A 279256-nucleotide genomic window follows, 5' to 3' on the forward strand; every position below is an offset into this window, starting at 1 on the left:
AAAAAAGGAAATGAGAAACATGAATCCATGAGTCAATGCCTTCTAGCTTAGCAGTGCAAGGATTGGTTAGCAATACCCATTTTTGTCCCTTGAGGAGGTATCTTTTCTAATAAACCATGTCTCTGGGTTGAACGCTGTGATGTTCAATGTCTTCATTTCCCAAGAGCGTACTGTGGAAAGACTGTTCTACCAAAGTAGGATTCCTCTCTATGGATCTGATTAGGCTTTTGCAAAACTGAAGTACATTCCCTTTTATCCAAGGGGTAAAAGAATCCAAGGAAGCAGGGGCTAGGTACATTGGGCATCCTGCTACAAGAAGAGATTTCTCATTAAAGTTCTATCAGGATTTTAGGAATTTCATAAAAATTTTGGAATACTTATATTAACACACACCTATGTAAATACAATGCAAAGAAGATTTAGTATTACTTATTTGACAATGTTCCCTATGTAATTTAACATATTAAATAAGCCTAAATAGTTCAACAGATCCTTTGGAATGTTCGAGGGACCCTCTGGGGAAAAAAACTTCAGTTTCTTCCAGATCAAAAAGACTTCATTTAGAATTTGATTTTGGGAAGTTTATAAAAAATATCAAAAGTCTTGGACGTTTGACTAAATAAGATCACAAAACATTTTGAAACAATACTTAATTATTTACTTAACCAAGGTGACAAAAAGATTTAACGAACTAATATAGATGATTATGTAGCTTCAAAAGCCTTAGGTCTTTTTGAATAGCGAAGTCTCAGTTTTTGTAAGTAATTAAAGATTTGATAAAGAGGGGCACCAGGGTGGCTCAGATGGTTAAATGTCTGCCTTCTGCTTGGGTCATGATCCCAGGGTTCTGGGATTGAGCCCCACATCTGGCTCCCTGTTTGGTGGGGGGCCTGCTTCTCCCTCTCCTTCTACTGTTCCCCCTGCTTGTGCTCTCTCGCTCTATCAAATAAATAAATAAATAAATAATTTTTTTTAAAAAAAGACGTGATAAAGACAAAAGCACAGAAGACAAAACATGGGATCTTTCTTTCCCAGGCAGATTACATAAATGATAAAGAAACTTTGTTCACAATTTCTTGTTAAGAACAGACCAATAATCTCAGAACATTTTGTTGTTTTAACAGAGAGAAAACCAAACTCTAACGTGGTATCAGTACCCTATTGAGTTTCATTTTTTGAAAGCTATAAATAAATCAATTCACTCTTAGCCAGCTTTGACCATGGGACATAAAATTTCTTTCCCCAAACTTTCTACAATTTCCTATGTCCATTTTAGTTTGTCCCTTGTTCTGTTCATTTCCAAAATAGGACATCAGGGCAAAATCGCTTCCATTTTCCCATAGCAAAATGCATTTCCATTCCTCAAATCTTCTTTTACCAAAAACACACATCCTGTTTCCTTGCATACTTTTCATACATAGTCGTTTCCTTTCATCTTTATTGGTTTTAGCCGTTTTATTTTTACATATATTAATTAGAATTCTTTAGCTTTAGAATACTTAATTCCCAGCAAAAACTAAGAAGTAAGCAATTGTGGACTGGTAAATGGATAAATACATGCTTTCTCAATGTGGCATAGAATGTTATTTACTATGTTTACTAAAAGACCCAAATACTTTTAGTTTCTCTATAATAAGAGCCCAAAGTGGATAATCCTATGCTCAGTAATTAATTTTGTGGTACTTTGTCTTTTGTCTTTTTTTAGAAAATATGGTATTATTAATTGCCCTAAGATCCTGTAGAAATCATACTCCCCCTTCCATGTGGCTCATGGATGGGGAGGATGGGAGCATTACACGGGGCAATTCTTTTTTTTTTTAAGATTTTATTTATTTATTTGATAGAGACACAGCGACAGAGGGAACACAAGCAGGGGGAGTGGGAGAGGGAGAAGCAGGCTTCCCACAGACCAGGAAGCCTGATGCGGGGCTTGATCCCAGGACCCTGGGATCATGACCTGAGCGGAAGGCAGATGCTTAATGACTGAGCCCCCCAGGTGCCCCACGGGGCAATTAATTCTTTATGAATAATCTTCAATGATATGTTTGATTCCTTGGATTGCCTCAGCATTTAAAGGGTATTGTTTGATATTGCGCAGAGGCTTTCTTTTATCAATCTGGATTTTAATGGGTGGTGCAGAAAAAATACAGCCAGTATCAGTGGCATTTCTTTGACCAAAGAGTCTTAGGAATAGAAGTCAAGAGGGGTTCAGTGTTATAGTTTTACAGAAAAAACAGGGATAGATATCAGGGTGCCAAGATTTTCATGAAGTTTGGGACTTGGGGGTTCGCTATTCAAAAATATTTACCCCTTTTGGGAAAAGAAGAACATCCTGATGGGCTTCAAGAAAATCTTGACCCAATATATGCATAGGAGCCAAAGGGACCAGGCAGATGATGTCCCTGATCGGGTCCCAGCTGGAATGGGATTGGGAAAGATTTGAAAACTGTCATAGGGAGTTAAGAACCCCAACCATTTATAGTGTTTAACTCCTCTGAGGAAGGGGATGGGAGAGGCTGGTTAGGTTTTGAACTGGTAAAGTTGCCCTTGTATCTATCTATTAGGGCCTTAGTTATCTCTCCCCTATGGTTAGGGCAACTGCCGAAGTATGGTCTGGAAGAAAAGGCAAATACCCTCTAGGTCTCCGGAGCAGCCCTATTGGGGAGATTGGTGGAAGGGGCAGTTTTGTTAAGAGATTGGGGAGATTGACTCTCCTTGCCTTGGGTTAGTCCTTTTAGTTTTAGACAGTCCTTTTAAAAATGCCCTTTGGAATAGCAGCAGAGCCTTGAAATAGGGGTTTGCGTTGGTTTGCAGGTAGCTGTTGAAGTTTCACGATTTGCGTGACTTTCTTTCTAGTGTGGTTTAAAAAAAAGATTTATTTATTTATTTGAAAGAGATTAAGTTGGGGAGCGGAGGCACAGAAGGGATAGAGAGAGAATCCCAAGCAGACTCCCCACTGCTGAATGGGGAGCAGAGCCCCACTTGGGGCTCGATCCCACAACTCTGAGATCATGATCTGAGCCAAAACCAAGAGTCAGATGCTTAACGCACCAAGCCACCCAGGTGCCATTTTTTGGTTTTTGGTTTTTGTTTGGATTTTTTTGTTGTTGTTGCTATTTCCAGCTAGTGCTACAGATAGGGACCATAAAGGCAGGACTACCATGCACCCTCTACCACCTGGTCTTAAAGGACCCCGGCTCCAAAAAGCACCAAGGAGCTGCCTGAGTTGCCTGCCAATATTGACCAATCAGGAAAATGCCCTTCCAACCAATCAAGATGGAGCACTTTTTTTCCTTTCCCTCATTAGTATATGGGAAGAGTGGAAATCGCTGTGGGAACCTCTGCAGGAGCTTTGTGTATATAAGCAGGGCCGCTCCTCTAGTCCTGGAGGTCAGTCTAACTACTCTGCTGTGTCTCCCTTCTGCTCCAGCAGTAGCCCCAGTAAAGCCTTCTCTGTGCCTCTGACTTTTGGGTCCAGCCTTGTCTCTAGTGTCAGGTCCAAGAACCCGACTCCAGTAACATTAGTTGATTAGCTAGATTAACGAGATCAGGAGTTTGCATTGTCTGCCTAATTTAAATGGGTTTCTTTAACAGGTAATGATAGTTCTTCATCTAGGCCATCAGCAAATGATGAAAAATAATATAGCTGGCTTGGGTGCCTGAGTGGCTCAGTCAGTTGAGCACAGGACTCTCGATCTCAGCTCAGGTCATGATCTCAGGGTCCTGAGATTGAGCCCCACTGGGCTAGTGCTCATCGGGAAGTCAGCTATCTCTCTCCCTCTGCTCCTTCCTCCACTTGCATGCTTGCTCTCTCTCAAATAAATAAATGAAATCTTTAAAAAAAATCATCATCATATAGCTGGCTTGATGGATGGCTGAAAGGCCAGTGTTTGACAAAGACTCTCCCTAGTTAGTTACAATAACCAAGAACAGATTCATCAGGACTTTGAATACCTTGTTGAATCTTTTCCCAATCTAAAGATTCCCAATCTATTCCTAAAAAAGCCTTAGGAATAGTTTCACAGTCTTTTTCCCAGTTTAAGGGTTGTCCACTTGGAGAAATCTTCTAGTGGGTTGTATCAGTGAGCTAGCTGCATCCAGTTTCTCGCTTGGCCTTCACCAACTAGCTTTATAATTATAATATAAACCAGAGAAACCGGGTTCATATGTTTGGATCACAGTGTTAAATTCCTCCGCAAATTTACAAGGATCTTTGGTAGCTTTGGGAAATTGTTTAGCGATGGCCCATAGTTCAGGTTTTGACCAGGGAGTGAAAGTTAAGTTTGGGCAGCTCCTGCCTCCACAGGTTTAACCTTAAATGGGGTCCTGTAGGGTCAGAAGGCTGTAAGGGTCTCAGGAGGGGAAGGGTTATTTAGCTAAGGCTACAGAGAAGGAGGTGGTAAGGAACGGGTAGGAAGAGCGGGGGGGGGGGGGGGCGTGAGCAGAAGGAAGGGGCTGAGAGGCTTCAGCCAATGTTTCTAGATTTCTTAGCTGATTCAGTTCCTCCAGTTTGGGGTTCACTGCCCAAAGGAAAGCAAAACTTTGCAGTGTTTCTTTCAGAGGCCTCCAGATACCAATTAAAATAAGCTTCTCCCTCATTTTGTTTGGTCTTATAACCCTTTTCCAATTATGTGCACAAGTAAACTAATTTGGGCGTATCAAAAATGTCCCATTTTGGCCAATGGTTATAACTCATCTCAGGTAATGTGCGTCCAACGGGGCCAAAATCTTACAGCAAGAAGGGATATATTCCTCAAACCTAAATCCTACAGGAATTCCAGCAGGAGACTATCAGAAGTCCCCTTAGAAGAATCACTTCCCATAATTGGGTACTCACCAAGAACCTGGAACCGGAATCTCCCACTCAGAATGGGTGAAGACAGAATCCTCCCCTCAGAAATGAGTGAGGACAGAACCTGAGCTGGGATTATTTTCCAGGTGGTGGTGGAGGGGCAATTGACAAGATGCAATTGATTAAAGTCAAAAGTTCACCGTGTTCTGAGAACTGAAACAGAACAGGTGCTAAGCCCTGCTTCCTCAGTGTTCTCCAGAGGCCGTTTTGAATGACTCTCCTTGCAATGCTCACTGCATTTTAGAATCTTCCACAGTATCATCACCTAGGGGGTAATTATTACAAGCTCACAGTATACTACAGTTCTGATAGTTGGTTAGGATGCAACTAAGGTGAGGTCTTCCAGCTGGACTAAGAATTAAATTTACAGGAGACAGATGAACAGGAGGGGAAAAAAACTAGGTTTTATTACATGCACATGGAGGCCCAATAGTGAAATTGAGAGGCAGGCAGTTTTTATACTTTTTAGACAAAGCCGATAATAAATTGGGGAGGAATTGACAGGATAAAGAAAATGGGTGTTTGGGAGCTTTATTTAGCAAGGAATTCTTAAGCAGAATTTGAGCTGAGACAGTAAATTAGAAAAAAAACATAACAAGGTTTGTTTCTACACTTTTCTCCGTTTCAAAGTCCCAGTCTCTGGTGATAAAGATGTCTTTTTACTTCTCAGTACACCGAGGGTGCCTTTCAAATGGGAGATTTATTTCCTGCTTTCAAGGTGGACAGAGGAGGGTCTGAGTTTCCTTATACTGGTTGTTTCCTAAGTAACTTTTATTTAAAATAATCATGATGCCATAGTGGTACATTTTGGGGCAGCCTAACCTTGGCCCCTACAAGATCAATTCCTTACTTAAAAATATCTTACTTAAGGGGCACCTGGCTGGCTCAGTGGGTTAAGCGTCTATTGATTTTGGCTCAAGTCATGGGCTCAGGTCATGATCTCAGGGTCCTGAGATGGAGCCGTGAGTTGCCCCGCGCTCAGTGGGGAGTCTGCTTCTCTCTCTTTTCCTCTCCCTCTCACCCTCCCCCTATGCAGCCCCCCAAAAATAAATAAAATCTTTAAAAGTCTCTTACTTAAAAAATAAATAATACCTCTTGAAATTGAGTATCTGAGAATTACATCAGTTCTCCTCAAAGTTCATACTATGAAATTATGAACTCTGAAAAGTTTTGAGACTCAGTTATATAGTTATATATATGCATATATAAATTTATATTTTATATATGTATATATTATATATATTTAAACATGGTAAAATATTTCTGTTGTAGAAAGTGGAGAATTTCTAGAAACTGAGATATAGCCTGAAATTCTCAGGCTGGCTCAATGCTATACCTGAGCAAGACTGGACGATGAATATTTTCAGAGCTTTTCAGAAATACTGACAGGAAGAAATGGTGGTCAGTGAGAAATAGAACTGGTTCACCAAGAGCATGTGATGTCAGATTAACCTTGTTCTTTGCATTCACAGGGTACCTGCACTGAAAACAGATCTTATCAAGCCATTTGACGGGATATCATTTCAATGATATCCTGAAGAGAAAAATAAATGAAGAAATATGTGTCAATGTGAAGGTAACTAAGGAGACTAGCAAATGGTGGGACAAATATTCAAAGAATCAATTTAATGAAGACTAGTCCATTAGGAGGTTCCTGCTGGTGGATCCTGAGCCAACAAATGAAGACTAGCCTTAATGTCACAGGAACTCAAGATAGTTGCCTTAAATATTAGGTAGAACCATATACGAACACTATTTTTGTAAGTCAAAAATGTCCAAATATTCAACCTAATAAGTGGGTAGTTGTCCCATAATAGCACCCTCTCTTCTAAATCTCTGGATAATGAATGCTGATGTCTCACTGATATACCTACAGATCCTCACTCCCCTGTGCCAATGAACCCCAATATTCTGGATCTACATTCCATTATGGCCCCATCTATATCCAATATTACAGCCCAAGTGGATTGCACACTATTCTCCAGAGATATCCCAAACTTTCTTGTTTCTGCCTCTGTGCTACAGCCTCTAAAATTCCTTCCCTCTATCCCATAACCCCCCTCTGTATGGCATACCAGGTTGGAAATCTACTCACAATATACTCACATGTGAGAGAAAATTCATTTTGTGTCTTATTGGATCCAGTGTTCCTCATCAGCCCCAACCCAGTGGTTAAGAAGGAAGGCAAGTCTGCCTAGATTTAGTGGAACTCAGTACAGTAAACTAAATTGTCCCTCTGGGGAATGCTTCATCTCTATATGGAAAACTGAACAACGGTGCCCTCAGATTGCTCAGTCCCCTGCCTGCCTCCCAGCTCTGCTGGGCAGGGGCATCTGGATGAATGGGGGACGGGGAGGCAGAGAATGGATTGCTGGACCATAGGCTGGAAGCAAAGACTCTGAGATTGTTAAATGACTCAACCTCCGGAGGGAGGGAGAAGATGAAAGGTAGAGTCTGCTTTTCTCTTCTTCCTTCCTTGCTCTCTTCTTCTCTCTTGTGTTTCGTGTATAAGAATTCTGATCTGGGGACCCTGGGTGGCTCAGTAAGTTAAGAGTCCAACTCTTGGCTTTGGCTCAGGTCATGATCTCAGGGTCCTTAGATCGAGCCCCACGTCAGGCTCTGTGCTCAGCGTAGTCTGCTTGAGCTTCTCTCTCCCTCTCCCTCTGCCCCTCCCCCTGCTCACGCTGTCCCTCTAAAATCAATCAATCAATCAATAAACTCTTAAAAAAAAAAAGAACACTGATCTACTTCTAGTTAGATGGATACCTGAGACCAATAAGAAGAAGGTCATTCACTCAGAGAGCCTAAAAAAAGGAACAAATACTTATCCTCCTTCCTAACCCCTTCATAACACGTCTTACTATTGGAAATTGTATTGTTTTGCATTGCTTAGGTGGTTATTGTGTCTCTGCAGGAAAGACAATAAGATGACGAACAAGGCCATTCTAGAGGGACCAGACCAGGTGTGGCAGGATGAGGAGGAGAAAAGCGAAAGATTATCCAACCAGAAGGTTCACAAGAAGAAGAATAACAAATGAAGCAGAATGCTTTGGCAGAAAGAGCCTTTCCTCCAAGAAGCCTTCTTTGATCTCCTACTCTGGATTGGATGCTTCTCTTAATGCGCTTCCACTGCGGTATACCTAAAGCAGTTGGACCTCAAGCGGAGGAATTGGAAGTCGTGGAAGCTTGTCCTATGTTCTGTATGCAGTATGGCAACAACAGGGCGAAGGTCAGGAAAGGACAAACTCACAGAGACTCTGGTCACTCGGCAAACAAATATCGACCAGAAGGGCCTCCCCAGTGTTGAGCACTGGCCGACCTTTGGACCTTTGCGTGTTCTTGGAGAGAGGAACTCCAATAGTGAGTGAGGTTTAATTTCCTGCCTGCAAGTTGATTGGAGATTTTGAGTCAGACGCAATTTGATTTACAGGAAATTAAGAAATCTGATATGCTTTGCGCACCTGGGTTTGTATCCTGAGCTCCATTCCCACTGCAATAAGTGAGTTTATCCTGAGGGAGTTTGAACCTGGAGATGAATCTGTGCGTGCAGCGTGGTCTTTGCATAAAAATCCATGCACTGGTCTTCCCAGCGGCCAGTCAGCTTGGGCATGTGCCCAGGTTACTCTGAAGGCCTGTTACCTGATTATCTCATTACAGGTAATATGAACACAGCAGAGCGATACACAAGAGAAGGTTTCCTCGTCCCTTCCCTTTTAAGGCTTGCCACCACACTGGGCATCCCATACACATCAGAGTACCACACAATACGATATCTTGCCTGTTTCCACCAGTGTTGGAGAATTAATTAACCTTATCTTTGAGTCTTACACATCTTTGCCAAATGATTCCTCTCTTCAGCCCAAACGGCAGGTTCTATATACCCATGACCTGAGTCAGGTTGCTGCATATAAATGTTAAACAAATGTGTTCAAAATCAAAACCCCCAGAAGTTTGTAAGACCTGTAGAATCCCGCTTATGTCAAACTACCTTTCCACCTTCATCTTGCGCCACCCACCCCCATATGCACCCGCGCCCACACTGCACCACACTACAAGTTAGCCATACCCAGTTGTTTCCCAGCCTGAGTGTGCCCGAGTCATTTACACCTTTGTGCTTCTACACACACCATTGCTCTGTTGGGAATGCCTTCCCGCTCACCTCTCTCTTCACTTGATAACACCAATTCAAACTTCAAGATCCACCTCTGATGTCACCACGTCCTCTGCCTCAGGACGAGCTAGAAGTCCCTACTCTGTGTGCACAGAGCACTTAGGGAACCCTCTGCTCTGGAGCACATGTATATCTTACATGAACTGGTTTCTCTGCCCCGGTCAGGAACCCATCAGCTCCCACGGGAGGAAGGACTGTGTCCTCCCATCTTTGTACACCCGGCATGCTGCAGCGCCCAGCACATGGTAAGCACGTGACGGTATTTCCGAGGGACAGGTGGGAGGGAGCACTGGCCGGCCCGGAGGGGGTGCCCCCCAGGGGCCCGCCCTGGTGATGCAGTGCGTTGGGGCACCGTGTCGATCAAGGCTGTTTCTACTTCTAACCAAACCAGATTATCAGAGGGGCTCTACCTGACCCTGAGTTAACATTTGAGAACAAGAAAAAGAAACTCTTAATTAGCAAACTGGAAAACCACCGTGAAGGTTAGTTTCCGCAGGGGTGAGGTGACAGTTACAAGACCCCAGACATCACCATGCTCCTGCATCAGGATTTTGAACAGCACAACCGGAAGGCACAGCGGCCCAATCGACGACATCCTTGAAAGTGCCCCCTCCCCGCAGAAGTTTCTGCAGACTCTTCTCTTCGTCATCACCTTGGTCCCAAGAACAGAAGCGACACCCCCACGTAGACGGCAGTGTGAAAAGTACTTCATCACGTGGTCTCACGTGATTCTCATGCTGTTCCCGAAACTTAATCCCCCTACAACCCCTGAAGTGTGGGGGCCGGAGCCGGACCCACGGACTGACGTGGTGGACCAGGTCAGTAGCTGTTCCTCTTCCTCATCTTGCTCCCACCATCGGGCATCGTCCAAACTCGCGGACTCTGCCTGACATCCCCGAGACATGGCCCAGATCCGTCCCCAGCCCTACTCCAGCACCCCTCTGGGGGCTCCACACCTGAGTGTTTTTCTGGGGCCTCACATCACAGCGACAGTTGAGCTCTTCATCTGTTTCCCCTTGTGGTGCCTCCTCTTTGTCCTGTTTCTGTTCTCCGGGCCATCTCCTCCGGTTGTGCAAGTCAGAATCTAGCCCATCCGCTTTCATCCTGAACCTTCCTTAACAGCCAGCTTGGGCTGCACACCGTCTCCTGCCTCTGCTTCCATCCGCCTGCCATGGAGCACCAGGACACCCTCCTGACTGACCCCCCCGCCCCCCGCCCCCAGTCTTCCCAGCATCTCATTTAGAAACAACACCCCCACCAAAGTCCTGAGGGTCTTGCCTGCCTCTGGCCACTCTCTTCGTGGCCACTGGTCTATTTTAGCATTAGTGCTGCCCTGTTCACAGTGCGGGGGCACTGCACCACCTTTCAAATTTTTAATATTTTCTCCTACTTCTCCTAGGTGAAATTCAGAAGTGCAGACTAATTGCTTTGTGATTTTTTAAAGTTTTTTTTTTTTTATTTATTTGAGCGAGCGAGAGAGAAAGAAAGCACAGAGGGAGAGTGAGAGGGAGAAACAGAGTCCCCGCTGAGCAGGGAGCCGGTCATGGGGCTCCATCCCAGAACCCTGGGATCATGACCTGAGCCGCAGGCAGACACCCAACCGACTGAGCCACCCAGGTGCTGCCCTGCTTTGTGATTTTGATAGTGTGTTAATTCTGGAAGAATTGCCAACCTAACGATATTGACTTTCCCCAATGTGAGGCATGTACTAATACATTCGATGCCCCAATAAGTATATTAGATTAAGTACTATTATTAATTCCCACCCCACAAATGAGGAAGCTAAGGTACTACCATTCTCTTCTGACACTGAGTACCCTGAGTTATGGTAGACCCCACAGATTAAGGGGCCCAGTCCCCAGGAAGACTGCCCTAACTTCAAATGCCAGCCACAAGTTTGGGCCCCCCCCCGCCCCGGGCCACCTGCACTTCTGACCAACTGGATATACATTCAGGGGTTCTCATCATCTCCTCAGGTTTGACTTGAAAGCCTCACAGAACTCAGGAATGCACTATGTTATGATTGCAGTTTCATTAGAAAGGATCAGGAGCATTCAATTAAAGAGGGCAAGGTTTGGGAGGATCCTGAATGCAGAGCTTTCCTGTCCTTTAGCTGTAGTGACAGGACATATCACCCTCCTGGCACATCAGTGTGTCCACCAACTAGGAAGCTCCACTGAGCTTTTTACTGGGGTTTCACTATGGAGGCATGATTTATTGAATCCTTGCTGATAAGATTCAACCAAATCTTCAGCCCCCCCATCCTCCCCAGAAGAAATCAGACTGATACTTGTCACGTGGTTGGTCTTTCTGGCAGGACTAGCTGCATCCTGAGCCATCTCATTAGCATAAATTCAGGTGTGGTCCAAGGGACCACCAAGAATAACAAAGCTTAGAAAATCTCAAGGATGTAGAGTCTCCTTCCCAGGAACCAAGGATGAAAGTCAAATTCTATATTGTACAACAGTTGTATAAAGGCTAATTACTTATCCAAGGTCACACAGTATGTAAATGGTTGAGATGGGTCTCAACCCTAAGAAATATGGTACAGAGCCCACATCTTAAATATTCTCTTTCAATATACATTTTATAGTTGTTTTCAAGTGGATCTTGCACCTTGCTGATCAATTTTATTCTGGGATAGTTCAGTTTGAGGGTTATATTGTGATTGAGATTATCTTATATTTCTAAATAGTTATCAAGGGTCTATAAGAAAATCACAGATGATCTACATTTAAAATGCAGTCACCTTACTAAATGTTCTTATTATCTCTAACAATTTTTCTGTGAACTTTCTTGGAATTTCAAAGTGAACAAACATTTTTCTGCCCCAATGGGGATTATTTTATCACCTCTTTTCCAACTTGTTATGCGTCATATATCTCATTACTTCATCCTCTCTATTTCTGCCTGCTTTTCCTCCAGTACCAGTGTTGACCAAAAAGCCCATCCCAATTCAAAGGAGAGATCCCGAGATCTTTGGGAACTCAGTAAGTCGCTCCCCAGCAGAGGGGGCAGCTGGACAGAATCTTGAAGGAAGATGTGGCCATATGGGAGAGGTGAGGGAGGGGGGTCAGGACTGGACCTGCAGGGGCTGGACGTCTGACAACACCTAAGGTGGGCCAGATGCTTATTTAGGTCGACGTTGATTTAGGTAGAAGGTTGTAGGAGGTTTGAAATGCATGTTGCAGAGTTAGATCTCCACACAGGGAAGCTATTGATGAGTTTTGAGCAGAAGAGTGACAAGAGAAGAGTATAAGCTGAGCGGATGGAGTTTACTGGGGAGCACAGGAGGATTTGGGGGTGGGATGGGAAATTCTGCTAATATTTTTCATTTCATATTCTTTAATATTTTGTGTTTTGTGGATACACTGTGCATAACAGCACATTATGAACTTCATAAAATAAATACATACAACAATTGGTAGGTGCTCAAACAGGATTTTCACAATCAAAATTTAGAGACAGGTGCACCAGAGAAACAACATGTTACCACCAGTAAATTACTGTGATAATACTAGATTGAGGCAATTTACTCCTAAGCCATAAAAAGATGGAACAAATGTGAGAAACCCACAGGAACCTCAAAGACTCAGAGACTGTGAAATAATGACAATTTTTTTTTTGTTAAAAACAGCCACTAAAGACAATTTTGAATTTGGTGGTTTAACTCCAAGTCTCTATGTGAAAATATTTCAGTGATAATATAATATTCATATTACTATAAATGACTTAAAGTAATCGTATGAAGTGCTTTAGACCAATGATTCTCAAACATTAATCCTTAGACCAGTAGCAAAGCTTGATAAAATTTTCACCCCTTTGTAACAAAATTATAAAACAACAACAAAAAAATGATATTTCCATTCATCTAAATATTCAGGTAAAAGGTCTGTCCTTTTTTTTGAGAAAACGGAAACACTCGTTTTGGGGGGGTCTTATTGTAAGTAATGTGAGTAGGATGATGGTAAGATGATAGTAACCATAGATGAAAGATTTTTTAAAAAATATTAATTGGCAAAATAAAAAGTTGGCAACCATGCAATGGTTAATTTATTTCTTCAAGGTTTTTTGTGGGTAAGGACTTTTTTCCTTGATTTTTTGTTTCTTGTTTTATAATTCATAAAAATCTAAATGTCTGGGAACTGAAGACTAGATTACAAATTGCAGGTGCAACTCTGTCCACCAGATGGCAGAGCAGCTCTACACTTAACTTCCTGAGGCTCCACCTTTGCTACCTAGGCCCGCATGCCCTTGGCAAAAATCATGTTTTGTCTTTTGAAAACTATCTTATTTCCTCTTTTTAGGATTTTTTTCCCCCCACAAATATTTTCACCGGAAGTTTTTTACATCTCAACCTAGACATGAATTTCCCTTCCAGTGTTATGTTTAGGCTTGCCCTCTATTTTTTTTTTATTTCATTATAAATCTCTATTAATAAAACAAAGAGTTAACAGAGCTGTTGCAGAGGTACAGAAAGACAATGTGAGTCGGGGAGGGACGGGATGGAGCCTAAACGTTTATGCTTCTGATCCACTACCACCACACACACACACACACACACACACACACACACAGCTGAGGCTCGGAATGTGTAGGGACAGGGACAAAAGGCAAGGGGGGAGGAAGGGCACTTGGGTTGATTGTAAAAAAATTAATTCCTTAGATCGGGGAAAATACAGCCATTTAGGAGAAACAAAGAGGAACGCCAGACTGCCACCCAGTGGTGTGAACTGTTTCTTTCCAGATTTATGCAAACAAGACCTTCCTATTTATGCTTGTGATGGTGTCCAAGGCCACAGCCCCCACCACTCTTCTGTCGCCACTGGTACCCGATGTAGGTGTTAAACCTGAACCCGGTGGTCGGTATATTCATAGACCTTGGCCATCCAGTCCTAGGTTTGTCTGAATGCTGGGCTGGTGAGGACTTACTCAGTCTCTGGACTCACCATCTTCCAGTTCCATTCATGCACATTAAGAACCAAAGCATCAGCCTGGGGCAGGAGGCTCCTAATCACTGTATGTGGTCCACTTTCTCTAAAATCTCCCATTTCAGAAAACTTGAGTACATCTGCTATTCTCCTTCAAATGCTTTGTTGTAGCAGGAACTGACTGCATCAAAAGTCCCGCGTTGCCTGAGAGCGTCCTGTGAAAGCCATCACCTCCTCATCCTAAGCCAGGAGCACAGAGCCCAGGAAAGGACCCAGGGACCTCCCTGGGTGTACACGAAGGAAAAAACAAGGCACTGTGTTTCCTCCTACTTCCATTTGGACTAAGGAAATTTTCATCTTCCTTCCCTCTTTCTGCTTTTTCTTCACTTCCCAGAGCACCTCTCTTCTACGGTCTGGAATTTGGCAAACCTGGGTTAAAATTCAGGATACCTCCCTTGCTAGCTGGGTGACATTATCCACCTTTCTTGACCTCACGTGTATAATGAAGCTACAGAGCCTCACCAGCGCCCTCTTGTGGGGCTTCATCCTCAGTCTTCCCTCTCCTTAACCTATCTGCCCCACCTCATGCTTCCAAATTACAGACTCTATCCCTGCCCTCTCATCAAAACTCATTTCTCTTCAATGTCGGCTATGCCAGTTCCTGAGAAAGCAAGCTTATTGAATTAATTCACAATAATGTGAAAATGACTAATAATAGCCTTTCCCTCCTAGAGTAGAACTAGCAAAATGGTGGAGGAGGGATGGTGCATAGAGGTCATCTGGTCCAAATCCCATATTCTCCACATCACACTACCAAATCCTGAAGACATTAAGTGGATGGTCCAAGCCGCAGAGTATTTCACAGAAGAGCCCAGATAGGAACACAATAGGTTTGGTGTACTGATCTCTGCCCAGATTCTTTCCAGGCTGCTACACCACTTCTGGGGTTCTAATCCTGAATATTTTCCTTGGCTTCTTCCCATTGTCCACTTCTGACCCCACAAGTACCACTGCCCTCCTCTCCTCTTTTCCTAATGATCCCCATCTCACACAGGTGACTCAAAGACCTCATTCACATTTTCCAGACTTCAACGCTTAAAGCTCTTTGGAGAATGGCTCCACTATCCTCATTTAAGATAATTAAGAATAGTCGTTTTGTGAGAAGAAATTTCTGGAAGACAGGAAGCGCCATGAGCAAACCAGGCAGGTGTGAGCGTTTACACCGATGGCTATAAGAGAGTGCAACTATGTCAGTACTTCTGAAGGGGCTAGTAAACCCCGAGTTCCATATCCAGCAAAAATACCTTTTAGGAATGAAGCTGACTGTAGAGGTTTGACAGGGGAATAGTCTGTCAAATATTTAGGGAAGTGAATGGTTACTATGTAAAAGTGATATATCAAGAAATATCTGGATAAGCATATGACTTAGAAATAGGGATGTAAGTAACCTAAGAATCAGCTGACAGAGTTCAAGGAGCTGCTTGTCTGGAGCAGCTAGTCTGTCTGTTTCTTTCTTTGTTTCGTTCTAGTCAGAGCTGGTCTTTTGACATAAGCTTTTTTGAATCATTTGATTTTAACTACGACCTGTATCACTTTGCCAAATATAGAAAATAATGAAATGTTTCAAAGCATACATTTGATGCAGGACAGGTGGCTCAGGTGATCTGTTATTCTGGGAGCCAAAGGCGATGCCCTGCTCCACGCCTGGGGAGGTCAGGTCCCCCGTGCCTCAGACTGAGCCGGCTCCCTTTGCTTAGAATATCAATTGTGCTAGGCTTTCGAGCCCTTCTGTCAGCCCCAACAGAGTCTCCATTCTTCTATGGACTCCCTGCTTCAGCCAGGTTAATGGGCTCTTTTCTGTACAGAAATTACTTCCTACCCCAGGGTGATGGAACAATGCCTCTTGCTGAATACTTTCCATGCCTGTAACATTTTCCCCTACACCCTTCTGTTATAACAGTCTTCATAAGCCACTTTACCAAGGTGACTTCTCTGTGTGGCCTCACCTGCTTTATTGTACCTCTCAGCATATTGAGACTTATTTACAGATGCATTGATGTGTCCTTGATAAGTTTAGCACCCGGCAAAATGCTAGGCAGCTAGCTGGCATTTGGTGAATAATTGTTGAATTTTTTCTCCAATCGGTATGTTTCTTATGTGTCATCTGCATTTGGTCCCTCCAGCCAGGCTGTGATCCCTTTCTTCCAATGTCCACCATTTCCAGTCACCCTGCCTCGCTGATTTGGGTTGGGCAATGACTGAATCCAAGAAGTGTCCCTGCTTCATGGTTTCTCAAATCATGAGTGACTCAAATTATGAGTGTTGTCTCCTGAAATGTTAGTAGATGTTCTGTAACAGAAGAAAAGTGTTTTGTGGTAGGCAGTCTCTAAAATGACCTCAATGATTGCTACCTTGGAGATCCACATCTTAGATAATCCCTTCCCCCGAGGGCAGGCTTGACTTAACTGATTGACATCTAATAAGTAGAATATGGTACCTGGGAAGTCACTTCAAGGTTAGGTTATAAAAACATTATGTCTTAAAAAGAACAAAGTCACGGGCGCCTGGGTGGCTCAGCTGGTTAAGCGTCTGCCTTCAGCTCAGGTCATGATCCCGGGGTCCTGGGATGGAGTCCTGCATCGGGCTCCCTGCTCAGTGGGGAGCCTGCTTCTCCCTCTGCCTGCCGCTCCCTCTGCTTGTGCTCTCTCTCTCTCTCTGTCTCTGACAAATAAATAAATAAAATCTTTAGTATATATATATATATACATATATATGTATACCTCTCATAGATTCAAAAAGGACACTGAAGTGTTAATTTAAAAAAAAAAAGAAGACCTTTTGTCAAGAAAACCCATTAAACTTTGTTGATCTCAGTGTTACTCAGATTCACTTGATTATCAAACCCTTTCGTTATGGAACACCTATTAACAATTCATAATATAATGTTATTCCAAGAAACATAATTGGGTAAACTATATATATATATATATATATGCCATTTACATCCAACTTGTAAATTCTTTATGATTAGTAAGGCATTTTGGGGACCAGAAGAGAGAAGTGTTGTGCAGGAAGCATTCATCTACAAATAATAGAAAACTCACATTTTAATGGTTAAATAAAAATATAGATTCATTTTTCTGACTTAAAAAAATCCGGAGGTGAAGGGCGCCTGGGTGGCTCAGTCGTTAAGCATCTGCCTTCAGCTCAGGTCATGATCCCAGGGTCCCGGGATCGAGCCCCGCATCGGGCTCCCTGCTCGGCGGGAAGCCTGCTTCTCCCTCTCCCGCTCCCCCTGCTTGTGTTCCCTCTCTCGCTGTGTCTCTGTCAAATAAATAAATAAAATCTTAAAAAAAAAATCTGGAGGTGAGTGGCTGCTAGCACTGGTTTGGCAGCTTGGTGGTGTCAGGGTCACATTCTCTGAGATCCTTCTCTTTCCCTCATGTTCAATGCCTCTGGGTGGCAAGAAGGACACACCAGCTCCAGGCACAGTAGCAATTTTCGAGTCAGGAAGAAGGACGAATAACAGACTGCTGCCAGTCGTGCCGATCCCTTTTTCTCCCAGAAAGCAAATACTTTGTAGGAAAGATTTCCACTAGTATTTTATTCCCCAGAACTATGTGACCTGGCCACTAGCACCTGCCAGAGAGGCTGGAGAGGTGGTCATCTTAGCTCAGGCTGTGTATATTTCTGCCTGGAACAGAACGGGGATTTATTAGCAGGGAAGAAGTGAATGGATATTAAGTGTGCAAGTAATAGTGTCTACAGCAGAGGGTATGAAAGGAGCAGAAGAAATCCTCCCTTCCTCCTAGAAACACAATTCAAGGTTCCTGTTTCCTCTCCATGTAACCACCCATGAGACAGTTAAACCACAACACAGTAATAAGAAATTAAATTTCTTAAGCCCAGCTGCTTCAGAGAGACAGATATTTAAGAGGGGGACATAGGAAGAAATGGTGGGGTAAAGAGTTTATAGTTGTAGGATGGAAGTCTCTGGGGAGTAATGAGCTAGGAAGTAGTCCTTCTCTTGCCAAAATTCAAACATTCTAAAAATCCCCTCACTTTACATCCTCAGAGGGTTGAGATGCAATGAGAAGAACAGGAACTTCTAGAGAAATGCAAATCCAGGTGGTGCGCTTGAAGCAGTTCCAGGGTGAATAACCAAAGGACACTTCGCCATTGGTGTGTCCAGACGTGAGGCTAAAAGCATGATGGGTACTCTTGGGGGCACACAGGGGATAACCAGAGAGGGACCCCAAAAGGGGAAGAGGTTGGGAGGACCTTGACTAAAATCAAAACAGATATTTCCCAGTCATTCCTGACCAAGAGCTTCATGAATATCCTGGCAAGCAAGGTGTATTGGCCAGAATCAGTTCAGGATGCTATTTTTGCAAGTATTGCCATGTCCACTAATTATTGAGTACATTCTATGGCCAGAAAAAGAATGACATGTTTCACCTATATGATCTTTATTTTCACAGAGACTTTGCACATAAATACTATTTTCCCCCAGTACACAAATGAAAAGCGTAACATTCAGAAAGGTTTAGAAATGTGGACAAAACCACCTTGGTAGTAAGTGCAGATACAGGATTCTGATTAAAATCTGCATGTCTACAAGACCCAAGCATTTTCCACCCCACCCCCCCCAGCGGCACCTCTGATCACTACAATGCAGGCCATCTCTATTGATAATATTTTCTTATTTGTAATTTGTTGAATAGCTATTAACTGCCCGGTAAATTTGTTTCAGTGTAGTCTTTAACACTTCACTATGTGATCATTTTATTTTTATAATTTAAAAAAGCCTAGGGCGCCTGGGTGGCTCAGTTGGTTAAGCGACTGCCTTCGGCTCAGGTCATGATCCTGGAGTTCCAGCATCGAGTCCCGCATCGGGCTCCCTGCTCGGCGGGGAGTCTGCTTCTCCCTCTGACCCTCCCTCCTCTCATGTGCTCTCTCTCTCTCTCTCTCATTCTCTCTCTCAAATAAATAAATAAATGAAATCTTTAAAAAAAAAAAGTCTAATAGCCCAAGAACTTATTAGAGATTGTCTCAGTCTGCTAGGGCTGCCATAACAAAATACCACAAACTGGGTGTCTTAAACAACAGAAATGTATTTCTCATGGTTCTGGAGACCAGAAGTCCAAGATCAAAGTGTCATCAGGGTTGGTTTCTTCCAAGGCCTTTCTCCTTGACTTGCAGATGACTGCCTTCTCGTTGTGTCCTCACATGGTCTTTCCTCCATGGACACACATGTCTGTATCCAAATTTCATCTTCTTTAAGGATACCAGTCATATTGGATTAAGGACCACTCTAATGGCCTCATTTTTTAACTTAATTACCTCTCTAAAGACCTTATGTCCAAATATGGTCACATTCTTAGGTATTGGAAGTTGGGGCTTCAACATATGAATTTGGGGGGACACAAGTCACCCATAACAGAGACCCTAAGTCAGATTCTTAAAAAACCTTATGTTTGATAGCATGATTGACAGATATTACCCATCATCTTGGCTACCTGGACCCATCCTCAAAGTTTTGGTAGCTCTGACTCCCAGGGAATCCTCGATGAGGCTTCTGGTCAGAGGATTTATGATATCATAACACACCATGGAAATTAAGTAATGTTTCTTTCTTTTTAAGATTTTATTTACCTATCTGAGAGAGAGAGAGAGAGAGCATGAGCAGTTGGAGGGGCAGAGAGAAAAGGAGAAGCAGACTCCCTGCTGAGCAGGGAGCCTGACATGGGGCTCCATCCCAGGATCCTGGGATCATGACCTGAGCCAAAGGCAGATGCTTAACCTACTGGGCCACGCAGGTGCCCCATTTAGGTAATGTTTCAATTTCAGTCTGAATTACATAGAAAGGTTTTCAGAAGATTCTACATGGACTCCCCAGCACCCTCCATGATCATGCCTTCTAGTACCATGGAAAACCAATTATAAGAAGGACTTGAAGACCCAGTGATATCATCATATGACAGTTCTTCACTCTTATGAGAATCAGGCCAGATTAACAGACTTTAAAAATTGTCTGTTGTTCTTAAGTAAAGTACTAGAAGGATCTGTGAATGCCTTCCCAGAAGAGAAGCTATAGATTTGCAACAAAGACAAAAACACATCATGTTTGCCAATTTCCCGTGAAAAGTACATCTTTGTCCAGAAATTATACATACTTGTTTTCTGAAGCTTTCATTAAAGAATAGGGAAGGAAAGTCTCACAGTGTCCAAATGACATTTTTTAAAATGTAAGCTGGGATGTGATGTCTCTATAAAATCTGCTTCAAATTATGTAAGAGACTTAGGTTTGAATAACACAATTAGCCTACAATTTCTGCATTGAGAAGCACAATAAAAGGGGTCAGAACACTTCCCTCCTTCAAGGTGGACTCCTGGTTATAATGACAGAGATGTGGCTGCATTATATAGCAGCCATGTCCTCTGTCATCTGCCTTCAAAGACCGAGTAAATTGTACCTATTCTGGGGCCTTGAGCCATTTGGGTGATCAAAGACATCCACCTTCAGAAAGAGGGCAGGAATTGAGCACAGAATGTAGTGGCATTTCTCGACACAACATTTCAATGTCCAGACATTTTCATCTCATTGAGATTAAAGTAATCCAATTATGATTTGGACCAAACACAGGAGTCCCAAGTTATTCCAGACCCTAACACAAGCCTACATAAGAAAGAGGCAGAAACAGTTTCCAGTCTAGGGGTCTTGTCTTTGCTCTTCCAAGGTATATGAAGACACTGGTTAGTTCCGTCTTTTGAAAAAAAAAAAAAAAAAAGCAAGTCCCTCTATGTAATTATAGGTGAAGCTCGTTATTTTCAAGGAGATGACATTGGAGGGAAAAAAGCAATATACAAGAACAAGAGAATGTATAAGAAGTACAATAGAGGGGCGCCTGGGTGGCTCAGTCGGTTAAGCGTCGGCTCTTGGTTTTGGCTCAGGTCATGACCTCATGGGTTGTGAGATGGAGCCCTCCGTTGGGCTCTACACTCAGCACGGAGTCTGCTTGAGGATTCCTCTCTCTCTCTGCCCCTCCCCCCACTTGCGTGTTCCCTCTCTCTCTCAAGTAAATAAATAAATCTTTTAAAAAAAGAACAATAGAAAGTTCATAACGCAGATGTCTATCCATCCATATCCTTCTTTCCAAGGGAACTCAGTAGCAAATAGGATCTGAAAGAAAGTGTAAAAGCTTCCTGTTCTGATGAATTATCAGAACTCTATGAATTGTCAAATCTCTTAGGGTTTTTATTATTAGGGTATATACATAAGGGGTAATCAGAACCACAGAATGTTAGAACTGCAAAGGTTCTCCTCGTCCAGTGTTTTTTAAACTTTATCTGTAAAACTCATAATTCTTGTAAAAAAGGAAGGATGGAGGGAGTAGAGGGCAAGAGAGACAGAGAAAGAAAAAGTAATCATTACTTAATATGTAAAGCAGAGGAAAGAATGCAGCTTATCCCAAAGAGCTAAGCTTCTACTTTTTCTCTAGAAAGTCCTGTGAAAGTTCTACAGAACATCTTAGTCTTCTGAAGCACAGCGCGTACACCAATCATTCTAGCCCAAGGTTTCCCTCTAACAGAGGAAGACCTGAGGTCCCTTATGGGGTAAACACGTGTGCAGAGCCAGAACTAGAACTTAGACCTTTTGGCACTAAGTCTAAGACTTGGAGAAAGAAACTTTCCTCCTTCAAATAGCTGGGATGGAAAGATGAACCCTAAAGATGTCTGCCCTGAATGTTGAATTTCCTGATAGAAAACGCGAGATTAAATCAAACCCTAGAAACAATCAGGAAATGGATCTCTAGCAAGACCAAGAGCATGAGAGAGTGTGTTTAGAAATTTCAGCTGCTGGGACGCCCGGGTGGCTCAGTCAGTTAAGCGTCTGCCTTCGGCTCAGGTCATGATCTCACAGTCCTGGGATCGAGTCCCGCATCGGGCTCCCTGCTCAGTGCAGAGTCTGCTTCTCCATCTTGCTCTGCCCCTGCCTCCTCCTTGCTCATTCTCTCTCTCTCTCTCTCAAATAAAAATAAAAAAACAAGAATCTTTTAAAAAAAAAAAAAAAGAAGAAGGAGGAGGAGGAGGTTTGGCTGCTGATCCATGTCCTGTAGTCACCAGAGCTTCAGAACCAAGATGGCAGTGAGCCCAACAGCCAGCCTCGAATATAAATATATTACAATGTCCACAAACCAGTCTGACACAGCCCCACACTGACATAGAAAACTTTTTCTAAGTCGGTTCTTTTGGATGAACAGGATTAGCACATAAAAACTGAAACCTGAATTCGCACTTCAACAGTATTAGCGCACAAGAACATCATAAAGATCATGGTGGATGCCTGGCCCTCCGTGCCACGTTTTTATGTTTGGAAAACTCATACACAAGCTTTGTCAAAATATGTGCACTGTGATTCATTTTAAAAGGAAAATGTTTGAAGCCCCGTTGAAGTAGGGCTCATGAAAACTTGGGGGTTTGCAGGGAATGGGATGACAGAGGAACCCCACGCCTACTGGTGGGACTGAATGGTGACAGGGATCAGACATGACGCCTGCTCTGGGCCAGGCTCTCCAAAGGCACTTTTCATGAAGTGTATCATTCATTCATTCATTCATTCAACACATAGGCATTCTGCAGTGGAAGTCAGGAGCATGCTGGGTGCTGTAGAGTCCGTGAGGAGCAAGAAGAACAATCGCACCCTCACAGAGCTTGCCTCCAGGGAGGACACAGACAACTGAACAATTACAACAGAGGGACTTGGGAGCCATCAGAGAACCAGCTAACCCAGACATGGGGGTTGCCTGGCTTCAGAGCCTCCCATTGTCATCCATGCTGAACCATTTGGGGAAAAAAGCCTGTGCAACCTCATGTGCTCTCCACAGAGCACCTAATCACCCTCCCTCAAAGGCTCCCAACAGAAGAGCTGAAGCTGCATGAGCCTTCAAAGCAGAAAGGAGTCATTTCCTCTCTAGGTTTGGACAACACAGCCCCAGGGAGGGCAGACTCAAACAGACAAAGTGTAGCATTTTATTTGTCTGATAGTAAATGGATACATTGTATCTGTGTATAAATTCTTTTTGGGGAACTTAAGTGTTTTAGAAAGGATTCTCTCCTTTTAATTCATTATGAAGAATGAGTTCCTCTACACCTAACTTATCCCCAGGAGATCCCTACAATGTAGCCATGTGTCCTCTACACACCCACATTCCTCAGTGACAAGGTTCTCCTAGCCCTCCCACCACCTTCTATGGCATCCCAAGTTCTTGCAACAGACAGCTTTGGAGTTCTCCCCCTCTTTTTCCCTCCCTATGTTTCCCCTTCCCTCCCTCCTCCTTTAGACCTTCCATGATCTAACCATCTTCCTCATTCTGATGTCTCCAGCTGGTACCTTTTACAGCTTTGTTCCCTTTATCATCCTCTGTAAAACTCAGTCCGAAGGGAAGCAAAAAGGAAGGCCAAAGGCCCTGATCTGTTTTGCTTCATGGACACGGGTGTGTCCCCCATATCGGTGAGTCATAAACTTGCTGGACATTGAAATCCCCCAGGGTCTTCAGGAAACACTTACGCCTGGGCTCCCGCCTAACCATACTGATCTACTGGGACAGAGTGCAGCCTGGGAATCAGGATTTCTAAAAGCTCCCCACGGTGATTCTAATGAGCGGCAAACACTGGGGCTACCTAACTCTGTGGTTGTCCTCAGGCATGAGATATGGGTGTCCATCCCAATTGTGACCTTCTGTCTGAATGGCAGAATCGGAGAAATTTGGAGTCAACAGGGGTCCATTTTGAAGATTCACAGCCAGGCTAAGCCCTGCAGAACAAAGCCCTTTCCCCTTTCTCCAGCCTCAAATTCAGACTGACATTCTGGCATTAATCTAAAAACAAAGAGGATGAAGTCAAAGCTAAAAAGTACACTGAGTTGCTCAGCAGGGAAAAAAAAAAAGAAGGCAGTGGGAGTAGGGCGTTGGGGGGAAGAGGGCTTAATTCATGATTCTGTTAGTCCTGTCGAGTACAGTCTTGAAGCCAATTTATTACCCTTATAGGAGATGTCCACTGTAGTCAAAATTCCATCACTCATTTTAACACCTCCTCTACTGGAAGGCAACAGTGGAGTCTACACTGTAAAGATGATAAACCTGAAGCTCAGGAAGGTGAAATCATTGACCAAGGGTCATACGGTCAGTTCCTGGGAGACCCAGAACTGCAAAAGCTCAGGTGTCCTGGGACATCTGGGTGACTCAGTCGGTTAAGCATCTGCCCTCAGCTCAGGTCCTGAGCCCAGGGTCCTGGGATCAAGTCCCGCATCGGGCTCCCTGCTCAGCAGAGAGCATGCTTCTCCTTCTGCTTGCTGTTCCCCCTGCTTGTGCTCTCTCTCTCTTTCTGATGAAAAATAAATAAAATCTTTAAAAAAACAAACAAAAAGAAAACAAAAAAACCTCAGGTGTCCTGTGGAAATATTAGGTAAGTTAAAAGTGCCATCATATGCGGAGAAAGGGGACCCCTCCTACACTGTTGGTGGAAATGCAAGCTGGTGCAACCACTCTGGAAAACAGTATGGAGGTTCCTCAAACAGTTGAAAATAGAGCTACCCTACGATCCAGCAATTGCACTCCTGGGTATTTACCACAAAGATACAAATGTAGGGATCCGAAGGGGTACGTGCACCCCAATGTTTATAGCGGCAATGTCCACCATAGCCAAACTGTGGAAAGAGCCCAGATGTCCATCGACAGATGAATGGATAAAGAAGAGGTGGTATATATACACAATGGAATATTATGCAGCCATCAAAAGGAATGAGATCTTGCCATTTGCAACGACGTGGATGGAACTGGAGGGTGTTCTGCTGAGTGAAATAAGTCAATCAGAGAAAGACATGTATCATATGACCTCACTGATGTGAGGAATTCTTAATCTCAGGAAACAAACTGAGGGTTGCTGGAGTGGTGGGGGGTGGGAGGGATGGGGTGGCTGGGTGATAGACATTGGGGAGGGTATGTGCTATGGTGAGCGCTGTGAATTGTGCAAGACTGTTGAATCACAGATCTGTACTTCTGAAACAAATAATGCAACATATGTTAAGAAAAAAGAAAAAGAAGAAGATAGCAGGAGGGGAAGAATGAAGGGGAGTAAGTCAGAGGGGGAGACAAACCATGAGAGACGATGGACTCTGAAAAACAAACTGAGGGTTCTAGAGGGGAGGAGGGTGGGGGGATGGGTCAGCCTGGTGATGGGTATTAAAGAGGGCACATTCTGCGTGGAGCACTGGGTGTTATGCACAAACAATGAATCATGGAACCCTACATCAAAAGCTAATGATGTATGGTGATTAACATAACAATAAAAAATTAAAATTAAAAAGAAAAGTGCCATCATAGGGCGCTGGGGCGGCTCAGTCAGTTGAGCATCCAACTCTTGATTTGGGCTCAGGTCATGATCTCAGGGTCGTGAGATCGAGCCCCAAGTTGAGCTCCACCCTCCACGAGGAGTCTGCTTAAAATTCTCTTCCTCTCCCTCTGCCCCTCCCCTGGTCGTGCATGCACGTGCTCTCTCTCTCTCTCTCTCTAGAAAAGGAAAAAGGACAAAAAATAGTTTAAAAAAGTCCCATCACAGCTCTCCAAGCATTCTTATTATCTAATGAACAACTCACTACCACCAGTAACATTTACAGTGATAAGTACCTGGCTGAACCACTGCCCACAGACAAGATGTGGGCTTGCGAATGGCCCCTCACCATAGGGAAATTCTTGTATCAGCCTTCTCTATCTCCTCCTCACTCCCCAGAGTACCCATTGACCTTCCTGCTGATGATACCACAAACTTTTCAGTGGAAAGTGATGCATTCATTGGCCCGAGTGCCTGGGTGGTCCTGACCAGGTCGTCTGCTTGTAAGCACAGTTAGCCCCCTGGAGGGAAGACCCTTCTGCTGAGTTTCCCCGAGTTCCTAAACAGTGAGGGGCAACCTGGTGTGGAGGGGGGCACCCTGCTCAGGACGGAGCCATGAATCCCAGCCCTCACTCTCCACCCTCAAGCAGTGTGGTCTTGGCCGGCCATGCCTGCTCCTCATCTGGAAAATGAGGGGCTTGGGCAGGACAATCTCAAAGGACCCTTCCAGCTCTCAGATTCCTGGATTCCATGATCGGACTCACGGAAGAGCCACAAGGAGCCGGCCAGACTCCGAAATTTGCAGCTCCCTGGAGTTCATAACCTTGACTAAGTTTCTTGGAGTAGATTCGGAAGTTGTGGGAATTCTATGCTCCATTTGATGACAGGGAAACCTACGTATGAACAGAGAGGTGGCGTGAGTATAGAGAAATCACAAGTTCAGAATTTCCAAGACATTTCATATAGGGGTTGTTTTGTCCCATTGTCCCCATAAATATATCCTACTTGTCAGACTATAGTCCCAGATAGTTAGATCAGAGAATACAATCTTTATTGGCATAAATCTTTGAGACCTGTATGGGGTGCCCAGACTCTGTTTCTCATCCTTGACTTGCACAGAGCAATATGTACTTTCTTATTCTCTGGTTTAATTCTGCAGGGATGGGACATTCATGCATTTCTTTTCAAAATAATGCTATTTATAGAGCCCTCTCACATGTATTATCTCCGTTTATGGTTTTAGGGATTGTTTTCTTTGTCTATAAGCCCTTCAAGGTAGGTGATGTAATATGTTATGCTATCTTACAGAGGACAAGATAGAGGTCCAGGAAGGGTCTAGTTTTGCTAGTTCATATTGGAGCCTCTGTTTCAGCTCTGGCCCTTCAACTTCATTTCCTATTCAATTTTAATTCAGAACAGTAGCTGTTTCTAATCTTAGAAAACTTAGCTACCCCTTGATTTGGGGTCTCAGAGGTGTCAAATATAAAATAGAGTTACTAAGATGAGACAAGGGTCAAAAACTGGTTCATAGTCAGAGTCAATGACTACAGATGAGTATGGAAGGTTCAGAGTTGGACTCAGGACTCAGGGCTCAACACACAAGTGAGCCCTGGGCCCACTGATGCTGATCTTTCTGGTCCTCTAAAACTGAAGCAGCAATCCAGACTGACTCCGAATAGAACTGGTCTATATTCTTGCTATTCAAGTGTGGCCCAGCAGCATGGGCCTGGGAGCTTGTTAAAATGCAGAATCTCCTCTCTGCCCCAGAGGCACTGAATCAGAATCTACAGTCTCACAAGGGCCCCAGGTGAGTCATAGGCACAGTCTATTTAAGAAGCCCTTCTCCAAGCTCCCCTCCGTCCACGGGGTTCCATAGGCAATGACCATGTGAGTGCATTTTGTTCATCAGCCTTTGGCCAGCATGCTAGCTCGTGGGGGAGTCAGTGCAAAAGTCGTGGACACCGAGATTATACAGATAGGGGTCTGCAAAGACGATTACCTCAACTGGGGAGTGCCCAACACTATATGAGGTATGTGGGGAGCCCCTTAGGGGGTAGCCGGTTACTCCATGTTATGGGAGCAGTGTGATCTTACCAGACTGCTCACTTTGTTTAGTGTCCCCTTGGGGCGGGGGGAGAGGGGAGATTTCAAAAGCTGGTATCACTGAGCTTTTCAAGACCTGATACGAATTAGGAAGCTGGTTTCCTCCCTCTGTCCCCTCCTTGTCATTTCTCTGTTTTTTAAGGTTTTATTTATTTGAGAGAGAGAGAGAGAGAGCACACAAGCAGGGGGAGCGCCAGAGGGTGAGGGAGAAGCAGGCTCCCCGCTGAGCCATGAGCCCGATGCGGGACTGGATCCCAGGACTCTGGGATCAGGACCTGAGCCGAAGGCAGACGCTTAACCGACTGAACCACAAAGGCGCCTCATTTCTCTGTTTCTTATTGGCCCTCTCCTTGTCTCCTTCCCCTACCCAACATGCTCCCGCTCTGCCCACCCCCAACACACACACACACACACACACACACACACACACACACACACACACACACACACACACACACACACACACACACACACACACTGATATTTTCGAAGTTAAAGAAATGTAAAACTCCTCTCTTCTGATTAGGACCCAGGAGAGAAGAAGCTACTGCACAGACATTTGCATTCATTACCACATTAATTTCTTGTCCCAGGGAAAGCTCGGCAAACCCTAGGAGACCTGGCAGTGGGCGCAGGGGCTCTGGGTTAGCGACATGGCAGTGAGAGAGCTGGAAAGGGGCCTGCTAATGGCTTCCATGCAGGTGTTCAGCATAATAGGGTGTTAACTGGGTAACAGGTGGAAGCACAGAGGGTGGAATGAGCAGCAGAGTGAATAGGGCAGAAGCTGGCTGCCATAACCTAATTTTAAACAGAGTGGAATTTTCCTCTCCTTGCTTCAGTTTGGGCTGAGAAGGCTCCGTCACAACAGAACTGAACAGCACACCATCGTTTATAGCAACTAGTATTTAGAGCCTCTTGCTAAGGACCCGGCACTATGCACTATTACATGCTTTATTCCCATTCTTCAAAGCAATGCTGCGGGACCAGTATGAGAATCTTGTTGTTGGTTTTTTTTTTTGTTTTTTTTTTTTAAGAATGCAGCAGCCAATGTTCAGAACAAGATGAAGAACAGCTAAAGCAGCTAGCGTGTGTCTGAGAGAGTATTATTCCCTGTGCATTAACCCACTGCATGGTACGACCTTCCTGCTTCAACATTTGCAGGAGAGGCAAGAAGCCTGTATGTTGGTCACCCTCATCTGGAGTGTCCTCCTCAAATCTGGAGGTCACATTTTAAGAGGCCGTGGAGGGACAAAGGAGTCAATCAAACATAGGAGGGTCTAGAAAACATGAGAGAATTGGCCACATCAGGGATCAGTAAACTACCACCCAAATACCAGCCTGCTCCTGTTTTTGTTAGGAGAGTTTCACTGGAACAGCCATGTTGCGTGTGCTCCTTTCATGCTGCAATGGCAGGACTGAGTACTTACAACAGAGACTGTATGACCCACAAAGTCCAGAGCATTTACTGTTGATCCTTTCAGGAAAAGATTGCCAGCCCTGGGCTAAATAAAGTATTGCCGTGAAGCCTAACTGCAGATACCCTGCTCTAAATCATGACTCAATGCTGCTAAAGAAACTGGGTGCATTTTACCCAAAACAGAAAACTCAAGGGCACATATTTGACATCATGTAGAAATGGATTTGTTTGCAAGTCAATGGGTAGACACGTTTTTGTTTGTTTTGTTTTGTTTTACCCAACGTCCAAAATTTTCTGTTCCTAGTGTTTATGAGTCAACTTGTAGGGTAGTGAGGTCTCCATCATCAGAAGTATTCAAACAGCCAGATGAACGCCCATCAGAAATGTCCAAGTTTGTCCTAAATGATCTCTGTTTCTTTACAACTCTTATGATCTTACAACTTTCAACATGAGTTTCAATATGACTAATGTGTCATGGGACCTTTTCCAGACTCTCTGCATCCTCGTCTACTCTGGTAAGCTCATCCTCTCCTCCCCTACCCCATGAGTGTAGTAGCAGTTAACTTATCAAGTGTCAGCAAAGAATAAGCCATTGTACTTAAGCAGAGTTCCAGATAACTGAAGTTCAACCTGTTGTCCAGACACGTTCATCTTGGGGGGCGGGGAGATGCATTCATCCTCACGCGTCCTTTTGTTTACCAAACTCAACAACAAAAAATTATTCCTAAAGCCAAAAAAGACATAGCTGCTATCAAAAACATGATTAATTTATTCATTTAATAAATAGGTATCGAGTGCTATAATGCACAAGACCAAAAGTAGAACTGTAAGTAGGACCTGAAGCCCCAGGCATCTGTTCGTGGTCTGGGAAACAGGCAGAGGGTATCCAAACCCTGTAGGATAACAAGCAGGGGAGGGGACCAGGGCCAAGCTCCCCAGCAGGAAACAGGAGCTGGAGAAGCTGTGGCCACCACCTGGGGCTACGGCTTGTCCAAAAGTTACCTATGGTTAGAGAAAAAGAGGGAGGTGAGAGAGACCCACACAAAGCCTGGGCCAATGCATCTGCTGATCTGGGATACTTCCCCATTATCACCAGTGAGGATGAGCCCCAAGCTATTGGGATAAGACCTAATTTCTGAACTGGAGGGTCCAAGAGAGCAGGTGGAACCAGTCACAAAACTACAATAGAGGAAAGAGTGACCATGGAAAGCAGAGGAAACTCTTGCTTAGAAACTGCATTTTCAGATCATTCTGGGTTTTTTAAAACACCAAGTTTATATTTTTAAAAAATGTTTAAATGTAGTTATTCGAGAGAGTGAGAGTGAGGGAGATCAGAGGGAGAGGGAGAAGCAGACTCGCTGCTGAGCAGGGAGCCTGATGCGGGACTACGATCCCAGGACCCTGGGATCACGACCTGAGCCGAAGGCAGTCGCTAACCGACTGAGCCACCCAGGCGCCCCTACCACCTATGTTCTTAACAGATGTTGAAGTGCACCGGACCACGTGCATTAACTATAGGCGCTATGTTGCAGGGCAGATCTCTAAAACGTGGTCATCGAGCATAACTAAAACTCTGTACTGGTGGAACAACTATTCATTTCCCTCCCACCGCTATCCAAGCCCCTGGCAGCAACCGCTGCATTCTCTGCTCCTGTGAGTTTGACAATTTCATATGCCTCCTGTATGTTGAATCATGCGGTATTTCTCCTTCTGTGACTGGCTTATTTCACTTAGCATCATGTCCTCCAGGTCATTTGTGTTGTCACCGATGGCAGGATTTTCATTTTTAAGGCTGAATAATAGTCCATCGTATAAACAGACTGTATTTTCTTTATCTGTTCATCTGTCAGTGGAGACTTGGGCTGCTTCCATGTCCTGGCTATTTGGATGATGCTGCAATAAACACGAGCTCTCTACGGAGATCCCGATTTCAAGTCTTTGGGATATATACCCAGATGGGGTCTTGAGGAACAGCTAATTTTTAATAGGGGACCAGAGAAATCCTACAGAGGAGGTGGCACTGGAGTGTGATCCTGAGGGATGAGAAAGATTTTGATTCCCAGTAAAGGAAGGGAAAGGCATGGTGAACGGAGGGACTAGCATGAACGGAAGCCCGGGTACCAGAACTGCATGTATGTGTCCACGACACCAATCCTCTGGGTCTGCCACCGGTGATATATGGGAGCCTGTAGACATAGGGGGTGCTAAGTCAAGTAGAGAATGATAGACTCACTGAAGATCCTGAATTTGGTATCACAAAGTTTCAAATTATTCCCCAGACAATGAATGCCTTGGCAGGCCTTTCTGAAGAGGAAAAGTGCTGTCTGTTCTGATGGCCCCACCGTGGAGACTGTAACGGGACAAGGAGGGGCTGGAGTTCTACACACACACACACACATACACACACACACACACACACACACACACGAAGAGGCTGTGTTAGGAGTCTTCACAAGAGAAAACACTGAACAGGGAACATTTCCCTCAGCCTTTTCTATTAGAGGAAAGCTCTTGCAGGAGCTATTTACTTGAATATGAAAGAATAAGCAGCACTGATATGAGGAATTCTTAATCTCGGGAAACAAACTGTGGGTTGCTGGAGTGGTGGGGGGTGGGAGGGATGGGGTGGCTGGGTGATAGACATTGGGGAGGGTATGTGCTATGGTGAGCGCTGTGAATTGTGCAAGACTGTTGAATCACAGATCTGTACTTCTGAAACAAATAATACATTATATGTAAAAAAAAAAAAGAAGAAGAAGAAGAAGATAGCAGGAGGGGAAGAATGAAGGGGAGTAAATCGGAGCGGGAGACGAACCATGAGAGACGATGGACTCTGAAAAACAAACTGAGGGTTCTAGAGGGGAGGGGGGTGGGGGGATGGGTTAGCCTGGTGATGGGTATTAAAGAGGGCACGTTCTGCGTGGAGCACTGGGTGTTACACGCAAACAATGAAACATGGAACACTGCATCAAAAACTAATGATGTAATGTATGGTGATTAACATAACATAATAAAAAATAAATAAAATTGATAAACATAAGAAAAAAAAAAAGAAAGAATAAAGCAGGTGCGGCCGTGAGCCAGGATCTCGGCCCTGCCCACGGTGGACCTTGAGCCACTGATTCCGGGCCTGCTACATGCTGAATGTCGGTGTCTTCCAAAATTCAGATGTTGAGACCTAATTCCCAGTGTGATGGTATTAGGAGGGGGGCCTTTGGGGGTGTTGAGGTCATGAGGATGGAGCCCTCATGAATGAGGTTAGTGCCCTTATGAAAGAGACCCCAGAGAGTTCCCCTGCCCCCTCTGCCCTATGAGGGCACAGAGGAGACAGCCGTCTTTGAACCAGGAAGCTGGCTCTCACCAGATGCCTAATCTGCCAGGGCCTTGATCTTGGATATTCTAGCCTCCAAAACACTGAGAAACACTTTCCGTTCAAGCCCCCCAGGCTATAACACTTCCGTGTTAGCCCAAACTGACTGAGGACACTGACCAAGTCTGTCGACCTCTGCTGGTCATTTCCACATACATACAGCATTCAGAATGATGTCCGGCACAAAACCAATGCTACAAAAGGGATTGCTGGGGTCTGTCTGTGCTCCGGGGTCTCCACCCCCACTGTGGGAGCTATGTGCCACATCCTCAGTCCTTAGCAGCAGGCTGCATGTCTTGGCAGGCGGCCGGGCTGAGCCCAGTAGACCCCAATCTGGGCGAAGCGTTCCAACTTGCCAAGCTGAATTTGGCCCCGGGGGTCCTCAAGGGCTGATTTTTCTTGGGTCAATATAGGTTTTCAGTAACCCCATAGGTGTAGCACAGATTAGGCAGCTCCTGCAGACTTGGGGTGAACTCCCAAGTCAGGAAGAGCCCACAGGCTGTGTTTGGCATCTCTTGGCTTGAGAGCTCAGCATTTCTCTCCCACGGGGCTGTTCTCCCTCTGCCTTTGTTCTTCACCCTGCAACCAGGATGGGTTTCTAGACTGCAATCCCTGGCATGCCATGTGTATTCACGATCTATTCCCAGGCCATAAACATCCTAAAAGAGTGGCTGAAAATGACAGCAATGATCCATGAGTATTATATTTCATGGTCCTGGAGTCGGACTGGACTCAGTTTCACAGTTCTCACTCAGGGTCCCGCCAGGGTTGCTATCAGACAGTAGCTGGAGCCGGGATCACCCGAGGCTTCACTGACCCCGGTGACTCGTCCTCAGACTAGGAAGACTCCAGTGGCTGGGACTCCTTGAGTAGGCCTCCTTGTTTTCACACGGTCTCTGCGTGTGGTCCCCCCAGTGTGCCAGCTGCAAGGCAGCCAGACTTCTTGCACGGTAGCTCAGAGCTCCAAAGTCAAGAGCCTGAGAGAGAGCCATTGGAAGCCATATTGGCTCTTCTAACCAAGCCTTGGAAATCATTCCCTGTCGTTTCTACCACTTTCTCTTCAATAGACGTGAGTCTCTCTAAGTCGGGTCCACATTCAAGAGGAGGAGAATTAAACTTCTTCTTGTGAAAAGAAGAGCGTCCATCAAGAGTTGAGCTGAACTACTCCGGGATGTTGCTGCCTCAGCATCCGTTTTGTTTGGCCCAGTGGCCTATGGGGCCGTTCATGACACTAGCCCCTCACGCAAGGGGCTCATGACACTAGATAGCAGCCCTCAGGCTCACGAGCCAGTGTGAGTTCCTGATGTGACTTGCCCAGCAGCCCTGTGAGCAACAGTCTTCCCCACTGCCCATGGCCTGCCCCTTGGGTACCCCAAAGCTTACCAAAACTCCACACTTTTTTGGTTTGAATGGACCAATCCAGCCATAGCTTGGGAACCCCAAAATATTCCCTTCACAGATCTTAACAAAGGCGTGTACCCAGCTCCTGCTGTTCTCTCTGCCTGTGCGCTGCCTTGACCTCCCCCGGGGCATGCGGTGTGCTTTCTCCAGGACCTGTCAGTAATAATATTTCAACTTCCCTTGTGGTCTTCTTTTGAACTGTAGCACGCCATCCAAGATCCCCGGGCTCTACTTAACAAGTATTCATTCTACAAAGTCACAACAGTGTCATAGACTTTGAACATATATTTTAAAACTATGACAGCACCCCTAACTTAATATCTATCCATTGTCCCCTACTGCCTTCAGAAGAAATTCTGGCTTCCTTAGCAGGCTTCCAGGACCCTTCTTGATGTGCACACTGGCTGGCTGGCTGGGTGTCAGCCTCTGCCCTCGATGCCCCTCCTCCCAGTCACAACTGAGCGCCGGTCACACCAAACCACTCTCGGGGCCCTGCCTGAACGTGCCAGGACCTGGCCCACTTCCATGCTTCTGTGGGCCAGGATGCCCCCTTTGCCTGAAGTGTCCCCTTCTTCCATGGCCCCCTGCTCCCCTGCAGCTTACTTGGAATCATCACAATGCAGCTCTGAGAGGCGCCCTCTGGTCATCATCCCATCCTGGGGGCCAGCGCCTGTCTCTGTTGCCCCATCGCATATGTGTCCACTTGTACCCATGCTGCCTTCCCTGCAGTGTTTCTGCCTCACGCTTGTCTGCATCCTCCACTACGTGGTGGTCCCCTTGAGCACACACATCAGGTTTTATTCATCATCATCTCCTAGCTCCTGTCAAACCCAGCATATGGCAGGCCCTCAAAACATGAGTAATGAATGAATGAGGGTCACCAGTCTTCCAAAATCCTGCTATGATGCCTAGAATTCAGACCTACATATTCTAAAGATATATGTCTTTATATATAGTCCTATAAAGATGTATTTATAAAGATATATGGTCTTATATCTCTATGTTTATCCTTACGTGTAGGAAAATCATTCTGAAAGCTACTTAGTACTATGATATATTCTTAGTGTTTAATTAGGGTTCTCTAGAAAACAAAGCCTGATACTTCATGAGATACAAATGTAGGGCAGGAAAAAGAAGGTAAAAGGAAAACGAGACAAGGAAAGTTCTAAGGCAATGTGTTAGCATTCCGGTTACTGTCTTTGACAACCATAAAGAGACAAGAGCAGATCTTTGAAGGTGTGTTTATTTGGCATGTGGGGTATCTTCAGGAAGGCTGTGTAGAGAAGATGGGGGTGGGGGGGAGAGTCTTTCTGCCCTGCTCCCACCAACCTCCACTCTCCCATTGGTCGGAGGTCACTCCATGGGGAGGTAACTCTCCCACACTTTTTTTTTTTAAAGATTTATTTATTTATTTTAGAGAGAGGGAGCATGAGTGAGAGGGGCAGAGGGAGAAGGAGAGAGAACCTGAAGCAGACTCCATGCTGAGTGCAGAGCCTGACACAGGGCTCGATCTCATGACCCCGAGATCACGAGCTAAGCTGAAACCAAGAGTCCGACACTTAATGAATTGCAGCCCCAGGCATCCCTCCCACACTTTTAAGTTGCAGTAAAGGAATCAGAAGAGATGCCAAAGATGTGTTCTGCAGACAAAGAGCATACCACCGACCATGCTACAAAACAGTGTGCCTCAAACTGTGGTGAATGATATTTTTAAAAAAAATTTTCCAACCTATGTCCGACGAATAATTTTGTAACGCAAATAAAATGATTTACTTGAGGGGCACCTACGTGGCTCAGCCAGGTAAAAGTCCTACTCGTGATTTTGGCTCGGGTCACGGTCTCAGGGTTCTGGGATCAAGCCCTGAGTCGGGCTCTGTGCTCAGCGGGGAGTCTGCTTGGGGATTCTGGCTCTCCCTCTGCCCCTCACCCCACTCTTGCTCTCTCTCTCTGATTAAAAATGATTTACTTGAAAAATGAAACTTCTTTTCTTCTTTAAATTTTTATTGTTATGTTAATCGCCATACATTACATCATTAGTTGTTGATGCAGTGTTCCATGATTCATTGTTTGTGCATAACACCCAGTGCTCCACGCAGAACGTGCCCTCTTTAATACCCATCACCAGGCTGACCCATCCCCCCACCCCCTCCCCTCTAGAACCCTCAGTTTGTTTTTCAGAGTCCATCGTCTCTCATGGTTCATCTCCCCCTCTGACTTACTCCCCTTCATTCTTCCCCTCCTGCTATCTTCCTTTTTTTTTTTCTTAACATATGTTGCATTATTTGTTTCAGAGGTACAGATCTGTGATTCCACAGTCTTGCACAATTCACAGCGCTCACCATCGCACATACCCTCCCCAGTGTCTATCACCCAGCCACCCCATCCCTCCCACCCCCCACCACTCCAGCAACCCTCAGTTTGTTTCCCGAGATTAAGAATTCCTCCTATCAGTGAGGTCATATGATACATGTCTTTCTCTGATTGACTTATTTCCCTCAGCAGAACACCCTCCAGTTCCATCCACGTCGTTGCAAATGGCAAGATCTCATTCCTTTTGACGGCTGCATGATATTCCATTGTGTATATATACCACATCTTCTTTATCCATTCATCTGTCGATGGACATCTTGGCTCTTTCCACAGTTAATGAAACTTCTAAAAACACCTACAAAATACACTCTGAGTAGTACAGCTATAGAACATATGAGTCAGTCCTGGCGGGGGCCAGAGGGGAGTGTTATGTTGAAATAAATGTAAAAACACTGTGTGCTTACTCTGGGGTCTCTACATGTCCTAGGTGATTAGATATGCAGTACAAGAACAGGAAGTAGTAAGAGGGGACATCCTTGACTTGTACCTAATCATAATGAGAAAGCTTCGGGTTTCCTACTATTAAGTATGATGTTAGCTTTAGGTTTTTTGTAGATATTCTTTATCAAGAAGAGGAAGTTCCCCTCTATTCCTAATTTGCTGATAGTTTTTATCATGAATGAGTCTTGGGTTTTTTCAAGTGCGTTTTCTGTGTCTATCAATATGATCATTCGATTTTTCTTTTTTAGCCTGTAGATGTGATGGAGTATATTAATTGATTTTTGAACGTTGAGCCAGGCTTGCATACCTGGGATAAACCCCACTTGGTCATGGTGTATAATCTTTTTTATACATTATTCATTTTGATTTGCTAATATTTTATCAAGGATTTTTGCATCTGTGTTCATGAGAGGTACTGATCTGTAGTTTTCTTGTAAAGTCTTTGGTTTCTTATTAGGGTAATGCCGGATTTATGGAATGAGAAGAGTTCTGTTGCTATTCTCTGAAAGAGATTGTAGAGAACTGGTATAATTTCTTCCTTAAATATGTGGTAGGATTCATAAGTGAACTCATCTGGACCTGGTGCTTGCTGTTTGGGAAGGTTATTAATTATTGATTCAGTTTCTTGAATAGATATAGGCCTATTCAGTTTGTTTCTTCTTGTATGAGTTTTGGTTGCTTGTGTCTTTCAAAGAATTGGTCCCTTTCATCTAGATTATCAAATTTGTGAGCATGCAGTTGTTCATAGTATTCCTTTATTATCCTTTTAATGTCCATGGGTTCTGTAGTGATGTCCCCTCTGTCATGTCTTTTTTTTTTTTTTTTAAGATTTTATTCAGGTATTTATTTGAGAGAGAGAGAGAGAGCACAGAGGAGCAAAAGGTGAGAGACAGGGACAAGCAGACTCTGCACTGAGTGCAGAGCATAAAGCCAAACACAGGGCTCATTCTCATGACCCTGAGATCATGACCTGAACTGACCCTGAGATTATGACCTGAACTGAAATCAAGAGTCTGCTGCTCAACCGACTAAGCCACCCAGGTGGCCCCCTCTGTCATTTCTGATATTGGTAATTTACATTCTCTTTCTTAGTCAGTTTGGCTAAAGGCTTGTTGATTTCATTGATCTTTTCAAGGGACAAGCTTTTAGTGTCATTGATTTTCTCTATTGATTTCTTGTTTTCAAGTTCATTAATCTTTGCTCTAGTGCTTATTTTCTTTTCTTCTGCTTACTTTGGATTTAATTTGCTCTTCTTTTTCTAGTTTCCCAAGGTGAAAACAGATTATTGATTTTAGATCTTCTCTTCTAATGTATTTAATACTATACATTTCCCTGTAAGCACTGCTTTTGCTGCATTCCACAAATTTTGATAAGCTGTGTTTTCATTTTCATTTAAATATTTTTAAATTTCTTTTGAGCGTTCTTCTTTGACCATGTATTATTTAAAAGGGTGTTGTTTAATATTCATGTGTTTTGGGATTTTCCACTTATCCTTCTGCTACTGATTTCTAATTTAATCCCATTGTGGTCTGAAAGCAAATATTGCATGATTTTTATTGTTTTAAATTTGTTAAGATCTGTTTTATAGCCCAGATGTGGCCTATCTTGGTGAATGCTGCATGTGAAATTGAGAAGAATGTGTATTCTGCTGTTGTTGGATGAAGTAGCCTATAAATGTCAATTGCATCCACATACCCAGATGATTGACGATGTTGTTGAGTTCAGCTCTGTCCTTATTCATCTTCTGCCTGCTGGATCTGTCCATTTCTGATTGGGGGTGGGGGTGTTGAAGTCTCCAACTGTGATAGTGAATTCATCTATTTGTTCTTGCAGTTCTATCAGTTTTTGCCTCACGTAGTTTGACACTCTGTTATTAGACACATACACAATAAAGATGTGGCCCCTTTATCATTGTGTAATGCCCCCTTTTTAAAAAAAATCCCTGATAACTTTCCTTGTTTTGAAGTCATTCTGTCTGAAATTAATATAACTACTCTTACTTTCCTCAAACCTATCTGTTAGGAAAATTAAAAATAAGAAAAAAGATTTTATTTTCCTTCTCTATTCCTTCTTTGTCGCTCTCTCCATATCTATGTAGATCCATGTTTCTTACCTATGTCTTTTTTTTTTTCCTAAAGAACTTCTTTTCACATTTCTTCAAAGTAGATCTACCAGCAACAAATTCCCTCAATTTTTGTTTATCTGAGAAAGTCTTTATTTCTCTTTCACTTTTGAAGGATAATTTTGCAGAATGCAAAATTCTAGGTTGATGGGTTTTTTTCTCTCAAAATTTGAAATATTCCACTCCACTCTCTTGTTGCTTGCATGATTTTTGAGAAGCCAGGTATGATTCTTATCATTGTTCCTCTATAGGTGAGGTGTTTTTTTCCCCTTTTCTTTCAGGATTTTCTCTTTCTCTTGATTTTCTGTAGCTAAAATGATATACCTAGATATAGTTTTTTGTTTGCTTGTTTTTGGCATTTATCCTGCTTGATGTTCTCTGAGCTTCCTGGATTTGTGGTTTGGTGCCTGACATTAATTTGGAGGAAATTCTCAGCCATTATTGTTTCAAATATTTCTTCTGTTCCTTTCTGTTTCTTATCCTCTGGTATTCCCATAACATATGTGTCAGACTTTGGTCATGGTCTCCCGGTCCTTCAATATTGTCTTACAGGGTTTGGTTTTTGTTTTTGGGGTTTTTTTTCAGTCTTTGTTCTTTTTGCTTTTCAGTTTTTGAGGTTTCTATCGAGACACCCTCAAGCTGAGAGGTTCTTTCCATATCCAGGTCCAGTCTACTAATAAGCCCATCAAAGACATTCTTCCTTTCCGTTACAATATTTTTTATCTCTAGTATTTCTCCTTGGCTATTTCTTAGGATTTCCATCTCTTTCCTTACTTTGCCCATCCGTTCTTTTTTATTTTTTGCATTTCAATAACTTTATTGATGCCCATCTCTTCTTGTATGCTGTCTACTTTATCCATTAAAGCCCTTACATATTAATCGTTAATGTTTTAAATTCCCAGTCTCATAATTCCCACATGTCTGCCATATCTGGGTTCTGATGCTTGCTCTGTCTGTTAAAATTGTGGGTTTTGCCTTCTGGTTTGTCTGGTGATTTTTTTTCTTGATAGTTGGGCATGATATGCTGGGTAAAAGGAACTGATGTAAAAAGGCCTTTAGTAATGTGGTGATGAGCAGTGGGAGGGGGAAAGTGCTCTATAGTCCTATTTGATTAACTCCAGTCTTTTAGTGAGCCTGTGCCCAGGATTGTGAGCTTCCCAAGTGTTTCTAAGGTTTTCCTCCTCCCTGCTTAGTGGGAAGAGGATGGCTGGAGTGGGCTAGAGTTGGATATTTCTCTCCCTCAGATCAGTTAGGCTCTGATAATACCCCAGCGGGTTGGTTCCTATTAACTAGTTTCCCCTGAGGGTAGGCATTGTTTGTTTTTTTTTTAAAGATTCATCTATTTAATTGACAGAGAGAGACAGCGAGAGAGGGAACACAAGCAGGGGGAGTGGGAGAGGGAGAAGCAGGCTTCCCGCCGAGCAGGGAGCCCGATGAGGGGTTCGATCCCAGGACCCTGGGATCATGACCTGAGCCGAAGGCAGATGCTTAACCAACTGAGCCACCCAGGCGCCCAAGGGTAGGCATTGTTAAGAAGAATATAATGCTCTGGATTATTTCAAAATGCTTCCTTTTCACCTCTCCTTGCCAGAAGCACTTAAGAATTTTTCTCCTGGTCAAGCTCTTAGAGGTAAATCTCACAATATTATGGGAGTCCCCTATGCCTGGGTCTCCCTGAAGTTTTCATTCTCAGACTTGTCCACACCGAACCTCCAACGATTTTTCAATTACAGCTCAGGTTTCAGAACTGGTTTCTAGGGTGGTTTCTACTCATGAGTTTTTGCTCTGGGAAGCTGTGACTCCCTCCTATAATCATCTGACTCTTTCCCTTCTTGGGGGGCTATGGTTTGCCCCGTGTCCTCATCTCTCTTACAGATCCTGGAAAAATTGTTGATTTTTCAATCCATTCAGCTTTTTACTTGTACATGCAGAACCAGAAAACAGCAGTCCTTACCTTTTTTTAAGTAATAAATAAATAAATGCAAAATCTGCACTTTAAAAGTGCCATAAAATTGAAAAACAAATTACGGCAGGGGAAAAGATATTTTCAATTCACATCATATACAAAGTCAAATTTCCTTAATAGAAAAATAGATGACAAGAATACAATTTACAAAATAAACAAAAATGCCTTTTAGGTATTTAAAAAGATGTTTAAATGTATACAAAGTATTTGGAAAGTGCTTATTTAACTACTCGCTGTTTTTATTGTTATTATTAACTTTCCAAATAGAACAAATGCAATTAAAGGTATTAGATTTCATTTTTTATTTCTCAGATTGGCAAAGATTTTAAAAACTGGATAATATCTATTGGCAAAGGTATGAGCATTTCTATATTCTGCTGTTGAGAGTGTAATTTGATACAATTTCTTTGGAAAGAAATTAGCAATATCTATCAAAAGTTTAAAGATATTTATCCCCCTGATTCAGCAATTTCAATTCTAGGGTTGATCCCTCTGATAAATAAGTGCCCAGATATGTATGTAGAAGAATATTAATTGTAGCATCTTTAGTAGTATAAAAGTCTGGAAACAGTTATATACACCATGATATAGCAATAAAGTGTATATAACTCCTTAAAAGAATAAGGTGGCACTATACCATGGCCAGGAGAGATTTTGAAGCTGCAACATTATGGGGAAAAATACAGAAAAAGACTATGCAACCATTTATGCCAAAAAAGGTGGAGATACATAAATGTGCTTCCAGTATATTTATAAAAAGGTATTTCTGAAAGGGCAGAAAAGAAAATGTTAACAGTGGCTGACTCGAAGAAGTTGTGGGCCAGGAGTAAGTGAGGGAAGACTCTTACCCATGTCTCTTCATGATATGCTTTTATTATTTATGAGAGAGAGAGAGAGAGAGAAGGGGGTGGGACTTCCTACAGTCTGGTGAGGTTTTAAGTCTCCTCGGGAGGAGGTGAAGTTAAAATGAATTCAGAAGATGAGAGAACTGATAGAAATATAGGTAAATTTGAGTTATGTAGCCTGAGCCACAGGCATCAGCTGACTTCAGAATGCAGACCAGTGGCCCTTCCCAGAGGGAGCCATGCACATGTGTGCTGAGTGAGGGTGGGGGGTGGGGATTAGCACCGCTTCTGGGTGAACAGGGACGGGGGTTTAGGGGGAAAGTGGAGAATGGTGCGCTGCAGAACGTCCCTTACCCGCCATTACATGGAGGACCTAGAACAAAGGGAGGGGAAATGTACAAGTCCTTCCACTGAAGGTCATGTACTAATAATGGGAGCCAGATCAGGCACATTCATTCATTCATCCATCCATTCATTCAATTACTCATTAGTCTTTCTTTCCATTCATTTCAGTAAATACTGGGTATCTACTATATTCAAGGGGCTAGAAAATGAATGATAAAGAGCAAAACATGGGTCCTGCCTTCATGGAACTTACAATCTAAGTAGAAGAGCCAGTATGGAACAAACCATTCTAAAATACATCACACAAAGGGTGCTATAAGGAAAAAGATAATATAATAGGTATAACTCTTGGTCTACATACTCAAGAGTACAAGAAATTCTAGATTTCTTTACTTTATCACAATCAAATTAAAACTAATATCCAGAATATATAAACAACCCTTATAGCTCAACAATAAAAAGACAAATAATTTAATTTTCAAAATGGCCAAAATTTTGCATTTATTTATTTATTTTTAATTTTATTTTATTATGTTATGTTAGTCACCATACAATACATCATTAGTTTTTGGTATTTATTTTAGAAATCAGGGAGGAGGGGCATAAGCAGAGGGAGAGAGAAACACAAGCAGACTCAGCGTGTACCACAACGCCAAAATGAGACCCACACTGAAACCAAGAGTCAGATGCTTAACCAACAGCACCACCCAGGTGCCCCTCACAATGGCCAAAATTCTGAATAGACATTTCTTCAAAGAAGCTACACAATTGACTAAAAAGCACATGAAAATGTGCTCAATGGCACAGGTCATGAGAGAAATGCAAGATACTACAGGATAGAGCTTCATACCCACTTGGAAGGCTATCATCAAAAAAAAAAAGACAAATGATAGTAAGTGCTGGCAAGGATATGGAAAAATTGGAATGCTTCTCCATTCCTGGTCAGAATTTAAAGTGGTGCAGCCTCTTTGAAACCCAGTTTTGCAGTTCCTCAAAAAGGTTAGTTACCTTGTGGCCCAGCAATTTCATTTTTAGGTATACACTCAAAATAACTGAAAAATATGTCCACACAGAAACATGTGATGATGTTCATCACAACATCATTATAAAAGCCAAAACGTGGAAACCGCGCAAATGTCCATCAACTGATGAATGGACAAATAAGATGTGGTATATCAACACAACGGACTATCATTCAGCCATAAAAAAGGAATGAAGTACTGACACATGGTATAACACTGATGAACCTTGAACACATTATGCAAAGTGGAAGAAGCCAGACACAGAGGTGACATATTGTATGATTCCTTTATACAAACTGTCTAGAATAGGCAAGATGGAAATAGAAACAGAAAATAGATTAGTGGTTGCCAGGGGCTGGGGGGCAGTGATGGATAAGTTGTGTACAGAGCTTTTTTTCTTTTCAGAATGATGACAATGTCCTGGAATTAGTGGTGATGGTTACACAACTTTGTCAATATACTAAAAACCACTGAATCATATACTTTAAAAGCATGATTTTTATGATACCTGAATTACATCTCAAAATTGTATGAGAAAAATATCTAATCAAATCAGACCCTGAACTTCCATCTTCCCAGGCTGGTGGGAAATTCCATCGCAGGCACTGTTAAGGCTCCATCGTCTCCCTCAAGGTGCACAAGAATCCCTGAGGCTGACAGGGACCTAGAAAGAATCCTTGTATTCATTTCCTAACAATGGCTGCTAATCTCTTTATTGTCCTGACCCACATGGTATCTTGAAGTCTTCTGGTTCTGTTACTTACATGCCACATATGAGGCATGGGAATCTAGGACCATTCTTGGAACTCTAGTGCTTCTTAGAGCCCAAAAAGCCATCCTCACTCAACTCTGAGTTCCTTACATACCCTTATGCCCCCCAAATAAGCCAAACCTCAAGTCCCCACTCTAGCGGAACCTGTGGGCCACTTTCCCCTCCTTGAGCTTGAGAAGTCTCTGTCCTGCTCTCCCCTCTCCAAAATTTTGCTTTTCTCCTTCAGAGACACCTAGCATAATGAGTTAAGAATTTCCCAAAGGACAGGATGAGAGGATACCCACCTCTCTTCAGGTAAATGAGTATGGAGGGCCTGTCTTACTGCTTAGAATGGAGAAAGTCAACATTCTGGGGAAAAATGAAATTATGATCTTAACCAACACTCTCAATGCACTTACAAGGTGAAAAATCACTACTGGTAGAGAATTTGTCCTCTCCCCAAGAGACTGTTTCTCATCTGAGTCCTGGGGTCCAGGGAGAGAAACAATAGAGATCTCAGTCTATTGTCTCAAAATCATAGCTGACCTAAGCTAATACTCTCAAGTCCAGGTGGAACAGAGCTGTGTTAGTCCAACACTTGTGAAGGAAATAGGGACGTAGCTGGAGGAGGCTGGGAATGCTGTCAGACCATGATTCAGGAAGGAGAGAAGGGAAACAGTTGGGAAGAAGCATCCTAAATTGCCATTCAATTTAATGGATGTTTCAAGAAGACCATCTGGGAGTTCTTGAGCCAAAGTCAGCAGATGCAAGAATCCTAGGTCATTCAGTACCCGCACTAGCATCTGCCTTAGTACCCCTGCCACTCGGTCATTGGCTGGAGCAACCCTTACATGCATGTGGTGTTGGGATTTCCACACGAAGCAGCTGAAGCCCCGGTCAGTTTTGCTGCTCCTATAGTGGGTCTCCAGGGGCCTGCAAATGACCACCACAAGAATAATGGCAGCACTGCAAGGGGAAGGGCCTGGGAGATTGTGTGAGAGAGGGACAAAGTGCATGAGGAAGAAAAGCCCCTCCCTTCCACATGTGTCTCATTGATGAAGAACATAAAAAGGATCTGAGGTTTAAAGATGGTCTTAAGAGGCAGCATAGGGTCATGGAAAGACCACTGGCTTGGCAGTTGGCAGAAGATTCTGAAAGAAGATGCGGCGATGCCATGATAAGAGGAGAACACTTCTTTCCTCACCTGACTACTGTCTTTGCAAGGGCTCTAAGATGCTTAGGCTGGAGCTATTTTCAGAGTTTTTGATAAAACCGTTATTTCTGTATTACTTCATCTGCAGGCCCCTGTCCTCCCCTCCCCTCTCTTCCTGAATATGGAATCCAAGGGCAGGTTGAGGACAGTTTGAGTGGCACACTCTCCTCTCTGTCCTGGGGGGACATGATGGTGATTTCTGTCTGCCAGCCTGCTCCCCAGCCTGCTACCCTTCTCCCTCAGGAAAGTCCTTTCTCAGGAGGCTCCTCAGCCCGTCACGCAGACAAGCCCATAGAGGTCAACCTACTAGCTCTCCAGCCATGTCCCTACATGTCAGAACCCTAAGCCGTTTATTCTTATTTTGCTGCAGGAAGCTGGAGGCTGCTCTGGTTTTTTCTAAGTCCCAGCTTCTCTCAAAACACTTCCCAAAGGGAACCCCTAGTCAAAACTTGTTTGAGGAGAACCTGCTCCACTGCTCCATTTCCACCACTTTCTGAAACAGAGAGAGGGGAGAGGAATTGGCAGCATCCCCCATGACCACACACCTCCATCAAAGTGAGACTGAAGCCAGACATGAGGTTGTTTTAAGGGTTGTTCCTTGAGAAAGAGACAGAGAACCATTAAAAACTAGTGTCATCCTTCTGTGATGTTGCCAGGCCTCTCCATTGAAGCAGAAAAAATTCCAAATGTTTTTAGTATCATAACAAGGGCTGTCATTTAAGAACAGACACAGAGTATTGCTTACTGGGGGGAATATTTTTTCATATGTATGGATTTATATGGTGCTGTCCCCTGGAAGAACCTAAGGTTTTTCTTGGAGGGATGTTCTTATTTAATAGGTCAAGCAGTGAAGGAATGGGCTATAGCACTTCTCACTGGTAGAAAGACCGAAGATGAACTGAGCACCAACATTCACTGCCAACATAGTGCCCAAGCTCATCCTCTCCCTAGAATAGGCAACGTGGGGCAGACTCAAGCTTGCTGCCCATCTGGCTAAAGCCCAGAGTGACAGAGAGATCACTGGACTAAGGAAGGACCCAGAAGTGAGATCTCCTCCTCTGGAATGAAGTGGGGCTTCCCTAATGGATTTTGGACAGTGGCTTTTAAAACTCCTGCCTCAGAAAGTTAAAAATAGAATTACCCTACAATCCAGCAATTGCATTACTGGGTATTTACCCAAAGAATACAAGAACACTAATTCAAAAGGATGCATGCACCCCTATATTTATAGCAGCATTTTTTACAATAACCAGGATATGGAAACAGCCCAGATGTCCATCAACAGATGAATGGACAAAGAAGATGTGAGATAGATAGATAGATAGATCTCAAATGGATATATCTGAGATCTACCTATCTAGCTAGCTAGCTAGCTAGCTATCTCAAATGGAATACTACGCAGCCATCAAAAATGAAATCTTGCCATTTGTTTCGATGTGAATGGAACTAGAGGGTATTATGCTAACTGAAATAAGCCAATCAGAGAAAGACAATTACTATATAACCTCACTCAAACGTGGAATTTAAGAAACAAAACAGAGGACCATAGGGGAAGGAAGGGGAAAAATAAAACAAGACAAAAGCAGAGAGGGAGACAAACCATAAGAGACTTTTAATCATAGGAAATAAACTTAGGGTTGCTTGAGGGGAGGGGGGTGGGGGGATGCAGTAACTGGGTGATGGGCATTAAGGAGGGCACTGGGTGTTATATGCAACTGATGAATCACTAAATTCTACCCCTGAAACGAATAATACAGTGTATGTTAATGTTAATTAGTTGAATTTAAAAAGAATTTTAAAAACTATATATACACATATAATGGAATGTGATTCAGTCATAAAAAAAGAGAAATCTTGCCATTTGCATTGACATGGATCGAGCTAGACAGCATAATACTAAGTGAAATAAGTCAGAGAAAGACCAATGGCATATGATTTCACTTATTTGTGAAATTTAAGAAACAAAGGGGAAAAATTAGAGAGAGAGAGACAAACCAAGAAACAGACTCTTAACTATAGAGAACAATCTGATGGTTACCAGGGGGGAGGGCAGTGGGGGGATGGGGGAAATAGGTGACGGGAATGAAGGAGTGCACTTGTGATGAACCCTGGGTGATGTATGAAGTGTTGAATTACTATAATGTACACCTGAAACTAACATAACACTTTATGTTAACTGGAATTATAATAAAAACTTTCAAAGAGATAGATATGTAGATAAAATCCTGCCATATGCAACAACGTTGATGACTCTGGAGAACATTGTGTAAGTGAAGACACAGAAGGACAAATACTGCAGGATTCCCTTATATGAGGTATCTAACATAGTCAAACTCATAGCGGCAGGGAGTAGAATGGTGCTTGCCAGGGACTAAGGGGAGTGGGAAATGGGCATTTGCTCTCCAGCGCGTATACAGTGTCCAATCATGCCGGAAGAATGAGTTCTAGAGATTGCTGTACAACATCGTGCCTACAGTTAAAAATACTGTATGGTACACTTCACAATTTAAGAGGGTAGGGCAGCCTGGGTGGTGCAGTTGGTTAAGCGTCCAACTCTTGGTTTTGGCTGAGGTCGTGATCTCAAGGTCATGAGATCAAGCCCTGCGTGGGGCTCTGAGTACAGCGGAGAGTCTGCTTGAGATTCTCTTTCCTCCTCCCTCTGCCCTCCTGCTTGTGCTCTCTCTCTCTCAAAATAAATACATAAATCTTAAAAAAAAAAATTAAGAGGGTAGATCTCATGTTAAATACTCTTGCCACAATAAAAAAACATTGTGACTGGAGACCAAAATACATTGGATGAATGAATATAAGTAAATAAATACATAAATAAACTCATTAAAAAAAATAAAGTCCCATACACACCGACTGGTTATAAATCATGGCACCAGGATCCATAAAGAACCAAATGAAACCCTAGTATTGTTTTTTTTAAGCTCAGTAGAGACTAAAAAGAAAAATCAGGCCCCAATCGAAGTAACTCTAACTCTCCTACATCATCTAGCAGAGCACTTTGACTGTAGCAGATTTGCAATAAATAGTTGCTAGAGGCTTCATTAGGTTTCCCTAGCATCGAATATTAATTAATTATCTGGGTTTATACATACGACAGATTTCGTCTGTTAAAAGTCCTGGATAAAATCTCTTCGAAAATGTAAACATCATTAAAATTTCACCCCGTGGCTTTCTACTCCCTGAGGTCAATCATACCAGTACTTTTCATCTTCTGCTCAAGTACAAATCAGCTCTTAGATCAGATGGCTGTCACAGGCCTGTGCTCTTCTTTTTCAGAATAACCATGTAACTGTGATTGGAATAACCAGAGGGCTGTGCTCGGCAATGGAAGAGAGTGCAGGGGAAGGCTGTGAGCAGGCTTCGTGGCTTGGCAGATGCTGTGATTTTCCTCCCAGTGCAACAGTTGTGTTGAGCTATATGTTTCTGCATAGACACATTCCCTTGGCAAACAGACTGTTCTTTTTGATTTATGCCTCCAACAGACTGGTGGCAACGTGCTCAGAAGGGAGAGGCGTGCTCCTCCAGCAATGTGAGCCACGCCCTGGGGATGCAGGGCCCAGGTCGAACCTCAAAACAGCCTCAAAAGGTGTGGTTCTGGGGCGCCTGAGTGGCTCAGTCAGTTAAGCGTCTGACTCTTGGTTTCGGCTCAGGTCATGATCTCAGGGTCATGAGATTGAGCCCCACGTTGGCACAGGATCTTCTTGTCGGTCTCCCTCCCCTGTTGCCCCTCCCCACTCCTCCTCTCAAATAAATAAATAAAATCTTTTTTAAAAGTTGTGGGTCTACAGGTGAATGCATAAACAAAAAGGGGTATGTGCATACAATAGAATGCTAGTCAGCCTCTATTTTTAAATTTTTTTAAAGATCTTACCTATTTATTTATTTGACAGAGCACAAGCAGGGAGAACTGCAGGCAGAGGGAGAAGCAGGCTCTCTGCTGAGCAGAGAGTCCGACAGACTCCATCCCAGGACCCTGGGATCATGGCCTCAGCCAAAGCTATTTAGCCTTTAAAAGGAAGGAAATCCTACCAACAGTGTAAGAGGGTCCCCTTTCTCCACAACCTCTCCAACACTTGTTGTTTCTTGCCTTGTCAATTTTTGCCATTCCAACTGGTGTAAGGTCGTATCTCAATGTAGCTTTGATTTGAATTTTCCTGATGGGATGATGTTGAACATTTTTTCATGTGTCTGTTAGCCATTCCTATGTCTTCCTTGGAGAAGTGTCTGTTCATGTCTTCTGCCCATTTTTTGTCTTGATTATTTGTGTTTTGGGTGTTGAGTTTGAGAAGCTCTTTGTAGATCTCGGATACCAGCCCTTTATCTGTAGTGTCGTTTGCAAATAACTCCTCCCATTCTGTGGGTTGCCTCTTTGTTTTGTTGACTGTGTCCTTTGCTGTGCAGAAGCTTTTTATCTTGATGAAGTCCCAAAAGTTCATTTTCGCTTTTGTCTTCCTTGGCTTTGGAGACGTGTCCTGAAAGAAGTTGTGGCCAATGTCGAAGAGGTTACTGCCTATGTTCTCTAGGATTTTGATTGATGGATTCCTGTCTCACATTGAGGTCTTTCATTCATTTAGAGTTTATCTTTGTGTATGGTGTAAGACAATGGTCGAATTTCATTCTTATGAATATAGCTGTCCAATTTTCTCCATTTATTGAAGAAACTGCCTTTTTTCCATTGGATAGTTTTTCCTGCTTTGTCAAAGATTAGTTGAACATAGAGTTGAGGGTCCATATCTGGGCTCTCTATTCTGTTCCATTGACCTATGTGTCTGTTTTTGGTGCCAATACCATGCTGTCTTGGCGATCACAGCTTTGTAATATAGCTTGAAATCAGGCAACGTGATGCCCCCAGCTTTGTTTTTCTTTTTCAACATTTCCTTGGCGATTCACGATCTTTCCTGGTTCCATACAAATTTTAGGATTGTTTGTTCCAGCACTTTGAAAAATGCCGTTGGCATTTTGATCAGGATGGCGTTGAAAGTACACATTGCTCTGGGCAGCATAGACATTTTGACGATGAATGCAAATTGGTACAGCCACTTTGGAAAACAGTGTGAAGGTTCCTCAAAAAGTTAAAAATAGAGCTACCCTATGACCCAGCAATTGTATTACTAGGTATTTACCCCAAAGATACAGATGTAGCGAAAAGAAGGGTCACATACACCCCAATGTTCATAGCAGCAATGTCCACAATAGCCAAACTGTGGAAGGAGCCAAGATGCCCTTCGACAGATGAACAGATAAAGAAGATGTGGCCCATATATACAATGGAATATTACTCAGCCATCAGAAAGGATGAATACCCAACATTTGCATCGACGTGGATGGAACCGGAGGGGATTATGCTAAGTGAAATAAGTCAAGCAGAGAAAGATAATTGTCATATGGTTTCACTTATATGTGGAACATAAGGAATATCATGGAGGACATTAGGAGAAGGAAGGGGAAATGAATGGGGGGAAGTCAGACGGGGAGCCAAACCATGAGAAACTATGAACTCCAGGAATCAGACTGAGGGTTCTAGAGGGGAGGGGAGCAGGGGGATGGGTGAGCCCGGTGATGGGTATTAAGAAGGGCACGTACTGCGTGGAGCGCTGGGTGTTATGCACAAACAATGAACCATGGAACACTACATCAAAAACTAATGATGTACTGTATGGTGACTACATAACATAATTTAAAAAAAAAAGGAAGGAAATCCTGATATGTACTATAATAGGGATGAACCTTGAGGACATTATGCTAGGTGAAATAAATCAGTCACAGAAAGACAAATAGGTAGGCTCCATTCATATGAGGTACAGAGAATGTCAAATTCAGAGAGACGGGCAGTAGAACGGTGGTTGCCAGTGACTGGGGTTGGGGGGGAGTGGGGAGTTATCATTTACTATTAATGGGTACAGAGGTTCCTTTTGGAAAGACAAAACCATCCCAACGGTAGAGGTGGTGGTGGTTGCACAACAATGTGACTACTTAATGTCACCGAACTGTACACTTTAAAATGGTTAAAAATTTCATGAATTTTTATGTCATGTAGATTTCATGTTATGTATATTTTATGACACTTATTTGATAATTTCATGAATTAGAAAATCTTTCTGTCTCTCTCCTTCTCCACCACCCTGCTACCCCCTCCTGGGGGTTTTTCCTATACCTCATCTCAAATTCTCCATTAAATTTGAACATTTGGCACATATGTGTCACCTAGAATACTAGATGTAGGTCAAAGATGTCGCTATATAAAAAGGCAAGAAAAAGGAAAGCTTACCACTTCCCAGTGTTTCGGAGGTGGTGACCCAGTGATGAACTTTAGAACCACCATACATCTGAGTGGCGAGGTCACAGAGCTCAGTCTCCACACTGGCACATGGAAGTACTCTTCCTGCCAGATGAATCAGTTGGTTGAAAACATTAATTATTGAGTAGGCATTTCAGAATAGCTCTGGAAGAAAAAAAAAAGTCTATGACTAAAAGCAGGTCAAAAAAAGAAAAACAAAACAGCACTCCTTCTCCTATTTCGAGTTGGACTTGCCCAATGCCTTTAGATTAGATGATCCCATCTGACTCTGAGTCCCCCTCTGCCCCAGAAATGAGTCCCTTTCTTTGTCCATAGTCTCTTCCCTGAACCTCTCACCCTGACCCCTCTGTGTATTGCATCCCCAATCTTCCTGAATTCAGAACTTAAGTCTCTTTCTCACATCACCATTGGGTAATCACACTTGGCATCATATGGCTTTGGTACTGCTTTGGTTTGGCTTGGGTTTTGCGTCCTGCACCACAACGTAGTCCCACCCCACCCCACCCCAGCATTTGGCCACCATGACCTTGAATTTGCACTTCTGCCAGGAACTCATGAATAGTGTCCCAGTGGATTCCGCCTCGCCTTCAGGCACCTTCTCACTTCTCTTTCTTTCGCCATGTTGCCAGGGTAACCAGAACATCAGCCCAACCAATCTTAGGTACATGCTATGTGGACATGAGAGCATGATAGTTAGCATGTAGACATGTTTCTGCCTGGTCTACCCTGTGACGATGAATATAACAGCTAATGTGTCCCACCATGACTTAAATTAGAACATGTCACCATGCAATCCTAAAAACAGGATTATTTTTAAGCTAAAGAACAAAAAAGAAATGTCCTTAAGCTAGAAAGAGCAAGAAGAACATCTAGAGAGAAAAAAATTAATCCACATTAGAAGGCAGGTAGATTTCTTTAATGGTAGAAGTGAGAGAAGAAATGGAATTTGGGGAAAATAAGCAAAAAGAATCCAGTCCAGACGAAAAATGAACTCAGGGCTGAGTAGACTGATCCAATTTACCTTGGGGAGGCAGGGTAGTATAGTACATATGGGTGTGGACCTGAGAACCAGACATTTCTGGATTCCAAGCCCAGCTCTGCTGTCTACTGTTTAGGCAAGTTACTTAACCCCGCTAAGCCTCGGTGTGCTCACCTGTGGTAATAATATCCACCTCATGGATTTGGAAGAATTACAATAGACAACATCTGTAAGCAATTCATCACAATACCTGGCACAGAGTAAATTCTCAATGAAAGATAATGATGATTGCAACTAGTCCCAGTGAAGAATCAAGTGAAAAATGAGGGGCGGGGCGCACCTAGGTGGCTCAGTCAGATGAGTGCCTGACTCTTGATTCCGACTCAGGTCATAATCTCAGGGTCGTGGGATCGAGCCCCACATCAGTCTCCACACTCTAGCACAGAGTCTGCTTAAGATTCTCTCTCTCCCATTCCCCCCCACCCCAATTCATCCTCTCTCTCTCTAAAAAAAAAAAAAAATAGAGAGAGAACTGGATGACAGAGAAAGTAAACCATGCAATGGACTGAAGTTTTCATCGTGAAAAAACAGATTCAAGAGCAATCTTTGAATATGTGATGGGCTGTCATGTGGGAGGTGGGCTTAAAAGTGTTTTGCTTTCCTCCAATGGGTAGATTTTAGATCCAAGATGAAAGCTAAAGGAAGACAAATTGTAGCTCAAGAAAGAGAAAAGTTTCTTTCTGACATTCCTGGGGACCAGAGTCATCCTGACAAAATGGGGATGACCTTTGGCAGGACTATTGTCACAGAATTCAGGACTGGACTGGATGTTTGTGAAGGTTTCTTGCAGTGTTGGGATTCCCCTTTGTTCTATTGCTGATCACAGATACCATCATATATTATTGATCATTTTTTAAGTATCACAGTGGGGTAAGATGAGAAGAAAGGGGTACAAAGAAATAGAAAATAAAGTTTCTGTCTCTGAAATATTTGCAGTATCCTTAGGCAAACAAGATAAACAATTCAACTTAATTCAATAAATACTTATTAGAGCTGAGTTTGAGGTTAAGCCCATGCTCATCGGTAGAAATTCAGAGGAACTGAGACAGCCCCAAGGATCCTGGAGATACATACATTAGAACAGTATAAAACAACAAGATGTGTATACGCTAAGGGCTGAGTCTTTGGCATGAGTTCTACGTGAACTCAGAAGAAGGAGAAATCCTTTATTTGAGCAGGAGCATAATTATGTATGAGCAGTAATGCCTTGGTGAATACCTTTTACACACCACACTCCTGACTAATCTTAAGAAAAGGTGTTTGTATTCTGACCCGAGGCCTTGCTAAGAACAAGCCATCGGACAGAAAACAAAACAAAACAAAACAAAACAAAACAAAAACAGGCACTTGTCAGATGTCCACAGCTGGGAGAAATGGTAGGTCCTTCTGCTTCCGAAGTAGTGACGGTGAAGGTGGGGAGATGGGAAAACAGAAAGTGAACAAAGGGTCCCCTTCTGGGCATAACAATGAACGAAAACAATATCACGGACTAATTTTTCATTTTTTCAAGTGTGTTCCCTTTGTTATTACGTAGGTAGCTTGAAGATGACTCGATCCTTTGTTAAGTTCCCATTACATCCAGTTTGTCTCAATTACATCTTAACTCGTTCCTTGTGAGAACTTCTGTCTTCCTCAGAGAAAGAAGAAATGAATGAGAAAGGGAGTCCTATTTTTCAAGCCTGAACGTCACTTTACCTGCTTTATCCTTCTTTTCTCCTGAAAACAATGATGTGAGTGTCATCAGCACTTCTACTTAATCAATGCAGACCCTGACATGCAGAAGTGAAAGTAACTGGCCCAAGGGAACAGTGAAAAGAATTCAAATTCAGATCTGTCTGGTTCCAAAACACGTGGTTTTGAACTATCCTACAGGGTTTTCGCAGTATGCTGATGCTGATGGGGATGATGACAGGGATGGGGATGGGGAAGACATTGGTTGCCAGAAGCTGGATGAACGGAATTGCAGAATCATTGTGTTCTCATGGTTCTACAGACAGAAACAAGACGATGTTAACAACCAACACAAGAGGGACCTGTAACACCAGACTACAGGAAAATAGAACCCAATGAAAACAGCCTGCCCACCCTGGAATCCCAGGAGAGAAGCCATCCTGGCCAGGGAGTTGCTGCCAATTTAACCATTTCAAGATTATCCTGATTTAAAAGTCAACTATCATCCTTTGGTAAAATTTGAATGAGTCTGCTAACAAGACATTAGGAGTTTGTGCATTGCCTTCAACAAAACTGCATTTGGCTTCGTCAGTCACGGTTTTATAATTATTTAGATGTGTTTATTACTTAGACTAAATAGAGAAACTTCATTTTCATGGAAAAAAAAAAAGACTTTTAAGTAAACAATCCAAGACACCTATTTTGAGTGGGAACAAGGAATACTCTCGTTTTAATCGCAATGACAAACCCAACATTCTCATTAAAGCAAAGATGGTCAAATAAGGTCACTATGCTCCCAGCTGAGCTGTGAGTTCTTAGGGTGGGGGAGAAGGAGAGGGCAGAATGAAAGAAAGCCAAAGAAGAGGGAAAATAGAATGAGAAACAGATGGCCTTCAACTTTTTTTTTTTTTTTTTTTTTTGGTTGTTTACCAAAAACAGGAGGTAGATACCATTGCCTTCAAGTGATAACTCACAAAACTTGGGGCTGGAAGTCATGCCAACAGCTCCCTCTGGCTTGGAGTAGGGTGAGGGGGAGCCCTGAGGCCCTTCCCCCCCCCCACACACACACACACTTGGTCCTGGTCACAGGCTCCTGCTGGCCCTGCAGCCTTTCAGTTTAGGGCTTTGGGCTGACTGGGAATCGGCCTCGCTCTGGGCCTGCCTGTGGGGTTCATACCCAGCCCAACCCGCAGTGTGAGGAGTGCACCTGGGTCCCAAACGTAGTGAGTGTGGGTGGTGTGTCTTCTGGTTCTGAAGAGAGAAATTAATGTCTTTCAAGTTCCGATTCATCGTTCCAGCTCGCTACCATGCTGGCTTTTCAAATGCAACACATCCAAAATTAATTTCTCAAACCCCTCTCTTCCTGCCCCCAATTAAGTTTCTCTTCTTGAGGATCCAATTTCTGAGGATGACATTTTCTTTGTCCTTGAGATTCAAACATTTTTCATTCACCCCCTATATCCAAGTCATTTCCGATCCTCTACAAGGTGTAGATTTACCTCCAAAATATCTCCTGAATCTCATTTTTCATTTTCAGCTGCACTGCCAACCTCCTATTCAATGCTCTCACCTGGGTTTTTGTAACATTATAATCAGTTTCTCTATATCCCTGAAAATGATGCTGACTTTATATCGGGGTGGGGGTGGGGAGATCCTATGGTCCTTCAGTGTTGATGTAATTCATTTTTTGTTATGATATTATTTAAATATATGCCAACAGAAAATTAATTATGAATATTTTTACCTGTAGTTCTTATACAGTATAACTAAAACATTTTACATTAAATTATATAGACATGCAAAGCTAATAAAACTAAACACATTAATTTTAAAACAGCATATTTTACTGAAACTAGTATTAGAAAGGTGAATTAAAAATTTTTTAAAAAAGAAAGGTAAATTTGGTTTGTGTTTCACTAGCTATTAACTAAATTCTTTTTTTCCCTTTTTTCTTTCTTTTTTTTTTTCTTTTGGTGGGGGTGGGGGTGAGGACAGAGGTTGAGAGAGAGAGAGAGAGAGAGAGAGAGAGAGAGAATCCCAAGTGGACTTCATGCCCAGCACAGAGCCTGACTCGGGGCTCGATCCCACGACCCTGAGACCATGACCTGAGCCAAAACCAAGAGTCGGACACTTAACTGACTGAGCGACCCAGGCGCCCCTTCACTGAATTCTTTTGACTTTAAGTTGTGAACGAGCCCCTTTTTGAGTTACTGTCATATTGTTTATTTAAGAATCATCACTTCTGAAACTGTCTCTGGATGATTTTTAATAGTGTACCCCATAATTCAAAAACAAAATTTATAATGCTTTATTTACTTGCTAATGAACAGTTGCAAGGTAAAACGTCCAGAGACAGGAGGCTCAGGAAACTTCTACTTTCGAGACAGCTGGTGCTTTGGAATCCAGAATCCCTAGGCTCCCACGTGTCTCGGTTCCTTCACTCAGCTTTGGTCAGCCTGCCCCACCCCCACCCCTTCTGCTCTTTTCTGAGGCCCTGATGTCATGTTTCCTTCACTTGGTGTCAACCCCGTCATCACCACAAAGTCATACACTAGAAAGTAAACTCCATCAAGGCAGGTGTTCATGGTTTCTTTCTTTTTGGGAAAAATATGAAGCATGCACAAAAGTAAGGAGAAAAGCGTGATGAATCTCTTTGCACCCCTTGCCCAGCTACCATGACCGTCAACTCCTAGACAATCTTACTCTGTTTATATCCTCACCCATGTTCCCCCACCTCCCACCAGACACTTCTGAAGCTAATCCTAGATGCCAGGTAAGTTCATGCACAAATATTTCAGTATGTCCAAAAGATAACTCCTTTTAAAACATAACCACATATCATTACCATGCCTAAAAAAAAGCCCAGTAACTTCTTAATATTGACAAATATCCAGTTCGTGTTCAATTTTGCAGAGGGAGGCCTTTGTTTTGTCTACCGCTATAAGCCCAGTGCTTAGAACAATGCCTGGCACACAGTAGATGCTCAAGCAACACTGCCTGTGAAGGCATGGACATCGAACTTGGGTGGCAGAATTCTGTTACGTGCTGTGGTCATTCAGAGACTCCAGAATATTATAACACTTTAAGGTTCTTTAGGAGAAAATACATACTTTGAAAATTACTGTAGAGTTTTCAGAGCACTGAGAACACATCTGCGGACCCCAGTTGACTGGTATATGGATTCCCCTGCCACTTAATCTTCAAGTTCTTAACATGATACTTTTTTTATTTTTTATTGTTATGTTAATCACCATACATTCCATCATGAGTTTTGGATGTAATGTTCCACGATTCATTGTTTGTGCATAACACCCAGTGCTCCATGCAGAGCGTGCCCTCTCTAATACCCATCACCAGGCTAACCCATCCCCCCACCCTTAACATGATACTTTTGACCTTAAAAACTTTTAGTGCTCCCCATTACTTGCTAAGTTACATCCAAATTCCTTGGCCTGGCATCTGGGACACTTAGTACTCTGGCTTCAGTCCATCAAGCTCTTTTCTCACCATTCCACGCCCCATCTCGGAGGGACCTTGTCCGAGGGAGCTGTCCCCTACTCCTCTGCTCTCCTTCCCACTCCTGCCCTCCTTCGGGCAGCCCGGACCCTGGGCTCCTTGCACTGCCCATCGCTGCCAATTGAAATCCTTCCTGTCCCTCAACACAGCCTCAAATAGCATCGCCCTCACAAGATCTTTAACAACATTCCAACTGAATGGAATGATTCTCATTCTTGAATTCCACGACCACTTCATTGTACCTCTGTTATCAGTTTCAGTATTCTGCCTGGTTCTGGGTTTTTTGTGCCTTGTTTGTTTTAATTTTTGTCTTATCTCTCCTTCTAGACTGTGATATTCTTAAGGGGAAAACTTTAGCTGTTCTTTTCTGGGTATTCTCTACTAGGTTTGACACAGAGCTTTGTCTGGTTCTTTTAACGATCGTTTATTGATGGAGGAAAGCTGGCAGAGGCTAGAGATCTCTTTCCTCAAATTCTCTCTCTCGCTTCCCCCACTCTATCTTCTCAACTCCTTATTCACCTTGGGTTAAGTTTAAAACCCTTCACTGGCTTCCCACAGCCTTCAGGGCATGGTCTGGCTCCTTGGCCGGGTTTAGGAGGCCTCAGCACCATCCGGCCCCTGCCTACCTCCAGCTTCATCTCCAACCATCCTGCCAACCACCAAGAAGGGGTCTTCTTGCTTCGTTCCTGAACTCCCTGTCCTTGTTTGCCTCCAGCATTTACGCATTATATTCTGCTTGCTGGAAACACTCTCCTTACCCTCTTGATCTAGTATCATCACCTAGCTAGAGACTTAGGTATCACTCCCTTTGGGAAGTCCTCCCTGAGCTCCCAAATCTGGCCCAGGTGTCCTTCCTCTAAGTTCCCCCAGAACTTCACCTAAGAGCCCTGATCTCTCTGCACTGGATGTGCCTGTTTGCCTGTCTGCCTTCAAGAGCCCCAGGGCTTGTCTACAAGGCAGGGTCATCGCTTCACTCATTGCTGTGTTGAATTGGAGCAAAGAGTATGTGTGTTGGTGGCAGCATGATGTGTTGTGGAGGAAAACACAGGCCAGTCTGAGCAGGGCCTTGAATACCATGCCAAGGAATTTGTCTTTATCCTAAGGGCCGTAAAGAACCCCGTTGGAGGGTCCTTAGCTTGGGAAAGACAGGCGTGCGTCTCCTGGTAAGATTTTAGAAAGAGTGCTTTACCTACAGTGTAGAGGATGGACAATGGCCCAGACTGGCTCCTTCCCTAACCCCACCTTTAAGACTGTCATCAGGCTTGTGCTGCTCTTGGGCATTCCACAGTCTAGCTCTCTCCTGACCTCCTGACCCTTTGCCAACACTGTCCCGCCCTGGATCCTTGGGGTCTTGTTCTCTGACAGCAGTTACAAAACTAATCTGCTAATGTGCTTATAGAGGCCATGGTCTTTCCAGATAAGAAAGTACGGTGAGGAGAGTATGGGCCGGAGTCAGGGTACCCGAAGTTTAATTTTTGTTTCAATTATAGCCAGCTATGGGACCTGCGGCGAGACACTTCTGACTCTAACCTCCACACAAGGTTACTGTGAGGATTCAAATCAAAGGGACTTTGAGTTTCAGAGAAGAGAAAAAGGGTTTTTTGTTTTTTCTGTTTGTTTGTTTTGTTTTGTTTCCAGCAAGGGAAGAAGAGAATTAGAAACGTTTCATGGCACAAATACCGTTTGAGCTGGGCAAAAGTCTAGCCCCGAGTAACGGGGGAGTTTCAAAGGGTTGATTCTCATGGAACAGAAAATAATTTAAATATCCTCTCAAGAATAGGTTTGGAGGGGCACCCGGGTGGCTCAGTCGTTAAGCGTCTGCCTTCGGCTCAGGTCGTGATCCCAGGGTCCTGGGATCAAGCCCCGCATCGGGCTCCCTGCTCCGCGGGAAGCCTGCTTCTCCCTCTCAAATCACTCCCCCTGCTTGTGTTCCCTCTCTCGCTGTGTGTCTCTCTCTGTCAAATAAATAAATAAAATCTTTAAAAAAAAAAAAAAGAATAGGTCTGGAGATTGTTATAAACTGAGTATGTGTTCTTCACCCACCCTACCCCCAAATTCATATGTGGAAACCTAATTCCCACTGTGATGGGATCTGGGGGTGGGAACTTTGGAGGTGATTAGGTCATAAGGGTACAGCTTTCATGAATGGGATTAGTGGCCTATGAAAGAGACCCAGGGAGCTCCCTTGCCCCTTCTGTTATGTCAGGGCACAGCAAGGAACAGCCATCTAGGAACCAAGAAGTGGGCTTTCATCAGACACTGAATACGCTGATGCCTTGATCTTGAACTTCCTGGCCTCCAGAACTGTGAGGAATAAATCTCTGTTGTTTATAACCACACGGTCTATGGTATTTGTTAGTAGCCCAAACAGGCTAAGACAGAGATCCAGATGAGTAAGATCTGATCTCAAAGTATTTGTCCTGGGGATCTAGATGTCCTGGCTTCTGAACAGGGCTCAGGTGGTGCTGATTTTTACTGTTTGGGCTCCCTTTTGCTTACACTCTCAGAAGACCACCCTGAATTAATACACTGTTATCTACAAGTCCATTCCTAATTTAATTGATAACGAGACAGCCATTTTTTCAAAAGGTTTATTTATTTTTAGAGAGAGAGAATCTCAAGCAGACTCCACACTAAGCACAGAGCCTGACACAGGGCCCGATCTCATGACCCTGAGATCATGACCTGAGCCAAAACCAAGAGTCAGACGCTCACTCAACTGAGCCACCCACACGCCCCCATGCCAACCCTTTCAACATTAACAATGTTCTAGGCTCTTGCTTGGATTTGGGTCAGATTCTGATTGTCTTGTAGAGGTGCAAAAAAACCTTGTAAATGAACTAATATGTGAGTGGCTGAGCTCATGTTTGTTCTATTGGATTCTAAGTCACATGCTGACATTTTCCAATTCTGGCCTTCCATCTGGGAGAAAGGAAGGCACTATCACATTCAGGACCCACAGGCCTCTGCACACCTCTCACTCTGGATGGGGCCAAGTATGAAAGCCAGACACCTTCATTCACTTAAAATAGTAAGTTTTTAGGTATTTCCATAAGTGCCCAAAGCGCTGAGAAATGCTTATGATTTTTCCAATAATGTGATTCTCTGAATTCCCTTGAAAAACTAGACAATGACCGGGTTGGGCAGGGTTAGTGGAGGGGTGGTTTGTATAGAACTTTCCCACTCTTTTGTAGATCATTCTTATTCCAGTTCTGTTAAGGTGCAAATTTCATCAGAGAATGGTCTCCTTCAGCTCCCCACACACATTCACCACTTGTCTCCTGAGACAGACATAGAAGAGAAGGGAAAAGTCAGGGTTTGCAGTCAGAATCCCTAGGGTCGAGCCCCAGTTCTGGCACTTACAAGCTGCATGACTACAGGTCAATCTGTTTGCCTCACTAAACTACAGTCTCCCACCAGTCCTATGGGGGTAACAATACTAGACCTTCTGGGGTCCCGCGTGGTGTCATGAATGCAGAATGACTATAAATTGTACCATGATGTTCAAATGCTCATGCACTTGCCAATAACCTCTCCCTTTTCAACTCCTCTCTGTTTGCATAGCCCAAGTGCAACTGAGTTAGGGGCAGAGGAGTTGATGAAAATGAAGGCACGATCAGAGAAGGTGTTGGGGATGGTGTGATTAGGGTGCGCAGAGAAGAGGCTGCAGCCAGCATAAGTCAATGGGAAACCAACCGCCCCCCTTCCTTTGTTCCTTCTTTCCTCCCTCCGGCCTCCCTTCTCCCGTTTGGCCTCACTTGAAGAAAGCAATCAAAGAGCAGACACTGCATCTTCCTCCCAGTGCTTCTGCAGCCAAGGAAAGAGAGGAGGGGAGAAGGGGGCTTGCAGGGCCAAGTGGGAGGATGAGCGGCACTGCAGGTCACCGGCTGACGTTGGCGGGCCCCCCGTGGAGAACCTGATGTCCGTAAACTGGGAAATGGCTGGAAAATGCAGGTGAGCTGCAGAGAACGGGACAATGTGCACTTACTGGGTTTGCTGCACCAGATGCCGCTCTTCTGGAGCCCTCTTGCGCTGTCCTGTCTTCTAGTCATTTCTAGAAAACTCTAAGAGTAGCTTACAAGTGTGCGTGTTTCCGTGTACAAGGCATTCCATTTATTTTCCACAACTTTCTGCTCTAAACGGTATGATCTCCATTTTATAGGTGAGGAATCTGAGGCCCAGGGGTTATGAGACTTACCCAAGGCCACCCTACATGAAAGCAAGAGACCCCAAACCAAATGTTAAGCCCAGTGACTAAACCCAGTGATGGCAGCAGGACATCAACCGCTAGGCACTGATCTGAAACCCTTGGACTTTGCAAACAAGGAAGCCACCCTGGTGGGAGGGGAAATAGTCTTTAGCCACCACCCTGATGGCTCTTTTCCTCCCTCCTCCTGTCGTCTGCTAGCTATCTCTCTCCGGTGTCTCCCGGCCCACACCATCCCCCACAGCTGCAGTTCTGTGCCCACAAAACCCTTCCCACTTCACATCCTGCCACAGCCCAAGAAGCGCAATAGCCACCACAACAAAAGGAAGCAGTTGGAGTAGGCTCTGTGTCTCCCTCCTTCCTTCTCCCCTCCCCACGCGTCTCCTCCACCCCTACCTTCTGAAGACAGCAAGTCTTCCAAATCTCCTCCGACTCACAGTGAGGCATATCAATTAGGGGGCTTCTGGAACTGGCTTCTGTCCCCTCTGGTGGGCCCCAGGGGATTTGAAGTTGCCAGGCATTTCAAGGAACTTACTTATTTTCATTTCTTACAGATCAGTCCTGCAAAACCCCACACCAGTTTTCGTTCCATGGTTGTTACCTCAGGGGGATTAGTAATACACAGAGAACCACTGGCCCCAGGTTTTAATGAGTAAGAGGAGGAAAACTCGGGAATTTGCAGGTGGATCGGCCCAGACTGTTTTTGCCCAAACCTGTTTGTTTCGTTTCCTCTTTTCCTGTCCTCCCTCCCAGTCTAATCCCGGTATTACTGGCCATCAGCCAGTCAGCTGGACCCAATCTCTTTGTAAAGCATGACTCCTCTCTCTACGGCAACCATATGCCAACCGCGTGCCACAGTCTGATGTTAAGTATTGTGTCTTATTGTCAGGTCATGTCAGCTGATGTTGGGTTCAGAAACTACAGTCACCTGGTTTATAGGTGACTTATATCTTCCCCTGGCACCTAGCAAGGTGTGCTAAATGTCTCTTGGGGAAGAAAGCCAGCCTGGCTGCATCCACCTTGTCTTCATTTCTGTGGTGTGTGCTCTCACCTCCTGAGAGTTCAGAGGGGCCTCAGCAATGAGGAGAAGCTAAGAAGATGAAAGATGCCTCCATGAGCATCCACAGTCCAAGTCCTGATGAGTGACAGCCTTGCCCTTCAGGGGCTCCCACTCGGCAGTGGAGACAGGAAATCACCTCCCAGGTAAGCACGGTCATTTCAGGCATGTCATAAAGGTGATCCCCAATTTCCTCATCTGACAAATGGCAGCAGTACAGCAAACTTCCCCAGGCTCTTGGGGTATAATTCACGCGATAATGATAAAGCACACACAGAGAAGAGCTGTTCCGATGCCTGTCTAGTTTCTGGCTTACAGCAGACTTCAGCGACCCTGAGCAATGAGTGAGTCTATGTGCTGCTGAAGCGAGCAGGACAATGAACAAGGAAATAAAGAAATGTAAGAAACAGTAAGTGGATAAATGAAAGTAATAGGGTTTTTGTTTCTTGTCGGTATAGGACGAATGATGTGCTTACTCACCTTTTATGGGATTTTATCGTCTGCAGTGTGCATGGACACACTGCCTTATATTAATCTTCACGGCCCTTTATGTAGCTTTTTATTCATTTCTTTTTGCAGACCAGGAATAGGAGATCCAGCCGTGCCTACCATGAATGAGGTAAGAAGTAGCAGAATGGGAACTCAAGCTCTGGGCTTCCACACTGAAGCCAGGCACCACTGCCGTCCTCTGGCATGTTTACCTCCAGCTGAATATTCAGCTCTGAGCTTCAACATTGCCTCTGCAACACTGGCCTTCCCTGTCCACCCCACCGAAGTGTCCTCTTCTACCTCGCTCTCTTTCCCACTCACCTGTTTTATATTCTTCACCTCATCACCACTGCTATTTGATGTCATCTTCATTGTTTTTAAGTCTGTAAGCTATTCTCTGCTGACTTTGATCTTCATTCTTTAATAAAATAATCACAAGAGACTTATGAAGCTAGTACACTTTTATCTCTGTTAACCATGCAAAACTGAAGTTTACGGAGTTTAGGCAACTTTCAGAGTTGAAGCACTAATAGCAGAGCTACTCTAAATAGAAGAGTTCCGATATCTGATGGCAAAGGTCATACTTTTCAATTCTGGGCAGTCTCCTGATAGTGCAGTATGGTTGTTTTTAGGACAGGGGTGTTCGCTATTGTTGCTGTTTTCAAAATGAATGTGTAACTTCTGCATCATCTCTTAAGAAAATTTGTGACATCCTCGTATCTACCGACTTCAGGAGGATTGAGAATTACTGAAATTGGCAATTTCACTGATGGGTACAATAATGGAGTGATTCAAGTGTATTTTTCAAAGTAATGGAGATAAGCAGCAGTATGGGCCTCATTAATATCTGGCTTGAAAATGCATGATGTCCTTATTCTTCTCTATAGATTTTACCAAAGATCATTTCACTAAGAGCAGACGCTGATTGGTCATGAGGAAAAGATGGCCCAAATCTGTGTCTGTGGGTGAAAGGAAATTAGCAATTTAAAACCTGCTGGCTATCACCTGTCAAGCAAATACTAGCGTTGACCCTAAGTTACTGGAGACAGTAGACAAAACATGGATCCATTTCACCTTCTGGTCCTTCTAACCATTTTGGGTAAGTCCCTTAACTCTCTGAATTTACTATTCTCATCCGAAAAAATGAAAGAAATAAAACTTTTTTACAGGGATATTATAAGGATTAAATTAACTAACTCACGTAAACAACCTGACGTGCAATCGGTGGTAAGTAAACATTAGTCTCCGTCCACTATCCCTTGTTCTTAGTGATTTACTAGTCCATATAGGAGATATGACTATAAACTAAAGAACGAGATTGAGGGGCACCTGGGTGGCTCAGTCATTAAGCATCTGCCTTTGGCTCAGGTCATGATCCCAGGGTCCTGGGATCGAGCCCCGCGTCAGGCTCCCTGCTCTGCGGGAAGCCTGCTTCTCCCTCTCCCACTCCCTCTGCTTGTGTTCCTTCTCTCGCTGTGTCTCTCTCTGTCAAATAAATAAATAAAATCTTAAAAAAAAAAGAATGAGATCGATATTGCAAGTAAGTGTATGGGCACTCAAACCTGTGAATGAATGCTGCCCTAGCTTAGCAGTGCATCTTGGGAAGCAACCCACTTTGCCTGACTCTGCTGTTTGCTCAGAACATTTCTGGAATGCTTCTCTCTACCAGTCAGACCGCTAGGCAGAAGACACTCACAGGAAGTGAAATCAACAAGTTGTTACTCATCCATCATGGATTGTTACTCATCTTGAACAAGTGAATGAGTGATTATTTTTCAAAACAGACCAACAGATAAGGAAGCCACAACACTAACACCACTTAACAGAGTGGCCATTCAGCAATCCCATCAAGTATCACTCAGCTTCCCAAAACTTTTGCCAGAAACGCTCAGAGAAGCACTTGTTGGCGACTTTACCAGTAGCCACTTTCAAAATGGGGAAGTGGATTGGCTCCGAGGGACAGACAGTGTGTATTAGTCACAGGAGGTGAGGGATAGTGACATTCCTGAAAATAGAGGGGACCAGAAATAGAATGACAAATATCTAGAACATTCTTTTCTCTAGAGAAAAGTTCAAAACCACTAGATTTAATGAGGAGGAGTTCGTGGTGTGTAATAAGGCTAATGTGGGAGTGAGACGACCCTATTTCGGGGAATAGCACTTCCCTGGAGACGGTCTCAAGAGCCCTTATTTACAGAAATATTTGCTTTGACTGTGAGCATCCTGAAGAAAAACCACTTTAGATTTCAAAGGCCAGCCGTGTGGATGCTCTTAAGCTAGCTAGATCAGTGGTTTTATGAGAAGCCTGAGTTGTGGTGTGAAAGAGGGAAAGTCCGTGAACAAGAAGCCAAGCAGCAAGAATGGCTCTGTGGTTTGGGGCTCTTGTTGCTTGGGCTAGGAAGACCTGCATCCCCAATTTCATCTCTAGCTGTCCTAGATCTGCTCCAAAGCCATAGACCACCCCCTGCTTGAGTTTGCCATCTTTCCTGCAAATGCATCACTCCTAGTGGAGAGGACCCAAAGTAATTTACAAGGCTTAACTGTAATTTCTTATTTTTTTAAATTTCAAGTTTCAAACTCACAGGAAAGTTGAAAGAATAATGTAGAAAATACCCATATGTCCCTTTACCTAGATTCACCAATGAACACGTTTTTCCACACCCATCTTACTTCACACTGTCCATATTGATACATATACATACATATACCACCCCTTTTTTTAGGATTATTTTTATTTAAATTCAATTAACATATGATGCATTATTTGTTTCAGGGGTACAGGTCCGTGATTCAGCAGTCTTATATAATACCCAGTGCTTATTACAACACATACCCTCCCCAATGTCCATCACCCAGCCACCCCATCCCCCCACCCCCCTCCACTCCAGCAACCCTCAGTTTGATTCCTAAGATTTAGAGTCTCTTATGGTTTGTCTCCCTCTCTGGTTTCGTCTTGTTTCATTTTTTCCTCTCTTCCCCTATGATCCTCTGGTTTTTTTTTTCTTAAATTCTACATATCAGTGAGATCATATGATAATTGTCTTTCCCTATTAACCTATTTCGCTTAGCATAATACCCTCTAATTCCATCCATGTTATTGTAAATGGCAAGGTTTCATTTTTTTGATGGCTGCATAACATGCTATTGTATATATATACCACATCTTCTTTAACCATTCATCTGTCGATGGACAGCTGGGCTCTTTCCATAGTTTGGCTACTGTGGACATTGCTGCTCTAACCAATTGGGGGTGCAGGTGCCCCTTTGGATCACTATGTTTGTATCTTTGGAGTAAATACCCAGTAGTGCAATTGCTGGGTCGTAAGGTAGCTCTATTTTCAACTTTTTGAAGAACCTCCATACTGTTTTCCAGAGTGGCTGCACCAGTTTGCATTCTTACATATAACACCCTTTATCTCAATCATTCAAAAGTAGGCTTCCCGTATTGTGATATTTCACCCTTAAAAACTTCAGCCTGGGATGCCTGGGTGGCTCAGTCAGTTAAGCATCCAACTCTTGACTTCAGCTGAGGTCATGATCTTGGGGTTGTGAGATCGAGCCCTGCACTGGGCTTCACATTGACCGTGGAGCCTGCTTAGAATTTTCTCTCTCCCTCTCCCTCTGCCCCTCCCCAATGTGCTCTCTCTACCTCTCGCTCTCTCTCTCTTAAAAAGAATAAAGAAAAAAATGAGGCCTCTGATTGGCTCAAGTCAGTTAAGTGTCCACCTCTTGATCTTAGCTCAGGTCTTGATCTCAGGGTCATGAGTTCAAGCCCCACATTAGGCTCCATGCTGGGCAGGGAGCCTGCTTAAAACAAAACAAAAAAAACTTCAGCTTGCATCTCCCAAGGACAAGAACATTCTCTTACATAACCACAGCACCATTATCATGCCTAAGAAAATCAACATTAATACAATAATAGCATCCAACATCGAGCCCATACTCACATTTTCCAAACTGTTCCCAAATGTCCTTTAGAGCAGATTTCTTTTTGGATCTAGGTTCCCATCAAAGTCCAGCATTGCGTTTGGCTGTTATGTCTGTCTACCTTTGCCAGTATAGAACAGTCCTCTACTCATTCTGATGTCCCTGGCACTACGTCCTCTAGTGAGCCTAGGCTACTTGTCCTGCAGAAGGTCCCACGTTCTGGATGAATGACTATTTCCTCGGAATTACATTCAGGTGACAGTCCCGACGAGGGCCCTGCATTGACTGTGATGTGTACCTTCCACTGTATCTCATCTCAGAGAGCTGAAGGTACAAGTCGGGCCACCCCACAATCAGCAATGTTGAGCTCTTGATTAAGGTGGAAACTACCAGATCTCCCCATTATAATGGCCTGTTTCTCCTTCTGTAATTAATAATCTGTGGTAAGGAGGGCACTTGCTGTGATGAGCACTGGGTGTTGTATGGAAGTGATAAATTACTAAATTCTACACCTGAAACTAATATTGCACTGTATGTTAACTAGCTGGAATTTAAAGAAAAACTTGGGGAAAAAATTGTTTAAATACATGAAAAAAAATAATTGGTGGGTGATACTTTGAAATAATGTGAATATCTTATTCCCTAACAACGCTTCTGCTCAGTGATTTTAACATCTATTAGTTAGTCTTACCTGAATCTGCCATTACTCTGAGGGCTACAAAATGGGAATTTTCTAATTCTATCAACATTTCTACATTTATATGTCAGCATTGTTCATAAAGAACAGTTTCCCCTGTTCTCTCCCCACTTTTTCCTCTCTACCTTTTAAAGTATCACTATGGACTCATGGGTTTTTTTTTTCTACTATAGCCTACTATAATCCAATATTATCATTTGGGGGCAGGGAAGAGGGATGATCAAATTGCATTTAGCTGTGAGAGTTCCTTCAAGCTGGCTCCTGTATCCTGTTCATATAATGCCACTGGTCTCGGGGCAATCCCCTACTTTGTGGCACAAGATGTCCCAGGCCAACCTTCTGCTCTCCCTGCTTCTGACCTGGAATCAACATCTCTCTGTGAAGCCCTGGTTCTTTTTAGTAGGAAATGGTACTTAGCAATCAAAATCTGTGCACTAGGTGCTCTCTCCACCGCAATTTTGAGTTGCAATTGTATATTATTCTATTTTTAAGATTTTATTTATTTGATAGAGAGAGAGCACACAAGCAGGGGGAACAGCAGGCAGAGAGAGAGGGAGAGGCAGGCTCCTGGAGGAGCAGGGAGCCCAACTCGGGGCTCGATCCCAAGACCTGGGAACATGACCCGAGCCAAAGGCAGACGCATAACAAGACTGAGCCACCCAGGTGCAAATGAATTGCAGTTTTAAATCAATAAATTTCTAGGCCTCTGCTACCTACACTTGGGATTACCGAGACATTATGGGTGCTAACAGCAATACACATGACTCCAGGGGACAGTTAACCCTCCTTCTGATAGAATCTCCATTTGGACGCCTTTCAGAAGCCGAGGGGTGATCCAAGCCTTCACTTGGCCTCACTGGAGAGATTTGTCTACACTGTTTAAGGAACTTCCCCTACCCCTGTGAGAGTACCAAGTCATAAGACATTTTTGGACCCAGCCCAAGAAAGAGAGAAGAGCATTACTAGAACGGCTTTCACTTCTGAAAAAGCTGAGTTTAAATACTGATTTACTCTCCTGCGTCACTGTATTATCATGGGTATGTCGCTTAATTTTTCTGAGCCTCGGTCTTTTTTTTTTTTTTTTGTCCTTAAAAAAATATATTTAGTGTAACTTCTTCATATTGTTTTTTTTTCTTAGAGGGATGATAATTAAACAAGATATGATGCCTGAAAGTGCTTGAAAACTAAAGAGCTATGTAAACACTAAATAGGAGTAGGAGTGCGACATTTGGGGTAGGCAGAAACAGCATAGATAATTGAAGTTCAAGAACAAACTCGGTCCCCAACTCTTTAAAGTCTCTAACTAAGGGGCTGATTTGGGCTTGTGTTTCTTCTCCTCTCCTGGCTTCCCTTTATAGGAGCTTCCCACTAAGGAGCAGAGAATAGGCGTAAGGAAACTTCTAGAAGTGGCCTGGAGGCTCCATGCATGCTCACGCCGGACATTTGGCCCTGGGGAGCACTCATACTTAACCCAGTGGGAGGACAATGACGAATGTAAAAGTCAGGGCCTAAAAGAACAGAGTCATTGTCATTCAGAGACATGTTTCCCAAACCATTCTTCCCACTGAACATCGGAGATGAAATATCACTCTCTTCCTGGTTCAGGCCAGCCCATTCAAGGAGGGTCCTTTTCCCTTCCATGGCCTACACCAGCTTCCCGTCATAGGTGCGCCGCTTCCAGTGTGTGCCCCTTAGACCTTTCACAAAGACTGCTTTAAGGATGCTGACTTCCAGGCCACTCACCACACTCTCAGCAGTAGAGACATGAACTCAGGATGAAGATCTGTCTAATCACCAAGGAAACGGAGGCAGGGAGAGGAGGATTTTGATCAGGGCTCTGAGTCAGGCTGGCCAGGCTAGGGATGTGGCATGGAAGAGGGAGTCTCTGGGCCTCAGTTGCAGAATCAGAGAAGCCAGAAAATGCAATCGCATGTGTGCTGAGGATGCCTCTTGTCTCAGCTGGAATGCAACTCGAGTCAGAGTAGCAGACATTTAGTAAGCACCTACTGAGGGCACAGCTCTGGGCAAGGCACAGGGAGTTTTATGGAGCTTACAGTCTACTCTGGAGGGGAGCATTAAGTATAGGACATGCCTTTCACTGTGCTCTGGGCAGTTATGAAGGGGGCACAGAGGACTAGTGGGTTGTAGATTTCATCCAAGCAGTATGGGCAAGGAAGGAAGGGGAGGTCAGGCAAGACCCTTACAGGAGGTCAAAGGAAGGAAGGGTTCCAGGCAGAGGGAAACAGGATAAATTGAAGAAAGTGGCTTTTTCTAGAAGGATTGGGAAAGTACGAGTTACTTACTCATTTCCTGCCCCGCTCCATAATCTATCTCCACCTGTTAACCCAAATCATGAGGGTGAAGAAGCTTCTTCTGAGCCATGAAGTCCATGCAGCCTCCAAAGGAACTGCTCTAAGGAATACTAGTACAGTAGGCTAAAGAATGTCCATCCACAGATACCAGGTCCCAAACGCTGGGCAATATAAATGTTTCTTTATAAGGGTTTTTGCAGATGTAATGAAATGAAGGTTTTGAGAGAGAGAAATTATCCTGGATTATCTGGGTGGGCCCTAAATGCAATCGCAAGCGTTCTTATAAGGAAGAGGCAAAAGGAGATTTCAGATTCAGATCTCTCTGACACACTCAGAGAGGTTGACGTGAAGACAGAGCAGAGAGAGATTTGCAGATGCTGCCTTAAAGAATGGAGTGACATGGCCACAAGCCTGGAACGCCAGCCGCCACCAGAAGCTGGGAAGCAGGAAGTGATTTCTCCCCTAGAACCTCCAGAGGGAGTACAACCCTGCTGACAGTTTGATTTCAGCCCAGTGACACTGATTGAAGGCTCTGGCCTCCAGAACTGAGAGAGAAGAGATTTCTGTTGTTCAAAACTACGCAATTGGTGATGATTTGTTATAGCAGCCACAGGAAACAACAGATTCCTACAGAGATCAAGCATCAATTCTGCCCAGTCCTTTTTAAGGAGGGAGAGGAGAAAGAGGGTGATCTGTTGCTTGCTTTATTAATTTTGCTTTTATTTTTCAAGTGATATCTGGCCACCCACGTCAGCAGTGGATCCAGCATCCCCCTGGGATATTCGACAACACTGGGGGTCTCCATTCTAGAGAGCCACACCGGTGTAAAGCGGACAGCTGTAGTTTTGAAGATGACAAGGCTGACTATGTCCTCGTCTCTTTTGGGTTTTTCACACTACGCGCTCAGGGCACAAAAATTCAAGCAAATCTACATCACCTTACTCTCAGTCATGTGCCCTGGTCCCAGCTACCTGGGAACTCATAATCTATTGAGCATTGTCTCCATCAAAGACAATCATTTAAGGGGCTCACATGAAAGGTAAAATGTGATAATAGTGACGGTATGTAATCCCTCCTCTCAAGTAATTTTGAGTTGATTTAAGTAGGCCAGACCATGGATTATCAATTTTACTAAAAACAATAGAAGGGAATGTGTTAAAATGTTACCATGGATCACTTCTATTTGAAGTGATTGTTTTTCCTTCTTTATTTTTTTGACATTGACTTTATGATTAAAAATACCTTATTGTATTGCACATATATATGTATTGCATATAAATGTATTGCATGTAAATATATGTAAATACATACATGTATTGCATGTAAATGCTTTGAATATTTATAAATATATATACAAAGCATTTACATTTAAAAGAGAGAATGAAGAAGTAAAGGGAAGAAAAAGGCAGCATATTTTAAATTATCCACAAGATCTTAGGGTTTAAGAAGTACTCTGAGAGTTCTTCGTAGCTGGGGCTTAGGAAAACTTCCCAGAAATTTCAGGACCTTCATTGAGTCTTGAAGAATGAGCAGTATTTTGAGGTTTGACTTGCCCTTGTGTCAGTCTGTTAGCTGCTATAATAAAATACCACAGACTGGGTGGCTAATAAACAACAGAAGGTTATTTCTCACAATTCCAGAGGCTGAAATTCTGAGACCAGGGTGCCAGTGTGATCGGGTGAGGGCCCTCCTTGGGGTTGTAGACTTCTCGCTGTGTCCTCACGTGGTGGGAGGGGAAAGGGAGCTCTCTGGGGCTTCTTGTATAAGGACACTAATCCCATTCATGGGGGCTGCACACTCCTGACCTGATCACCACCCCCCACAGGCCCCACCTCCTACTGCCAACAGTCATGTGGCTCACTGAAATGTATTATCCACTGAAATGAGTTGCCTATTAAAATATTTTAATTGAGGGCGCCTGGGTGGCTCAGTTGGTTAAGCATCTGACTTTGGCTCAGGTCATGATCCCAGGGTCCTGGGATGGAGCCCCGTATCGGGCTCCGTCCTCAGCAGGGAGCCTGCTTCTCCCACTGCCTCTGCCTCTCTCTCTGTCTCTCATGAATAAATAAATAAAATCTTTAAAAATATTTTTAATTGATATTAATTTAATTAAGACTCATTGTAATAGGCCCTGAAGTCAGATTCAAATGTCTTAGTTTTTCACGCCAGTTCCAACACTTAGCAGCTGTGTAACCTTGGCAAGTAATATAAACTCTCCGAAATTAAATTGATCAGTGAACTGCCCATATAGATATCTGCCTGACAGTGTTGCTGATGGTATGGAATAATGAATAATATGTGAAAGTCTGAGCATAAAGCAACCACTCAACCTATGTTTGTTCTTTTTTCCTCCACAGATCATCGTGAACAGAGTGTTGGAAGGCAGCGAGGCTGGGGAAGGAGCTCAAAAATTGGCAGAAGCAGGCAAGTCTCTTTAATCATTGAGCACTCGGCATGTGCCCTGGGCTTTATGCATACCAGCTCATTTAATTCTCACAGCAACCCCTTGAGATTAGGTTGTGAGAGGTTAAATAACTCCGTCTCACTTTTTAACTGCATCTGCTCAGTAACTACTCACGCTCAGGGCGGTGGGGAGCAGCCCCGGGGACGCACTTGCCAGGTAGTACTGGGAATACTCCCACCAGGGTTGATTTCCAGCTGCTGTTGGTTTCACCACTGGCTCCAGGCATTCCCAGGGATTAGACAGTGGGCTCTGACCAGCTACTCTAGCTGGCTCTGACATACCCGTCGCCTGCCTGAACTCTCCAGACGCCATGTGCTTCTACAGCCACGCCCTTCCTTATGTTCCTTCTTTTTTTTTTTGACTTTTTTTATTTAAATTCAATTAGTTAACATATAGTGTATTATTAGTTGCAGAGGTAGAGTTCAGTGATTCATCAGTTGCATACAACACCCAGTGCTCATTCCATCACGTGCCCTCCTACATGCCCATCACACAGTTACCACATCCCCCCACGCCTCTCCCCTCCAGCAACCCTCAGTTTGTTTCCTAGAGTTAAGAGTCTCTTATGGTTTGCCTCCCTCTCTGTTTTCATCTTATTTTATTTTTCCTTCCCTTCCCCTATGTTCATCTGTTTTGTTTCTTAAGTTCCACATATGAATGAAATAATGCAGCATTTGTCTTTCTCTGATTGACTTATTTCACTTAGCATCATACCCTCTAGTTCCAACCACATCATTGCAAATGGAAAGATTTCATTCTTTCCGATAGCTGAGTAATAGTCCATTGTGTGTGTGTGTGTGTGTGTGTGTGTGTGTGTGTGTGTGTGTGTATACATATATATATATATAGCACATCTTCTTTATCCATTTATCTGTCAATGGACATCTTGGCTCTTTCCACAGTGTAGCTATTGTGGACTTTGCTGCTATGAACATTGGGGTGCAGGTACCTCTTTGAATCACTATGTTTGTATCCTTTGGATAAACACCTAGTAGTGCAATTGTTGGGTTGTAGGGTAGCTCTATTTTTAACTTTCTGAGGAACCTCCATACTGTTTTCCACAGTGGCTGCAGCAGCTCGCCTTCCCACCAACAGTGTTGAGAGGGTTTCCTTTTTTCCACATCCTCACCTTTGAGCATTCTCTCCTGAGAGCCTCTGCTTTTTCTCTGCCCTCTGCCTCCAACTCCATCCATCCACATCTTCATTGGGCTGCCTCCTTCTTGTCGTTCAGATCTGAGGTCCTCTCACACAAGTGACCTTCCCTACCTCCTTGGGCTAAAGTAGCTCCCCACTCAGTCACTCTTTAGCACATCATGGCTTTCCTTTCTTCATTGGACATATCATTGTATGGAATTTCTATTAACTCCTTTATTATCTGCTTCTCCTTACTGGCATATAGACTCTGTGGGAACAGGGACTTTATCTTGTTCATTTCTATGTCTTCAGCACATAGTAGATGTTCAGTGAATAATTGTTGAATGAATGAATTTGTTCAAGGTCACATGGCTAATGAGGAAGAAAGTAGAAGTAGTCATAGACCCCATACTCTTGATCTCTCTGAAGATAGTTTTTTAAAAGATTTTATTTATTTGACAGAGAGAGAGAGAGACAGCAAGAGGGGGAACACAAGCAGGGGGAGTGAGAGAGGGAGAAGCAGGCTTCCCGCTGAGCAGGGAGCCCGATGCGGGGCTCGATCCCAGGACTCTGGGATCATGACCTGAGCCGAAGGCAGACGCTTAACGACTGAGCCACCCAGGTGCCCCTCTCTAAAGATATTACCTTATCCTGAGGTGGCTTGTAGAATAGTCTAGAATACAGAATAATTACATAGCTACAGGCAACTACAGTGCGAAGAGATCTCTTATGTGCTGCTGGTGGGAATATAAATTGGCGTTACTGATGCTGGCAGGCTAGTCCAAGGTTGTGAGAGGTTGTGAGAGGTTGTGAGAGGGGGCCCCATAAGACCAGCCAAGAGGGTAGGGTCTCTGGCTGTGCGCAGGGATAGAAATTAAACCTTAGCCAGCAGGAGGCGAAAGCAGACTTTACTGAAGGTATAGAGAGAGTGTAGGTACACACAGAATGTCCAGGAGACTCAGACAGGAAAGCGGGGAATCTTGTCTATGTTCAGGATCTGGGGTTTTTATTGAGGATGGCAGTCTGTGGTATGTGTCCTCTCAGGCATCCAGGAACTGGTTAGAACAAAGATGAGGGCCCAGGTATTATTCCTCGGAGCCAGAGAGTCTTGGTATGGAGATGTGTCTAGCGCTGGTGGTCAGGAAAATGCAAATGATGGCTCCACCTTGTCATTCTCACCTGGTCCTTCCTTAGATGTTATCTATTTGAGAGAAATCATTCACTTCTTGTCCCTTACAAGGAAGACAACGGTATTTGCGTTATGACGCATGTGTATAGTGAGGTGGGGGAATACCGGTCCTAGCAAGAATAGGAACAAGAAAAGGAACAAAACACAGATTTTTATGGAGTCATTCAATCCCCCTGTCTCATAACAACTTTGGAGAACATTTTGTACTACCTTCTAAGTTGAAGATGACTCCTTCTAGGGATATACCCAAGAGTAATTGTTATACATGTACAGCTGGAGGCATGTAAACAGTGTTCATAGTGGTAAGAGTCATAAAAGCAAAAACTTATAAATCATCCAAACATGACAATTATACATCAATCAGATCAATGAATGATCCAACATTCACCAGTATGGCTATATGTTAGCCATATACTACTGAACAAAAGACAGGAAACCCAAAAAGGTTTCAAACAGCATTATACATTTTGTGATATTAAAAACATCTAAAAATGTTTAGGTATCCTTTTTAGGAGTACTTATAGATTCAATAAAGTTAAATGAAAAGGAAAACAAGGAAATGATGACTATAAAACACAGGATAAAGATCCTGGGGCATGGGGAGGCAGGGGATGGGCTCATTGGAGGAGAGAGTGGTCATTGGATAAGATGTAGGTTATTGTCAAGGTCCTCACTTTTGCTGTAGGTGAAGGGTTTGTGGATGATTATTGTATTATTAAAAATGAACTGATAGCCAGCTGCTGCCTCCTGGCATGATAAGGAAACTGAGGCTCAGGGGGGTTCAGTGACTTGGCCAAGGTCAAACAGCTAGTACGTGGTGAAGCCCGGACTCAAGAGCTGCTTCCCTGCTACCTTCTACTCCACCCTACCCCCAAATTGTATTGTAAGCCAATAAAAACCCCAACTAAACACATCTGAAAGCTGGATTCACCTGACCCTTTACCTCAGTCTAGGAGCCATGTCCACCTTGTTTCCCTCACTCTTCCGCGGTATGACCGAGCACTGGGGTTTAATCTGGATCGACCCTGTGTGGACGAGACGGAGCTGCAGCAGCAGCAAGAACAAGACGATTGGGCCTGACTCCAGAGCATCGCAGACAGAGACGAAAACCTGGTGCCTATTGGCAAGCTGTCCTGAGAGCGCCATCATGACAAGGAAGAGGAGGGTGAGGATGATGATGCGGATAGTGAAGAGGATGTTGAGGACATGCAGAACACGGATGAGAGGAACAACCACAAGGAGTCACCAGAAGCTGGAGAAGTCAATGAGGTGGACAAGGGAAGCAACAAACAGGGTCAGGACCAGTGGATGATCCAGATAGACCTCGACGGCCTCAGGGAAATTCCAGTCCAGCCCAGTTCACCCTGCACCCCCTGCAGAACCAGCTGGTTGCCCCGGTGCCTGAAAGCTCATCCTTGGGTATCTCTTCAGCCACTGCTAGGAACAGGTCTCCTGGGCCCCTTGAGGCCCCAGCACCTGAGCCCACCCCACCTTTCTGCCCAGTATCTCACTCCTTGGTTGCCAGGTATAGTCTCTTTCTAGCTCTCTTTAATAAAGAGACAGGATTGAGGCTGGTTCAACATCCGCAAATCAATCAACGTGATACAATACATTAACAAAAGAAAGAACAAGAATCATATGATCCTCTCAATAGACGCAGAAAAAGCATTTGACAAAGTACAGCATCCTTTCTTGATCAAAACTCTTCAGAGTATAGGGATAGAGGGTATATACCTCAATAGCATAAAAGCCATCTACGAAAAACCTACAGCGAATATCATTCTCAATGGGGAAAAGCTGAGAGCTTTTCCCCTAAGGTCAGGAACGCGGCAGGGATGTCCACTATCACCACTGCTATTCAACATAGTATTAGAAGTCCTAGCCACAGCAATCAGACAACAAAAAGAAATCAAAGGCATCCAAATCGGCAAAGAGGAAGTCAAACTCTCACTCTTTGCAGATGATATGATACTATATGTGGAAAACCCAAAAGACTCCACCCCAAAACTGCTAGAACTCATATAGGAATTCAGTCAAGTAGCAGGCTATAAAATCAATGCACAGAAATCAGTGGCATTCCTATACACCAACAACAAGACAGAAGAGAGACAAATCAAGGAGTTGATCCCATTCACAATTGCACCCAAAACCATAAGATACCTAGGAATAAATCTAACCAAAGAGGCAAAGGATCTGTACTCAGAAAACTATAAAATACTCAGGAAAGAAATTGAAGAAGACACAAAGAAATGGAAAAATGTTCCATGCTCATGGATTGGGAAAACCAACATTGTGAAGATGTCAATGCTACCTAGAGCAATCTACACATTCAATGCAATCCCCATCAAAATACCATCCACTTTTTTCAAAGAAATGGAACAAATAATCCTAAAATTTGGATGGAACCAGAAGAGACCCCGAATAGCCAGAGGAATATTGAAAAAGAAAAGCAAAGCTGGCGGCATCACAATTCTGGACTTCCAGTTCTATTACAAAGCTGTCATCATCAAGACAGTATGGTACTGGCACAAAAACAGACACATAGATCAATGGAACAGAATCGAGAGCCCAGAAATGGACCCTCAACTCTATGGTCAACTCATCTTTGACAAAGCAGGAAAGAATATCTGAGGGAAAAAAGACAATCTCTTCAACAAATGGTGTTGGGAAAATTGGACAGCCACATGCAGAAGAATGAAACTGGACCATTTCCTTACACCACACACAAAAATAGACTCCAAATGGTTGAAAGACCTAAACGTGAGACGGGAGTCCATCAAAATCCTAAAGGAGAACACAGGTAGCAACCTCTTCGACCTCAGCCACAGCAACTTCTTCCTAGAAACATCACCAAAGGCACGGGAAGCCAGGGCAAAAATGAACTATTGGGATTTCATCAAGATAAAAAGCTTTTGCACAGCAAAAGAAACAGTCCACAAAACCAAAAGACAACCGACAGAATGGGAGAAAATATTTGCAAATGACATATCAGATAAAGGGCTAGTATCCAAAATCTATAAAGAACTTATCAAACTCAACACCCAAAGAACAAATAATCCAATCAAGAAATGGGCAGAAGACATGAACAGACATTTTTCCAAAGAAGACATCCAAATGGCCAACAGACACATCTGGGAGATCCAAATCAAAACCTCAATGAGATACCACCTCACACCCATCAGAATGGCTAAAATGAACAAGTTAGGAAACGACAGATGTTGGCGGGGATGTGGAGAAAGGGGAACCCTCCTACACTGTTGGTGGGAATGCAAGCTGGTGCAACCCCTCTGGAAAACAGTATGGAGGTTCCTCAAACAGTTGAAATTAGAGCTACCATTCGATCCAGCAATTGCACTACTGGGTATTTACCCCAAAGATAGAAATGTAGGGACCCGAAGGGGTACGTGCACCCCAATGTTTATAGCGGCAATGTCCACAATAACCAAACTGTGGAAAGAGCCAAGATGTCCTTCGACAGATGAATGGATAAAGAAGAGGTGGTATATATACACAATGGAATATTATGCAGCCATCAAAAGGAATGAGATCTTGCCATTTGCAACGACGTGGATGGAACTGGAGGGTGTTATGCTGAGTGAAATAAGTCAATCAGAGAAAGACATGTATCATATGACCTCACTGATATGAGGAATTCTTAATCTCAGGAACAAACTGAGGGTTGCTGGAGTGGTCGGGGGTGGGAGGGATGGGGTGGCTGGGTGATAGACATTGGGGAGGGTATGTGCTACGGTGAGCGCTGTGAATTGTGTAAGACTGTTGAATCACAGATGTGTACTTCTGAAACAAATAATGCAACATATTTTAAGAAAAAAGAAAAAGAAGAAGATAGCAGGAGAGGAAGAATGAAGGGGAGTAAGTCAGAGGGGGAGACGAACCAGGAGAGATGATGGACTCTGAAAAACAAACTGAGGTTTCTAGAGGGGAGGAGGGTAGGGGGATGGGTTAGCCTGGTGATGGGTATTAAAGAGGGCACATTCTGCATGGAGCACTGGGTGTTATGAACAAACAATGAATCATGGAACACTACACCAAAACAAATGATGTAATATATCGTGATTAACATAACAATAAAATTTAAAAAAACTAAAAAAAGAGAGACAGGATTGAAAAAAATAAAAATAAAAATGAACTGATAATAGAAACTAGCTAAATAGCTCAAATTGAGCCATATGGACCATGGATCGTGATTAATCTAATTCTGCAGTCCTGAGATCTAATTAAACAAAGAAACTACATGTCATGAGAATGGGAAGAGGAGCAGTACACAGGGAAAAAACAGTTTCATTAACAAGTGGCACCCAGCATGTGGCACCTTGCTTAGTATTTTCATATTCTTGATCCACTTAATTATCACAAAAACCCTATGAGTTAAATATGTTTGTTTCCATTTGAAAGATGAGTCAACAGAAGTAAATTGTCTTGCTTATTTTCCAAACCTATCAGAGAATGGGACTTGTCATAAGGTGTGGCTAAACACCTTCTGGGGTGGTTTGGGGATAGGATAGGGCAGGCAGAGGGTGAGGGAGGCACTTTTAATATTTTCATTCCCGGAGTAAAGATGCAAAACATATCACTGGCCAGAGTATTATTCTACCTATGGCTTGGCATAAGCAAAATTTTCCCCGTTTGTATAGGTCATAAGTTATTTATGTTTATATTATATTATTAAAAGCCAAAATTCAACTGAGTAAATGTGAAGGTCAAATCAGCTTTATTCAACAATTTATGAATCAGGCAGCATCCCACCTAGCAAGGAGAGAGGGACACCCAGGAGCTGTGCAAAATGGACAGATATTCTAGGCAGAACCAGGATGGGACCAGGGGGTTAACTAGCAAAAGAAAAGAAAGGATAGTTCAAGGCAAGGTCACCTTCCCTTAGGGGGAAGGCAAGGGTCTTAAGTAGATTACCTTACTAGAGCTGATCAGCATATCCTGGACTGATCAGTTTAAAAATTCCACTCAAAAACTAATGATGTAATGTATGGTGATTAACATAACATAATAATAATAAAAAAAATTCCACTCCAGAGAAAGGCTGAAATTGCAATTAGGTTAGGTATTAAATCTTGGTGGGCCTAAACTTACACTTAAAGGAGCTGGAGAAAGAACAGCAAATAAAGCCTTAACCCAGCAGGAGAAGAGAATTAATAAAGATTAGAGCAGAAATCAGTGAGATAGAAACCAAAAGAACAGTACAGATCAACAAAACTAGGAGCTGGTTCTTTGAAAGAATTAATAAGATTGATAAGCCCCTGGACAGATTTATCAAAAAGAAAAGAAAAAGGACCCAAATAAATAAAATCATGAGTGAAAGAGGAGAGATCACAACCAACACTGAAGAAATACAAACAATTACAAAAACATATTATGAGCAACTATGTGCCAACAAATTAGGCAATCTGGAAGAAATGGATGCATTCCTAGAGATGTAAAACTACCAAAACTGAACCAGGAAGAAATAGAAAACCTGAACAGACCCATAACCAGCAGGGAAATTGAAGCAGTAATCAAAAATCTCCCAACAAACAAGAGTCCAGGGCTGGATGGCTTCCCAAGGGAATTCTACCAAACATTTAAAGAAGAATTAATATCAATTCTTCTGGAGCTGTTTCAAAAAATAGAAAGGGAAGGAAAACTTCCCAACTCTTTCTATGAGGCCAGCATTACCTTGATACCAAAACCAGACAAAGAGCCCATCAAGGGGAACCTAGGTGGCTCAGTCGGCTAAGCATCTGCCTTCAGCTCAGAACATGATCCCTGGGTCCTGGGATTGAGTCCTGCGTCGGCTCCCTGCTCATTGGGGGAGCCTGCTTCTCCCTCTCCCTCTGCTGCTTCCCCTGATTGTGCTCTCTCTATCTCTCTCTGTGTCAAATAAATAAATAAATAAATAAAATCTTAAAAAAAAAAAACCATCAAAAAGAAGGATTACCGACCAATATCCCTGATAAATATGGATACAAAAATTCTCACCAAGATACTAGCCAATAGGATCCAATAGTACATTAAAAGGATTATTCACCACGATCAAGTGGGATTTATTCCTGGGCTGCAAGGGTGGTTGAACATCCACAAGTCAATCAACGTGATACACTACATTAATAAAAGAAAGGACAAGAGTCATATGATCTTCTCAATTGATGCAGAAAAAGCATTTGACAGCATCCTTTCTTGATTAAAACTCTTCATAGTGTAGGGATAGAAGGAACATACCTCAATATCATAAAAGCCACATATGAAAAGCCCGCAACAAATATCATTCTCAATGGGGAAAAACTGAGAGCTTTTCCCCTAAGGTCAGGAACAAGGCAGGGATGTCCACTATCACCACTGTTGTTCAACATAGTACTAGAAGTCCTGGCCTCAGCAATCAGACAACGAAAAGAAATAAAAGGCATCTGAATCAGCAAAGAAGAAGTCAAACTTTCACTCTTCGCTGATGACATGATACTCTATGGGGAAAACCCAAAAGACTCCACCCCAAAATTGCTAGAACTCATTCAGGAATTCAGCAAAGTGGCAGGATATAAAATCAATGCACAGAAATCAGCTGCATTTCTATACACTAACAATGAGACAGAAGAAAGAGAAATTAAGGAGTCGATCCCATTTACAATTGCACCCAAAACCATAAGATATATAGGAATAAACCTCACAAAAGAGGCAAAGGACTTGTACTCTAAAAACTATAGAACATTCCTGAAAGAAATTGAGGAAGACACAAAGAAATGCTCATGAACTAGAAGAACAAATATTGTTAAAATGTCCTGCTACCTAGAGCAATCTATACATTCAATGCAATCCCTATCAAAATACCATCAACTTCTTTCACAGAGTTGGAACAAGTAATCCTAAAATTTGTATGGAACCAGAAAAGACCCCAAATAGCCAAAGGAATGTTGAAAAAGAAAACCAAAGCTGGTGGCATCACAATCCCAGACTTCAAGCTCTATTACAAAGCTGCAGTCATCAAAACAGTATGGTACTGGCACAAAAACAGACACATCGATCATTGGAACAGAATAGAGAACCCAGAAATGGACCCTCAACTCTACGGTCAACTCATCTTTGACAAAGCAGGAAAGAATATCTGATGGAAAAAAGACAATCTCTTCAACAAATGGTGTTGGGAAAATTGGACAGCCACATGCAGAAGAATGAAACTGATAAACTCAAAATGGATAAAAGACCTAAATGTGAGAAGGAATCCATCAAAATCCTAGAGGAGGACACAGGCAGCAACCTCTGTGACCTCAGCCACAGCAACTTCTTGCTAGACACATCTCCAAAGGCAAGGGAAGCAAGGGCAAAAATGAACTATTGGGACTTCATCAAGATAAAAAGCTTTTGCACAGCAAAGGAAACAGTCAACAAAACCAAAAGACAACCAACAGAATGGGAGAAGATATTTGCAAATAACATATCAGATAAAGGGCTAGTATCCAAAATTTATAAAGAACTTCTCAAACTCAACATCCAAAGAACAAATAATCAAGAAATGAGCAGAAGACATGAACAGACATTTCTTCAAAGAAGACATCCAAATGGCCAAACAGACACATGAAAAAATGCTCAACATCACTCGGCATCAGGGAAATACAAATCAAAACCACAATGAGATATCACCTCACACCAGTCAGAATGGCTAAAATTAACCACTCAGGAACAGACAGATGTTGGTGAAGATGCAAAGAAAGGGGAACCCTCCTACACTGTTGGTGGGAATGCAAGCTGTTGTAGCCACTCTGGAAAACAGTATGGAGGGTCCTCAAAAAGTTGAAAATAGAGCTACCCTATGACCCAGCAATTGCACTACTGGGTATTTACCCCAAAGATACAGATGTAGGGATCCAAAGGGGCACTGGCACCCCAATGTTTATAGCAGCAATGTCCACAATAGCCAAACTATGGAAAGAGCCCAGATGTCCATCAACAGATGGATGGACAAAGAAGGTGTGGTATATATATAATGGAATACTATTCAGCTATCAAAAAAAAAAAGAAATCTTGCCATTTGCAATGATGTGGATGGAACTGGAGGGTATTATGCTAAGCGAAATGAGTCAATCAGAGAAAGACAATTATCATATGATCTCACTCATGTGGGATTTAAGAAACAAAACAGAGGATCATAGGGGTAGAGAGGAAAAAATAAAACAAGATGAAATCAGAGAGGGAGACAAACCATAAGTGACTCTTAATCATAGGAAACAGAGGATCCCTGGAGGGGAATAGGGGGATGGGGTAACTGGATGATGGGCGTTAAGGAAGGCACGTGGTATAATGAGCACTGGGTAGTATATAAGACTGATGAATCACTGGCCTTTACCTCTGAAACTAATAATACATTATATGTTAATTAATTTAAATTAAAAAATAAAAATTTAAATAAAAATCTTGGTGGGGTTTAGCAAATGTGACTCCATCTGAGGCCTGTTGTTTTTTTTTTCAATATATTATTCATGAATTGGAAAAACATATCTAAAGCAATGTACACAATCCCACAAAGATTCATTAAAATGTCTTTTATAGGGCGCCTGGGTGGCTTAGTTGGTTAAGCGACTGCCTTCAGCTCAGGTCATGATCCCGGGGTCCTGGGATTCGAGTCCCACATTGGGCTCGCCCTGCTCTTCCGGGAGCCTGCTTCTCCCTCTGCCTCTGCCTGCCACTCCCCGTGCTTGTTCTCTCTCTCTCTCTGTCAAATAAATAAATAAAATATTTTTTAAAAATTTAAAAAATAAAATGTCTTTTATAGAATTTTAAAATAAACTTACATTTTTAAAAACAAATATTCAAAAATTATATCTTACAACCCCTAAGATCACTGAAATTTTATTTTTTTATTTTTTATTTTATTTATTTATTATTATTATTTTTTTAAATTTTCTTAAGTAGGCTCCACACCCAGTGTGGAGTCCAACATGTATCTCGAACTCACGACTCTGAGATCAAGACCCTAGCTGAAATCAAAAGTCAGCACCTAACTAAGTCACCCAGGAGCCCCACTGAATTTTTAAATGGTGAAAATTATTTTTCCAAGTATCTTGGTTCATGACTATTGTTTCCACTCTTTTACTTTTATTTATTTTTGTAAGATTTTATTTTTAAGTGATCTCTACACCCAACTTGAAGCTGGAACCTACCACCCTGGGATCAAGAGTGCTCTACTGACGGACCCAGCCAGATGCCCCTGCATTCTTTTAAATCAAGGGAAAGGTTTTTGTCCTGGTTTGTTTGCCTCATACCTAGCTATTAAGTTGTATTCTATTTCTTAGAAATAAAATTTCCCCTTTTGCTGCCTTTACAAAACGGAAGTTGTGTGAGAAGAGGGAAAACCCTTTTTTTTTTAGCTTGCACCATATTTCACAACACTTCTATTGTTATGTGGCAAGTCAGAAACACAAACCCTGGGGCAATGACATTTGGGATGAGGTTCTTGCAAGGAGAAAACAAGGGACAATGGAGTGTCTCCAACAACGATTCCAGAATGATATGCTGGGATTTTTGTTGAGAGATGGGCATAAATAAATAAATAAATAAAGCTTCCCCTCTCTGTCTTCCTTTTGCAACGGAGCGAGGAATCTTAATTTTTCCAATGTGTGAGAAAAATAGAAGCTTTTTGTTGGTTTGGAGTGATGCTCCAAACTGTGTTTCTGCCTTAGTTTTTCCTCCTGTGTCACATGGCTTCATAGATTAAACAACCCACAGATAATTGTAGAGATACAACCACAGACTTTCTATGTGCCTGTACTGAGTCTTAAAGACAAATATAATACTTTGTGAAATAGTCCCCAATCTCCAGGTCCTTAGATCTGTTAGAATTGTGCCTCAGGACAGGGCAGGACTAACATGACTTTTTTTTTTACGTTTTCTTTTATAGAGGTGTAATTGACAAATAACATCCTGTAAATTTAAGGTATATAACATTGATTTGATACATTTATATTGCAATATGATTCACATTGTAGCATTCTGTTGAGTCACATCATTATTATTTCTTCTACTGGCAGAGTCTCTTTCTCTAACATGCTACCTGTGTGGAAACTTCTCTCTCCCCAGCCCACCCTTCACCCTCTTCCCAGCAGCCTCTTCCCCTTTTGCTAATTCCACTCCATTCGTCTTTACTTTCCCATTTACTAAATTACGGTCTCTCTGAACTAGACTGGGCATTAAAGATCAGCTAGTTTAGTGGTTTTCAAGATGTTTTTTGATCCTCTAAACCATCTTGCCACAGAAGACCTTACATAAAATGCCCATGATACAAAGTTGACAAAGTGTCCCTGCTCCAAGAAGAGAATGAGAGGATGCCATGCTTCTCCCACACCACCTTCAGTTGCCTGGGGCTCCTGGGTGACTTAGTTAAGTGCCAACAACCCCTGCCCATAAAGGGTCCCTTGGCAAAGTCCAAGGGATCCCCAGCCAAAGCCAACACCCTCATTTGGCAGGTGAAGAAGCTAAAGCCCAGAAATGGGCAGAGAACATATGCAAGTCACAGCCAACACCTCGGCATCCCAATTCCCAGAGCTGGAGCCCTCCCATGCCCGTCCTTTCTTTTCCTTACCACACGGTTTCAAAATCTTCTGGCCATGAGGAATCCCCTTGAAGTCCGGGGGCTAAAATCATTCCCAGTTATGCAAAAACTACCTTCCATTGCCAAAGCGACATCCTAACCCTCAGGACTGGAAACATTCTGCAGCCACTTGACCTTTTCTCAAAGACAGAAAGAAGAAAAAGGCAACGACAGGCTTCTGAACTTTTGAGCGCAGTAAACTGGACCCATCCTGGCATCCCTGTGACCCTTTCAGGAGGGCTACCAGTCCAAGGAAGCCGCTGGGGACAGTGCAGTGGAATTTAACAGTGCTGACGTGAACAAAAACAAGTTCATGGTCTAGGGTGGACTTTGATATGACCTGTTGGTGTGGGGGGGGGGCAGGATGACGTGCTGTCCCTTCTGAGGGAGCAGCTCGATGCTGATGGGTCAGGACCCCTCTCCTGCCTCCCTCCTCCTTCCCTCTGCTGTCAGACATCCTGGCAGGTAAACAGTCATCCCTCTTTCCTGTGTACTACAATAATAGGGACATGTATAAAGCTTCCCCAAGCGTTTCAAAGGTAACACAAGTGAAGGACATTGCATCCTAATTGCCAGCCCTCTATCCTGGGCGATACAAATCGCAACAGTCCTAACTGTAAGGAGTGAAGCAGGGTGAGGAAGCCAGGCTGGGATTTCTGTAAAAACACTCCAGACCAAACAGTTCCCATCTAAGGAGTCTGGTTTTCCATAGTGATTTTTCCAGGCTACCTAAAACTATTTTTATAGCCACCATTTCCTCTCATAGTTTGCCTACAGGCGGGAGAGAGACCATTAATTCCATTTTTCTGGAGAAACAGAGATCAACAATTTTGTGTCAAGAGGCATAGGACAAGTCCAAAAGGTAACCAAGTTATTTTAATGGTCGACATCTTTTCATGATCATAACCATGGCAATAAGTGGTTGTTTGGACAAATTTTAAGAGCTCAAATCCTGGCCCTACCATTTACTAGCCCTGTGACCTTGGACAAGATACTTGACCTCTGTCTACGTCAATATCTTCACTGGTAAAGTGGCCACTGGTAATATGGTAGGACCTACTTCAGTGTCTTGTCAAGGGATTAAATGAGTTATATATGTAAGAAACTAAGAACAACACCAGCATATAGCAAGTTCTCAATAAATTCAAGTTATTATTTGTTTCGTGTTTCCACAAAATGCTTCCACAGACATTATTACCTCCTGACTAGCCTCCAGATCCTTTGACTCTCAGCCCAGGCATTTGGAAGAAATTCAGAATATTGGGTAAGGTCCAGCATCCTTTACTGAACACACCCCCGGAGGTTACTCTACTAGGTATGGTTTTCTCAGCCCAGTCCTGTCTTTTTGCTCTGTGCTCTGGAAAAGCACTCTGCAAAAGGCTCCAGGAAGCTTCCTACGCTCTGGCAGAAGCTCTCACCAAGGAAGCATGAACTTTCCCTCATCCCTTAAACAAGCAGAAGGCAGAATTATGCACATTGTTGCTTAAGCCCTGGCAGTCCTTATCTCCCCACTTCTACCACCACTGGACATTCTTTAGAGAAGCAATTCTAGCCCAAGAGAATTAAGCTGTGTCATTTCCCCTGGTAAAACCTTTAGATGACTTAGAAAGCAGCATCAAAATACTGTTCATGGGCTCTGGTCACCATTCCTCCCCATGCTCTAGGCAGGGAAAGGAGTTGACATTTTTGGAGAACCCCATATGTGTGAGGCTAGGTTACTATGATGCACACAGGTAAGGGCATGGGGCCGTAGAGGCAGAAGCAACGTACCTGGGCACCACAGTCGATAAAAGCTTTCATTATACACTTAGCAGCTCTATGATCTTCCTCAACCTTTCTGAGCCAAGTTTTGTCATCGGCAAACTGGGAAAATAATTGTACATACCCCATAAGGGTCGTAAACAATGAGTCAGTTTATGTACTATGCCTAGCACAATGATGGACACGAGAGTCCAGTACATGTTCGGTATTATTATTATTATTATTACCTGAAAAAGAGCAGCTAGGGTTTACTCTCTTTTTCATTAAACCAAGTGGGGCTGTTGTCCTTGACTGAAGACAGTAAGTTTGTCTCCAATGAAAGAGCATTGGGCGCCTGAGTGGCTCAGTCAGCTAAGCGTCTGCCTTTGGCTCAGGTCATGATCCCGGCGTCCTGGGTTCAAGTCCCATGTCAGGCTCCCTGCTCAGCGGGGAGCCTGCTTCTCCCTCTGCCTGGCACTCTCCCTGCTCGTGTTCTCTCTCTCACTCTCTCTCAAATAAATAAAATCTTAAAAAAAAGAAAGAAAGAAAAGAAAGAAAGCGTTAACATCCTCAAGTCAAGTTTACTGTGTGGGGTACGGGGTGGGGGTGAGTGTGGTTAAGACTCCCACCTTCTTTGAGGTGGGAGTAGTTTTATCTAACCCATGATGCAAATTCACTTATATGTCACCACTGAGCAAAGATTATCTAGTCTTTCCTTGAATTCTTTCATTGACAAGGTGCTCAATGAAAACCAACCCACTCCATTTTGAACACCTTTTATAATTAGAAAGTGTTCTTTCTCTGTTCCCTCTCCCTCCACCCTCCCTCCACTTCCCACTTTCCCTGTCCTCCTTCCTCCTTCCACCTTCCCCTTTCTCTTCTTTTTTCCACCCTACCCTCTGCCTCGACCCCTCCCCCCTCCCAAGCTTGAGAGCCCGAGGTCCCAATCTTTGTCCTGAAGTCACTATCTCAGTCCTGGAGAGCAGGGTAGGTCTTCGGTGTGGCCACTTGGGCAGCTGATGGGAGCTTGGTCTCCACTGGCTATACCAATGCTCCGGATTTTGCAGGGTCTTTTGGAAGCAAAACCTTTTATCTGGGCCTGCAGGGCTTGGCCCTCTGGTTCATTAATGTCATCCAGCAGTTCGCCGAATTTCCATTATTAACCCATCTAGAACCACATGAACCACATTAAACCTGACACTGGTTGATCTGGCGTCTGGAGGCCCAGCTGGCTCTATGGGTAAGCCGTGGAGAAGACTGGGGGCCTGGGAGCGACTCCCCGGAACCCACGCACCTAGGCAGGCCTCGTTGGTTCGAGTACTCCGCCCGGCAGCACCCGGACGCTACAGCCTGAGCCCGGCCGGCCAGAGCAGGCTCGGGCAGCGCTGTCGCTTTAAGAGAGGGGCGGGGCCTCGGTACTGGCAAGGCAGGGCCGGCCCACAAGGCTCCTTTTCCTTTTTGATCCATTCAAAAATTACTCATTGCAAATTCCCGGACCGCTAGGAGCAGAGAAGGAAGGGGGCGGAGGAGAGAGGGCTGCTGCAGGCGCCGCGCTGGGGGCACCCGGGGGCCCGAGCAGCTGACGGCTGGTCCGGCCCAAGCAGCCCGCGGGCCGCTCTGGCTCCGGTGGCCTCACCAGGAAGCGTCAGTCTCGACTCTGGGGAAGCTCCGAGCGCCGCCTCCGTCGCCGCCGCCGCCTCCCGCCCGGCGCCCGGTCCCCGAGCCCCCTCCCCTGCTCCCTCCCGGACGCTCGTGGCTCGGGCGCTTTCCCCGGCAATGGCTGGCCGCTGAACCATGGCTCAGTACGGCCACCCCGGCCCGCTCGGCATGGCTGCGAGAGAGGAGCTGTACAGCAAAGTCACCCCGCGGAGGAGCCGCCAGCAGCGCCCGGGCACCATCAAGCATGGATCGGCGCTGGACGTGCTGCTCTCCATGGGCTTCCCCAGAGCCCGCGCGTAAGTGGCAGGGCTCGCGCCCCTCGCCGCCCCCCGCGGCCGGCCCTCGGCTTCGCTCCGGCTCGCCTCCCCGCGCCGACCGGCCGGGCGGCGCGCTCCCCGCTGCCCACCACCTGCCGGGTCAGGACCCGCGCGCGGGCGGCCCGGGACTCGGCCCCTCCCGGCGCGGGTGCCGGGGCAGGCGCCGCGCGGGAGCGCTGGGCGGGAGGGGGCCCCTGCTGAGAGTGCCGGAGGTGAGGCACGGGCGAGGGCACCGGCGTCGGCTCCCAGGTATCGTGCCCGGCGGCCGGCCCCCGTAGTGGGGCTAAGCCGGTGTCTCGCGGGCTCCCCGAGGTCTCCAGCGCCCGGCCCCCGGGGAGGCGGGGCCCCACCGAGGATTCGGGCACCCTCTGGATCCGGAACGCTGGGCTGGCTGAGGATCCTCCGATGGCTGGGAAAGGGCAAGGGACCTCGGGGCGGAGGTCTCACTGCAGCGGCTTCCAGCTCCGGATGTCGCTCTCCGGTTCGGTCTCCCTCCGGAGTAGGAGGAGCGGGCGCGTGGGTGTTGCTGCGTGTTCATTGATAGGGAGGATGGAATGAGAAGGAGAAGCGATTCCTCCTGGGGACCTGGGTTCTCGTCAGTGGTGACGGCAGCGCGGAAATCTGTGGGTGCCTGAGAGTAAGAAGGGGAGCTGTCCTCCCTCATCCTTCTAACCCTTGGAGGGTGGGGTGGGGAAGGGCTGAGCGAGCGCAGGTGGCAGTCCCTGGAGCCCGCTGGGAAGAGGCCTGGCCGCCTGCACAGGTCAGTGGCAGCAGGAGTCTTCTTAAGCTGGTCAACCAAGACCGTGGGGCTGGAACCCTGCCTAGGAGGAAGCCAAGGCCCGGCGGCCAGGCCCTTCTCCTTTGGTTAATTTCTTAGGTGGGGACACAAGGCCTGCGATCCTGGGGGGGCGGGGGCGCTGCTTCTTTGAATGACATCACCTAAACGGGAGAGTTGGGCAAACTTTATCAGGAAGGGCCAAGCTGATGAAAAAAAAAATTTTTTTTCTCCCCCCTTTTGTCAGGTGGCAAGTCTAGGTTACCCTTCCCCAGCCTCTGGGCAAACCTTGCTTACTCTATTCTTTACTAACTTGGCTGTGACCTTGTAACCAAAGCACGCCCCTGGTTTTATCTTTCCACCCAGCCCGCTGGGACAGTCAGGAAAGTGGGCCTTGGAAAGTCGGGAAACAGACTGATGTTTTTCACTCCAGTTGACTTCCAAGCGATGGGGCTCCAGTTCCTGATGCCCGAGTTACAGAGAAAATGGGGTGGGCTCTGCAGGGCTGTGTCAGGTGTGGATGCTGCAAGTTATGTCCTTATTCTGGTGGATGGCTGTGCACGCCTCTCCTTAAGGCCAGGAGGTAGGGGCTGGGGAGTCTGCTGGGCAGTGCTGCAGAATTAGCACAGGCCCCCCGGCATCTAGGCCAACATTAAGGACCTAAGTTACTCAATTGAGGGAAGAAATACTTAACTGAACTCCTCAGACTGTCATGTTTGCTATTCAAACCTGCTTTAAAGGGGCGTCGGCATCTTTTTTCCTGCACTGGGTCCGGGAGGTCTTGTCCATGTCCCAACAGATTGGGATGATGGTCTAATTTTGGCTGGTTCAACCCCTGAGATCTCATAATAGCTAGCATTTAGGGAGTACTTATTATATGCTATTCCAAGCACTTTATCTTTATTAACCATTGTATCCTCCTAGCAACACAATGAGAAAGGTAACATGTATGCCCATTTTATGCATTTGGAAACAGAGGCTTAGTAATGTTATATAACTTGCTCAGAGTCAGAACACTAAGCAGTAAGGCTGGGATTCAATCCGCCAGGGTGTCTGCTCACCCTCACATCCAGAGCCCAGGCACAATGAGTTAATGTACGTAAAATGCTTAGTGCAATGCCTGGCATGTCGTGGATGATTATTAGGTGTTAGCTACTGTATTAGTTTCTGGGGCTGCTATAACAAACGGCCACAAACTGGGTGGCTTAAAACAACGGAAATGTATTTTCTCCTAGTTCTGGAGGCAAGAAGCCCTAAATCAGTGTCACTGGGATGAAATCAAGGTGTCGGCAGGGCTGTGCTTCCTCTGGAGGTTCCGGGGGAGAAGCCATCCCTTGCCTCATCCATGGCTTTGTGGCTGTTGGCATCGGTCAGCTTGTGGCTGCATCGTGTGGGTCGAGGAGATCTCGGAATGCACGGTCACATTGCTTTGCTATCTGTGTCGAATCTCCCTCTGCCTCTTTCCTGCAAAGACACTAGTGATTGCTCTTAGGGCCTCTCCAGATCATTCAGGATAGATAGCCTTGCCATCTAAGGATCCTTTATCACATCTGCAAAATCTTCCCCCCCCCTTTATTTCTTTTATTTTTACCATAAGGCAATGTTCACGGTTCCAGGGATTAGGACTTGGAGAACTTTTGGGGAGCCATTATTCAGCCTATCACAGCTAGTAGGATTATGACTAGCACTGCCTCTCTTTACTGAAAGAGTGACCGAGTGGGTCCTCATGGAACAGCCTGGGCAGGAGGGGAGTTGGCTTTGCTGTTCTGTCTCCATCGCATTCCCTGTCTGGGAGGGCGCAGAGCCCTTGGCTGTTACCTGATCTAGTTCTACTCTCCCTGGACTGCCAAGTTAAGAAGACAGAGAGCCAGGGCATCGGGCTTAGCTTCTGAGAAGCCTCTTTCTTAGACCTTAACCTTAGAGGAAGGGGCGTGAAGAAATTGCAAGCAGGGGGGAGCGGTGATAATTTTCTGGGTTCTGGGAGACGTGGCCGGGATGCCTCAAGGAGGGATGAGAGGGATGTTTGGAACACAGCCCTTTTGAGAGACTGGTTGTAGCCAAGGCCAACAGCTCTGGTTTTCCTTTGGGTGTAACTGGGTCTGGTGTTATGCAGCAGCAGGAGGAGACCTTCCACCGGGCTCTGGGTGGGCCGGCAGAGAGCTCAGGCCAGCAAGGCCCAGGTCCCATTCCAGCCCGTGTTGTGCTGTGGTCTTGGATAAGTCACCTAACTCCTCAGGGCCTCACTGGCTCCCTCTGAGGGGAACAGGACTAATTCGTGCATGCTTATTAACTGCTTGACAGAGCTAAGGGAGAGGAGTACTGAGCCAGCTGGGTGACCTCGGGGTATGTTCCCTCTAGCTCATCACTCCCTCAGAGCTGAACTAGGTTTTTTCCATCCCACCCTATTACCTTCGGTTCACAAACACTGCTGTAGAAGGACCTGCCATAGGGAGGACTGAGAAGTAGCGATTTTTCCTGGGTGTGTATGTCTGTGTGTGTGTGTGTGTGTGTGTGTGTGTGTGTGTGTGTGTGTGAGCACCAGGTAAGGAGGTGTTAGGGAGGCCTCAGGAAGGAAACTTTCAAGGGGCCAAAATGGCCTATCCCTTCCTTTTTTTTTTTTCCCCCTTATACCTGTTAGCTCTTCTAAAAGTTCCCATTCCAAAAATTCTAAAAAGAAAGGTCCAGCTTGGTGAAGACTGGAGTGAATTTGGTGGGAAGGCAAAGGAACGATGTGCTGAACAAAGGCCTGGGGAAGGGGACGTCTGGGGGCCAGGAGAGAAGGTGGGTGGGAAACTCTGAGGGGGATTATTGCTTTGCTCCTTGATTTCATACCATCCCCTACTGGCCTCTGTGGTTTGTGGGGGAGCGAAGCTCTTATCTCTTGTATCTTCTGCAGCTTGAGGCCAAGGGTGTGAGCATCACCTCACCATTGAATTTGAGGAGTCCTCGCCGATACACCTTTGACCTTTAATTTTGTTTTGGTTGGTTTGGTTTGAGGCTGCCTGTGTCTAGAACTCTGCCTCTAGCAAATGGCTTTAATGTTTGCTGGTGATGGAGAGATACAGTCTTGCAAAAGGACTTGGTAGCAGGGATTCCATGGCCCAAGCGCTAGTCCAGCTTCTGACTGAGGAAGCTCTTGGGTCTTCCATTTTCCTCAACATTCCTGCACAGCTTCTGTGCCCAGCAACACCTGTCCTGTGTTGCTCACGAGGCTTTGTGAAGACACAGTGAGTCACAGGCAGGAAAGGACTTAGAATAGTTGAAAATATAACGTGGACACCGGACAGAGAGGATTATGGTTTTATTGTGTTGATTGGAAGAACAGGAGGTGAGGTGATTGGCTGGCTGACATCTCCAGCAAAGATATACCTGTGGCAGAGGCCCCGTCCTTTTTTCCTCCAGGGAATATTTGAACAATGCCTACCTAGTCAAAGAGCAGGACAGTGGAAGAAGGAAAGAGCTGGCGTAAGCATCTTTGACTTCGCTTTGGACAGTAAGCTGCATTAGCTATGCCTCAGCGCCCAAAGATAAAACACCTTCAGAGCTGGCTGCACATGGAATTGCAAGGCACCTTGCACGGCCCATGAAGTAAAGTATCCAGTTTCTCTGGCCTTCTCCAGATTACCTGGTGGTTGACATTGGAGCCTCTAAAAGTACTCAGTCAACTCAGCATCTCCGAGTTGTGGCCGATTCTGGTGGAGGGGGCTGCTGTAGCTGCTTTCCCCGGGGGCCTTGGGTAGAGAGAGGACACAAACGGCGGACCACCTGGAGCTGGAGGGACCTTCTAGATGGGCAGGGCAAAGGACTCGAAGCTACCCATCATGACCGCGCACCCACACAAAAGTTCCTCTACGTCTCTCTGTTATTTTGCAGTCGGAAAATTGCTCTCATGCACCAAAGAGCCCTCTTGATTGGCACAGAAGTCCTCTGGGGTACAGTGCAGGATGGAAGACTTGTTTTAAAGATGAAGAGGCTTGAGGCTCGGAGGAGCTCAGCAGGCACTTGACCTGCATGGGGCCCAGTCACCATGAAAGTCTTGAGCTAAAACTGCGAGTCCAGTGACCTTCCCAGGCTGCACAGAGACCCTGGTTCAAAAGGGAAGACTGACAGGCATTGTTATTTTTAACTTTATTGAGGTATCATTTATGTACCTGAAACTAAATCTATTTACAGATTGATCAGTTTTGCCAAATGCATACACCCGTGGCATCCCCACCACAAGACCCAGCACTTGCCTGTCACCCCTAAAAGTCTCCTTGTGCCCCTTTCCACCCTCTTCCTGGGGAACCGGTCTGCTTTCTGTCGCTACAGATTAGTTTGCATTTTCTAGATCTGCAAGGAAACGGAATCCTACAGCGCATCTTCTTGTGCCTGCCCGGCTTCTTCCCTCCGCGTAATATTTTGGAGAGTCTTCCATGATGCTGCATGAATCAGTAGTTCATCTCCTTGTATTGCTAGTAGACCACGATGTATTTGAATTTGCTGGTAATACAATTATAACCCCTTGCACAGAGCTTCTACGGAAATTCCACTACGCCCTAGTAATATTACCTTAGGTTTTTAGACCCCTTTAGAGAAGACAAAGCAGATTTATATGCATAATCATGATCAAGTCTCAGACCTTGATGGTTTCATGAGAAAACTAAGTGCCACAGAGAGTGAAGAGTATCGTTCTTCGTGACTCTGTCCGGGGGTTTTTGTCACCACCCTGCCCCCTGTCCTTGGCTGCCTCAGACTCAGACTGCTTTTCACTGAGGTGCAGTCATTAGATCTCAGAGCTAGAGGCTTGGCTTTTCAGAGAAGCCACATGCAAACCTAGCGAATCTGTGTCTCTCACCAGTTCTTCTCTGGCCAGTGACCAGGGCGGCTGGGGTATCGTCGCCAGCCCCATCCCCGCAGTTGTCTGATGCGTGTGTGTGTGTGTGTGTGTGTGTGTGTGTGACGGGGGGGGGGGCCTCTACTTGTGCAGCAGGGCACGGAAGAGACCCCAGCATTATCTGCCCAAGACACACAAGTCTAGCCTGTGCCTGGTCAGGCAGCCAGGACACTTTGGGCAATTTGCTGGAAGTGCCATGCTTTAATTTCCCGGCCCGGAAAATGTCGATAATAACAGTACTTACCTTATAGGATTGTTGTAAAGGCCAACGGTGCCGTCCCATGCAAACAGCCACGGAGTCTGTGGCATCCGGTGAGCCCTGGGTAAAGACGGGGATGTTCCTGCTGCAATGGTGATTTTATTCTGCTCGGCTTCTTTGGGGCCTGCTTCCTGGGCTGCCTCCACTGTTCATCTCCCTGCTCCTCACCACTCTGTGGGCATGAAGTCGTGAGTAGGGCGTGGAGGCTGTGCCTTCCCTCAGTACCTGGGTTCTGTTCCCCAGCGCCTCTGTCTGCAGAGTGCCCTGAGGGATGCAAGGCTGAGGAGAAGCAGACCTGGAGCAGGGCCTGTGCCGCCCAAGCTGTTGATTATAATAAATGGCCCGGGTTGGGGATGTGCAGGAGTGCCAGATGGTTGTCTTCTGATTAGTCTCAAATGGAATCAGACTCTAGCGCTAGAGAGAGAGAGAGAGAGAGAGAGAATCTCACTCGAGAGCGGCTTCTCTGCACCGTGGTGGGCACAGTCCTTGCAGGATGGAGCAGCTGCTGGAGAGGAAGATGCTTTCGGTCCCCATCGGGGCTGACAGCTCTTGTCTCCTTCATTGGAGGATTTTCCCAGGGGCCACTGCATGTCCCTCAGAGGCTTCTGGGAGAATGTCCCAGGGGAGGATGGATGGACAGATGGAGCAGGGGCCTCCGCCCTCCAGACCTTCTGTTGGGGGCTCAGGGTTATGTGATAGGAGATCTCCTTTCGGGTTGGCCCCTCTCACCACCATCCTTGTATTCCTGGTGCCTTTGCAGGCATGTTCTTTGTCAATTACTGTTTCTGGGGCTGAGGCCTCTTGGGAATGCCTCAGATGAACATCCAGAAATTATCTGAGTTCTTACGAGGTGCATGGTATCCTACCAAATTCTGTGCAGTTCTCAGGAGGAAAAGATGAATGCCGACTTTCACTGACCCTCTGAAGTCAGCTATTGGAGCCTGGCACTCCGTCTAGCTGGCTGCACTTCGTCCACAGTGACCCCCCGAGGGGCAGGTGTGCTTCTTCTAGGCCTGGGTGAACAACACTTTACAGATAGTGTGAAGGTTCTGCGCTCAGCTCACACCCCACTGGTAGCCCAGGGGTTGTGGAAAGCAAACTCAGTTTACCTTTCTTTCAGACCCCGGCTTTGCGCTCTTGCTCTGCTCTCGCTTATTGGTTGTTTGTTGGGTTCACACCCATCTTTGTCTTTTCCCAGGGCTCAGTCTTCCCAACTGTAAATGGGGTTGAAGTCAACCACATCTGAGGCGTTCTGGAGGCTCGAGGGTGACGTGGACACATGGTTTTGGATAGCACAGGATGTTTTCACTGAGCCTTGTATTTCTGTTTTTGTTTTGTTTTATTTTCCCCAGTGCTTTACTGTCAAATTCTTCTCTTCTCCCTTTAAATAAAACTTTTTGGGACTGACTACTGATATTCTAGAGAGTAAATAAACAGAAAGAAAGAACGATAGCAGCCGATTACATGGCGAGGGGGGAGAGTCATTTAAGCAGTATACAATAGTATCATTTTCAAATTGGTACACAATGGGCTCTCTTGCATAAAACAAAGTGCTGGTTAAATGAAAGAGGAGGTTAGTGCCTTGAGCCCCACCCCTGGGGGAAATAAATGGCTCATGGGCACCTTTTTAATTAAAGGGGCACCTTCCCTTCTGGAAGTCACCAGCTGTTTGTGTAACGATTCACATTGTGTTCCTTTGCCCCAGTGGAAGCATGAACACTCTCGTACCTAAAGCAACAGTGGCAATGAACTCCACCAGGACTAGGGCTGTTGCCACACACAGTGGGAAGCTGGAAGAAACACCAGCAGAAAGCAGAGAGCAGCAGTCTGGCAAATGCCAAGAGGAAGCTGATAGCACAGATGGCCAGAGGCAGCCCAACAGTTCGGATTTCTTTTCAGGTGTTGTTGGATCAGCCTTCTCTATGAATCAGGTAGCAGGCTTGTTTAGAATCCTGCTTCTGGGTTGACTGTGCCCCATTCAAAAATATTGACTGTGAGCATTCACCCTCTGAATGTTTCTTCTCTGATCTCGGGTAGGAAGCCCTTAACAGGGAAGAAATCTGCCTCCAATCACTGCTTTTGTGTACAGTCTTATTTAAACACAGACACACGCTCAGAACAACGTGGGGTTGCTGGAGTTCTGAACTAGTGACCTCACCTATGTCATACCTTGAGTGGACTGTGCACCCAGCATTTGTCTGCTTTCTGCTTTCTGCCGAAGCAGATTTCGCCCACCCTGGGGAACTAGTTCAATCACAATGCATTTCGCTTCTCTTCCCTGAGCTTCCTTTCACGCACCCTCCACCCCTCCCCACCTCCCTCCCTTCCTCTCTCTTCTTCTTCCTTTCTTTTCTGGTCTCTTATCCCTCAAGCCTTATTAGGCTGCACCCTGTGAAGCACGGAGGGAAGAGAGAGGGTCATCCCTAGATTACCTGCAAAGATACCAAGTACTTTGTCCCGGGTCTGCAGCCACTTCAACCCACCGTGATATTTTTTTCTCTTCGGGGCCTCTTCTGACATATCCTGACAAATGAAATCTGAGGAACAAGACAAGGAGAGAAAAGAAAAAAAAGAAAAAAAGCCAGACAAACACCATATGGTTTTACATATATGTAGAATCTAAAAAACAAAACAAATGAATAAACAAACAAACAAAAGCAGAAACAGGCGCATCAATATGGAGAACAAAAGTGATGGTTGCCAAAGGTGCGGGGACAGGCAAAATGGGTGTAGGGGAGGAGGAGGTACAGGCCCCCATTATGGAATGAATAAGGCACAGCATAAGGAATATAGTCAATGCTGCTGTACATAGTAGTGTTGGATATGACTGACGGTAGCTGCACTTGCGGTGGGCACGGCATTCCATAGAGTCTTGTCAAATCACTCTGTTGTACACCTGAAACCAATATAACATTATGTGTCAACTAGACTTCAACAAAATTTAAAAAAACAACCACCCAATATTGCATATGTGTTATCTCCATCAAACGTTTCCTTGGCAATGCCAATTTTTTTTTAATGTTTATACACTTCACCACGTATTTATGAGCAACTATGATAGCCTATTCTAACAGGAGTTATAAAGAGTACAGAGCATCATTATATATAATCTCTGCCCTCAGGAACTGGCAATTCAGTGTGGAAGACAGAAAATGATAATAAAGTGTGATCGGTGTGCTGCCAGAGATAGATGCAGGACGTAGGTGAGGAGGTGAGGAGGGTGCTGTAACCAGACAGGGAGCCCTGAAGGAAATTCAAGGTGTGAACAAGATGGCAGCAGGACCCTTCAGTTTGAGAGGTGGGAGTTTGGGAAGATCAGTGGTAGACCATTTGAACGATTTCATATTATACCACAATGGAAGATAGAAGCAGATTTTAATCTAAAATTGGGTCTCTTGACTCACTCTGCTCAACACTCTCTCACCTTCTCCCCCTCTGTTACCATCTAGCTCAGAAAGAAAAGGAAACATGTTGGCTACCAAAAGACAGAGCTGGCCCATAGTTGGGCCTGACTTGAGGTTTAACATCATTTCGTTTACTCTTCCACTGGGCATTTACTGAGTGCCAGCTGTATGCCAGGAACTTGTTATGGATGTGAAAGTTGTCTTCCTTCTCCAAGAGCTCAGCCTTCCTCAAGAGAGCAGGACATATAAACCTAAAATGCGATATCATAATATGATTGTTGCTGTAGTCAAAGTTTGAAAAAACCCCTGTGCGACCACAGAAAAAACAATTAGCGCAACCTGAGAAGGTTGAGGAAAGCAGAGGAGGTGATAATTAAGGCAGACCTTAAATAATGAGGAGAGCTTTTCTGGGCAGAGAGGAGGGGAGACATTCCAGTCAGAGAGAACAGCTTGACTTCAGAGCCGCGGCCCCGGGGGGCTGGGACTGGGGGGAAGGAGACAGAGAGGTAGTGAGAGGTGAGGTGGAGAAATGAGTTGGGACCAGACTGTTTCCTGGAGATTGTAGCAGACGGCATGGCAGTAGCTGTAAAGAACAGGCAGAGTGAAAAGAAAAGGAAAGAAACCAACCCCCAAGGATAGTATTGTGGGGGACCAGCTGGTGGGTAGAGTAGAAAGAAGGTGAAGGAAGCTAAGAGGGATGGTCCAAGAGGCAGGAAAAGAACAAAATGACAGGTGTCCTGGAAGAAGACGGGAGAAGAGAATTTCATGAAAAAGACTGAGGTCAAAAAAACGTTCCATTCCCTTTGCAATGCCCAAGTGAGTAAAGTTGGTGGTTGTGAATGAGGTGTTCCCAGATGGAGATTCCAAAGCCTCTCTGTAGGGTTTCTGGTAATCCTCTTCAGCACCCCCAAACTCCTGAGGATCAGGACCCCGGGATCCTGCCCTGCTCTCTGACACTCTTTCTTTGGACGAATGGAATCTTCTTTCTGAAACGGAGGCAGCTGACTGAGATCTGACTGTGAATGGACCGATGATCTGGAATCTCTGATGTAAGAATCATCTCCCCTTTAGGATTCCCTCACTGCTAGAGATTTTATGTGCTCCCCCATCCATACCTCAGCACCCGGCCTCCACCCATCCGTATCTGCGCTTACCTGCCCTCACTGGAAGCTATGTGAGATCACCGGACCATCTGTGCTGGAGTGACCCTGCCTTCATTTCTTTGTTCAACACATCTTTCCCAATGGTTACGGCATGCTGGTCAATGCTGTGGATAAACCACTGAGAAAAATTCTCAGCTCCTCCTCTCTTTGGTCTCCAGCTGAGATCTCAGCCTGCTCATTTTCTCTAATTTCCTTTCTCCAGTAAGCTCCTGCCCCCATGTCCTCTCCATCAGAAAGAGCTCATCAAGGAGTGTTGGGGATCTATGCTCTGTCTATAAGACATCAAGATTCGTGAGGAGGCTGGTGGTCAGGGACCAGAGCACCTTCCGTGTACCTGAGGGAAGGCGTTGTCCAGTCTTCTAAGTCACTGCAAGTTGTCCTGCACACGTGGGCCCACCTGCACTCACCTACAACGTGGAGACGAGTGGGGATGTGTGGAATATGAATGGATGATGGCTTTATGGGGTGCTCTGGAAGGAAATGCTAGAGGAAAGAAGGGGGAGAAAGAAACAAGCAGAAGACCCTGAAGTGGGGGTAAGTACACTTACCCCAAAGAAAGTACATTTACCCCAAAGAAAGGGAAGTTGTACTTTGTGTGGTAGGTTTTATGTGAGCATTGGATTTCTGAGAGTTGGTAGACATGGACAATGTACAGAATAATACATGGTTTTAAATTTAGGTGATTTGGTGAGTGACGGTTGCCAAAGGATGTGAAAATTAGTGACATCTTTGTTTAAAAAATTATTTATTTATTTGACAGAGAGAGAGAGAGAGAGCACAAGCTGGGGGAACAGTAGGCAGAGGGAGAGGGAGAAGCAGGCTCCCCGCTGAGCCAGGAGCCAGACGTGAGGCTTGATCCCAGGACCCTGGGATCATGACCTGAGCCGAAGGCAGATGCTTAACCAACTGAGCCCCCTGGGCACCCCGTGAATGTCTAGAACACAATACTTTGTGAAAGCTCTAGATAACAGAAAGCATACGTAGATAGAGGTGTTCAAGAAATGTTAATCATTATTCACATCTTAGACTGCACCTCGTATTTAACTGCGTGATAGAAATCACTTGCCCCTGGCTTGAGAGTCACGTATGAGGAATGATAGGACTTGCTTCAGGGTGAAGCAGCTCATACAAGGTTCCTGCCCTCGATTTGGGACGACTCCTGTATCTCTGTTGAAACAGAGTGTTCCTGCATCAAAAAGACCTGTAGAGACAGAATCTCAGAAATGTATAGCTAGCATTGCTTGTGGAGCTTGTCCAGTCCAACTTCCTCTTTCTACATAGAAGTAAAATGAGACAAACAAATGAAGTGACTTTTTCAAACCAGCTGGTCTGTGACAGAAGCAGACCTTAGGCCTCCTGACTCCCAGGCCAGAACATGGTTTCTTTTTTATATACATCAGGCTACTTCCCTGAGTGCAGGCTCTGCCTCCAAGAAGGAGATTGCTAACAAGGCTTTCTGGCTCTGTTTTCGGGAGGAATGGACTGGGTTATTATCGTGATTAGCCCTTTCACACAGTTTCTCTGCCTTTTCTATCTGTTTCACTCCCCTCCTTCTGTCTGCCATGTGTTTACATCTCAGCCTGAGGAAGAGGCAGCTAACTTGTCTATGGCTAGTTGGAGTGGTCACCTCTGGGAAGAAGGGTGGGCTGGGTGGGGACGGGAGCATCACACCGGTGGTAGGGGCGGTGTTGGAGGGGACCCAGAGTTGTCTCAGTTACCCACCTAGGACGGTAAGAACAAATGTTGCCTTCCGCTATGGTGGAGAGAAGACTGGCTTTAGCGACAAAAGGCTGGCTTCAAATTCTGGACCTCATCACTTTCTCATCTCCAAAACCACATCTCAGGATGTGGTTTTGATCAAGTGTTTCAATACGTTGGATGAATCAAAATGAGGCAATGTATATACAAGTAATAAAAATCACCAAAAATACCCCTGAAAAAAATAATACATTATATGTTTATAAAAAAACTTTTTTTAAAAATCACCAAAAGTCACGCACGTGTAAAGTGATACTACTTATTGTCAGGGGTCGGGTCCTGGTACTTTGAGGCTCTTCCAGAAAGCCTGTGGACTGTTGGTTTTGTGTGACATTTGGTGGGCCGTTCTAATCCTCCCTAACCAAGCTCTCTTGCTTCAGAGAGGCTAATGCTGTGAACGAGGAACATGAGGAGCCCCTTGACAGGCCAGTTGCATCAAAGTGAACACTTCCTTCTGGAAGTTTAAATTTTCACTTCACCCCTTTTGGGAAGTAGGGACATGAGTCATAATGAGTCAGCAAGTGGCTTTTGTGAACAACAAGAGGTTTTGTGACATACAGCACATGTGACCAAAGGCATGTGTAGTAGAGTTTCCTATCGCTACTCGAACAAACTTGTAGTGACTTAAAACAACACAAATTCATTCTCTTAACATCAGGAGATCAGAAATCCACCATGGGCATGATGTGGCCTAAAATCAAGATGTCAATAGAGCTATGCTCTTGCTGGAGGCTCAAGGAGGGAGTCTGTTTCCTTAACTTCGCCCGCTTCCAGAGTGTGCCTGCATTCCTTGGCTCATCGCCCCTTCCTCCATCCACAGAGTGTGCCTGCATTCCTTGGCTCATCGCCCCTTCCTCCATCCACAGAGTGTGCCTGCATTCCTTGGCTCATCGCCCCTTCCTCCATCCACAGAGTGCACCACTCCCACTTGACCTTCCATCTGTTTCTGCCTCTCCTGCTTCACTGTTTCCTTCAGAAAGACCCTAACGACTGCAGTGCTCTGGCTCAAGATGCTGAACTTAGTTACATCTGCAAAGTCCCTTTCACCCTGGAAGGGAACGTATTCATAGGTTCTGGGGATTAGGGCGAGGGCATCTTTAGGGGCCATCGTTCTTCTACCATGGCACGTATGTGCGTGTGTAACACTCTTGGTCTGCATGTCCTCCTAGTTTGTGATGTTCTACACAGGACAGAGGTCTACCAGATCTCCTCATTTGCCTTTCCTATACCTAACTCCTCACTGGTTGTCTCGTCGCCCTCATCATTCCAACCCCAGCACCGAATATTCATAGCTAACCTTCGCTGAGTGCCTACTTGGTGCCAGGCAGTATTTTAAAACATTACATGTGCACTATTTTGTTTATTCTTTGTAACAACCTTCTGAGATAGAAGCTGTTATCATCCCCATTTTACAGATGAGAACACTGCGGCACAGAAATTTTTAAGTTGCCCAAGACCACACAGCTAGTAAGTGGTAGACCCAAGGGGCAAACCCCAGGCAGTCAGATTCCTGAGTCTGGGTTCCTAACCAGCACCCACAGTGATGATGTGTAGCTGGTGTTTAGTAAAGTTTGATGAGTAGCAGAAGGAAACAAACTTGAGGTCCAGAGAAATGACATGATGTCTTTAGAATACATAGAACCGGGAGTCAAGAAGGCAACCTGATTGTTTTAATATGTTTAATCTCATTGGTTTAATCTCTTACTGGGCCCAAATAGTTGCAATGTGGTTGGCTGTCTACTGGTTTTGTATAGAGTTACAGTGATATCGTCACCCTTTCTGAAAGCATGTGTATGTGTTGTGTGTACTACCCATCTCAGCTCCAGACTTTGAGAAGACAGGCAGAAGATTGTACTCAGGAGTTTACAGAATAGCATGTCCCTGCCAACCACATCTCCTGGACGCTATCTGTGTTGCAAATTGAACCCTCCACAAGAGACACAGGAAGCGTGCTCCTATTCCTGTGGCCTCTGTGAGGCTCCTTGGACAGAGTACATAGTAGTTTGCCTGGTACTCATTTGAATGAGATAGTGCAGAGCCCAACTCTTTAGTGCACAATAAATGGTAGATATATGGTGATCCAGATCACTAGCTTTGGAATCACAAAGTTGTATGGGACGCAGGAGGGGACTCTGGGTGAAAGTTAATGAGCCATTGTAAATCTTTGGTGAGTTCCTAAGTTCTCTTCCCAACATCTTTAAGACTTGGGGCCTAGAGATAATTTAAGTAGCATTCGGTTGATTGGGTAAGCGTTCTGGGGAGGCGCAGGGAGATGAGGGGAGTTGGCTGAGGCGTGTGGAATGGCTCTTCTCCATACAGAACCACACCACTCCTGCCTTCTGCCTGGCTCACAAGTACTCAGACCTACTCCCCTTATCAGGAAGAATCCCTAACACATCAGCACAGTGGTGATGATGTAAAGGGGCCCTGGGGGAGTCAGCTCTTAGGTAGGTCTGATCATCAAGATGAGCTTTTAGGGACCTCAGACCTCACCCAGACTTTCAGCAACTTCGTGCGTCAGGATTGAGGAGAACGTTTGAAGTTCTTATCTTCCTGCAAATGTAAGATCACAGGCTCTCAACTGTAAGGCTGAAAAGACAGCCATAACCCCTTTGCTGTCTGGCTGCTTCAGGCGCCACAGACCTCCGGGTGTCACTTCATCCATCAGGCCTTGGCAGGGAGGTGGCAAGTGTGCTTGTTTTGTTCTGGCCTGTGGCTGGCAGCCCTGTGGGCCAGTGGAGTGGGGAGGTGGGCCAGCCGAGGAAGAGGGGCTGGACACCAGTAAAACTGCTTCAGCAAGATGGCGTGTGTCCTGCGTGACTGGTGAAGGCTTTCAAATTGGATGACTCTCAGGGGACCTTGGGTAAACAGAGAAGGTTGCTGTTTGCTAGACAGCTGGCTCTGAAAGATATGGAAGATAAGGGGGCACATCTCACTTGAATTTCTTTTTTAATTTCTCCTTTCCATCTTATGCATTGTGGGGAACTAGCCACTGTTTTTCTGAGTTGACCCGGGAACCAGGTAATCTGGGGCTACATATGTTTAGTCAGAAGAAGATTTAAAGAGGGTATGGGAGATGTTGAGGCAGGGCAGAAAGAAGAGCCTGTTAATTCGACAGAAACTTACTGAGCAACGACTTTGTGCCAGGCACTTGGGATTTGTGCTGAGTGCTAGAGGTACTGATAGGAGTAAGACCCTGTCCCTGACCACAAGTTGCTCTCAGGCTCTTGGGCAAGACAGACTCAAGCAGAGGACTGCAATATCATGTGATAAGATAGAGAGGGAGGGAGGTTCTCTCCTCTGATATCTGGGGGCCTGTCATAAGAAAAGAGGATGCTTATTTTGTGGACTTTGGTGGGTAGTTATATTGCTGGGGGGGTGTGGGCACCTTCCAGTTCACCAGAAAGACAGTTTGGAAACCAATGGCTCAGCTGTGGTGTGCTCTAGTACATTCTCTGCCCAGTTATGACTGATTGTAACTGAGCTTCCCTCTCAGCCTCCTCAGAAGGACATAGTTGGAGAACATATCTGAAATCCCTGCAGGGATTAGGTTTGGCCAGCCTGGGATCTGAGGTCTGTGGGGAAGGATATGAAATCTGAGGGTGTCCTTTATGAGGAAGCTTCTGGATAGGTGCTTTCACATGCATGATTCCACAGCTCTGACAGTAAAACAGATCATTTCCCCTATTTAATATATGGGTGGGGGGGGATGAGGTAGGTGGGTGATGGGCATTAAGGAGGGCACTTGGTGTAATGAGCCCTGGGTGTTATATACAACCGATGAATCAGTAAACTCTACCTCTGAAACTAAAAAAAAAAAAAAAAAAGGAATAAAAATAATAAAAATAAAATAAAATATGGAAAAAAAAAAAGAAGCCTACAGAAATGCACCCAAAGCTATTAAAGGGTACGACTAGGCAGTCCCAGGACATGCGCATACAGATAGCCCAGAGAGGGAACTCACTGAGTCCCAAGGTACTGAAAAGCCAAGAGGTAGGAAGAGCAAGTGGGGGGTAGACCTGACCTCCAAGCCTGCTGTCTTTAAAGTGCCTTTGTGCCAAGTCTCTGGATTCTCTGAACATCCCCTACCCAAGCATCCCTTTTGAAGCAGCCTCACCAGGGTTGGTTAGGAACAATGCGTTCACACGCAAGGGCTGAAGGGAGTAGTGTTGACCTCAGGTAGTCGGATAAGGGCCTCGGAAGGCGTGAACCTCAAACACTCACTTGTTGGGCACGTACTTACCGATGTGTAATCAGTTCTGTGCATGTGATCACTTTGGGGCAGAGGGAGTGGGCAGAGGCTCAGAGAAGCAGCAGTGAGCCACATGCAGAGGAGATGGACAAGTCCAATGTAACCAAGCCAGGACAGAACAGCACCCCCTGAGAATAGGAAAGGAGAGAACTTGTAAGGAAGGAGAATGGCTTTGAGTTTATAACAGACTCAGGAGGTTGGAATTTTTTTTTTTTTAATTTATTTGAGAGAGCGAGCGCATAAGCAGAGGGGGAGGGGCAGAGGGAGAAGTAGACTCCACGCCAAGCTGGGAGCCCAATGCGGGACAAGACCCCAGGATCATGACCCCAGACGCCCCACCAACTGAGCCACCCAGGCGCCCAGGAGGCTGGAATTTAAAGCCATAAAAGAAATAGCCTTAAGTGAGCCTTGAATTCCTTGCAATAGAAAATTCCAGAAGGGCTGATGTTCTTTCTGTTGTCACTGCAGTTTCTGATGATGGGGAGAATGTATGTTGCAACACTTCTTGCTAAAAAATCCGAGGTTATTTCCTTGTTTGGTTTTCTTTGCTCTGGAAATGCCTTTTTCTACAGAGGGAGTTTTCTTCTTTAAAAGAAAAAGAAGAAGATCACCATCAAGGAGGAAGTACTACCATGTTTCTTTAGCCTTTCTCTGCGCACTGCTGGACTCCTGCCAAAATATTGGGAGTACCATCGGAGAGCTGTGTGTCAGGGTCCAGAGTACCTCTTTCTCCTCCTTGCACCAGTTTCCTATTCACCGGGTGGTTTTGTTTGTTTGTTTCAACGTGCAATTATCGGGCTTGCTCGCTGCTAGGATCAAAAGAAAAAACGATGCATAAGGAATGGCCCCTGATGCCTTGGTGCTCCCAGTCTAATAGGGAAGACTGAGAAGTGATCAGATGAATGCACTGCACTCTGCCACGTGCCCAGAAACAGAGAGAGATGTAGACAATGCTATGGAACAGCACCGGAGCTAGCAAATAACTCTGCTTGGGGGTCCGGGGTTCTTCCAAAGATCTGGATGCTGTCAAGTGCATTCATATGAGGTCCTCCAGGGTGCTGGAGAGAAATATCATTTTTGAAGACTATTTTTTTAAAGATGTTATTTATTTATTTATTTATTTATTTGACAGAGAGAGAGAGGGAACACAAGCAGGGGGAGTGGGAGAGGGAGAAGCAGGCTTCCCACTGAGGAGGGAGCCCAATGCAGGGCTCGATCCCAGGACCCTGGGGTCATGACCTGAGCCGAAGGCAGATGCTTAGCGACTGAGCCACCCAGGCGCCCCTGAAGACTATTTTTTTAGAGTGTTTTAGGTTCAGAGCAAAATATAGAGATTTCCCATATACCACCGCCTCCCAGTCTCTCCCATCATCAACATCGCTCCCCAGAGTGCTACCTCTGTTACAACTGATGAATCTACATTGACACATGACAATCACCCAAAGCCTGTAGTTTACCTTAGGGTTCACTATTGGCATTATACATTTTATGAGTTTGGACAAATGTATAATGACATGTATCCATCATTATAGTATCATACAGTGTGTTTTCATTGCCCTAAAAAGCCTCTGTGTTCTATCTATTGCCGATTCATCCTCCACCTACCCCCCCCCCACCAACCAACCCCTGGCATTCCTCCTCCTGCAGCCACTCCATAATGTTGCCTTTTCCAATATGTCATATAGTTGGAACCATATACTATGTAGCCTTTCCAGATAGGCTTCTTCTACTTCCTAATATACATTTAATGTCCCTCCATGTCCTCATGGCTTGGTAGTTCATTTCTTTTTAGCACTGAATAATACTCCCTTGGCCACAGTTTATTTATACATTCACCGAATAAAGGACATCTTGGTTGCTTCCAAGTTTTGGCAGTTATGAATGCAGCTGCTATAAACATCAGTGTGCAGGTTTTTGTGTGGATATAAGCGTTCAGCTCTGGGAGGCCTGGGTGGCTCAGCCAGTTAAGCATCTGCCTTCGACTCAGGTCGTGACCCCAGGGTCCCGGGATCGAGTCTCATGTCAGGCTCCTTGCTCAGTGGGGAGCCTGCTTCTCCCTCTACACGCTGCTCCCCTTCTTGTGTTCTCTCTCTCTCTTGCTCTCTCTGACAAATAAATAAATAAAATCTAAACAAACAAAAAAATAAGTGTTCAGGTCCTTTGGGGAAATACCAAGGAGCTTGATGGTAAATGCCATTTATAATCATCTTTTTTTGTGCCAGTCGCTAGCCTCAGCACCTTGCATACACTATGTCAGTTAGTCTTCACTGAAAACCCATGCAGTTAGTAGTAATTTGTAGTAGACCCATTTGCAAATGAGCAAAAGGTGATTGAGCATGCCTCATGAATAATGGCAGAGCTGGGTTTCTTTTTTCTTTTTTTTTTTTCTTTTTTTAGAGCTGGGTTTCTAACCCTAGCGTTTCTGAACGTTTCTGACTCCGAAGCCCTTTCCATTAGACCTACAGTCAGGGTGCCTCAGTTTCTGCTTTCCTGGTTTATTTTTGTTCCTGGATGACAGCTTTAAACTCACACACAGAGCTGCAGCACCCTGACTGGCAAATTAACGTTACTGGCAGCTCACCCAGCTGCTGTTTCCTGTGTTTATAGCCCACATTGCAGGAAGGTGTTTTAAGAGTTGTTTCGAGTGTTGTGTCTGCTTCTCCTTGCGAAAGTGTGGATGCCACTTCTGAGAGGGAGGAAGGTGACATGGGTTGCTCAGTGTTGGGTGGCAGTTCCCACTGGGTGGGGATTTGGAGAAGAATGTGCCTGTCCCTGGAAGAGATCAGAGGCTTTGTTCTGTTTGGTCTGCGACCATGTGGTCTCAAGAAGTCAATGGACTGTGAGGTCAAAGTTCTAGAAGATGCTCTGCGGCTGATCTTTCCTGTGACTCTGGGTAAGACGGTTTATGTCTGCTTTGCCCATCTGTGCAATTAATTATCCCGAGTTTCCAGGAGTGCCTCTGATGAGCCCAGGATCATGTAGATCCAAGGGCCCCAGACAAACAGGATGCATTCCTGGCCCCTGAGAATCCCTCAGATGAGAAGAGGGGCAGACAGATACAGAAGCAGTGGAGAATCACCAAACAGAGGTATGACCTGCTGCCAGGACAGCTGGCTTTCTTCCAAGTTTTCAAAGGACCCTCTTGAAACTGCAGGGTGTTTGGAACTGTTTTTTTTTTTTTTTTTTTTTTTTTTGAGCTTCTTAATTAGAGACAGCTAGTAAGATCTTACTTTTGTTGTGAACCTGCTGTGTGTGTGTGTATGTGTATGTGTGTGTGTATGTGTGTGTGTATGTGTGTGTATGTGTGTTTTACACTTTTGTCCATCCTGAGGGGATTAGTAAGTAGTGTTTCCATTTTACCAATGAGAAAAGCCAGACAGATCAATTAAAGGCTTTTTCCAACTGCAGTAAGTGACTGCACCAACATCCCCAGGTTAGTCTGTTTTTGGAGCCTTTCCCTTTCTACAGCCCCCACCAAGACCCTTTGAAGATTTCATTTTAACCATTCAAGATACCAACAAACATTCATCCCCTGCTGAAATGTCTTCTGCTTCTCTTCCTTTGGCTCCCTGCTCTGTGTTTGCAGGTATCCACTTCAGTATCAGTCAGGAGGTGATCACCATCAGATTGCTGCCTGTCTTTCCAGCCCCCTCGCCCTCACCTTCCTCTCTGCCCCAGTACTCTCTGTACCACCCAGCTATCTTTGACGGCTCCAGTTCCCACAATTTTAACACCCCTGGGGCTTGCTCAAGTTTGTTAATCGATGAATCAACAAGTGCCTTCTTCCTGTGTGCACTTTTCTCTCAAGTGAAATCATAAACGTCCTTTTCACATATGTTGCCCTTTGAGAAAATTTCTCAGATTGCATTACCCGTTTCTCACGTCTGGGCCAGGCTCTCCCCATTCGCGTCGTGAGGCAGAACGAGTGCGAGCACATGGCCTTGTGTGTACGTGTGCGCAGGCGCATCTGTGTGCGCGGCCCCAGCACGTTGGATGCACCCCATCCCATGCCTCTGTTGGAGCACTTTGCCTATCACATCATCGTTGGTTTACCCCTCTCCCAGACTAGAGTGTCTCCTTGGAGTGATGGGTGTCTTCGTTCCTCCTGTTTCCCTAGCACGTTGCATGGTGCCTAAGTATCTAGTGAGCACTCAGTACGTTTGTCCCTTCATTGACATTTATTATTTCTGCGCCCTGTACTACGTGCTTTGGAGACAATGACAAGCAAAACGGGACTGGTCCCTGCTGCCTTCATGAGCCTAATGAAGGTTCGTTGGAGGAAACCCAGCTTGATCAGATTCCCTGTGAAGGAAGGCTGCGGTGTAGTCGGCTCGGGCTGCCGGGTCGCAGTGCCGCGGGCTGGCCAGTTAAACCTCCGTCACTCTCACACCGTTGTGGAGGCTGGAAGTCTAAGATCAAGATCTGGCAGGGGTAGGGTTGTGGCGAGGACCATCTTCCTGGTTTGCAGACGGCTCCGTTCTCACTGTGTCTTCACACGGCCTTTCCCGGGTGGGTGCTTGTGGGGGGAGAAGTGCATCTGCTGGTAGGAAAGAATCCTCTCCGATCTCCGCTCCACCTTCGTGAGTTTCTCTCGCCCTCATGGCCTTGCAAAGGCCCCATTTTCCGGTACCATCATGTTAGGGGGTAGGGCTTCAACATATGAATTTGGGGGGTGGGGGGAGGCACAATTCCATTCAGTCCATAGCAACTCTCAATGACCTTCTGGAGAGAATAGCTCTGGGGATTTGGGGATGGGAATTTTAGGGCAGGCGGAGGAGGGGTGGGGAAGATGCCCTCCTGAGCAGGTGGGGGCGCACCCAGGGTGGGTTCCTGTGCCCTCCACACCATCCCGTCCTCCCCCGTCATCCTTCCCCAGGCCTCTCAACTAACTGGGCTGACGGAGGGGTTGCTGCTCCCTCCTCTTCTTGCCACTGTGGCTGCCCTCAGCCTGCAGTCTGTCTGGCTGATCCACATTCCTCAGGCTTCGGGTAATCAGTAAGGAAATCGAAGCCATAAGAAATGAGAAGGGCTGATGCCTGCAGCCTCAGGATGTGTTTCCCAGGCCTTCTCACAGAGCGCTCATCAGCACTGTGCACGAGTCAGGCCCAGGACGATGGACTCCCCACCTGGGTGCCGAGCCTGCTGGTCCTGCTGCCGGGACCAGCGCTGCATTCTGGGGGGTGTGTTTTCAGGAGCTGCTCCTTGGGCTCAGAAGTTCTCTGTACTCCACAGAATGGCGAGCCCCGGGAAGAGGCTGGCTATTCCCAAAGGCTCTAAGGGTTTCAGAGCACTGGCTGAATTTCTGTCTCTCTGAAACACTATAAATTGAACTCCTCCATCAGTTGCAACAGAGGGCATCGATTTCTGAGGCATGGCTTGGGGAAAAGAAAACACCACACCAGGATTCAGACAGGAGAGGCTGTAGTCTGTGCTCTCCACTTTGATTTGCTGGGTGATCCCGGACGTTTCTGTTGTTCCATTCCACGTTACACACGTTATACCCCTGCCATGTGCCAAGAATTGGGCTTGGTTCGTGGACAAGCGGGAATATGTGAGATGACCTCTGCTTTAAGGACCCAGGTCCCACGGCGTGTGATTCAGGCTGTGAAGAGGGAGATGAGGTACCAAGGGACCTCACTACAGGGCCACTTAACTCAGCCTCAGGAAATCCGGGAAGGCTCCTCTCAAAGGAGGTGCCACTTAAGCTGAAGCATGAAGGACAAGAAGCTGGACAATTGGCCATGTCCAGGGTGGAAGGGTGGGGAGACGAGAAAATGTTCTAGGCAGAAAGACCAGGGTGTGCATAGGCGTGTGAATGAGAAAGCCTGGTACATCGGGGAGCAGAAGGCACACGTGTGTACGCGTGGGAGTGTGTTTTCGGGTATGTGTGTGAGAGGCATGGGGTGGGGGGGTGGTAACAAAACCGGACAGACTGGCAAGAATCACGTAGTAGTAAGTCTGAGTTTATTTTGAAGGCTCTGGAAAGCCCCAAAGGATACTGAGCGAATCATGGCGTCCCCAGATCCGTCTGATCGAGCCTAGCCTTGCCACTCAAAATGGGGTCCCCAGACGAGCAGCTCAGGCAGCACCCGGAGCTTGTTAGAAATGCAGAGCCTCTGCTCCACCCCAAACCTGCTAAATTAGAAACTACATTTTAATAAGATCCCTAGGTAATCTGTATGTACATTAAAGCTGGAGACCTACTGATCTATGGTAAGGGTCAGCAAACTTGATAAAGAGCCAGAGAATGAATATTTTCAGCTCTACAGGCCACAGGGTCTCTGTGGCAATGACTTAACTTCATGGCCATCCTGCAAAAGCAGGCAGATGATATGTAAACCAATGAGCATGGCTGTGTTCCAATAAAACTTTATGGACACTGAGATTTGAACTTCATGTTATTTTCACCTGTCACAACAATATTCTTTTGGTTTTGGTTTTTTACAATCGTTTAAAAATGTAAAGCCCATTTTTTGCTTGTGGGTTCTATGTAAAGTAGGCGGCAGACTGGATTTGACCATGGGCTATAGTTTGCTGACCCCTGATCTGTAGGATTCAGATCCTCAGCTTTCACATAATACCTCTTGACCTTTACGCTTTATTGCGAAAATCCAGTGAGCTGGGAATGACATGGAAATCCTTATTTTCAGATGAGGAAATGGAGCCCAAGTGGGAAAATGACTTTCTCAAGGTAACACAGCTACTCACTGGTTAGGACTCAAACACAGGCCTGCTTACCTCCAAGCAAATGCTTGTCCTCTACTCCATGTATAACCAGTTTGAAAGGAGAACTAGAGCCTTATCTTCTTTCCATAACATAAGCAGAATAAGCAAAGCTTAAAAGGCAGATTACCTTTTTCTTTCTGATAAATTACAAACAATTCATTGCAGGCTTTTTAATGTCAAAGCCAAATGCTGTGAGCAGCCTGTCCTGGGAAAAGGTATTCTGCAGAGCAAGATCCAAGGCTTTTCAATACCCAAAATGAGATATTGAGGCTCTTTTTTTTTTTTTCTAATTTAGCAAAATAAAAGTTAAAGTAGGTGCTACTCCATAAGAAATGACGTTTGACTAGAAATTAGTTCATATATACCTATTTGTTTTTATTTCAAACTTGTTCATTCATGGTAATTAATGGGTTGTTCATTACAGTCATTATTTACAAGCATAATAGAGTGAATGAACCGAGTGCCCCACCTGTTTTCTTACACAAACCTGGAGCAAGCCTAAAAGATTCTTATTGCAAAATCCAAGACATTATAAATCTTTTTTAATCCACCAATAAATTCCACATCCATAAATGCATATCCCCAGCTATCACCCTTCTCTTTGCCCAGCCCGACTCCTCGATCCAATAGAAAGTCACTCACAAAAAGGAAATGGAGCTCTTGCCTCCTTGTACCTCTTGTACTTTAGACAGACAAAGATGAGATTTAGAATATAGGTCTTGGATCACTCAAACTGAAGACTCCACTCTGAAACCATGTGTGCAGCGAGGTCCTCTGGGATCATGACTGAGCACACCTCTAAGTGAAGTGGGGCCCAGGAAAGTGGGAAAGTGAGGGTCTTATCAGCCATTGTAATAGGCATGGGTTTATATGCATCCTCCAACACCTGCACACACATACACTTACACATGCACGTGCACGCATGCCCACGCATGTCCCTCTTGCTAGCTTGATCCCTGCGGTTGTAAAAAAATGCGCTTCTACCCAGAAGCTGGAGAAACTGGTGAGGTTGCTGAGTGCTGCGGGGGACGGGGGCATAAAGAGACAGTCATCTGTTGCCATCATGCAACCACCGCTGGGTCAGAGCATCCCGGATGCTCTGCTTCTGCTTGAGAAGCCTTGTGTGCTGAGTGTGGCAGAAGCAAGGCTGATTCATCGCTGCCACCTGGGGTGGCCCAGCTGTCAGAACAGGAATGGCCCGTCTCCCCGTCTCCGTCTTTCCTGCCCTGTGCAAAAAGCGACCGGTTGTGAATCAGCTGCCCAGACGGAGGCATAAGGGAAGCCCAAAGGTTAGTGGGTAAGACAGCGGAGTGCAAATCCTCCTCCTCAAGTAGTACCCTGCTGACTCACTTTGAGGCCTTGAACAAATTACTTTTTCGTAAATAATTAATTTTAACAGCGTTCATTTATTTAGTACTTGACTGTGTGGATGGTACAGTGGAGCCATGGTTTAGACCCAAGTGTCCGACCCACCGCTTCATGCTGCCTCTCACCTCCCCATATGAGATCCCACCTTATCTGCACACCAGTTCTCTAATAGGGATGGGAACCATATTCCCATTTTATAGATGAGAACACTGAGGCCCTGCGAAGTTCACTGATCCCAGGTGTGGGGCAAGGAGGGACTCTAAACCTCCTGACTCCAAATTCCATGTTCTGTCCAGTTTGCCTTTCCTGAGCATTTATTTTTCCATATGAGAAGTTGAGAAATACTTCTTTCTCCCTCCATTGGTTCCCGGAGTCTGAGATATACATCTCTATCTAACCAGGAGCCTCTCTGAGGGAGATGGTGATCGGGTCTCCAGGGATCAGCTCTCCTCCCATTCTCTCCCAGCAGGACTGGAGGAATAGCCCTTCTGCCTACAGCTCGCCCCTCCCCCTTCAGGAAGGGCCGCAACCCAGTCTGGGCAACATTGTCATAGGGAGCCTGCTCCATAGACTTCATCAGAGTCATCCTGTAGGGATCAAAACTTTTATAAACTACTGATTTTTTTTTTATTTAATGGAAATTTTCAAACTTTTATAAAAGTAGCAAGAACAGTATAATGAAAGCAAACGTATTGAGCACTTCCTACTTTGCTCTTAAAGCATCTATACCGTGTACTTCCTGCCCAGTCTTCTACTCCAGGTTTAAAAAATTAATTCCTAGATATCGTACCATTTCATCTGGATGTATCTCTTAAAGATTATAACTCTTTTTAAAATATAACCACAGGGTCATTATCACACCTGAAAAATAATTATGTAGTATCAAGTATGTAGTCAGTGATCACATACCATCTATTGCCTTATAGTTATGGGTTTTTTTTTTGTTGTTGTTTTGTTTTTTAAAGATTTTATTTATTTATTTGACACAGAGAGAGAGAGCACGCAAAAGCAGGGGAAGCAGGAGAAGGAGAAGCAGGCTCCCCACTGAGCAGGGAGCCCAATACGGGGCTCGATCTCAGGACCCTGGGATCATGACCTGGGCTGAAGGTAGTCGCTTAACTGACTCAGCCACCCAGGTGTCCCTTTGTAGTTTTTTTTTTTTTTTAATAATTTTTTTGTGTGAGGGCGCCTGGGTGGCTCAGTCGCTAAGCAGCTGCCTTCGGCTCAGGTCATGATCCCAGAGTCCTGGGATCGAGTCCCACATCAGGCTCCCTGCTCAGCGGGAAGCCTGCTTCTCCCTCTCCCACTCCCCCTGCTTGTGTTCCTGCTCTTGCTGTCTCTGTCAAATAAATAAATAAAATCTTAAAAAAATAATAATAATAATTTTTTTGTGTGAACGAGGATTCAAATGAGGTCCATACCTGAACAGACATGTACGCCTCTTAGTGTGGCTCCTTTCTTTTCCCACCCTTCTCTTATTTTTTATTTGTAATTTTTTGGTTGACAAAACTAGGTCATGTGCCTGTACTTTCCCATAGTCTGGATTATGCTGATGGCAGCCCCAGGATGTCATGGAACATCTTTTTCTGGTAGTTCTTACAAACTGGTAGTTAGATCAAGTGGGGACTATTGATTTTTTTCAAATTGTGATATAATGAGCATACAGTTATATTAATACCAGGTGTACAATATAGTGATTCAATAATTCTCTACATTACTCCTTGCTCATCACGATAAAGGAATGATCAGTTTTTATGTAGATTTCATTTGGATCAAAACCTCACCTGACCAGGAACTCTTGGTGAGACACCAGATACAACACAAGTCCTTATAGGAGAAATGGGAAAGTCACTGAAGAATAATGTAAAATGGGGTGTTTGTCTTATTAAACCAACTGGCGAAGTGTGTCCTGTGGTTACAAGATTGGCCAATGAGACGTGATCTTGTGAACAAGCGTTTATTGAGTACCTACTATGTGTCCTTCATGACAGTAGGTGTTGGCGCTTCAGAATCAAACGGAGCATAGCCCCGGCCAGGGATGCTTTTTCTCTAGTGAGGGACAAACCAACAAGTCAGGGATGATGGTATATCATGGAAGTGCTGGGTAGAGTTCTAGATGCCAGAGCTTCGGAGAAGGGGAGGTTCGTCTCACTGGGTGATGTGAAGCTTCCCTGAGGAGGTGACATATTATGAAGGATGAGAGACAACAATTTTAGAACTGAAAGTATTTGGTGCAGTTTCCTAGATGTGCAAAAATGGAGAGGAAGTGAAGGGATGCAGGCCTGTATTCCTTTTTAAAGATTTCAAACAAGGATTGCAAGCCGAGGCTAGAAATCCTCGAATAACTGGAAAATCATTTGTCTAGATCTCTCATGCCTTAACTTTTTTTTTTTTTTAAGATTTTACTTATTTATTTGAGAGAGAGAGAAGGAACACAAAGCACAAGAGCTGGGGTGGGAGGAAGAGGGAGAGGCACAGGGAGGAGAAGACTCCCCACTGAGCAGGGAGTCCGATGTGGGACTCGATCCCAGGACCCTGGGACCATGACCTGAGCCGAAGGCAGACGCTTAAGGACTGAGCTACCCAGGGGCCGCTCTCATGCCTTAACTTTTGTGTCTCATCAACATTTCATCGTGTTGTCACTGTGCCAAAAATATAAAGAACCAGCACATCCTCATGTGTCCTGATCTGAAACTGCTCATCTTGTCCTGGCGAGGTCAAGGATTAACGTTTGCTGCCAACATTCCTGTGGCCTCTGAATGAGAAGTTGAGGAAGGTGAAAGCTCCCTTGTGCCTGCAGTGGCAGGATCCCTTATCTTGATCTTGTTTGCTTGCTTGCTTATTCTCTGCCTACTCTCCTGCCAGAACGTAGTAGCTTCCTGCGAGCAAAGATCTTGACTGCCTCCCTCCTCACTCTGATCCTACTGTTTTCCACAAGAGTCCACCAGAGCATGTGCGCCGGAATATCGTACAATCCATCAATGTGTCCATCTTTGCCTATTTCCTGCTTTTCTCCCCGGGGTGGTCTTTCCCTCTGGACGTTTCCACGTGTGAGTTCTCCAGTGTGCAGGCGGAAACGGACTCACGAAACGTAAAATGTGATAAGCAGAAACATCTCCGTGATCATGATGGCACCTCTCACTGTTCCAGCACATTACAGTTTACAAGGCATTTCTGTGTTAAGGTGAGGGCAGAACAGGTACTGTCACCACCATGAATGGATGAGGAATCCAAGGCTCTGAGAGGCTGAGTGCATAAGGTCACCAAGGCAGGGAAGAGTGAGGCAGCCTGTAAACCAGGCCTGCCCCATGCCTAAGTCCACACCACACTCCCCTGTGCAACCCCACCAGACCATCAGGCGCATCTCCTTTCTCTGCTCGTGGAAAATAAAGACCGACATAAAACAGCTTTCATCCCAGGCCACTCAGAAGGCCCTCTGGGGGAATCTGAATCCATCTTCAGCCTTAAGTGGTTTAGAGTTTTTAGGGGAACACAATATTTGGGGGCTGCTTAAGTGCCCAGCAGAATGTCTGCCAGCAGAAGCCTAAGTGGTTCCAGGAGAAGTAGACTTTGTCTCCATCAGGCTGAGTGAGGTCAAGTCAGAGACAAATGCCCACAAAGGAAGAGTATGCAGAAAACTGGTTAGCGTGTGGCCTGGTGTAGACACAACAAGACTCACATCCAGTTCTGTGAGGAAGGGCAGAGCCCTGTGGTGGGGCTCGGAGCTGGTGGCCCTGTTTCTTGCAGCTGGTACTTTGGGATGCTATGGGCTGTGCGGTGGCAGATTTACAAGAAGGCGTGAAACAGTGCTGATGTCTTAAAGGTTAGGAAAATGACTATAAAGCATATTTGGGGGCTGCATTTGTGCAGGCAGAGTAGGCTCTTGGTCATGAGGCGTAGGGAAAGAATGTGGCCTTGGAGGAAAGGCCATCTGGGCACAGGAACAGAGCTCGGGGTGGTGGACTTGAGGGGAGAATAGAGGGTCGAATATTCCGCTTCCTCTCCCTGTCCTCATGGGGATAACTAACCCAGGTATTGACTTCCACCCTTCCCCTAGGTCCCCTTCTTCCCCCACCTCTGCTGTCACATGCCAAGTGATCTCAGACAAGCCAGGCAATCTCTGAGTGAGCTCTGTTTTTTCCCAAAATGAAGCTGTTTCCTGTTTTTCTTCACCTCCAGGGAGGTGAAGAACGATAAAGATGAGAAGTTGGAAGTTTCTCCGAAGCCACACAAACGGTAGATGATTTTGATGCCATCACCTGAGATGCTTTAGGAGGGTCTAATAAACATGATGAGACCATGACATCTCCAGGTATGCTTAAGATGGCAATGGGCCATCCACGGGATCCTGCCCAAGTCCCATTTGGCGGGGATGGCTAATTGCATGACTTGGCCCTTTGACTCAAATCTTCTATTTGAGACAGCCCCTCATAACACTGGATTTCTTTTTTTTTTTTTTTAAGATTTTATTTATTTATTTGAGAGAGAGAGGGAGACAAAGATAGCGACAGAGAGTACGAGTGAGATGGGCCAGCATGAGCGGGGAGCAGAGGGAGAAGCAGACTCCCCACTGAGCAGGGAGCCTGATGCAGGGCTCGATCCCAGGACCCTGAGATCATGACCTGAGCCGAAGGCAGACACTCAACCGACTGAGCCACCCAGGTGCCCCAGCACCGGGTTTCAAGCGGGAGGTTTTGTGCTACGCTACCACCAGAGGGAAGATTTTAGAACTTGAGAATGGTGGAGAACAGGTGTGTTGTCCTGGGGAAAGGATGGATGAGGAGGGGCTGGGAGAGAGAGATCAAGCCAATTGCATGTCCCCTGCTATGCCGTGTTTTTTACATGCTATCTTTATTCCTTTCGACGGCCCCTTTAAACCCATTTCACAGATGAGAAAGTTAACAATTTGCCCAGTGTCACTCAGTTGGTAAATGAGATCAAGGTTCCAACTCCTGTCAGCCTGAAGCCAAGGCCCACATTCTTTCCCCCGACACCTCAGAGTCTTGCCACTTCTCCGCGACCACGCACGCTCCTGGTGCTCCCAGGACTCCAAGCTGAGAGAATTTTCCCAGCCATGAAGCTAACTCTGTACTGTCTCATCTCCCTGTCCAGACACTAATGCCTCATCTCAGTAACTACTACTACTAATGATGATCAGAATAATAATAATGGAGCAGAGATAGTGTTTGTGCATTTTGTTTTGTTTTATTAGGTGGGCTCATTTTGGAGTCTCTGCTTAACTTCTTTAGGGCATAGTGATCGGGGCCAGTTGGGATGGCAGGAGCCACAGCTATTGAGAGAGAAGTGTTCATCTGCCTTCAGTTCTCTCTCAATCCCTCACTCATGTGCTCTACGTCTCAGCAATAAGAGGAACGGCTGAGGGGACCTCTTGGTTCTGATTGGGGAGACGTCCATTGTCTAAAAACTGAATCTATTAGAGAGCACCTTCTCTAGGATCTGGACACTAAGTGGGATGGGGATGGGCTCTTGGTTATATCTGATGGGCCTTCAAAAAGCCCCACAATTTAAAAAGTGGTATGTGCGTACTGTGTACATTTTGGACACACAAAGAAGAAACATACAAAGAACAAATACCATAGTATATATGTTATCTATAATTACATATAAATTGACGGGATTCTTACCTAGCAATTTGTTGTGAATATTTTTCTATGTCACTAATTATTCTAACATGATTTCTCATGCATTTCTAGCATGCCATTAGATGAAAATACCATTTAAGCAATTCCCTGTTTTTGGAGATCTGGGCCATTTTGTTGCAATGAACGTTCTCACGCATAAATTTTTGTGTCCTGAAGAGCAGAGTGAGATTAAGGGCATTAGTTTCATCTTTTGTAAAATGGAGGTAATAATACCCATTTCAAAGTCCTGTCACGAGGATTATATAGAATAATACACATAAGGTACTTAGCAGAGTGCCTTGCACACAGTTAGCTCTCCATAAATGGTAGCTCTTGTGACTAGCTTACTTTTCATCTGATTATTTTCTTAAGTGCCCAAAAGTAGAATTACACTCTCAAGGTTTCTGAGGGCCCTGTGGTTTGTGTTAGCCTCTCTGAAGGTCATCAGGAAGAAGAGCAGGTGGAACAGGAAGCCTCTGTGATATATCAGCTCAGCCATGGCTCAAGCCGATCAGGTAAGGCAGCCATTGACCCCCAAGTGGAGGGTCACCCCCATGGCAGTCAGACTGCCCCGGGCCCCAGCATCCCTGGCTGAGACCGGTACTCCTAATCCACCGACACTTTGCAGGGCCCAGTGGCCGCTCAGGTTTAAATATACACCCACGAGAGCCAGTGAGAGCCACAGAAAGCCATCCCTCCCTAATTATCGCTACTGCTAGAAGAGGATTCACCTTAGAGTGGGTCACACGTGTCCTCTCCATCACGGCAGAGAATTCCAGAGCTGAAAGGAAACTTCTTGATAGTTGGGCCCAATCCCTTCACTTCTGGGAAAGGATGAAGCCCAGAGTGCTTAAATGATCTGTTCAAGTCATAAAAGAAGTAAGTGGCAAAGCCAGAACCAAACCCCAGGTCTTCCGGAGCCCTCCCCTGGCCTCTCCCTGGACCCTGCTTATTCCCAGCAAAAGAAAAGGAACCCAGGATTAGAGGTCATGGTTAACTGGTTGTCCAGATATGCGTGCCTCTCTTTCCAAAACGAGTGTTTCTCCTGAGAGGTTCATCCCTGGAAAACTGAAACCACATGGCTGTGTGCTCTGCCCTACGCCTGTGCTGGACCTTTCCTACAGACAATCTGGTAACATCATCAAGAAGCAGGAAGGAACTTTTATAAGGTGGCTCTTATTTTTCTTCCACCTCCTAAATTTCATATCGTGTTTGAAGCTGGTTTTTTAAGAGTCACTGTGTTCTGCACAGAAACTTCCGCAGCCAAGCAGCATTTCTCAAACTGGGGGAAGCCAGCCTTTGTTACCTCAGACGGTTTTTGACACAAGACTGTGGGTGAAGAAAGACCAGCTGCAGCCTTCTCGTGTGGAGAGAATGCAATTATAAAAACGGTGCCAAGACTGTTCCTCCCCCTCGGGTGCTGCTGGACTCCCACTTAGCTCCTCAGTCAATTTAAAGTTTAAAATCTTTAAAGCGTATTTTGGGGGGCACCTGGGAGGCTCAGTCAGTCAAGCGTTTGACTCTTGATTTCTGCTCAGGTCATGATCTCAGGGTCGTGAGATCTAGCCCCATGTCGGGCTCTGCACTGGGCATGGAGCCTGCTTAAGATTCTTTCTCTCCCTCTCCCTCTGCCCCACCCACAGCCCGCTCTCTCTCGCGCTCTCTCTCTCTCTAAAAAAGAAAGTGTTTTGGTGAGATTTCAAAGATAGCAGTTCATCTCTTATTGTGCTAGCCACTGCCATTTGCAGGAAAATCCCTAAATGTCAAATTGTGGATTATTTTACAAAAGAAAAAGAGACACCTCTAGAATCAATGAAAAGGCTGCCTTGATTGGCCTTCTGCTTGTGAGTGTGGAGCTGGTGATTTTTGCCAAGTCCCACAGCTCAGGCAAGAGGCCACGGTGGCTGTTTTGTGGCAAGGCCTCGTGCCATGGGAGCGGCCATGCCTGGTAGCTTAATTGTACTCCCAAAGGGCACCGTCAAAGTGACCCTTCAGCAGGTGCATGTCCATCTGCCCAGGATTTGGCTTCTGACCATGAAGGAGGGCAGTAGGTCAGGCAGAATAAGGTCACAGTCGGGGCCAGGCTGGTAGTTAAGAACATTGGAGATTTTCCGGCCTGGGTCCATTCCTTGGCTGTGTCACTTATGTAACCGGGGACAAGTGACTTAATTTCCCTAAGCCCAGATTTCCTCACCTGCAAATTGGCATCAACAGAAGTACCAACCTCACAGGGCTGTGGGGATAATTAAGTGAGAGAATGCTTATAAAGTACCTGGCAAATAGTAAGCACTCTATAATGTCAGCAATAAGTTTAATATTGTTACGCTTTTACTGCCTGGGACTTTAGGGAGTTTTGAAATTGGTAAGAGGAGAGGCGAATAGAAAAATATTTTTGTACTAGACATTGATTCCTTCTGAAGGTATTTAGTGATTACTCACTTTATGCCAGTCACTCGCTAGGCCTTGGGGATACAGAAACAAGAAGCTCATAGCTTAACCAGACCATACAGAAACACAGAATTGCACTGACCAGGGGTTAATCCTACAGTGAAAGGGATACAAGGAGGTATTGTGGGCACAGCGGGGAAGGAAGGTCACAGCTGGCTTGGGGAACAGGCCTCCTCAGAGCAGGAGCGTGGAGGGAGTTCGCATGTTGGTGAAGACATTCCAGGCAAAGACACCTTCTGCACAATGACTCTGAGAAGGGAGAGGCAGGGTTTGTCTGGTACACCAAGAGCACACAGGGAAAGGGAAAGAGCCTGATAATAGGCTTTTATTCAGCACCAGAGGTAGGAGACACATTGCCCCCCCTCAGCAAGTAGAGACTGATAGGGAGAGAAAGAAAAGCATTTAGGGATTACCATGTGATAATCCCAATCATCAAGGGACTCATATAATGCGCCTACTGAAAAAGATTTCTATTCTCGACCCAACGTTGTAAGGAAAAACCACAAAGGGATGATGACATGGCCAAAGACTAGGAGAGGAGAGAGTTAATCAGTTGGTGGAAAGTGGAGGAGAAGGAAAAACATTCCATAAAGGGCACAAAATGGAAAAGGACGTGGAGGTTTGTGAGGGGGCGTGGGTCACTGGAGGGCAAACAGGCCAATAGGTATGGCTGGAATAAAGACGGCTAAGATGCATGCATTGATTCATTTGACAAATATGTGTGCGGGGCCCACAGTGTTCCTGCATGGTGCCCGAGGCTCTGGGGATGCAACGGTAGAGCCCCAATCCTGAGGCGGATTAGGAAGCACAGATGGTATGCGTGGACCATGAGGTCTGATTGGGGTGATATGCAGACATAACTTTAAGAAACAGTGAATCACATGGTGAGCAATGATTCCTTTTTTGATTCTGATTACAAGGTTGTGGGGAGAGTCTCGGTGCCGAGCCAGTGCGTCAAATACTGGTTCATCTTTCTAACAGGGAGCTCTTGGCCTTATGCTCAGAGCGCTGGCAGGCAAGAGTGTGCAACGGGGATTTAGTAAAAATATTGTGTTTCCTGGTTTTTGTTTTCATTTTTTTAATCAGCGGATATTTTCTGTATATGGCAAGTAGGACTTGTTTTCTCTTCATGGAGGTCATGTGAAATTTTCTTTAAAATGTATTTGAGTTAATGAGTTATTTTTGAGAAAAATTACGTAAATAGAGTAGAGTGCAGATGCAGATCTAGCAAAACTAACAAGTTGATAGGTAAGTGGCCAAGGCCTAGCACGCACTGCTGTGGCCAACGGAAAGCCACTGTAAGTAAGCACAGGGGACGAAGAATCACTAAAAGAGACTTGTTTGGATGGGAGCTCCTTGGATGCCAAAGTTAAGTGTGTCATTAGCTTTGAGGTCCCAGCTCCTAGCATAGAGCTTGGCACTTTGCATGGGCTCGGTTTTGGGTACCCCAGGGCATGCCATTCACAATGATCCGCGTTAAAATAGAAAACTTGCATTTATTCCTTCCATTCCAGTCATCACTCAGTTGCGTGGGTGCCTGGAAGGAACTGGAAGCTCTGGGCCTATCTGACAGGAGCCTGCAGATGGACAGGAGTCCCTGAACTAGGGCCAGCAGGCCAGAGAGCAGGTGCATCCTGGTCCTCCTCCGCAAACACGTCCAGTCCTCCCGGCTCTGTGTGGTGATGATGTTCGGGGACTGTCTCCTTGGATCCCATGGCGGTCACTCCATTGTTCTCAGAGAGATGACACCCAGAGGTGGTGGATGCTGATAAGCCATTTCAGCAGCTCTAAGAGACCTTGTGGTTTCTTTCTTGTTCCTCTAAAAAAATTTTTTTTCACGACTCAGAAGCATTTATGTATGTCATGTTTTATGCATTATGGTCCTCTTCGCCCTTGGCTATGTTGTTTGGACCCTTATCTTTGCCGTGCCTCTCTCCCTGGAGGTCTCATGATGCTCAGGAGAAAACAGAAAAGAACTGCCTTGTGGCACTTTTTCCCCAGCGCATCAGGGCCTGCGGCCGAGCCAGGTCAAAGCGGGTTTAAAATGAAGTTTTCAAGCTTGGGGTGTGGGGGTGGGGGTAGAAAAAGGAAAGGTAACCTGGTTCAGTGTCTATAATGAAATAAAGCTAATTGCATGACCAGCTGTTCAGAACATATGAAACATATTTCACTGTATATATAAAAATAAATAAATAAAATGAAGTTTTCAAAGACCTCACTTGGGGCTTCTCATAGGATAGAGCTCTTGAGAAGTGACTACACAGACACGTTGAGCTTATGGTTCCCAACTCGATGGCCAACCAGCCTTTAATTGCTCAGTTCTCAGCAGGTAGGATTTTAACCTTAAGGATGATTTCTACAGGGCACTATGCTACTACATATATACTTCAAAAGAGAGTGGAAGGCGAGAATGAGTGAGCTGGCCATGTATCTGAACTTGGGCCATGTATCAGGACAGCATTGCAGGTGACCGCGTGGCCTCTGGCTCCCATCTGTGCAGAATACACAGAAAACGGCCCCACTCTAGGGAAGGCCCGAGACTATTGACAGACGGTTCTCCTTATCTTGTTTTCACATCGGTTGCAACACGTTGTGTGTTCAGAACGAGCGTGGGTGGGGGTTCCTCCTGCCCTGCCCTGTGCTAGCTGTTAAAATAAGAGGGTGGTTTATCGTATTGTTTTTCACGTATTGAGCAGGCTGCCAGTGGTTGGTGATTCCAATGGGTCACGGAGGGATTTGGCGATTGCAAAGAAAAACCAACTCAGCTCTTTTGGGGAATACATCAACAATCTACATAATAGTCATTCAGTTTTGGAGATTAGGGTTTGTTTGACTGCCAAGGGGCACTAGGTACAGCTCTCAGAACATTTGAACTACAATTCCCAACTCAAATCATTGGGCAATTTTTCAAATCGGTCACCAGGAATCATAGCCTGCAATTGGCCACTAATATTCCAATTGCACTTCCCCATCCAGTGTATGGTTACTCCCATGTAACAGATAAGAACCCCGAAGCACAGAAATAACTAAGAAATTTTTGATCACAGTCGTATGTTTTATAGCTTGTGACCAAGTCGGGTAGAAATCAAACCCAGGTCCGCTGCCTCCCAGTGGTGAGTCCTTTGTCCTCCACCATCCTGCCCACATCTGTCTCCATCTTGTCCAAATTGAGTTGTCCATTTGCCGCTTCAGCATAGGGCACCGTCAGTGCCCTGCTAATTGAGGATTAGGGAGGGTAGGGTAGCCAGGGAAGATAATTGGAAATTGATTTAATGGGTTGCACTGTCAATACGTAAGTTTACAGCAACTTAGAGGTAGAAGTGAGGAAAGAGACTGGTATTTACTGAGCAAGCAGCTGCTGGACTGTGAGCTTCTCGGACCTGTCACTGTGCAAGAGGGTATGTGTTTAAATACCCCCTCCCTTAATCCTCTGCCAGCTGCTGGAGACCTGGTCTCTCATCCCCATCCGACAGATGAGAGCAGTGGAGACTAGAGACACAAAGAAACTTGCCCAAAGTTGCATAACAAGTAAGTTGGGGAGCCTGACTGAGCCTAGGTTTGTCTGATTCCAAAGCCAGCCCAGTCCAACCGCCACACTCCATCGACGAGGAACCCGGGTGGTGGAGCCACTTCGATGGTCTCACAGCAATCGCGGAGCTGGGTCTCCTCAACAGGATCCCGGTTCTCTTCCCCGCCCACCTGGCAGACCTCTGCTCAGAGGGTTGGGATTCCCCTCTGTCCCATCCGGTGAAAAGTTGTCAGTGTTGCCCATGACCTCCCCTCCCCCCACCTGGCCCCTGGAGTCATGAGAGTTTTTGTTGCAGTTCACACCAGCCATTAATTTTTTACCTCTTGCTGCTCTCCACTTTCCAGAATTTTCCATGCCCCTCATCTGGGCTCTGCCAAAAGTTGTTCACAAGTAACCCCATTTGACCGTTTGATTTGTACATTTTCTCCCTCCCTCGCAACGTGGTATGAGACGACAGAAAAATAGTACAGCATAAAGCTCGAGGAGAGACAGGTGGAGGGAGCACAGAGTGATGTAGCACCCCCAGTCCGTGAGAGCCGAGTCGGTGTTAGGAAGGCACCAGCTCAGGCGCCTGGGTGGCTCAGTTGGTTAAGCGACTTGCCTTCGGCTCAGGTCATGATCCTGGAGTCCCTGGATCGAGTCCCGCATTGGGCCTCCCTGCTCAGCAGGGAGTCTGCTTCTCCCTCTGACCCTCCCCCATCTCATGTGTTTTCTCTCTCTCATTCTCTTACTCTCAAATAAATAAATAAAATCTTAAAAAAAAAAAAAAAAGAAAGGCACCAGCTCTGAGGATATCAGAAACGAGGCCCTGGGGCACCATGGGCCCCACGTGTGGAGGATCTCTGTCTCTATAGAGGCCAGAACCTAAAGCTGACCCCCCCCACCCCCAGCGCTCCCACAGTCCTCTGTCTCTACTCTCATTACACCTGGCACACCCACCCCTTTGGAAATCTCCTCGCTTCAGTGCTGTTGATGTTCATCTTAACCCGAAGTTGTGCGTATAAACGCGTAATGTATGCAAACCAGGTACTGGGATTGGTTCTCAATCTCTTGGTCCTGGGCAGGGGAGGTGAAGGGGTTGCATGGAAGGAAACTGGTGTCTATTAGGTGCCTCCTGTACAGAAGTTATTTCATTCAATCCTCACAACAGCACCGTGAGGTGGATTTCCATCCCATTTCACAGAGGAGAAGACTGAGGAGCTCACAGTGGGCGGTAATTTGCTTAAGGCTTTCCAGCTAGCAAGCGGCAGAGCCAGAATCAGGACCCAGCTCTCTGCCCAGGGCACATACTGTTTCCACTTTACCATGCATCAGATGAAGAGGCAGAGCCTGCCTCCAACATCTTCCAGAGGGTGAAACAGAATGACCCCCGATCTCAAAGAACTCACAACCCCAAAGAGCGCGGCACGTGGAGCCACAGAGTTGGGTTTGAATCTTGACCAGCCCATTCCTCATTGTGTTTATTAGCATATCCTTCAGTCTCTTCTGTGAAAGATCTGTGAATAATAGTGTCTACCTTCCAGAATTATTGTGAGAGGACACAATTTTTGTCGCAGAGGACACAGATTTTTTCAATGTTGTGTGATCTCTTAAGCTCTCCGTAAATGGTATTATTTAATTTTAAAAACTCAAGGAATCGACTGTAGTACCCACAGGCCAGTGGTGAAGCCAATCAGGACCTTTATTCACCTGCCCCCCCTTGGTGAGCAGGTGTGTGGTGTGAGCAATCAGGTGTGGGTAGTAGAGGAAGCCCAGCGTGTGGGTCTTCAAGACCAGGAGAAGAAGCTGGAGCAGCCGTGATCCTCCCCTTCATGGGGTGGCCCTGCCTCTCCCATAAGGTAGAAGTTAGTCCCTGCTGATTAGGTGAGGGACTCAGAAGTTAACCAGATCCGACTCCTCAAGGCTCTAAGCCACATGTGAAGTCCCCCCGTGCTGGGCAGATGATTTAACATCGCAGGCGTTGTCTGCTCCTTGGTTTGGGCCCTGACTGGAGTTACAGACGGTGAGTGCTTTTTTTTCTTTCCATCCTTCTGCAAGTTGAGGATTTTTTGTTAAACTCTTACAGTTGAGTGGATAAACTTAACACTTCTTTTTGTTTGATTTTTTTCATTTTTCAATTTAGATTTTTGCGTGTTTATCTCATTTGCTCTCATAATTTAGTTCTGATGTTGATGTTAGCAGTTTGGGATGTAGCTTGGAAGCGTCGTGCTGACCTGTGAGGGAAAGCTCACCTGAGGTAAACAGTACACGGCCCCACATGATGAACTTTATGCCACGGGAGCCAGCCTGGGGAGATTCAGCTCTCGGTCTGTATGTGTTCAGAGCTCAGAAAAAGCACCCCTGGTCCTCATTTAAACAGATCCATCTTGGTTCATGACAAAAAGAAAATGAGTGCCGTGGGTGATTATTTCTGTTTTATATTAAAAATTAATTCCCAGCCCCCAACATCGTGATCCTGCCCAGACCAGGGCCTGTACTAATTTGCATGGTTGTATGATTCTCCATCTGCTTTGAATTTCTTGGCTGCTTTGTCCGAGATTATTCACAAATCTGTTTGTTTGCTGGGAGGGTCTAAGGACAGTATTGATTGATTTTTTTTTTTTTTGATTACAAAGAAACAAAAAAACAGTGGGAAACGTTCTAATTGGTCTTTTTATTGTACGCTGTAGCCTGAAGTCTCCCCGAGTAATGAACACGAAGTGCAAAAAGTAAAATGTTCCAGTCTAAAAGGCAGTGGGAGAAATGACCTAGCGCAGAAATAATAACATGAGGTCTTATTAACGGGAGCGAGGCAATTGCAGTGATAATTTCTGCTGGTCGCCTGATGGGATGGGAGCCGGTGCAAGCTATTTTCTGGGTAACACTCACAGTTTCTATCACCTGTGGGCTTTTCACAAGGAACCTGTTTTTCCCTCTGACGCTCCTCTCAAGGGCCTGAGCTACGCAGAGGGGAGAGGTTTACCCAAGGGCACTGGGGCGCATCTGCGTGCAACCCTGTGGCACCCACATGCCAGCCCACTGCTTCTCATGAGGAACTAAGGATCTTCAGGGTCGAAGGGAGGGAGGGCTGAGAACAGGCCCAATTTTTTCCTTTTGACTTTCCCCTGGAGGTGTCCCTGCCTCCTGTCCTGGCAGCTTTTGCCCACAGCGAACCATCTCCCCGGAACTCCCAGGGCACAAGTTGGCTTCCCTTATGTGGCCTTGTGTCACCATTCAGTAGCTTCCCATTTTTAATCTTGTTGCCCAGGGGAGGCTACAGTCTCCGTGAGGACAGATAACACGTGACTTGCAAATACCATAGTGTATGCTGAGCAGAGGGATCAGCAAACACCCCGCGAGGGGAAGTGGCACTTATTCCTTAGAAAATGGAATTACTTGCTGTAATAATGAATCCAAGCGCAACACACGTACGTGCAAGGAAACCTTTCATCCAAAACACTAATGACCTCAGCGTGGAGAGAGAGGGAAGAGTCTAAAATAAAGATCTGTTGAAAGTACTTTTAAAAAGACAGAGAATATCCTCACATAAAATAAAATTGAGGACTTTATCTCCCAAAGGCATGAAGACTCCTTGCCTTCAGCGTTCAAGGTCAGATTAAAGACTTCAGAGAAACCCAAATTGCAGAAGATTCTAGAAGTCAAAGATGTGTTTGGGGAGAAGAGAGAAAACATTAGGAAGGAGAGCCTTCAGATTTTAACTCAGGATTTTTGAGTATATTCTCATTCCTCTTCTTTGGACCATATTAATGCAATTAAAAGAAGGTGGGGAATTGCTATAAAACTTACGGTTAACCCTGGGCGCCTGGGTGGCTCAGTTGGTTAAGCCACTGCCTTCGGCTCAGGTCATGATCCCGGAGTCCCGGGATCGAGTCCCGCATCGGGCTCCCCCTTCTCTGTGGGGAGCCTGCTTCTCCCTCTGCCTCTGCCTGCCACTCCCCCTGCTTGTGCTCACTCTGTCTCTCTCTCTCTCTCTCTATGTCAAATAAATAAGTAAAATATTAAAAAAAAAAACTTACGGTTAACCCTGATTTTGCATTCATTCATCATTCATTTGTTCATTTACTCCTTTAAAAATCTCATACACGGGGCGCCTGGGTGGCTCGGTCGTTAGGCATCTGCCTTCGGCTCAGGTCATGATCCCGCAGTCCTGGGATCGAGCCCCCATCGGGCTCCCTGCTCCGCGGGAAGGCTGCTTCTCTCTCTCCCACTCCCCTTGCTTGTGTTCCCTCTCTCTCTCTGTCAAATAAAATCTTCAAAAAATAATAAAAACCTCACACACTCCCTGAAGATGAGCGCTGTGTCTGGTTCATGTTTGGAATGTCTTCTTCATCCGCTTCCTGAGCTTGGCCCAGAACAGGTACTTACATAGAGTTGTTGAGTCGGGTTGGTTGCAGACATGCCACATACTTCTTCGAAATTTCTTCTTTCTACTTTTCAGAAACAATTACCAAATGATGCTTATCCTCTTGAAAAATATGGAAAAATCTGCCCAACGGAGAGTCATAGACTAAGTTTTGAAACTTAAGACACAGGAAGTGACTAAGGTTTTAAGAGAACAAGACTTGGACCTGGTACTGGTTTAGGGGTTGATGGAAAAGCTCATTTTTCTAGGACAGAAGAGACATTAGTAATGGCACAGGCCCTGATGGGTACACTCTAGAAACCTGGCATCCTTGGCATGTGCCCTCCTGGCTTCCGAGTGGTTGTTCCTCCCTATCTTGGTGGACAGGAAGATCTCCTGGCTCAGGGGCCGCCATCCCCTACAGACCAACAGTCCTGGCCTCAAGACTCACTTGGACTCAGAAAGCAGTCTGCCTTGCTCAAAGAGCCTGCAGCTTAAGGTCCCATAGAGATCAAAGCAAAGTTTTGCCAACAGTGGCAAGTGCTTCGTAGGCTGTGTGCGAACTCAAGAGAGACCAGAGCTGGTTGACATTTTACACGGGGGCTGGGTCCTTGCCCAACGGAGCCTGAAATCTGAGAGTTGAACATTTCTAATCTGGCCAGATATGGAGCCTCTGAATCACAACCTCCCGGTATCGTCCTTTGAGATGGTGGCTGGTAGAAGTTCACGATTTTCAGCTTTGGAAAACAACTGCTGCTCTTTACGTTGGTGGAAGATCACCTTGTGACCTTGTGAAAGGTCAGACAGCCCAGTGGGTCTGAGAATGGTTTCCATGCAGACCTGAGCACAGGGGTTGAGGAGGCTTTGGTTGTAGCTGATCCTAAGAGCATTGCCCAATTCTAAGGTTGGTGCCTGATTTTGAGGCCACTTTCCCCAGGGGAATTATGGACTGATGTCTCTGAAAACAGTTGTTTAAATTGTATGTTTGTTTTTAAATAGAGAACTTTATTCCAGGATTTCTTTAAGGGCTACACTTTCTAGAGGTGGCAGCGAGTAGAAACAATCAGCCTTCTTCTGTTTTCTTTATTGTGGGGGTTAGGAGAAAGGAAAAGTCCCCCAGAGGAAAGATCTATGGTTAGAGAAGGATTTGTGTTAGGACTCCAAACCTAGTTACTTCAATAGTGGGAGGAAACAGGTACTTACCTGGCCAACATGATATGTTTGGCCTTATCCCAGCCCCCTGGCCCTGTGGGGAGAGGACCTGCTCCCATGGACATGGGCTCCCCTGCTAGCTGCCAGCCAAATTCATGAATCCCAAAGGGAAGTGGCCTTGAGGTTGCAGCTGGCTCGACCTAAAATCCTTTTCACTACCGACAATCAATCCAAGAACCCACAGCCCACTGCCCGAGGGCCAGTGACCTTCCTACCCTTTATATGCCACGGTAATTTCTCATGGAAACTGTAGAGGGAAAAGGCCTGCTTTCCAGTCCTAAAAAAGATGGACTCTTGTCCAAAGAGCTAACATCCTGAATGTGCTCGAACCCCTGGGCTTCCTCACCAACCCACTGGGGCATCCCCACCTCCAGCTACCTCATGTGGTTAGTTAACAGGGAGGGTGAGCAGCCTCGTGAGTGGGTGAGGTGAGAAAGAACACAACTGCACAGCGGTTCTTTCTGGCCTTCCCATCTTTACCCCTCAGCTTTGTCATAGGACTTTGTACTCCCCTTGCTCTGCCTTCGGTCCTCAGGGGCTGATACCCTCCTTTTGTGAGGGAAGCAGTTAACTAGTAGGAATCCTGTGATTCTGGGTATGGCGTCAGTCTCCACAAGTCACACTGAGGCACTGGTGCACACACTTAGCCTGCCTGGGTCTGGGCCTCAGGCCACCGAATGTCCTAATGGTCATTCCTGAGGAGGCCAAATGTTCATCATGAAGGAAGAAGATAAAAGCATTCCTCCTTATTTGTCAAAAGCTCTAGTTCTTAATGCCATTCCCAGATTCAGATCTAGGGCTTGGGACTTTAGAAAGTGTGGGTTGTTTGAAAGAATCCATCCATCCCCTTCTGAACAAAGTTGAAAAACTGAATTTGAGAACCTTCTCCTCAGCTACACCCTCTTGGTAGCTTCTGTAGTCTCCGAACTCAAAGGCATTCAGAGGTCTTGTTTGCACATCTGGCTGGCTGTGGGAAAGTTCCTCTCATAAAGGTCCGGAGAAATAGCTTTGTTGCCAACAACTTGTGTTGTTAAGCTAGAGTGTACATTTTGCATTTTACTCTGGTACCCTGGATACAAGCTTCCCTCAGGAATTACTGAGCCTCCTGAGTGTGTTGAGGGGGGAGGCTAGTTTGAGGATAGCCTTCAGAATAACGAGTTTTAGGCTTGTTGCTCTCCTGATGCTGGAATTTAAAAGACGTGGAGTTCTTTCAGAAGAACTATGTAGATGGATGGTTCTAGAAATCCTTGGCTAAAGGGAGTACCAAAAATCACGTATGTAGACAAAAATAACTTATGGCTTGGTTCATATTTTTTTGTTCAGTTTTTCAACTGAAAAGGCACAATATGATGGAGACTTTCAGCTGCACGTACCCGTAGATTGTCTTAAGTATACCAACCAGAAGTTTGCACCATTCCAGGTAGAAGAATATGGTTTACCTCCATTTAAATCTATCTAAATCTAGCAGGGCCGATGGATGATGTCCTTCAGTCATGACTTGGGTCCCAAATCCTGCACACCTTGTCACTAGTCCAACGTGAAATGAGTAAAGTAAAAAGAATGCTGGTGGAAAGTTTCCAGACAATCTTCCTCAGGAAAAAAAGTGCCCTTTTTTCTGTACCTGCCTATTGTACCCTGCCTATTTTTTTGGTATTAAAACATCCTTTCTTTTATGAACTAATGGTGATCATTGGTGTTGGGGATTTTAGAATAAGTTGTTAACTGAGAAAATTAAAAGTTAACTCCCTCCAAACCACCTTTGTCCCACTGGCCTCTGCTCTCAAAGCTCATTAGTCCAAAAATATGTGAGACTAACTGCTCTACCCATTATTCTTGTAAGCCACCAGGCAGAGAAGACTTTTCTGCTCCCTACCCTGAGAGAAGACCTGCCTCTGCAGGCTTTTCCAATGCTTTCTTGCCCCTGATGGGGAGTAGTAAACTTTTGTAGCCCATGCCTTCTCTGCTTGATGCCCTCATTCCTTCTCTCATTGAAACCATCCAGAAACCCCTTGCAAGAGAGCTAATTTACATCTTCCTCCTCTGGGTTGCCCAAGCGCTTTGTCCTCACCTTTGTTATAACCCTTACCATGATAAAAGATAATTATTGGAATGAACCTCTTTCTCAATAAGCTGTGTGATCCCTGATCGTTTATCCTTTGTTTTTTTTTTTGTAATTTCTATATATAATGCCTGATAAATATGTATCTGTTGAATGAATAAGCACCCCTGAATCTCAGGTTGCAGTTAAAGCTTACTGTCTTCTTTGTCTCCCTCAGTAGACGTAAAGAGCTAATCTCCTATGTGTTCATTCTCATGATGCAGAGCTACTGTAGTGGATTCCCTCTTTGGCCATCTCTTTTCCTGGCATGAGAGGATACTAGTAGGGAAGCACTGGGGCCAGGAATCTGAAACCCAGGGCTCTTGCTGTCTCTGGGCCCTCTGGAGACTCTGTCCTCTCTGTAAAGGAAAAAGATTGGGAGCGATTTATCTCAAAGTTTCTCACCATTTTCAACATCCTCTAGAGGAGAGAGGGCCTCAGATGTGAGACGCACGACTCTTCTCCAGGGAATTTCACTAAATTATTTTAAAAGTCATTTTACTTTAATTTTTGGTAACCTAGATGCTCATTCTTCCAACAAATTTGTGTCAATTTTATTGCCAATTTTATTCACTTGCATCCCTCAAAAGGCCTACACAGGTTTTAGAATCAGAACATCTCTAAGTTTGATGTTTGAGTCCTGGCTTTATGTTCCAGGAGCCATGTGACCCAGGACAGGTCCCCACTCTGGGCTTGAATGAGCAGAATGTGTGTAATCCTCCCTCTGCCATAGTTGTTGGGCATGAAAGGAGCAGATGTATGTAACGCATCTAGCACAGTGCCTGGAGTGTCAGTGTTCAACAGGGGGTCATTTACCATCACCCTCCTTAATGCAGGGAGCATCGCATGACCACCCAAGAACCAGACAACTGAACCATGAGAAACTCATTCATCCTTGAAACTTAACCTTCCTGTCCCCATCCCCACCTACTTTGTAAAAAGAGTAGGCTCTTGCGTGGAAGGGATTTCAGAAAGCAAGCAAGCCCAACACCTATCCCATGGGAAGAATCGGGTAATGATGGAATTGCAGGAGTGAAGGTTTGCGGGAAGAACAGGGATTTCGTCACTTCCAGGTGAGCCCCAGTGGAAGCCACCAAGTGTATTGCCTGATAAGTGAGCTTTAACTTTAGTAAATCAGAAGGAGAAGGGGAACGTAAGTGGGTGTTGGAAGGCTGAGAGATTCAGTGCGTGTGTCCTGTTACTTTGATCTCTTATTAAAGACCATGAAAATATCCCCAGCAGCTGATGATTAACTCTTTCCAGGTGTGGGCCTATGATCAGTAGAAATGTTTCAAATCAAGCACCTGATATCTTCAGTAGACTTGTCTAGTTCAAGGCTTTTGCAAATGGGGGACTTGAGTCTCCACCCAGTTCTTTCCGCTAGAGACTGGGGAGAGATTATCACCACAGCTCTGAAGCTAGAGCTCTAAGCCATTTTTCTGTGTTCATTCGTTCACTCATTTATTCATTCTCTGGGGATTGAAGGTGCATTCTCAGTCATGGATTTAAGATAATGGATAATAAATGGCCTGGCCTGGCCTTCCAGCTCCCCTCCGTAGGAGGCAGGTGAGACCAATGGAAATAAAGTTAGAAGACACAGGTAAAGGAGGTTGAGAGAAGGCACTCAGGACAGGAGGAAGAGCAAGTTTGGGAATGTGCTGATAGTTGAGGTGGGGCCACCATTATTGTGCAGGTTTGTTACCTGCCAGGCACGCTGCTGTCCACTGCCTATATTATGTCACTCTGCATTACCATCAATCTGCTAGGAAGGTCCGTTTTGCAAAGAGAAGGCTCTGAGACATTTAAGGCCATCCTCAATGTTCCACATCTGAAAAGTGGTAGAGCCAGAAGTGAAATCCTTTCCAGCTGGTTGCAGTGTCGCTGCCCTTTGTGATCCAGAGCTGCAGTTAAATGGTAGCTGACCCTGACTCGGGGAAGTGGGAAAGGAAAGGTGCCAATGAAGAAGGGTAGTGGGGGTGGAGGTCACCCCAGAAGGGCATTATGGGAGGAGCAGTGACCTACGGGAGCCCATGCCGCTCACCACCTCGCTAGAGTTTTTGTGTTGTTGTTCCACAGGGTAGAGGAAGCCCAGGTTATAGGCTTTGGGAGGTGGAGAGGGGAAGTGGCGGAGAGGTCATTGGAATAGCTAAGTATACATCTTGGGTTTTCTGGAACAATCGTAATTTTCAAATCATGCCTTTCATTGACAGGCCTTTGACTCTTGTTTCAGAAAATAAGGTCCCTGGTAAAATCATGGGGTTAGGGAGTGTGGGAACCCTGTCACTTGAGGGCTGTTGGAAGCAAGACTCAGGGAAAGAAAAGTGAGTACTCCCGACTTTGTGCCTCTGTATCCAGGCAGGATCCCCTCAGCCAATTCCCCCTAAGGGACCCCCTCACTCCTCTTTAAAAATCTCTGGCAAGGAGACCTTCTCCTTCTCAGCTTTGCTGTTCCAGGCTTCAAAAATCTCTGCAGAAGTCATCTTTTTTTTTTTTTTTTTCCTTTTGGTGGTGGAGGACCTCATCCTCTGCCTCAGCCCTGGGATTCTTCATTTTTTTAGTGTTTTAGTTCTTAGGGAAAAGAGAGGCAATAGGATCTCATGCAAAAATCCAACTTCTTCCTTTTTCCTTGCCTTACTCTCCCACTAGGTGGGTCCCATCCCAAGTCATCAACGACAGGATGGCCCCCGGAGTCCCAGGTGGTCTCAGAGGACACAGACAGGATGGAGCTGAGCTCAGGCCAGGATGTGGAATCGTTGAGCAGGTCTGAGTGGTAGGCCAGGAAGGCTGGGCGCTGGCAACCCTCAAGTGCCATTCAGGGACACATACCAGGAATCCATATGTCTGTGATTCTCTTGAGCATGCTCCAGGGTCCTCCAGCCTGGCTTGGCCTCATTGCTACCTCATTCTGCATACTGAGCACAGATGCATTGTGGGAAAAGAATGGAGGTTTCCTGACAGAACTAATTTCCCCTGGTTAAGTTTGGGGAAATACCCTACTCTCCTGGGGCCTTTCTTCTTCCACCTCTAAAATGGGGATACTAATTCTGTCTCTGATGTCCACACATGCCCCTCACCAGGACACTGTGAGGACAAGTGAGTAAAAACGAAGAATTCCAAGGCTAAAAAGCACCCTGGGTTCATTTTGTCCATTCTCTATCTCCAGCCAAGTTCTCTGCACAACAATACCCAGACCAGACAAAAGAATGTGCCAGGGCATAAAGACCACCTAGGAGGAAGAACCCACAGCTTCCCCCTGGCTTGAAGCCAAGTTGGAAGTTGTCATGCCAGCTTTTTTTGCTGCATTGCTGTTCATCATCAAGTAATTCAGGCCATTTGGAAAAAAAAAAAAAACTCAAAAATGAGGGAGTGATTTGCAGCATCTGTTACTTCCTTTTTAATTGAATCTGTTCTTCTCAGATACCAGGAGCAAGTGCCAAAGTCAGCAGTAGAATTCAGCTGTGTACATTTTGAAGGCACTGGAAGATAAATTTATGTGTACTGTGTGAATGCAGATCATACAGAAACCAGATGGCCGAGCTGTCCTCAAGGTCCTGTCGAGGCTGGTGGCTGATCTAAAAGCTCTAGGGTGAGGAGGTAGGAGGTTGGTTAGCTTTCCTGAGGAGCTACCTTGGCAGATACATGCCCACGTGGACCTGGAAGTTTCTTCTGGGGGGGGCGGGTATCCCACGAGATGGGGTTCCCATGCCTCCTTCCATCATGCCCCTGAGTAATGAATGGTTTGGCACTGCCAGGATCCACTTGGCCCTAGTGTCTTGCATTCTCTGGCTTTGTTGAGCACCGGGAGGGCTACCACAGAAGCCCGTGGAATTTCCTGTGCCAGGAAGTACCTTGACGAGATCTAAAGGGTGGGCTGCAAGAGGAGGGGTGGATGGGCTTGGCAGGTCCCTTCCCTATCTATGGTGTTAAAAAAAACAAAAAACCCATGCAAAAGAAAGCCGAGGAACACAGAAAGTTTCAGTAGCCTAAAGCACAGCTGCTTCAAAGCCATTGTTTCCAGGAGAAATGGGGATTTTGTTTGAGGACACCTGAGCAATGGTGAGCCCCAGGCAGTTAACTGGATGTTCACCTTCCTCCTCGAAAATGCCTACTTTCTGCACCTTCATAACTAGATTCGAGAAGTTGTGGTGGGCCAACCCCTCAGCCTTCCTTTGTCCTCTTACGCCGTGAGACCACACCAAGTAGGTTGGCATTGGTGGTCCTCATCTCTGGCAAAACCGTTAAGGCTCAGAGTGGGACAGAGGCTTTCTTTTGGGCACGCGGAGTGTAAATCCTAAGAGCAGCAGTCCATGATGAAGGGAGGCCTTGGTTTGGGAAGTCAGAGGGCTTGTGCTAGTCCAATGTTGTAGCATTGAATGAATGTGCACAAAAACATGGATCTCATCCACCCAAGGAAGGCAGAGGATTATCGCAAGCTGTGGTAAAGATCTGTAGATTTGAAAGCCCTTGGAAAGGAACCCCTGTGGAAATGGAAGGTATCTCAGCTTTAGCCTCTGGGGAGCGTATGTTATTCGTCCAAGGTGTTATCCTTCTTGTTAGTAAATGTAACTACAGTTGACCCTTGAACAGTGCATGTGGGTCCACTTATACACAGATTTTTTTCAATACAGTACTCTAAATGTATCTTCTCTTATGACTTAACGTTTTCTTTTCTCTAGCTTGCTTTATTGTAAGCATGCAGTATAGAATACACATGGCATACAAAACATGTGTTAATCATAACACATAAACACAACATGTGTTTGTCATTGGTAAGGTTTCCGGTCCACAGTAAGTTATTAGTTAAGTCTGGGGGGAGTCCAAAGTTGCATGTGGAATTTCCACCATGTAGGGGTCAGTCCCCCTAATGCTTGCATTGTTCAAGGATCAACTGGATAGACATCTTGCGTTTTCCTGAGAGTCCTGCCCAAGTTCTTGGTGTGAGTTTTTCAAGAATCCTAGTATTTTATTTTAGAAACTGTAGGGATTATTTATTCCAGCCTCTTCCAAATCTGGCTACATGTCAGAATCATCTGGGGAGCTTTAAAATACATGGATTTTCAGAGCACACCTCTCAAGATTCTGATTCAGTAGGTTCTACTGAACCCGGGAACTTAGAATCTGTATTTTTACTGAGCTGCACCTCAGGAATCCAGATAGGTGGCCAGCTTGGTGACCTGATCTAATTAATCCAGTTTTGCATTAAATGCTTCTGTCCCACGTCAGAAACCACCTCTGGCTAATTTAGAAGATTTTAGGTAGCTCCCATAACTGACCTGCAACTTGGCTAGCCAGACTCTGAAAATGGGAACCAAGGATGCTTGCTACCACCCCTGCATTTTGGGTTGCTCTTTTAAGGTTCCAGCTCCTTGATGGGAGCAGTTGAGTGGCTAAGTCTAGGTCATACGCCTGGGTGTTATCTGGCAGGAAGCTGAAAGAGAGAACATCAGCCCCATCCACTTCCTGACTGGGGCCCCCTTCTTACATTGGGATGTCCCTTAAGTAAGACAGGTGCTCAAATACTGGATAGACAAAACAGTTGCTCGCTACAGATTTCCTCTCCAGAATCACCAGGTTTTCACCAAGACTGTGCTTGGGTGCACAGGGGAGCTGTCCACCTTACAAGGCAATCCATTTTGGTTTTTTTTTTTTTTTTTTTTTTTTTTTGCCATACTTGGTGATTAGGAAGTTCTTCACGATTCTGCTTCCCTGAAATTGCTACTCATGGGCCTCAGGTTCACATCTTTTCCAAGATCCCAGCTGACCTATTTATGCAACCTTTCAGAAAATCTGAGCTTCCTTTTCTGCCTTTAGTTTAATATGTGAAGTGACTGAGAGGCAGACCCCTTCCTTCAGACATTTGGTTCAGAGACAATGTGGTAAAATGGAGAATGCCCAGGATTGAACCCAGTTTCGCTGATTCCCGGCTGTGCTGCTCCTTTGTTAAGTGTGACTTTGGACAAGTTACTCGTGATCCCGTTTCCTCCTCAGTAAAGCCGAGATCTTAATGGCGGTGGGAATTAACCTTAAATACTTCACAGGTAGGCTTCCACCACCAGCCTTGCTCACAGGGAGCGATGCCAGCTGCTGGACAGAAGGCAGGATAGGAGAGTCATTCAGGGCAGAGGTATCCGGCAAACCTGAGTTTGAGTACAGATCCCCCACACGATGTGCCTAACCTTGCCCAAATGACTTACCTTCTCCTTTGCTCTTCTGTAAAGTGGGTATAATAATTGTAGCTACATGAGAGAATTCTGAAGATTAAAAGAGATAAATGCCAAAGGTTTGCGTGGTGCTTGGGACATCTGTGGCACTCAAGAAATGTTATTTCTCCTCACCGATTGGCAGTTGGGGGTGTGCTGTTTTCATCGTGGGGGGAGGGGCTGCCTCTTTGGGAACAGTCATGGCACTGCTGGCCGTGTCTGTCAGGAAGGAGATAGGGCATGGGCTGCTTTGTTGTGCTTCCACAGAGGCCGTCTGGAAAGCGTGTGATTCAGGAGACCCCCATGCCTGGTGTCGTGTCAGCTGAGCTGTTGTCTTTTAGGGCCATTTACCCCATCTGTCGCTAGAAGGGCCAGCAGGCCTTGCTGGAGAAAGCCCGCTTGGGAAGCCCATGATTATAATGGCCGTTCCTCTTCTCTGTCTCCTCGCCCTGCCCCCCTCAGAGCACACACATGGACACACAACCCCTTTTTCGCTCTCTCCCAAAACAGGGAATAATTAAACAACCCAAATCCAAACATCCAGCAGAAGTTTATGCTTGAGTCTCAGAACACAACATATGGCATCCTAGTCAGTGCCAGGTTCTGCAAACCACAAAGCCCTGTCTGCAGCCTCCACCACAACCCCCCAGCCCAGGGGGACCATTCGCGACACAGAGAGCACCCCTCCCTCAAAGACTAGGGGTCATGGAGTTCAACCCCTTAAACTGGAGTCAAAACTACTATTTTCCTCTTTTGAAAATGCGCGCCAAGGATGGAGGAGATTCAAAGGCTTGTCTTCCCTCCGTTGGCCACACCGGCACTCACCTTTCTGCATTGGATTTGGAGGCAGGAAGACCATGCAGAGAGGACTCAGAGGAGGGATTTTCTGAGACTGTCACAGTGGCCTTCTGCAGAGGCAGAGAAGCTGTGTGGTGGGGAGGCCTGCCCGTTACAGCTTCATCTCCTTCTTCCCGCCTGCTTGAACTTCCCCTGGCAAGGCTGAGGCTCTAATGTCATCAAGTTGGGCAAAACCCCACCGGCAGCTCGGGATCGGCACTGTTCTGAGGACCAGACCAATCTCATGGACCTCCCTTCTGGCTACCTCTTGGCCAGAGCCTGGCTGCCTCCACATGACAGAGACCCCTGTCCCCCCCGGGTCTCCCAGGTTCCAGAACAATCTTTACAGCCAGACTCCCTGGAGTCTTAGCCTGAGATGGGGAGGTCCAAAGACAGGGAGCTTCTCTCTTCCTCTTCGCTGTAAGGCCTACCTTCCAAACCCTCATTGTCTGCCCCTGGAGCCTCCATACCCTGGACTGGCTGATAGTGGGACTGTTGGGTCCCCCTACCCGCACCCCTAAAAAAGTGATTACACCCTGTAGTCTAACAAGAGAATCCCGCAAGAACCTAGAGGACTTGTAGCAGTCAGTGTAAGAAATATCTTTGTAGCAGCGGAGGTGGGATGGGGATGAGGTGTCCTCACCCCCAGCCAGGCCGTCTGGACCCTGTGGCCTCCACCACATGCGTTAGGTGTGGCCGTGGCTACAGCTCAGTAGAGGGAGAAGCACTTAAACAGCAAAGGCACTTATAAATGTCAGTTGCCCTTGGAGGGGGCTGGGGGCATGTTGGTTATAATTAGCTTCTCTAGTGCTCTTGTGTTCACAAAGGGGGAAACAGCCCCTTGGAGATTGTATATTTTCCACTGCCCCACCCCATGATGTCACCACAGGTGCCTTCTGGCTGACCCCAAGATTCTCGTGGTTCTCAGGAACTGCTGTGACTGTTGGTGGCAGTTCTAGAACTCTGAGAAGTCACAGGGGTCTGGTCAACCACGAGCAAATGATTTCCTGTTCCTTCCCCTCCGGCCCACCAACAGCCCAGCCCCCACGAGCTGTTGGGTGAGAATGAATTCAGCGGCAAGTGGATTTCTCACCTAGCTCTTCAACCTCTCCAAGAAAGTAGATGCACATCTACCTAGTCAGATGTTTAAAATACAGATGGAGCTGCTTTCCTCCTTCCAAAATGATCTAACAAAGCCCGAGAGCCTCATTGCTGGCAGATCACTGGGACCTTAGTACATGGTGTCACGGGTCAGTGCTGGGCAGGCTGGTGGAAAGAGCGAGGCTCAGGAGTCTGACCGACTTGTTTGAATCCCACCTCTGCCGCCTTCGACCCCATGACTTTAGGCACATTATTTAACCTTTGGGCACCAGCTTCCTGACCTGTAAAATGGGATGGTTAAGTGGCCTCCGAGGATCATGTGAGGATTAAATAGGATCTGTATAAAAGCAAATAACATAAGGCTCATCAGACCCTTGATAATAGTCCTTTTTAATTACTAGTAATAACATGGAACAAAGAAAATCTTTTTGGCCAGAGCCAATAAAGAGATAAGAGAGGGGAAGAGATTAAAAGCTCATTTGTGGAGTGTGGGTCTTCTGTGGAGGGAAGGATAAGGTTTGATGTCAGGATTTGTGTCAGGCTGGAGTAGAGAGAGGATGGTTCTACCATATCATCTTGCTACTCCGACACAAATCTGAGTGGCTTGTGCAATAGAAATTAAAAATAACACTTTTTTGAGCATTTACCTTGTGTCAGCCACTGTTCCAAGAATCTGGCATGTAATGATTATCTTAAACCTCATTATTACCCAACGTTGTGGGTGTTATTATAATTGTCCATTTTACAGATGGATTAAGGCACTGAGGTTAAAAGTAACTGCCCAAGGGGTGCCTGGCTGGCTCTCGATTTCGGGGTTGTGGGTTCGAGCCCCACTTTGGGTGTAGAGATTACTTAAAAAAAAAAAAAAGTAAAATCTTAAAAAAAAGCAACTGCCTAAGACCATGCAGCTAATAATTGGGAGAGACAGAAAGTCAGTTCCCCTCAGCTTCATTTTCCTCATCAGGGGCTTGGTTTAGATACGTACTCATGTCCAAAATTCTAGGTCTGTGCTAAATTGACCCAGGAAACTTTGTGGAGTATAGAGGAATTTCAGGGTTGCTTTAGTGGTGTTAGTGATGGAAAAGAAACCATTCAGGAAGCTTTACATGACCTGCAAGTCTTTAAAAGGATTATATTCCTTCTTCCTCCTCCTCAAAGTACTTGTCTTTGAGAGGGAAAGACCCGTGGCATGCAGTAAACCGAGCATCTGTCCCACCACAGAAGCCGGAGAGCCTCTGAGCAGAGGCAGGAACAGTCAGGCTTAGCAGTTGGAGAGATCATTGTAGTTGTTTCTCTTCTTGCAAACCCTTAAGCATTAAGAACAGATTCTTGAAGAGTGAAACTTCTCGAAGCATTATCTCCACTGGCTCTTTCCACTTCCAGCCCTCCTCTTCTTTCCTCCACTTCTTGCCCTCAGGCTTTCTGCCCTCCCTCCTGCCCCAACTGCTCTTATCAAGATCACCGCTGGCCTGCGCATTATCCCATTCAGGGGGCAAGCCCCCATCCTCTTGGTGTCCGCCCGTGGCGCTTGATGCCCGCGACGCCTCCTTCCTTCCTGACACTTGCTGAAGAGCCCGGGCTGCTGGGAGTCTGTTCTGTCTTAGTGGCCCTGCCCCATTAGCTGCTCTGCTCTGGACCCCGTGCAGGTTCCTGGCTGCTCACTGTCATGGTGGGAGGGCCCCCCGAGCTGAGACACGCACCTCTTCTCTTCTGTCTCCTGCAGACGCAAGGCTTCAAATATCAGCCCCTTCGTTATGTCCCCAGCCCGGGCCCCTCTTGTGTTTTCCATGCTTAGGATGTCAAAGAGGCACCTCGGTCATGGTTTTCTCCTCTCCAGGTATGGTAGCCCCCTTCCTCCAGATGTTCCAGCCCAACGCTTTGGGGGTTCCCTCAATGGCTCACGTTCCTCATGCACCTACCCTCGGCAAGCCCGTCAATCCGCTCTCCTCTCCTGTTTGCATTATTACAACTGCCTCCAGAATGCTCTCCCTGTCTTTATTTCTGCTTTCCTGACCATCTAGCCTCCTCAAAATAACCGGAGATCCTTCTAAAACGTAGGCTAGATTGTACTACTCCACCGCTCAAAACGCCCCAATGTTTTCACGGTCATAGTAAAATCTGAAGCCTGCGAGTCCACACTGGAGGTGTTCCCTTGCCACCTGTGAATCTTCTCCCATTCAGCGGCAGCCCCGTGTTCTACTTACCGTTGCTTGAGTGCACTAAACAGGCCACTGCATCGGGCCTCTTGTGCTTGCTGGTCTCTCTGCCAGGAAGGCTCTTCACATAGAAGTCCCCATGGTTCACTCCCTCCCTGATTCATTTGGGATTTTCTATGACCCCCCCCCCCCCGTATAGAATTCCCTCCCATCTTTCCCTACTTACTGTCATCCGAAATACTTGCTGTCAGATGCACGCATGGATATATTTATTTACTGTCTGCCTTCTCTCCAACAGTGGAGACTGCTTGAGGGTAAAGATTTCTGTATGTTTTGTTTCCTGTTGTATCCCCAGGGCCAGAACAATGCCTGGCACAAGGTAGATGTTCAGTTAGTATTTGTTAAAAGAATAAATGATTGTGGCTCAGTTACAATATCCTAATGACCAGCCACACTCTTTATGGGATAAGCGAGTCTTCCACAAGACTGTTGGGGTAAGAGTGGGAACATGGGAGTTAGGAGGGCCCCCGGGGCTTTTTGGCCCTAAATTCCTTTTCTGTGGGATGGCATCTAGCATACCAAGTTTGCAGCTCTGGCTCCAAGCTTGCCTGAAGGTTATTTGTCAGGACAAACTTGCCTGAGAATTCGATGACTCTCAAGATGACTTCCCTGCAAGGATCCTTGTGGGAACGCCATCCCTTTAAAAGTCCTTAATCCAGACTGCCTGTTCTGCAGACATTCTCAGATGCATTATTTAAAGTTATTTCCAGTGGTGCGTGGGTGGGAGGTGGGAGCTACATTTGTTACTTAGTGGTTTTGAAAAGCCTTCCAGGATCTCTTTCACTTTTAACCCTTCTTTTCGAAGTCACCTAAAATAACCTCTTAGACGTGGCAGCTCATCCGCAAATCTCTTGGTGCACTTCATCTGCACTTCCGTCCCGTGGAGGGGGAGATCCGGAAACCAGCCATGCCCTTCCTGGGGGATGTCTAGTACGAATACTGCGGTTTCTTTCCCTTGAGGAGGCAGAGCATGATAGTCACAGAGGATGCTTTTCATTGAATGAATCAGTTGCATGGACCTTTAAATATTTGGAAAAAGTTTCATGTCTGTAGTAGTCCTGATACTTCTGAAGAACAGAAACGTTGCATTGTATTTGCACGGCTTTTCATAATCCTCTGCAACCCTTCCCACCTGCTATCTCATTTGGTGCTCACTCACCAAGCTTCCTGTAGTGAACAAGCTGTATCCACGTTTCGCAGATGAAGGCAGAAGTGCAGGGAAGGTGGTGGGTTTGCTCACGGCCACTCTTGGTTGGCGGCCCAGGGGGCTCCAGGTCCCAGGGCTTCTGCTCTTCCCTTCCTGGCTGTGCAGGACTTTTCCTTCAGCATCAGGCCTCCCCTCGATATGGATAGGTGTCCCCCTGGGATATGACCACCCATATCAGTTATCTGGGCCATGAGGCCTCAAACACTTGATTGCCTTCTCCTGTGGGAGTCCATAGCTCCTGCTGGGTTCTGAGACAGAGGGGCGATGTCTGTGTGTCTCTGTGTATCGGGAAACTATTCTTTCACTATGGGAATGCTCAGAGGCAGGAGGAACCATCTATACACCACCCGTGGAGAGCTGCCCTCCCCAAATGCATGGCTTCTCTAAGCTCCAACTCAGCAGAGAGTTGGACTTCTCTAGACCTCCTTGGTGAAGTCATGCCCCTGAGAAAGCCTCCCCCTGTAAGTCGGGCAGCTCTAGGGGGTTCCTCTGAGCATAGTACTCAGACCTGGGATCTCTCCACACTTAGAGCAACATCAACCCGGTACAGTGCTTTAGAATTGTGGCTGTGCTTCAGAAGAACCCAGGTCTTCTTTGAACATACAGATCCCTGGACGCTTTCTCTGGAGATTCTAATTCAGTAGGTTTGAGAAGGATCCAGAAATCTATAAGAAAAAAAAAAAAAAACCCTTGGCGATCCTGACAATGAATGAGGCTTGGAAACCACTATTTAGATTACAAAGGCCTTTTGTATATAATATTTCATTTGTTTCTCACAACACATGAGGAAGCCGTTAACCTCTTTTGCAGATGTGGCTCAAATACGGTAAATAACTTGTTGCAAGCCTCTCAGTTAGGGAATGGTGGGGCCCAGCCTGCAGCCTAAGGCCTTTGTCTCCAACCCCGAGTCTCCTTCTACTGCACTCTGCCTCAGGAGACTCACTCCCCCATCTCCCCGTTACTCTGGGGATGCTGGTTTCTCCTCATACTCTGCTCACCAGCAGTCTCACTCACCAGATCCAACTTTTCTTCCCTGAGGGCAGCTCTGAGCAGGTTTGGAGAAAACAGTGGAAGTACAGGCCCCAGAGGAAGCATTTTGAGGCTTCCACCCACATCCGTTATCTGGGCCATGAGGCAACAATGGTGGATGAGCAACAATGGCGGACAGGCCAGCCTCAGCCTGAAGGAGGTGCACCGTCAGCAGTTGAGGGGCATAGGGGCCCCAGACAGGCCGTCATGCCCAAACAGATCCTGCAGCCCAGTTCCAAGAAAGAATTCTGAAGTGCATAAGCAGAAACCACTGACCACTAGTGTGGAGAGTTGGTGGTAAATCTTTCCTCTTTCCATGTGAATTGTGTTTGGAGCTAGGTCATCATGAAGAAACCTCAGAATCTCAAGATTCCATACAATGGGAAGGATGCAGGGTGGCCCTGGGGTGGATATGGGAAAATTTGAGGGGGTTTTCTGGTGCTTGTGGATGAGGAGATGTCAGCGTGGAAAAGTAACTGGAGAGCCGGGCTGTTGGGTTCCAGCCAGCCCTGTACCATGTTGAGCTCCTTCGGCCAAAAGTCTTGTGTTGACTTTGCAGGTCCCCTCCTTGCCCAGATCCCCCGTGTGGCTGCTATTCTTGGGATTTCAGAAATTGGAACCTAGAGGACCTTTGCCTTAAGAATAGGGGATTGACTTCTAGCTACGTTATTCATTTATTTATTTACAGGCTTTATGACATCATGGTTAGAAGTAGGGCTCTCGGGAAGGGGGGTGGGAGGAGAGTAGGGCTCTTGAGGCAGATTACCTGGACTCAAAATCTGACTGTGCCACTTACTGGCCTTATTATAATTTATGTTGCTGTGCCTCAGTTTCCTCATCTGTAAGGTCACGCTAACACGAATACCCACCACCTAGGGTGATAATGGTGAGGATTATGGAGTGCTTGGAATGGAAGGAGCCACATGCAAGGGGTCGCCTTGTGCTAGGGGTCTGCTGTTCAACAGTCAGCACATTCTGTGTCACCAGTGTGGTATAAAGGACAACCACAACCACCACGGACTCCGCCTTGCAGGAACTGACAATTCCCTGGGAGGCAGACGCAGACGTGGATTATTGCCACGTAATGATGCCCAGCCAGGTGGGAAGCCCTGTACTAGGGGTCATTCAAAGAGCTGTGTGCCACGAGGGAGCTAGCACTAAGCCTGAGCTAGAGGCTGCTTCTCAGCAGAGCTAGCAGTTGATTGTAACGTATCAGCAGGGGGGCGCCTGGCTAGCTTAGTCCGTAGGTCTCCGGGTTGTAAATTCGAGCCCTATGATAGGTGTAGAGATTACCTAAAAAAAAAAAAAAAAAAAAAGTCTTAAAATCAAGTGTCAGCAGGAATTCTCCAGGTGGAGGAAAGGGGAAAGGCATTACAGGCGGGGGTAGTGGCACGAGCAGGGGCACCGAGGCTTGAAAAGTCTTGCTATGTGAGGGAATGATGTGCAGTGGAGAAGGGGAAGTGGCAGGTGAGGCGGGAGGGGTCGGTGAGCACTGTAAGAACCTTAAATGCCAAGGGATTTCGGACTTCATCTGAAGAATGAAGCGAGTCATCGGTGAATTCGAACAACACAATCAAGTTTGTATTTTAATAAAATCATTCTGGTCGCTGTGCGGAGTGTAGAACAACACAAAAGGAAGCAAACCAGCTGGATGACTTGGGTTCCTCACCCTTATTAAATGTAAGTTGAAGGTCACCCACCATTTCAGAGAGGGCCCAACACCATGTGTGGCCAGCAGGCAAGGCTAGGGAGAGTTTCCTTCCCCCATGACTTTCAGGGTGACCTTGAGAAGGTCCCGCTTCCTCTCCTTACCTCCTCTTTTTTTTTTTTTTTTAAGATTTTATGTATGTATTTGACAGAGACACAGCGAAAGAGGGAACACAAGCAGGGGGAGTGGGGGAGGGAGAAGCAGGCTCCCCGCTGAGCAGGGAGCCCGATGCGGGGCTCCATCCCAGGACCCTGGGATCATGACCTGAGGCGAAGGCAGACGCTTAACAACTGAGCCACCCAAGCGCCCCCCACCTCCTCTTTAGATAACGTGGGAGCTGTGCACTCTAATCCCCCAAAATATAGCCTACTCAGGGAAAACTGGGGGTCCATTGCTTGTTTTATCTTTATGTCAAATAAATTTGCGCTTAATTTTATTATTTACTAGGTAGCATTGCAAGTCTTGCTCCTACGCCTATGCCCATCCACCCTTTTGTCCCCATCTCTGCCCCAAGAAACCACGCTTACTAATTTTTTTGGGTACCCCTCTAGAATTTATGTATACAAATACAAATTTAGAGTCTTACTGTACCCCCTTTCTTATAGAAGTATGGGCACTTTGAGAATATGTGTCCTCTCGTCTTCAGGCAGAATATCAACAAGCTCTTTGAAAAATAAATGGTCCTTGTTAAGGAATTTCTGACTAGTCCAGTTATTCCTTCTAGAATAGAATAAAGGAGAGTGGAAGCTTTGCTGTGAGAAATAGGGGCAATATTCTGTCTGCCCTGACTCCCATGTGGGAAAGTTAGAAGTATTTTCACATTCATAAGTGGCTTTGAGTTTTCTGGTGGAAGGGATTCTCACACTTGGTGCTCTTTTGATGATTTCTCAGTGAAATATTTCCTCTTGTCCTCTGGTCTCAGGATCTTTTTTTTTTTTTTTTTTAATTTAGACTGCTAATTGTTAACAAGTCATTGGCTCCAGCTTTTCCTCTCCAAACTTCTGAGCTTTAATTGGCAGCCCTAGTCTCTGCCGGGGCCATGTGGGTCTGATTTTCAACTACATCCTGCTGGAGGCTCCTGCCTGCACACGCACATACAGCTTCAAGGGCTTCTCGTGGTATCTGTGGCAGAGTTCTCTATTGTTCCCACCACATGTGCTGAGCTACACAGAAGCTTTGAGAGTCCAAAGCACAGGGCAGCTGTGGGCCCGCACCGGCAGTGACCAGCCAGAAACTCCTCCTGGTCAGGAGGACATGGTGTCTTCGCTTACTGTGAAGTTCCTGCATTCTCCAGGGTTGCCGGAGAGACCCCGAGGAAGAAGTTGTCTGTGACATGGTGGAGGGGCTAGACTTGGTGATCTTGAAGATCTAAAATGACACTTCAGTGCCCTCGTTGGGGACCTCGGGAGGCCCCCCCAAGATACGTACTAGGAGAGAAAGGATGGGGGTGCCGTTGTCTGGAATCCACAGAACCCAGTGAATGGTTTTGTTTGTTTTTTTATAAAGATTTTTTTTTATTTATTTATTTGAGAGAGAGAATGAGATAGAGAGCATGAGAGGGGGGAGGTTCTGGGGGAGAAGCAGACCCCCTGCTGGGCGGGGAGCCCGATGCAGGACTCGATCCCAGGGACTCCAGGATCATGACCTGAGCCGAAGGCAGTCGCTCAACCAACTGAGCCACCCAGGCACCCCCAGTTAATGTTTTAAAAGGGATTTGGGTTTTGTTTTACTGGAAGGCTTTCTGGAAGTCTTTTCTTGGCAGTATGTTTGTGTGGGTACTTCAGGTACAGCATAAGGCATTGTCTCCCGGATGTGGACTTGGTATTGGAGACCTCACTTCGGGGTCATGATTCAGAGCCCCCCCCCCCCAGTGCCAGCTTTGTGAATTCAAGAAATCCTTGTCCTACCCAAGGACCCAGAGGGCCTTGGCACAGTGGCTTCACTCTCCCCTCCTAGGCAGGACAGCAGCATAGTCCCCATGCTGAGGGCTCAGCCCTCACCTATAGGAAGTCCATGCAGTCGGGACCCTCTCCTGCCCTGTAGTTTTAGCCCATGGTGAGGAGGAACTGTGCAGTTGTCCTGGGTGGATCTGTACTCAGTTTTCAGGAGGATTCGAGAATCTATGGAACTTTGGGTTCATCTATGGAACTTTGAGCAATCTGCATCATTCCCGTGGCCTCCCTTTGGGAAGACTGACCGTTAAAAGGGCTCTGGGTGCTGCTTGGGAGACGTTCTCCTTTGTAAATTGGCACAGATAGCTTTCTGCACTTAATTTTTGCTAGAACCACCCTCTGTTGTGTTCCTGTTGGATTCAGTGGGTTTCAGCGTGAAAAGCAGGAAACCCGTATATTGCGGCCACCAGTGCGATGTGTATGTGGTAGGTCTGAGCTGTTCAGACCCACAACCACTTGTTAGAGAACTTTCCTTCTCCACTGACCAGCTCTCTCTCGAAACATCAGCCTCTCCAAGAAGATACTTGTGAACCCTAGTCCCGCAAAGTGTCTGGCTCGGCAGGAATATTCAATAATTGGTAGACTGTTTCTCATTCAACGACATCATCGACTGAGTGACGACTCTGTGCCTCTGGTGCTAGAATCTGGTACAGCCAGAATGAGACACGGCCACTGCCCACAAAGAGTTGATAGTCTGAGAGGAGGGACATCGGTGTACTCCCACATCTATCACAGTGCCAGAAATGTAGTGGTCGCTTGGTGGCTTTTGAGCTTAGGATTGTCGAGTGACAGAGCTGGAGGGTCTTAGGGATTACAGAGTCCATCCCTCTCACCTCAGGGATGAAGGAACTGACTGGGGAGGGGCTTGCGGTCACGGCCACGGAATCAAATGGAGTAGAGAGAGAAATTGTCCACAGTCCCTGCTTTCTGCTCTTTGTAGCACCCCGTGCGGCTCGCTTTTGGCCTTTCACTAGAAAGATCAAATCCTGAAAAGTAAAGGCAGTACCAGAGCACGCAGGAGCCCAGTTTCACTGAACATCTGCTGCTACTCAGTGACTCAAATCCTGTAAGTACTTGGAAGCTCTGGGCACTGGTTCTCGCTCTTGGACCACAGAGCAAGCTACTCCCAGGCAGCAGGGGCTCAACCGCCTCAGCTCCCACAGGGACATCCTTCTGGAGAGGCTAGAAACTCCCAAGATGAAGGCTCCTTGGTTTTGACCTCATGGCTCTCTTCAGCTGAGGTTCTGAATGGTTTTCAGGAGGAGGTGTGTGAGAGGTTCTGGTTCTTAACCCACATAGAAGGGCTTTCCATCCTGCTAAGATAAGGCCAGGACCTTGTCTGCCCCTGATTCAAACACATGAAATGCATAAAGGACATTATTGAGGCAATCAGGGAAAAATGAATGTGGATTTGGTAATCAATGATATTAGGGAATGATAGTAAACATTAGATATGATAATAGCACAGTGATTGGGTTAAAGAAAAAAGAGTCACTAGAAATGCATACTGACGTCTGGGTTGTTTTGAAATATTCTAGGGGGGGGGAAAGAAGTCTTTATAATAAGTATTTTGGGGTGAAATGGTACGATGTCTGGAGTTTGCTTTAAAAAGATGCCGGGGGGGAAAGTTGAGGCATAGACGAACAATTTGGCAAAACACTGATCATTGTAATTATTGAAGTTATACCATATTCTCTGCTTTTGTACGTATCTGGAAAATTCCATAGTAAAAACTTAAAAAAAGAGTAGGGCCTGGGTCTCTGCACCTTGCCATCCCTGCTTACCAGTGCAACCCCTCTGGACAGAATGGAGGCTGGCACCACAGAGGCTGACCAGACAAGGATGAAGCTACAGAGGCCCCAGAGTAACTGGTCTGTGTCGCTAGTTATCTTAGAGGATACACGGAAGGACTGGACCATTTCCTTTTGAGCACATTTGTTCAGGGACCTGTGTGACATCACCAGTCTGTCTCTGGAAGCTGCCACCTCGGTCAGGTGAAGGCGGTACCACCCTGGTGGATTCATGTCTGCTGCCAGCCAGCCCCTCAGACTCACCCGGAGAGGCCCATCAGGTGGCAAATTCCCTTGCTGAGGTGTCACACGCTGCATTACCCAGCCATACAACAGAGCTGCTTCTAGTCCACCGTGACGCGACCTGTGATTCCTTATTCACCCCCTGTCCACACCTGTCCCTTTCCTCTCCTCCCTCCCCCAACAGTGACTCCCTCTGCCCCCTGATGGTTCTACAGAAGGATCCGCAGTCACCTACAGCCTCCATAATGTAGGGATGTTACTATTCCTGGTTCATTTCACCTTCTTCTCTCTGACAGAACTCACTCCTGAAGCTTTTGTACCTAGACCTGCTCTTGAGCAGAAGGCTTCATTCTGGTCTTCCTATGGCCTTGCCCTTGAGGGCAGAGTGAAGACTCCTTAGGTTCGTGGAGATTTGCTTACCCGGAGCCCGTGTCCCCCAGGTGCCCCCTCTCCCCCAACACACACACTACATACAGGGTATTAGAGACCAAGATGACTAAGAACCTATTTCTGGGGTTTCTTCCGCATGTCCAGCCTCCTGAGGACAGACACCTGTAGCCCTGAGGGTGGCCAAAGAGCAGCTATTCACGGAGGTGTAGACAGAGCTTTGACATACTCCTGGAGTATCCACCCACATGCATGTGGGCCCCCTCCTGGCACCCAATAAAGCAAGAGGCAGAGTATAAAGTAGATGGGGGCACACCACAGGTAGAGGAATCGGGGACTGTCAGTTGCTGTCTCTTGCACGGAATGCTGGGGAGCCCGAGGAACCTCACCCGGCCGTTATGAAGGGATGTTTATCAAATAGGAGGATAAGGCCTATTTAATTTACCAGTTTGTTCACTTGATTTATTACCTCCAAATTACCTTTCAGACGGTGGGTATCTGGGCCTCCCTTCTTACTCTTGCTCAGGCCCTACACATTTCAGGTATCTATATCCTAACAGACTCAGGAATTTTGTTCCTGGCTGGACTTCATCTCGCCCTAAGGTAGGCTTATGTCCTCCCATGGTATTTCCTGCCGCTTGTAAAATACAACCGGCGGAGTCCTCTTGTAACTCCACTCATTTCCTGTGTTTATAATAGAGGTGAAATCGTGGATTATCCCCCCCCCCACCCCTCTTCCCACTCCCAACAAGCCTCAATTAAATAAGCTAACAAGCCGATTTGAAATAGCCTTAGAGTGAGGGTTGCATGAGTCTGCCAGCAACTTTATCATAAAAGGCTTCCCCTGAAATTTCCTATGCCCATTCAAAGGGACTGACAGTATTCTGGACTCCATTCAACAGGTATTAGCCATAAAACCTAAAAAGTTGAGCTAGTTTTAAAATTCAAGTTTCCCCACATGGCTCCTTCTCTTCAAATAGTACCAGAAGTCCACCTTCCCTCCCTCTCTCCCCCCAATGAAACATGTCCATCTCTTCCAATGAGTTGTATTGAAATTCCTGACTTATTATGGTATAGCCATCACTGTACCTAGGTAATATCAAACAGAAGGTTTTAAAAAGCCTTTGGGATGTCAGGGTCAATGTCTCCCACCCATGTTGGTTATGTAATTGGCTTTCCTTTCTTTAGGGACCCAAAGCCTTGTGTTAAATAGGAATTGAGACAGGACTGTGGATATGGGGAGCGAGTGTATTGGTGGCATGAATATAGAGGTGACGTCACACAAACAGAAAGTGAGCTCCCCTTTGCACTAGAAAACTAACCTTACCTTCCCACTCACTCCATCTCAAACCCAATGAAATTTTAATCCAAATCATCACAAATGCAAGTGCAGTCTTCCAGCTCCTTTATTTCTGGAGCTCCCTGGTGCCGAGTTTAATAAGTGCTTCAGGAGAAGAGGTCTGGCAGTGACTGGGAATTGACTTTGGAAAGGGGAGTGTTAACATCCTCAAGTATGTCACTGATAAGTCACTGGAAACAAATCCCAGCTCTCCCGTCTGCTTGTTTATGTGGCTTGAGTGCCATGCACCGAAGCTCAGCCCAAATCTGAGTTTCATGTTGGGCAATTGCTGCCATTCAACTTGTTTGGCTCTTGTCTTTAAAAGGGTGTCAACAGACAAAATCTACTTTCCACAGTCATCCTTCATTCAGAAGCGCATTCATTCATTTATTCCACAAACATGCATTGAATAGCTTTGTGCCAAGCTTGGTGAGGAAGGGAGATTTCTAGTCTTTGACCTGAAGACACCCAAGGGATGCAACCACATGATCGTAGTAGTGATAGAGGAGTTTAGGAAAATAGAGGTATGTACAGGAACGTATTAAATCAGGAGGAGGAGTGTCTTGCTGTCTGGGAGAACTGGATGAAGTATCAGAGGAGGTGACATTGACTTGGGTCTTGAATGATACACAAGAACAGGGAGCTGAATTGCACAGTTGAAATTTAATTTCTCCTCTCTTGAGATTTATACTTCAAAAGATTTTGGTTTCATGAGCACAGAAAGAAGGCTGGAGGCCTGGGGGCAGATGGGGAGAGAGAGAAAAAAAGAGAGAGAGAGAGAGAGAGAGAGAAAACGGAGGAGAGTTAGGGTGGCTGAGCCAGAGTGAAAGACTCTGCCTGGCAGATGGGGAATACCAAGGAGAAAGGAAGCAGCTCAAGGCCTGACCCCACCCTTTTGCTTGAGCAGCATTCATAGATTTACTGGTTGTTGATGGCTTCCAGTATGCCACTGGGATGAGAACCAACTGTCCAGAAAGGCCAGTGGGAACCGTTGTCAGCACACTGCTCATCTGGCTCGATTCACCATCCTACAGACATGGCGTGCTTCACATACGAACCTCACTGCAGTGTCCTCCTTGACTTCACATCTTGAAATAACTCCTCATCACTGGATGAGTATTTTAAGATGCAGCTCTCATCAAGAAGTTTCCATTCAAGCAATTCCAGTAGAGTGAATAATCCTTTCCCCCGCCTCATCAGACATGCTTGTCTTACAGATTTAGGAGTTCAGTTCTCACTTTTTTAGCCCTATCTTCAAAAACAAAAACAAAAACAAAAAAACAAAAACAGAAACACAAAACCTCAGAGCAATGAATGATCTTGCATCTGTGTCAAAAAGTTCCCGTATTTTCAGTCTGCATCTTCAGATAGTCTTTTCTGGGTCAGCATTTCTCTGTCCTTATCACAGTTTTGGTTTTTTTGACTTCCTGTTTCCTATCAAGCTTTATATAAACTCCTTTTGTCATTTCTTAAGCTATTCAGGAGTGAACTTTTCCCCCTTTTGGAGGCCAGTTCTTTTTCTGCACCTTCTTACTCACTGTATGCACAAAGGTCACAACTATTTAAAATGTTTTGACAACCCTCAATTATTTGCACTTAAGTTGATTAGAGAAGAGGAAGTGCTTAAATGATCAGCAAAATGACATTAAAGCAATCACATGGGTAATACCAATGGCCTGTATTCCCCATGTGTTTATTTGCCCTTGGAATGTACTTAAGGTCTTAGCACACTAAGCTGCTTTCCTTTGCAATTCTTTTTTTTTTCTTTTTAAGATTTTATTTGACAGAGACATAGCAAGAGAGGGAACACAGGCAGGGGGAGTGGGAGAGGGAGAAGCAGGTTCCCCGCCGAGTAGGGAGCCTGATGCGGGGCTTGATACCAGGACTCTGGGATCATGACCTGAGCCAAAGACAGACGCTTAACGAATGAGCCACCCAGGCGCCCCTCCTTTGCAATTCTTATACATATAGTAATTGGGCAACAGAATTTATAGTTGGATAGCCCATCAGCATATGGGTAACAGAAAGTTAGAATAATAGGACTCTTCTCTAACAAGAACAGTTTGTCGTGAAAAGAGAGGCTAAATACACAGTCTCCTAGTTAAGAAACAAAAGCCTAGACAGGTAGGGAGGTCTCTTCCACCAACCTGACTCACAAAGACCTAGACTTTATTCCTTCATATATTCAACATTTATTGCACACCCAGTAGATGATAGGCGGCAGAGATTCAAAGAAGTAAAAGACACTGTTCTATCTTCTTTGGGTTCCGTAAAGGAAAACACAGCTTGACGGACACCCAAACAGATCTGTGAGTCCCTGGTAGGAATAGCTAACTCCACTATATTGTGCAGAGAGATACTTGGTCCAGATATAGAAAATTATGTAGAAGACATCATGTGTGGAAATAGGGGAGCAGTGTCCCAGAATGTGCAAAGACAAGGAAGGAAACAACGTGTTGAGGGAAAAAGAGAATTCGGGGTTGAGATGTAGGGGGCATGGGAGGGAAATGGCAGAGTTGAGCCTCAAAGCGTGGATTTGGGCACCATCATCGAGTACCTTGGATGCCGTGCAGAAAAGATATCCTGCAGCTAACAGGGAGTCCAAAGGCATAAGCAAAGGTAATACGATCAAATCTATGTTCTAGCATAATGACTCTGCCAGCGATGAGGATGGTATACGAGGGGGGGAAAGGCTAGGGGAAACCAGAGTGGACTTGACAGGTGAGAGATGCAGATATCCTGGCCCAAGACAGAGGAGGTGCTGATGGGGCAGAGGAAGTATAGTCAGCCACACTCAGGATGCTCTGGTACCTGTTGGAGGAATGGACATCAGAAAGATGAGGAAGTCATGAATGGTTCCTAATTTCTATTTATTTCAGTGGTATGGCCAATTTTTGAAATGCACGTTACAAACGTCTACTGCTAAAGCCCAGCTTCTACTGTTTCTCTGTGCTCTTCCATCTCCTGAAATGGATAACTTGTCTTTAGAGGTTTTTGAGGATACAACCTCATTCCACATTTCTGAGGTTTTTGTGAGGGACAGGGCTTTGTAATATCCAGGGCTCAGGCTTTTAGCTCGAAACTTTAATTCAGTAAACATCATTGGCACCATGCAGGATGAAGACCTGGTCTTCTTCCTCAAGAAGCCCATAAACTCACAAAGGAGAAAGGCCAGTAAAACAGTAAATATTAACCAAGGCAGAATGAAAACCAAGGGCTATAGGAGCACAGAGAGAAGCCAGGGGGAATTCAGGAGGATTTCACACAGGTGGTTTGCGCTAGGCTGTTCATTTTTTTTAAAACCTAGTTTTATTAAATATTGCTTCTTTGGGATGTATTTATAACAACTCCCAGAACATTTTCATGTAAGGATTCAAAGCAGGCATATTAAAATACAGTTTCAATATAAAGTTTATCACAGTTTTACAGTATTCAAAAATGACAGACCTGCTAGGCTATTATTCATTTTTACTGAGAATCTACCACATGCCATGTATGTCTCTTAGCACCGAGAATAATAGTCAAATATATCTATTTATATAGTCAAATACATATATTTATATATAATCAATATATCAGTAGTCAAATATATATATATATGTATATAGGAGGAAGAAAAACAGTAATTATAAGCAAGATGAATAGTGGGAAAGAGAAATGCAGGATGTCATGAGAATGAGTGTGAAATTAGTCTAAGATATCAGGGAAAGCAAGATTTAAGCTGAGACAAGGAAGGTAACAGAGACATCGGCATAGGGGAATGTTCCTGAAGAGAGAAGTACACATTCACTTGCTCAGTTTGGGAAAATGAAGCATGTTCAAGGAACTGAAAAACATCTCACGTGACTGGTGTATAAGAGCAGGGGGGAGTGGCCTGAAGGAAGGCTGGGAGGGGCCAGGAAATAGATCATACAGTCTTACTGGCCTTGTGAAGGTTCTGATGTTTTATCCTAAAGGATATAGGGAGCTATCGAGGTTTTAAGCAGAAGAGTAGTGTTATTATTGCATATTTGGAGAAAAATTGCAAAGGGTGAAACTGGAAGGAACAGATCTGCTAGGATATGCCATTGTGATAGTCAGGTGACAGTGGGTTAGCACAGAGAGGGGACAGCAGACTGAAGAGAACAGGTGTGTAATAAATTTAGGAGGCAGACTTGGACAGGACTTAATGATTAGTTGGATAGAAGAGGGAAGCAAGGGGGAGAAGTCAAGGATTGATCTTGAGCTTCTAACTTGGGAAATTGGATGGATGGTGGGTCATTAACCGAAAGAAGCAGGTTTGGAGGGGAGAAGGTGAGTTTGGTTTTTGAACACATGACGTTTAGTACAGGCAAGATATTTAAGTACTGATTTCCAGAAAGGAACGTGTTTTGGAAGCCCAAAGTTTAAGAGAGAAAAGGATGACATGTAGAGAGTCATCAACATGTAGAGGCGGGAATTCTAGCCCTGCAAATGGCTAAGATCTCCTATGAAGAGCGCCCAGAATGTGAAAAGGAATATTGAACAGCTTCCTGAGGACTACCAGCAACTCAAGTGCCGGCAAAGGAGTCTGAGTTTACAAAGGAAGCTGAGAAGGAATAGCTAGAGAAAATTCAAAAGGGCAGAGAGTCAGGGAAGTAAAAAGTAGAGAGTAAAGAGTGTGTCAATAATGTGACATGCTCTTGAGAAGAAGTCATGAGAGACTGAGATTCGTAAAGCCCATTGACTAGACTGCAGTGATCCAAATTCTCCCTGCTACTTCCTGAGTGATCTGAGACAAGTCACTGAATTTTGCACTGAGCCTCACCCATAAATTGGAGTGATTGTTCAGAATTCAGATCAGCATCTAAATGTTCAGTAAATAGTAGCCATTATTTTTCACATTATTTTTGGCATGCAGAGCCTTAGAGCGTGTTCATTTTATTTATTTTTTTTTATTTATTCATTTTTGAGAAAGCGCACTCTTATAAGGGGTGCGGGCCACAGAGCAAGAGGGGAGAGAGAATCTTAAGCAGGTTCCATGCCCAGCGTGGAGCCTAACATGGGGCTCAATCTCACAACCCTGAGATCATGACCTGAGCCAAAATCAAGAGTCAGACACTCAACTGCCTGAGCCACCCAGGTGCCCCGTTAGAGAATTTTAGTGGTGAGGTGCCAGATTACAGTAGCTTTTAGCTACAAGGAAAAGTGAGATTGAGGATTGGGGAAGATGGCAGAAATGTAAAGGAGGAGTTCCCAGGGAGGAAGAAGGGGAGATACAGAAGATGCAGTGGCTTTCAGAGCGAATAAAGCAAACAATGCAGGATGGGCGTGTGCCGAGGAAGCTGAGGCATGGACTAATGCAGTATGACAAGGGAACGTGGTCAAGTGTGATGGTTGTGAAGAGGTAGGACGAGCCACAGGGGGAGTTGAGCCTATAGAGAATGTTACATTAATGAGTTTGAGTATTGGAATTTTTATTTTATGAACGTAAGGGAACCACTGATGGTTTTAAAGGAGGACAGCGTGTAGCTCACCTTATCTTAGGAAAATTAACAGAAGAGAGGAGGATGGATTATAGCAGAGGAAGATAAAAACCATCCACACTGTGATTGTTGTTGGATGAATTTTAATACAGAGCAAACCACCACTTGTGAGCATTTGACCTTGCCTTGGTCGCTTAACCACACCGAGACTCCATTTCCCCATCAGTAACGTGGGGATGATACTGTTTACCTCTGAGGTTCTTACAAGCGTCATATTTTGTGTCAAGGATCTGGAACGGTGGTCAGCATACAATGAATCCTTCAGTCAGTGTCCTTCCCATCCCCGTCCCGCCTCTCCTCGCTCCACTCTCAGTAGCGTACCTGAAGGTCTTGCTCTCACCTGATTTTCAAGAGCCCTAATTTTGCTTTCCACAATTCTGTGCTATACTAAAATAAAACAATAATCTTGTCTTCCAAAAAGTTTCCTTTCAAGTGTAGGGCTAACTTATCATCCCTGTTTCCTCCCTGATTTGGCAAATTGACATTATTTGCTTTGTCCCAAGTTGTCTTGATGCAAGAGTGTTTGTGTTTGGGGCCAAGTAGTGGCTCAAAAGTATCCCTTTCCCATTAAACTCCTAAGGCACTGACCTACAGATGGGTAATACTTCCTTCCTGGAAAGATAGCAAAACCCTGAAACCATTCCCCTAATTTTTCTTTCAGTTTGTCTTTTTATCCTCTGTTCCATGACATCTGATTTGGTTAAGTTCATTTCCAACCAGAAATAACTGGTTTCTGGAAGAGATGTAATATGGATTATATTTCTCTAAAGCCATATGCTCTATACATCCTGGCATCCACGCAGATGCCATTTGATTCCATCTTGTTTTATTCATTCAATAAACAGTGAATGTCTTCTTGGGTGCCTGGCATCTACAGTGGAAAGAGGAGTAATCTTCAGTTCTGTGCTCTGAATGCTCCCAGACTGTGTGGAAAAGCAAGACCAGAAGACATAATTTCAGTAGATCGTGGCTAGGTTAAGGAGCTACCAAGCAGCTTTAAAGTGGGTGGAGGAGAGGCAGCTACAAGAAAATGTTTTAGCAAAGCTGGTATTTGAACTGGACTCTGGAACTGTGAGCTCGGTGTTCCCAGGTGAAGAAAAAGGGATGGACTTTCCTGACATGTTTCCTGATGAAACAGCATGTGATCTGAAAGAGGACGTTTGGCCCTGAGAAGGCTTGAATCATTTGTTGTCCCAGGATTAGAATGCCTGCAAATGTTCACAGAGAGTTTGGTATGTGCCAGGCTGGGCGCTAAGTCCTTTGTTTGATTTCACTTGATTCACGGAATAACCATAAGAGGCAGGTCCCGGTATTGTTCCCATCTTACTCAGGAACTAAGTGATGCTCAGAGAGGTTGAGTAAGTTGCCCACAATCACACAGCAACGCAGCTAGGATCCGAACAGAAGCCACCCTGCTCTAGGGTCTCTGGACTCTGAGGCACCATGGCATGCGAGCTGAGTGCTGGCCACCCCACAGGGTGGGGCGACAAGCAGAAGCCAGAGGGGGGATGAGGCCAGCTTTGAGGTACTGAACACCTACGTGGCGTTAGTAGATATAGCTTTGCACATTTATCTTTTCTAAAAATGTAACTGCATTACTTTTAAAATGAAACAGGACCCATTTTTTTATTTTTTTTATTTTTTAAAGATTTTATTTATTTACTTGAGAGAGAGATTGAGAGCACAAGCAGGGCAGGAGCAGAGGCAGAGGGAGAAGCAGGCTCTCCACTGTTCCCAGAACCTTGAGATCAGGACCTGAGCCAAAGGTGGACGCTTAACTGACTGAGCCACACAGGCGCCCCCCAGAACCCATTATTTAAACACCCTTTTTTTTTTTTTTTTTTTTTTTAGCAGAAGTCCTGCTTTAGTGGGAGTTAATTGTGTCAATGAGACAAGAGGCTTGGGATAAGATAGCTAACTTAAAAGCCAGTTGTTCTTAGGAATTTTGATTCCTGCTTACCTGAAAAATACATACTGACACACTTTATTTTCATTCATCAAAGTAAACCCCAATAAGGTAAAAGTACTTCTAAGTCGTTTTCTCTTTTCACGTCTAGAAATGATGAAATTTATTTTCTATTAAATCAAGGAAGGAAGATTGGCTTTAGCCTCCAGTTAGTTTAAGGACTGACATTGTGATGTGATTCAGATTTCTACAAGAACTTGCACAGAAAAAAAAAAAAATGTTCAATTTACTCTCAGTTAATAGAATATTTTCATGTTCTGGGTTTGTTTGGGTTTTTATTTTTTTCCTAATAGTGAATTTTAAGAATCATGGATTTGATCGTGGTACAAATATATTCATGAAATGTGTCAAAAAGGAAATGAACCCAAACAAACAAAATACAGATTGGTCACAAAAAATAGCACACTTTGTGTTGGTTGTTTACTAATAAGCAAACATTGGTTCACAGCACAATTCAGCTGATGTGCACAGCTAGAGCTAGATCCTGTTTGCCTCGTCCCAAGCCCCTCACTTTTAGATCTAACTCCGTTCATAGGGTGGTCGCTCCAAGGCCCAGTTCCCAGGACCTACTGCAATAATGGCATGCTGCAAATTTGAAATCTCTGTTGGTCCCTTGTAGGCGTGCTGACCTCCTTGGATAGCGGAGTTCAGTGACGCTTTGCTTGGAAAAGCACAGACCCATAGCGAGGAGCCCAGATGTTCCCCTTCCCTCCCGCAAGGCCCCACGAACGTGAACTTACTGAACTTGGGTGGCCAGGCTTCTGGAGTGAGCAGCCAGTTTCCCTCCCACGGGTTCTGCTTCCTGGACCCTTCTGGCGACCAACAAAACCAGCCTTGAGCAATTCCTTGGTGTGTGACCCAACCCAAGCTGTCCGGCTTCCCTAGGACAACTCTCCCCCACCCGCCTTCTGCCCAGATCTCTTCTGGAACCTGGGCCGCATTCACCGCCCACACAGGCTAGTTTAACTGCTCTTGTCAGTTGCTGGAGCACACCCCTGAGATGCCTTTCCCCACCAGCCCCGGCAAGGACGGTGTGGTGACAACAGATACTCAGAGTTGGTGGGGTCCCGGGTCCTCTGGGCATCCGCTTTCTCAATGTGCACCAGCAAGGCTCGGGGTCATGGTCTCTTGCCTCCGGGAGCGCGGAAGCCTGGAAGGTCAGGAGAGGCTTTTAAGAAAAGGATAGGACTTGGAGGAAGAGAGATTTGGACAGCATTCCAGACAGGGGCAGGGAAAGAAGCCAAGGAGCAGAGCACAAATCCTCCCGAGTGCAGGAGCCTCTCCTTGCAGTCCTGAAGATCTCCAGGAAAGGAAATTCCAGGACTATCCCTGAGTCTAACCCATCCTTTTTCCTGTGACCTCCGATGTCCCGTTTTGTAGGTCCCGGCTGTTGAGTCTGTGAAACCTGGAAGGAAGGGTAGCAAGAAAAGGAGGTCGTGGTCTGACAGAAATGCTAGCCTGGCGGAAAAATCCAGCCCGGTTGCGGGATTTTTTTTTTTTTTTTTTTTTTTTTTTTTTTTTTGGCTTCTCCTGTCTCCTTCCAGCCACATGCATGCTGTCACCAGATTTCATTCCCCTGGGCAGGCCGGGTGGCCCATGACACCCCTGCTCTGCCCTCCGGAGCCCCCTCTGGCAGGAGCACGGCAGGCAACTTCAGGGAGACCACTTTCCTCTGCAAGGTCACTGCTGAGGGAAAAAATGCTTTTAACCCCTTCTCTCAGAGAGCAAGAGAAAGCAACATTCCAGAAATGTCGTTTGCCCCCAGAAATGTCCTCTCACTAGGGCTTCCCCTCAGTCCTGTTAAGTTGCGAAATCAGCCTCAATTGCCTTGGGCAATTAAACTATATAAATGGACCTACGCCCTCCTGGTGCCAAGCCAGCAAGGATTTCTTTCTGTGCATGCGTGCGTGCGTGCATGTGTGTGGTTTGGTGTGTGTGTGTGTGTGTGTGTGTGGTTTGCTGTGTGTGTGGCTTGCTGTGTGTGTGTGTGTGTGTGTGTGTGTGTGTGTGTGGTTCGCTGTGTGCACAGATGTAGGAGAGACGGCCCAGGCTGTGTCTGGCTGCCTGCCAGCCTGTGGGTGCTCTTTATGCCCTCTTGCCTTTCAGTCCTTCCCACCTTCGGGTTTTCCCCTGGCTGTTCTGATATACCTGGCCAGCTTAGACACCCCTTGGGCTCAGAGCCAGGTAGGAAACAGGAGTTGTGACTTTCTTTATGAAGAATTGAGATCAGAAGGTCTGCTTCTGGAACTCTGGCACATGGGACTTCATCTCTTTGCTCCCAGTCTCCATCTGTAAAATGGGCACACTGTTTGCAAACTAACGGGGGTGGTCCTGACGATTGAAGGACATGCCGATTATGAAAAGACTTTGGAAAACACAAGGTGCTGCAAGGACTGGATAGTAGAAAGCAGATCCCTGGCAAATTCCATGTTGGGGTGGAGTGGGGACAGGGCACCAGACAGAATATGCCATTGCAAAGGAGCATGGCTGAGTAAGCAGCAGAGGGCCTAAGGGGCGAGGGAGAGTGGCATGCAGGAGTTAGTTCCAGTCCCAGAGGGCTCCTGGAAGAGGTGGTTTCCAAAGGAGAAAGGGGCTCCCCGTTGGCAGACAGGAAGGCCTAGGGGGCTCCCTCCTTCCTCACAGAAAACCCCTGGCCACGGGAGAGATGCGACTTGGTTGCATCTTTGCGGCCGCCTGGCCAGCTAGATGGTCAGATCCAGGTCCTGGACTGATGCTGCTCAGAAGCTGGGCTGGGCCGGGGGCTTCCCTGCCCATGAAGGAGCCCGGCACCAGTGAGATGTCCCTCCTGAATCCCGCCCAGGCACCTGGGCCCGTTGACAGCTGCTCTTGCTGCACCAACACCTCCCCTCCCCACCGAGGCTTCCTGTTTTGAAATCACCAATAAATGGAAAATGTGAGTGCTGTCACTTTAACAGCTCAGGCTGTGTGTGTGTGTGTGTGTGCGCGCGCCATGTGAATGTGTATGAGCTTGTGTTGTGAGAGTAGCAGGGTGCCTGAGAATGTGTGTATGGGTGAGGGGGCAAGTGTGTGTGTGTGTGTCGGCACGTGTGAGCGTATGTTTTGTGTGAGCATGGGCGTAAGCACGTGTTGAGCGTGCTTGTGACTGAGAATGTGTTGTAAGCTCATGATCGTGTGTGAGTGTGGTTGTGATTGTGTGTGTGAGCTGTAGGCAAGCTCTTACCCTACCCATCTGCCTGAGTAGCAAGAGGGAAGGACACTGTGAGATCAGTGCCACAAGCATGCTGGGGAAGGCTGCTGAGGCCTTTCCTGTGAACTGGAAAAATTCATCTCTCCGCTTATAGAAAGGTCTTTTTTTTCCCAAGCTGTAAAACAAATAATGTCTTATCATTCCGAAACTGGCTTCCTAAGGAACTAGAGCACAGTGGAGCAAGACTTGCTAAGCCTCTTCATTTGAAGGGCAGGCAATGTGTCTAGTCCATTTCTCTACCCCAAGTACCTACTATAGTTCCTGACAAGCGGCAGGAGTCCAGTGAGTTCTTGAAGTATTTATGGGGTGCTCGCTCTGTACCAAGCAACTCAAGGCTCTTGAGATTCCACGCAGATCATTACAAAGTCTCTGCCCTCAGGTAGCTTGCAGTCACTGGGGGGACACCATTGCAATCACGAATACATATATAAATACATGAGTGTTGTTAGTGTAGGATGAAAGAATACCTTTACTTTCCTTAGCTTTTTAGTTGAGGCTCTGGCTTTTTCTGGCTATTGGCAGAGGGAAGGCCATAATTAATATGCCTTTTCATAGTCCATGTTATCACTACGTTACTATTATTGACCCACAGTCTTTTGGAAACAAAAATTTTCACCCAGTGAGAACATGTCCATGGTAAGGTTTCTCTCTCCCGCCGTGCCCCCTCCCCTAGCCCACTGCTGGCTACAGTGGAGGTTCGAGCCCCTCCCCGCTTTCCCACATTTCACCTGCCGTTCCTTCTCCCTTCCTGTCTGGATGGCAAATTCCACTCATCCATCAAGGCCCAGCTCAGATCGTGCCCAGTCTGTGGGCAAAGCTAATCTCTCCCTCTCGATGGCCCACCTGCACTCTGTAAATGACCATGTACATGCGTCACTGGGCATTGTGATTGTCTTCTGTCTCCGCTGAGCTCCTTGAGGCCAGGAATTATGTTTTATCTATCGCTGAATTTCCTGGAGTCCGGCACAAAGCCCGCTCCTTCTCAGATGCTCAACACGTGTGGGAGAGATGAACGGATCGATCAACAACATTCCATCTCCCCCCTTTCTGTAATGAAGGGCGCTAAAGCGATGTGGACCCAGGATGAGGAGTGCAGACCAAGGCCCAAGAGATGGAGTTTGGACAGTGGCTGATGCTGACTCTGAGCTTCTTTCACGTTTTTGAAGGGTGTTGAGAGGTTATCCTTTTGTAAAATTGAAGTATAGTTGACATCCAGTGTTATATTGGTTTCAGGCGTACAACATAACGATTCGACGATTCTGTACATTATGCTCACCGCAATAAGCGTAGTACTTACCATCTGTCAGCATATGAAGTTATCACAACATTCTTGACTGTGTTGCCTCTGCTGTACTTTTCATCCCCATGACTGGGCTTCTCTAATGTATTTATGAATGATCTGGAAAAGGAAATTCAGAGTGAAAGTTCCATGTCTGCGGATGACTCAGAGGCTCTTTTGGTGCCATGCCAATGGGGTAGACCCTCGGAGGAGCTCCCAACATAGGGGTTCACAGACAAGGGGAAGCGGGCTTCATTGTGAGCAAATTTAAGCCACTGCGTTGAAGCAGAGGTTATTTGAGGTATAAGACGGTGCCTCTCTGTGATTAGCATTGGCAAGAAAGAGCAAAGACCTGGGAGTCACTCCATTCAATTAATTAAGCACCTACTGTGTGCTGGGCTTTGTGCTCAGGACTGTTTCTCCCACCCCTGAAAGGTCTCAGAATCTAATGAATATTTCCAATATAGGGAGGAAAACAGACACAGAAGGAAATAGTTGAGGACTGGCAAGTGCTAATAGAAGAATAAAAGTGCTATGAGACCTCAGAAGATGGCTACTTTGCTGGGGTGAGGACCAGCAGGGGAGGGCTCATTCATTCATTCCTCAGTTTCAAGGCATTTACTACATTCTATATTTCAAAGGCACAAAGTTAAAGAGATAACTGAGCCTAATCTCCAAGGAGCCTACAGTCCAGTGGGGGGATATAGAGAAGTAAAGTGTGGGAGGGACAATGAAGGAGATGCGTGATTCAGAAGGAAGTTCTGGAAGGATTCCTCTGAGGAGGGGAAGTCTTGGCTTAGTCTTTTTTTTTTTTTTTTTTTTTTTTTTAGGAACGTCCATACTCTTTTTTTTTTTTTAATTTTTTATTGTTATGTTAATCACCATATATTACATCATTAGTTTTTGGTGCAGTGTTCCATGATTCATTGTTTGTTCATAACACCCAGTGCTCCATGCAGAACGTGCCCTCCTCAATACCCATCACCAGGCTAACCCATCCCCCTACCCCCCTCCCCTCTAGAACCCTCAGTTTGTTTTTCAGAGTCCATCATCTCTCATGGTTCGTCTCCCCCTCTGACATACTCCCCTTTTCTTCCTCTCCTGTTATCTTCTTCTTTTTCTTTTTTCTTAAAATATGTTGCATTATTTGTTTCAGAAGTACAGATCTGTGATTCAACAGTTTTGCACAATTCACAGCGCTCACCGTAGCACATACCCTCCCCAATGTCTATCACCCAACCACCCCATCCCTCCCACCCCCAACCACTCCAGTAACACTCAGTTTGTTTCCTGAGATTAAGAATTCCTCATATCAGTGAGGTCATGTGATACGTGTCTTTCTCTGATTGACTTATTTCACTCAGCATAACACCCTCCAGTTCCATCCACGTCGTTGCAAATGGCAAGATCTCATTCCTTTTGATGGCTGCATAATATTCCATTGTGTATATATACCACATCTTCTTTATCCATTCATCTGTTGATGGGCATCTTGGCTCTTTCCACAGTTTGGCTATGGTGGACATTGCTGCTATAAACATTGGGGTACACGTACCCCTTCGGGTCCCTACATTTGTATCTTTGTGGTAAATACCCAGTAGTGCAATTGCTGGATCGAACGGTAGCTCTAATTTCAACTGTTTGAGGAACCTCCATACTGTTTTCCAGAGGGGTTGCACCAGCTTGCATTCCCACCAACAGTGTAGGAGGGTTCCCCTTTCTCCACATCCCCGCCAACATCTGTCGTTCCCTGACTTGTTAATTTTAGCCATTCTGACAGGTGTGAGGTGGTATCTCATTGAGGTTTTGATTTGGATTTCCCTGATGCCGAGCGATGTTGAGCACTTTTTCATGTGCCTGTTGGCCATTTGGATGTCTTCTTTGGAGAAATGTCTGTTCATGTCTTCTGCCCATTTCTTGATTGGATTATTTGTTCTTTGGGTGTTGAGTTTGATAAGTTCTTTATAGATTTTGGATACTAGCCCTTTATCTGATATGTCATTTGCAAATATTTTCTCCCATTCTGACGGTTGTCTTTTGGTTTTGTGGACTGTTTCTTTTGCTGTGCAGAAGCTTTTTATCTTGATGAAATCCCAATAGTTCATTTTTGCCCTGGCTTCCCGTGCCTTTGGCGATGTTTCTAGGAAGAAGTTGCTGCGGCTAAGGTCGAAAAGGTTGCTACCTGTGTTCTCCTTTAGGATTTGGATGGACTCCTGTCTCACGTTTAGGTCTTTCAACCATTTGGAGTCTATTTTTGTGTGTGGTGTAAGGAAATGGTCCAGTTTCATTCTTCTGCATGTGGCTGTCCAATTTTCCCAACACCATTTGTTGAAGAGACTGTCTTTTTGCCATTGGACATTCTTTCCTGCTTTGTCAAAAATAAGTTGACCATAGAGTTGAGGGTCCATTTCTGGGCTCTCGATTCTGTTCCATTGATCTATGTGTCTGTTTTTGTGCCAGTACCATACTGTCTTGATGATGACAGCTTTGTAATAGAGCTGGAAGTCCGGAATTGTGATGCCGCCAGCTTTGCTTTTCTTTTTCAGTATTCCTCTGGCTATTCTGGGTCTCTTCTGGTTCCATACAAATTTTAGGATTATTTGTTCCATTTCTTTGAAAAAAGTGGATGGTATTTTGATGGGGATTGCATTGAATGTGTAGATTGCTCTAGGTAGCATTGACATCTTCACAATGTTGATTCTCCCAATCCATGAGCATGGAACGTTTTTCCATTTCTTTGTGTCTTCTTCAATTTCTTTCAGGAGTATTTTATAGTTTTCTGAGTACAGATCCTTTGCCTCTTTGGTTAGATTTATTCCTAGGTATTTAATCGTTTTGGGTGCAATTGTAAATGGGATAGACTCCTTGATTTGTCTCTCTTCTGTCTTGTTGTTGGTGTATAGGAATGCCACTGATTTCTGTGCATTGATTTTATATCCTGCTACTTTACTGAATTCCTGTATGAGTTCTAGCAGTTTTGGGGTGGAGTCTTTTGGGTTTTCCACATACAGTATCATATCATCTGCAAAGAGTGAGAGTTTGACTTCCTCTTTGCCGATTTGGATGCCTTTGATTTCTTTCTGTTGTCTGATTGCTGTGGCTAGGACTTCTAATACTATGTTGAATAGCAGTGGTGAGAGTGGACATCCCTGCCGCGTTCCTGACCTTAGGGGAAAAGCTCTCAGCCTTTCCCCATTGAGAATGATATTCGCTGTAGGTTTTTCATAGATGGCTTTTATGATATTGAGGTATGTACCCTCTATCCCTATACTCTGAAGAGTTTTGATCAAGAAAGGATGTTGTACTTTGTCAAATGCTTTTTCTGCATCTATTGAGAGGATCATATGATTCTTGTTCTTTCTTTTGGTAATGTATTGTATCACGTTGATTGATTTGCGTATGTTGAACCAGCCTTGCAGCCCAGGAATAAATCCCACTTGGTCGTGGTGAATAATCCTTTTAATGTACTGTTGGATCCTATTGGCTAGTATTTTGGTGAGAATTTTTGCATCCATGTTCATCAAGGATATTGGTCTGTAATTCTCTTTTTTGATGGGGTCTTTGTCTGGTTTTGGGATCAAGGTAATGCTGGCCTCATAAAATGAGTTTGGAAGTTTCCCTTCCATTTCTATTTTTTGGAACAGTTTCAGGAGAATAGGTATTAATTCTTCTTGAAAGGTCTGATAGAATTCCCCTGGGAAGCCATCTGGCCCTGGGCTTTTGTTTGTTGGGAGATTTTTGATGACTGTTTCAATTTCCTTAGTGGTTATAGGTCTGTTCAGGTTTTCTATTTCTTCCTGGTTCAATTTTGGTAGTTGATACATCTCTAGGAATGCACCCATTTCTTCCAGGTTATCTAATTTGCTGGCATAGAGTTGCTCATAATATGTTCTTATAATTGTTTGTATTTCTTTGGTGTTGCTTGTGATCTCTCCTCTTTCATTCATGATTTTGTTGATTTGGGTCATTTCTCTTTTCTTTTTGATCAGTCTGGCCAGGGGTTTATCAATCTTGTTAATTCTTTCAAAGAACCAGCTCCTCGTTTCGTTGATCTGTTCTACTGTTCTTTTGGTTTCTAGTTCATTGATTTCTGCTCTGATCTTTATGATTTCTCTTCTCCTGCTGGGTTTAGGCTTTCTTTGCTGTTCTTTCTCCAGCTCCTTTAGGTGTAGGGTTAGGTTGTGTATTTGAGACCTTTCTTGTTTCTTGAGAAAGGCTTGTATTGCTATATACTTTCCTCTCAGGACTGCCTTTGCTGTATCCCAAAGATTTTGAACAGTTGTGTTTTCATTTTCATTGGTTTCCATGAATTTTTTTAATTCTTCTTTAATTTCTTGGTTGACCCATTCATTCTTTAGTAGGATGCTCTTTAGCCTCCATGTATTTGAGTTCTTTCCGACTTTCCTCTTGTGGTTGAGTTCTAGTTTCAAAGCATTGTGGTCTGAAAATATGCAGGGAATGATCCCAATCTTTTGGTACCGATTGAGACCTGATTTGTGACCTAGGATGTGATCAATTCTGGAGAATGTTCCATGGGCACTAGAGAAGAATGTGTATTCCGTTGCTTTGGGATGGAATGTTCTGAATATGTCTGTGAAGTCCATTTGGTCCAGTGTGTCATTTAAAGTCTTTATTTCCTTGTTGATCTTTTGCTTAGATGATCTGTCCATTTCAGTCAGGGGGGTGTTAAAGTCCCCCACTATTATTGTATTGTTGTCAATGTGTTTCTTTGCTTTTGTTATTAATTGCCTTATATAATTGGCTGCTCCCATGTTTGGGGCATAGATATTTACAATTGTTAGATCTTCTTGTTGGATAGACCCTTTAAGTAGGATATAGTGTCCTTCCTCATCTCTTATTACAGTCTTTGTTTTAAAATCTAGTTTGTCTGATATAAGGATTGCCACCCCAGCTTTCTTTTGGTGTCCATTAGCATGGTAAATGCTTTTCCACCCCCTCACTTTCAATCTGGGGGTGTCTTTGGGTGTAAAATGAGTCTCTTGCAGACAGCATATTGATGGGTCTTGTTTTTTAATCCAATCTGATAGCCTGTGTCTTTTGATTGGGGCATTTAGCCCATTTACATTCAGGGTAACTATTGAAAGGTATGGATTTAGTGCCATTGTATTACCTGTAAGGTGACTGTTAACTGTCTGTTTTCTATGTTCGTTTCTGCTCTTTGCTGTTTTTAGGTTCTCTCTTTGCTTAGAGGACCCCTCTCAATATTTCTTGGAGGGCTGGTTTCGTGTTTGCAAATTCCTTTAGTTTTTGTTTGTTCTGGAAGCTTTTTATCTCTCCTTCTATTTTCAATGATAGCCTAGCTGGATATAGTATTCTTGGCTGCATATTTTTCTCGTTTAGTGCTCTGAAGATATCTTGCCAGTCCTTTCTGGCCTGCCAGGTCTCTGTGGATAGGTCTGTTGCCAATCTAATGTTTCTACCATTGTAGGTTACATATCTCTTCTCCCGAGCTGCTTTCAGGATTTTCTCTTTGTCTCTGAGACTCGTAAGTTTTACTATTAGATGTCGGGGTGTTGACCTATTTTTATTGATTTTGAGAGGGGTTCTCTGTGCCTCCTGGATTTTAATGCCTGTTTCCTTCCTCACATTAGGGAAGTTCTCTGCTATAATTTGCTCCAATATACCTTCTGCCCCTCTCTCTCTCTCTTCTTCTTCTGGGATCCCAATTATTCTAATGTTGTTTCGTCTTATCGTATCACTTATCTCTCGAATTCTGCCCTCGTGATCCTGTAGTTGTTTCTCTCTCTTTTTCTCAGCCTCTTTATTTTCCATCATTTGGTCTTCTATATCGCTGATTCTCTCTTCTGCCTCATTTATCCTAGCATTTAGTGCCCCCATTTTTGATTGCACCTCATCAATAGCCTTTTTGATTTCGATTTGGTTAGATTTTAGTTCTTTTATTTCTCCAAAAAGGGTTTCTCTAATAACTTCCACGCTTTTTTCAAGCCCAGCTAGTATCTTTAAAGTCATGATTCTGAACTCTAGGTCCGACATCGTACTAATGTCCGTATTGAGTAGGTCCCTGGCTGACGGTACTACCTCTTGTTCTTTTTGCTGAGGTGATTTCTTTCGTCTTGTCATTTTGTCCAGAGGAGAATAGATGAATGAGAGAACAAAAGGCTAACAGGTTTACAACGTCCCCAGCAAATATACTGTATACAAATCAGAAAAGACCTGAAACCAGGGGAAAAGAAAGGGAAAGAAAGAAAAAAGAAAGAGAAAAAGAAAAAAAAAAAAAAGAAAAAAAAATATAAAAACAAAAACAAAACAATTCAAAAAAGGCAGAATATGATCAAATATGATCAGGCTAGTGCATAGATCAGTGCCACACACTAGATTTTGGGCGTATTTTGGTCTGTTAGCAAAAAGTGCCTCCTAAAATTTTAAAGGAAGAAAGACATATATGTACAAAATAAGGGTTGATACAATGAAGGGATGGAAGATGACTGTAAAGATGAAAATTATAAAAGATTTTATAACAGGACTTGGTAAGATAAGTTGTTTGAAAAAAGAAAGAAGATTTAAGGAAAAAAAAAAAAAGGAAAAAGGGAGAGAATGTGATCAGGCAGGAGACTAGAACAAAGCCATACACTAGTGGTTTAGGGTGTATTTTTATCTGTTAGAAGAAACTGTACCTCAAAATTTTAAAGAGAGAACAACTTATATATATATGCCAAAAACAAGGATAACTACTATGAAGGGATAAAATATGACTCTAAAAATGAAAAAAAAATAAAAAATGTTTTTTTTTTTTTTTAAAAAAGGGATTTATAAGATGTTGGTTGAAAAAGGGAAAAAGAAAAATAAAAAAAAGTCAACAAAAATTAACTTTGATGAAATAATGAATCATGGTAAAAAAAAAAAAAAAAAAAAAAAAAGAAGCCATGAATCTATGTGCAGTATTCCCCTAGCGCTGGAGTTCTCCTATTCTCCTTGATCGATCAACTTGGTCTTGGCTTGCTGGCTGTTTGTGTTGATCTTCTGGGGGAGGGGCCTGTTGCTGTGGTTTCCAAATGTCTTTGCCGGAGGCGGAATTGCCCCGCCCTTGTCGGTCCGGGCTAAGGAAGCTGCTCTAGTTTGCTCTCAGGAGCTTTTGTTCCCTGCAAGCTCTCGGTACAGCTTTGGAGGACCAGGGCGAAAATGGCGGCCTCCCAGTCTCCGCCCGGAGGAGCCGAGAACTCGGGGCCCCACTCCTCAGTGCGCCCCCAGAGAAAAGCAGTCACTCCCGTGTCCCCGGTCTCCGGCCGCACTCCGTGCTCACCCGGCCTGTGATCGAGCGTTGCTATCTCTGGCACCCGACCCCGCTCGGAGTCTCCAAACCCAGCAGATCCCTGCAGTGCGTTCCCGCACCGCTCCTCCCCGGGAAGGAAGGGGAGTCTCCCCGGATCTGCTGCTTGTTGGGTCCTTGCTGGGGGAGCCGTGCCCCGACTGGGCCGCAGATCACAGTTTATGGCAACCCCGAGCTGAGAGCCCGCAACTCTGCTCCGTATCTGCAGCCGGCTTCCCCGCCCCGACACCTGGGAGCTCTGCCGCACTCAGGCACCCCCGGTCTCTCTGTGACCCCAAGGGTCCTGAGACCACACTGTCCCGGGAGGATTCCACCCCCCGCTTAGCCACTGCAGCGGCGTCCCTCTGCCGAGCCAACTTTTAAAAGGTCCGATTTTGTGCTCCGCGGCTCTAGCACTTGCCAGAAGCGGCCGGCGGAGGCCCCTCCCCCGCCGTCTATCCTCCCGAATATCGCCTCGGATTCACTTCTCCGGACGTCCTACCTTCCAGTAAGTGGTCGCTTCTCTGTTCAGAGAGTTGTTGCTACTCTCCTGTTCGATCTCCTGTTGAGTTCGTAGGTGTTCAGAATGGTTTGATCCCTATTCAGCTGAATTCCTGAGACCAGACAAAATCTAGGTCTCCTACTCCTCCGCCATCTTGCAGTCTTGGCTTAGTCTTGAGAGCTTGTTTGGAGGTTCCAGCAGGGGAGCGCAGCTACTCGTATACCCTTGACCGAAGAACGGTCCTCCTCTATTGGGGAAGGTCGTCCTCTTTGACCGAGTGCGCAGCTTCGGGAGGGATGCACATGGATTGGTAAGGGAGGAAGGGGACACCTGCCTAGCCAGCCAGATCAGCCGAATCAACCCTGGAGATCAATGGGGTGACAGATGTCGCAGCCAGATCGCCTTCACATCCAGTCTTGGCTTAGTCTTAAAGTCATCCTTTAAGTTCATTAGACAGGAAAGAGGAGGTATGGATAGTCCCACTAGAAAAAGCCAAGGGGGCAAAGTTCAATAGAGCTTCAAGGTATTGCAGGCAACTACGGGGTTCCACAGAGCTTCGTGGTAGAAGGGTAACAGGTGTGGGGGCACGGCAGCTAGGCTGATGGGAGCCAGCACAGGGGGCTTGGGGTCAGCAAGACCATGGCATGATCCAGGTTAATATTTTAGGAAGATTGTTCTGGCCCCAGTGGGGGTGGGCTGGGAACTGGGAGATGGAAGCGGGGTACAAGACCAGCAGCCAAGAGAACCTCTAAAATGATCCAAGCGAGAGCTCAGATACTGAGAATAGAATGAATGAATGGACCCCGAGTGACTTCGGGGGTGAAACTGGCCTGGGACATCAGCCAGTAAGCTTTAGGGAATGTTGTTCTCTCTCTAGACACGCAGGGCACCCTGGGGGTTCCAGGGGCAGGGGAGACAGTGCTGAGACCAGTACCTAGAAGCAGCCGTAGCTGGGAGGAGAAAAGGGCACTGGAGACGTGGGTCCTGGGCTGTACCTGGCTCTGTGACCGGGCCAGCCTGAACCCCCACCAGGATTGCTGGGAGAATAAAATGACATATCGCCAAGTTCTGTGTAAACAGTAGGGTCAGCCGCTGGGTGGTTTGGGCTCCTACATGTTCAGAGATTTAAAAAAAAAAAAAAAAACCAATGCTGGAGAAGGTCCAGAAAGGGCACTGGGCGCTGGGGTGGCTAAGGGGTTGGAAAGGTTTCTTTATAGAGGCGTGATGAGAATTGGAGCTACCCAACCTGGAAGAACAAAGGGTGTCTGCCAGGCTTAGGAGCAGCGCCGAGCGGATGGGGACTCAGGCCAACTACCTGGGTTCAAATCCTGACTCTGCAATTTAAAATCCTCCTGTTGCCTTGGCCAAGCTACTCAGCATCTCTGAGCCTCCGTTTCCTTGTTTGCCGAAGGGATGATCGTCCTGAGCTGATTGTTGCGAGGATTGATGGCACAGGAAGGTAAAGCGCTTCCTAGCACTTCCTGTCAGCATCCCTGTTAAGTGGGAAGAGGCAGAGTCCCCGATCCTGGAGACAAGGGAAAGAACATGTGTCTGTGCTTGGAGAAATTCATGTGGCAAATAAGAAAACGGAGAGTGCTCTCATGCAGGGGCTGGAAACTGGTGAAATCCTCACTTCCAAAGGCCGTGGGCAACCTCGAACTCCCATCCTGCAGGTCGGAGGGCGGCTGGAGGAGAAGAGCTGCTGTCCCTTTCTCCGCAGCCCCATGCTGCATGTCTTAGTCCCTGGGTCACTTGCGCACACCAGACCTTCATGCTGATTTGCCACCTACCGAGTTCTGGGCTGTCAGTGAGGGATGGAGACATGGGGAAGAAAGAAGGGAGGGAGGGAGAGCCCTCAGCTTTGGCTGCACTTAAATGGAGAAAGTCTTTGCCGCCCGGCAGCCTGGGATGGCTGTGTGTTCTGGTCCCAGAGTGGTCCCCACACAGCGCGTGCCCCGGCCACACACGGCAGTATGTTTCTCCTCACTGTGGGAGGAAGAGCCTCTGCTGACACATTGACGGTCCCGAGGTCAGATCCCTTGTGGCTTTCGCTGTCACCAGAAACCCTCCCCTGAGATACAGCCCAATCATGGGCTGCATATCTTGAGTTGGTCTAATGTGTAGGGCTGGCAGCCTGGAATGTAGTTACTGCAAATGATACTAATCTCTGAGCTGAATTCCAGAGCAAAGCTGCTGCTAAGGATGCCATAATTACACAAAGCAGATACTCATTATGCGTTTACTATATGCAAAGCACGGCGCATATTGGCCACCCTTGCCCAGAGCCTAGAAAAGAATCACAACTGTTTGCATGTGCGTCGTGCTTGACATCTTGTGTTTGAAACATTAACAGGGAGAGTTTGCTGAGGTCCCGCTGCGCACCAGGCACCATCAGTGAAAGCCTCCAAACAACAGTCTTAAGTATTATTACCATTCTCTGGTGTCAGGCGAGAAAACTGGAGGTCAGCTACATTCAGGAAATTTTAGCGCGTGAGCGGTGGGCCAGGATTCAAATCCAGATCTGTCTCTGGAGGCCACGGGTCTGACCACTATGCACATGGTCCCTTAACTCTCATGGTAGCTTTGTGAAGTCATCATTACCAATCCACTTTTATGGATGAGCGCTTCGTGCCCAAAGAGGTTTCTCCCAAACTGCAGTTAGTAAATAGCAAAGCCAAGGCTCAAGGCCAGATCCTCTGGTGACCTTGCACTCAGCATATTCATTAGTGCGACTCCTGTCCCTCATTGAGAACGGATGGGCCGCTAATGAAACAGGCTTGCCAGTGTGGGTGCCCTTTGCTGAGATGGGGTTCAGTTGCAGGGCCCCCTTTCTGGCCTATTGCTCAGGCTGGATGGGAGGGGCCGGGTGCTTTGCTCCACTCGCGGGCACAACGTACCCTCAGTTACACCCACATAACACCGTTGCTGTGGTTTGGGCCTAAACCCCGAAAGCTGTGAAGACATGCAATCAGCCAGTGGTATGTGAGCTAGGGCCACTTGACTGATTATATCCCCTCCATGAAGTGAGGGACCAAATCCATCCATCCTGTGATGGTGGAGAGAACCAGAAGCAGCATCTCCCCCCACCCCCAAACACACACACAAAGAGCTCAGTGAAATGATTCCAGAGAAGCTTAAAATCCAGGCTCCATCTGGAGTCTACCTGGTGCTTATTGCTCAGTCGCCCGTTTTCAGAGTGTTCATTTAGTCGGCTTCGAGAAGATGATCCTGATGCTTGTGTTTTAGGGTCCCAGTCCAAGCTCTAGGGGATCTGGGGTGTGCCCCTTGAACACGGAGTCCCCATTCTCCACCAGGAAGTTACAGATGTCTGCCCCTCAGCCTCTGAGGAAGGTCAGACTAACACACCTAGGTGCACCTGCTTTGAGAGCCCGGGGAGGAAAGATAGCACAGAAACTCATTTTCTATCAGCAGCACGAGAAAGCCATATTAAGCACTGACAGTATGCCATGACCTTAGTAGAGTTGAGTGACTAGCGGTATTTCAGTGCCTGGCAAGAGGGACGAGCACTGGCAGGCAGGAGGACAAGAACTGTATTTTGTGCCCAGTTTTGAGACCACTGCTGTTCACAACACTTCCATCTCCCACTTTGAAAGAGAGCATATCATCTGTGGCACTTAGCCAAGAGCAAAGAGCTCGGAAGTTACTCCTGATGGTGTTTATTTCTTAGTAATCCTATGAATTAGCTCTTCCATTCTATGGATGAGGCAAGAGGCTCCCAAACATGTAAAATCCTAATTGTCCTGCACTAAGGAGCATCTTCCAGGAAGCCGCTAGATGCTCCTGGGGAAAATGCTCTCCACGGCCCTGGGAGCTAAGAAGCGCCTTCTCTGTCTTCTCTGTCCATCAGCCCATCTGTCCACACGGAGCTCATTCCAGTCTGAGGCTAGTGGTGGCTGATCTGGGAGATGCTCAGCCTGTCTGTCCTCAGGCTTCAGGGCCACCAACAGAGTCCCCCTCCTGGGTCCATCCAGCCTGCCCTATAATTAGGTGTTTTCATTGGGCCCTCTGTTTACACGCAGCCAGCACTGCGGTGCTGGCTTCAGCCTCACAGAGGCACTGACTGCCTGGCTATAACCCTTCTCTCCCCTGGGGCCATGGTATTTATCATGAAGGGGATGAAGTCCGGGGCTGCACACCCAGGCCTTCTGCAGTGGATTGGGGGCCTGGGATCATCACCTGGGATGACCTTGGCTAATAACCGTATATTGTCCCTAGCATATCATCTTAAGTCACCGAGCTCCGCCTCACAGCCATCATTGGCTATCCCTCCTCCTAGACCAGTATGAGAAGTCTCTGGATGAATAGTGGGGGTCATAGAGTTTTGATCCAGGGTGAGATCAATTGCTACAACCAAAAAAAGTCCTGTCTCTGAAGTAAAGCCTCAACTAAAATTTTATGTTCCTTTGACTTGGCTGAAACTGTATCAACTGCTAAGGTATAACAAATGGGGGAAGGAATTAATTATTAATAAACACAAGGTATTTGAAATGTTTAAAACATGGAATCCATTGAAGGAAAAGCATAGCCCACCTGTACAAAGCTAGTTGGACTGTCTTTTCAAGCCAGATTTTCTTCCTGGTTCACCTCATTCCCTCTCCCTCCGGCCACATCTCAACCCAGGCCTCCAGGGCTAACCACCCTGTCCCCATTCCTAGGTACCCAAGTACTGCTTCTTGGAGTATTGCCCAGCATTGTGGAAGAGCTAAGACACGTGAAGCAGGTGGAGAACAAGCCCATGTGGGGGAACATGTTCTATAATGTGCAAGACCAGAGACTCGCTGAGAATGCTGGAGTTATAGAGAGCGTGAATTCAGGGGAGCCGGTGCCATTTGGAAAGGTAGAAGGACAGACATGGGTGAGGCAGAGGCACGTTTGTAACAGGAATAAGCTTTCTCACTTGGGGAAGGTCCTACCTGAGAATCATACAATAGGAGCTCCCTAAGCAAATGGGGCGTGTGATGGTATCAAATATTAGAAGATGGAGATTGGTCTTGATCTTATAGACAGTAAGGAGCCATTTTATTTTGGGGGGCATGGTAATAGTGGTGTTTTAGCGGAAATATCTCCTTGCAGGTGTGCATGGTGGATTGAAGTAATGATCCCAAGTTTGGGAGGAGGGTGGCATTTGGAGAAGGCAAAGATTCTTAAAGCCTGTGGCAACGGGACTCAGAGACAACTTGAGGACAAGGTCAATAACACAAACACCCAACCCTTTACAGTTTCCATAGTACTTTCTGTTATATTATCCTATTTGGTTCATACAAACAAGTCCTTGGAGATATTAGTCCCATTTTACAGCTGAAGAGACTGAGACTCAAAGGGGCTGACTCGCCCCCCCTTGCCCTTCTGAATGCAGTCTGGACTAGAGCCTGGGCCTTGTCTCTCCCGATCCTCTGCTCCTTCTATTACATTTAACTACCTCTTCTCTTAGCGGTGGTGTTTTTTATATCCTTCCTTGGGGAGCACCAATGGGTGCTCAGAAACTTCTTAGAGAATGAACACTAAGAGCAGTCAGAGTTTCTCAGAAGCCTGCTGTGCAATTTGGAATGGCCAGCCTAACTGTTCTGACACCATATCGTAGTCTCTGCTCTATCTAACCTGCCTCGCTGTGAATTCAGTGTATGCCCTCAACCAATTGACGTGCCAGGAATGTTCTAAGTTACTTGAGGTCCAAGTCCCTGCCCGCGGGAAGCTTATGTTCTAGAGCACCTCCGTCTTGTCAAACGTTCTGTGGTGATAAGAATGTGCACACCTGTGCTGCCAACATGGTGGCTACAGGCACCCAAAATTCGGCTAGTGTGACGAGGAAGTGAATTTTTAGCTGGATTTAGCATTTAGCTGTATTTAGCGGCTGGTGACTGGCACCTTGGCCAGCACAGTGTGTGCAGGATGGTTTTACAGACAACAGTGAGGGGGCTTCCAAGTGGTGCACTCAACTGCTAAGAAAGACCAAGTACAGGAGGGAAGAAGTCTTTTTCTTGGAATATGGAGCCCGTCTCTTTAGCCTATCACTGCCACCCAGAAGTGCAGACGGCCCTTTTAGCTTCCTCTCTTCTTAAGGAAATTGTCTTGCTGATAAACTAAAAATAGCACCTCATTTTCCTGAAGAATCCCTCTCTTCGGGTCTTAACTACTGAACACAGAGCAGTAATTAGAGGAACCCGGCCAGTGTTGCATCTGGGCAAGCAGCTGTCAAGGGGTCAGGGGGAGCTTGGAGAGAGGAAATGGTCCCTCAAGGTGGGACGAAGCAGAATGGGTTTTGAGGCTGCCACCTCAAGAGAGGAACACACTTTGAAAGGGCTGCTTTACGTCGTACTGGGTATTCTAAGTGGGGCTCCGGTTTTGGTCCCCCGGCACCGAGGACTCTCATGACCCCCACCCTCCCTCCCTTGCAGATCACTGGTGGTGATCAGCCCACACCTGGCAGCTCTGTTGTATCCCTTATTCCTTCTAAGGTTAAGAAAACAGCCCAACGTCCTCCCGCAGTGGGTGGAAGAAGAGCATCCCCAGCACAGTCTCACAGGCTGTTAGAATCGGAAGAGGCCTCTGTGATCCCTCTGTCTCTTTTCATCTTTCCACAGTCCCTGGAGCATTAAAGGACTTGTTCAGGGGCACATGGTGACAGAGCCAGGACTCACCCTGGTTGTGCCACCTGCTCGGTCCTTCCCCGAGGTGGCACGAAGGAAGATCCAGAGGTGGAGGAAGAAGATCTAGGTTGTGGGAGAGGAAGGGGTACATGACAAGGATTTGTGAAGTCCCAAGTTCTAAGTCAAGCTCTGCACCAATTCACCGTGACCTTAAGTCATTTTTTTAAAGATTTTATTTATTCATTTGCCAGAGAGAGAGGGAGAGAGCACAAGAACACGGGCGGGGTCGGGGGGGGGGGGCAGCAGGCAGAGGGAGAAGGAGAAGCAGGCTCCCCACTGAGCAGGGAGCCTGATGTGGGGCTCGATCCCAGGACCCTGCGATCATGACCTGAGCCGAAGGCAGACGCTTAACCGACTGAGCCAGCCAGGCGTCCCTGAAAAAGTCATCTTTCCTCTCCACGCCTCAGTTCCCTGCCCTATAAAATGGGGAAGTTAAGAGTGCACGACATCTCCCCCTTCACAGTCCAATGGGGAATATCTCCATGTGGTAGACGTTTCCACGGAGCCCCCAAAGCTCGTAAGCGCATTTAATGAAGTCAGTACCTGCCGTCACCTGAAACCGCACATCACTATTGTTGAAAAAACAAAACTCAGCTGAGTAAATGTGAAGATCTAATTGGCTTTATTCAACAATTTGTGAACCAGGCAGCATCCCATCAAGAGGATGCACCAAGGAACCATTCAAGGTGGAAGGATTTTCTAGGCAGAAACACGACTGGGTTTATGAGCAAAAGAAAAGGATTGTTTAAGGCCAGGTCACCTTCCCTTAGGGGAAGGCAGGGGGTTCTTTTATCAGGGAGATTACCTCACTAGTGCTAATCAGGGTATTCCAGACAGATTGGATTGAAACTTCTCTCCTGGGAGACCTGGAACTGCAATTAGGAAAGTCTTGATGGGCTTTAGCGAAAGGGACTCCGTTTAGGGCGTCTTTCTTTGTAATCCTGTGAATTCAGTTTAATACATAAGCATAAGCACAAAGAACAGGCAGCTTCTTTCTCTTTTCTTTTTTTTTTTTTTTTAAGATTTATTTATTTTAGAGCGAGAGCGTAAGCAGGAGGGGCAGCGGGAGAGAGAGAATCTCAAGCCAACTCTGCGATGAGCACGGAGACAGACACGGGGCTTGATCTCAGGACCCCAAGATCACAACCTGAGCCAAAACCAAGAGTTGGCTACTCAACCGACTGAGCCACCCGTGCACCCCATCCCCTCCCAGCTTCTTGATTTCCCACCTTGTCCATAAAAAGGACTCTCATAACCTTAGATAGCAGTTGACCCTTTGACTTGTGGCCTTCCGTGGAAAAGGCCTGAACATTTTATGCCTTTTTTTTTTTTTTAAAGCGAAGTGATGATCAGGCTATGGGTCAGGGGGAAGCAACTAGGTGTGGCCATTCACAGTGACGGTCTGGCACTAGGGATTTTGCCAGCCAGGTTCCAAAGAGCCTACAGTGTCCGTGAGAAATCATTCTGCCGAGAAAGACCTACGCTCTGCGGCTGCCAAAGTGGTTCTCAGCCCTGAACGCCCTATCATTCCCGCCCACCCAGAGGAAGGCTTAGCAGGCGGGGTGAGGGGGGGAATGAGTCACTGAGGGTCCTCTTCTGAGCTGGGGACAGTCAATTTAGCCGTTGTCAACTCAGGCTCGAGGTACTGGCATTCTAAGACTGGATTTATATTTAGAAAAAAAGAACACAGACCAGAAAGCACTTTTGTAAATCTATGGTTACAGACAAACCTGGTCTAAACATAGGTAGTTAATTATAACCTGCTTTTGGCTTTTACTCACTGGTTAATTTGATTGTCAGTTTCCTGGGTCGGGAGCTAATTGCAGGAACCGTTGCAGTGCCCCTCTCCCTGTATCACGGAGGGTGCTGGACCCAGGATACAGGTGTTCCTGGGCGATTCACTGGGCAAGCTGGTTAAGGAAGAGAGACGCTTAATTAGGATGGAAGGAATCAAGCCTGACATTTAGGCAGAAGTGCTAGGGTGTATTGGCGTAAGAAGACTCAAGGCTGACTGCAGTTGGGGATGACATTTGAAGGTGGCAGGAAGAATGAACTGTGGGAAAAATTCGTAAACGCTTTTGGCCTTGAAACCCGGGCAGTTACCTAGAGATGAGTCAGGTCTGCTTTGTGCTCCAGACATGCAGGACAATGTCTCAATAATTGGAGCCAGCGACTGGATTGGATTCTTGCACGTCCTTAAGGTTAAGCCCTAAGGATATCTGCCTCCCTCACCAAGCTTTTCAGCATCCTTAGCTTTAAAAAATACCTCCAAGACCTGCCCTAAAGCTAAAGAAGGTATTGTTATGTGAGCAAAGGTGACTAGGCCCGTGCCAGACAAAGAGTCCTTCCAGCACTTTCTTCTTCTGCCTCATCCCCACTGCACACCATTTATCTCCAGCATCCTATTCCTAGAACCCAGGGCAGGGGGCATGTCTGGCCCCTTGCACACCCCCCTGCCTTCACATCAAGGGTGGTTCTAGCTGTTCTCCAAGGCTATAGTGCCCCAGGGTGGAGGGCAGTCGGGATACAGGAAGTCAAAGAGGGACGTACGGGTAGGACCTGAGGTCAGAAGCTCCGGGCAGCCACCTTGCTGTGGAGCCCAAGGCAAGCCAATGGGTGGTGTCTTGACCCTATGCCCCATGAAGGGGGTCCCAAGGCCTCTCGGCAAATTAACAGCTGCTCAGGAAGTGGCATAGATCAAAGGAAATTAATCAGCACCATCTAAGCAAAAGAGGCAACGACACAGCAATATAAGGTGCCAAGAGCACAACGTGGGGACTTCAGAAACCCAGCTTCTTGTGCCTTTCAAGTCACTTACCTCGCGGGACCTTCATTCCTTCTCTGTAACTCGAGAGGATGCAAATAAGTGATCTTGGTCTCAAAACCCTGAAGTTCGGTGAGGGTCCTAAATATTGTATCTTAACACATCAACTATTAGCATATCCCGAAGTCATGGATACACACGTGCATGGTCATGCTCAGGGGGCCTGACCCGACACGGAGCATTAGTAGGTAAATCTAGATATTCAAGCTGTGGAATACTAGATGAATTGGCTGTGTGCTCTCTATCGATGATATAAAATTAGTAATTGCCTTTGGGTCCCTCTTTCCTTCCCTCCTAAGGCTCATGAGGTATAAGGGCTCTAAGCTCTCAGAAGCCCAATGGGAAGATGAGATCTTCTTACTTTTATTATTTAATTTTTTAAAGCCTTTATTTATTTGAGAGAGAGCAAAAGAGGGTGCACAAGTGGGGGGAGGGGCAGAGGGAGAGGGAGAAGCAGACTCCCTTGCTGAGCAGGGAGCCCGATGCGGGACTCGATCCCGGGACCCTGAGGTCATGACCTGAGCAGAATGCAGATGCTTAACCGACTGAGCCACGCAGGCGCCCCGAGAATCTCATTCAAAACAAAACAAACCATATTCAGCCACTCCTTTGAGCGAGGCTTTGTCGGGGTCCCCAGGCAAGCAAAGGTGGCAGTGTGTTTACTGCTCACCAAAGCGCACGACACTAGCTTCTCCGAGCTCCGGGAGCTGAGGCCCAGGGAACAGGACCAAGACTGGCAAGGAGGAGATGGTCCGGGCCCTGGGGTTGGGCCAGCAGACAGATGGTTGGCTGGAGAGTTTGGGACCCCTCTCACTTTCCAGTGTGTTTGGTAAAGTCCTGTTTGTGATCTAGAAAGTGCCTTCATGAAAGAGGGAGGAATAAGTCATTTAGGAAATTCATCCTGATCTTTCAGCAGCCCAGCAGTGTTGAAACAGGCAGGTAGAAGTCCTAGGATTTTAGCCACAGCACAAACCTGTGAGGCATCAGCCAAGAGCTCTCGTCTTGGACGGACCCGGGAAGGACGCCACCCGGGAGAATCCCAAAGCCAGCTTAACCTTACCAATGAAAGCTGGAGAAGCAGTCAGCGGCAGGGACGGGGGATGGGGAAGCCACTGCCCGGGGACCATAGACCTGGAGCTAGCCGCTTCTCTATGCCATTCCCATAACCCCAACAGCCCCATAATCAGCCTCTGGTTACCTAGGGGCCTGAGCTGAGGGACAGGTTAAGGCGTATACCCAGAATCTTGCATCCGGAGGACAGCAGCTACAGATCCCAACTCCACTTGGACTCCGAGTCTGTGTCCTGGCCAATCCGTTTCACCCTCTCTCTTGCGTACCAAGCTGTGACTCCTGGCCATGTAATGGTCTAAATCAAGTTTAAATGGTGGCAGGAATGAGATGAGGATGTATTTAAGGGGAAGGAATCAGGTCAGCGAGTTTCAGTTAGGTCTGGGATTCAGACCTCCCCTCTCCTGCATTAAATGCCTACATCACTCCCTAATGCTGAGGTTGGTCTCAGCAGCTCATACCAGCCAATGCCCAGTGGGTGTTGCTTTCCTCCCGTTTCCCCTTTCCTGAAAAACTGGACATCCATTAGTTTTCTATTACCCTGCACTAGCAACCTAGTAACTTGAAACACACACATTTATCATTTTCACAGTTTCTGTCTGCCAGGAGTCCAGGCTTGGCTGGGTTCTCTGCTCAGAGTCTGGTTGCAGTTAAGCTGCTGGGCAGGCTGTGTCCTCATTGGGAGGCTTCACTAGGATCCTCCTCCAGCTTCATTCAGGTTGCTGGCAGAATTCATTTCTTTTTGGTTGTAGGACTGAGTGTCCCAGCTTTTTTGTTGGATGTTGGCTGGAAGCCCCTCTCGGGTCTTAGAGACCACCCCACAGTTCCCTGCCACATGGCTCTGTCCATAAACCGTTCACAACATGCTGTCTGGTCAGGGCCAGCAGGAGAGCAAATCACTTAGAGCCTTATATGTGGATCATAATGCAATCACGGGAATAGCACATTACCTTTGTCATATTCTATTGAACAGAAACAAGTCTTGGGTCGCATCTGTACGCTATGGGGGAGGGGATTACACAAAGGAGTTAATACTAGAAGGCAGAGATTACTAGGGTGTCACCTTAGAGCCCATCTGCCATGCTGGATATCTAAACCTTTAGCATCTTCGTGAAGTTCATGCTTTTCAAAAAATGTATTTAGAACCCATTATGTGGGGCGCCTGGGTGGCTCAGTTGGTTAGGCATCGGACTCTTGATTTGGGGCCCGACCAGTCAGAGGACCACTTCTCAGAGGAGATAAAACCTATGTGGAGTAGGTGAAGGATAGTAAGCAGTAGCCAAGTAAGTGACGGTAGAGTGGGCCTTGCAGAAAAAGGAACAAACAGGAAAAAGTTTTAAACGTGAGGCAGGAGTCAGGGAATAGAGTGCTTGAGGGCAAAGCTGAGTCCACGGCAGGCTTGACATGCAAGGTAGGGAGTTTATACATGATCTTGGAGATGAAGATCTTTAAAAATCAGATGGGGATGCTTTATATTGGACCATGGATGGCAGCAGGTGTCTACAGTAGCCAATCCCCTTTGCTCTGAATCCCTGCAACTACTGACGCCTCTTTTTGCCCCTTCACATCACATATATATCGGCCATCACCTCATTCAGCAAACTCCGAGACTGTCCCCTTCTTTTTCTACTTTGCATTTTAATCTCCACAAATCTCTTGAGATAAGCAGTCAGCACAATGGGATTTGACCTGGGACAGATTCGCTTTGGTGGAGTTTGGGACACCTGTAAGACTCAGTGGTGTCCCTCCACCTTATGTTCTCCTTCAAAGTCCACCCAAGAATCCCGTGGTAATAACCCATCCTCCTGGTCGAAGACCCTCAGCTGAATTCTTCAAATTCAGGACTTACTGTTGTTTACCCACATATACTCCTTTTGAAACTGACCTCATTCGGGACTGTGGACTCTGAGAAACAAAGAGCATTTTGGAGGGGAGGGGGGAGGGGGGATGGGTTAGCCCCGTGATGAGTATTGGGAGGGGCTCGTACTGCATGGAGCACTGGGTGTTATGCAGAAACAATGGATCGTGGATCACCACATCAAAAACTAATGATGTGTGGTGACTAATGTAACATAATAAAATTAAAAAAAAAAAGAAAGAAAGAAACTGACTTCATTCAATGGAGGAAGAGACAAGGGGAGGATAGGGGGGCGTGGGGACTGACGTGCGAGTTTGAAAATATGACCCGATCTGACCTTACTTGAGTGGAATTTGTTGGAAGCAAAGCTCAAATGAAGTCAGAGGATGGAGTTCAGTTTGGGCTTTGCCACTGAGGTGTTGGGCACCCATGAACTGGTTATTGATCAGAACCTGCCATGAAAAGGTTTGATCGCATCATCGTGAAATAACTTAATAGTTGATAAAACTTACTGGACACCAGTTTTTAACGTGCGTGTGCCAGTTGGCACTTGTAATTATATGTATAATCATTTGCTTCATAAACATCTGTGAATATCAAACCCTGTGGATACAGCTAAGGTATTTTGGGGGGAAAATGTCAAAAACAGAAAATCAGGGTCCCTACTCTTGATAACTATAATATATTTTGAATTTTCAGTCCCAGCTATTTATTCCCAGCTCTGCCTCTTCCACTAAGTGACAACACTTAATGGCTTCTTTCTTCCAGGAAATGTGAATGTGCAGAGAATAGCAATTCACTTAGTGTTAGCCTAAGTACCTACAAGGAAGCAGTCTACAAAAGAAATTAAATATCATGTTCTTATAAAAAATTAAATAAGACCTGTTTTGATCCCAGAACTGTCACTAACTGTATGCCTTGAACAATGTTCTTAATCTTTCTACTCCAGAGTTTCATCATGTGTAACATGGAGACAGTAATACCCACTTCACCAAACTGGTTTAAGGATTAAATAAAATACCTGTAAATTGCACAGCATGTAATAGGTACCCTGTTAATGTTCGCTTCCTTCTCTTTCCAAATAGCCATCCATTTGTTGAAGTGGTCATATGATAAGCTCCCTTATGGTCAGGCAGGGGCCATGTTTTCCTATTTTTATGTTCACAGCCCTCAACACAGTGTCTGGCTACAGAGCTCACCACAATACATGCTTATCAAAGGAATGTTTAATTGAATATACAAACGTGTGAAATGTCAGGTGTTGGGTTTTCTTTAAAGATTTATTTTAAAGATTTAAAGATTTTAAATCTTTAAAGATTTTAAAGATTTTAAATCTTTAAAGATTTAAAGATTTTAAATCTTTAAAGATTTAAAGATCAGTTGGTTAAGCAACTGCCTTCGGCTCAGGTCATGATCCTGGAGTCCTGGGATCGAGTCCTGCATCGGGATCCCTGCTCAGCAGGGAGTCTGCTTCTCCCTCTGACCCTCCCCCCTCTCATGTGCTCTCTCTCTCTCTCTCTTTCAAATAAATAAATAAATGAATCTTTAAAAAAAAAGATTTATTTATTTGAGAGAGAGAGAGAGAGAGCAGCAGAGAGGGGCAGAGGGAGAGAGAGAGAATCTTCAATCTCCACTGAGTGCAGAGCCCTCAGGCTCCATCCTACAACCCGGAGATCAGGACCTGAGCAGAAATCAAGAGTCGGATGCCACCCAGTCAGGCGCCCTAGGTGTTGGGTTTTACAGAAAGTTCCCGTGGAAGATTGTCACTGTGCTTCACCTTACCATGATCCAGAAACAGTGATCACGGCTGGTGCCGACCTCCATTCGCTGGGGAAGACGCGTGGCCCGGTGGCTTGAGCACACACTTGAACAACATGCCTTCCTCTTTTCAGCTGATGGACCTGGCCCAAGCTCTACCATCTCGCTAAGCCTTGCTCAGTGAGGCAAGTAATGGTGCCAACCTCAAAGCGTTGAGTGAGGAGCCAACGAGATCATTTATATTTAAAATGTTTAGGGCAGTGCCCTATTCCTGGTAAACACTCAGTACCTGTTAGCTGATACACTGCTTACGTGAAGAGGCTCAAAGTGGTGACAGTCACTCTGTTTGGTCTGTGCACTCTCCTCTGGCCCGTCAGTGTTGAGTCACAGCCTCTGATGTAGCTTTGGGCTGAAACCATTTCAAAGCACTACAACTCATCCACATTTAGTGTTTTTAGCTGATTCTAGTGGCTTCGAGAGGGAAGAGGTGGAAATAGAAGAAAACAAACAACCTCTACAACCTGAAATGACTCCTCATTTTCATCTCTTTTTCCCAGATCTCTTTTTTGGGGGGGGGGGGGTGGGCGGGCTGGGAAGCTGCACCCTCTCTGTGTTTGAAATCCCACTTGCCAGTTGTTGGAGCGCAGACCCTTCCCATTCTCTCGCCCCCCCGAGGCCCCGGGCATATGTCCGAGCTCCAGACGCAGAGAAGCAGGCCGGAGTCCCAGTCACAGCTCCGCCCTACGCTCCTGTGTGAGCCTCTTCCCCTCTCTGTTGTCTCCTTTTCCCCTTCTATGACAGAAAAATAATAACGATGATCTGCCTCCCTCCCGGGGCTGGTAGGATCCACAAGTGATTACATGAAAGTCTTAAAAAGCGTCTTCACTAGGGTGGTGCCAGTGCTACACACCATATTTTCTTATCAGTGAGCTCCTTCCTTTTCCTGGGCATGTCCTGCTTCCCTGAGGGCAGTTACTGACTTCTCTCGGCTCTGTATCTTCCTGCAGTGGCTTTCCTGCCTTCCACGTGTCTCCAAGCACATCTGCACGGGGCCGCCAACCCGAAAGGCGTCTGCGGGCTCGCCGTGGCTCTGTATTAACCTCCCGCCTTCTCCAGACCCCACAGGGACACACCTTCATTTATCTGGTGGACACCTTTGCCCCCCACCAGCTGGACTTGCCTCTGCGGGGACGCAGAGACTCTACACAACAGACATTGCCCCGCCAGGGGTGCCTGATTTCCATGGTTTTCTATAGAACCCGTAACCTAAAAACAGAATCTTCTGGGCTGAGCACAGTCTGAGACTTGCTGCCTTAACTGTGGAACTGAATGAAGCAGCCAGGCAGGGCACCAACCCACACTCCATCGTCAGGTATCTCTTAGAGGAGGAAAAATGTATGAAAGCATGCAAAAATGGTAAAGTTCCTAGAGAGTGAGATGTCCTAAAAATATAAATCATGGCCATATTTACTGAGTACCCATTATAGGCAGGGGACTGCGCCAAGTGTTACTATAACATTCATGATTTCATTTACTCTGGTTCCGGGATCACTGTTGCCCCTGGCTTGCTGTGCTGTCCTCGGGCAAAACAGAGGTACCTTCTGATCCTGTTTCTTGGGGAATAGTTCAGCCATATCTCAGCAGGTGCAATGGATTGAACTTTTGGAACTTTTATCCTGTTCCCTTGGGAAGTACTTTAGGGGGGAGATGAGTACGGCTCAGCAGCCCCACAGGGAACACCAGTAACTGAGGATCTTAGAGGGGAAAAGGGGAACCCTGGTCAGGCTCTCCCAAATGCACGAAGACTGTTGACCCCCTGCTCAGGGCTATCACTCCTCAGGTAACTTCAGTGAGTGAAGACTGTCCCTCTGGGGCTCACAGCCACTCAGTGACTCTCAACTTCCCTCCTGATCTAACCTGAAACCCTCTGCCCACCTCTGGACAGCCTGGCTTGTGTCCCCCTCTCCAGCAGACTTCCCCTACAAGAGCCACACATCCCGGACTGATTTCCCCTCTGCGCCTTTTCTTGTGTTTTTGCCTGGAAAACTTTCCTCTCGCTGCAAATCCCATACGCTCCTCAAGACTGTGCTCTGTGGGTTTAGACTGTTTTAGCAGAGAACGAATCTGGGTCTTCTGATGCCCAGTCTTGGAATATACCTATTAGCATGGAACTTACATTTATTCTAGGAAAATGGCAAATATCGTTAGACAACATGCAGAAGCATGTGGGCAACGTTATCTTTAAGTGCCTAGCAGATGCCAGACGCTGTGCGGAGCTCTTCAAATAGAGTATATGATAGGGATATTAATCCCCATTCTACCTTGAGAAGTAGGTACTGTTATCCCCATTTAAGAGACAGGGAAAATGAATCTTAATGAACTGGTCCATCATCCCACAACTAGTCAGGGTTGGTCTCGCAAAAATCTACTTTTATACTACATACACTCTGCTTGTGTCTCTGGGCAAAAACTCATCGATTTGGGGGGTTGGGGGGAAGGTATTGTCTAGATCCTAGGGAGACTTAGAGGCGGAAAGAAACGTGTTTTATTATGTCACCACCCATGGTCTAATGGCTGGTTTCCCAATTACAAACCGCTGCCTCCCCACAGCAGAAGCCAGAGCTCCAGCCCCTTTTTAGCAAGAACAAAACAAGGCCTCTCCATATGGGCTGCTGGGCCCCGCCACAGAAAAACATCGGGGAACCTACGCGGCATTTTCCCTGCTAACCACCCCCTGAAGAGAGCTGCTTAATGGGCTCTTTACAGGTTGGAAAATAGAGTCGTGCTGATAGAAGGGAAAGAGGGGTGTCACCACTGGTTGGATTTCTTCAACTGGAAGGCCTTCTTAAAGCCCCCAAATAGCTCGGCATTTTTTTTCTCCCCTTCTCTGATTAGCTTTATAAAAAAGCCCACAGCATTTTCCCTCCTGGGCCAGCCTTTTGGCGGTAGCATCCCTGGCCCCCTGGCAGGCTTGATATCCCATTGATTGTTAGATGTACAGCTCTCAAACAGGCCACAGCAGCTGGAAGCCCAGGCCATTAGCCCCTGCTCACTGAAAGGGTTCACTGCCACGAGACTGATTCTGAAATTGGGTCTTTCTGATCAATATATCTTTCTCCATTAGGTTCATTTCCTCCAAAGGAAATGGGTAGGGCCATTATGGTTTATGTTTATTGACGGGCCTCCCCACTGGCCTTCTTCAGATTCACGGGGGGGAGGCCCCAGAAGGCAGACACCTCAGAGATGAGGTTGCTAAACTGAAACCTCCCAGCCTCGTGCAAGCCTATCTTACTGGCCTTGGTAGCCAAAAAAGTAGCTGGAATTGCTTGTGTGAAAGGAATGGAATATAGTATTTCATTATGTAGGAAAGAGCGCCCAACTCTACCGGGTCCAGAAAAGGTGGCATGAGTTTGGGCACAGTTGGAAAGGGTCCAGACACACAGAAGAACTTTGAGCACAAGGGCCATTAGGTAATCCAGAAATCTTGTGGAGTCCCCTTAAAGTCTGTAAGAAGAAGAAAGATTCTGTCAAGGGGCAGCCTTGAAGGAAGTACAGCCTTGCCTGGTCTGGTCATAAGGAGGAATGGACCATCCGGTCTCTAGAATCCCGGTTTATTACTTACAATTGCTTCTGAGGACCTCACAACACTTTAGAGATGCCACATCTTTCTTTCTCAGCCTCCCTGTGTGGGCGTTCATCCCTTTCTCTTTGAAGACGAAAAACTAAAGCATCAAATTGGGACATCACTTCCTTTGGGGAAAGAGCACCTGAAAACCCGTGCCCATGCCTCAGCTCCTTCAGGGACCCACTGGGGCCACGGTATTTGACCAGTCCTTGATTTTACTTCTGCCAAAAAGGTTTGGCTAAAATACCACCTCTGCTTCACCTGGGCTATTGTGGTTCTTAGCTGTTCCTCAAATGTCCCCCAATATTTGTTTGGCTTCTGACCATCAGTTAGAGGCAGGACTGGATCTATATGGACCTTATCGGCCACTAGTAGCTGAGAGGGTAACTATGGCAGAAAGCGAAGTCTTGGTTAATGGGCAGTGATGGATGAGAAGAGCTGTATGTGCATTCAGAGGATTAAGTTGGTTGCTCCGTAAGTATCTCCTATCCTTGGCCTGGACTCACGTCTGCTCCATATTCTGTGTCCATCCCATCCTCACACCTTACTGCCCTGCACATGGGCGATGCTCCATCCCTGAAACAACCCAACAGGAGAGAAAGAGGAAGCAGGCTGGTTACAGTTTGAGGTGGAACCAAACCTTCACCAGAGGAGAAAGTTAGAATCCCAAGATGAATGGGTATTAAGCAAAAGCCCGAGAAGCCAATCACTTCTGATACATAGAGAAAAGATAATTGGGGGAACTTCTCCCTTTTAGATCAGCAGGGATTTTTTTGGATTTTGTTTTTTAGTCCTAAAAGCTTTCTTCATGTCTAGATTTGCTTCTTCAGAGAATAGGTTTGGCTTTACTCACTTTTATTTGAAGGATAAGAGGGAAGGTCTCTGCTGATTACGCTGAGGTAAATGCACAGGAAAATAGACGCTAATATTCTCAACATCTCCAACGCCCTCTTCTGCCAAGGAACCCCATTTCAACCTGGAGGGCACCCAGGAGACAGGAGCAGATCTCCACCATCATACCCAACAAGAGGGGTAGGGGCCACTTCACCCTGGGTTTCCAGAGAAAAGGAAGCTTGGAGGCAATTGGCAGAAATGCTTCCCAGGGCTATAGGCTCAGTGCTTCAACTATTCAATATACTTCTTTCACTGATTCAGAACTCAGCCAAGCCTCCAGAACCAGCCCCTGGATTGGGACAACCACAGAGATGACCGGACAGCTGACCTGTCAGGCGAGAGCTGCCCAGGTCCAGGGAGGCTTCTTAGCAATACCAATTTCACCATTTTTCATGAGGGTTTAAGTCTGTGAAGTGCCTGGTGCATGGAAGGCCTCCAGTCATTATTGACTTACTGTTTTTCTCCTACTGGAGAAACGGATACAGAGTCACCTGCTTGCCTCTGTTCTCAGGATCGCCATCAGCCTCAGGCAGGCCATTAAGCTACCTCAAGGTCTTCGCTGAGCAGGCAATTCTCCATAGAGCACAATAAAAGCCCCTGATATTTCTATCTAAAACTACGCCACAAAACAATGTCTGTTTTTCAAATATACCCCAAAAGAATCCCTCAACTTCATTTAGTGGAACCAGTGGCCCCTTGATATGACTGGACTCTCCAACCAAGAAAAATAGAAGGTGGGTTCTACCTAAGTTTTGTGCACTCCCCAGTCTGGTGTAGATCATTAAACTAATTCTGTGGAAAGAGAATGAGGTGTCTGACTAATTAGGTCATCTTTTAATTGAATTCAAAGTATTAGATGTGGAAAATTTAACAACTGGTATCCTGGAGGTTGAGAGCATTTTTTTTTTTAAGCCCTACAGTGAACATTAAATATTTCTAATATTTGCGATCGTCTTAGCTATGTGAAGGAAAGATCTAATTGTCATTGCATGGGGAGTTTCATCCACTTGGAGGATGACAGACTTGACCTCTTCTCTTTTCTGATACAACTAAGTTTTTGGTCACAGAGAACCAAAGCACAGGGCAAACAGAATCTGGAGAGCACCAGTATGTGTTGGTCAGCAATGCAAAGCCAAGGACAGAAAAACTTCAAGTCAGTGCAATGCTCTACTTAATTGAATCGAGGTCTTATTGCTTTAAGGGAATATATTTCCGTTTATATTTATTGTTGCTTATCGTTTTTCATTGCTTATTGTTTTCTGTTGCTTATTGCTTTTTGATTCAGGTGTCAGATACTTGAGTTTTGTCAAGTGTCATAAAATAGGGGAAGGACTCTTCTGAAGGCCCATTGAGAGGAGCCACCCTGGAGGACCTGGGAGTCTGGGCCAACCTGTCTACCTGAGCCAGGGATGCCTTGAGTATTTACTGATCTCAGTACTGAGTGATTTGGGAGCTGAAGGTACTCCTTAGACAGGAAATAGAAACTCGCTGAGTAGCCTAAAAGAAATGTCTGGCTTACAAACAGAAAGAGACAAGAAATCATAGTTAAGCGAACAGAAGAAAGCTTTAGGAATCTTGTTTCCACAACTAGACCTGGCGGCTGGCAAGGATACTTGGTCTAGCTCTCAGCATAGAACAACGGAAATTGTTGACCCTCACCCCAGCTCAGACTTGTCTATACTGTATTCTCACTCATCCACACGGACATTCAAGCTACCGTCCCTCACCAGTCTCCAAGCTCTGTTCAGCCAGCCATCCAGTTTCCCAACATGCCCATTGTCGTTCTGGCTCAACCTCTCAACGTCCCCCTTCTGATCTGTTGCCAAGGCCTTCCAAAGAGCCTCTGACATACACTTTTTCCTCCCTTAGGGCCACACATCACATGCAAATCTGATCACGTCTCTCCACCTTCACTGTCCTCCCCGTCGTTCCCCAAGGTGTACTATGATTGGGTCCAAACTCTTTCAAATGGCACAGACACCTGTGAGCTGTCCCCTGCCTACCTTTGCAGCTTCTTTAGCCTTCTTCCAGGTCTTTTGCTCCAGTTTCACCGAACTAATTTCCCTGCATTCCCTGTCTTATATCTTAGCTCCTGCTATTCGCTTTACTTCCAATGGCCTTTTTTTTTTTCTCTAGCCAGCTCTTACAGCACTTTTAAGATCCTAACCAATGTCATTTCTTCTAGGACAGATTCCCAAACTTTCTCAGTTCACAACACCTTTAGCATCTTGGTCATTTTTACATTGAGCATGTAGGCCAACATAAATACCTAACAGTTCTGTTTATTTAGCAGTTAGATCCAAACAACTTAATGAGTATTTACCCCCTACAGCCTGAGAGCCATGTGAAAAGTACACAAAATGGGAAGAAAAATATTTTATTTCACTCTTTAATGACCACAACCACTTATTAATGGGATGTGTGTGACTGTTGGGCACTGCGCAACTGTCCAAACCTTAGAATCAGGTTGGACACTGCCACTCTCCTCTCCTGTTCCACATTGGTTTTCCCTGGGTACTTTTTATTATAGCAGTTACCAAAATTCTAGCTTCACAAAGAAATGACATCAAGAAGAATGCAACACAATCTAATAGTGAAACTAACTCCCTCAAGCTAGTAACTTATGGGATGTCTAACACATGAGATTGCTATGTTTCCCTCAAAAATTTAGAATACCCCATGGCACCTCTCGCAGTTTGCTGCGGGCTCCCAACCTATGGTAGCTTGGTGTACAATTTAAGAACCTCAGCCCCAGAAACCCTCTTTCCTCTTCTTTGTATGCCCAGTGCTAACACACTGCCTGCCATACAGCTGGTGTTCGGCTGAGAGGAACTGGACTGCCCAGGGGGTCAGAGGGCACAGTGGAACCCCCAGAGAACCAGGGTGGTTGTAGAGGAAACCAGCCTGGGTGACAATTAAACAGGACATCCCAGTCAAGCTCAAAACCTGTGAACCCGGGAGGGAGCAGGAATCTTGCTGGACTCGCCCATGCAGCCGAACCCAAGCACGGGACCCAGAGGTGATGGTCTCCAAAAGGACACCCACCAGTCAAACTTTATCTTGAGTGTAGCTTTCTGATCTAAACTCTTGGTTGTGTATTCGGTTTTCTTTTGGTTTCCTGGTAAGAGTTCCTGGGGAGGAAGCGAAGGAGGGAGGAAAGAATGCCACTTTGTCTTAGGCAAACTGGAAAGGGATTTTTCCTCTCCAGTCTCCTTTGAGGCATCTCTGTGACCCTGGTGATGGGGCAGGGCCACGGCCCTGGGGCCAGACCAACCTGGAACCAAAACTTCAGCAGAGCTAAGAGCAGACAGTGGCAAGGACCCCAGCCAGATCGAAGCAAGGCCCTCGGTGGGTGCTGCAGCTTCCTCTCATCTGGGCTCCTGTGCTCCCAGCTGCTTGCCTGGTTTTTCACTGAGCCATTGCTTTGATCTCACAGGTGCTCCTTCCCCACCATTAGCAGGACATCAGATTTTGTATTATTTTTCCCCCCACCTTCTGCTGAGAATGAACCCTAGACATAACTGGGAAGGTTAGGGCCAGAATCAGATCAAATGTGTGTTCCCTAGTAACAGCTGTAGCAGCTCACGGGTCCCATCTGAATAATCAGCTGCTGCAACCCAGTGGCCGGACCCCTCGCCTTTGGGCTTAATGGGATACTCTGCCCTTATCTGCTCAAGGTCTCCGACAGTCTGCCAGCTTCTGAGTCACTCTGAGGGTAGCAGCTTCTCGGGCTCAGCCTGGTGTTTGGGGTCCAGCCCGCACACCCTGCTGTTCTTGGCTTTAGCCCCATCGATGGGCTGTGGTGGTGGGAGCTCTATGGCACCAGTCTTTCTTCAGCGGGGTAGAGGGAGGAGATGTGTTCTGCCACTGCCCGCATTCAGTCTGTTCTGTGGGCAGAGTTCTGGGAACAAACTCAACCCAAATCATTGTCATCCTGGCAGTGCGTGAAGGAGCAACAGAACTCTCCGCCTGTGGCTTGTGACCCTAGGGAAGTGGTGATTTTACTCATACCACCGTCCTGCCTGGAGAATCACATACCTCTGCTTCAGATCAGTAATGCCTTCCCAGAAACTTTCTTTTCCCCCAAAAGGAAACACACACACACACACACACACACACACACACACTTTTATAGCACCTTCCTGTGGGAAAGTTCTTTCTGGTATCTGACTTGAGACCTTTGTGCTATAGCCAAAGTTGATGTTACTTTGGATGACCCTGACTAGAGAAGGTACATCAGAGGCAAGAACCTTCTGTAAAATTGAAGCTTTCTCAGACTTGTCTTCTTCAGAAGGAAGAATTTGGGTTTCCTTAATTGTTCATCAGAGCCTTATCACCCAAACCTTTCATTATCTTTCTCAATTATATCTTTGAACCCTCTCCAGAACCTGTCTTTTGAGTTATGGGGACCATAACTTAATTAGATCTTTCATTTCCAGAGGATAGTCCTAGTGCTTAAAGAAAAATGAATTAGATTTTGGTCAGATATATTTCGCTGGGGGAAGGGCCCAGGGAAAAAAGAAGAAAGAAATTGGATCCTTTATATAAATAGCACATTGTATCACAAATGAGTTTTTCTTTTCCTAGTTTTTGAAACAATGGGTCTTTTTTGGGGGGTGAATTTAATTCCTTGGAGACTGTAACCTAAAAGACCATGATTTGCATTCTTTCATGGGTACGTGGCTTCTGGATCTGGAAAGAGCGTAAGATGTGTGCCTCTGTCTAGTAAGTGGTAAAGGAAGCAGGACTGGTGACGTAGAAGCAATTAAGCACCTTATCCAGGTGTGGGATGAGTGTGTGTGTGTAGGGGGGGAGGTCTCTGTGTTTCCAGCCTTTTCTGCATCAGCTTTGGTTCCAAGGGGTTCCGAGGGGTCTGTCTCACTTCTCCATAACATCATCTTACTACAAGCAGGCTTGCTTCTGTAACACTGGGTAGATTGCTTAATCCTGATCATTTGGTGTTGGTGCTCAGATTTTCATGGGGTAAAGGTATTTAACTGATCTTGGGGCAATGGATCAGAGTCACTGAGCCATTGCCGTGGCCGGGCTGCTCTGAGCACGTTACTTCCTTCCCCTGAGCTCTGGTTCCTGCCAGTCACACCCCCGGGATTCCCAGCACCAGCCCTTCTTGTTGCTCCATAGAGAGCCCAGGAGATGGACAGCGGGGGGCTGGTTGCAGCAGCCAGTTGAAAAAAGGGTGCTCAGAGAGTGTCAACTAAAACTAGAATTCCCTCCCCTCTCCTCCCTCTTCCAAGGAAGCTGAATCTGTGGGGTATAAGGGACGGGAACGGTCATTTATTGATCACCTCCATGGCGTCGGGCAAGAGTTCGAGGCTCCTTATGGACACCCCTCCCTGGAGTAGATGTACGAGTATCTGCCCCCACCACAACCACCCCACCCACCCCTGCCCAGAGGAGTCTACGCTCTTCAGATCCCACTCAAAATGTCACTTCCTCAGTGAAGCCTTCCCTGACCCCTCAACCTGAGTTCGATGTCCCTGTCCTATGTCCTTAGGGCTCCCTGTGCTTTCCCTTCATTGCACTCACCATCAGTGTAATTCGTTATCTGTACCGTGATGCTTTCATGCCAGCTCGACCCAAAACTCCAGGAGCGCCGGGACCACCTAAGTCTTGTTTTCCACAGCGTGCCTAGAAGTCTAGCACAGTGCTGGCAGAATAGTCACAGTTCAGTAAGTACTCTGTGAGCAGACATAGCAGGAAGGCAGAACCAGTGGATGACTAGCAAAGCGGGATACAAACCCAGGACTCTCTAGCTCTTGGACACCTCAGATTTCAGACACTCTCCTCTGTCCTCATATGCATGTGCTCAAGGTCCTTGCTGCGGTCGCCTTCCTGTGACACGGACCCTCCAGTAATAGGGCTTTGACTCCGGTTCTCCAGCAGGGGGAGTGATGGCGGCGCTGTCCCCAGAGAGGTCTAAAAGCGTGGGGAGATTGCGATCTAGCCTGAGGCTGGTGGTGGTGGTGGGCAGTGGGTGGGAGGAGTCACTGAATGGAACCAAAGTAAATGTCCTTGTGGGCCTGAGCCCCACTTTCTAACGTGCTTTGCCAAGGGGCTGCAAGTAAAAAAAAAAAAAAAAAAATGCTCAGCAGGGGATCTGGGTCAGTAGGAGTGGGTGAAAAGTAAAGAGGACAAACGGAGACATGACAACCTTTAGGGAAGCAAAAATAAAATTCTAATGCAGAAACTGCTCAAAATAGATTGCACGGCTGTCAGGCTGCATGCAAATCCGGTGCTAATTACATGGAAATTAATTACAAGTCCTAATTTCCATATGCCTTGCTATGACCCTTGGTGGGTGGGGGGAATCCTGCTGCAGGTGTCTCCCCCACACTGCTGAGGAGGCTGTGATGTCGCCTACTTCACACTCTTGCCACGATAGTGAGAAAAGCTGATAGGAGGCTAAAAATACTAACAATAGAAATTTGATTTCTTCTTCCAGACAAAAAGCCTTGGCATCCACAGGAGGAAGAAGTGTTCAAGCAGCATGTGACTGGTTGGTATGAAATAAATAAAGAAAGAAAATAGCATATAATTAACTCCGAGTGGATGTGGATGAGCAGGGATGTGCAGCCTTTCTCGAATGGACTGGGGTGGGGGAGGGGGTGGCGGGGGAAGCCAAAAGACCATGTGACGAGCCCATCTAGCAAGCCAGTTGCCTCCTCTGTCCCGGCCCCAGGGTGTGTTTCTCCTGAAAGCTGTTTAAAGCAATTCAAAGCATGTCCAAGATAGAGCCCTTATCACAATATCTGCCCCTGTTGGTCACTTAAAGATACACTTTAGGGTATGTGGATGCTAGGTAAATCCATTTCAAAAAAAAAAAAAAAAAATCCTACCTGCCTTGTAGGACTTCACTACCCAGGGCAGATCCCACAGGCCACACTCCTGGCGCCTCCCTTCTGTTTGGGAGCATGTGGGTTTAATGGTAGGCTGAACTGAAGGGACAGCCGGGGCTGGAGCAGCCCTGGTGAGCTGGGAAGGGATTTACTACTTTATCTGGAATGACTTTAGGACTTTTGAGGGAGTTGTGGGATGTGGATGCAGTTAGGACAGGCAAGAGCAGAGAAGTTGGTGCATCTGAGAGTGGGTCATGCAGCATGAGCTTTGAGGGATGGATTTTTAAAGCACAAAAAGGAAAACCCATCCCTTGGCAAATGCCTGGGGTACGGAGCATCCGGAGGGTGGAGCTGTCTCTTTTGGGTCTTCCTTCCCTTCCATTGTTCTCACGTGAGGCCGGTTGGGCTCCCTTCTCTCTCTCTGGCAGGCTGTTCTCTCATGTCGGTGACCCCTTCCTGGATGACCCCCTGCCCCGGGAGTACGTCCTCTACCTCCGACCCACCGGCCCCTTAGCACAGAAGCTCTCCGACTTTTGGCAACAGTCGAAGCAGATCTGCGGGAAGAACAAGGCACACAACATCTTCCCCCATATCACCCTCTGCCAGTTCTTCATGGTGAGCCACAGACCCCCACCCACCCCCCCGCCCCTGCCCCGGGGAGCCCGGCTGCCATACACCCGCCAGCACCTCACCACCTGGAGTCAGAGTCTGGAGCCTCCCAGGCAGCTGGTGGAAAGGGTCACGGGCTCCTAGGCTTGGGTGGGCCAGCAGGGAATGAGTAAGGTCCATGGGTACTTTCCCTCGCTCCTCTTTCTAATACCTGCTGAGGCCCGGGAGCAGGTCTGATGTGCCATCACAATGACTGTTGTTCCTCGGGACTCCAGGGACAAGCGCGACCCACTGAGTCAGGACTTGGACTGGCAGCCACAACAATGAAATGAATACAGTGTCCACCCTTGTCCACTGCAAGAGTGGAAATGAGAGCACTGGGAATAAGAAATGTAGTCTACAGACAGGGGGAGGTGACTTTAGCCTAATGGACAGACACCGTCCACACGTCTGTCTCACCAGATCTTTCCAGAGACGGCAAAGATACCTGTGACCTGCCACGGTTACCCCGTCCATCATCCTAGCTATCACAGAGATTACTCAATGACTAAATTAAATCCCCCTCACCGTAATAAGTATAAATAGATATCATCTACTTTGGTTCGCTGTGGAGAAGGAGTAGAACTGGTTTATCCAGGTATATTCAAGAGGAGGCAGAATGGGAGCATGTTAAGACAACATTTTCAAAAAATTATTTTGAGGTATTTTTTTTCCAGCTTTTCTCTGTCTCCTTAAGGTAAAAATGTGTTCCTAACACCTTCTTTCTTACCGTTCACTCTGAAAATTAAAATGATTACCACTTCTCTTAGTCATGCCAGGATCTTTCTCAAAGAAACTCTGAGAGTTTTAGAGACACTCTTCCCCCACCCCGGTGCTCCTGAATGAAGCATCTTGTCTTCCCCTGCCAGTGTGAGGACAGCAAGGTGGACGCCCTGGGGGAAGCCCTGCAGACCACGGTCAGTCGCTGGAAATGCAAGTTCTCGGCCCCGCTGCCCCTGGAGCTCTATACCTCCTCGAACTTCATCGGCCTCTTTGTGAAGGAAGACAGCGCAGAGGTCCTCAAGAAGTTTGCCGCCGACTTTGCTGCAGAGGCTGCATCCAAAACCGGTGAGCTAACAGCCCTGGGTCCTGTGAATCAAAAAACTGGGAAGGGGAGGGATAGGAAGGGATGCAGGAGCAGGCAGGGGCCAGGAGCCAGCCAGGGGTCCTGCAGGAATGCGCAGAACATGACAAGGAACAGTGCCTTTTCCTGCAACAGCCTTCACCTCTTTGCTCCCTTGTTAAAACAGCAACTACTGCTCTGCTGAGCCTCCTGAGAGAATGTCTGGGGCCTGCCCCGACACCCAAGTTGAAGGCACACACATGGCTCTTCCACACTGAACCACTAATTCAACCTTTGTAGCTGCATCGTCTTTCCAGTTCAGAGTTAAGGAACCTTCCTCCCCCCCTCCCCCCCCAACCTCCCCGCCATTTGGCTGGGTCTCATGGCTCACTCTGTGAGGACCCAGGGCTGTTTTCGGGCGGTGGGATAGCACAGAGAGCTGAGTGGAACCACTTAGTATCAAATAATAAGTCCACAGAGCCAACGTCCACAACTCACTGAAACCCACGAGATGGGTCCCTTAAAGCCTCAACAGCTGGTCCAAAAATGGCACTTCTTCAAGACGTTTCTTGCTCTTTCCCTGACAGGTCTTAGTTCAAGCTAACTGAGATTTCCTGTCAAGGGAATTAGCGTAGAGAGAGAGAGACTCGGGATATGTGTTGACTTAGAGGCAGGAGGCAGGGGAGGGGGTCAAATGGGGAGAAGTTGCCAGAGCTTTCCTGTCTGCCGACAGGTACAGACAAGCTCACTTAGGTCAAGGAGAGCCTTACCTGCAGTGGGACAGACAGACAGTGGGGTGGAGGGAGGGAAGAGTTGGCAGGGGGAGGTTTCTGTTGGCCCCCTTGAGAGAGAAACCACACTCGTGGGTATTTATTGGGGACCACTCTGTGTTTATCTGTGAAGCGTGCCACAGAAGTGGTTTCTCCTGGCCTGGGGGACAGATTCAAGCCCCTGTGATAACAGAGCTGAGAAGAGAGAGGCCATCCCAGGGTGGAGTGGCTCCAACTTCACAGAAAAAAGAGAATGCACACTGGATGATGATGATCCGTACAATGGAGGAAGGGCCCTGCGGGGGGGCAGGCAGTATGAACGCAGGCAGGAAGGGGCAGGGTGTGTGCAGAGGACTGTGTGGAGTCCGTTCAGGCCAGGGCAGAGCTGGGTGTGGGTGGTACAGCTGAATCTGAGCATCACATGCAAAGCTGGAGGAAGCCCAAAGCTGGCCAGCTCCCACCCCTCCCCACCCCCCCAGAGCTACCTCTTCTACTTGGGGAGCGGGGGCCTCCTTAGAGCCCCTCCCCAGGCACGCCTTCTTCCCAGGGACCAGGCTCTGCTTTCTGATGTCTCTGGAGCCTGCCATCTCATAGCTTAGTATTTCAGAGAAATAACATAATAGAGAGGCAAATTATTTCCTGTTCCTATCCCTCTAACTCAGGGAAATGGCTCTTTTTCATCCCACAGTAGCTATTATCAAAACCACTAAAACTGCCACAAGACCCAAAACTGGTGGTGTAGCCACAAAACCCAAATCCTTCACAAATGCGTAAAGCGGGTCTCAGCCAGGGCTGCGGCCGATTCTGAAGGCACATGACGAGCCGCAGGCAAGAGGCCCTTGCTGCCTTCCCTTGTTGGGAGGGGGAGGGCCCGCTCCTCTCCGAGATCTGTGGCCACTCTCTTGAAGAACCTGGCCAGCTGGGTTCCCTGCCCCTGTGCGGCCCCCTGGTGGTGACTGGGAGAACTGGGTGGCCCTGCCCTGTGGAGCTGGTCCAGCTCCTGGCCTCCTTGTGTGCAGAGCCGGCCATCCCATCTTGGCCCTAGAACTTAAGCCTCGGTATTCTAGAGTTTTTGACAGACCCAGATTCCTTTAGCAAGTAGATTTGGTGTCCTTTGTCCTAGGTGGTTTAAGGAGCTCCGTGCCTATAATGTGCTGTGCACTGGGGATACATTGTGAACAGGACCCAGAAAGCCCTTGCCTCATAGGGCTTACACCCGAGAAATCCACCATAATATAACAGAAAGAGATCCAACCGCTACTTCTATCTCCGTGAGACATGAGCAAACCCCTTAATTTCTCAAATTCCCTACGTCCCCTCTGGTTGAATCTTCTGCAGTGTCCTAGCTTAGACAGTAGATGGATCTCCCCCATGCAGAGATGTACAAAAGAGAAATAAAATCCATTGCCTTGGGTAGGTAGGTTGGTTGGTCTTTTTATTTATGGGGTCTTAGAATAATAGTCTGGATACTTTAAGCCAGCGGTTTTCAATCAGGGAGATTTTATCCCCCAGGGGCCGTGTGGCAATGTCTGGAGTCATTTTTGGTTACCACAACGCAGGGGGTGCTACAGAATCTAGTGGGTAGGGGCCAGGGATGCAGCTAAAGACCCCACAGTGCACAGGACAGCCCCCACAACAAAGAATTGTTCTGCCCAAATACTGCTGGGAAACCCTGCTGTAAACTCTGAAAATATTCCATCTTTTCCTCTGGTCCTGGTTCCTCCATCAGAGCCGCCCAGAAGCTAAGAGACTTGATTTCAACATGAAGGTGTTCTAGCTCTGGCACCCACATAATGACAAAATGTCTTTATTTCTACATAAATTAGCTCATCCTTTTATGTCTCGGTTTCGTCATCTGAATGGTGGGCTGTTGATAATCTGTGTGTTATGAGGAAAAGCTGACCCAAATGATGACCTCTCAGCTGATCCACAGTTCCTGGAGAACAACCAGATGAGTGGCTCTTAACCTCTTAGATTGTAGGTTGATTCAGGATCTTTTTGCGCTCTCCTCTCCCCTTAGTCTGCTGCTGCAAAGGAGGGAAATGGGTTTCGTCTGGCCGAGGGACTCCCTCCTCTGTCACTGGGGAGGCAGAATTCCTCCACCATTGCTATGATGACCACTTTCTGATAACGGTTTCCTTCCTTTTTCCAGAAGTCCATGTGGAACCTCATAAGAAGCAGCTGCATGTCACCCTGGCTTACCACTTCCAAGCCAGCCACTTACCCACCCTGGAGAAACTAGCCCAGAACATTGATGTCAAACTAGGCTGCGACTGGGTGGCCACCATATTCTCGCGAGATATCCGGTTCGCGAACCATGAGGTAATGTCTCCCTGTGGCTCCTGACCCTACCAGAGGAGCAGCGGTGCAGTCAGAATCGGGAGCACTTGCAGCTCACTGCTGCAGGGAGACGGGTACCAAAGGAAAGCAGTGAAGTGAGCACCTGACCAGGAGTCAGTTGGCCCACAGTTTTTTCCAGTCTCTGATTGACTCCCTGGGAAGCTTGGAGCTTGCACCCCTCCTCCCTGGGTCCCAAGTGACTCATCTGTGTGCTGTCCCCGTTGTTCTGTCCAACCTTACTGGGCTGATACAGAAATGACATGGGAGGATAGAAAAGTGTGTTGGAGACATTTTAATTCTGTAAGTTCATGGTGTTCATAAAAGACCTCATCCAGACCTTAGGTAAGGAGGAGAACACAGAAATACCAAAAAAAAAAAAAAAAACTGTGAACACATAATTAACAGATATTTGCTAAGTATCGATGGCATGTAAGTTACCATGGAACATACTAGAATTGTCCTCAAGGAGTTTGAGTCCAGCGGCGGTGGTGGTGGGGGGGAGGAGGAAGACACACAACCCATAAACAGAGACCACGTGTTGTGACAGTTTGTGTGCATCCCCTGGGGGAGGGAGGCGGGGGACAGTTGCCTCCCAGGGCACGGTGGAAAGGTTGGCATAACCCCAGCATCCTTCTTTTGAGGGAGTGGGTATTGATTTCCAGGACAAGCCTGTGCCACTCTGAAGAGTAATATTCAGAGAAGCTGAGATCCAAAGAGAAAAGCTGGCTGATCCAAAGCTAACTAGCAATTTAGGACCAGAGCTGAAGCCAGAACCCAGGGATCCTGACCAATAAAGACAAGCAACCGATCAAAAAAAAAAAAAAAAAAAAAAAAAAAAAAGCCACATAGTTTGATGAAAAATTTGTCATTCAATTTAACTACATTTATAAAACCCTATTTGTTTCCCAATTTTTCATACAGCAAAAGGACTGGTATTTTTGTCAGTTTACCTAGCTTTTTTTTAACCTGTTAGACTTTTTTTTTTTTTTCCCCCATATGAAAAACAGTTAGGATCTCAGGGTCTAGACCAGCCATTCTCATCACTGTTTTGGAAGTGTTGACAAGAGCTGACCCATGAACCAAAGGTGAGGGCCTGGGCATGGGGTCTGTGACTCTCAGGGACATGCAGCTTTGTCCGATGCTGCTGACAGGAATGTCGTGTCCTCCTTCCAAGTCATTTGATGGAAGTTTCTGGAAAGACACAAGGAGGCTGGACTTGATCTTACTTAAGAATTCTGACAGCTCCTGGAATTGCGCAGGATGAGCCCTAAATATAACAAGGGAGGTGTGGCTGACTGGGCTCCTTACAAGGACAAAGAAAAAAAAGTCAAGGGTTGCATGCAGCTGGACTGAGAGAAGTCACCTTTCTAGAGGAAGGAAGGTGGCAATGGAATTTTACAAGGAATATCTTCTAATCAACACTGCCCTCCAGTTAACTCAAAGGGTAATTGCTTTTCTGCCTGACCCACATTCTGCTCAACTGGCACTGAGGGAAAAAGGCAGCAAGCACCCACGTGAAGTATTTTCTAAAAATAACTTGGCCTCTTTTATCTCTTATTTGTAAAAGCTCATTTATTACTGTTCCTGCTGATAGAGCTCACTCTCAGAGGTCATTTGGCTTTACCTGAGCCCCCCTGCATAGAAACACCCTTTCTTGCCTGCCTCCTTCTGTCCCCAGGAGGCAGGTTTGATTGATGGTACCAGGGAGGCAACAGATGTCCAGAGAAGCAGAGTGGTTTGGACAAGGGCACTCAGCAAGCCAAGCATAGGAAAGCATCTAAGGCTCATCCCTCTGCTGGCTCCCACTTTGATTTGGATTTGCAAATTCCTAGTTGTACGTTCCGTAGTCGTCCGTGTTAGGGATTACGTGAGGCCACGCCGGGTCTGTGTGCCAAGCGATAGAAATCTGAGGAAGGACAGCATTATACACAAAGCACGTGTGGCTCCAGATCCTTCGGCGGTCCCTAGGGTCACATCTGCTTCTAGAACATTCCAGTCCCTAGTTGTCTCATGCATACATTGGCGATAGTATTTTGCTGGACTGTTGCTGTTGTGTGGACTCCATAAGAAGATAATGGAAAGTTCCCGATACACAGCACGGCATGCATGCAGCGACAAAATGTCTGTGGTTACAAGGAGGGCAAGGAGCTTCGAAGGCCATGAGGTTAGGTTCCTACAATCACGTAGGGCTGCAGCTGCCCGCCCCCCATACGAACGGAGAAAAAATATCTTTGAGATAGACTCAACAATTCTTACAGGTAAATGCTAAGCATAAAAGAGTAAGTATAATGCCGTGCAAAACTAGGCACGTGTCCTGCTAGCTCTCAAATGTAGGCTGACTTTTTGCATGTGCTTTTGGTGAGCGGAATGGGCTACACCGGTTATATTTTTAGATTTGCTGCAATGTCTTATTTTATTGGGTATTCAGTAAATCAAAGTTCCTCGTTGTCTTAACTACCCTCTGCTTAGGACGCATGGTCTCCTATGCACCTTTGCTGTGCCTCAGTTTCCCTGGAGGTAACCTGGAGATAGAATACTGCCCCCCGCACCCCAACCAAGTGAGAGAAGGACTGAGTTCTCGTCTGAAGTCACTTCCCTTGAGTTTCTCAAAGAAAAGACACTTCTAGGCCAAAGGCATAATTAGTCAAAACTATGCTATGCTTGAGTATCTAAGAGACAGGAGTTTCGACTTGTTCCCCCATGATTTGGTGCCTCTCACCACCCTGTTCTAGGAAAAAGAGTATTGCTTTCTGTGCATCATCACATATCTAGCTTAGAGAGGTGTTTTGTTTTGTTTTGCTTTTTAAGCTGTTTTCACAGCCCAGCAGAAAACCTCCCTGGCTAGTTTGGAATGGTGGCTTGAGCACGAATGTGGCAGAGGACAGGGGAAGGAGTGGGAGGCGAACAGGGGCAAAGATCTAGAGCTGAAAGATACCGGAGAGTAGGAAAAGAAGTGGGCATCTGAGTGAAAGGAAAATCACAATCCAGTGGTACAATGGAGTTCTGTGTGTTCTCGCTTCCATTCTCTGAGGAAAAAAAAAAAAAAAATCCACCTTCTTGCCAATGCCTGTCCTTAGAGAATTCCAGAAGGAAATTCTTTATACCGTGTTCTGATGGGTCTCCTTGACAGACACCGGCGAGCTGGTTCGCTCACAAGCACACAGTCCAGGGGTCAGGCTAGAAGGAAAATCAGGCGTCATGGTTCAAGAGACGTAATTATGCGCCTTCTGTGCACAGGCTCTGTCCTAAAGAGTTTTCTTAGATTGTCTCAGTAACTTTTACAGTCCAGACATTATTTTACAGATGAGAAAAGGGGGGCCAAATAAGGTTAAAAACTTGAAAGTGCAACCAGGATAGCCCACCACTAATGACTTCAGGACTGTGGGAAAGACTGTTAAAGTATCTCCATCTTTTTGTCCTACATGAAGTAAATAGGATAGGAAATATTTCCCTTGCTACTGAGGGCCCTTGCTGTTAATGAAAAAGTAGGAAAATGTTTTCCAAAGTATCTTCATGCCGATGCTGTTTATATAGCCCGGGAAAAGAGGCAAAAAAAATCAAGTAAGTCAGCCAAGCAACATGCCCTATGGTTGGCTCTGAAGGCTCTTTCTGAGCCCAAAGAAGAAACACGCGGTCTCCATCTGTTCGCTAGTAAAAGTCGGTTACACAGATGTACACACCGATGGCTGTGAAAGATATTTTTCTTTCAAGGTCTTTGCGACAAATGCAGGTTTAAAGAAAGCCCCCTGAAGGCAGAGAGTGTCTTTTGTTTAAGCCCCTGAGTTACATATAAAGGGAAATGCATCGGTCCCAAAGCCTTCCTACAAGGAAAGTGTCTCCACCCAGACCATCTGTAACCCCCATATGGAAGACTGACTTTCCATGAGCGGGGTTTCAAGTGTCTATTACGGTACATTCCCCCAACAGATGGAGAAGGGGAAACTAGGTCCAACCTCACTGGTATAGCAGCTTAATAGAGCTTGCAGATCAATTTCTAAAAACTGTCTGAATCCTGACAGGAAGAAAGACATGCCCGAAGGAAAGTCTGGAGCCATCCAGTAGCACCAGGCACATATATCCTCAATACCCTGAAAAAAAAAAAAAAAAAAAAAGTTTTCTGATCTGAGTCCAAATCTGCTCTGAGCCTGCAGACCCCAGGGGCGCCTGTAAATGTCAACATCTGGATGTGTGCGCTGTTAAAGCAGAACACACAGATGTGCCCGGGAGGCACTCAGACTGGGTCACATGTGGGCCTCCCCCTCCCTCTCTCCCTCTTTCAGACATTACAGGTGATCTACCCGTACACCCCACAAAATGATGACGAGCTGGAGCTGACCCCCGGGGACTTCATCTTCATGTCTCCGATGGAACAGACCAGCACCAGCGAGGGTTGGATCTATGGCACATCCTTAACCACCGGCTGCTCCGGACTCCTGCCCGAGAATTACATTACCAAGGCTGACGAGTGCAGCACCTGGATATTTCATGGGTGAGCAGACTGAGTTCTTCTCCCATTGCTTCAGGGAGAACACGGCCGCCCGGCGGGAGGTGGTGGGGAAACAGACATGAGCCTGGACACACGGGGCAGGAGCAACAGGAGAGGAGTTCGTGGGGAAGAAGGCTGTTGGTTCAGGTCATTCAGGAAAGGGCTGACTTGGGGCAGGGGAAAAATGATGGATGGATCTACTCTCCTGCTCTCTGGGTGTCCCACTTGGTGAAACCTTCTCAGTTTCTGATCAGAGACTACAGAAGGCAGCTAAAGGGACCATCTCTCCGGCTGAAGTGTGGGTCATCCCAGTGCTGAGACTTCATGGCCTTTGAGCTTCTGTACGCTTTGTCCTGGGTCATTGCTCAAGAGTGGTCTGACTCCCCAGAATAGCAGGCATGTTCCCATTATGCCAGCCAGACTGGGAGTGATGGGGTTTGCAAGGATCAGGAGACCTAACTGTTAAACTCTCAGCTTGTTGGGCGACCCTGAGCAAGTCCTCAGACTGGGCACATAAATGCCTAGATGAGAGAGACCATCTAAAGAAATGGGCAACTGCCAGAACCTTCAAAAGACGCATGGTGGCCCTTAGTCTTCTTCAGAGTGATAACTGTCCACCCATCCCTCGGTCCAGTTTTGCCACCAAACCAAACTGGTCCCGTGTTCTGAGTGGGCTGTTGTCGGATGGCCAGCTTTGTCTGGATGGAGAAAATAGAACGAGAGGCACCTTCTCTTTTTTAATCGGAGCAGCTCGAAGCCAGCCCTTCCCCAGCGTACTCGGGCATCTCGCCAGGGTGCGCACGCTGGCTCGTCTCTCCCTCTTGCCAGGTACCAACGTGGCTGCGAGCTGGACGCTCTGAGCACCAGCTGTGTGGGGTGTTGAACATTGTTATTACCGCCATAAAAGAGAAGAAGAGAGGGGCAATTTCAGCGAGTGTTTTGCCTGGAGGGAGAAAAGAAGACTCTCTACCCCAGTTAGCAGCAAGCAGACAAACCACAAACCCAGAGATGGGAAAGAACATCTTCTTCCTGAATGATCCCCTACCCCACCATTCCTTCCTCTTCCTTGCAGCCCACCCCCCACCCCCACCCTGCCCAGGAGCATTTTGTGACACAATTGGGAGGTCAGAGCTGCCTCATGGTCCCCAAACATTTGCTTTTTCCCAGAAATCTGAGTTGAATGTCCAGAGTCACCATGTCATCCCTATAAAAACAAGTGAAGCATAGTGCATGTGAATACACGGAGGTCTAAGATGTTTTGTCTGATGATGCACAGTGCCCACTTTTTTTCAAAGCCAGGCTATACTTGGGAGAAAAGTCTGTGTGAGAAGCCCTGGGGATCCATTTTGGATCAGTGTTTCCAGATCCACTCCCATTCAAATTAGAGCCTGGACCGAAACATGGTGACACCGGTTCATGGATCACAGGGAGGTTTGCGGGTCCTCTCCTTTTATTTGGAGAGATTACTAGTGAGATCACCCTGGGAACCATGTCTGAGGTTAAACGCTCAACTGCCAGAGCCAAGGCTGCTCAGAAACTAACAGTAGGTGTTAGGACACCATAATCAAGAATTGAGTGTTTGTTCCAGTAGTCTTGGGTTCCATTCCTAGCGCTCCCACTCAAAAGCTGTGTGACCTTGGCCAAGTTACATTACCTCTCTGAGCCCCTGTTTGTTAATCTATAAGATGGCGATAAGAATTGCATTTACCTCACAGGGGTGTTAAGAAGACAGCAAGAAAGGACTTGACTTTACATTGATCAGTGCCACATATATAACAACCCTGAATCTAAAAAGCCATCAGCTTTGTGATTATTTTGTCTTTTCTTTCCAATTTGTGTTTTCCAGTCCTCTCCTACATGCTTGTCAAATCAAATGTCTCTTCCACAGAGGTGATCCTATAGAAGAACTGCACTTTCCTATTTAACCCCAGAAGCAGAAATGACTTAAGGACTGATCTTAAGACAGGTCGTCTCTCTCTCCCCTAACCAAAGTTGGCCTCGAGGGGTTAGAGCCCCGAAAGGTGCTCCAAAAGGACCCGGTTGCCTTAATGGGAAGTTGCAGAGGGGATCCAAGCAATAGGGGTCAGTTACCCTTCACAGCCCTTTCTTGCTGCCCTGTTCTTCTCAATTCTAAGTCCCTTCTAAGGAGATCTTTTCCTACCACCCTTGTACTAGGGCATCTTGCCCAGTTCTAAGGGGCTCTAGATACTTGTCAGTTGGTGAAGCCCCATCATGTCCTTTGAATTGCAGGTGGGGGGGCTGGCTGGTCCTTCTGGGCTTTACCCATAGGACTGATGTATCCTAGGAAGGTGCCAGCATCCCCCCCACCCCCAGTACTTGAAAAGATGTCCTGGGTATCAGGCTTCAGCTTCCTCCCTCCCTACTCTCAACATAAAGCATCTGACTGTTGTCTTACTGGAACTGACAGCACCAAACTATCTCAGAGTGAGTCAGGTCCTTTGATTAAAATGACAGTTAAGAAGGGAAGGAGGTTGGCATTCTTCTTGCCAATGGATCTGAAGGAGAGAGAGAAGAGGGAGTCTGCCAGTGTCTTCACAGCTCTAACAAAGGAAAGAAATTAAGGGACGTGTACAAGCCAAATATCAAAGACAATTCCATCTATCCAGACATTTCAGGCCCCAAAGCTTTGATGAATCAGACAGTGAAACGGAATTTTCTTTAACGGTGATGTTTGCAAAGGAGAGCACCTGCCTATCAGACTGGGAACGGCACTAGATTTTCTTTGTCTACGGTTGCTTAATTTTTTCACTAGGTCCCTTGGGCTGCACATCACGCTTAGCTGATGCCGCTCTATTGGGCTGCAGCTTCCCGGGCCCCAGCCCAGATCTGCTGAATCACAATCTGTGACCAGTCGTGCCCAACGTGTATTTTCTAAAGCTCCCCTGGTGGTTCTGAGAGGCACAAGGGCTGACATGTCACTTTTTCAGGGTAGGAGGCTTCCGAAACCTTTGTGTGGAAGGAGGGATGAGTCTATGTACAGACACAAAGGGGAGTACTTCAGAGAGTGGACGGAGTCCTAAAATTACTAAAAAGCATAGCATTTACAAAACGGTTTGCCTCACAACCGGTCAGCTTTGTTATATGGCTGAATATAAAAAGTTCTTTCCCAAGATGAATTTCGAAGACTACAACTGTGTTAACACTTAATATTCCTGAACAGATGAGGTCAACAGGTACGAACCAAGACTGCTGAGCAGACTCAAATGAACAGCTACCATCGTTATAAAGAAGCAAGAGATCTAAAATTTAAATGCTCTCCCTTGAACACTGCTTGGTGAGGCAGAGGAGATGTTCATTGGATTTGCCTCACAACCGTACTTACATGGCAAATGTTTATTAGATAAAGCCTTTTGGAGGCCTCGCTAATCAAAATAATTTAAACATGGCCTGATTTGCTGCCCCCTGTCAGGGAGCCCTCTTTGGGGCTTCTGTAGTTAGTGTTACACCCCGAAGTGAGAGGTCTTGGCTCACAGCTCTATACATCTGCTGAGAATGGCCTCCTCTGAAATAATCCTGTATTTAATCATCTTGTGGGTGGGAGGTATTATTAAGATGGGGCGAGCAGGGGGCTGGCGGGGGGAGGAAGAAGGTGGAATGGGGGGAGAATGGCCATAAGCCTTCCTTGATCATTAGACAAAGTGGCCGAGATAGTAAAAATCCTCCCTCCAACTTGTCAGTTTGGATGGAAATCACCATGGAAAAGATTAAAGGCAACAGGAATTGTGGGTTTTTTTTTTTTTTTTCTTTTGAGCCAGAAAAGTAGCTGGAAACAATGGTACAAAATTGATAACTCATTATTCTTTAGCATGCCTTGGCACCAAGCATGCCTGCCTGTGGCATCCTAAAATCAGGGCCCCATCCTTGCCTGGAGAGACGAAGGCATCTGTTCCAAGTACAGAAATCCATCCACCCCTAATTTAGTAACTGCAAGACTTCAGTATAAAACAAGATGTTCCTCTCCAGAAATGGGGTGCGCATCATTGACCCCAATGGTGACATGCTGATGAATTCTGGCCAAACCAGTTACTGTCTTCTTTATCTTCTCCTGCAGTTCTTACTCGATCTTAAACACATCATCTTCTAACCCACTCTCATTTGGTGATGGTGTATTGGAGAGGCGGCAGTATGAGGACCAGGGCCTAGGGGAGACGGCGCCCCTGACTATCATCTGCCAGCCCACACAGGTAACACTGACCTGTGGGGTCACCTCCTCAACTCTACTCAGGATTCACTGGGTACTTATTTGCTAAGTGGGAGGGCTTGCCCTTGCTGCCCCAAAGAGTTCCCGACCTCTCAGAGAGAAAGGGCACAAAATTATAAAAGATACACAGAAATGTCAGGCTAGGAAGAGTCACGTGGATGGAACAGACAGCTTCTACCGCACCTGGGTCTAGTCTGGTAGAGAAGGTGGCTCTGCAAACATGTTATCTGTAAAGTCATAAGAGTTCTATCTATTTCAGAGGCCACTGTGACATTAAAGAAAATAGGAAGGCTCTTAGCCCAGTGCCTGGCCCATGGTGAGTGCTCACGTATGTCTGAGTGCTCAATATATGCGAGGAATGGGGGTGGGGATTCTCCTGAACAATAGAGACAAAGGCAAGTTGAGGATCAAAAGACTAGATCACATTGGCTGGAGCCCAGGCTTGAGTTAGGGAAGAGTAGCAGAAGAAACAGGAAAGATCATGGCACTATCCCACATATTAACCCTGTCAGGGCAACTAACTGGCAGCAAATGTAAAGTGCTGGCCACACTAGGGAAACTAGGAATAGCCAACGATCAACAAGAAGGAACATAGAAACATCTATAAGGATCCACCCAGCAGTTATAGAACCTGAAGTCATTCGGACGTGCCTTTGACTAGACTTGCCTATTTCATCACTCCGAGGGAGAACCTGTCCTCCCTGAACCATTTCTGGGAACACCAGCACACGTGTAAGTGAGACAACAGAGCCAAAGTTGTGATCAGAGGAGCCCAAGCTGGGGAGACTATCTATCCAGCCATATGGCCTCACCACCACATGTTAGAGGTGAGGCGGACACTTTTGTGAGAAAAGTCCTCGCTCCCTGAAGTTGTGGATCAAGTATCCCTTTGGGGGAGGACTGGATGGCCAGCCTGACCTACTGGCTAGCTCTCCCTCGGAGCTGTAACTCAAGTGGTCTTCACGTTTTAGCACGGGCCAAATGCTACTCCTACGAACGACCCCAGGACAGCACTGGTGTGCGCCAGTCTTTGCAACCCTTTGATTTGATAAAACACCTGCAATTCATGTCATCTGAGCCTCAAAACAACTTGCGAGGTCTATAGGAGGAGTCTTACTGCCCCCATCGTACATAGAGGCCAATGTAAATCCCAGGTAGTTCCAGGACCCGTCCAAGTCCTATGCTGGCTTAACTTGTTCTAGAGCTCAGCTCTGCTCCTGGCTCTGGGATGTGTTCACTTTCTTCTGTGCTTCCCCTACTAATAGTCTTTCTCTCTCTACAGCCTCTGAGGGTCAAGAGCCAGCCCGGCCCTCAAAAGAGATGTCTCTTTGTGTGTCGGCATGCCGAGAGGATGGATGTTGTGTTTGGAAAGTACTGGCTGTCCCAGTGCTTTGATGCCAAAGGTGAGGGGTTGGTTGACCTGCTTGACATTGGCATACCTATAGTGGCCTCTAGGGGGCAGAGTCACGCTACATTTGTCCAGATGGGGTCCTTTAGGGTTGTTCTGCCTATAATCTGTTACAACGTAAGTCCTTCCTGATGGTCTTGAGTGTTAGGGAAGGGGTTAAGTGTTCTTGTCCCCATTCTATAAACTGGGACACCAGAGGCCAAAGAAGGCAAACGTCTTGCCCATGGTCATTTGGCAGAGGCAGAGACAGGTGTCCTGATTCTGTGGCCAGAATTCCCTCCATTGCATCACATTGCCTTATGTTGGTTCCCTTTTCATTTGAGTGGCGCGCCTAAGGTTAAGAGGCTTGTATAACATACAATCCTCCTGCTCTAGAGTGTGTGGTTGTTACTGCCACTTAAAAACAATCTCTTGTCACTTGTCAACAGAATGCAGGAGTGGATGCCAAGACTCTACCAGAGGAAAAGTGTCCGCTTCAGTGTTTTCTAGAAAGTTTAATTCCATTTCTTTGGCCCAAAAGGAATGGAAATGGGGGGGCTGTGAGGATCAGCAACAGAAGTCCTAAGGAAAACAGAAAGTCATCCTTTGTCTGACTTTTTTTTTTTTTTTTTCAGGCCGCTACATACGCACCAACCTGAACATGCCTCATAGCTTACCTCAGCGGAGCGGTGGTTTCCGGGATTATGAAAAAGATGCTCCGATCACCGTGTTTGGATGTATGCAAGCAAGACTGGTGGGTAAGTGTCCTGGAGTGATTGCACAGCCTTTCCTGGCTACTTCTTCCAAAGACTGGTTCCAGTGGGCATGCCAGGACTGTTTCTACGGTTTTCTACAACTTTCCTACAAGTAATTTATTTCCCCAATTCAAAAGGGGATTTATTACGCAACCATGAAGTTCAGAACACTGTGCTTGGCACTGGGCTGGTTTACCAAAGTGAATGAGGTGTGATCCCTTGAGGGCTGTATGACCCAGTGATGGGGTAAGGTCAGCTTCTAGCGCAGGGGTACGGAGGAGAGAAGCCTGGAGTGGCTGGGTGTAGAGAGGCCGACTGGATCCTTTGAAGATGGTCAGCTCTTTGCAGGTCTATTCCATACCTGCCAGGCAGAGACAGCAGCCTTGTCCTGTTCAATCATGTCACACATTCACTGATCACTTACTTTGTGCAGGGTCCTATGCTAGGTGTTGGGGATCCAAGCGAGAGCCCCCACCCTTAGGGAAACAAACTTTTAAGTGGATAAATATCATACATCCTGAGTATGCTCAAGAATAAAACTGTGTACAGAGAATTAGGAGAGCATAAAAAAAAAAAAAAAAAAAAAACACACACAGAAGAGGGGAGGAGAAGTCACCTGGCCAGAGAAGGAGCAGGAGGGTAAGAAGTGTATGCCCGGTGGGGAGAACAACATAAAGTCATAGGCGTGAGAAATAACATCGAAAGTACTTAGAAAAAAAGCTCTCTTTTTCTAGAACACGGCTTGTGAGCCACACGTGATACGGCTGGTGAGCTGGATAAAGACGAGTTCACAGAAGACCTTGCCCCTCCATATTAAGGTGTTTAGACTTTATCCAGTAGAAAAAAGAAGTGTGCTCCACGAGGAAAGTGTTAAAGTATTGGGTGTTGGGATTTACCTCTAAGAATACGACAGGCTGAGATCTTCTTTAGCGCAGGATAAAAGTAAAACAAGATCTCACTGGCACCGTAAACTATCTCATTTATATCGCAAGTGTGAAATCAGAGCATTCTCGTGTTTCTGGATCTCTCCTAGATGGATATTTTCCTGCCTGTCAGCACCAGAGAGAAGGAACAAAAAACACAAGAGGGGGTCTTCCATATGGGCTCTTTCATGGAAACACTGATGAGGGGAAGCTAAAAACGCCAGTTCTCTGTGAGCCCCCACTGACAAGGGGGTTTGCAGGGTCTGCCTGCTGCCCGCTCCCACAATGAGCTCCAGCAAACCAATTCTTTTTTGCCTTCCTTTGCAGGGGAAGCCTTATTGGAGAGCAACACCATTATTGACCACGTCTATTGCTCCCCATCCCTGCGCTGCGTTCAGACTGCATACAACATCTTGAAAGGTTAGACTGGATAAAGGTCAATGAGTCCATCCTTCTGCCTGTAGACAGCCCTACACCTAGGTTATCCTAGACTTGTGGGACATTTAGCCAATGGAAAGCTTCAAATGTGGAATTCTTAGCCATGATTCTTTTGGAAGATGTCTTTGCAAGCGTCCCCAAATCATACTGTGGCGGCATTAAATGACACGAAAGGAGGTATACAGATCATGTTTTGCTTGAAAATGTAAAGCCCTCTTGGATGAATGGTAGGCTTGTGAAATACCGTTGTCTGGCAATAATTTGGAGCCTACAGAGTGTGATCCCTTTTTTTTGCAGTGAAACAGTGAAATCATTTCCTCCCACTCTGCTCTGTTTTTGCTTCTTGTTTATAGTAGCAACGGTGCTCCTGAGTATCTACAAATCTTAACCATCCCTGTTTCTGCAGTTAATTGGATGGCTTTGAAAGGACCATGGCTATAAAGATACTCAACTTTCACCCTAAAATCTGGGGAAGCTTGAGTTACAGGGATCTCCATTCTCATTTCACTGGAAGGAAAACTAGTAGAAACAGAGTGGAACTATTCACTTCTACCAAACAAATGAATGAGCCAGAAATAGCCAAGCCAATGAAGAATGGACACTACCTTTGAGGCTTCTATTCCTTAAGTCAGCCAGAATGCATTTATATATTAAAATTCTTTATGTTGCCGTTAGCCCAGTTTTTTAATATATAAAGAAAGTTAAACAGGGACAAGTCCTACTCTGAGGGTAATTATACTTTGAGAAAGCACAGGACTTGGAAATACTCAAAACTGGATTTTCTGGTAGAGAAAATGAATAATTTACATGATATTCAAATACAGTATAAGCTATTGTAGAGCAGTGGATGCTAAGAGAGTTTCTGAGGTTTCTTAGCAAGGCCATCTTGGGACTTCCCTTAGAAAAAGCCATTCTAGTGGTCACAGAAGTACATAGGTGATATGGGTAGTGACTTGTGTTCCTTTCCTTAAGTCAGAGACCACGTAAAGCCAGCACACATCCTGTTGGTGGGGCCACTGTATCAAACTCATATGTTTGTCACACATGGAAATGAAAAAACCCCTTGACCAAACCCACGTGCTTCCATCTTCTTTTAGCTATATGTGGCAACTGGTAGAAAAGAGAATAGATTTACCAGAATATGTATGGCAATTCCTTCATCTTCATTTTATTTCACGTCTAAGGTTTACAACAAGAAAACCACTTGAAGATTCGTGTAGAGCCTGGCTTATTTGAGTGGACGAAATGGGTTGCTGGGAACACATTACCTGCGTGGATACCTCCATCAGAGTTAGCTGCCGCCAACCTGAGTGTTGATACAACCTACAGGTAACCCTCTGAGCTGCTACCTCCCAGAGTCAGTGTGGATGTACTTTTCTATACCAGGTCAGGCCAACTATGGAGATGAAGGACCCGGCAGAGCCCATGGGCAGGTGTCCATAGTGGTGGGAGTCAAGTTACAATTTGAAAAACCACAACCGGAGAAAGCTAGCATCCCCTCGTACTTAGCACAAGTATGGACACACATTGGGCTTTCCTGACTTCATTAGATCTCTTTCAGTGAATGATAAAACCACTTTGCATTCCAGGATTGTGCACCAGCTAAGGATGATGCAGTTCCAGAAGCTTGTTGGGGGTTAAGGGAAATGACAGGGTCTTGCCTTGGACTGTCATTTTTCAAAGATTTTTAATTCTCTTTATCTTCATTTATTATTGCTGTAACCCCAGAATAAAGGCGAGCCACTTTAGGAAAGCCTCTTGTACTCTCTTATATATGAAAGTCATTCACTTAGTGACCACACATAACAATGATGGCAACAACAACTAAGCTCTATTGATCATTTTCTGCATGTCAAGCACTGTGTAATCTAATCTGCTTTACCATCTCCCCATTCCTAGTTCTTGGCTTTTTTCATGAGACCCGACTGTGCTGGGAGTAAAAGGAAGTGTTTAGAGATTGATCACAAATGAATAATCCACATGGAAGCAATTAATGTAACTATATTATTATTGGTGAATTCTTAACTCTCAAAACTGCACTTGGGCGTTTGTAAAATGTCCCTCAGAAGGGATATTCATGCCCATTATAGAGGGGAATTAAGTTCATATTTCTTAAGGCAGAATTTGAAGCAAGTGACCAATATAAATAGCAGTTTCCTCCTTGTGATATCCTGTGACCTTTCATTTCAAATACCTACCCAAACCACAAATGAAGCAATGTGAGCTTCTGGCGAAGATAGTAGAAAATATCTTTTTTCCATATTCATTTTCCTCTTCTGTAAATAAAACTTCGGATGACCCCATAAATTAATGTGTGCTACTTACTTAAAGGAATTAGCATGCCTCAAAAATAAAACAATCAATCAGATCCCCTACTAATAATTCAATCGAGCCTTGAACAACATAGAGGGTGAGGGGTGCTGACCCCCACACAAATTCACATATAACTTTAGATTTCCCAAAAACTCAACTACTAATAGTCTACTGTTGACCAGAATTCTTACTGATAACATAGTCAACATATACTTTGTAATCTAACCAAAGAGGCAAAGAATCTGTACTCAGAAAACTATAAAATACTCATGAAAGAAATTGAGAAAGACACAAAGAAATGGAAAAACATTCCATGCTCATGGATTGGAAGAACAAATATTGTGAAGATGTCAAAGCTACCTAGAGCAATCTACACATTCAATGCAATCCCCATCAAAATACCATCCACTTTTTTCAAAGAAATGGAACAAATCATCCTAAAATTTGTGTGGAACCAGAAAAGACCTCAAATAGCCAGAGGAATGTTGAAAAAGAAAAGCAAAGCTGGCGGCATCACAATTCCGGACTTCAAGCTCTGTTACAAAGCTGTCATCAAGACAGTATGGTACTGGCACAAAAACAGACACACAGATCAACGGAACAGAATCGAGAGCCCAGAAATGGACCCTCAACTCTGTGGTCAACTAATCTTCAACAAAGCAGGAAAGAATGTCCAATGGAAAAAAGACAGTCTCTTCAACAAATGATGTTGGGAAAATTGGACAGCCACATGCAGAAGAATGAAACTGGACCATTTCCTTACACCACACACAAAAATAGACTCAAAATGGTTGAAAGACCTAAATGTGAGACAGAAGTCCATCAACATCCTAAAGGAGAACACAGACAGCAACCTCTTCGACCTCAGCCTCAGCAACTTCTTCCTAGGAACATCACCAAAGGCAAGGGAAGCAAGGGCAAAAATGAACTATTGGGACCTCATCCAGATAAAAAGCTTTTGCACAGCAAAGGATATAGTCAACAAAACCAAAAGACGACTGACAGAATGGGAGAAGATATTTGCAAATGACATATCAGATAAAGGGCCAGTATCCAAAATCTATAAAGAACTTATCAAACTCAACACCCAAAGAACAAATGATCCAATCAAGAAATGGGCAGAAGACATGAACAGACATTTTTCCAAAGAAGACATCCAAATGGCCAACAGACACATGAAAAAGCGCTCAACATCGCTCAGCATCAGGGAAATCCAAATCAAAACCTCAATGAGATATCACCTTGTACCAGTCAGAATGGCTAAAATGAACAAATCAGGAAACGACAGATGTTGGCGGGGATGCGGAGAAAGGGGAACCCTCCTACACTGTTGGTGGGAATGCAAGCTGGTGCAACCCCTCTGGAAAACAGTATGGAGGTTCCTCAAACAGTTGAAAATAGAGCTACCATACGATCCAGCAATTGCACTACTGGGTATTTACCCCAAAGATACAAATGTAGGGACCCAAAGGGGTACGTGCACCCCAATGTTTATAGCAGCAGTGTCCACAATAGCCAAACTGTGGAAAGAGTCAAGATGTCCATCAACAGATGAATGGATAAACAAGATATCGTGTGTATGTACACACACACACACACACACACACACACACACACACACACACACACTGGAATGAAATCTTGCCATTTGCAACAACGTGGATGGAACTGGAGGGTATTATGCTGAGCGAAATCAGTCAATCAGAGAAAGACACGTATCATATGACCTCACTGATATGAGGAATTCTTAATTTCAGGAAACAAACTGAGGGTTACTGGAGTGGTGGGGGGTGGAGGGATGGGGTGGCTGGGTGATAGACATTGGGGAGGGTATGTGCTATGGTGAGCGCTGTGAATTGTGCAAGACTGTTGAATCACAGATCTGTACCTCGGAAGCAAATAATACATTATATGTTAAAAAAATAAAAGAAGAAGAAGAAAAAGATAGGAGGGGAAGAATGAAGGGGCGAGATTGGAGGGGGAGACAAACCATGAAAGACGATGGACTCCGAAAAACAAACTGAGGGTTCTAGAGGGGAGGGGGGTGGGGGGATGGGTTAGCCTGGTGATGGGTATTAAAGAGGGCACATTCTGCGTGGAGCACTGGGTGTTATGCACAAACAATGAATCGTGGAACACTACATCAAAAACTAATGATGTATGGTGATTAACATAATAAAAAAAACACATCGTATGTTTTATGTAGTCTCTGCTGTATTCTTACAATAAAGCTAGACAACAGAAAACATAAATTTATAGTACTGTATTTATAAAAAAAAAAATCCACATATAAGTGGACCCACACAGTTCAAACCCATGTTGCTCAAGGCTCAACTGAACTTCACATTTTGCCCTATCTACCCTATGGCAACTGTTTTTCCATCCTTGGTGGGAAATAGCAATAAATTATTGTCCCCATGCCAATAGCCCTCATCCCTCTGGGCTGGAAAGAGGGTAAGTTATTGCCAACATTGGTGAAATGACTTTCCTGACTCACCCCCAGCACCTCCCAGCCAACCTGGGCCAACCATGTCTTCAGTTTCCCCCTTAATTGCATCCTGTTCTTCCCAAGCTCATTTACAAAGTTCTCCAGAATCATTCTGTCTGAGCCTTTCAGTGCACATGCAGACACACACAGCAACAGTAGAACAAGCAGAGGGATGAACACCAGGAACTTGGGGGCCAGGACATGGTCCTTATTCCAGATTTTTCTTTTCTTCTACAGAAAATCAAAATTCAATTCAACCGCTTCTCATACAAGGGGGAGAAAAGGATAAAGCCTCTAATTCTATAAATCGATTGTGAAAGTCAACAAAAGAGCACATGAGAGGCACAGCTCCTAGAGTTAAAGTCCCTCTGAAGTTAATTATGCCAAGTGCGCCGGATTTTTGAAGTAGTGATGCCCGAATGACTGAATAAATGTGGTGGGCAGAGGGCAAGGACTGAGAGTGTATTATACATCAAGCAAGCACCACTTAGAGAGTCCTGTCACCTTGGAACAAGAAGGAGTGAGGATGGAAGCAGGTTAAGGAAAACCAGCCTGGTGACTAATACCCAAGCGTCATCCACAGGCCCCAAGACGGAGCCCTGGAGGCTGGGTGTAAAAAGCACTCCCAGTCTTAGGGCGTTGGGCCAGAAGGATCAAGGCAGAAAAAAACAAAATATACACCATTTGGATAGGGCTTCAGAACAGGGCTCTAAACAGGGGTGCTAGGGGAATGGTATGCGGATGGGGACATGAGTCTGGAGTGTTAGAGGGGCAACGAATCATACTTTATTGTGGGGCTCAAGGCAGAAGCCTGCACTATAGCCTAGGTCAAAGCGGGGTGGGGAGTAGAGTGTGTACCGGGGAGAATACTATTCCAGGGATGCTACCTGAGCACCCAGTGCTCTGAGTTCCAGGTCTAGTTGATGGTCGGAGGCCTACCTGACTCTGAGTACAGTACATAGGTCCTGCGCTTACAGCTAGAAGCATGGTGCGTGCTGCAGACAGGGGTGAGGAAGCTTGGACTCTGGCCTACCCCCATCAGAACTAGTTCAACCATGGAAGCCTTTCATAGGTTCCGCTTCAAGGCAAGGACTGCCAAAGGCAAGAACTGACCTGGAGAAACTGGATCCCAGCATCTACCTGCTCTTCACTTCTACAAATCTCAGACTTTACAATGTGGTCTCACCATGGAAATGATTCCCTGAGCCATACAAAGTGGCCTTTTGTCACTGTGCAGGGCTCCTGGGAGACCAGGTGATGTAAGTGGTAATGGAACTGGATGAGAGGTGGGGATGGAAAAAAGAGTTTGCTCCAGAACAATGAGGTCCATCCCTAAAAGTGGTGATTCATGTCTCCCTCTATCCCCCGGGGTGTTGTGAGACTCAGAAGGTTGTTTCCTAGGAGAAGTATGCTTGCTGAGGGAATGTGATTTCGATGAGCATGGGTTTCCTTCAAATGGAAGGGGATGGCATGGAGAATGCCATTCTTCCTCTCTGGACAGTAAACCTAAGGGCACAGAAAGGCAGCCTTGAGGGGGTACACTGTCAAAAGCCATCCAAAATGCCTCTGGGTTTACAGGCAGTGATCTCAGACCCAGATTCAAATCCAGGGCCTAAGAGTTGCTAACGGTGTAAGGGTAGGCAAGTCATCTCCAGCCTTTCGGAGCCTCGGTTTTGTCAACCACAAACAGGATTTGCAAAAGTGTTGCTAGGAGGGCTCTGTTCAAAGCATACAAGTAGGACACTTCACGCAGAGCCTGACACATGGGAACCTCTCAGTAAATCTCTGTAGTCGCAGTAGCAGCAGTAACGTATTCTGATCAAGAGGCCACGTGAATTCACTTTGAGGGCTCACAACCACCTCCATCCACCATCCACTAAACGCCAACAATGAAAGACAAAATAAGACAGGAAATATGATACAGTTGTACTCAAAAACAAGATACACTTCTCACAGACTGGCAACTCTAAGTAACAAAGGAAGATGGGAGCAGGCAGAAGTGGCTGAGATTGAAGACATGCAGCGTCACCAAGATGGGAGAGCCCTGCACTGATCATCGATCAACCTCTCATGCACCTTTGTACACTGTGCATAATTATCATTTGCACCAATAGCCTGCTCACCCCAACCATACACTGAGAGCTCCTCAAGCACAGAAACTGGGTTCTCTTCATCTCTGTGTTCCCTGAGCTTTTCCTGTTTCCAGGTGTATGGTCTGTGTTCAAAATAAGAAAGAAAAGGAAAACACTGATGAAGATTTCATAATGTCACAAATCCAGTGGACCTAATATCTGTGTTGAAAATCTACCCTTACAACTCCCCAGACTCATTTTACAAGGCCAGCATTCCCCTGATACTAAAGCCAGATAAGTAATCTATAGGAAAGAGATAAGGACTCTATAAGAAAAGAGAACTACAGACCAACATTCCTAATAAATATAGATGTAAAAATTCTCAACAAAATATTAGCGAACCAAATTCAACAGCACATTAAAAGAATCATACACTGTGATCAAATAGGATTTATCCCTTGGATGCCAGGATGGTTCAACATAAAAAATCAATATATGATATACTGCATTTGTAGAACAAAAGCCAGAAATCATATGAATATGCTCAACTCATGAAGAAAAATCATTTGACAGAATACCCCATCAATAATAAAAATGCTCGACAAATTGGTATAGAAGGAATATACCACAACATAATAAAGGCCATGTATGACAAGCCCACAGCTAACATCAAACTCATGGTGAAAGACTGAAAGCTTTTCCTCTAAGATCAGGAACGAGGCCCACTCTTACCACTCACGTTCAACAAAGTACCTGAGAGGCCTATCCAGAGCAGTCAGCCAAGAAAAAGAAATAAAAGGCACCCAAATTGGAAAGAAAGAAGTAAAAATGTCTTTGTTTGTAGATCATATGATTTTATATAGAAAATCCTAAAGACTCCACCATAAGGCTGTGAGAACTACACATTCAAGTCTCTCAAACTACTGAGTTTGTTTGTGGAACCACAAACTCAGTAAAGTTGCAGGATACAAAAATCAACATACAGAAATAATTTGTGTTTCTATGCACTAACAACACATCTGAAGGGGAAATAAAGCAATCCCATTTAGAATAGCATCGAAAACAAAATACTTAGGAATAAAATCAGTGAAAGAGGTGAAAGATCTGTACACCGAAATATACAAGACTGCTGAAAGAAACTGAAGAAGACACAAACAAATGGAAAGATATCCCATGTTCATGGATCAGAAGAAGAATATTAAAATGTCCATACTACCCAAAGCCATCTATAGATTAAATGCAATCCCTATCAAAATCCCTATGGTGTTTTCCACAGAAAGAGAAAAAACAATCGTAAAATTTGTATGGTACTACAAAAGATCCTAAATAGCCAAAGTAAACCTGACAAAGAACAACGAAGCTGGAAGCATCACACTTCCTGATTTCAAGCTATACTACAAATCTATGCTAATCAAAACAGTGTGGAACTGGCATAAAAATAGACACAGACCAATGGAACAGAATTGACAGCCTAGAAATAAATCCTGAAATACATGTTCAACTAACAGTTGACAAGGGAGCTGATAATACTCAGTGAGGTACGATAGTCTCTTCAGTAATGGTGTTGGGAAAATTGGATAACAGCATGCAGATACACCAGTCACAAAAATTAACTCAAGATGAATTAAAGACTTGGGGCGCCTGGGTAGCTCAGTTCTTAGGTGTCTGCCTTCGGCTCAGGTCCTGGGATCGAGCCCTGCATCGGGCTCCCTGCTCTGCGGGAAGCCTGCTTCTCCCTCCCCCGCTCCCCCTGCTTGTGTTCCCTCTCTTGCTGTGTCTCTCTCTGTCAAATAAATAAATAAAATCTTTAAAAAAAATTTTTTTTAAAGATGAATTAAAGACTGAAACATAAGAACTGAAACCATGTAAAGTGAGACTCCATCAAACTAAAGTTTTTGCAAAGCAAAAGAAACAATCCAAAAAATGAAAAAGCAACCTACAAGATAGACAGGATGTCTGCAAACCATTAATCTGATGGGGGTCAGTATCTAAAACGTATGAAGAACTCCTACAACTCGATAGTAAAAAAAAAAAAAAAAAAAAAAAAAAAAAAAAAAAAAAAAACCTGATGTAAAAATGGGCAGAAGAATTTAACAGATATTTTTCCAAAGACGACATACGAATGGCTAGCAAGTACAAGAAAAGATGTCAATGTCACTAGTCATCAGGAAAATGCAATTTCAAACCCCAACGAGATACCACCTCACACCTGTTAGAATGGCTGTCATCAAAAAGACAAGAGCTATCCAGCGTTGGTGACAATGTAAATTGGTGCGGCCACTATGGAAAACAATATAGAGATTCCTTTAAAAATTAAAAATAGAGCTACCATATGACCCAGCAATCCCACTTCTGGGTATATAATTCAAAGGAAATGAATACAGGAGCTCGAAGAGATATCTGCACATGATATCACTCATGTGTAGAATCTAAAAAGCCAAACTCAGAGAAACAGACAGCAGAAGGGTGATTTCCAGGGACTGGGGGATGGGGAAAAATGGGGAGATGTTGGTCAAAGGACACAAACTTCAAGTTCTGGGGCTCTAATGCACAGTGTGGTGATTATTTGATAATACAGTATTGTATACTTGAAAGTTGCCAAGAGGGTCGATCTTAAATGTTCTCACCACAAAAAGGAACCAGTGATCATGTGACGTGATGGAGGTGTTAGCTTAACACTATGGTGGAAATCATCTTGTAAGAACAGGTGTACCTGACCAACACTTTCACACCTTGAAATTACACAACGTTAAGTGGCAATTCTATCCCAATAAAACTGGAAAAAACTTTAAAAATAAACAAAACCTATTCTTACAGCTTATGGTGTATGAGGCTAGAGAAGAGGGGCTTGGGAGCTCTACAGAGATAAAGAGATCTAAGCTCTGCTTTGCTTCCTGTTAGCTGTGTGACCCAGTACTATTGGTCAGAAAATTAGTCAAACTGCTTATGAGTTAACCCGCAAGTGGTACCTGTACTGAGTGTTTCACGTTTCCCCTGGTCACTCTGACACCTTGCATGCACAGCCTTTATTTCTGCACATTCTGTACATTTCGACCCCACTCCCATAGAGTGGAACTACTCTTCTCTATACCTCCATCCTTTATAAGGAAATGGGTAAACAGAAATATGGGAACTCTAGAAAGGTCTTAACATAGAAATTTAGAATCCTATCTATTGCTTTGTCTTGGGATCAAAATGTTTTCATTGCCTTTGTTCATTTTTTCTCTTACAGACCTCACATTCCAGTCAGCAAATTAGTGGTTTCAGAATCCTATGACACTTACATTAGTAGAAGTTTCCAAGTGACAAAAGAAATAATAAGTGAGTGTAAAAGTAAAGGTAGGTGATATCATTTTTGACTCTATATTTAAATATGTGGTCATTCCTCCATCATGGTCTATAAGCTATTCAAGATGTTTCAACTTGCTTTAGCAGACTTGCTTAATAAGAGAGAGAAGTAATTCTCAACTTTCTTATAGATACTTTCATGTTAAATTTGTAATAGTCTCTCGAGTACCTAAAACGGTAGATATGCCATGGGGATATACCAGACTTAGTTACTATATGAAATCATTTAGAATTCTACGTCACAGCTATTTATCTTGCACTCTGTGAAGGAAGTTCCCTGTTACAATTTCCAGAAGTTTTATAGCATAACACTATTTTTGCCTATGATTTGATCCAGCAGCATGGATGCCCACAAAAAGCACACCTGCTACCATTAACCAAGAGCAGTGTTCTGGACGACTCAAGTCTGTTACTGAATTTGATAAACACTGAACTCAAATATTTAATGAAACATAAGACTATTCACCATCAATTTTTAGAGAAAAAAGGGATTACAAAAGTATATGCACATTTCTACTGCTTTTTAAGTTATCTTCATAAAGCAAAAACTAGAATTATGCACACCCAAATGTTAACAGTGGATTGCCCTGGTCAGCAGTATTGTAGTACATTGCCACCTCTCAGTTAACATTGAGAAACCACTCATTTCATTTACTACTCCTGTGCTCCCCACTGTAAAGATACTCATCAGCATAGGCTATCAACCAAAAAGTATCAAGTGCTCCCAGTTCTACAGTGGCAACATTGAAAACTGTATTAGAAGAAGTAGCAGAGAGCCCTGTAGACATAGAAGAGTTTTGTGTCTTGATTGTGGTGTTTACAAAGAGTCACACAGGTGATAGTGAAACCTGGTGGAATCCAAGTAAACTGTGGATTATACCAGCACCCATTTCCTGATTTTGCTAGGGTACCATAGCTAAGCAAGATATTCCCACTGGACGAGGCTGGATGCCTGGTATGTGGGACCTCCCTGGTGTGCATATGTGTATATATACTATATGCTAAACTATATACTATATACACACACACATAATGTGTATCTATGTTTGTGTATATACATATTACACAATATGTCATACATATATGATATGTAATTTTACACATTGTATATATTTACAATTGTGTGTATGTATATAATTATAACCTGTGCATCTATAATTATTTTAAGATTAAAAGGTTTTTTTTTTTTTAATGATAATAGGCTGCCTTAACAATACAAAGCATTTCAAAATACTGTTTGGCCAAATTCTCTCATTCTTGAGAATGCCTGTCCCTCCCTGGAATATTTGACCTTCAGTATTTACAAAGTTTACATAGGTCTTTATAGAAATGGTCTTCCCAGGGGCACCTGGGTGGCTCAGTCAGTTAAGAGTCCCATGTTGGGCTCCACACTCAGTGGGGAATCTGAAGATTCTCTCCCCTGCCCCTCTCCACTCTCTCTCTCTCTCTCTCAAATAAATAAATAAATCTTAAAGAAAGAAAGAAAAGAAATGGTCTTCCCAGTCCTTGCTTTTCTTCCCCCAGGAAATAACATCCTGATTGTGGCTCATGCATCTTCCCTGGAAGCGTGTACCTGCCAACTTCAGGGTCTGTCCCCTCAGAACTCCAAGGACTTTGTACAAATGGTCCGAAAGGTAATTCATATCTATATCTCAGAGGCCTGTGGTGCCAAACAGTTTTACAACAGTTCCCTGACTGGCTGAATGCTAAGTTGTTTGAAGCCTGTGTTCCCTCTGAGATGGGAAGATGCATGTATTGATTCACTCAACCAAGATGTACCGAGTGGTGCTCTGTGTAAGGTGCTTTATTAGGCCTTGTGTAAGAGAAAAAGATGTGTTTGAGCAAGTTTTAGTTTCTAAGAGTGCAAATTTAGGAAATAGCTAAGAATTCTAAGCAAATTGTCTGGATTTCCCTGAGGGGCCATGGATTGGATGAAGAGGGGTGAGTGGACCCAAACAGAGCATCTGACAGCTCAGCTAGGAGAGGGCCTGGGTGGCAGGCCAAAGGAAGCAGTGATTTAAGACGATCAGGCTGCAAGGCAAACCAGGAACAAGGCCATGAGACAAAACCCGTGAGAATGACCCACACATCTGGATTCTTCCTTCTCATGTCCGTGAAAGAGGCTTTCCCATCAGCGGCCCTCCCACACACTTCCCTCCAGGCTGACTTACGTGCTTCCTGTATCTGCCCCCAGAGAACCTGATTCAAACTCAGTTGCAATGCTTTTCTCATTTTTTTTAAGTTTATTTATGCATCTGTGTCTACCCATTACTCTGTAAGCTGCTTGAGGGCAGAGATTTTTGTCTTGTTTATAACTGCAGCTATGGTCCCATGCACAAAAATACGTTTAGAGATGAGATGCCATGGCTCCTGACATTAGGAAGGGTACAGCTTCAGCTTTGAATATTACAGATACCCGTGCCAAGAAGGAAAAAAAAAAAAATAAGAAAAGACGAAACTGGGTGAAATATTTTTTAAAATAGCGTAATCTCTCCCGTGGTCCAAATATAATTTCTGGAATGTCTGAGCTGCAATTTTAGCTTGATTCACAATTAGGAATTAACGCTGAGCACCTTAGCTTTCTGTGTGATTGTCCTTTTTCCTCCCACACTATTATGCAGCAATCTAGAAACAATTACTTAATTACACCAGGGGAGCTCACCATTTAATGAATCTTTCTGATGAATCCCCTTGCAATATAAATACCCTTCCCTCTAATTTGTCACTTTTATCCATTTCATTTTTCTTTATTGATTTTTGGAAGAGATGCAGGGTCTACAAAGCCCCTATCAATTCCTGTGACTATTCCTGATTCCCAACGGCCACCTGAAGATCTTTATGTGTAGGTCAAAGCGAAAGCATTAAACCTCTGTTTTCTATTTCCCCCTTCCTTCACTACTCTGACTTCAGATCCCGTACTTGGGGTTTTGTTCCTGTGAAGAACTAGGAGAAACTGGAATATGGCAGCTGACAGACCCACCTATCCTTCCTCTCACCCATGGACCAACTGGGGGCTTCAACTGGAGAGAGACCTTGCTACAAGAATAAACCATACCAGTGAACGAGAAGAAAAGGCTCTAGAAAGCCTTTGGGAGAAGTGTCTTTCTGTGTGTTTAGTAACAGTGGCAAAGTCCGCACCACCATCTAAGCGGACACCTCAGAACAATTTAGCAGATTTCCTTTCATGCTTTAAAGCTCTGATGACGAGACTGTGGGAATGAGAAAAAGACTTGATTCAGGGATAAAATTCATTCTCTCTGGATGCTTACCTAGCTAACAAGGCTTTCGAGAATTGTCTTCCTAAATCAAGGCACCTGCTACAGCAGAGGATGTGTTCTTCCTTCCGTACACGGCTAAGGAGTCGGAATGCTCTTAAAGGGAGCAGTCAGCCTGCTCTGAGGGGGAATGCGAGAGGAGGGAGTATGTCCAGAATCCAGCTGGAGAGACACACTGAGCTGCCAGTTTGGGGATAGGATTTTCTTTTTAACTCCATGTTCCAGTTAGGCAAAGCCAAGCTGAGGAATTCTTTTAAGGTTATTAGAAAACGTGCCCCTGCAGAGAGTTGTTCTTATTACACATCAGATTCTACCCTCAATAGGACCCACACACCCGTGCTGCTAGCTCAAGACACCTGCTTGGATGACCCCCATCTACCCTGGTACCTATCGCCACATTTTCTCTAGAACAGCTCACTACGGCTTTCTCCTACGGCCCCTCCCCCTCGCTTCTGTCTGTGCAATGGGGAGAGCAAGCACTTTTGGATACTCAGGAGGGAGACAAATGTATTCAATTGTGGGAAGCAAAGAATTTGCAAAATATAAAGTGACCTGGAATTATCCATGTTACAGCACTTCCAAATCACCATGATTTGCTTGTCTTTGCCCCTAGAATCTAGACCGTGGTAACTGGTTAAGGATGTTGACAATTTGAAGGCATGTGTGTTCGATCCATTATTTGAGTCCACAAGAAGCTCATTCCTGTGCAATATGGATGTCTTTACAAACCATACCAAGGGTCAGGTCATTGTACACTTATAGTACCTGTCACTCATGGCAGATCATCCACCAATGCATCAATTATACCAGGGATGTATAAAGAAGTCAGGGAACTAATTTAAAGGATGACAGTCACGATTGCTGTTTGTGCTGTCATTTTTTTATTTGTTTGTTTTTCTATAACTTAAAATATGTAGGTAGGGCTACTTAAGAAAAGGTGGGAGAGCCACGTCCTGTGGTTTCTCATCACACCTGCTTCCTGAATTCAGAGGGAGTTTATTGAAAAGAAAAATAAATGACAATCAAACTAAATATCAGTTATCGACGTGTATTTAATTGTGTGACTAGGTGACTGTCGGCAGCAGACGATGGTCTGGTGCGGTGTAGTTCACTATTGTAGACTATGTGTGCAAATGAGATCCCAGACATGTAAAGAAACAGTGTAAAAAAATCAATATACGTTGTAGCACTGAATAATACATATAAAACCCAGTATATCAAAATAGATAGATCTATGCTCCTATTTGAAACTGGAGTTTGAGGATTCCTAAAAAGAAGAGGAAGTGAAAGGATGCTGGCTATGTATGTTAATCAGCATAGAGGATTACAGTTGTGGGGCTTTTTTAGGCCACTTAGACAAATATGTCATGAATTTTAGATTTTAAGAAACAAACTTGATTTCTTCTAGCATTGCACAAACATTGATCCAGCTCCTGGGTATAAAAACACTCTGTGCTAGGGTTCTAGAGGGGAGGGGGGTGGGGGGATGGGTTAGCCTGGTGATGGGTATTGAAGAGGGCACGTACTGCGTGGAGCGCTGGGTGTTATGCACAAACAATGAATCATGGAACACTACATCAAAAACTAATGATGTAATGTATGGTGATTAACATAACAATAAAAAAACCACTCTGTGCTGATACCATTGAGTAACAGAAATGTTTCAACCTTAAAAATGGGGGAAATATTCCCATTAAAAGAGTCTAAGAGAAAAATCACATTACGGCCGATGCAATGTCACTGCTGTTCATTCTTCTATCTGTAATGAAATGAATCTACCATTTAATCGGATCTGTAATGTTTATTAGATTCTCCACAAATTTTCATGGGCTTCCAATGTTTGGAATAATGCGTGAACACCTTACATCTAACTTCCTTGAAAACTACAGCAGTGTGTTCTGGGCAGTGTCTGTACCTGAACAGAACAGAGTTCAGGATAGGTTATCCTCTCCCTCCCTCTCAGCTATCTTGGTCCTATGATGACCGAGAGGCCAGTTTAGCTGGGCAACAATCCATTGTCCTTAGCACAATATGGACAGAGCCTTAGGCGGTCATCTAGGTGAGCAGGAGGCAGAGATCTGAAATCATTTCCTGAATAATTTAGGTGGAAAACCCTAAATAAGGAGTTTATTCCTCTGCTTTCATTATCCAGATTGTTTATCAAAATGGCCTGAATGACCTGAATTCACATTAAATTCTCTTTTCACGTATTCTTTTTTTAAAAACTAAGACTCCAGCGGAGAAATTCTTTGAAAATCATGTTGAATCTCTGTAATAAAAGGAATGCACAAGTGTATTACATGATTTCGTTTTCATCCAAAAATTCTAGGTTGACATCACAACCTGAACCTCAGCTTGGTTCTTTTTGATCTGAGGCTGATGCTTATTAAGAACAAATGTTGGGGGCAGGGAAGAGCGGGCAGGAAGGAAGGAAGGAAGGAAGGAAGGAAGGAAGCAAGGAAGGAAGGATGGACATCAAGGTAAGAAGAACCAAATGTTTCTTGCAGAGGGAAAAAAATTTTTTTTAATGTAGAAAGTTGTCTGAAACGGAGATGAAATTAACTAGAGGATTTGGTCTGGGATTGAAACTCTGAAACAGTTTGCTGCTGGTACAAGTGTGTCGCATCGATCCGCTAATGCCCCAGTATTATTCATAGGTAGGACTTTGGTTTCGGTGATTTTAACATGCCATGTCTATTCCTTGTGGACTGGAATAATTGGCACATTTTAATGCACAAGCTGGGGGTCTCACTTTCCCAGGCTCTCTTCTCCATCACTGCATCGGTAGCTAGGAGCTTATTGCTTTACCGCAGTGTGGAGTTAGAATACAGTGTTTTCCATTACATTTAGATTCATAGAATCTGAATGGCTGATTAAATGGCCATCTGATGGCTGAAAGAGGGGGGTATTTTTCACCCTGTAGTGAATGGCTTGGAGGAGTTTCTACTTTTTATTTGAATTATACTTTAACCAAAGAATTATTTTAAAATAACCTTATATTTAAAAGATGATTTTGCAGAAAATAAAAAAAAAAAAAACAATAATATCTCCTGGAGTGATCTCAGTTTGATAAATCATTGTGGATAGTTTTCTTGCATTTTAGGCTGATGTGGTCATTTTCCTGTCAGTGGTATTTGGATGCATATACATTGTCCTCCAGCTGCACTTAGCATTACCATAAATGTATCTTTTTCACTCAACTAGCTGTGTTCGTATTAAAGGAAGTCTTCTATTTCCATTACCTAGTGTCACTGGGAACTAACTGAAGAGCTGCAGTAAGAGAAGTTCCTATCTCATTGTCTTTGTAGAAAAGCGTCCCTCTGTAGCAAAAAGGGAGGCATTCCTCCGTAACCTAGGCACTCTGCAACTCCAGTGTTTAATTTGAAAGCAGTGATGAATTGCTCTTTTGAATCTACTCTGAGTGATGCGTGTGTTCGAATACAGATGAACCTCCCTTAATTTTCACAGGCAGAGTCACAACTATACTGTGTCTGCATGAACTCAGATAATGAGGCGTGGGGTTATTTGCATTTAAATTGTAGTCCTGCACATATATGAGAACTAAGAGGCGCGAGTCTAGTCGGGCTGCCTTGCAGGGGGGGATGAGACTGGCCTGGGAGGGTAGGGAAAAGAGCATTTTAACATCTACTTAGGTTAATAGTCACTTTACAAAGGTGATGGGGGGATATTTTGTTCAGTGATGGCAGATGCTTTTCATGTTTAAACATAGGATTCAAATTGGATTTGCTTCTCTTTAACACTTCAACATAATGAATTTTTCCTAGGAAAGTAACTAGCTATAATGAAAATTCGAGGGAAGGAAAAAAAATGCCGCTAAAGACAGGAAATAACTTGATCTTTAAATACATATACTATTATGTTCAGTGTATATGTTTAAAATTATAGTGAGGAGTAGTCAAACTTAATATACAATCAGCTCTTACAAATGTCTTACACAGTGCCACTTAGCTGCCATTACCCATGCAAAAATCAGGATTTTGCAGCTGTTTAACTATTCTTGGACTCTGTACAGGGTACATAGTGTATAACGGGAAATGTGTGCTGGTTCTCTGATAGGAATGCCATCCTGAAGCATTTTGGTTATGCACAGACCATTCTCAACCTGATGTTTTTAGAGGCATATTGGTTTCTTTCTCATTTATAAGGCTCTTGTATCTTTTTTATTATTATTCTATGTGATTCAGGTGTATTTATTTGAAGAAAAATGTTTGTCATTATAAGAAGGAAAACCACACCGAACTGTATTGCCGAATCCCTTGTAAACTACCTGTGGCATCTGCACTTTCCTGGCTGTGTGCTCTTCCTCTGGATACGGCTCCCACACCATTGTAATTAGATCATTCCATTCCATGAGCATCTCCGTTTAAGTGGTTCACAGACGATTTAATAAAGAGAAACTGTGTCCTCAGTCAGTCCAGAGCAATCTCATATTAAGTTCTGAGTGGTCTCTATGCCTATCATGTTTTTAGATGTTACTGTGGTCATTATTATTTCATAAATGTCCATTAAGAGTGCGATTCTTTGAAGCTCAGAGAGCCAGAGGGGCATTTGCTGCTGACGGAAATGGAAGGATGCTCCGGCAGCACTGTGGGTCTCTGGTCCCCTCTGGTGAGGCTTCTCTCTGAGTCACCCAGGTTGGAGAGGTGACACTCGCCCAGGAGTGAGAAAACGTGCTCCAAAATGCTCTCATTGCCCATGTGCGAGCCTTCATCCCTCAACTCTGCTCACCTTGAGGAGGTAGGTGCACCAGGGGCCATCCATAGATTAAGGATTTGGGTAAGAGAGAGAGGAAATCCAGCGCAAGCTAGGTTCCACTCTACCAAAAGCCATAATAGACCACCCCCCACCTTTTTTTGAGGGAGAGAGTGAGCAGCACAGGAGGAGGGGCAGAGGGAGGGACTCTCAAGCAGACTCCCTGCTGACTGCAGAGCCCGACACAGGGCTCCATCTCAGGACCCTAAGATCGTGACCTGAGCTGAAATCAAGAGTCGGATGCTCAACCCACTGAACCACACAGACGCCCCAACCCCATTTCTGAAGTAAAGATATGTCAGAGCTAATAGAAGTTATAATAAGCCATGTATGCAAATTTATACTCAGGACGCAAATGCAGGTTTTCATTGACAGAGCCAGCCATGAGCCAGGCACGGTTTACTGCCTGAGGAAACGTAACAGCTAATGCTCACATCTGACAAAAGACCAAGCTATGTTTAGCCTTGTGGGTGGTTCTCGGTCATTCTCTGCTTGACAGATTCCCAAACTCATTTTGCCCACTTGTGATGTATGTCAAAGCTGCCTGCACATCCAGAGAAAATGAATCCACATGCTTTGGATTTGTTCAAGCTGAAATCAGCAAAATGTCTTTTTTTTTTTTCGATAGTTGAGAACCAAAAACCAGTCTTCCTTCTGAAGAAACAGAATACTTCATTTTGCCAGAAATAAATACATAAAACCCAGATGGCTTGCTCCTGACCATGAGAAGCTGCAGGTTTAGATAGCTACTGGGTGCCACTGTGTTGGTGAGGCAATCCAGAAGGTCTGTGTTATCACTGGGGAAGAATCTCATGCTGTACCAGGGAAGCAGCTCTAATTCTAGTGTCAGACAGAGTTGGGTTCTTATCCAGGCTTAGCTGCTTACTAGATCCCTTACATCGTTTTCACCTGTAAAATGGGCACATGAATTTTTACAGCACGGTTGTAAGATATGGGATAATGACTATAAAATGCCTAACAGGGGCACCTGGTTGGCTCAGTTGGTTAAACGTCTGACTCTTGGTTTCAGTTCAGGTCATGATCTCAGGGTCCTGGGATCGAGTCCAGTGTCAGGCTCTGTGCTCAGCATGGGAGTCTCCTTGTCCCTCGCCCTCTGTGCCTCCCCCTACTTGTGAGCACTGTCTCTAAAGCGAATAAATAAAATCTTTTAAAAAAATATTTTCTTTTTCTCCCCCTCTCTACATACCCCCCCCCACTCTCTTATTCCCTCTCTTAAAAAAATAAAATGCCTAATAGGACATGCTAAGTAAGATACTATCTGCTAGTAAATAAACAATTGCTTTTGCTAAGGCCAAAGGAAAATCACACATGTAGCCATTTTCTTATCTGTGGAAAATATCAGGGACAAGGAACAAAGTAGCCTCGTTCGTACTGGTATTACTTTACTATTGTCCCCAGAAGTTATCTTCTGCAATAAGAGAATGTGTTGGTTGAATTCTGGGGTTTGCCTAAGAAGCTGCCTTAATGATTTACCACCTTCCTCTTAAAAGCACATTTTCGTTTGATTCTCATAATTTTACGAGGCAAGGAGAGCAGGTATTGTGAACTTGCTGTATGAAAGAAACAAAGACACGGAGGGCGTGGATTCATTCATCATTCTACAATACTGATTGAACACGATGTTCTTGGCAGGGTGGCAAGCTGGTGCTACAGTGGCAAATAAAGCAAGGTTCCCCCCCCCCCACCTTATGGAGGAGAAAGAGAGACACTGAATACATAAACAAGATAATTACAGAGGTTGATCAATGTTGTCTAGGAAGAAAACTGGGTTATCCAATAGTAACTCTGGGAGGGATGTGGGGCAGGGCGTACTTTACATAAGGTTGGGTGCGGTATCCCCCCGAGCAGCTGACAAGGAAGCCACCAGCTAAGGCTGAACAGAAACTGGGCATGGTGCAGAGGTAAATGAGGTTTCAGGAAGACAGAAGGAATGCAGATGTCCCCCAGTGATAAGGAGTTCCCTGGGTTAGAACACCAGGGGTCAGGGAGCTAAAGCTTAGTAAGCACGGCAGAAAGTGGGGAGAAACAAGGTTGGAGAGGCAGGTAGTCATCAATTCCTACTTGGGTTCTTTGTTCAGCATGATCCATTCGATTCAATTCTAGGCGGAAATCTTTAGAATAAAAGCTTAGTGGACTTCCTCCTTTTGCAGGAACATCTAATCTACCGTGGTTCCTGGGGGCATGAGATAGAGCCCCAGCCACCTGTGGTCTTCAGACTGATGGAGGATCTTATAAGTGTCACCGTGCCAGGCCCTTGGGATACTAGGTTTAATTCATACCTGCCAGTCATGCCTCCCATGCTGTAATTAGTCTTCCCACTTTACAGATGGGGAAACTGACACCAAGAGGCGAGGGTGTTATTGAGGGCTACAAGGTCACTAGTGACACGGCCCAGGTGACAAGTCCAGGTCGGTCTGCCTCCTACCCCCCACCTTATACTCATCCCACTAGGCTTCACTGCTGCTAAAAAGCCTTTTCTCAATAACTACAACGGCCACTGCTCTAGTTTAGAAAGCCTGCAGCCCCACTGCGTGTCTACAACAGAGCTCAAAGACTCCCAGCACCAGCTGCGAACTAGCCACCCAAGGCATCTGCTGGGAAATGCAGCCCTTCTTGCCCTGGCCTTCGGAAAGGCCACAGATTCTTCACACCAGCCAAGAAATGTCAAGAAGAAAGTTTGGGTCCCTCTTGTAATTGCAATAAAAACCCCAGTGGCTTCTACACATGGGGAAATCCCCTGTCTCTTCTGACCCTTAAAATGGTCCATCTTTCACCCTACTTAATAAATGTCTCCTTTTTCAGTTTTTCTTTCTCCCCCAGGTAATGGTGGGAGAGAGAGGATATTTGTTTATTTCTCTAAAACCTGTCCCCACACCACCACTCCATGAAATGTTACTTCCTGTTAGTACTGGAACATAGTAGGAGGATTCATTCAGTGAAGATCAAAATGACAACCGGCTGTCAGTGGCGAGGCCTCCCAGATACAAGGTGGTCAGTAGACACCCTTCCATTAGAAAACAGGTAGAAGGTCACTCCCTGACCACCGCACTCCAAACTCATCTTTTCCTTCCATGTGACAAGCAGCCACAAAGCCGCCTTCCTCTGCTGAACCCCCTCAGGGCCTCAGGCTGGAGTGGGGGCGGTGAGGGGGTAGGAAGAACCGTGCAAACCACAGTTGCATGTCATTCAGAGTCATAAGCCTGCCTTGCAGCTCTGCCCCACAGACCATTTTAAACTTCAGTCCAGGGGACGATCATGACGTTTGTCAAGGTCTGTGACCAGTTGACTATCACACCCGTGGGTGAAAAAGATACACTCATCATTGCCCACGGTGCAATCTAAAGTAAGGTCTTCTTTAATGCTCGGGAAGAATTAGAGGTCAAACATCCTTTTAGGCTTCAGAGCAAAAAGAACATCTCAACTGGAGAGCCCATTCTTTCATCTGCTCACTCATTTGATAATTTATTTCATGTGCTGTTGTGGGTCAGGTGGCCCAGATGAGATGTTGATAGAGAGACTTGCGTGCACAAGTTTATGGGAGAGTGCTCTTGGGGACGAGACTTGTGAAGGATGCGAGACCCAGCGGCCACCAAGGCCTCCCCTGATCCCGATCCCGCAGAGGGCTCTGGAGCTAGAATGTTTCCCTTCAGAGTCGCTCCACCTTGAGCTAGAGGACAGAACTGCTACGCCCCCTCCTGGGTGCCCCATGGAGGAGGGAGGATGTTGGGTGAGACAGGTCTCTTCCACTAACAGCAATTCCCAGAGAGGGATCCATCGCTGGCATGTGCCATCCTTCCAGCCCCCCTGGGGGGTCAGGGGAGAATCTGGGTGGCGTGCCAGAGTGTACCCCCCAAGTGCCAACTAACGACCAGCATTTAATTTAACTAACCTGAACTTTTTTCTCTGAATTAGATAATCATGGAAAACACATGTGGGAACATACCAGGTTCTCTTTAAATTAACCCTACAACTGAGTCAATGTAATAAACAATTATTTAAAACTGTCCTATAGGGGGCGCCTGGGTGGCTCAGTCGGTTAAGCCTCTGCCTTCGGCTCAGGTCATGATCCCAAGATCCTGGGATTAAGCCCCCATTCGGGCTCCCTGCTCAGCGGGAAGCCTGCTTCTCCCTCTCCCACTCCCCCTGCTTGTGCTCCCTCTCTCGCTGTGTCTCTCTCTGTCAAGTAAATGGATAAAAATCTTTTAAATAAGTAAATAAATAATAAACAAACAAACTATCCTATGGTACACGACCCGGAAATCCAGCTACAGGTAAACAAACTACGGTGTATTTATAGAATGAGCCACTGCTCAGCACTAGAAATGAATGAACCTTGAACACATGCTACATCACAGATGAGCCTCAAAATAATTATCCGAGTGAAAGAAGCCAGACAAAAGAAAGTACATACTGTATGATTCCATTTATATAAACTTCTAGGAAATGAAAACCTAATCGATAGAGACAGAAAGCAGACCCGTGGTGGCTTCAAGATGGAGGTAGGGAGGTACAGGAGGAAACCTGTACACTATCTTGATAGAGACGGAGCTGTTCAGCGGTGTATGCGTGTGTCAAAGTGTATCAAGTCGTACACTTCTGACAGGCAGAGTTCATTATGTCACTTACCTCAATAAAGCTACTTGAACAACAACTACACTGTGGAAGGATGGGTGCCAGGAACACCAAGGTTCCCAATGAAGCAAACTCTGTGTTCAGGAAGCTGGGAGACAGCTGCATCCTCAATGAAATAGAATGCAAATCAGAACAAAAACCAGTATGAAAAACAGAAAAACTAATTATGGGGCAAAGAAAAGTAGAGAGGTAATTTTTTTCTAGAAGTACAGAGGACAGTAATGGCTAACTATGTGCCAGGTACTATGCACATTAACTTCTTTCATTCTTATAGCAACTATATGAGTGGGTACTGTTATTGTACCCATTTCACAGGTGAGCAAATAGGCTTTGGCTCCAGAATCCATGTTCTTAATCACTAGTCCCTACTCCTAAGAAATGCCACATTATATCTGGGCCTTAGAAGAGGACTAGAATCTCCTGAGAGAGAAGGCCATTTTGGGCAGAGAGAAAGCAGTATGAACTATGACCCAGCAAGACTGTGACTAACAAAATATACTATATGCTTGAAATATAGCAAGAATTTTCTATGAGCATATTTTGAGTCCGGGTGGAGAAGGGGGCTGAGAAGTAGATTGATGTCAAAGGTGTGAATGGCCTTTGATGATTTGCTGGAGTTTGGACTACAATCTTCAGGCAAAAGGAAACCACTGGAAGTTTTTGAGCAGAAGAATATTTGTGTTTTGGAAAGGGAATGGGAAAAAAAAAAAAAAAAACAGAAAATCTACCTGTCTGCAGTTAAATGAACCCCTGGGACGTTTCACGGAAACCCATTCACAGGTATTGCACTAAAATCACATTAAATCAATAGATCTGGGCTGGACTACACTGTAATTTTAATTTCAACCTCAGGATATTTTATTCTTTCATCCCATTCTGTCTTCACTTAGGTTTCCATATATTTTTACCCAACAGAGAAAATTACAGAAAACCACCACTGGAAAAGAGAGAAGCAAAGGCACCTGGGTGGCTCAGTTAGTTAGGTGTCCAACTCTTGACTTCGGCTAAGGTCATGATCTTAGGGTTCTGGGATGGAGCCCTGCGTTGGTCTCCATGCTCGGTGGGGAGTCTGCTTAAGGATTCTCTCCCTCTCCCTCTGCCCCTCCCCCGGCACTGACTCACTCACTCTCTCTCAAATAAATAAATGTTTAAAAAAAAGTGTGGGGGGGGGGGAAGCAAACTGATCCTTCTCCAGGCCCCTATCTGAATTTAATTCACAGCTGGGCCAAGATTTTTTTCCACTGGCTTAAAATGAAAAGTCCCATGATAACATTTTTACTTCTGTTTCCTGTAAAAGTGGTTTTTGACCTCCTCATACATTCAAGTTAGAGGATAAACTCACAATCTAGAAAATCAGTATTTAGGTCCAGACAAGATGTTGGCTCCATCATGGCCCATGTTATATTACCAGAAGTAAACTCCTTTCCTTCTGTGCCTTGACAGGAAGCATTGGGAGATCCTATAAGGAATAGCACTCTTCCAGGTGAAAAATGTGAGAAATTATAAACTAACCGTGAGAAATTCGCATCTGCCATGGGAGGCCCAAAGAGACACCTTCTACCCAGTTCCTTGGGCTTTCTTAAGGAGGTAGGAGACAGGGTACAGAAATAATGCATCACCCTAAAGCAAGGACATGACAGTACCAGGATAATCAAACGCTTAGACACCAGAGAGCCTTAAATATGAAAACTGGAGGGAATTTCATGCCAAAAAAAAAAAAAAATCAGACCAAAGACTGAAGTCTTGGCTTGTCTTCTCAGCTCTGCCATTGACTATATCACTTCAATCGAACTCCTTAGTTCTCTATTAAAAAAAAAAAAAAAAAATGGTCGGATACAACTTATCCATTCCCTGTTTCCATAAGCAAGTCAATATATGTCAATAGAGTCAACAAGCAATTTATGGAGACTCCTCTCTGACCCCAGTCACACCAGCGGGTAGCAGAGTGAGGGCTAGCTGCTACATACCTTGATTTCTGTTCCAGAATACTGTCCGTGTTGCTCAAACTTGCCGTATGATACCCCAGAGAGCTTGTTAAACACACAGGTGGATCCTCATTCAAGTGAGATTCTGATTTAATCACTCTGGGGCTGACCCTAGCAAACTGCATTTTTTTTGGCTGGAAGCCCAAGGCCTTTCTATCATCATACAATTTGGGAAACACTACCTTATATCATATTACACCCTACAAGAAAATTCTATTTTCTCTCCTCTTTTCATTCTATCTGTTAAAATAGCTAAAATATTTGAGGGGCGCCTGGGTAGTTGGTTAAGTGTCCAACTCTTGATTTCAGCTCAGGTCACGATCTCCAGGTCATGGGATTGAGCCCCACATCAGGCTCCACGCTCAGCACAGAGTCTGCTTGAAGATTCTCTTTCTCCCTCTCCCTTTGCCCCTCCCTCTGCTTACACAGTCTCTTGCTTGCTCTCTCTCAAATAAATAAAATCTGTTAAAAAAAAAATAAGAAAAAAGGTAAAATATTTGAAAGACATTTTTGATGGATAAAATTTTCTTCACCCAAAGTATCAGTACATTTACAGAGTAACAACAGTGATTTTTGTTTTTAAATTTTATTATATTATTTTTTAAAGTAATCTCCACACCCAAGTGAGGCCTTGAGCTCACCACCCCAAGATCAAGAGTCACATGCTCTGCCAACTGAGCCAGCCAGGTGCTCCATCATTTTAATTAGAACCAGGGACAATTATTTCCTTTATAATTTTCCTAACATTGCAGTCTAGACTATTTTTTAACCATAAATTAGTATTTTGTTGTGTGGCCTAGAAAAAATGAAATAGTATATCTCAGTTTGCCCAATTAATGACAATTAAAAACCAAAATGGTTCGTTTGCCTATTGTCACCCCCAACTATGTCATATTCTCCTTAAAAACAAGGAATTTATCTTTTATACAGGGTATCTTAGGACAATCCATGCTAGATGGCTGGATAGATGTAGATGGATGGGTAAGTGGATGAAATGATAGGTGTGTAGGGTAGACTGATACAGATTCTTTCAATGATCAAATAATGCGAATGAATGAATTCTGCCCCTGACAACCATTATACGTAGTTGTCAGAGATGAAATATTCACAAAGGTTCAGCCAAAACTGTCCTGTTATCATGGTCTAATACTCTAGAGAAGTGACGACCAGTTTACATCTCCACACAGGGAAATTTTAATCTCTCTCCCCCCCCTCCTCCCCCGAAAAGCCTCACAACCTAGTTGATTTACCAGTACTACCCACGTGTGGCAGAATGATTTGTGCCACCAACACATCACTCACACCTCTCCACCATCGAGATGACACATGCGGTCCCCTAAATGTTCCACCCGGAGGTATTTTGGGGGCAGCGAGCCAAGAGGGGGCTTCCAGAGCCAAGGGAGGCGTTGAGACACATGAGGTCACGGAGCTGTTACCTCTCCCCCTTCAAAAGAAACCACTCTGCTCCCTTCATTTCAGAATCTAGAGGAAGTTGACAAAGTGTGACAACAGCACGGCACACTATGTGGTGGAGACTTTGCAGCTTGCTGGCCTGGTTCCCCTTACAAGGTAAGGACTTCGAGCTCATTTCTGATGATACTCAGTTGACCTGGTATTTTACCAAATCTACCTATCAGTCAACTGCATTCACAGAGGACCTACAGCAAGAAGACAACCCAGGTAAGTATGTGATTACTTTCCAAGCTACACCACCATCATACATGCAGGGATGTTACTGCTTTATTTAATCTCTTGTTCAATTGCTAATAAGTATAGGAAGGGCCACCGTAGCATGTGCCCTGTGGCGTATATGTTATGGCAAAATGCAACAAGCTCATTAGGCTCTGTCTCTTAAGTGCATACCAGGTAGAAGGGCATCAGTGCGGGATTTTAAAAGCTTCCTTGCTGTATAAGCCTTAGCCAGATAATTTAAGTTCTCTAAAAACTCAGTGTCTGCATCTTGAAATGAAGAGACGATTAATAATGTTCAACGGCCGAACTCCCTGGATTTTTAAAGGGATCAAATTTCAAAATGTGAAAGCACTTTGAAGACGGCAAAGCGCTCTACAACTCTTCATTAGTTCAGAGATAATAATGAGCCCCATGGAAAATTCCTGCTTATTTTTTCAGTCAGTCATACTTTACATTGTATTATAATTCTCAAATTTGATCTTGGATGCTTACTGAATTCTAATGTAGCATGATAAAAATTTAAGACACTGTTACCTTTTTAGCACAGGTCAAATTATTCCTGATCAAAAGGGGGGCAGGGTGTAGGTGTCTCTAGATCTCTGATTGCAACTTGTACCAAAGTCTTAAAAAAGAAGCCATGCCTAAATGTATTGCCTGCTTGTTGTGTGTGTTTCCAAATATTGAACTGAATTATAGTTATGTTTCAGGTAATGCACCCATCCTTCTAAATCTGCATTCACCAGAGAACTGCATCTGAATGACACAATTTTAAAAAACTAGATTTCCTATTTTATGTAGTATTTCAATTTCCTATTTTATACAATTAAATTAAGTGCTTTCTTTTTTCATCCCTATACTCTGAGGCACTTAATATGAATTCAATATTTGGTAATAAATAATATTAGTTTCTTCAATAAGTGGCTTAAAGAACAGCTCATATATTCAGGAAAAGTACATTTAGACAGCTAAAATTAGAATGTTTTCAATTATTCCAAAGTTTAAAGCCTTTAACTGACTTCCACTTTTTGAGTCAAGTTGGCATCCTATTACACGGTTTATTACTGAATATATAGATGTCCACGTTTTTAGCCATTAATTCAACAAATACTTAAAATCTTTTTTAAAAAGATTTTATTTATTTGAGAGAGAGAGAGAGCATGAGGAAGAGGGTACAAGCAGGAGGGGAAGGGAGAGGGAGAAGCATACACCCTGCTGGGAGCCTGACACGGGACTCGATCCCAGGACCCTGAGATCATGACCCAAGTCAAAGGCAGACACCCAGCCAACTGAGCCACCCAGGCGCCCAATACTTAAAATCTTATTTTGGAAAAAAATTAAATTAAATTAACTCTTACTTTGTGTTAGGTCCCGGGACTGTAAAATGAATGAATGGCAAACAACTTCTCTACGAGAAGTTTGCAATCCCCGTGCAGAGAGATACTTGTAACCAAATATAAAGCACTGTGCTAAGTGCTATATTCGAAGTCCATTCAAAACCTTTAGGGATCTGGGGGAGAAGGCAGGTCATTGTGGGGAAGGAGGAGGCTAAAGACTGGTTAGGCAGGTTTGACAAAAGTGGTATAATTTGAGTTGAGTCTTGGAGGAGATAAGAAAGGTAACCAGGCTGGTGGCGCCTGGGTGGCTCAGTCAGTTAAGTGTCCGACTCTTGATTTCAGCTCAGGTCATGATCTCAGGGTCGTGAGATGGAGCCCTGCATCAAGCCCTGCATCGAGCCCTGTTTCGGGCTTCTCACTGGGCATGGAGCCTGCCTAAGATTCTCTTGCTCTCCTTCTCCCTCTGCCCCCTTCCCCCCCCCCAAAAAAAAAAAGTATCCAGGTCAATAGAACAGCATGGACAAAGGCAAAGTGACTTCTTGAGCCTGGACCTGGCCGTGGTTGGTGACCACATTAGATACAAGCAAACAGTGGAACAGAGCAGGTGGTCTATCTGTGCTAGGTGTGTATGGAGCCTAGGGAGACACACTAGAAATGATGAGTTCCAATGGAACATGACAAGTTTGGGGTCCCTGCAGAATAGACTTGTTCTGTTCTGGAGTTTTTAAATTTATTGCATGCAATCATGGGCTACTAAGGTAAGGGGGGAAAAGGAACATTTTACTCTTTCTTCAGTCTACCATGCTAACCTCTTGTAGAAGGGAGATCAGACACTGCAACTCCCAAAATCTTGGGGAAAACCAAAAGGAATCTTAAGAACTGCATAGGTTTCATCTATGCATGCTTTGGTAGGTGGTTGTGACTGCTCCTTGGCCTTTTGCCTGAGGGTCAGTCACATGTGCTTTGGGGTGAAGCCGCTGAACTGGTAAGACCATCAATTCATGAAGGTGGGGGTGGAGATGATGAAGGGCACAGGTTCTCTTTCCATATATAAACCAGTCACGATCTATAACCCCAGAGTCAGCCAGCAGCCTCATTTAACACATGGCCTTGCATAGATGGACGAATGTGGTCAGAAGCCAATAACCCACTCGGTAAACATGACCCGCCAGCAGTAAGGGAGGACCTCCCAGGAGAAACTCCATAGCTATTCACTGCCACACTTTGCACGCTTAGCATCTCTGGAGCCATGTAGGTGCTAACTCTGAAGCCCAGCCGGGGAGCCTAGGAAGTAGGCACACAGCACTCAGGATCTACACGAGAAAGGCTAAGGGTGCATAAGGATATCTGTGTTTTTAGAGCCTGCAGGGGAGGAAGTGGTGAGCAAGGAAGGTAACCCACACCCCTCCTTCTGACAAAGAAGGTGAAAGTTTGACTCCAAACTTAGACAAAAAAATATATACATATAAAAGATGAGTTCCAGTTTAGTTTGCAACGTCAATGAGCGAATCCTGGGGAACTTGCCCTTAGAAGACGTACCATCAAAATACAGGTACAGGGATCTTCGTCTCCTAACCTTCAGCAGAGCTAGACACACCAAACAATATCTGTAAGCACTCACAGCTGAAGCAGTGTGTGTCTGTGGCTTCTCTCTGGGGCTATTCTTCCTTTCTACAATGATCTCCTGTCTCTAAATCAAACATGGTGTCTACATGATAACACTGAAAGAGAAATCAGCCTGTAAAGCTAAAGGCAAGGCTTGGAGCAGAGAAGAGGAAACAGCAATTATTCTATGCCTCAAACACAGCCCTTTCCATGTGAAACCCAGGCATTCATAGTTGTGGTCAGTAGACTGATATTAAATTCTCAACAAGAGCAAACACTAATCTTAGGAGATACAATTCTTTAGCATGTGCTAAAAAACCACCCTATATTTCATTACAATTTTTTAAACATTGTAAGAATCACATAACAACTTAATTCAAAAACACACCTCCTAAGAAAAAGACATCTTTAACATGGAAGACAATTTATTCATAAACAGGCTGCAGATAAATCTCACCACTCCCATTTCCCCAAACGCAGGCTTCCTGTCTAGACAATCACTTTGCCAAAGGTAAGAACATGGGCAAAACTTTTTAGTATCAACTTCTGGCCTGAAGGGTGAAATTAGGGCATGTTTCTTTAACAGTGGTCTTTATTCTATCACGGATTCAACATCGTAACTTCCCTCCTGTCTCTCAGTATTCTTATTAACAACAGGAGACCAAAGATACCTGTCCATCACCTGCTCTATGCTGCCATCCTGAAAGCTCGTATTAAACCATTATTTTCAAGCTCACACTGTGATACATTCTGTAAGGAATGAATTTTAGAGAAATATAAAATAGTCACTGCCCTCTAGAAACTTCAATCTGTGGGAAGCAGGATAATGCACAGGAACTAGAAAGTAAAGCAAGAATCAAGACAGGAATGGTTATGGAAGCAATGGAAGGTAGACAGTTCTAGATTTAATTTCTTGGCTCAGAAGCTCCTTAACCTTAGAAGAAATTCCACTGTCATTTCAAAGCATCTCTACTAATATTATCTTTATTACTCACTTATGGATTGATTTTATAGATGAAAATATTTCCAAACGACCCAACCTAAGCAGAATTCTGGGCTTATGCTTCAATGCTCTTATGAAAACACAATATCTTTTTATGGGCTCTTCATTGTTCATTACAGTATAGGCTGATGATACGGGTATTTTTCCACTAGAACTCAAGCAAACTTTTTTTCCCATGAACGTCAATACAAATACAATACAACAATTCTGGGTTATTATTGCCAGAGGCTAGATTGAAATTAATGACCTAGAAATGGAACAAACTAAAAAGTCTACACCAATTAATTCCCAGGGCTCTCCAAAGCATTTCCTAATACTTGAAATTTATCACAAGGAAATAAACTACTTGTTTCTTTCTCTCTCTTTTTTTTTTAAGGTCTAAGATGATGCAGTAAAACTCATTGCATTTGCTATTCATAATTTATAACCCCACAGCATTCTTCTGTTTATGGAAATGTTTTGTACTTTCATTGATAAGACTTGTCTAGGCCTCAGGAAAAAAAAAAGAATTTTTTTTTAATTTAAAACTTGAAGAAATAACAGATGGCAATAAATGTGCCAAATCAGCAGTAAAGCCAATTTATTTTATTTTTTATCCATTTCCTTTTTGGGAGATTGCATTTGCAGCTGCTTACAACCAATTGTTTATCATTCTCTGGGGGTTGTGATTTTGGGAAATTAGACTCTCATGTTTGCCTGGAGAAAGTGTTTCTGTAGACAATTGAATTGGAAGAGATCTTAGAACATTCTTCCTCTAGCATAGAAACTCTTTTGCAGGTGGGGCTTACCTACTCCCTGTGAACACCACTTGGAATCCTAGACACATAGCTTATTTTTTTTAAGATTTTATTTATTTATTTGACACACAGAGAGAGAAATCACAAGTAGGCAGGCAGGCAGGCAGAGGGAAAGGGAGAAGTAGGCTCCCCGCTGAGCAGAGACCGATGCAGGGCTCGATCCCAGGACACTGGGATCATGACCTGAGCCGAAGGTAGACGCTTAACCGACTGAGCCACCAAGGCGCCCCTAGAGACACAGCTTATACTTAAAGCCACAAGTCACTTGTCTCACAAATTGAGACAAGAAAGGCTGACTCTTCTGGGGTCTCATTATTTAAACAATCTGACCTAGTTACATGACCATGGGCTCTGAAGCCCACAGACATGGGTACAGTTCCCAGTCCCAGGACCTGTGTGAACTTCAGTCTCTATTCCTTCATCTAGAGAGCCAGCAAAATAAATCTTTCTTCATAGGGTTAGTTCAAAAGGTTAAATTAAATATAGGTTAACGTGGCCTGGCAGAGTTCCTGGCATATGAGAGAGAAAGTGCCCAATAGATACTGTTCAAGATTTTCCTTCTTTCCTATCAAAATCCCAGCCCTTCATTCAGACCTCCTTCAGGAGACATCTTACTGCTCCTACGTACGGTGCTTGCTCCTTTGTATTGATTCGGGTTTTGTTTCTTAAGAACTATGTAATGAGGAGCACCTGAGTGGCTCAGTCGGTTAAGCATCTGACCCTTGATTTTGGCTCAGGTCATGATCTCAGGGTCGTGAGATCAAGCCTCACATTGGGCTCCATGCTGAGCATGGAGCCTGCTTAAGATTCTCTCTCCCTCTCCCTCTGCCTCTGCCCCTCTCCCCGTGTGCTCTCTCTCACACACACACACACACACACACACACACCAAAAAAGTATATAATGAATGACTGAATAAATGAATGAGGTTGTGTTGAGAATAAGTCCCTGCCGTGCCTTGGGAGTGTGTCTTGGCCCATGCCAGCCTGACTGTCCCCAATTCTCTTCTGCAGAAGCCTTTCTGACTAACCACAGAGAAAGAGTCACCGTGGAGGAAGGCCAGACGCTCACCCTGAAGTGTGTCATTTCTCAGGGGAAGACCACCTCCCTGCAGTGGCTGACCCCATCAGGGTTCACCATTTTTTTAAATGAGCATCCTGGTAAGTGAAAAAAAAAAAAATCACCACCAGACCTCAACCTGTGGGATTTTCCAGACAGACAACTTGGTGGGATAGAAACCAACATGAGTCACCCAAACAGTGGGCTTGACCCACCTTCTATTACATGGGGATCACACCCAGAGGCCTATTACTTTACACAGGGCTGCTTTTTCTGACGGGAAGTCTGAAATGGAAACCCCACCGGAATGGTTGGTGAAGGGGGCTCAATTACAAAGCACCTTTCCATGCCCACACCTCACCCCCACATCACTGTTTTACTCTCAGCACCCATGAAACTGCCAACAGCACCAACGACAGGCTGCAGACAGACTTGAGGCCCTTTGTCCTCCTGCAACTAACACCATTGCCCCACATCTGGAGCCGGCTGCTTCGTTTTCCCTCTGAGCAATTCATAGTCACCTCACAAAGCTCCCTTCCAGAGATCCTCTTTTCTCCTGTTGGTCTCAGCACAAAAGCAAGATTGCTGAGCAGCTGAGCAACGGACAGGGCCCACTACTTTGGAAGGGAGGGCAGTCATTCCTATTTTCACAAACACACATTGAGTCCCAGATGCCTGAGATGGAAAGGCACTCTCCCCCCAGCCCCTTCATCCCCCGCCAGTTTTATTGAGATATAATAAACACGTAACACCTTATTAGTATAAGGTGTACAATGATCTAATATTATGTATTTACTGCAAAATAACCAGCACAGGAAGACTAGTTAACATCCATCACCTCACACACTCACATGGTTTGGTTTTTTTCTTAAGGAAAGGGATTCTTTTTTTTTTTTTTTTTTTTACAAATTTATTCATTTATTTGAGAGAGAGAATGAGAGAGAGATCATGAGAGGGGGGAGGGTCAGAGGGAGTCCCTGCTAAGCAGGGAGCCGGATGTGGGACTCGATCCTGGGACTCCAGGATCCTGACCTGAGCAGAAGGCAGACACTTAACCAACTGAGCCACCCAGGCGCCCAAGGAAAGGGATTCTTAAAGGTCTATTTAGCTCATCTCTTTGGGCAGGATTTTACTAATCCCTCCCCTTCATAATGAGACCATTGTATATCTCCATTTAATATTCTGAACTGCCAAATACTTGGAAAAGTCTCCAAAACAGCAAATTTCATTCTGTTTTGTAAAAGCAGAGCCTCTAAAAAAGTTGGTATGCTATGAAACATTTTTTTTAAGATTTACTTATTTATTTTAGAGAGAGAGAGAGAGCACATGAGCAGGAGGGGCAGAGAGAGAGGTTGGGAATCTCAAGCAGACTCTGCACTGAGTGTGGAGCCCAACACGGGGCTTGATCCCAGGATCCTGAGATCACGACCTGAGTAGAAAGCAAGAGCCAGAAGGTTAACCAACTAAGCCACCCAGGCGCCCCTATGCTATGAAACATTATTACATGCCGCTACGTCCAACGTAAACTAACCACATATTTCAAGCTAAATAAACTATTTAGAACCAATAAAGTAAGTAGATGTTAATTGTTAAAAGTTCTCAGAGAAAAACTTTGAGTAGAGATCATTCCTGTTAAATAATGCTTTCTCTTGTTTTGGTTTGGTTTTTAGTAAACTGGGAGAAGATGGGCACTCTCAAATTTCTACATCAGAGTACCTTAATTGAACTTGGTGAAGCTCAACCAACAGTTGAGGGTCAAGGGTCATTCTTGCCTTCCAGGGGACATATGGCAATGTCTGGAGAGAGTTTGGGTTGTTATATCTGGAGAAGGGCAGGGGGCATCTAGCATCAAATGAGTAGCGAGGCCAGGATTGATCTGGCTCTAAAAGTCAATAGTGTTGAGGTTCAGATGCCTGAATTCTAGCTCAGGTACCATCAGTGTCCCAGGACACACAGCCATTATTTCAGATGACAAACAACCTTTCTTGGTCAGCCATTCAAGGCTTTAACTATTTTAGGCTTGTTCATGTTACAAATCCAGAGAGAGAGGGAGACAAAACCACTCATTTCAAGAAACTCTGATTTGCTAAGGGACCTATGACCTAAGACAGAAATCCCAGGTCAATATAGAATCTAAAAACAAAACAGCAACAACAGAAAAAAAACCCAAACACTTGCTATAATCTTTAGGAAACTTCAAATAATAACAAACTTCTAAAAAATTAAAAATAAAAGGGGCTCCTGGCTGGCTCAGTCGGTAGAGCATACACCTCTTGATCTCAGGGTTATGAGTTCAAACTCCACACTGTGTGTAGAGATTAACTTCAAAATGAAATCTTTAAAATTAAAAAGCACCCAAATGGAGTGCTTTTTAGATAGTGCATGGATAGCCATGCATTTTATCTTCCATTCTTCACATCCATTGTGACAGGACAACCTCAAATCAATCAGGTTTCAAAGAGGTAAATTTACTGGGGCATTTTTCATAATGTGAAAAAATGAAAAAAAAATTAATCATCCTATACCCCGAACCCTTCACCAGCATAGTGTTAATTTCCTACGTGCACAAGAAAAGCAAATGGTTTATTTCGCAGATCCCAGGATCAAAATATTTCATTTCCTAAACAAATGTTGCGCTATTGAGAGGCATCCAGCTGGGAACACTAGAATTTGGAAGGCAGCTCAATCGAAGATGTGACATTTGTTCCGTCAAAGTGTGAAATTCAAAAACTATTCCTGCAAATAATCAGTCCACTGAGAGACTGTATTCCTCTGATCGCTTTCTTCCTAACAACTCTTTTTCCCTCTTGTCCAGCCTTAAAAAATTCCAAATACCAGCTTCTTCATCACTCCACCAATCAGCTCTCCATCAGCGTGCTTAACGTCACCCAGCAAGATGAAGGCGTGTACAAGTGTTTACATTACAGCAACTCCGTGAGAACAAAGGAAGTAAAGGTGATCGTGCTAGGTAGGTGCCTGACAGCCAGCAAACCCAGCACGGGAGTGACAGACTTAGGAACAGGACAGATCATTCTTAAACTTCACATTTTAGTTAGAAATATTGCCTAGAGCAAAACATTTTCTTGGGCACCTCTACCAACTTTTGTTGAAAGGAAAACAGAAGGGAGTATTTTGACTGGTGAGCCCTAGATGAAAATGTGACTTTGTGAAATTTGTCTTTGGCATCAATGAGGTTTCCTGTCTAAGGAACTAAGAGAAAGGAGAATTGATACTTGATAAGCTGCTACTATGTGCCAGGCACTGTGCTAAGCTCCAAGGAGTCAAAGAGGAATCAGGCATGATCCCCACCCACAAGGAGTTGGCACCCTAGTCTAAGCAGCAAAACATGCGTGTAAATAAAGTAGAACCTAACAACAGCATATCCTAAGATAGAATGAATTCAGAGGTAACTGCACCGGACAACTGGCTCACATCCTCTGCCAAAACCAGGTCCTCTCCTCCGGTGGGAGGTGGGTTTGGGAGGTGTGGATAGGAAGTGACAGCCTCCTGGGACTCACTCAGTTCTGTGGATGGTCCACTGTATTCAGTGTAAGCCTTGCTGTCTTTACTTTTCTGCTTTTTGTGATGGAACAGATCAATTATAAACATCACTTTTTATTGATCTCTAATTCAGATCAATTATACACATCATTATTTATTGATCTCTAAGTGACATGATTCCACATATCACAAATGAATGTCTTAGGCTTCTTCTGTTGAATTAATATAGCGTGGGGCCTGCCATAAAGTAAAGGCGCGGTGACAAAGTATCTGGGAAGGAATGGCTCCCTAGGGGTATTGAGAACCGATGGGACTCAGCCCACCTTACTGGTCACCGCTCAGAGCACTCTGGCTCACGCTGCTTGTGTGCCCTTGTAGGCTCTTCTCACACTCCCCGCATACGTCTGTCACTACACTTAACGCATGATCTTTTAACTAACAGCTTAGCGGCTGAGTCTATCACCAGACTGTTAGCCCCTCAAAGGGCTTTATCTTTTCCATATTTCTACTGCCAGCATCTAACACATCCCGTGCATACTTGGAGCTGACTTTGCAATGTCTCAATGGCAGATAAATGAGCAAATCAACGTGAAAGTGTGCTGAACCAAAGTGTGAAGTAGAATGGGAAAGAGGAAGAAGTTAGCCTACTTAAAAAGTATACTTGACCCTTGAACCACACAGGTTTGAATTGTATAGGTCCACTTATATGCAAATTTTTTTAAATAAATACAGTCTGGTACTATATTTTCTCTTCCTTATGGTTTTCTTAATAACATTTTCTTTTCTCTAGCTGACTTTATTGTAAGAATACAGTGTAGAATACATATAACATACAAAATAGGTGTTAATCAACTCTTCATGTTATCAGTAAGGTTTTCCATCAACAGTAGGCTGTTGGTTAAGTTTGGGGGGAGCGAAAAGTTATACATGGATTTTCAACTGTGTGGTGGTCAGGGGAGGTGTCAGTGCCCCTAATCCCCACATTGTTCAAGGGTCAACTCTTTTTCCAGGACAGGAATAGGAAAAATAAGGACAAATGGGCCCTTGGTAAGAGAAATGCATCTTTGCTATTAGGAGGGGACAGAACTCACTCACTTTGAGGCAGACACTCGTGCAAGTCTAGAACTGAAACAGCCAACTCATAAAACAATTCCTTCATGTCACAGACAAGGAAATTGATCCACCAAAACCTGAGGGACATACAATGGTGCTTACAATAACCGGTGGCAGATAGAACTAGACTTCAGGTCTGTACTCTTCACCTACTACTCTACCAATCAAATACAGTCAGATAACAAATGTGAAAACTGTTGCACCATTGGGAATTTCTAGGGACTAATCATACACTGAGTAACAAGCAATGTGGACTACTGCCAAGGTAGCTTTACAAGTACATAAAAGCCCTGTAACTGTATTCTGGAGAAGATCAAGTTAAAAAAAAAAATGCCCCTTGTTTAGACCATACACTACAATGATCCCTATAGATTATCAGACTCCATGCTTTACTGGGATGTGTAGACCTTCTCACTGAGCAAAGAAAAATCAATTCTCTTCCAGCAACACCTTCCATGCCAACTCTAGAAGCTTCAGTTATCAGAATGCAAAATGGAAAACCACACATTACACTTAAATGCTCCACTGTGAGAAGTAAGCCCCCTCCGCAGATAACCTGGATTTTAGGGAATGGCATAGAGCTCTATGGTAAGTAGGGACATGGTTCTCTTTCCTCCTTTGTTTTCCTTCCTACTTAAACTTCCAAGGCATTTTTAAATCCTCTGGCACCCTCTGGTGGTATCAGGTGCCAGAAAATAACATTCAGTAATTTATCAGTTTTTTCCAAATTAACTTTATAACCTATCGATATTGTGCCTTCATCTTGAAAACCTATCACAAATAATATGATTACATGCCTATACTTAAAACAAAGTAGAAACCTAAAATGGGATATTATGGTTTCTTAAAATTCAACATAATTTCATATATAGGTACGATATAGCTATTCCCTCAGCATGAACTTTTCAGCAGCCATAAATTTGAAAATACATTTAACATAATGCTTGTATATTGGAACAGGTAGGCTCCTCCTTATAAAGTACACTACGATGTCATACCCTCAATAAAAATATTATGGTACCAGGCACCTGGGTGGCTCAGTCGGTTAGGCGTCTGCCTTTGGCTCGGGTCGTGATCTCGGGGTCCTGGGATGGAGTCCCGGGTCGGGCTCCCCGCTCAGTGGGGAGTCTGTTTCTACCTCTCCCTCTGCCTGCTGCTCTGCTTACTTGTACTCTATCTCCTTGTCAAATAAATAAATAAAATCTTAAAAAAATATTAGGGTACCAAAGAATCTACACTTTGATTAGATTAAAGCAGGGTTCAATTGACTGAAGCAAGATAACTAATGGTCATGCTTGAGAACTGTTTATAGTTTGTTTACATTGTAACGTATGTTCCATTGGATTTTACATAATCAGAGAGAGATCCGGTCCAATGACAATTCTACATCATTATAAGACCTCTCCTTTCATTTGCCTTATTCATTCACCCTGAGTAAGGTCTTGGGTCTTTGTGTTTGACATCAGGCTGTCCTTGTGTAACCACGATAAGCTTTGGATTTTTTTCCAGTAGTGAAGGCTTACAGAAACCTAACCACTGCTATTCAGCTGCTTCCCCCTGTGACTGGGCCAAGCATGTACAAGGCAGCTGACCAAATCTAGAATAACTTAGAAGTCTAACAGTTTTGCCAAGATGTCAAGGCCATCGGTCCCTGAGAGAACCAAACCCACCCAAGGGTATTAAGTAGCCACAACCTCATGCACCTCTTTAATCCGCTCCGTAGGTGAAACCCACCATGAATTTGAAACTGATGGGAAGAAATGTAACAGCAGCAGCATCCTCAGAGTCCACACATTGGACAAAAGCTCAACAGTAGACTGCATCATCCGACACAAAGGCCTACAAGGAAGAAAACTGGTAGCACCCTTCCGATCTGAAGACTTGGGTAAGAAGAACTAATGATTGTCTTTTTCATTTAATTTACCTTAACATTACACTGTCAAAAAAAATTAAATGGAATGGGAAGAGTCCTTCAGAGCGAGATCACTGTCCACAAAGCTCTCCTCAACAGCAAATTCCTTTAATGATTGAAATTTCTCCAGCTGAGCGTCATGGTGCACCTGTTCCAACATTCGGACCCCCAGTTGTGCAGAAAGCCTAGCAGGGCGCCATATGCAAATAGCATTATGCTTGCTTTTTGATAATGCCAGCCGGCATAACTTGGCCAGTTTATTGCAGTCATGTTTTCAGAAAGGTCATCTGAAGCATACTTTACCTTTGTAGTCAACCCAAAAGGAGATAATAGCAACTGAAATAAACCTAAACTTGTCAACATTATTTTATGTTAATATAAAACACTCACACAGTCAAATCAAGCCGTGATTCCTCTTTAGATTTATTTGGTTATAACTGTTTCGCAGGTTCTAGTTTAACCATGTTACTATTCTGGGCAGAACAAATATTAGTAAATAAAATGCCAAATAGTAAATGTGAAGAGGCGTTGCCTCCGTTTTCAGAATGTGTTCTCCGATTCCCTCATCAAAAGCAAAAAATAATAATTTTGAAACTCTAGAAAACTTTCTTTTTTTGAGAGAGAGAGAGAGTAACCATGAGTCGAGAGGGAGAGAGAATCTCAAGCAGGCTTTATGCCCAGCACAGAGCCCGAAGCAGGACTCGATCCCATGACCCTCAGATCATGACCTGAGTCGAAATCAAGAGTCGGATGCTTAATCGAATGAACCACCGAGGTGCCCCTAGAAAACTTTGTGAGCCAACATGTATCTAATAAGGAGTAACATGAATCACGCATCTATAATTAATAAGACTCCGACCTTCGTTATTTTATAAGGTACTTCTCAGTGTACAAGGAATTCCTCAAGTGCAAGGATTCACTCACACTAGCAAAGGAAGGGGCTGCTGGATGAGGATACATTTATTGAGAAAGCTGTTCATGAAATAACTGCTAAATGCAAGGCACTGGTTAAAGAGAACACCATCATGGGAAAAGCGCTCTGCAGTCCTGTGAGGGCTGCTGCTGTGGCTCCCTCACTACCGCACACTTTCCACCAGTCACTTTCTCATCAAACCAAAACTAGCAAGTCTTGAGGAAGCCGCATCTAGAAGACTGGGGCTCGCAGACTGGGCTGGCTACTATAATCTGACACATAGCCCTGCCTCTCCATGACTCATCCCCTCCAGCCTCTACGGTCAGCGGAGCATAGCACGTGGTCGGGGCGGGGGGCTGCTCCTGAAAGATACTCAGATTTTTTTAAAGATTATTTGAGAGAGAGAGAGCACGAGGGAAGGGGCAAAGGGAGAGAGAGAATCTCAAGCAGATGCCCCGCTGAGTGTGGAGTCTGATGCAGGGCTCCATCTCACAACCCTGAGATCATGACCTGAGCCAAAACCAAGAGTTGGACGCTCAACCGACTGAGCCACCCAGGCGCCCCAGAATCTGAATAGATTCTTAAACAAAAGAACCAATGATATTGGAAAAATACGTATTTTTACTCTTCAGCTATTGTTCAGGCCAGCTACAAAAATTACTCCGGAGGGGAAATCACAGTTTCTTCTCCATTATGGCCATAGTTCTACAGGACTCAAAATGATAGCCATAAATTGTTTCTAATAATAATAGGATAAGACTTAACTTTTATTTCTGATCTAACTATCGATTATTATTTAGCACTCACTGCCAGCTCTCCATTAAGTATTCGAAGAGCAACTCCAATATCAGCTGTTGGTGGCTTCCATATGTTAAATGGCTTTTTTTCCCTTCGGCAAGTGACTACGCTGACATACAGATATTACACATGTTTTTTTTTTCTTTTTATTAACCCATAATGTATTATTTGTTTCAGGGGTACAGGTCTGTGATTCATCAGTCTTACACAATTCACAGTGCTCACCATAGCACATACCCTCCCCGATGTCCATCACCCAGCCGCCCCATCCCTCCCACCCCCCATCACTCCAGCAACCCTCAGTTTGTTTCCTGAGATTAAGAGTCTCTTATGGTTTGTTTCCCTCTCTGGTTTTTTCTTGTTTCATTTTTCCCTCCCTTCCCCTATGATCTTCTGCCTTGTTTCTCAAATTCCACATATCACTGAGATCATATGATAATTGTCTTTCTCTGATTGACTTATTTCCCTTAACATAATACCCTCTAGTTCCATCCATGTCATTGCAAATGGCAAGATTTCATTTTTTGCTGGCTGCATGATATTCCATTGTATATATATATATATATACCACATCTTCTTTAACCATTCATTTGCTAAAGGACATCTAGGCTCTTTCCATAGTTTGGCTCTTGTTGACATTGCTGCTATAAACATTGGGGTGCATGTGCCCCTTCTGATCACTACATTTGTATCTTTGGGGTAAATACCCAGTAGTGCAATTGCTGGGTCATAGGGTAGCTCTATTGTCAACTTTTTGAGGAACCTCCATACTGTTTTCCAGAGTGGCTGCACCAGCATTACACACGTTTTGTTCATCCAATAAGTTTAAAAAGTTTGATTAGCTGACGATGCTTTAAAACACATTTACAAGTAAGGATTCTGACCCCTTTCATTTCCACACTCTGCATGGAAGGACCTGGGAAAATAAAGATCAGACAAGCACCATATCTGGGGATGTGAGTGGTGTCTTCCTTTGAAAAATCCACACTTAGATGCTTGTGGAAGTGTGATGCTTGGAGAAGGAGAACAGAGCAGGAATAGATCGGACCCTTTTCAAAATGATTTACTTCATTTATTTAGTATTCCAAATGAAGAATCTTGATTTCCTATTACTTAACTGGAGGTGGGATTAAAAAACAAAACAAAACAAAACAAAAAAAACTTGAGCAATAGTTCTCAAACTTATGGATTTTGAGACCCCTCTTTACTTCTACAAATAACGGAGGACCCCAAAGAATTTTTACTTAATGAATTGTATCTGTCAATATTTACATATTAGAAATTAAAACTGAAAAATGTTTAAATACTTATTTATTTAAAAAATAATTAACCACTACATAGAAACAGAAATGGTATATTTGTGTGGAAAAATAACTATACTTTGCAACACCAAAATGTTAGTGAGAAAAACGGCACTGGTTTTCATTCTGAAATCTCTTTGGTATCTGGTTTAATAGAAAACAATTAGGTTCGGGGCGCCTGGGTGGCACAGTCTGTTGAGCGCTCGACTCTTGGTTTTGGCCCAGGTCGTGATCGCAGGGTCTTGAGATTGAGCCCCGCGTTGGGCTCTGTGCTCAGTGCAGATTCTGCTTGAGATTCTCTTTCCCTTTCTTTGATTAAATAAAAAGCTCAGGGTGCCTGAGTGGCTCAGTCATTAACCGTCTGCCTTTGGCTCAGGTCATGATCTCAGGTCCTGGGATCGAGCTCCGCATTGGGCTCCCTGCTCAGCGGGAGCCTGCTTCTCCCTCTCCCACTCCCCCTGCTTGTGTTCCCTCTCTCACTGTGTCTCTGTCAAATAAATAAATAAAATCTTTAAAAAAATAAAAAGCTGAGAAGCACTCACAGATTCCATAAAGACATTACCCACCTGTCACATATCAGTATCAATATTTATAAAATTTCAGACAGCTTTTCTATACACTCCCTGGTTGCAGGCCTGTTCACTGGTCAAATCTATGCTAAGCTGAATGTCTGGAAACATCCCCAAACATTATTTTGTTTGTTCTGTTTTGCTTTTTATAGAGAGAGAAGGGAGGAAGGGGCAGAGGGAGAGAGCAAATCTTAAGCAGGCTCCTCGGCCAGCATAGAGTCCAATGCAGGGCTTGATCTCACGACCCTGAGATCATGACCTGAGCCAAAATCAATAGTTGGACACTTAACTGACTGAGCCACCCAGGCGCCCCAAACATCGTTTTACATTATACAATATTACATTTGTAAGCATTGTGCTTAATAAATAGCAAAGCACTGTGCTAAGCATGTTGTATGAATAAAATTAATTTTTGCAAAAAAACTCCAACGATAAATGCCGTTAGTAGTTCCATTTTACAGGTAAGGAAAAACTGAGCATTCAAGAGACTGGGCATCTTGCTCAAACTCACTCGGCAGCAAGTAAGTTAACAGCATCAGAATTCAACCTGTGACTGACTCCAAGGCCACTTAACGAATAAATAAGGATGGAGATAGGTGACTGGGCAGATAGAAGGACTAACAGGTAGATGGAGGTAGAGACAGCAAATAGCCTTTGCATACTATTGTGAAACACAGCGCTCCGGATGCAGCCTGCTGTCCTTCTCAGCCAGGCAGCCTAGCAGATGGGCTAGCAGCAGGATAGAGATTCAAAAACCAGAGCAAAAGCTGTAGAACACGTAGTGCTGAGGTTTCCGCAGAACCTCACAAGCAGGTAGCAGCCACATATATTCTCCAACCTATTGTCCTGAGCACCATGTGGGTGAGACTGTTCTCTGTAGTTGCAGATTTCTGTTTTTCCCCTTTCCTAGTTACGGATCAAGAGACGGCTTCAGACGCCCTGGAGAAAAGCTCCCTGTCCTCTCAAGACCCTGAGCAGCCCACTAGTACTGGTAAGTGTCAACCCATTAAGATTTAATAAAAAAAAAAAAAATCATGCCTCTTTGGAAAGGGCCATTTTTCCAATTCTCATTTCTAAGATTTTTTTTTAATTTTGACCTTTTTTTTTTAAGTGAGGGAGAGAGAGAGGTGGGGAGTGGAGGGCAGAAGGAGAGGTAGAGAGAGAGAATCTCAAGCAGGCTCCACACCCACCATGGAGGCTGACACAGGGCTCCATCCCAGGACCCTGAGATCATGACCTGAGCTGAAATCAAGAGTTGGACGCTTAACTGACTGAGCCGCTGAAAATTTAACTTTTAATAAGACTAGGCAGGACACCCTGCACTGGCTCTAGCTTAGTGCTGTCCTGGAGGAGCTCCATACCAGCAGTGTTCCCTTAGTGGGATGGGCTTCAGGGTAACTAATACCTTGTAAGTTCAGCGCTATTTTGCTTGATACACACACACACACACACACGTGCACACATGTGCACATGCGACTGTGACATTTGAATTTCCTCTGCAGTAAAGGGCAAGGTTGAATTCATTTACGGAGAGATTCGTTTCTTTGTTTTCTCATCCGGAACAGACCAAACACAAAATAAAGACTTGATTTCAGCAACGGGCAAAGAAGCAGGATTTGGAGATGTGGGGCCTTTTGCCATTGAATAACAAAATCACCTTTGAAAGCACATCAGTTACTTGGCTGTCAAGAACTCAGATAGTTTTCGATGACAGGATTGAACTCTAAATGCAGAATTTAGAAAGCCTGGGTTATAATTCCAGTTTTTTAGACAGTGAACCCCCTGGATGGTTAGCTCTGGGCAATAATCATGTATTTATCTTTGTATTTTACCTGGCATAGCATCTGACACTAGCAGGTACTCAGAAAATGCAGTGTAGGGGCGCCTGAGTGGCTCAGTTGGTTAAGCAACTGCCTTCGGCTCGGGTCATGATCCCGGAGTCCCAGGATGGAGTCCCGCATCAGGCTCCCTGCTCAGCAAGGAGTCTGCTTCTCCCTCTGACCCTCCCCCACTCTCGTGCTCTCTCTCTCAAATAAATAAAAAATAAAATCTTAAAAAAAAAACAAAAGAAAATGCAGTATAAATGAATAAATACACGTATGAATACTTTCATTTGTAATGGTGTTTCGAGCAAGAGAGCTTCATCCAAAAAGGGCATAAACTCCTATGTGTCCTCTTTTTTTGTTTCAAATAGTGTGTCTCCAGGAATTTCCTTGAGTGGAATAAGAGCTTTCATATCATTATCATGTTCATAGCTCTGAGTATCAGCTCACGTTCTTAAACATTTTTTATCTGGAATAACACTTAAAAGTAAATGTTTGGGGCTTTCAAACACCGATAAAAACAATATGTACCATCCAGTTTTTTGAAGGGCAATGGAAATTGAAAACGATCGGAAGGGGCGCAGCCGTAACACTTGCTTTAATAATCCAATATTTTTAAGCATGTTTAGAATCTACTTGTCTTTAAATTGGCTTACAGCGCCACTAAACAACCCAATTTTCTGCTCTGCTTTTTCATAGATAAGATTTAATACAGTTTCTAAATTTCCTTTCAGCTTTCAATTTCTACGGTTTTATTACTGTTAATAATACCCGTTTCCAGCAGAACGGGTGGTTTCATTCCCCGCGGGATCCACACAGTGGCGCTGTGTAATGGGCTAAAAAGCAAGAGACAGGTGGAGGACAGGAATAGGGAGGATGAGCAACAGAATCAGAAAACGCAATCTTTCATGTTTACGGCTTCTTGCACCTAGCAAAAGCATCACAGTATATGCCCCTTCTAAGGGGGAGAGGCAAGCAGAGGTTTGAATGACAAGGGAGCCTATTTTTCAACATAAAAATCATTGCTTCTCAGGCTGCTTGGGATGCCGATCTTCCATGCCCTGGTGTTATCTTGCACCATTCTGAAGACCTTCTAATAGGCCTGATTCAGGAAGCAAGCATAAAACAGTGCACTTTGCATTCTGAATTTCAGCATTGGCTCTGTCACGTATTAGGTCCATGACTTCAGACAATGTACTTAGCTTCTAGAAGCCTCTATTCAGAGCTGCAGTGAGAAAACTGCCGAATGCTCTGTTTGGGGCTGAGCCCAGAGCTGGTGTTCTGTAAACACCTACCTTTTAAGAATAAGGCGAAACGAGCCTGGCGAAATCAGCCATTTGCAACTATTTCTGGAAGAAGTCAGTGGTTCAAAAATGGTTGTTTTTTTTTTTTTTTTTTTTTTTTTAAGGAGGACAACTTAGTTTGGTTTCCAAAGCTGCTCTGCTGCTTTGGGATGGCTGTGTATATATACACACTATTCATATACAGTCATATGTATGTATCATGTCTTAATTTCTTTCAACTTAGTTGCGGTAATGGAAGATTCTAGGACAACCGAGAGTGACAAGGAAGAGAAAGAACAAACCACTCAAGACCCTCACTTGGCCAGTGGTAAGCATCCCCCATAGCATTTAGAATAAACACTTGACATTTTAACCTCTTAATCAATAAATCCAATGGCCTTTTTCAGTCCCCATTTTTCTTGACCTCTCTATTGGTTAATCACTCCCTTGTTCCTTGACTTACTTGTCTCCCTGGCTTCCTTGACACACTCTGCCTGGTTCTGTGACTTTTTGCCAACCACTCTTTCTCTGTGTCCATCAGAGAACTTCCCTTCTTCCTCTGGATTCTTATATGTGGACACATTTCTGACTTTACTTCTCCACCCTTGATTCTTCCCTTAATTCTTAAAGAGTTTACCCATTCCCAGGGTTGTTCCTATTGCCACGAGGCAGAAGATGTCCATATTTACACTTCCAGAACAAGCCCCTGAGAATTAATTGCTGTTTCATTCCATCTCCTACAACCCTGTTGCTGGATTTTCTGCCATCTCCTTGAACTCAACATCACTAAAAACCAAACAGCACCTTTTCCCACAAAACCACCTCAACCAAATGATCACACAGGCCCCAAATTTTGGTGTCATCCTTCATTCCTGTGTATGTGTGTACACACAAACACATAGAAAATCAGTCCATCTCCAAAGACTTTTGAGTCTCCTCTTCCAGAATTTTGTCGACTATCACTGCAACCCCTGATCTAGACCCTCATCATCTCCTGCACAAGTCCTATGACTTCAGTTTCTCCTCCTGTGGTCCATTTTTAGGACTATGATCAAAACACCCCTTTGCATTCTTCACACCTGTGTTCAGAAAACATCTGTGGCTCTCCCTGTCTACCACGCGGAGCGGGAGCCTCAAAGCCTCCAACAAGGGCCCTCCATCCCCTGCCTCTGCAGTCCTGTCTCTAAAGTCCCAGGAAGAACACACATTTTTCTCTGACAACATCATCCCATTTTGACTGCCCTGCCCTCAACGACCTGAACTGCCCCTGAAGAAAGGAAAGGCTTCATCTTCCCTCTCCTTACCCTTCTTTCAAGGCCAAGGTCTTCACTGAGAACTTCCTGACTAATTCAGGGACCACTCCTGCCTCTGAATCCCTGAGCACATTATGGTGTTAACACATATGGATCTAGAATTTGGCATCGATTTCTGACTTCTGTTGATTCATGTATTTGTTGCCATAGAGAGAGAACTACCCCTAAAGCACAGGAACCATGTCTTATGCAGCTCCAAGCACGATGTTGTACACAAAGCTAGTGCTCCTTAACTGCTTGTTGGTTGAGAGGGGGCCAGGACATCTGGGCAAAACTAGAGCCCATAGAATCAGAATGTGAGGTTTAGAAAGATCTTCATCTAGTTTATGTCCAATGGCCTTCACGTAGGACCACATTTAACCTAGCCAACATTCATGGATTTCATTTTATTTGCATAGTTTTTCACACTCCTTAACAACCTCTTGCTGCTTAACTACACCTTGCCAAAAAATCAGTCCTTACAGCTCATTTAAGTCCCCTGACTATAATTTAAGTCAATATTCTTGCGTGTTTTCTCTACAAATGAAACCTCACAGCTTCAATCTCTATGTAACTTCAGAGCATTTTTCAAATTACCTCACAGAATTGCTTTGTTTGTATGCCCGTTGGCTTGTTTTCAGAGAATAAATAATGTGAATCTCTTTCCCTTCAGGGTAAAGCTCTCTTTTTACCCGAGTTGCCTATCAGCCGACACTACATTTTGAAAGCATTGTGCAAATTCCTCAGTAACAAAAACAAACCAACCTTGAACTGTCTAAATTCATTTCATTTTCCGTACAGAAGCCAGTCTTCAGTATGTGGGGGTGATAAGGAGGAAAAACGGCATTCTGCTGCTCACCCTTGTGTCCTTCCTCATCTTCATACTCTTCATCATTGTCCAGCTCTTCATAATGAAGCTTCGGAAAGCGCACGTGGTGTGGAAAAGAGGTGAGTGGCAGAGGACCCGATGGGGCGCTCCAAGGCGCCATACCACGGGGCTAAGACAAAGGAAATTCTGCCAACTAAAGCCTTTCTGTTAGATGCTGCACAGTCTGTTGGATAAGTGTTGCCATTCAAATAAGCAATTGTTGGTTTTGCAGTAAATACAGAATGTGAATCTCCAGGGGCTATAATCAAAGAGTGCGTAACCAAGAGAAATTACAGTAGCTCTGGGAATTGACATTAAATTATAAAAGCTTCCAGTCACAAAAGGATCCTGAGTGGAAAACTCAATCATTCATTCAGAAAGCATTCATTGAGCACTTCTTGTGTGCCAGACGCTGTTTCAGGCGTGGGGGATACTTCTGTCAACAAGAGAGACCAGGTCCCTGCTCTCAAGGAGTTCATATTCCAAGGACAGCAAATCAAAGTTTGAATATAGACTGTTTGGGTTCTGTTCTTACTTTGAAAGCATGTATTCAGCTTCCCTCACCCATAATATGCGAGTAATGTTTCCTAAGCATTCTGATTAAAAAGTTATCTTTGGCAACTATATATATATGTATATATACCATATATACATATATAATTTATCTACCATGGAAGGTACCTATTAAAATGCACAGATTCAACACATATCAGGGCTGGAAGGGACCTTAGAAGTTATCCAGAATAACCATCTACTCAATTCATTCCATCTGTGTGTACCAGGATAAATCCCCTCCTTAATTCTGAGTGATTATTTAGACCTATGCTGCCCAATACAGTGGCCACAATATGGCTATTGAGCACTTGAAATGTGGCTAGTCGCTTTTGAGAGGTGCTGGAAGGATAAAAGAGACACCCAACTTTGAAAGCTCAATACACACACACACACACACACACACACACACACACGAATATAATATGTCTAATAATAATATATTGGATCTACTAGGTAAATAAAATAATTATTAAATTAATTGCATCTGCTTCTTTTTGCTCTTTGAGCATGGCACCTAGAAAACTTAGAATTACGCACGTGGTTCGCATTCTAGTGGTGCTGGACATCGTTGATGAAGCCATGTACGACTCCAACATCTCCAAGTAGCTGAGAACTCATTATGTCCCAAGGCAAAATACTTCCCTTTTGAATGGCTCTCTCCCTACTGAAAACACAACTTCTTCTAGTTTGATGTCAATCTCTCTATATATTCAGCTGGACTAACTTTCATCATAAACAGACCTAGAGACAGGGTCTGGTTTTTCAGCTCTACCTGTGCAATAGGCAAATGCCACAGTATTGTTTCAAAATCTCCCATTAATCCTGCATCCCCGTAGTTCTCTAAGGGCTACTGGAATTGTCCCATCTCAAAGAACAATACGTGATTCTAATCTGTGGTCATTTGATTTCCGCAACTCTTACGCTGCCTAGCGCAGTGCCTGTAGGAATCAGAGCAAAAAACAAAAACAATTCTCGGAATGAATGAGGACATGAGGTATGCAAGGGCGAGTGGTAAGTCCACTCTTGTGTAGACAGAGGGATCATCTTATTCAAACATACATTTGTACATATAGGTGATGTCTGGGGTGCTCGAAATTAATAACATAGTTTTCTTTTCTTGCAGAAAACGAAATCTCAGAACACACTCTAGAAAGTTACAAATCCAGGTCAAATAATGAAGAAACATCATCCCAAGAGAAAAAGGGCCAAAGTAAGTCAATTACATGACCTCAAATTTGAAAAATGAGGTTAATTTGTTGCCTTTAAGGAGGAGGGTAAAAATCAAAGTCTGATTTTTAACACTAGAAAGTCAATCAACCTAAATCATCTCGTAGAACACAAGTAAACCTTCCAAAAATGAAAACCAGCGACCATGAAGTTCCTATGGCCGCAGATATGCCCCCATGGGAAGCCATCCATGAGTTCTTGATGTCACATGCAGGCACATCCTGGGACCACATGTCCCTCTTGTGCTCCGGGGATCTTACATACATCTTAACAATCCAGCACTTTCCACACCCCATACCCTCTGGTCATTTCTGATGTGTTGATTTAGCTACCACAGTCCTCCTTCAGGTGGTGAGTAGCTGGGTTTATCTATGTTGTGTCCTCAGATTCTAACACAGGGCCTGATGCCAATGGAGCGTCTGATACATTTGTGTTGAATAAATGAACACAAGGCTTAACTGATTCAAGCAGACATATTTTGGGTCTTTTGATGACTCCATTGTAGCTTCTCAAGCAAAATATGTAAAGAAAGTGAAAGGAAGAGTTTCTAAAAGGAGATTGTGTGTGTGCACACGCCCATGTGTGCATGTGTGTATTCTTGACAAAAATCTAGTACAGAGCATCTGGTACTACAAGAAAGCAAGAATCTTCTACCTTTCTTTCAACCATTTTGGTTCCTCCATTGCAAATTAACTCATTCCACCTGCTGAGAGTTGCAAGCTAGGCAGAAAAGCTTAGCTGCTAGTTTCTATTGGTTTCATTGAGGTTTTTGTAGGAAGCTGGCCTTTCACAACACCTCTGCCTTTTTTTTTTTTTTTTTTTTTTTTTTTTTTGCTTTGACCTAGTAAGGTGTGAAGTGGAAAGAATCACTGTACTAGCTGGGACAGGAGAAGAAGAGGGCAAACCGTGAGAACTGGGGGTGGAAGAGGGAAGTGTGTGCAAGGCGCAAAGAGTCTATTGTATCGCACATGTTTCTAGAATGTCAGTGTTCTTGTCCTCGGCTGGCAAGTAGGAGAATTTTGTCAGTATGACGTGTTAGTTGGATGGTTTCCTATGCCAACTTTCTTAAGCAAGGGGAACCAAAACAGTGGGTGTAGAATGATAACTTTCAGCAAGAAAAGAAAAGCCCTCGGCTTAACTGTTGAACAAGGAGAAAGCCTTATGCATCTCAACTTTAAGAAAGTTGAAAAGGACTACCTTCACTCAAGGCTCCCTTCCCAGAAAGGTACATCCCTAGGGGCTGGCCACGGATTGTGAGAGGGGCTACTTCCAACTGAGCTCCAACCTGCACTTCCAGCCTCCTTCCCTGGGCTCCCACCAACCCAGCATTTCAACTTCACGACTTTTGCTCACTTAAAAGGCGTCCTCTGGAGCTGTCTCCAGCCCTGCATATAGAGTTACACGGGCTTTGAGTGATCTGCCCCAACCCTATGTTTCCCATAAGCCCTGTTACTTTCAGTATGAAATTTGCTAAATACAATGTGGGGGTTTTTTTTCAGGTTTTTTTTTTATAGCAGAAATGTCTATATATTTTATTTCAGGTTTATTAGTATATTTACGTAAAAAGACTTTTTAAAAAAATCGGCCCATAACAATGCATTCAGACCATTTATGATATGCATCAATTTCAGGTTTGATTTTTTAAGCCATTAACATATGAACCTAAAAATACCATGTGCAATCAAAGCATCTCAAATAAATGGGTGTAGTATTGTTCAAAATAAATGGTCATCTTTGACATATTTTTCTTTCAGCTTTCCACTCTAAGAGCTACATGAACTACATCACACGGTTGTACTCAGGAGCAAAAACAAAGAGGAAGGAAAATGCACAAAATTCAAAATTAAAAGAAGAGCTCACTCATCTACCAGAGAGCATTGTATAGTGCTCTGTGCAGTAGAAAATATGATTTGGGGGGGCAGCTGCATCATCACAGTGGAACAGCCTATGGGAAGGAGCATAATAACTGTCACATGAAAAATAGACTTTGAGTGCAATGCAAGATGGTGTCCTCCCATGGCAATCTGCTCTGGATTCAGAGTCATGAAATGAGGACTGGACCGTGGACACAAAAGCTTCATAGTTTAAAAAAGAAAGGAAAAGAAAAGAAAGAAAGGAAAAAGAAAAGAAAAGAAAAAAGAAAAGAAAAGAACCTATTATGTCTGACACTACTTCAGAGCAGGAAGATTTTCCCAAGCCTTGGAGATCAGGGTTGATTTGGCCAGCAAACATCTCACCCTGAAGGGAAAAGGAGGTCCGGTTGTCCCAGAGGATCCAGTTGAGAATCACATGTTTAATTTTAGTCTCATTCAGTTTGGAACAGTTCCTTAATCTTTCCTGCACATTCATGATATTTGGGATAGTTTTGAAGATTGCAGCTTAGTGATTTTGTAAACTGTCCCACAGTTTGCCTTTGTCTGATTGTTTCTTCGTGATTAGATTCGGGATACAAAACTCTGACGGGACTGTCATGGAAGTGGTGTTTTGGTTATGTCACTGTGTTTTAGTTATCCCTTTCTTGATCACTTGATGAGGGTGCTCTCTGCCAGCTTTCCCCACTGTGAAGTTCCTCTTTCCTCCTTTGTGAGCTGATACTTTGTGCAGAGATGCTTTAAAAATATGTAGATATCCTGGGCGCCTGGGTGGCTCAGTCGGTTAAGCGTCTGCCTTCGGCTCAGGTCATGATCCTGGAGTCCCGGGATCGAGTCCCGCATCGGGCTCCCTGCTCAGCGAGGAGCCTGCTTCTCCCTCTAACCCTCCCCCCTCTCATGTACTCTCTCTCTCTCTCATTCTCCCTCTCTCAAAATAAATAAATAAGTCTTTAAAAATATATGTAGATATCCTGTTCCTCGTCAAACATCCAAGTCACTCATTTATTTATGGACTCACGGTTTCCTGTTATTCAACGAGTTACAATCTGTTACTATCCTGTCTCACTCACTGGGTTATAATCTGTTACCATCAAACTAATCTCTTGCTAATTGGGTGATCAACTGTGGAAACAGGCTTCTGTGTCCTTCTTATCCTCAGCCTTTGAGCACTTTCTTCCTTTTTGGTACGAAATATCCCAGGCTCATCTTCAACTCTCGCTATCCCAGCCCTGTAATGAGCCATTTCTCCAAGGATCCCTGATTCCTTTTAGTGGAAAATGATATTTAGAAGCCAAAACCCAGGGGCTATGTGTGCACATTGCCTTTGGGATATCACTGTCCTCAAGTCATCTCAGTAGACAGAGCTAGGGAATATATGAAAAAGTGGGCACATAGTTGACCCTTGAACAACATATGCTTGAACCGCCGAGGTCCACTTATACAGGTTTTGTTTTTAAGAGTTGACCACAAAAGCCACAGGGCATTTATTTATCACCGCCTGCCCCAATCTCCAAATTGAAGGCAACTGGTGTTTATGGTCGCACCTGCTGCCCTGTGAGTACCCCAGGAGACCCACAGAGGCCATCAGCAGCCCCCAGAAACGCTGGATCCCTCCCCTCCACATCCTCCATGGTCTGGGTCCCCTGCTGGTGCCAGGGTGGCTGCAGGCCTCGGGCCCCTCCCAGGCAGGGCACGAACCGCTCCCCACGCAGCACCCTGGCCCCGCTGCCATCAGGAGGCTGGTGGGCTCAGAAGTGGTCACAGGTGCCTATCCCCACAGGCAGTGGTGCGCCTCCAGGCAGAGGGGGAAGCTGTCTTGCACTCCCAGTTGCTATCACTGCCCACGGCCCCCTGGGGAGCTGCTGCCGCTGAGCCAAGGCCACCAGGCTGCAAAACAGCGCCATCCAGAGGCCAGGCCTGTCACTGCCACCACCTCTGTCCTGGCCCAACCACCCAGCAGGTGGATTGTTTTTTCAATAAATATATGTACAGTAATGTGTTTTCTCTTCCTTACGATTGTCTTAATAACATTGTCTTTTCTCTAGCTTACTTTATTCTAAGAATACAGTGTATAATACATAGAACATACATAATATGTGTTGATTGTTTTGTATTTTCAGCAAGGCTTCCGGGCCATAGTAGCCTATTAGTAAGTAAGTTTTGGGGGAGTCAAAAAGTCCTACAGCAATTTTTGACTGGGGGGTCACTTCCCTAACCTCTTGGTGTTCAAGAGTTAACTGTATATATGGATATATGTGTCTATGTGTGTGTATATATTTAAATCTATTTAAAACCATGGGGTTTTTTTTTTAAGATTTTATGTATTTATTTGAGAGAGAGAACGAGAGCATGAGAGAGTGAGATCAGGAGCGGGGGGAGGGGCAGAGGGAGAAGCATGAGACCCTGAGATCATGACCCCAGCCTAAGGCAGACAACCAACTGAGCCACCCAAGCGCCCTAAAACCATGGGTTTATTCTAGTTTTCTCCCTTACTCTATTTGTAACTACCTTTTCTGAGAAACCCAGTTTCATTATCTTTAACCTATTTACTTATTTGCTCAATCTCCTGTATACATGACGTCTCCCAACTCTGCTACCATTCCATTCTCCTGGAGCATGTCCTCTTCTTGTGCAAATTCTGACTCCACATGCTGTGCCCCCAACCTACCGGGTGGATGCTTTCCTCACCAAGCTTGGGCTCTGACCCCACACACCAGGTCACCCCACTATATGGAAGTCCTAGCCACACACATAGCTACATGGCCACCCTCCCCACCCACTCGGGCTCAGTCACACATGCCGGGCAGTCCTCCTAGGGGCACCGCCTGTTCACCAGGCTCAGACATCCCTCTCTCAGCCTCCACAGCTTCCCCACCAGCACCACCATGGACTCCTACTTGGCTATACCCTACCCAGTGGTTTTAGGACTGAATTGTTCCAGAAGAGAGAAAAGTGAAGAGTTATGAGGAGTTAGCTGGAGGTCCTGATTTCTAAGAGGGTTTTAACCTGATATCAAGATCAGGCATGCCATTTATATAGTTTTGTAACAGCTCTGAAGCAGAAATCGTATTCTGAAAACAGTCCAGAGAGAACAGTTTCACTTCAGAGATGGTGCTCGTCACGTCTGGTTAAATCTTGCTACTCCATCGTGCTACTCTAAGTCTGCGTTTGCAGATAACCCTCCCCAAGTACACTCACCGCGAATGTTTCCACTGCTCTGGTGCCTTTTACGCAAGAAGCCAAACTAAGGTGCCAATGTTACAGCACCATGCAAAGCAGAATGCAGACTCAGCTAATCGTCAGGATCACCAGAGAGGGTTTCATAAAACTGGGATTCCCAAGTTTGTGCTCAAAGATAGGCCTCAGGAGACCTAAAGATGGAGTTTCGGGATCTGCATTTTTTTTAAAGCCCCCTGAGGGATTCCAATAGGTGAGGGTGACTTGCTATAGCATAAGCCAAATTTTTTTAGCTGAAGCAGATATACTATCATTAAAGCTGAATTAGGAATAATAATTCTCAATGTAAATTTGGCAAAGAGCAGAGGAAAAACAGGAAAATGAAAGATTTCTGGGCTCAGATAAGCTTGAAAAGTGCTCAACATTATATCACCCCCATAGAGGTGGTGATGCACATTAGCATAGCAAAGGCTCTCCCAAGTCTTCTTATAAAGGAATCTCATTTCATTTAACCCAGCAAAGCTCAAACTCAACCATCTAGAGCAATTCATGATGTTGGCCCACCCAGTAACCATTTGCCCATGTCTTCCTCCTTACTAATGGATCTATGATTTTGTTCCAGTATCCATCCCACACTATGTAGTCCTGTGCTTTAGGGTAGGTGAACCTCATCCGAAGCCGAAAAGAGAAATCACGATTGGTCTGAACCAGTTATGGTCCCATTCCCCTTGTTAGTGGTCAGTTTATGCCGGATACATCAAACACTGGGACGTGAGTGGACGTTCCCAGAGGGCTTCTGGGAAAGACGTTTCTTTTCTTTTCTTTCTTTCTTTCTTTCTTTCTTTCTTTCTTTCTTTCTTTCTTTCTTTCTTTCTTTCTTTTCTTTCTTTCTTTCTTTCTTTCTTTCTTTCTTTCTTTTTTTTTTTTTTAGAGAGAAAGAAAACATATGAGCAAGCAAGAGAGGGAGGGGGGCCCAGGGAGACAAAGGAAGAGAATCTTAGCAGGCTGCATGCTCAGCGCAGAGCCCAGCCTGGGGCTCCATCTCAGGACTCTTGAGATCATGACCAGGGCCGAAATCAAGAGTCGGTAACTTAACCGACTGAACCACGCAAGCACCCCAATAAAGATGTTTCTTAATGATAAAAAGAGATACTCAGAATGAAAGCATCTTCCTTCCCCTAAAATGTTGTCATAACTGTGAGTGATGCTTGGAATTGCTACAGCCATTGTAAGCCCATCAAGGAAATCTGAGCCAACACAGTGAGAAGGGCACAGAAAAGGAACAAGATGACACGGAATCTTTGATGATTTTGTTAATCTTTGATGATTTCAGAACTTCTTGTTAAGTGAGATGAAGAGCCCCATATTGTTATTTAAACCAGGCGAATATAATTTTAAATGACAGCTCCAAAATGGAGCATCTTGTGAACTACGAAACAGTTGTTTTATGAAACGTTAGTGTCCTCACAAACACGATCTGGGAACCACTGATTTAGAGCAATTCTTTTGTATGACAGATGAGGGAACTGAGAACCAGAAGGGTTTCCTCGGCCCATCAAAGGCCACACAACTAATTAGTAAGACAGTTGGGATTAGAAACTTGATATATTGGCTCCTAAAAAGACCAAAACAGGATCCTGCTTCTCGCCTTACAATAGAACTTAAATCCCCGATCCCCGAGAGAGCATTTCATGCTCACATCTTCTTTTTCATCAGATGACGGAGCTAAGGAAAAACTGAGAAATTTCCATTTAATGATCCTTCTTTATCTTACTTTTGGGGAACTAAGTCAAAAGGATGCTTATGTTACTTTCTCAGAAATGATTAAAAAACAAAAAACAAAAACAAAAACAACCCAAACCAAATTTTCTGGCATCATTTGTACCATCTACCATTAGATGAACATAACAGAGAGCAAAAATTATACTACCCAACAGACTGAGCACACATCAAGTAGTGAGGCTCCCTGCAGATGAAAAAGATGGTTTGAACTGCCAATCATTCGTGAGTCCACCAATTTAGCCTAACAACATAATGTCCTGTTACTTCCCCTGGTTGAGGTCATGGTAATTTGCTATATTTATAATGAGGTTTTGATCTAGATGAGATGTAGTTCTATTTTTACAATGTTACACCTTCTAAGAGCCCTCTTCCTTCCTGTGATGCATTCATTACTCTAGACCTGGTGAATATGTTAATTTTTTCCTACATTTTCTGTTCTACATCTGATTTTCAGATAGAAGCAAACTAAAAGTAAGGCAGTAAAAGCTTATATTCTCCCCCAAATGTCTCACAGTTGATCTAAAAAGGGGAGTGGGAGAAAGATCTTGCCTAAATGTAGAGGGCTAACTTTGCAAGAGCATCCTGTACAGACATTTTAAAAAAAGAAAATAATTCTGCATCTTCTGCAAACCCATGAAACAATGGATCACAATTTTTCATGAAGACAGGACACCTCAGGGCTCCTGCATGGCTTAGTTGGTTAAGCGTCTGCCTTCAGTTGATGTAGTGATCTTGGGGTCCTGGGATCGAGCCCTTCATCGAGCTCCCTGCTCAATGGGAAGTCTGCGTCTCCTTCTCCCTCTGCCTCTACCCCCCCCACTTGTGCATACTCTCTATCTCTCAAATAAATAGAATCTTAAAAAAAGGACACCTCTTTTGAATTAAGGTCCCAATTTGTAAAGTAAAAATTATGTCTTAAAATAATACTAAACCCTGGGGCGCCTGGGTGGCTCAGTCAGTTAAGCGGCTGCCTTCGGCTCAGGTCATAATCCCAGGGTCCTGGGATCGAGCCCCACATTGGGCTCCCTGCTCGGCGGAGAGCCTGCTTCTCCCTCTCCTTCTGTCTGCCACTCTGCCTACTTGTGCTCTCTCTCTCTCTCTCTCTCTCTCTCTCTCTCTCTCTGTTAAATAAATAAATAAATAAAAATCTTTTAAAAAAATGTAATACTAAACCCTGTGACTTCCAATGTGGTTTGAGGGAGACTAAGCCTCAGTTATCCAAACCAAATTTTTAAATTGAATTACCCCCTTTATGGGAGACAAACATAGAACAAATATTTCTCTTTAAAATGAAACAATGCTCTCTCTTTTTTGCTTCCCCCAATTCCTTATTCCCAAACTGTGGTTGCTTGGTTTTGGTCATGATTAACCTCTTATATCTTCAATTTCCTTATCTGTAAAGTGAGGATAACAATTCTCCTCACATAGAATTAGCATAAGGACTAAATGAGAAGATATAATGCAGGTGAAGTCTAGCCCAATATTAGATAATTAATAAGTATATAACAAATGTTAGCATTTTTCTCCTCTACCTGAGTTGTCTTCTCTTTGTACTAGTTTGAGACAATGGTATGGAGACCAGAGAGTCTGGGTTTCTTTCCTGAGAACACCCCCATAACTGAACATGCAGAATTTTAACTTTAAAGCTAACAGAGCACAAAGGGACTGCTATTTCAGACAGACACAAAAAGACCCAGTGGCACTGAGGACTTTTGATGAACATGGCCACCTCATCTCATAAATCAGTAGCAATGACAGGAATAGGTTTAAATATTGACTATCAAATAAAAATGTTAGACGTGACAAAGATAGTATCTCATATCAGTAGGAAAAGATAAACACTTTACTAACTGGACATCCATACAGAAAAAAGGTAAAATCAGAAGTATTGCTAACATCATAAACCAGAAATAAAATCCAAATGGATGCAAGACTGAAATGTACAAAATGAAACCATAGAAATACTAGAAGAAACCATGGGTTGATTGTTCTATAACCTGCAAGTGGGAGAAAGTTCCCTCAAAATGACTCAAAATCCAGAAGTAAGGAGGGCAAAAGATTGATAAATTTGACTACATAAATTTGACTACATAATGCCTTTTTATGGCCAAAAAAAATGTAAACAACAAATGACAAACCGGGAAAAAAAATACTTGCAAATTATACCACAAAGGGTTATAATTAGGGAAATATTAAAGAAAATTATGGACTCACTATACTGTACACCTGAAACTGATAGAATACTGTATGTTAACTATACTTCAATTAAAAAAAAATTTAAGGAAAAAAATACCACTCCACAAAAAAAAAAAAAGGCAGGAGAAAAAGGCAAATTATTTTTAAACATATAAAATGACACTTACCTAAGGGAAATGCAAAATTAAAACAACACTGAAATACTATTTCTTATCTATTATACTGGCAAAAATTCAAGCATTTCACATCATGCTTTGTTGGCCAGGTTGTAGGGAAGCAATTGTTCTGATATGTTGCTAGTGGGGATATAAAATAATACAGCCTCTATGAATGGGAACTTGGCAACATCTAGCAAAATTACATGAGTACTTCCTTTTTGACCCAACAATTCCACTTTTAGAAATCAAACCCAAAGGTAAACAGCAAAATTACAATTTGACATATGTACAAGATTCTTATGGACTCTTTTTTACTCACAAGACTTCAGACAACAAATGTGTGGCTTTTTTCCTCCACATCAACCAATTTTCCAACTCTCTAGACACTAACTGGGTGTCCGACAATTCAATTCAATTCTGACCCTAACTACCTGGAGGTAGCCCAGACCCCACAAGTTAAGGGCTCAGTCCCATAATTCTGTCCCCATTTCAGATGCCAATCACAAGCTGTAGGCACCTGTACTTCTGACTGACCAGCTAGCTATAAGCCATGGATTCCCAGGGCCCCCTGCTCAGGTTCGATAATTCTCTACAACAGCCTACACAATGCAGAGAAACACTTTACTTACTATTACTAGTTTATTATAAAGGATACTGTAAATGATACAAATGACTAGCCAGATGAAGAGGTACACAGGGGGAGCGCTGAAAGAGGCCCAAGCACAGAAGCTTCAATCCCCGTGGAGTTGGGTTGCATTACTCTTCTAGCTCATGGCTGAATTCACCAATCCAGAAGCTCCCTGAGCACCATTATTTAGGGGTTTTTATCGAGGTTCCATTAAGTAGGCATGACTAAGTCATTGGCCACTGGTGATTAACTCAATCTCCAGGCCCTCTCGCGAGTTTGGAAGGCGGAGCAGAAAGTTCCAACCCTCTAATCTCATGGTTGGTTCCTCTGACAAACAGCCACCATCCTGAAGCTACTGAAGGGCCAAGAGTCACCTCACTAACGTAAACTCAGATGTGGTTGAAAGGGGTTTGTTATGAATAATAAAAGATACTCCTCGCACCCCTATCACCCAGGATCTTCCAAGGGTTTTAGCAGCTCTTGTTTCAGGAACCTGGGACAAAGACCAAATATTAGAATGAAAGATGCTCCCAGCAGCGTTATTGGTCAGGAAATTACAAGTGTTTTAGGAGTTCTGTGCCATGTATCAGGATGAAGTCCAAATATATATTTCTTATTGTATCACAACATCACAGCTATTCATTGCAGCAACATCTATAATAACTCAGGTATGTATCAATAGGGAACTGATTGGGCACACATATTATACAACTATGCAAAGGAATGATAAGGTAGTTCACTGTATATGTCTGTAGAGTCATCTCCAGGATTTATTATTGAATGAAAAAAGAGCAAAGTACATAAGAGAGTACATATATTCCTTTAATCTGAGAAAGGGGTTAGGTTAGAAATATATACATATTGGATTAGGTTTTTTAAATACAACTAATCTAAAAACTAAAAAAAATCATCACCTATATGAGCTAAGAGGGGACTGGGTGAAGGGATGGGGTTAGAAGTTAGACTTCCCTAAATATCTGACTTGGAACTATGCAAATGACTTATATAATCATTTTAAAAACTAAATCAAATTTAAAAATTAATTTCTTTACAAAAACTGCAACACAGAGAAGAATTAGTTCAAGTTACTTTAAAACACAGACATTTGGGTGCACCTGGGTGGCTCAGTCAGTTAAGCATCCAACTCGATTTTGGCTCAGGTCATGATCTCAGGGTCGTGCACTCTCTCTCAAATAAATAAATAAACAAATCTTTAAAAAAGAAAAAAACTAAGACACAGACATTTGACTGCATACACCAGCAGGATATACCTTAATGACAAAAGAACAGCAAATGAATTTTAAATTGCTTTCAATAGTCATATTGTTAGTCGCATTATTAATATAACCATTTTGAAAGTGTAATACATATTATGGAGGATAAAGTGCCTAACTAATTATGTTAATATCATGGGATCTAAGATTTTCAGCATGAAAGAGATATAAACATAAAATCAAGTTAAGTAAAAGCCTTGTGTTCTTATGTTTAAATTGGAAACAAAAGCATGAACTCATATATTTCTCTTGAAAAAAGAAACAAAAAGTTATTTCCTAGTTTTTTTCCACTGAAAAGGTAATCATTCCAGTACCAAGAAGCATCCTTACTGCCCAGATTGTCGTCTCTAAATATTATTCCCACTAAAATGACCTAAGGCTCCTTGAAGAAATGGCTGATTTCAGGTTGGGGCAAGAAATGTATGAAGCTGAGCCTGGACCATCTGATACTAGAAAGCAAGGAAGCTTTCAAAGACTCTTCTGGGGCTGTGTTGAAGGACAAGGAAACCAATCTGTGCAGACCCTTCAGGCATTTCCACTGGCCCCAAATGAAACAATCCAAGCATCAAAAAGCAAAAAAAGCTGAAAGGTATTAAATAAATTAAAACTCATGAGTTCATAATAATACTTTAAAAATTCATTGATCGAGACATCTGGGCGGCTCAGTCGGTTAAGCTCCTGCCTTTGGCTCAGGTCATGATCCCCGGGTCCTGGGATGGAGCCCCAAGTCTGGCTCCCTGCTTGGCGGGGAGTCTGCTTCTCCCTCTACCCCTCCCCCCACTTGTGCTCTCTCTCTCTCTCTCTCTCTCTCGCTCTCTCTCTCAAATAAATAAATAAAATCTTTTAAAAATTCATTGATCCCCTGTAACATGTTAAATACATTGAAATTCATTACTTCATGATATTTAACATTTTACTGAACACTTTTAGAGATTGCTCAGCTATCAATTCTTTCATCTGAAATTTGACATACCTCATTACTGTCTCTGTGTAATAAAAATGGCCATAAACACATGAAAAGACGCTCAATGTCATTAGGGAAATGCAAGTCAAAACTACAAAACTAGAACGTCACAGCCACAGGGATGGCTATGATAAAAAAAAAAAAAAGACATGTGATAACAAGTTTGGGAAAGAATACAGGGAAATGGGACTCCTCATAGACAATTGGTGGGAATATAAAATGTTCCAACCACTTGGGAAAAAGAGCTTGGCAGTTCCTCAAAAAGTGAAACAGAGTTACCAAAGGATCTAGAAATCCCACCCCTAGGTATAATATACCCAAGAGAACTGAAAACATGTCCACACCAAACTTGTGCATGAATGTTCATAGCAGCATCATTCATAATAATGAAAAGGTAGAAACAATACAAGCGTCCATCAGCTGGTGAATGGATAAATAAAATGTGGTATATTAGAGCACCTGGGTGGCTCAGATGGTTAAGCGTCTGCCTTCAGTTCAGGTCATGATCTCTGTGTCCTGGGATCGATCGAGTTCTGCATTGGACTCTCTGCTCAGTGTGGAGTCGGCTTCTCTCTCTCCCTCTGCCTCTCTCCCCTGCTCACGTACTCTCTCTCTGTCTCTCTCTGTCTCAAATGAATAAAAAATCTTTTTTAAAAAAGGTTAAAATTTAATAAATAAATGTGGTATATTCATGCAGCGGAATATTATTTGGCAATAAAAAGGAATGAAATCCTGATACATACAACATGCATGAACCTTGAAAACATTATGCAAAGTGAAAGAAGCTAGACACACACACGCACACACATGCACACACACACAGACCACATATTTTCAGATTCCATTTATATGAAATGTCCGGAATAAGCAAATCCATAAAGACAGAGTAGATTAGCAGTTGCCACTGGCTGAAAGATCAGGGGAATGAAGGGTGACTGCTAGTGGGTGTGGGTTTTGGGGGGACAGATATTCTGGAATTAGATAGTTGTGATGGTTGCAAAACTAGTGAATTAAGTATTTTTAAAGGGTGAATTGTGTGTTATGTGAATTATATCTCAAAGCTGTTATGTAAAAAAAAAAAAGCGCTTTGTAGAACTTATTTGAATCCTGATTCAAATCTACCCACTCTGCAAAGATATTTAGAAGTCTATCTAAGGCTGAACACTGACTCAGTACTAAATGATATTAAGGAGTCATTAATTTTATTTTAAATGTGATAATTCTATTGCAGTTATTTAAAAATGATCCCTTACAGATACCTTACAGATGAAATCATATGTCAGCTGAGATTTGCCTTTAAATAATTTTGGATCATCCAAGACATCTAGTTGACAGCAGAAACAATGCTAGCTCTCTGAACATAATATTTTTTAAAGGCTTTAATTATGCATGTTTTAATGTGAACGGAATAGTCGATTGGTTATAGAAAGCTCCTTTTAAAAATTTACTCTTGGGGCACCTGGGTGGCTCAGTCAGTTAAGTGTCTGCCTTCAGCTCAGGTTGTGATCCCAGGGTCCTGGGATCGAGTCCCACATCGAGCTCCTTGCTCAGCGGGGAGCCTGCTTCTCCCTCTGCCTGCCGCTCCCCCTGCTTGTGTGCTCTTTCTCTCTCACACACAAATAAATAAAATCTTAAAAAAAAAGTTCATACCTCACAAAAAAAAAAAAAAGGAACAAGACTGCTCACATGTTGGTCTTTGTTGAGGCTGGGCGAGGGCTACAGTTCATTATCCTTTTCTCTCTTAAATAAGAGAGAGGGCTTAAATAATAAATTATCTAATCATCCTAGTCATGTGCCAAGTAAGAGCATATCTCTATTATGTGTGTTCATTATCCTTTTGTCTCTACTGTTGTATGTTTTTAAATGTCCATAATAAAAAATATAATTAAAAAATGTTTTAAAATTATTTTTAAGGGGGCGCCTGGGTGGCTCAGTCATCAGCGTCTGCCTTCAGCTCAGGTCATGATCCCAGGGTCCTGGGTTCGAGCCCCGCATCAGGCTCCCTGCTCGGCGGGAAGCCTGCTTCTCTCTCTCCCACTCCCCCTGCTTGTGTTCCCTCTCTTGCTGTCTTTCTCTCTCTCTAATAAATAAAATCTCTTTTAAAAAATAAAATTATTTTTAAGAAAGAAAACAAAACAAAAAAAAAAAAAGAAGAAAGGCGGTCATTGATGATTTGTTGCTCTGTATTCATAAGAGCCATCCTATAGGATCATCTCGTTCCTAAAGCCTCTGATTCCAGCCAGGCAGAATCCCCCTCTAGGGTCCCCCAGCACTCGACTCTATCTTCTGGAACAGGGTTAGAGTTACCTACTTCTGTCTGTTGAATTGCACTGTCTCTATAAATGCATACTTACTACAACTTCAGTACTCTAAAAATCTCGAATGGTCATTCTAAATAAATGCTGGGGGGTGGGCA

General features: G+C 44.9%; 2 protein-coding genes and 1 pseudogene across 13 annotated transcripts; all 3 read left to right on the forward strand.

Annotated features, from left to right (window-relative positions):
- The first annotated feature begins 75666 nt into the window (after positions 1 to 75666).
- LOC113913732 lies at positions 75667 to 85633 on the forward strand (annotated as a pseudogene).
- Positions 85634 to 87997: 2364 nt separating this feature from the next.
- Positions 87998 to 235730, forward strand: UBASH3B (ubiquitin associated and SH3 domain containing B). 10 transcript variants are annotated; one of them, XM_027579902.1, is made up of 14 exons: positions 88000 to 89006; positions 197815 to 197868; positions 198637 to 198823; positions 199726 to 199924; positions 202842 to 203011; positions 207310 to 207518; positions 211588 to 211720; positions 213020 to 213140; positions 213760 to 213882; positions 215130 to 215222; positions 216425 to 216569; positions 225346 to 225434; positions 226986 to 227095; positions 228372 to 229768. In XM_027579902.1, the coding sequence occupies exons 1-14, from the start codon at positions 88846 to 88848 to the stop codon at positions 228507 to 228509; spliced, it is 1932 nt and encodes a 643-aa protein (XP_027435703.1). In that variant the 5' UTR covers positions 88000 to 88845; the 3' UTR covers positions 228510 to 229768. The 10 variants fall into 10 exon arrangements, with proteins under 10 accessions (XP_027435708.1, XP_027435707.1, XP_027435703.1 ...); XM_027579903.1 differs by having other exon boundaries at positions 88002 to 89006; positions 197815 to 197872; positions 225346 to 225452; XM_027579901.1 differs by having other exon boundaries at positions 88002 to 89006; positions 225346 to 225452.
- Positions 235731 to 241646: 5916 nt separating this feature from the next.
- Positions 241647 to 267459, forward strand: CRTAM (cytotoxic and regulatory T cell molecule). Of its 3 annotated transcripts, none has more exons than XM_035722964.1 (10): positions 241647 to 241716; positions 247590 to 247736; positions 250451 to 250603; positions 252694 to 252837; positions 253973 to 254134; positions 258653 to 258733; positions 261093 to 261176; positions 262942 to 263088; positions 264687 to 264773; positions 266545 to 267459. In XM_035722964.1, the coding sequence occupies exons 1-10, from the start codon at positions 241671 to 241673 to the stop codon at positions 266673 to 266675; spliced, it is 1182 nt and encodes a 393-aa protein (XP_035578857.1). In that variant the 5' UTR covers positions 241647 to 241670; the 3' UTR covers positions 266676 to 267459. The 3 variants fall into 3 exon arrangements, with proteins under 3 accessions (XP_035578857.1, XP_035578858.1, XP_035578859.1); XM_035722965.1 differs by having other exon boundaries at positions 262945 to 263088; XM_035722966.1 differs by lacking the exon at positions 252694 to 252837.
- Positions 267460 to 279256: the final 11797 nt, after the last annotated feature.

This window comes from Zalophus californianus, chromosome 11 (assembly GCF_009762305.2).
Source record: "Zalophus californianus isolate mZalCal1 chromosome 11, mZalCal1.pri.v2, whole genome shotgun sequence".
Lineage (NCBI taxonomy): Eukaryota > Metazoa > Chordata > Mammalia > Carnivora > Otariidae > Zalophus > Zalophus californianus.

What these genes read in the sequence shown, in the direction of transcription:
- UBASH3B (XM_027579901.1), top strand. Translation starts at nt 88,846, where the DNA reads ATGGCTCAGTACGGCCACCCCGGCCCGCTCGGCATGGCTGCGAGAGAG. An exon ending in AAGTGAGTGTAAAAGTAAAG is followed by an intron (nt 225,453 to 226,985) that starts GTAGGTGATATC and finishes TTCTTCCCCCAG; the next exon opens with GAAATAACATCCTGATTGTG. An exon ending in TTGTACAAATGGTCCGAAAG is followed by an intron (nt 227,096 to 228,371) that starts GTAATTCATATC and finishes CTCTGACTTCAG; the next exon opens with ATCCCGTACTTGGGGTTTTG.
- CRTAM (XM_035722964.1), top strand. Translation starts at nt 241,671, where the DNA reads ATGTGGTGGAGACTTTGCAGCTTGCTGGCCTGGTTCCCCTTACAAG. An exon ending in GGCCTGGTTCCCCTTACAAG is followed by an intron (nt 241,717 to 247,589) that starts GTAAGGACTTCG and finishes TCTCTTCTGCAG; the next exon opens with AAGCCTTTCTGACTAACCAC. An exon ending in AGACCCTCACTTGGCCAGTG is followed by an intron (nt 261,177 to 262,941) that starts GTAAGCATCCCC and finishes TTTTCCGTACAG; the next exon opens with AAGCCAGTCTTCAGTATGTG.